Source organism: Nelusetta ayraudi, unplaced genomic scaffold, assembly GCF_046127955.1.
Source record: "Nelusetta ayraudi isolate G7.1 ecotype Tasmania unplaced genomic scaffold, CSIRO-AGI_Nayr_v1 ptg000021l, whole genome shotgun sequence".
NCBI lineage: Eukaryota > Metazoa > Chordata > Actinopteri > Tetraodontiformes > Monacanthidae > Nelusetta > Nelusetta ayraudi.
The window spans coordinates 590,581-827,500 of NW_027466071.1; the positions used below are offsets into that span (position 1 = coordinate 590,581).

General features: G+C 47.5%; 7 protein-coding genes across 23 annotated transcripts in view; 3 read left to right on the forward strand and 4 right to left on the reverse strand.

Annotated features, from left to right (window-relative positions):
* Positions 1-301: 301 nt before the first annotated feature.
* On the reverse strand, positions 302-81,558 carry tiam2a (TIAM Rac1 associated GEF 2a). 8 transcript variants are annotated; one of them, XM_076027501.1, is made up of 26 exons: positions 81,535-81,558; positions 53,963-54,059; positions 51,349-52,578; positions 46,053-46,512; positions 44,807-44,979; positions 43,497-43,721; positions 39,839-40,024; positions 39,401-39,544; positions 34,410-34,475; positions 29,460-29,651; positions 28,539-28,643; positions 27,787-27,865; positions 27,357-27,686; positions 24,651-24,745; positions 10,922-11,155; positions 9,944-10,012; positions 8,867-8,992; positions 8,193-8,301; positions 5,808-5,987; positions 5,383-5,501; positions 4,885-4,993; positions 4,434-4,492; positions 4,209-4,311; positions 3,922-4,015; positions 3,150-3,304; positions 302-2,527 (listed from the first exon to the last, which is right to left on the reverse strand). In XM_076027501.1, the coding sequence occupies exons 3-26, from the start codon at positions 52,570-52,572 to the stop codon at positions 1,806-1,808; spliced, it is 5,358 nt and encodes a 1,785-aa protein (XP_075883616.1). In that variant the 5' UTR covers positions 52,573-52,578; positions 53,963-54,059; positions 81,535-81,558; the 3' UTR covers positions 302-1,805. The 8 variants fall into 8 exon arrangements, with proteins under 8 accessions (XP_075883616.1, XP_075883621.1, XP_075883620.1 ...); XM_076027506.1 differs by lacking the exon at positions 81,535-81,558 and adding an exon at positions 76,999-77,192 and having other exon boundaries at positions 29,460-29,648; positions 34,422-34,475; XM_076027505.1 differs by lacking the exon at positions 81,535-81,558 and adding an exon at positions 76,999-77,192 and having other exon boundaries at positions 34,422-34,475.
* On the reverse strand, positions 67,861-122,372 carry scaf8 (SR-related CTD-associated factor 8). Of its 4 annotated transcripts, XR_012926768.1 has the most exons (22): positions 122,216-122,372; positions 121,309-121,392; positions 106,009-106,053; positions 105,595-105,756; positions 104,845-105,001; positions 104,619-104,746; positions 104,190-104,369; positions 104,032-104,111; positions 103,841-103,952; positions 103,589-103,720; positions 103,292-103,401; positions 102,565-102,758; positions 102,360-102,460; positions 102,096-102,209; positions 101,754-101,910; positions 101,125-101,255; positions 100,895-101,027; positions 100,753-100,797; positions 100,210-100,434; positions 97,631-99,761; positions 81,048-81,228; positions 67,861-67,924 (listed from the first exon to the last, which is right to left on the reverse strand). XR_012926768.1 is itself a non-coding variant. In XM_076027508.1 (20 exons), exons 1-20 carry the CDS (start codon positions 122,243-122,245, stop codon positions 97,645-97,647), a joined length of 4,437 nt encoding a protein of 1,478 aa, XP_075883623.1. In that variant the 5' UTR covers positions 122,246-122,372; the 3' UTR covers positions 96,128-97,644. The 4 variants fall into 4 exon arrangements, 3 of the variants coding, with proteins under 3 accessions (XP_075883623.1, XP_075883625.1, XP_075883624.1); XM_076027508.1 differs by lacking the exons at positions 67,861-67,924; positions 81,048-81,228 and having other exon boundaries at positions 96,128-99,761; XM_076027510.1 differs by lacking the exons at positions 67,861-67,924; positions 81,048-81,228; positions 122,216-122,372 and adding an exon at positions 117,487-117,577 and having other exon boundaries at positions 96,128-99,761.
* Positions 122,373-123,377: 1,005 nt separating this feature from the next.
* Positions 123,378-168,337, reverse strand: LOC142888994 (connector enhancer of kinase suppressor of ras 3-like). Its single transcript, XM_076027511.1, has 25 exons — positions 168,091-168,337; positions 154,086-154,249; positions 148,899-149,101; positions 148,191-148,278; positions 144,284-144,325; positions 143,734-143,853; positions 143,377-143,436; positions 142,734-142,802; positions 142,067-142,213; positions 139,521-139,645; positions 138,894-139,081; positions 138,713-138,799; positions 138,266-138,516; positions 135,597-135,634; positions 133,236-133,269; positions 128,731-128,784; positions 128,289-128,328; positions 127,655-127,824; positions 126,027-126,100; positions 125,838-125,909; positions 125,391-125,449; positions 125,164-125,288; positions 124,265-124,637; positions 123,979-124,163; positions 123,378-123,831 (listed from the first exon to the last, which is right to left on the reverse strand). The coding sequence occupies exons 1-25, from the start codon at positions 168,140-168,142 to the stop codon at positions 123,631-123,633; spliced, it is 3,021 nt and encodes a 1,006-aa protein (XP_075883626.1). The 5' UTR covers positions 168,143-168,337; the 3' UTR covers positions 123,378-123,630.
* A 1,481-nt stretch (positions 168,338-169,818) lies between these two features.
* Positions 169,819-176,727, reverse strand: qpct (glutaminyl-peptide cyclotransferase). The gene is made up of 7 exons (XM_076027512.1): positions 176,561-176,727; positions 174,730-174,876; positions 174,304-174,585; positions 172,527-172,694; positions 171,779-171,878; positions 170,976-171,092; positions 169,819-170,886 (listed from the first exon to the last, which is right to left on the reverse strand). The coding sequence occupies exons 1-7, from the start codon at positions 176,684-176,686 to the stop codon at positions 170,705-170,707; spliced, it is 1,122 nt and encodes a 373-aa protein (XP_075883627.1). The 5' UTR covers positions 176,687-176,727; the 3' UTR covers positions 169,819-170,704.
* Positions 176,728-177,198: 471 nt separating this feature from the next.
* On the forward strand, positions 177,199-182,285 carry mocs3 (molybdenum cofactor synthesis 3). The gene is made up of 13 exons (XM_076027513.1): positions 177,199-177,433; positions 178,172-178,304; positions 178,389-178,481; positions 178,662-178,782; positions 179,330-179,404; positions 179,547-179,664; positions 179,746-179,854; positions 179,946-180,008; positions 180,487-180,650; positions 180,854-180,901; positions 181,429-181,525; positions 181,613-181,720; positions 182,082-182,285. The coding sequence occupies exons 1-13, from the start codon at positions 177,287-177,289 to the stop codon at positions 182,237-182,239; spliced, it is 1,434 nt and encodes a 477-aa protein (XP_075883628.1). The 5' UTR covers positions 177,199-177,286; the 3' UTR covers positions 182,240-182,285.
* Positions 182,286-183,357: 1,072 nt separating this feature from the next.
* On the forward strand, positions 183,358-223,010 carry prkd3 (protein kinase D3). Of its 5 annotated transcripts, none has more exons than XM_076027516.1 (19): positions 183,358-183,738; positions 184,768-185,419; positions 203,905-204,043; positions 208,315-208,446; positions 208,884-209,050; positions 210,148-210,337; positions 210,958-211,035; positions 211,134-211,323; positions 211,885-212,008; positions 212,157-212,234; positions 215,355-215,631; positions 217,168-217,220; positions 217,624-217,696; positions 217,783-217,889; positions 217,980-218,141; positions 219,718-219,816; positions 219,899-220,166; positions 220,583-220,668; positions 221,326-223,010. In XM_076027516.1, exons 2-19 carry the CDS (start codon positions 185,126-185,128, stop codon positions 221,497-221,499), a joined length of 2,691 nt encoding a protein of 896 aa, XP_075883631.1. In that variant the 5' UTR covers positions 183,358-183,738; positions 184,768-185,125; the 3' UTR covers positions 221,500-223,010. The 5 variants fall into 5 exon arrangements, with proteins under 5 accessions (XP_075883631.1, XP_075883629.1, XP_075883632.1 ...); XM_076027514.1 differs by having other exon boundaries at positions 183,359-183,738; positions 210,145-210,337; XM_076027517.1 differs by lacking the exons at positions 183,358-183,738; positions 184,768-185,419 and adding an exon at positions 189,184-189,254 and having other exon boundaries at positions 210,145-210,337.
* A 12,772-nt stretch (positions 223,011-235,782) lies between these two features.
* Positions 235,783-236,920, forward strand: part of foxa2 (forkhead box A2) — a 3,070-nt gene continuing 1,932 nt past the window's right edge. Inside the window, exon 1 of one of the 3 annotated variants that reach the window (XM_076027520.1) lies at positions 235,783-236,300. In XM_076027520.1, the coding sequence (XP_075883635.1) occupies positions 236,202-236,300 (99 nt within the window). In that variant the 5' untranslated portion in view covers positions 235,783-236,201. Of the gene's footprint in view, positions 236,301-236,332; positions 236,646-236,920 lie in introns of those variants that run through there. The other 2 variants (XM_076027521.1, XM_076027522.1) reach the window with 2 other exon arrangements.

A 236,920-nucleotide genomic window follows, 5' to 3' on the forward strand; every position in this document is an offset into this window, starting at 1 on the left:
ATATTATTTCGCTACTGTCTGTGTTCACCATCTAAGCTGTATAGTAATGTTTTCTACGGTCTGTGCCCCACTTCTGTCAGATAATTATGTACTCCGCTGAGGATGTGCCTTTCTTTCCAGTGCCACAACACAAGAGTTGTGCAGTGCCAGTGACAGCCAATCAGGCAGCGGCAGCGCGACTAACCCAGGGACCGAGCCTGAGATAAAGACACTTCGCTTCAGAGCTCAACTTTACCTGTCACCAGCACAAGAGGTGGGCAAAACCGAGCGGAAAGCCCAAAGCACCGTTGCCCAGGCGTCATTCACAGATAAAACTTTTATTTATAAAACAAAGCCATAAGAACGGGGCATTCACATTCATTTGGTTTGCTAGCATTAAGAGGCATTGCAAGGTTGAGCTAAGAAGAGTAAAAAGTGTAGTGGTTTGCCTTTGTCTGTTGTACCTCAAACATGTATTTACAGCTCGGGCAAACTCCCATCTTTTTCAAAAAATATAGAAGCTGCATCTCATTGCAAATCCTTGCCTTGTTCTTACTTCAAGTATCAAGTAATGGCAAGGGGGAACTAAAAAAAAGAAAAGAAAAGAAAAAAAAAAGAATATATACAAGGGACATATAAACAGTGTAACACTGGAATTTGTACATTGCTGCAGTTTAAACAATTCAATGAAGCAGCCACGACCAAAGAGGAGAAAAGGCTTTGGAGAAAAATGATCAAAATTGTGAGGGCTACTTTTCCAATTAAGTACAAAACAAAAACTAGCTGTATTGCATCTGTATCTTTTATTCATGGAACCAAATCTTTAGCCGGCAGCTTTCGCCCAACAGGTTAGCTTGCTAAGATATACAAAAGTAAACCTATCAATAAATTAAAGGGGGGAAAAAAAACAAACAATAATTACAGTAAAAAGCTGTACAGATAAAAACAGTTCAAAACTTCAATTATAGGCAAACAGTGTACTTTAGTGCACAAAACACAGCAACAAGGCCCAGTTGTTCAACTCCTCGTCCTTTTCTTCTTTTTTTTTGTTGTCCTTCAAGCCAATGCCGTCCTTTCTCAACAAATCAAGTCTGACAAAAAAAATCTTTGGATTGATCTGAAGAAAGATCCTTGTGTTTCTAACACAGTAATGTAAATGATAACCTGCTTCATTATTATTATTATTATTATTATTATTATTATTATTAGTTTTTTTTTGGTTCTCTGCAACCAAAGACATATTTTCACTCTGCCTAAAACATCGGCCCTGCAGAAGCCTGCAAAACAAAAATCTTGTTGGTTTTTTTTTCTTGGTTATCGCTGCGTGCGTCATCGTGGTGGTGGTGGTGGTGGTCAACTGTTGGTGGGTGACGGACCAAGGATATGTTCCCTGATTCACACAGTACAGGTCAATTAAAAGAAAAAAGACACACACACACACACACACACACACACACACCAAAAAAAAAAGAAAGCTGCCAATCAGGTTGAGCTGCGGGGGGGGGGGGACGAGGATGAAATAAACCCGTCAGGCGGCGGTTCGGTTGGGAGTGGGAGCGCGAGGCCCCCCGGAGGAGCCCAGGAGGTCGGCGGAATGCATCAGTGCTCGACAGATTCATTGCAGTCATTATCATCCAGACAGGAATCACCTCGCTTCACCTCCCTGGGAGGGAGTAGCCAGGCTTTTAAGGTGGGGTGGGGAGGAGGGGGGTGGTGGGGGGTTATTATTTATTATTTATGCCTAATTTAAGCGGGCCAGGTGCGGCCAGAGCGGGGCCCGCTTCCAATCCCAGCTTCAAAGTCACACGTCCCCAACGTTCAGCCCGCTAGGAGGAAGAGGAGCAGGAGGAGGCGTCGCCGGGCCCGGAGTTGGCGGCGGCGGCGGTGGCGGCGCCCTCTGCTGGGTCGAAGAAACAGTCCTCGTTGACCACCGAGGTCAGGCTCTGGACGCTGAACTCTCTCTCCAGCAGGGCGTTGAGGTCGGGCGACGTGGTGGCGGCGGCGGGGGCGTCGTCCTGGCCGTCCAGCGACCTGCTGTGGGTCCTGGTGCTCCTCAGGTTGCCCGGCTTCCTCTTGATGGCGCTGAAGTGGCCTCGCAGCAGCCGGGGCTCCGCCTCCGGGGTGTCGCCCACACGCTCGGGTTGGACGCGCGGCGCCGGGGCGCACCTGGGCACCTCCCCCTCCGAGAGCTCCAGCTGCAGGAACTGGGCCTCGATGGCGCTGGTGGGCGAGTCGCCGCCGCCGCCGCCGCCGCCGCCGCCGCTGCCCCTCCTCCCCTCGGCCGCCTCGCTGAAGCCGTCGTCCTCGTCGCTCAGGGCATCCGATTCCTTGGTGGTGGCGGCGGCGGGGGACTTTTGCGGGGCGTGCAGGTCGGGCGAGGCGGCCAGCGGTAGAGGTGGTGGTGGGGGAGGGGGAGGGGGAGAGGGAGCAGCAGCCCCGGGCAGACTGGGCGTGCCGCTGCTGAAGCTCCCCGAGTCGGAGTCGGGCCTCGGCTTGCGGGAGAGATCTCCGCGAGGAGGCCTGCACAACCAGGAGGCCCTGGAGGAACCTGGTGGAAACAGGGATGTGTTTATAAGAACTGGTTACCAGACTGGCAATTTTCCCCCAGTGGCCACTGGAGGTACTGCAGCTGAAAAAATAAATTTAAAAAATCCCCAGAGACCGCAATACAAAAATAAACTGTTTTTTTTATTTTTTTGAGTCATGGACTTTTAATCTTTCTAAAAAATATATATATATATAAAAGGTCAGAAAATTCCCAGAAAAAGAGGCCATTCCCACAGTGGCGTACAGGCCGTGTCTGGGCTCGTTCTGATTGGCTGATGTGTCCTGGTGCATCATGCAAGTTCACAGAGGCATGATGGGAAGAGACGCTACTGAGCATGCTCTACCCGGAAGCTAAAAACCTTTGTGCAACTGCATTGAAATGAATGTGCTGAACGCATGAGGGGAGAAAAGATGCAATCGTCTGAGAAGCACCGGGCTCGTGATTATTTTTACATCCATTGACCTTGAGGGCAGAAACACCAGCCACCACTGGTGAGACGCTCGGCCCCGGTGTGTTTATAGAAAACCCTGCTGGAGGGCGTCAGCTGTCATCAGTAGACCCCTCCCTTAACCCCCCCCACCCCGACTCTTCCCGCGAGAAAGCCCAGATGGCGCCGTCGTACCTATCCTGGCCGAGGAGGGCAGCGTGTTGCGCAGGGGGGCCAGGCGCTCCTTGCAGCCTCGCTCCAGCGTCCCGTCGTTCCTCATGTTCCTCCGCACGTTCTCCCGGAGGAGGGAGCGGATGACCTTGACGATGCTGACCTTGCTCTCGGGCACGCTGCGAAAGGAAAGAGAGAGAGAGAGAGAGAGAGAGAGAGAGAAAGAGAGAGAGGTGAGAAGGGATGATTTGATTCATTAGGATGGATCGAAATTCCGCGGTGCATCGCTGGGATGATGCGTGTGGAGAAAAGGCTGAGCCCAAAGATCTTCTATAGCAACAGGCTGAGTGTATTCCAGTAGACACAGCTGGGCCATATTCTAGATAAATTTTTTCAACGCACTGAATGGAGGGACATGAGAGGAATTTGATTGTTCGATCTCAAGGTCATTTCAATCATTTATTTACTGGACGGTGGGATAACGTTTAGGCTCCAGCAGACCCCCGTGACCCTGAGCTCGGGCAGGAGCGGGTATGGAAGATGGATGGATGATGGGATAATGTTTTTATTTTTGTGGAATAAATTTGAGTGCTGAGAAATAAATATGGGTTGCAGCTTCACGATAAGGCGAAAAAATATGGGTTCTGAGACTCGGGCGGGAGAGGAATTTATAGATTTTTCGATCTCAAGGTCAGCTGAGCCTTGACAAAACAAACAAAACAAACGACTGCGACTGAATAATGGCGGTCGAATGAACCCTGAGGCGTGAGCGCGGGGTTGCAGACGGATGTCTGACCTGCTGCACAGCTGGAAGACGGTCTCAGGCCTCCCCTCCACCTCGGACCTGGAGTGAATCAGCTCCCAGATGCAGCTGCTCTCAGTACCTGTTCCTGCAGCGGTGAGGACACGAAGGAGAAGACTTTGAAAACGACTTCTTCAAGTCAAGTTCAAGGCTTGCAGAGAGGTGATCAGCGGCCAGGTGGAGGTGTGTGTGTGTGTGTGTGTGTGCGTGTGTGTGCCAGAGAGAGAGAGAGATGAGAGGACGGAGCTACGCTGTGATTCATTAGAGATGCTGCGACTCACCTGCAGTGTTGCCCAGTCGGACCTGCAGGGCCGAGAGCGGAACCAGCCAGCGGAACTTGAAGGGGTCCGAGTCGCCGTGGGAGTGCGCCGCCCGGTGGTTGGTCTGGGCGTGGCGAGTAAAGGAGGAGGGTGGGTGAGGGTGGGGGAGATCCGTTTAGACTTTTCCAGCCCAGACACGATTTGGGTCGTGTAAAAAGAATCGGCGCAAACCGACCCGAAGCTTACCAGCTTTTTCTTCAGCTTGTTGTTCTCCCGGTAGACCAGAATCACAGCTTTCTTGAAAACTGCCGAGGAGAAAAAAAAAACACATCAGCTTCTTGGCTTCGCACGCCAGGGCCTCTCAGGGGGGTCGGGGGGGGGGGGGGGGGGACCCAGTAGTAGAGGAGCCCGACCCACAGCAGCGGTTCTGTTTTTTTTGTTTTTAAGATGCCAGTGGAATCTTCTGAGCTTGTCAGCGACGCTGCAACTTTTAGCCGAGACGGAACGGGTTTGGCGCAACCGTGCAAACGCATGAGCTGCAACCGATTGTAAAAAGAAATGGAAAAAAGAACACACACACACGCACGCACACGCACACGTTCTCTCTAAATGTGAAGGACAGCCGCAAAACTAAGACTAGGGCGACGTGGGCGGAATTACTGCCACGCGGGGATCGATTTCCCAGGGTGCAACTCACCGAACACGGTCATCTCGGGGTCTTTCCTGATGCGGCCGAGCGACGGGTGCGGGTTGAGCCAGACCACCGAGGAGTGCACCAGGAACTCCCCCATGGAGATCTCCCTGACCTGAGGGGAGCGCGCGGCAGAGGGGTGAAAGGATGGAAGGAGAGGTGTGGGTGAAAACGAGCAGGCAGACTTTGTGCAAACCAACTTGCATGTGTGTCAACGTGCAGGGCTGCATATTCATCAGCGACTCGGAGCTCCAATCTGGATCTAAGTGGGTTTTTACCCTTTATTTGAGAACTGATAAATACATTAAAAACATACATTTCGCATTCACTTTGATTTTTTTTTTTTTTCCCCGCAGAGTAAATATTCCATTAATTTGTAAACGCATTCAAACCCCCCAGCGGCAACGCGTGGAGAGGGTGTGTGTGTGTGTGTGTGTGCGTGTGGGTTGGTGGAAGTGGCGTAAACATCAGCAGCTCCTCGCCGCTCCGACCTCGGCTCCTCACCTCTTTCTCGGGGCCCGTCTGCGCCGCCACCAGCTGCTCGAACACGGCGCCGTAGTCCTCGTAGATCTTCTGCATCTCGTTGATGTGGCTGGCCACCTTCTCCATGGCTCTCAGGGCCTCTGCACACACACACACACACACACACACACACACACACACACACACACACACACACACACACACACACACACACACACACACACACACACACACACCAGGGACCGAACACAGTTGATGAGAGGCAATCGGGGCTGCAACAATATACCTCAAATTTATCGTCATAGTGTCAAACCACCAGTCAGCGTAGGGCTGCTACGCCCCCCCCCCCTCCCACACACACACACACACACACACACACACACACACACACACACACACACACACACACACACACCTACATCACGTGTCCCCGCCCCCCTCCATACCAGTGAGGTGGTAGTGCTCTTCGCTGTCGCCGTCGGTGAGCCACACCAGCTCCCGGAGCAGCAGCGGGTACTTGAGCACCCTCTGCACCGGCTTGATCAGGTAGGACTCCAGCGTGGACGAGTGCTGCTGGTTGGGGTTCCGGGTGTCCAGGAACTCCTTGAAGGCCCGGTCCGTCTTGGCTGAGAAACACAAAAACACACAACAAAACACACCGGAGGTGGATTAGCATCGGCAGCGCCACCTGGGCAGTTGGAGGTCCAATTTCTTGCAGTTTGAAAAATTGAATTCATATCTTATAATAATATAACAATAAATACTATACAGAAAAACAAGGTGGGGGTCGTCGTGAGCGCTAATGACGATTGCATGTGTGTGTATGTTCTCCCACTTCTTTTCCCTCAATCAGTGTGTGGTGCATTAAAAAAAAATAAACAGGTCAGACTTTGGAGGTCAAATTTCTAACGTTGCAACCCCCAGCAGGGGGCGGCGTAGAGCTTCCCGGCCTCTGCTCACGGCGGCCGTTTTAGTAAACGGCGTCCATCAAGGTTTTAACGCTCTCCCTGCTGCGACAAATATAAAACAGAGCGCTTGTTTTCACGAGGCGGGAGCGCCGACGGCTGTCCTGGGAGGGGACTCGACGCGGAAAGGCTCGGCGCCAAACCGGTAGGCGGCTAATAATCCGAGGACGAGCCTCCCGTAAAGGTGGCGACGCGCTTTTGCCGGCGAGGCGGGGGAGGGGAGCGGAGGGCAGGGGGAGCCGTTAACGTATTAATTATGGCGCGAGCAGCCACAGACGCCTCCCGGGGTAATTGGCAGGCAATTAACGAGTCGACAAATAAACAGGAGAAAAACGGAGGCAACCCCGGGGCCCTTGGCATGATGGGAAAAATAAGGGGAGGGGTTTGGAAGGGGGGGGGGCTAATGAAGACGGCGGAGACGAGCGTGTAATTGCTAAAAGGGTTGACAAACTCCTGCAGATTTCTGCTGCTGCGTCCTCACGTCGGTGGAGAAGGGCGTTTAGAGCCTCGCTGAGCACACGCACACACGCACACACACGCACACACACACACACACACACACACACACACACACTGCAGCCACTACTCGCCTCCCACGGCCGCTTTGTATCTGCGCTACTACGTGTTCTAATATTAGCCCGTGTGCGCCCCCCCCCTCCCCCCCTCCCCCCTCCAGGTTACGCCTCCAGTTTTTTTTCCAAACCGTGCGAGTAAAGTTCCGTAAATCTGCTCACAGAGCCTCGCTCGCCAGGGAGCTCTCAGCCCAGCCACTTTAAGACCGCTGGGTAACTGCTGAGCTACCTTCTCAATTCTATTTTTTTTTTTGAAAAAAGATCCAACAGCGCTGCATCCCCCCCACCCCCTCCCAGATCATTTTGACCCGTCAACTTTCTCAGACCATTTTACTTTTCTGACTTATTCATCTATTGTTGCCTCCCAATCCTATTACACATCCACCCTGCTTCCTGGAGGAAACACCCCATGCAATTCTGGTAATGGGCTAGGCCTGAAAAGCAAAGTGTGTGTGGGCAGTAATTAGCCCAGCCTCCCTCCGACCCGCCCGCCCAGGGCAGCGGCGGAGGAAGAGGAGGAAGGGGGAGGAGGAAGGAGGAGGAGGAAGGAGGAGGAGGAAGGAGGAGGCAATCTTCTTGGCTGAGAGCTGGGCAGCGTTCCCAGGCGCGCAGCGGCCGTGAATCAACTGCAAAGTCTGGGCTCTTGTCGGGCGGCAGCAGAGGAATTATTAGGGCTCGGGGGGGTTGTCGCCACGAGGTTATTCCAATAGCATTAATACGTGTACACGTCATTTTCCGCGTCGCCTCGTGAAACGGGCCAATAACTCAGCGTTCAGGAGCAACGGAGACTCTGTGGCTGGCTGAGGGCCGGAGAGGCTGGGGTGGAAGTCCTGAAATTCGGGCGTCGGTATTATGGCAATGCATAACATAACATGTTTAGGCATTTAACTTTTTTTTTTTTTCTTCCACCACATTAATCCGCATATGTTGTATATATATATATATACATATATGTAATGTCTTCACTTTGTATCTACAGTGCAGAAAGTAGCAAAGAAAAAGAAAGAAAAGGGCGTGTGCAAACTTTTGACTGGTAGCGAGTTCCTCTTGGGTTTTGGGTTTGTTTTACAGAAAAGACATTGCGTCACGCTCGCCCCGGCACCACTGCGTGCTGGTGCGATAACTGACTCTTCCGCCTCCACTGCCTTGCTTGCTTCAATGACTGCGGGAAGCCGGCCGCAGCTCCTCTGTTGAAAACGTTCTGCGCGGCTGCCCAGTTTTACCACCTCCCCTGCTCTGACATTATGATTCGGGTCGACGCGAGTCAGTGAGTCAATGAGTCAGTCAGTCGTACCTCTCTCCAGAACCTTCTGGACCTTGATGTGGTTGGCGCAGAAGCCGCTGTAGAGCTTGAAGTGGTCGGCGTAGTAGAGGAAGGAGCCTCCCAGGGAGAAGAGCAGCTTCTGGAAATAGAGAGGCGGGGGGGGGGGGGGGGGGGGGGTGGAGGAGGGCGGAGAGTGTGAGTGTGAGTGTGGTGGACACACAGACTGTGCGTGGACACGCCAACACACACGCGAGGAATAAGTGATGGCCCGCGAAAACCAAAATGAATGCGCGGGGGAGGAGGATGAAAAGGTGTTAACACGCGAGGTCGCGACCCCCGCGGCTCGCGAGGATCCGACCGCCGTCTTCTCGCACCCCCCACCCCCACCCCAACCTCACCCCCACCCTCCCGAGACCCCCGGCTTTCAGCGGCTCTCACTCCGACCCACCGACCGACCGACCGACCGCTCGATCGATCGATGGACCTCACGCCTCGTCCCTGTCGAGCCCATCCATCAAGCAGGACGCCGCTGCCACGTCACCTCCATTATTTATCAAGCTGGAGATGTTGCAGGTGGGTAAAATCAAACATACGAAAAACCGGCCCATGTTCTTCCGTGACGCGCACACAGCGGAGCGTACGATGGAATATTTGGGGGGGGGGCGTTTTCCCATCGATGCCCGGCGTCGGCGTCTTGGCCTCACCTTGAACTGCGACGGCGTCTCCAGGGTGCTGAAGTCGGGCGAGGAGGCGATCCTCTCCTCCAGGGTCTGCAGGAAGACCCTCTGGAAGTCCAGCATCTCCGGCAGGCTGCCGAACAGGCTTTCCATCTGGGTGGCGGAGAGGAAAAGGCGGAAGAGGTGACGAGTGAGGAGGGAGAAAATCTCAAAAGTTGGCTTGGGATTTAGAAGAGGCAACCTGGAGGGCTGTAACACACACGCACACGCACACACACACGCACACGCACACGCACACACACACACACACACACACACACACACACACACAGGCTCTGACGCAACACCTCCCATCAGTTACAGCAGTTGACCGGCTCCGTCCGACCGTCTGCCTGCACAGGTCTCGCCGTCCCATAATGGCCTTTTAATTTGCCTCGGCGCTCAGGAGGCCATCGACCGCCCCTCGTCTGCCGAGGAGCGTCCCGCGTTCCGAGGTCGCCGCTATTAGCATGCGGCGGCCGTCGCTCGGGCGCTCAAGGACGAGGAGCTCTCTGTGTTTGCAGCGGGGTGGGGGGGGTCAACCAGTGGGCCGACCTTTGGTTTGGTGTTACGATTTCGCACGACCAATGGTTTAAATTTAGCCGATCAAAACGTGATTAATCGCGATTAACTACGGTGAATTACTGGATCGCGATTTCTAAAAGTGAATCGTTTGACAGCCCAAACCTCTGTTTGTGCGCTAGCAAAGTGCTTTGGCTTCACCAGTCAGGACGAGTTGAATGAAGCCAATGTGCATTTTGCCCTTGAACCGGCCCTTTCTCAGCGCGACCTTGCGCAGCCCAGGGAATGTCGGCGCGAGGTTGACGGTGCACGTCAACTCGTCCTCCAGCCTCTGGCCGCTGGCCGCTCCCGCCGCTAATGAGGAGATACGGCGCCGGCGCGGGTTCACCGACGCGCCCTCCGAGGTAATAAGCGCTCAATGGATTCTGTGTTCCGCAGAGCCTCGACGCCCCCCGGGACACACCTCCTTAGCTTATCTAGCGTTGGACCGTAACACACACACACACACACACACACACACACACTGACAGACGGGCCACGCACCTCATCCTGCGTGAGGAAGGTTTCATTCTGCAGGGGCTTCAGGTAGATGTCGAACAGACAGTCCAGGTCCTGTTTGAAGACCAAAAAGTAAAAAGATTATTGGCCCGATGAAGCGGCAAGTGTCCCCGTGTCTCAGGGATAGAGTTGACCTTTGACCCTCATAGACTTGCATGACAATAGGGTTACGCTTAAGGCTGAAATTAGGGTTATGGGGGACCCACGTGTACTCGTCCGCTCATAACATCCAACCTTCCCTCTATTCACTCCTCACGCTTCTCTCTCACTACTATAATGAGGCCGCGGCACGGCTACTACCACTCCGACATTCTCATCGGGGGTTGATTTATGCGGCCGGTCGGAGCGCCAGCGTGTTCAAAGCGCGTGGGGAGGAGAGTCTCCGGCCTCGCTTGCAAATCAACGGGCCGCGGCGCTCGTGAAAAACGAGCAGGTGGCGGAGGGGACGACGAGCGTCGCAAGTGTTGCAGGGTCAAAAGGATCCCGAGTGTTCCATGCTCCTGCTACTGTGCGTCACGGCGGAAAAGGTCGAGGTACGAAAATTGGTCGTAATGGAGTTCAGAGCGAGACTCTGAACTCCAAGGTTTTTTTTTGTTGTTGTTGTTGTACAAAAATGGCACATGCTGAGCAAGAAGAGACTTAGTGTTAATTTGTTACAGGGAAAAAATAAATATATATATATATATATATATAAAAATATTTATATATAGAAAGAAATAAGCACATGTAAGCATAACGAGGAAGCAAAAACAACTGGGAGCAATGTTTCTCCTTCTTGGACGAGAGCAGTAAGCAGGCATCCAAAAAGACTTCAAAAAAGAAAGAAAAAAAATATTATTCTGCACTTTATGGCCTCGTTTTTTAAGCCGAAGACAAGATTATTTCTTAATTAGCCTGCAGGACACTACATATTTACAGAGCAGTAACAGTTGTCTGATCAAATGGGGTGGGGGGGTTCGTCACCTTCACGTAGGACTTCTCCGTGTCCACCAGCTCCTGGATGACCTTGCGTAAATGCTCCGTGGCGCTCATGTGCTTGTGGCAGGGTCTGTGCGGGGAGGTCTGTGCCCCGCCGCCGACCCCTCCCCCTCCCTGCCTGGCCGGGGGGTCCTTGGCGTCGCCCATCAGACCCCCGGGGCCCGAGCCTGCCCCCTCCTGGAAGGACTGGTGGTAGAGTGAGCACACCGTGTCCACGCTCTGCGGAGAGAAGAAGTGGGGCTTCGTTCAGGGTGGTCAGCACTTCTACACATGAACGTGCACGCTCGTGCGCACACACACACACACACACACACACACACACACATATACATATATGTTCTCCGGGATTTATCTAAAAAGGGAAATCAGAGTAATTTACCCTCATTCCAGTATTCCTTCCTAATGAGTTCAGCCCTATAGCTGTGTAATATAATCACGTATATAATTCGGCGGCGCGCGGCCATCGATTCCCCCAAGTATCCTCCGCAGAGTGGGAGATTTAGCTGTGCACTCGCCGCTAATTGGCTTTGCATCAAAGGCTTTGCAGTGCGTGTGAAAGGCTAACAGGATCACGCGGCAGATAGCATTGTAGCACCATTACGCTGCACTTCTCCGTTCACTGCCCCACCGGCAACCGGGTGGTTCCGCTGGGGTTTTTTTCTTTTTTCTTTTTTTTTTGGTACGTGTGTGTCGCATCCGTTCTGGAGGAAATCGGCCCGGTGTTGCAGGGAGAGCGACAAAAAAGCGTCAGAATTCCCTCCGTGGCGAGGCCTTCCCGTCATAGTTAGGACTCCTTCGAAGGAAAGATGCTCTCTGTGCGGTTCACAGGCGGGGGAACGGATAATCCGTATTACTTTAACCCGTACCGGATCGCTGGGTGTGTGGAAATTAACGTCAGCCTTGAGCCCCCCCACCACCACCACCCCCACCCGTCACGTTCAAGGCTGAAGACGCGGTGAGATTGCACACAGCGGCAGCGAACGCACCGTTATCCATCTGCTCTGCTCTTCTACTGCGGCAGCACAAAAGACGACCACCATTGAAACCACCTTCTTCGGTTCACTGTGTCACACCGCGGGTTCTGCTAAACACTCCTCCAGAGATGTGTTGCAGCGTGGCTGCGGCTTATATACTCAATAGAGCGCGGAGTGTGTGCAGGAGTGCAGTGCACACTGTAGGCACTCACCAATGGCCTGCATGTAATTCACACTGTATATGCAAAAAATGTTCTATCTGACAAAATGCATTCTATTCCAGTCAACTTATTCAATCTACTCTACCCTCATGCACAGACAGCCAGTATAACAATATTTTTTTTTTCCCCGACACATGACGTTTTGATGAGCGAGGGCCAGCGGGACAGCGCAACATCCAGCGGAAGTGTTGCAATTTTGGACCGCAAACAAAAGCGGGGGAGGGGTGGGCGTCAACAGAATTGCACAAAACCTAAATATCGCAATAAAAAAATTTGAAAAAAAAAAAACTCTCAAATGTCGCTAAAAAGGTTTTTACGCTCTCATCATGAGGTGGTTTAACAACCACGCTCAACAGGAAACAACATCGCAAAATGTTTTGCAACAAATCAAGGACGAGATTTTACAAGAGTCGCGCACTTCACACCATCCAATGGAGACGCCTGCCAATCGCAACTGGACTTTAGGGAATCTTTAGAACTGTCGCGTTTATTGTGCGGGAAACTGTCACGGAAACGCAGCTATGTTCATCTTGATATCAGGGTTTCATCCGTCTCTCGCGACTCAGCACATTCCCACCTTGCAGCGAGTGACAATTTGGATGCTGACCCCGCTCGAGAGCAGCGCGGCAGGCCGAACGCGTGCCTCGCCAGCCTTCAGCCTTTTCGCTCCGCGTCATTTGGACGAAGACGCGAGGTGCGAGCAGTAAAGGCCCGTCTGTGCTCTCCCAGGCAGCCCAGCAGACAATCAGGGCTCCCATTTAATAGGCCCGCGACTCATCAGCGAGCTCATTATAGCGCGGACACTCCAGAGACGGCCCCCCGCCCCCCTTCCCATCCTCCCCACCCCTGCCCTCCACCATTTCTTCAATATATGCCACAGACAGAGAGAGAGAGAGAGAGTCTCCGTGTCCTCCTTGTATCTCCGGGGCTAAGCCTCTTTCCAGTGATCTACCGCCCACAGCAGCGCTCCGCTCTGGAGCTCCTCAGTGTGGGACGATAATTACGAAGGGACTTAATGTCTCCCTCTGTGCTGGTGGTGGTGGTGGTGGTGGTTGGGGGGGGGAGTAGAGCTGATTGGAGCGTGCGAAATACGCAGAAAACGCACTGCAGATGGACGCCAGTACACAATGTCCGGGGTCGACAAAAGACACATTAAGCTCCTCTCGGAGTCAACGACGCTGGCGGAGCGGCTCTGCGCTCCGTACTTAGAAGGTCTGAGCGCAAACAGGCTCACAGTGACAGTGCAGAATGCTGAAGAGAAGAGGTATAATTTATTTACTTATTGATTGATTTTTGCAATTCTGTGCTCACGCCTGGAGAGACAAGCTGCCGGAGAACAACACTGGCAACCACACAACGCGCGACGTAGAAGCGGCCCTCAAGGTCGGATTTCGATGGGACGTGAAGCGAATTGAAAGGTTTAGGTGTGAGGTATGAGATTTTGTAGGAGAAACGGCAACATCAAGTGGACACGCTTTACATTGCAGCGTCTTTCACGGTCTGTCCCCCTCTCCTGAGCTTGCCAGCGAGCTACGGCGGCCTACGTAACTAATCCTGGATACCTTGTCCACCTTCTTCGTTGGTTTATTTGGAGACGCGAGCACAGTCACCCTAATTACAGAACGCGGTTTCAGGGCGGCGGTCTGAGACCACCAGAAGAAAACGGAGGTAAACAGAAGCGGCAGCAGAGCGGAGGGAGGATTTTAAGGAGGATGCTGTCAGTGCCGGAAAAAAAAAAACCCAAAAAACTTTCCCCTCATCCGTCCGGACACGTCTATTAGCGCCGACGGCCACGTTTCCCCACTCGTTACAGAAGCATCCCGAGAGGACGCCGACAGCGCAGGTCACATGACCTGAATGTTCACAACGTCAAGTTTGATTAGCACATGCACTGTGTTCGGAGGAGGGAGAACTGGTCTCGTCATCATAAGCTGCGTATCCGTTACAGTTTTTCGCAAAATAAAAGCAATATTTCTAAAAAATTCCACAAATTTCTACAATTGCGATTTGCAGGCGTTTCCATTGAGTGGTGTAAAATCTCACGGGACGAAATTTTAAGAGAATTACGTTTGCTTTGTTTGCTGTCAAGAATGGTTGTTATATTTTTCTCTATCATTACTTGTAAAAAAAAAAAATATATATTCCGTCTCCTCCTCCATCCAAACATAACGCGCCATTTTCACTTGTACTGAACTGGTCATGTGACCCCGTAACGTCACGTCCAGTGACGTGTAAATGCGAAAATGTTTCCATGACACTTTTGCAATATACCTCCATATGGACACATCTGAAAAACCACCTCGTGAGAGCGTCAAAACCTTTTAGCCATATTTAAGAGGTTTTTCCAAGTTGAGGCGTTTCCATTAGCAGTTTTTTATTGCGATGTTTAGGTTTTGCGCAGTTCTAAGGGTGATGGAAACGCAACTATAGGAAACTGCCGCTGTTGAACGGAGTTTCGGGGTAAGAGCAGTCAAGGTAAGTAAGGTACCTTCCTCTGCTCTGAAAATGCCGCCAGAGTTGAAGAACGGCAACATCCACACTTTGATGTTGCTCCCGTCTCTAGCAGGAGAGGCTTCATTAGGCCTCTCCTCTAACATCCCACCTCTTTCTTCTCCGAGGTCTACTGATTGGTCCAGACAAACCAAGCCGGCCTGCAGTTTTCAAAATGAATCGGTGAGATTTCAGCCTTGAAACCTTTGATCTTCGGGTTTGAAGGCGCGAAGCGAAATGAAAATTCTTTTCCCAGCTTTTCGATTTCGCAGTCACCCCGAATCACGAAGCTGGTTTTCTCTTTATTGGAGTTGCAGTCTCCTAGTTTGACGTCTCCTAAATTCCAACTGCGCGCATTACAGCAGCCGCAATGTTCAAGCTTCACGAAGATTCCCCGCGAATGCAGCAATAACAACAACTACCGCGACGGTCCGTGCATAAACGCAAGCAGATTGTGAAGCCGAAGCTGTCGGCCTTCGTTCGACGATAAAACGCTCTGGGAAAAAAAAAGAGTAGATTGCGGCTGGGATGGAGGGCAGGGGGGGGCAGATTACTGGAAGGAAACACAAAAGGTGGGAGGGTATCGCGGCAACACGTTTATCAAACCGCCCGCTGGTGGCGACAGTGGGCTGAGAGGGGGAGGGTGGGGGGGGGAGCCGCCCGCTGGCTGCAGATAACGGTCGTATCTGCCGCCGCATTCAGCCGCTGGCGCTCGGTGGAAGAGGGACGACGGGGCCGGGTCTCCCAAAACATGTTGGCCAACTGCCACACACACACACGTGCCAACACGCGCGGACACACTCTTCGGCGCCGAGTAAAATCTCGCAGGCTCGAAAACGAATCGGCTTGTTTTTCATCTTCAACGCCCGAGCTGACGGAGGGGCCGCAGTGCTGCAAGAAGAAGAAGGAGAAGGAAAAAAAACTTCTGGCTGGATTGGAGCTGGGAGGGGAGGGGAAGGAGGAGGAGGTCCTGACAATAAGTGGCAGACACCTGCATCGGAGCGTGACGGGCGGAGGAGGAGGAAAAAAAAGGGGGGGAGGAGGAGGAGGAGGAGGAGGAGGAGGAGGAGTGAGTCGGCTCGACTGACACCATCATGACTCAGGAATCACCGCCGGCTCGGCCCGGCTGACGGCTCCCCCAAATAGCCAATTAGGAGCCGGCGGAAGGCGGCGGTGGCGGGGGAGGGGGTGGGAAGAAGGGGGAGGGGCAGGTTTTTCCCCTCGCTCGCACCGTCGCGGTTCCAGCCGCTCGTCACGGACGACCGGCAGCCAATTTATACCTCGCAAAAGTGCCTTGTTTCCATTTAAGCTGAAGCGCCTCGCTGACAATTCCTCCCCTTGATTTTACAATCCAACGAGGTTAAAGCTTTTCCAAGGTGCCCCTTCAGCTTCACTCACTACCCTTCAACACACAGCGCAACACACTCCTCCCACTTTCACGTCGTATCACTACGACGACAACGACGACGACGACATCTCCACCCCCGGCTCCGCCTCCTCACCGCCGAGAGCAGCCGGCAGAGCCTCGTCCACGCCGACGCCGCCCGCCGCCGGCTGCTGCGGGCCAGCGAGCGGCCTTTCCTGCACAGCGACAGCATGCGACGGGAGGGGGAAGAAAACGACGGGAAAAATCAAGAATCCGCCGGAGGGTTCAGCGAGGTGGCCTTCGTCCTGCCGACGGGTGGGTGGATCCCCTCCTCGTCTTCGCTCCCCGTCATTCCCTCCGGGTCTGAGGCGTCGGTCCCGAGTTCACCTCGGCCTCAGGCGAGGCTCTTCCCTCCTGCAGACGAAGGGGAGTCCGGGGAAAACTCCTTCCGCCTCGCAACCTCAACACCTCCACGTCCTGCTGTCAGCCCAGCGGAGCTCCTTCTCTATCGCTCCTCTTTTTTCAGCTCCGTTTCACCCCCCCACACACCCCCCCACCCACCCGATGTAATTTCCGCAGAGCAGAATGGCGAGGTCAGGGGGTGGGGGGGTAGGCGCATCAGTGTCCAGTGCCTCAATAGCGGCGGCACAATGCCGAGCGTTCTGGCCCGTTAGCTCGCCACACAAGAGGAACGGCTGACTCCAGAGGCGCAGGAATGTTGACGGCCCGGCGGCCCTGCAGAGGAATGCAAACGCGCGCGGCCGCATTGCTCATTTTGGCAGGTTGTCCTGTAAAATGGGGGGAGTAAACGAGGGAGGCTCGGCACAATTACAGCAGCTTGTTCGTTAAAAAGCGGAAGGAGGTTTCTGGTCAGAGCTCTGGTTAGAAGCTGCTTCTTCTTCTTCTTCTTCTTCTTCTGTTGTTTTTCTCCATCCCATCACAATCCACCGGGATTAAAGAGTGGAATCCTTTCAGCGTGCCTCAGCCAGTGAGCAGCCTCAGCCCCCGGTCTCCACCAGAGTCTGCACCTCGGCTGGTAACCACATGGACCATCGCAGCACCGGTCCGGCAGTCACACCGCGTGCCGAGTCTGTTCATTTCCCACATTCACAAACGCCTCATTGTCGGACGTCGAGAGAGAGCGGCCGCTGGTCCGTCGCCAAAAATGCCTGACGCTGAATTGGCCGCCGAAGCTCCCAGTTCGCCGCCGCCGCCGCCGCCGCCGAGTGGCAGTGCGTTCAAGCCCACGTTCTGCGTGCGTTCTGGCGTTATCAAATTAAAGGTTTACCGGAAGGTTAACGGCCCAACTCGGCGTTAAGATCTTAGCAGCGTTCGCATTTTTCGATGAATAAAACGTGTTCGGCCGAGGAGGCTGCGAGATAAGCAGCGCCGTCTCCCTTTTGACTCGGCAGATGAAACGGCAGTCAAATCAAAAGCAGAGGGCCGTTCCCCCACTCCTCCCCGGCAGAGGGGCTCAGCTGATCCCAGCTGACACAAACAAACACGGCCGGCGTTGAGGGGACGGGGATGAGAGGAGCGGGGGAGGGGAGGGTGGGAGATGAAATACAGGTGCGTGCGTCCCTGGGGGGGGGTGGGGGGGGGACTCGCTTCAGCTCGGCAGCCTTGTCATGTGAAACGGCGACTAGGTGGAAGAAGGGGGACCCAGTGGGGGGGGGAGCGGTCAATGATTCACTCGGGGGGGGGGGTGTTAATGGCCAACGGTGCTGCCCACCTGTTCAAAGGCCGATAAAAGACGACGCGGTCTCGTAAATCAAAGGTTGGGAGCGAGGAGGAGGAGGAGGTGGGGGAGGAGGTAGGGGAGGGAGGGTGGGAGGGGGGGACTAGTGGTGGCCGAAATCGGGAGGCCTTTGGGAGAGAGATGTTTCAAGAACGAACCCTCAGCTGCTCAACTCATGTACACGCTGCAATCATCAGAATGACTGTATACATAACCTAATGCATGTAAATCTCATCTGTATATTTTAACCTGTTGTGTTCTGTATATACTTATGGTAATATATATTATTCATTTCATACAATGCACTTTATAAGTTATTTATTCTATTGTGAAGTTTCCCAATTTGGGATCAATAAAGTACATCTATATATCAATCTATCATCCATCTATCAATCTATCTATCTGGTCTTTGGTTGTTTGTTGAATGTTTCTTGTAATTACTGTATATACTGTACTGTGGACACGTATATGCTGACCGGCTCCATCTAACCGCAGCGATGACAAGATAGCGGCAGATAAAAGGCACAAGGTGACCGTTAGAGGGGGGCGGTGCGGCCGCTAGGGCCGTTAAACGTTGGTCCCAGCGATGCGTTTAATTGCGCCAGAGCCCCGTAGTGCTGAGATAACGTCCCTGCAGCAGTCGAGCAGTCAGGCAAGGCGGGCGGAGGGTTGGAGGGTGGTGACCTTCTGACCCGTCTGCCACCTGGGCGCAACATCCGTCTGAGGACGCCGACGGTTCGGTTTGAAATCATGCGTATGATGATGTCGGCATGCTAACAAAGCCGATGTTACAACTACTTTGACGCTTTTTAATGTCGACAAATCAGGTAAACTGCAATTCGGATTCGGATAAAATTTCAAATCATATTAATACCAGAATTTTCACACCTTAAAGACGTGAACCTTTGCCACTGACCTTACAAAAGGTATTTGTGTCGGTCCTGAGATTAATAAGAAGCTTATACTAAACTACACGGGCGCAGCGAGTCGGCTAGGCTTACTCTGGTCACAGAGCCGTAGCATTGATTTAACAATCCTGCTAGTTGTGTTAAATTTCATGACTTTACCAAAACTTTCAGGGATTTTACTGAAATCCCATGACTTTTCCACACCTGCAGGGCTGGGCAAACTTTTTGACTGGTGGGCCACCGTGGGTTCTAAATTTGCCACAGGGTGCCGGACCAGGAGCAGATGGATGATGTGTTTTGGTGACCCTGGTCATAGGAGATATCATGGGATATGCAGAAACCATTTTGCTTTATTGTCAACTGAAAATGAGCAAAAGCGCGACAACAAAATCTGTCTTCAAAGCTCTACAGTTTTGGAATGACTCTTAAAACACAGAAAAAAACAGATGAAATCCAGCTATATTATTATTTACTTACAATAAATATAATTTCGTAAGTTCAACGGGCCGGATTAAAAAGCTTAACTGGCCACATGTGGGCCACGGGCCGTAGTTTGCCCATGCCTGCACACCTGGAAAATGACATTTGCAAATTCCACGACTTTTCCGGGTTTTATCCACGACCGCGAGAAACGCCTCAACTGAGCGGAAATGAAATGCATACGACTCCTCCCACTGTCCACATTCGTCTTGACCACACAGGTCGTAGGGAGCGGAATCAAATTCTGCAGCTACGTACGACGGGGGAACCGAACCACAGCGGCCGAGGAAGCTGAGCCCATAGTTACCGCTTGTTTGTCCCCCTTGCCGTCTTCCTGGCAGCACAACATTTGCAGGCAGGAGTCGGCGTGTGCGGCGGCGCAGGCCAGCTTGTCCTTGAGGAGCCTCCCCAGACTCAGCAGCGCCGAGCCCAGGAACACGTCCCGCCGCTCGGCCTCCGAGCCGGCCGGCCAGAACCAGCACATGGCCAGGAGGGAGCGCAGGGCGCCAGAGGGCGAGCCGTCTCGCGAGAAGAGCTCGGTGGGAGCGCCGAGGTGGAGGCACCCCGGCGGGGGGTCTCCACCGTCGGCCGCGGGGGCCGCCGCCATGGCGAGGTCATTCCAGCATTCCGGCAGGTCCTCGTCCTCTCGCGCCTCCTCGCTTCTGAGCGCTTCAGCGACGAGCTCCGCTAGGTTCCAGTTTGTTTACCGCCGAGCCGGACAGCGGTAACCACAGCCACTGCAGTAAGCCAGGATTATTTGCCTGATCACGGCCAGATGGCGACTGATGGGCTTAGTCATTGGTGCACACACACACACACACACACACACACACACACACACACACACACACACACACACACACACACACACACACACACACACACACACACACACACACACACTCGTACAATAGTGACGGGTCATTCGCGAACGAACCGGTCAATCTACATCCACTCGCGGAGTTGGCGGCGATTTAGAGAGCGTTTTAGAAGAGATTTTATCCGATAGAGATGTGTAAAATAAATTAATATTACATGATCATACACAAATGAGTCCCTTCCCCTATAATACAACCACAAGGCAACTTCAAGCCAAGAGAGACGCTGCTCGGGTAAATAAGAAAAGTTTGGGGAAGGAGTTGGTTGGAGCTTCGAGGGGGAAAAAACAGGACTATGTTTGAAGCAGATGATACAACCTAATACCCGCAAGGCATTGATGGGATCTATTTGAAGTCCGGGAGCCTGTGATAAACTGAATAATTCATCTCTCCGTCAGTCACCCAATTTGAAAAAATAAATAAAAAGCGTTAAACTACCCTGGAGGAAAAATAAAACGGGTGGATTTTAAAGCCGCGTCAGGAACCGCGCCAACGTTACCTTCCACTACAGTGCGGCACCGCCTGGTAAACGAGTCGCAACGTGACCGAGTTAAACGGAATCAAAACGTTTCATGGTGTTTAACTATTATTTGCGGTCAGCGCGGAGAGCCAGACGGAGGACAGACAGTGGGCGCCGTCCCCATAAGCTGAAAGGCTCTTAGTCAAACGTCCCGTCTGAACAAAAGCAAAGAGGCTTAATAAGTCTGTCCGCAGTGGTGTAATACACGCCCCATGAACAATGTGTTCATGTTTTGATTTGTATTATGTTGCGACTGTGTGCTTTTTTTTTTTTTTTTAACTTGGATTAAAAGGCAACGCGGCAGAAGTCACACAGGCAGGCGGGCAAAACTACTTTTTTTTTTTTTTTTTTTTTACTGTTTGCCAAAATTGTTTCACATTATTAGTCTCTCACTCGTACAATTAATCTCATTTCACTTTGTTACGTCGGTAAGGATTTTTGGAACACTTTAATTCAGTTTTGGGTACAAATGATTCTGTTACTGCGGCCCGTTTCTAAAGATTTTTTGCATCTTTCACTAACGCTCTGAAATCACTCACAGGTGTTGATGTAATCTCATTTTTAGCACTAAGCTTTGATAGATTATGTTTTATAATTTACTGAGAAGGCCATGACCTCAAATTAATGTTGGGGCATTCCACGGTACGGTTCTGGCATAGACTTAAAGGCCTCTGTTTATAGTGATATGCTGCCGTGAGAAACAGTATTTTGCAGTATTCTTTCCTACCACCAGGTGCTACTAAATCTCACCAGCTGAGCCTTTACATGGAAAATAAAGGCTGCAGCCGTTCCCATTAGGAGTGAGACTGCCACTTGCGCACTGCGTGTCTAATCATTTCAGGACCAATGCGTCTCGTGGGACCGTTTCTGCAATTGATCGGATTAGCTCGTAACGCTACCGCAACCGCTGCAACTCAAAAAAAAAAAAAAATACAACGCTACGGCACTTTTATAACATAAATGCATGGGCAAGTGAGTCGCTGCTCGCAGTCAGTATCCAGACTGCGATTAGCTCCGCTGATAAATGTGCCGAGCAAGCGCAAAAAGCACAAAACACCCCGGGTCTTTCCTGTGTAATGGGCATAATTGGAACGCATCAAACCAATTAATCAAAGTTAGTCAGTCTGGTGAGGGCCAATTACAACAGGGTGGGTGGGTGGCTGCACAACAGGCTTGAAATGAGTCCTTTGCTTCCATTCTGCCCTATTGACTGTCAGGAAATCCGCGGGTGTGCACGTGCACGTGCACGCTTTTATGCTAATACGCGGCTGATTTCTGCCCGGCGACTCGATTATCTTCCTCTGCACCTCGGAGGAGGACGACCTGATGGTCATGTGATGATTAAAGTCTGCTCCTGGTGTCTTGGTGGGTGGGGGGGTGGGGGGATTTACCGGCACCAATATCACACCCTGGTGGTCTTTTATTTTTTCTTTCCCTGTGTCACACTCATCCTTTTCGACGAGATGAAAGCAAAAACAATGCCATCTCGCGTCGGTTCCGCCGGGACAAGCACGTTCCCTCCATTCCCTCCTTCTCCCTCTCCCTCTCCCTCTCTCTCTCACACACTTTCACACCTTTCTTCTTTTCATACACACAAAAAAAAAAAAAAATAGGGATGGGGGTGGGAGGGGTGGGGGGGATGATCGTGAGCAGCGATGCTGCAGTGCAGATTCCCCCAGCGCAGTGGGACATGAGTCATGTCGCCGGGCAAAACGCAAAGGAGTCGCAGAGAGCCAGAATATGGAGGGACAGGGGCAGGGGGGGTGGACGTGGGGTGGACGTGGGCAAGTCGTCCCGTCTAATCCACCTCCTGGCCCGACCTCAGGTCAAATTGTCTGACACGGCCAATTAGAATGAAGCCGAGGCGGCCGCGGCTATCAGTGACGGTTTGTGGTTATTAAGCCCGGACTTACTATCGGAGGGAGGCGGGGGGGATCGATGACATGAGCGCAACATAACCGGCATGACATTCCCCTGTTTCTTCTTCTTCTTCTTCTTCTTCTTCTTCTTCTCAATTTAGCCGCGTTATGCAAAGAGCAACTCGCGGGCAATTTGCGATGTTGCCGACCACGCATGCAAAAACATCAGCGGCAAAGTGAGACGTCGGGGCTGAACACGCATGAACGCACCCACACATCCGCTTCCCCCCCTTTAACACACAGCTTTCCTGTGGTGACCACACACACACACACACACACACACACACACACACACACACACACACACACACACACACACACACACACACACACACACTCGTGAGAGCTTCCAGTAAGCGCGAGCCCATGTGTGCCCGCGTTCACACTCGTGGCTTCGATGAAAAGTCAGTTAGTGTTTTCAGGCCGGGAGGGTCTGTGTATGCGATTTGGAAGATGGCCAGAATTGTGTGTTTAACTGCAGTGTTGCAATGTTTAAATACCAAAGCCGGGGGGCAGAGGGGAGCTGTTGGTGGGACAGACGTCAAGACGCGTCGTCTGCCTTCTCGGCTTTGGCTCTTTTGTGCGCGGATGCGCGGCAGCAGGAAAATGTGTCGCAAGCTTTTCTTTCAGCCTGCGTGACAGTAATAAGCAGTGTTTATACCTGTGGCTATGATGGAGTATCCTAATTATGGTAATAGCGAGAGCTGGCGCCTGCCTGGTTTCTGACGGAACCACAGCTGGCACCGTGACGTGCGCGCACACATGCACGCGCCCCTGCAACACGCACACCCGCGCAGAATACTGGAGGGGGGGGGGGGGGGGATACGTTTTGCAGCGCTACTTCCAACAATAAACAAGGTTTGTTTGGTCAGAAAAAAAACTCCAAGTTTGAGCTGTACATGCCTAAAAAATAAGAGGGACAGATTTTTTTTTTGAAACCGCACATTTTCGAAAACGCTCTCAAAAAAAAAAAATGTTTACACGAAGCCGTCTTCAAAGTTTTTCCGACACGAAACGATTTTAAGCGATGTAGTACCTATGCCAGGCCTGGTGTGGCGCCGCAAGTTTACTCCCTGAAGGCAGAAGAAGGAGAGGAACACCTGAAGCACGCCGTGTTGACAGAAGCGCGAGCTCGCTAACAACATTTAGCAACACAGAGAACAGAAAGAAACATGGCTCGTGAAAAGACGGTGTGGAAAAACAACAGAGTTGAACTTCTGCTTCGAGTCACTTTAGAAAACAAAGACTTAAAAGTTTCCTGCCTCGATATGCCAGGCCCAAACGAAAGCCAATAAAAAAGTAAGCAGGAGGCTTGCAAATCGTTTTCGTTGTTTATTTTGCCTTTGCGATCGATCCACGAGCACCGTGTGTTATTGGTCGCAATTGTTTGCGGTTTGTTGTCGAGGTTAAGCCTGCAGTCTGTGGGAAGACTGCAGGCTGCATAAGCTCCCTCTCGCGTTAGCCAGCCGCTCGTTGATAGCGCCACCTAGTGGGGAAGATGGCTACTAGCTCTCATGCGGTAACGCTACGCCCACATTTTATTTGAAGAAAAAAAGTCTACAGAGGCGCAACTACGGTGATCGGGTGAAGCAAAATCCAAAGGGCTCGATGCCGCGCATTAAGACAAAAAACGCTAGCGCTTCTGAAAATGCGGAAGCTGTCATTTTTCGTACGTTGTGTTTCCGTTGGTATGCCGGTAGCTCAAAAAGACGTGAAAGAAATGAAAGTCTTGACAGTCACTCTAAGGATCTCGCACACTGTTGATCATACGGGGCAAATATTTATCAAGCCTGTTCCTTCTTTGGGATGAACAAACTCATCCCTGTCTGTATCTGCCTGTATCTAAACCACTCGGTAGCGTTTCACTTGTGACAATGCAATAAAGGAGGCTGCTGAGAATTGCACAAACTGCACACGCCGAAAAAGAAAGAATGAGGAAGCTCAACAGAGAACTAAAGTTCAGATGACTGCTTCAGGCCGATGCAGCCTGTCTTGCCTTCTCCTTGCACACCAATAGGAATCCTTGATCTCTAAGCTTATAGGGTCTCCATTGGAAGTCAACACAATACCTCTACAATAGATGGAAGGGTTAACCAGTCCCCTTTAAAGTCACGTTCATGGATGGTCCTCGCCCTCGGTAAAAAGCTTTCTGCGGGCTCTCCCAAAGACCCATACATGTGATAAATCCAAAGCTCATCTAGTCAGGATAGCGCCCCCTACCTTGCTGTGCTGAACAGGCCTGTGTGCGCAGAGCAGGGGACCATCCTCCAGCACTACGGCATTGGACTCCTCACTGGTGGCTGACGCGCAAACATCTGAGAGCGGAAAGAAAGAAAGAAAGAAAGAAAGAAAGAAAGAAAGAAAGAAGGGTGAGTGCCATCGCATGTGGTTTGATGACCTCAAGCCGACGCTGCAGAAAATAAAACAATTTAGCGCGGAAGGCTTGTGTGACAGGGCCGAGTGAGTTCCGTGTCTGTGCGTGCGCGTGTGTCTTTTTGGTTGCTTCATCTGTAACACAGTGTTATCTGACCAGAAGAACAAACAGCGCAGGGTGTTTGCAGCGCAAACACATCGTGGCCGGCTGCCAGTTGCAGAGAACTTGAAATGAATCTCCAATCTAAAAATGTCAGTAGCATCCAGACACCCAAGAATAGGCGGAAAAAGAGAAAGAAAAGGGGGGAAAAAAACCTTGGCAAACCTAATTAAGGCCTCTGTTATCTTTTCTTGTTTGACTTTCACTGAAGTCCGCATGTAGTAAAAGTTCATTATCGGGTTTCCTACCTCGGAAAAATCTACATTTGCATGTGAAACTTTGTGCCCGGGGGGACTTGATCAGATGCTGCGAGCTTCAGTTTGGCCCTTTCTTTCTTTTTTTTTGATGTCATTCAAGGCTCCCGAGATGAACTCCGGGAACAGTTGGCACATGAATAAACCCGAGCGGAGCCTGGGAGGCAGGCCAACGTGACAGCAGGAAACAAAAGGGAGAACGTCTGGACCGAAACTCGTCGCTCTTAGCCTGACAGTCGCTGTCAGCCCAATGTCAGCCTGTTTAGAGGCGGGTTACAAAATAACGCCCTGTCATCGGAAGCCGATTCTCTCGTCTTTTGCATTTAGGCGTTGCCGAATGAACAGAGGTGGGTTTTGTTTTTTTCCCCCCCTCCCAGGGATGCCGTCATTGAAGTCGGAGGATTTGTGATTCCTCTCTGTTGCCCCCCGCCTGGGATCAGGTGCCCTCTAGGGACGGAGATGAAAACTGCAGCCCCCTTTGATCGTGTCACTTAATGTAATGAGGCCTTTAAGTTATTGTTTAGCTTTCAATTAAAGCCGTCAGAGGGCGACGCTCCAGAGGAATTAGCATAACGGAAAGAGAAGCCCAGGCATTACTCAGGATCTAATCCCTGCGGCATTCTGATGGGGGGCGTTTAGAATGACCGAGTTAGCCAAACTAAATTCAAATTCAAATATTTATTTTTGCTCAACATCAAAAAATTCATTCTGTAAAATGACATAATATCAAAGAATGAATAAAATCAAAAAATAGACAAAATAAAATAGAAAATGCAATATGTAAAAATAAAATAGAAAATGCAATATGTAAAAATAAAAAGATATATGTGTATATGTATATGTGTATATATATATATATATATATATATATACATGTATATATATATATATATATATACACATACATATATATATATATATATATATATATATATATACATATAAATGAAATTTAAAAACTCAGACTCGGCAGTATCGCTGCTCCTGCGCGACCACAGATTAACGCCACAGCCCGCTGCTTCCTGTTAGAGTGTCTGATCTAACTGCGCACCCGCGCACGTGAACTCAAGTGTGCTACACTTACCTGTGAGTGGAGGCGCTTTGAGCGAGCGAGTGAGCGAGCGTGGGCAGAAAGACGGACGGACGGATGGACGGATGGATCTCTACCTGCTGGGAGACAGCTGTGTTTCGTGCGGCGATGCCGCCGCCGACCTCCCTGTTCACTCCTGACACCTCGCGTCTCGCACAGAGATTAAACTACAGCAGCCGGGACGCCGTACATCCCCTGCGTTACTGAGCCCTCTACGGTCAGGAAGCCCCACCCCACCCCACCCCCGCCATGGCCTTACCCTACCTCCGCCACTGACCCGAACCCCCCACCCTCTCTCTGCCCTCTCCTGCCTACAGTGTGATTTGAGGAAGTGCAGCTCTGAAGGAGGGTTAATATCACAGCCGTGCAGCCACAGCCAGAGGTGGGAAGTAACAAAGTGCAAATTCTATCTTGCTTTGTACTTGCTCTGTATTTTTAAGGTATCTTGAATTGAGTATTTCTTTAATATGCTTTTTACTTCTTACATTGGCAAAACACACTTGTTACTCTTTACTGTTTAAGAGTGGCTCAAACATCCATATTCTGTTAAAAGTTAACGCACAACTTGAATTGGAGCTATTTGAATGTGTATAAAATATGAAACTGGATCATAATTAAGAGGGAGATTGTTTGAAGCACAGAATGTGAATACTTTTGCCACCTCTGATTCGCGCGGGTGTGCCATGTGACCGCAAAAATCAAATAATCTTTGATCCATAAAACCCTCTTGCAGCAGAAGGAAGTCACACAGAAAAAGGGCAGAAAACAAAACAGAGAATATTAAGAGGCAGATATCTGAGGGCGGCGTCAATTTGGGCCTCTGGCAGTTTCCGGGCTGTCAGGGTGAGCTGACAGAGGAAGTGGCGCCGCCACGCACATCAGAAGAAGTGCTACTTTAATTGGCACGCCGAGCCCTTCACAGCGACTAAAAGGTCTCCGCCTCTGAGTCGCTGTCTCGCCATCTGTCACGCACAACCGCTGCGAAGCAAACTGAAATCTTTTTTTTTTTTTTTTTGTTCTTAAACAAAACGGCTATTTAAAAAAAGCACCTGAAGACGACTTGGCACGGTGGTGCTTGCTGCGAACTTCCTGCTGGAGGTTGAGAGGCGGCGGCGGCGGCGGCGGCGCCAGGTAGGCGGCGGGGGCGGCGGCCGGCGGGGGCGGCGCTCCGTCCCGCCGGAGGCTGAGGTGCAGGGTCTGCTCGGCAAACAGCGTCTGGGTCAGCGTCAGGTTGAGGTGCGACACGCAGCGGCCGTTCAGCACCAGGATCTCGTCGCCGGGACGCAGGCCTTCGGCGAACGCCAGCCCGTCGGGGAGAACTTCGCTGACGAAGATGCGGCTGTTCTTCTGGCCGTCGATGTGCCCCGTGACGGCAAACCCTGGTGGGAGGGGCGGAGATGGAGAATGATGAGGGGTGAGGTCGTCCGGAGGAGCCAAACCTCCCGACTCGGCGCAAAAACCCACGAGCGGCCGACTCACCAAAGTCGTCGCTGCAGTTGGGCCTGCTCATGTGCAGCATGAAGACGTTGGCCGGCACCACCTCCAGCTGCTCGTCCACCTGCACGGTCGACAGAGATGGCTACAGTATTCACATTCTGATCTGATCATCACAACTACTGATTCAACTCCTTTACTCAAGTAAAACTAAGATAGTACAAGTTCTGAATGTACTCAAGTAAAAAGCAAAAACTATTTATTCAATCCCAAATAATGAAACAATACCTCCATTGATAATTTTGCAAGAAAGAACATTGGACTGAACTGACCAGAGGATCTTGATGAGCATCTGGATATTTCTTTAACAGCTATGGTACTCTCAATGCTACAGTTTTGTTTTCTTTGTTTCTTTGCACAACCAAATTATAATCAGTACGAGTTTTGACCAGTGAGCCATTCTTGGATGCTTACAATTTTAATAACAACTTATGTTATTTTCTACATTTTTATTTTTCTCTGCACTGAACAGTGACCTTGAGCTCAGGAAGAAGCGGGTACTGAAAATGGATGGATGGATGAAAACACACTGAACACTGACCCCAAAGTCAATGTTCTCTAAAATAATCTCCCTCTGAAATATCATCCATTAAAATTGAACATTTTTTTTTTTTTAAATGTAACCTTTATTTTACCAGCAAAGTCCCATTGATATTAAAAAAAGAAGTAGAAAGTACAGATATTCGTGTACAGAAGTAGGCAGAGTAGAAGCCACAAGCCCGGCCGGGCCTCCTCACCAGGTCGCCGACGAGCTCTCCGGGAGCCACGAAGCGCACGTCCACGTCCTGCGCCGCCGCTCTGTGCAGTCGGAGGCGGTGCTGGCCCGGCTCCAGCGTCTTCACCTGTTTGCCGGATACCGCGTCAGTACTCAGTCGTCCGTGTGCACAAAAATCATCAGCCGCATTTCACGCGCCGCCGCCGCCCCGGGTCCGGCAGCTGGCGCCAGGCCGAGGTGTGAATTATTCACCGACTTTACACTTAAGAGAGATGGGAGCTTCGTGGTAAACAAACAAATGGGGGAAGAAAAAAAAGGGTTTGCCCATGGGGCAACGGTGTGTGTGTGTGTGTGTGTGTGTGTGTGTGTGTGTGCGTGCGTGTGTGTGAGAGAGGGATATCAGACACTACATTATGTTATTTTAAGGCCCTGGGAGCAAAATAGAGGGAGATCTGCTGAGACAGAAAACATAATAACTAAACTTTGCTGACTTCTAGAATGTGATGAAACCTCACAACTCATTCGTGAGAGCAACATAGGTTATCGACATCACACCTGTAGATAACCAACATGGCTTTTGAGCTACTTGAAAATGGATGGATGGACATATTAATATATGCATGTATTTAATCTCTATGATCTATTGCCGACTGGCCTGGACTTTGTTCTTAGTGGGAGCAAGACACTCAAAGACGAAATATAATGTCACACTAACCCTCATCCTAGGACAGTAGGAACAAGCTGATGTGGCTTTATTATTAATATTAACATCGGTGAAGATTTGCCGTCCTCGTAGGAATGGTGACAGGCCTACTATCACCCTGAAAATATTCAATCAATACCAAAAACTACAGTACATTTTTGAAAAATTAAAGTCAGCCGTGTAGTAACTTCAGGTATCTGCTTATTGCCTCCCCGATGTGAGCCGTGATGAAAGCGCTACCTTGCAGGCTGCGGCGAGGAGCTCGGCCGCCGTCTGCTCCCCTCCGACTGGAACTTGGATCACCAGGCCGTCCGGCATGCGGACACACATCGGCGCGTCCGGGGCGAGGCCGACGCCGCCCAGGCCGCTCTCCCACGCACCGCCATCGGGGGGCGACACGGAGTAGATGCTGGCCAGCACGTCCAGCCTCTGCTGGGAGAGGGCAGAGAGAGGGGGAGAGGGGTAAGAGGAAGAAACAGCCGAGGGAGGGCAGACAGGCAGGCGGGCAGGCGGTCGGCTTGGGAGCAGCGATGCGCAAATCAATACGCTTCCATTTATTTTAAACGGCCCGGCAGCAGCGGCAGATCAGGGACGCGGCACAATGAGCCTCTCAGAAACTCATTTGACAACACAAGGCGACTGTTGCGCCACATAACAAACCGACGTAGCGGCCTCTACCCGGTAACACCCCACTGCCGATCAGAAGTCGTGATGGGGAATCTGGCTCTTCTCAGAGAACCGGTTCTTTTGGCTCGGCTCACTAAAAAGACTCGGCTCTGTTGGCTCCCAAGTGGCTCCTTAAATTTTTTTGGTTGCTTAGATTATTTCATTACCAGATGATGTGTTAAAATTAATGACTACTGTTCATGATGTCAAAAACTTTACAGCAAGATAAAAGGAAAAACTTGCAAAACACACAAAAAGCGTGTGTTTGTGTGCGTGGTACATTCAGGTATTTATCATTCAGTTTATTTTTTTTTTTTTTACATTTCTCTATCGCACAAAATCTCAGCTAAAACACGCTCTAAATCACCGTCAACTCCATGACTGGATGCCAATAGACCCGTTTTCTGGTTCTGGCTTCTGAAAAAAAAATAAAATAAAAACTGCTCCCAATCAGGAGCCAGCTCTCTTGGTTCACTTCAAAGAGCCGACCCGGTTCGTTCGCGAACGACGTGTCACCCTCTGAAGCTGTGGAGCGAGTCAGAACTTTCAGCTCAGCCGCTCCGAGGTCGCAATTTATCAGGCGGCATTAACAGCGAGGTTGCAGCGGTGGGCTCAGCCCACAGCTCGGCCCCCACAAGCTGCCATTTAGAGGTTTCTGGTTGCGACTCCGTGTCTCTGGAAGCGGAGGGGAAAAAGGGCACGAGCGACGCGGATGGCAGACGAGGGGCGCTCGACTGCGAGCAGATGTTTCCGGGACTCACGTGCTGAGCGAGCCGCTGACTCAGCACTTCTGACCCAAGACGATGATACGGCTTCTGGGCCGGCTTCTGGGCCGGCGTCTGGACGAGGTGGGGGTGGGTTGTAAACAACAGCGAGAGCGACTTAGCTGGGAGAACATGGCAACGTTTTAGGCGGCTTTTTCAGATAAGGGAAGTGGGATAACGGCGTGCGGATCTGTGTGTCGTCTGCATCGTCGCTAAAAAAAAAAAAAAGACCTTTCTCCTTCACTTTTACTCAGAGAAAAGCCTTCATTTCACACTTCATTTCATACTTGAAACTTTATACTACACAGGTCCATCTGTTCAGTGTTCCAGTCCTCACTGCTGTCCTCTCACAGGGCGACTGGCCGCAATAACCACAAACACTGGTGTCTGATCCATGAATAGACCACTAAATGTTGTGATTCAATGACAATTCCTACTTCAACTTCAACTTTTTACCAGATGCCTGACAAAGAGGTGACATGACCAGTTGCTGTGTTTTACCCACTACTGCACATAGCTTTTTTGTTTGCGCTAAAGAGTCAGACCTGAAGAAATGATGATGATGATGCTTCTCCTGAAATGTTTTCTGTAGCGTGAATTTCCATTTTCACCCCAAAGCAAAATATCTCCACCCTTTTTGGGATAAACACACACACACACACACACACACACACACACACACACACACACACACACACACACACACACACACACACACACACACACACACACACACACAGGCGAGAATTCTCTGCCTCATAGTCGCCCAGACAGGAAAACTGCGAGAGTAAACATCTCTCCGCTGCTCTTGGCAAAGGCGTTTTTCCGAGACTCACAGGATGGAAGAACGCAAGGTGCCACTTCGACACCCACCCAGCCCCTCTGTCCATTCACAGATGTGAGGTCATGCAAACGCAAACACACAGAAAGACGTCGTGGCGACCGCTTGCATAACCGCGCCGCTGTGCTCCGGACGACGTGGCGCGACTGGAAAAAAAAACGGAAGATTTGCTTGCCCACTTTGGGCGGCTGACTCAAACCGTGCGCTCATTCGCGGTGCGACGGGACCTCCGACGGTGTGACCGTTGCCCGGTCGATGCTCCGACAAAGCGCCGCCGCGAGTCTGCTGCCGGCACGTGCTGGATGACAGCTGTGCGCGGTGAGAGACTGGCGCTATATTTGGATGAGGCCGGAACAAAAAAAAAAAAAAAAAATGTTTAAACCAATCATTTGAGTGTGGAAACAGCCCCTGAGGAGTTCATCCTCCACCCTGGAGCTTCTAAAGACGGAGTGAGGAGGTGGAGGGGGGGGGGGGGAGGAGCGACGGGGCAGTTTTGCGGCTGATGCAGGAAAGAAATAAAATAACATACAACCTCTCTGTTCCACTTAGCAACCGGGCGAGGCAAATATTACAACCCCTCTTGAAATACACGAGCCGACCACGAAGAGCAGACAGGGGAAAATGTGTTCAGACGACTTCAGTCGGCTTCCTCATCGCGCAGCTGTGACACACTGCTTCCGAGACGCCCGCACGGCCAGATGTGACAATGACAGGGTGGCCATGACGGCGCGGTAATTTGACAGGAGGCCTCACACTTCCACACCACAGCAGCTCAAGTCATGTTTTTATTGATGGATGTGCAGTATCTTTGTTTAAACGTGTAATTCTGACTTGATCTTTGGCCTGGATGGTGGCAGGCCGACTGTTACAAGATCACAAAGAAAACACTTTAAGGTTCAGTGTGTAAAATTTAGCTTGATTGTACAATCACTGGCAAGCTCGGGAGAGGGAGGGTACGGAGTCGCTAAGGGGGACCTAAGTGAAAGGACGCTGCAATCTAAAACGTAACCACTTGATGTCACTGTTTCTTCTTAAAAATCTCCAAATATTGCACACTTAACCTTTAATAAACACAAACAACCACAGTAAAAATGAGAATAATAAAAAGAGCCATGGAGTCATTTCAGGCACCTACTCACTGCCACCCCGGTGTGAGTCACGATCTCACCCTGTTGGAGACCTCAGGGATAAATCTATGGCCGTGCCACTGCCTGGACCAGCAGCGGTGCCCATTTCCCCGGGAGCGACTTCAAAGGCGAGGCAAGAGAGACGTCTCCGTGGGTTAGCCGAGCGCGGGCGAAACGGGACGGACGAGGGATCGATGCTTCACGGAAAAGGGCAAGGCGGAAAAACCGAGAGAGGGCAGAACACTTCTCACAGGAGGCCGCAGAGAGGGAACATGAAAGAGGAAGGAGCTGGACCTTAAGGTCGAAACAAATTTCCATAGTTCCGCTCTGCAAGGCATTCAAAAGAGGAAGACAATTTTTTTTGTGTGTGTGTGTGTGTATTTAAAAAAAAAGCTGAATAATTCAATATGTGAACACGGTGACTGTGCGGCGTTCCATCGGGAAAGAACATCGTTCTTGCAGCTGAGGCGTTGAATTTAACCGGTTGGTGCCGGCGCAGGGAGCTCGTGAGAACGGCCGCTCGACCGAAGTCGTCAAACTGCGAGAGAGGTAGCGCAGTCAAGTGTCTTGCAGCAGCCGGGAAGCTCGACGAGGCAAGGCTCCGCTGTTTGCCCGACCCCGTCTCACAGGACCGTCGGGAGATTAGCGCTTAATGTATGGATTCCAGAGATTTGCCGAGGGAAAGAGAGACAACGGGGCCCGGAGTCTTCAAGGACTGTACCGCGCTGACGGAAATCGATAAAAGCCGCGGCCTCGATCGTCCGCTTCCCGCCCTGAAGAGTCCTAATCCCCACTAAATCAAACCAATCGGGGCGACAAGCTGTTGCTCACGTCCGACATTCCAGCAAAGATCGAAACCAACTGACAGCGTTTTTCTGACGCGCTGCTCTGACGCCACCATAAGGCCGGTATTGTTGTTACCCATGGACCTTTTCTAGATCTAGACCATAATGCCATGGCGGGGGCGGCTCATGACACGAATTGCTGCATCCTGCGGAAGAGCAGCGTTCCCACGCTCCACGCCATCCATCATGCTCCATATGACAGTGAAAGTGTTCATTGTCCCCCCTGCCGCCACTGCGGTCCGATGAGAACTGAAGTTTATCACGCATTTCTTTTGGGGGGGTGGGGGGGCATCCACATCTGCGTTCGTTTTCTTGCTCATGGCAGATTTAATTTGGATGCGGGTAAAACAAGACATCTGCTGCTGCTCCTCAGAGGTCATTAAGAGCTAAATTGTGTCTTTCACTCGCTTATGCAACAAGACAGAGCAGACCGAGGGGCGATGGGTGGGCTGCATGGATGTATTAGAAGTACACACGCGTGCTGTGTGAGCGACTTCACTGAAATGAACGTGAAGCGCAGAAGAGGTGGTGCTTGTGTGGGAACCACTTGGGTGATCTTGCAGGACTCGGCGTATCGCTGCTTGAAATCGCCACGAAAGGCATCTTGGCTTTTTATCTTGGGGCGAGCAAGGCCGACGCAAACACGCCCATCCCGGAACACACACACACACACACACACACACACACACACACACACACACACACACACAGAAACGTCTACGCCCTCCGACCCCAACCGGTCCGAATATCAAAGTGCTGGACGACAGCTGAGGTCACAGTAACCGCGGGTCGGGGCCCCCGTTTCTGCCACGGCAACTTCACGCTGACGCCGATAATTCGGCCCATAAAGTTCAGCTACCGCTGGATGGATGTGACAGATGGCAGTGGAATTCTTTTTTTGTTTTTTCACAGAGATATCAAAGATCCACAGGGCCGTGACCGCTCACTCGATGACTCACCTCGGAGCTCCTGGGCGGCGGCGGTGCTTGACCTTCAGCGTCGCTCTCGAAGATCTGAAATGGGGGAAGACGGGGAGAGAGAGAGAGCGTTAGGGAAGTGCAGCCGGGAAGCCACGCCCACTGACTCACCGTCGGCCACTTGGGGCGACGTGTTCCTTGGAAGTGCAACATTTCTTTGCAGCTCATTAAAAACTACGCGGAGCGAGCGCTCGCTCCTTTGAATTCGGGTTCCGGCCGAGTTCTGGGCAGACGGACGCGGCGCTTTCTCCGAGTGGCGGCGAGATGAAAGAGACGCAAGCGGAACAGATGACTCCAACTCTTCTCACCCAGCCCCGGTCGTAGACATCCCGCTGTTCCTGAACCAATCAGCTGCTTCCCTCCCTCCACGTTCTCCCCTTTCTCTCCCTGCCGTCTGACTGCGCATTGCTGCTGCTGCTGCTGCCTCTCGGGGCCTTTTGCAGCTTTATAATAAAACAGCGACACAGAGGCATCTGTTACGAGAGGGGGCGTCAACGTCCACTCTTGGCCCAAATGGGTTCCACTTATCGGGTTTAGCCGAGATGCTCTGTCACCCGGCGGGGGAGGGACGAGGCCGGCGGGCAGAACCACTGACAGAAATGGGCCATTTCAGTCCTTCACAGAGAGGTTGGAGGAGGTTCACAGCTCTTCCTTTTCCTCAGGTACAGAGAGGGTGGACGCCAGACACTTGCCCACCAGAACAAGTACTTGCATTTCAGTACTCACTGATATTTCTATAAATGTTCCACAGGACATTTCTCTGTCACAAATTTGGCCTCAGTTCAAACAGAATTGTCATATACATGCATATACAACTGGAATTGGTGTTGTGGTATCGGCACATATTTTATGTGATGAACACTCAACCTTGGTATCGGTACCGATAACTGATACTGGTGTCGCAAATGGTGCATCCCTACGTTTTATTAGATTAGCTCTGAGTTGGATTCAGATTCAGTGGGTGAAAGTGTGGAGTGGAGGTGAAGGAGGGGTTTTGAGTTTTGGAGATCACACACAGTTCCTGGAAACTTATTTTTGGTGGGTGGTTTGTGTTGCTCGTATACGCACTCGGTGGCCACGGTAATGGCTAAAATCGTTAGTTGGTTCAATTGCTGGTGGAGACAAACAGCTAATCGGCCAATCATGTGGACTCTGGACGACTCCATGCATTGAGACGTGCGGAGGTTTCAAAGCCAGCGTCAGAATGGGAAATAAAGGAGACTTTGAACATTGTCGCTAGTGCCAGACTGGCTGGCTGGCCGAGTGTTTTTCGCAACATCACAACCATCTCCTGTTTCCAGAGAACGGTCCAAAAAGGAGAAAATACCCAGTGAGTGGCAGTAATGTGGAGAAAAATGCCTTGTTGTTGTCAGGGGTCAGAGGTCAGACTGGTTGGCGACCACAGAAAGGCAACAGTAACTCAATAAAGCACTGGTTACAAGCCAGTCCTTCGGACTGCACAACAACTCCAAACTGCGGCGTGCCCGATGCAAAGCAAACGCCTTCCATTGACAACGTGGACGAAACAACACACGGGTAACTATGGCAAACGGGCTGGGACAAGAGAGAGAATCGCGATGGCTCGGTTGCTACACTCCCCGACTCACATTCAGACGCAAATATGCAGACCAGGCTGCGCTCTATAACCAGCGGATCTGGATTTCCAATTGGAAGAAAATCCAAATAAGATGCCCCTCTGCGTCTAGCCACTCTGGGGCTCCGGCGCACTCGGCTGACCCCAGAGCAGCAGAGCGGGAGGAACCCTCGCCGACATGACTACGTTTATAAAGTGGCTGTAAACAGTGCTGCCTCGCCGTAAAACGGGCTAATTTTAGAGAGCTTTGCCGACTCTCCCACAAAATCCTCAGACCTCCCTGGCCTACTTCCCACAGCCGACTGGCAGCCAGCGCCACTCTACTGTATACACGGCTCCCCTAAGACGGATGAGAGATGAGAAAATAGAGGGAGGAAGATCGGGAGGAGGAGGAGGAGGAGGGGGGTGGGAGGAGGCGAGTGACGTGACTTTGGGGCAAGGTTGTCAAGCGCAGGCTGGCGGTGGTAAATGAGATTTAGGCTTAGTCAACACATAGCCTCTGTGAGTCAATGTGCAGAAGTGTGGAAGACGAGGGTGGGAGGAGGAGGGGAAGGGGGGGGGGGGGGGGGAGGAGAAGGAGGCACCCGCCGGCGAGTGTTTTGATCTTCGCGCTTTGGAAAACACGGCGATGGGGGGAGAGCACGAGGCCGGTGGGGGGGGGGGGGGAGCAGGGAAGACAAACGGTGAGAGAAATCAGGAGGTTTGGGTGGGTGGGGGGGGGGGGGAAGCGAGATAAAACTCGGGGGTTTTAAGAGATTAAGCCGGATAAAAGGAGGGGGCAATAAAAAGTCTGGCCGGCGAGGACGGGCAGGGATGAGCGGGGAGCAGAAAGTGAAGAGGAGGAGGAAAGGAAAGAAAGGAAGAGACGTGCAAAGGAAGAAGTGCTGAAGGACAGACGGAGGAGCTGAGAGGGGAACAACGGATGAAGCGCGCAGCTTTCGGCTGGCCAAGAACCGCTCGGCGTGACCAAGTGCTTCTCCGGCCAGACAGAGCATCACAGAGCAGCCGAGGAGCTTCTGTTGTCACTTGAAGCGGCTGCGAGTCCATCGACCGACTGGGATTTATTGCGCTCGCCCAGGTTAGGTTCAAACGGCCCGCGGGGTTTGCCGTCGCTGTGCCCGGGTTGCCAGCATCGCCAGCGCACCTGACGCTGCACCGCCGCGTTTAGCGGCGACAGACGCGTCGCCTTCCAAGCGAAGCCCGCCGCGTTATTTTTTTCTGCTCCCTTTCATCAAAGAAAACGCCAACCGGTTCTCATCTGCTGAACTCCACGGAAACAATTTCCCGTTTTTCTCCCCCCTCCCCCTCCCGTCCGTCTTCCTCCAGGGGGAAGCTTTTAAAATGCATCGAGCATGAGGTCGTGCTGCTTTCATCGCGACTAAAAGGGACTAAAAAGGACTAAAAAGGAAGTTGATTAAGGTCGTAAAATCTGATACGGTTCTAATAAACACCAGAACTCTTCTCTGTTTGAGGTCGGCAGAGTAGATGCGCACGATTCCCGAGTTGAAACAAGAGCGATTAAGATGCCATGTAGGGTAAATTTTCAAATGAGACGGACCACGTTCCCGCTCTCAGGAACCTAGAAAACGAAAGTATTAAAACGAGCTTGTAAGATCACGGCGGCCTGGGAGCGAGAATAAAGGGCAGCTGTTTAACATTTCGCAGTCTTTCCCAGCGACCATCTGCTGCCGTCCGCCGGGCCGAGCAACGAGTGGCGAGGACGCCGTCGACCACATGTGGCTTTCAATAATTCATACGCCGGCCGCGGCGCCACCTCGACCCCCTGCACTTGCCAAAACATAGCTGGAGCCTCATTAGGCCGCCGGCTTCCGAGGTCCCGGGTAACTCCTGGTCACTGTCAGAACGTGCAAAAATGCACGAGCAGTCAAAAGACACCTTCTCATGCTATTATTTTTCTACACTGCGGATAGACACTGAAGACATCAAATATACGAGCAAGATATATGGAATAATTGCAGCAAAGAAAAACACTTTCATTAACTCCAAGTATGCTTTTTATGAGCGGTGGCCATTTTGAAGAATTTCAATATAAAACGTGTTATAGTTATTTTACACTTTTATTGTTTCCTACATAATTCCATGTGTGTTCATACGTAGTTTTGATGCCTTCAGTGAGAAACTGCAATGTCAATAGTCATGAGAATGAAAGAAAAGACATTCAATTCATAGGGTGCGTCCAAAACTTTTGTCTGCTAGTGTACGTGAGCGATCATATTGCACGGAGGTGACGGAGTGCATCAGCAATGTGAAAAAAATAAATTAATAATAACCCCAGGCCAGGCTGCCAACAGGATGGGCTCCGATAGCGAGACTCCATATTGACTCCCCGGCAGGTCATTAAAACCACGCTGCCCTTGCTTAATATTCTCTGGGCTAATGGACGGGGCTCCATAAAAGCAGTACAGTAAAGGCTCCCTGTGGCGAGTCTGGGAATAGACCACCGAGACAGGAGGATCCTCAGGGGGCCGCGGGGGCCTTCAGGGTCCTGCGCGCTGGGGTGCATCCGTCAATAAATAAACAGCTTGTGCGACTCTTAATTAAGTCGGCACCTGGGCGAGGAATGCTCCCACCCGGTTTACGTTGCCGGCATGTGTGCACTTCAATGTGGCTGGGAATCTTTTCTCATTTTTCTTGACACGGGGGAAGCCGACATGCTTGTTGTCATCGCTGGAGCGTCCGTGACGCCACAGACTTTCTCGCGCTGGTGTCATTATTTCATTTTGCGAAAGACCAATGGAAAGGAAATGCAGCTACTGACTCATTTCTGCATTCAACTCCATTGTAACCAGCTTCACAATATAATCTACTGGAATGGACATTGCTAGTGCACAAAAACCAGTAAGGATGTGCTCAACACGTGGGGTGGCTTTGAGTGTAGTTGCCTTGAATGTCTAATTGAATGTGATTTTAGAGAATGAAAATTGTAAAAGAAATTCTAAAACAAAGCTTTGTGTTAGAATCACACTGAGTTGTGTTGTGCTAAGCCATAAACGAGTGAACAAAGCATCATGGTTTCTATTTTAGCCTCTTTAAAACATCCTGCTTTTAGTGTGTTTTACACGGAATTTTGCAACCTCAATCACTTTTAATTAGACATGGAAATGGTTTTCATGAAACACTGAACTGTTCCCTTACTTCTGAAGCACATTTTGACCGATTGCGTTTCTGTAAAGCAGAAGATCAACCACTTTGTGCACTAACTGGAACATAAATTCTTCACATAGGGATTTTGGATTAAGAACTCTTCAACTTTGATCTGTGAGTGTGTGTGTGTGTGTGTGTGTGTGTGTGTGTGTGTGTGCGTGCGTGCGTGCGTGCGTGCGTGCGTGCGTGCGTGCGTGCGTACCTGTGACACCGAGGGCCTCTTCTCTCGGCCCCTCTTGTTGAGGTTGTCGAGGCCCTTCAGCGAGGAGAACAGGCCCTTCTTCCGCTGCCTGCAGGTCATGGACAGCGAGCGCCTCCTGAGCGTGGCCTCGTCTCTGGAACAGATCTGGAGCAGAAGCGCGTGCGCTCTCAGGACGGCAGTGGAAACACATAATCTCCCCCCAAAAAAAAAATCTAATCGGAGCATCTTAATGAGGTTTCATTTTCCTCGAGGAGAGCATTAGACTGCGTGTGGGATTCTTCTTCTTAGCGAACAGAAGATTAAAAGATTTTCAAGGTTATTGAGGCAATGCATTTAAAAAAATAATAATAAAAAAAAGAAAAGTTATAAAAGAACTCAACGGGACAAAAGGCTCGCTGTTTGATTCGTCGCCCTGGCTGTTTTTTCTTTTTTTCCTACCAGTGCGTGAAAAGAGGAGACGGAGAACATCCCCAGGCGCCCCAGGGTGGCTTTGGTGGGGCGGCTGGCGATGGCCAGCAGGCCCTTCGGGTTGGGCAGCTCGCCGCCCTGCAGGCTGGCCAGGTAGCAGCGCATCCTGAACAGGTCCATGTTGAACCTCTCCAGGTTCTGCTCCCACTGCTGGATCTGGAAAAAAAAAAAAAAAAAACACAAAAAACACAACATCATTTGCAGGTTCAGGGTTGTGATTTTTACATTTCAGAGCAGTGGGTTCCTGGGTGAGTGCAAGTCTCACTGCAATTGCTCGCAGATGTTGTTGGGGGGATGGATGGGGGAGGTTGGAGGGGGGCACAGAGTGGTTGGGGGTTTGATACGGAGGAGGGGGCCCGCGTGCCTTTTTTTCCGCGGGTTCGACAACCAGAGCGGTAAATGTCAGCGCCGTCTTTATATGCACGACTGGGGTGAGCGGTGATGGCGAGCAGGCCGCCCGTTAAAACCCTGCACATGGCAGTTTACAGCCTGGCTCCCTCTTAGCCAGTTTGCACTGTGTAAACTATGAGAAAGTGCTCGTTTTGTTGGCTGGAGACGCTTTACGTTTTTTTTTTTTTGTGTGTGTGGGTTTTTGTTTTGTTTTTTTACACGGGGTGGCTCTGCAACAACTACATTTAATGGCTCCTGTCTCTACCATCACACCCCCCCTCCTGACCCCTCTCAGCCTCTAAGATTGTGGACAGACAAAAAACAACAATGAAAAAAATGCTAATCTGCCATCCGAAACGCCTTCAACAGGGCGAAAATGAAAAGCGTTTAAACCCCTAAAGTGTTCGGAGTCCTGTCTTGTTAAACCCAGTTTTAAATGCCAATGTGCAGGTGGCCTTGGTTTACAGGCCTTGGAGTCGGTGACACGCTGCCATTATTCCCATTCCTGACCTGGAACCATGAGGACAGCTGCAAAGAATCCACATCACTGCTCTGGGATGGAGTGAGTTGGGGGTTGTCGGTGTTTCGAACTCGGATTTGGAATGCCGCAAGATACTTTTCTCTGTTAGGTGCCAGTTTGTTTGCATTTTTTTTTTTAAAAACACAGTACACTCGCACAATTGTCCTAATCCTGAGAGAGCGAGAGCAAATTCACGCGTTATGGCAAAATCAGGCCAAATGTGTCGCAATCGGCTGTTGCTCAGCAGCGTTTGGGGTTTAGCGAATGATTCCCAGCACGCAAAAAAAAAAAAGTTTTTGTGTCGCAACGAAAACAATTTAGAAAGCGTCCTTTTGTCATCAGCCGCGGTCGTGTGTGAAGTGGTCGGCACGGAGCTCTCCTACCCTCTTTTTTTAAACTCCATTCAAAGAAGGAGCGTTCTCCCCGAGTTCTATTCCTGGCAGCGCTTTATGATGAAACTTGACCTCGACCAACATCAGAGTCGTGCGATGCTGAGCGAGCGCCGCACATTTATCCTGCTAATCTTCGGGTCATTATGTAGAACGCGGCGTCCTGGATGGGGACGCAAATTAATTCCGCAGAGCCGTTCGGAGCGGACTGCAAATGGGGATTCAGAGGCACCTTCCTGAAAGGCAAAGGCAATTTTTTTTTTTTAATTTTTTTTTTTCCAGCAGCGCTGCTTTGAGTGGGAACTCGTCACAACCGGATCCTCACAACGTTTGTCAGCAGTCAAAATGTCCCTGCCTGGCCATTCAGGGCTGTTTTAAAATAGTCCTGCGCATAAAATTCGATTTGATGATTCAACGCCGACGCGCCGACGCGCATCGACGGAGAGAATTATTCATGCCGGCCGCAGTCTGCCTGGATCGCCTCTCTGCGATAATCAACCCGCTAGGAGAGAGAAAAAGAAAGGCCAAGTAGTGCCGGGGTTGAGGTCCCATCTGGCCCCTGTGTGCTCAACTTATTTACATCCCATTTCAGAGCCATCAGGCCTTTCTTTTTTTTTTTTGCGTGTGCCCCTGGTGATCTTTGAGGAAATTCCCCGGGGGAATAATGACTCTTTCAATGCAATTTTTGCATGAGCGGATGTGTGCAAAAGGTTACGAAAAAAGAAAAGATAAAGAAAAAAGGTCTCCTGGTAGTGATTTTAGAAGAACAGGGTGGGGAGGGAGGCTACATCAAAGAAGTGGTGCCCTGTTTGGTCTGAGCCAACCCTTAAATCTATCACCAGCCTGGGGGAGCCTGTGCCAGGATCCAGTGCCGTACCCCTCTGACCCCATCACCGACTCCAACCGTCATCTGTCTCCCAGCATGTGCAGCAGCAGCAGCAGCGGCGGCGGTGGAGTTCTGGCTAATTGGAAGCAGATTTCAGCGTACAAGCGAGCCGGCATCTTGCTCGGATTCCATCCGATGACGTAGTCGCGCTTTCTATTCCGGGCACAATAATGCTCCCTTTGAAAGCAGCGAGCTTTGCAACACGTTATGGCGCGTGGACGTGAACAGCTGACGGCACACCGACGCTCACGGCGGCCAGATGTAACAATTATTATATAAAAAAAAAAGCGGGATTTTCCCCAAAAATTCCACAACAATCTCTGGTTTCCTGCCCCAAGGCTTGTTATGCCCATCAGTGTTGTGCTGTGCATGGGCGAGAGCAGAGCGCTGCGTGCTTTGGAATTCCCTCCTCCAGGCTGTGAGGAGGAGGAAGAGGAGGAGGAGGAGGATAATGCATGTTGAGAGCCCATTACCAGAAAACATCTGGAATCCCAATCTGATGCTCGGGGAGCCAACGCATCCCCTGGGCCCCTCCGCGATGCGTTTTGGGAACGATGCATTTAGGACACCGTGCCCCCCCCCCCCGAGCCCGCTCCCCACCACACAACCAACCCACAGACAAAAATAAAGTGTAAGCTTGTCGCCGCAGTGACAAAGACAGGAACATTAAGTAGGGCACGTCATGTGGCTCTTTGCACGTATCGTGCGGGTAAAAAACGCCAGCGGAGGCCTGAAAAGACCTTTTAACGAGGGACCGGAAAAGTCGCAACTTTAACAACAACAATTCCAAAGTTTGTAATAACAATAGTAATAATAATAAACTTATATAGCACTTTTTTTGACACTCTTAGACGCCTTACATAGAACACAAAATAAGAACAAAAAAGGATTAGGCATAGGCCAGTTTGAACAGGTGGGTTTTGAGGAGCGATTTAAAGTAATTTTTAATGTCATTTTTTCTTTTATGTACCCACGCATTTTAATTACTGATAGTCTTGTATGTACTGTTTTTATTATTTTTATCACCCTGTAGTTTTATGAAAATCATAATACAAATAAAATGTATCATTATTATTATTATTACTATTATTATTATTATTATTATCATCATCATTATTAAATGTATTATTAATGAGTCCGAGTCTGGTGCTTGGTGAGAGTGATGGGCGAGAGGAGGTTTGAGTCGGCAGAGCGGAGGTGGCAGGTGGGACGGTGCTGTTGGAGGAGGTCAGAGAGGGAAGGAGGGGCCAGGTTATAGATGGACCTGTAGCTGAGGAGGAGGAGGAGTTTGAACTGGATGCTGAACAGGGAGCCAGTGGAGCTGTTGGAGGATGAGGGTGATGTGCTCCCCGCAGTAGGTGTGAGTGAGGAGGCGGGCAGCGGAGTTCTGGATGTAAAAAAGTGCAAAAGCGGATGTGCAAGGTGGTGCAAGCCGAGGCTCACCTGGTTCTCGATGGCCTTGCGGTTCTTGGGGTTGCTGACCACCGTCAGCTGCAGCTCGGCCATCTTCTTCATCTTCCCGTCCATGTCGATCTTCTGCAGCAGGCCGCGCACCTGGCTCCGCAGCAGGCGCACCGTGTCCTCCTTGCCCTGGCGCTTGGCCAGCAGCGAGGCGCTGGCCGAATGCACGGCCGTCACCCAGTTCTCCAGGTCGGTCTGGTTGCTGGCCTGGGAGGGAGAGGAGGAGGGGAGGAGAAGATGAAAAAATGATGAGAAAAAAAAAAATTACTTCATTACGAGGCGGACCTGGGCGAGGCGTGACGGCACATAAATCTACAGGGGCGACGCTGAGTGGATGAAATCCTTGATTAACATCGCCGCTCAGGGTCGGGGAGTGTTGCTGAAGTAGCCCAGCGCGTCCTCAATTACCAGCGCAACCGCCGTCATATTACAAGATGAGGAGGAAACTAGAGTGCGAAAACCATAAAACACCTTTATGTTCCAGAGCTCATTTTCAGTCCGCTTCCCTCCGGCCGAGGGAGAACTAGTTCAGATTTTCAGATCTGCTAAATGTTCGGGGCGCATAGCGCTGTGTTGGAAGCTTGTAATCTCCAGCAAAGGAGGCCACACATGAAAGAGTTGGTGGTAGGCCTGAATTTGGGGAGGCAGAAGTGGGTCAGTGCGCGCACTGGGCAGATAGGATTTGCTCTCCGAAGCCACTCAGCGAGCGAGTTAAGGGCACTTTGCTCCCCTTTACCTGCCAAACATGGTGATTTCATACTGGAGAGACAAAGGAGAGGAAAGGAAAGGAAAGGGGGGAAAAAAAGTCGGCAGGTTGGGATTCCACTCTGGCGGTGTTCTTGAAATGGCCTCGGTGGAGGTTACAGTAGCCAGGCTATTCAAAGGCTGCATGTTATTTAAAAAATAAATAAATAAATACTCTTCACAATGTGTTCGAAGTACAAGAACAATACGTCGACTGGTGCCTGCCACTGAAGTCATAACTATTGAGAAAAATCCATCCTTTGGCATTTTTGCTTGAAAGTGCAGGGGCTAAAACCATGGATGTATAATAAGAACTGGATAGCAGACTGGCAACATGGCGGCGAGCCAATTTTTCCCAGTGGCAACTCGAGGTACTGCAGCAAAAAAAAATCCCCATGGGCCCAAAAATAATTTTTCCCATAGACCGCAATACAAAACTAAAAACAAACAAAAACGGTCCTTTCCAGGGGCGTCTAGAGTCCACGATTAGACATAATGCGAGCAAAACTGGTATATATCGAGGAACCTGTGGAAATACACCACCCTACCTGGAAGAGGTAGACGTCCCCGTACGAGTTGCTGAGGCAGAACACGTTCTCCTTCTTGGGGTGCTCGGGAACGGCCTGCACGACGCTGTCCTCGGCCAGCAGGGCGTAGCGAGGCGACAGCTCCTGCTCTGGGGAGCCTTTACCGTAGGTCTCGTAGAAGAGCAAAGTACATCCTGGGGAGAAAAACATTTGGAAACACATGAGAATGTGCCGCAGGTGTGGAACAATAAGCAGAGATTTTGCCGACTTTAATAGTTTGGTGGGGGGTTTTTTACAGCCGCAACGGAGCGTTTTAAAGAGAGAGGGGTAAAAAAAAAAAAAAAAAAATGTCCTTGTTTAAAACGTCTGAGATGCAAAGCTCAGGAGCAGCGGGAAACTAAAAAGCAGCAAAGTTTTACACACTCTCTAAAGGCTTCTTGGGAGTATTGAAAGTGAAAAGACACTCTCTGCCTGTACTTTTTTTTATATTTTATTTTTTCATTATTTCCAGCGACTTCCATTCGCTGCTCTTGAGGAAATATTTGAAAGGAACGTCAAGAAGCGGAATACAGAGGGTTGGAATCGCATCGATTTGCTCGGAAGCACAATCGCTCGGGAGCCTTTGAAAGGTGCGAAGGGGGCACAATCGAGCCGCGTCAGCGATAATACGAAGGTCAAGGAGGCGACGGCTCGGAAAAGCAGATTGACTGCGGGAATCAGCTTCACACGATCTTAAAACTCTTTCAAAAACGCATGCGGGATTCCCGCTCGTTTTCACTGACCACATTTCAAAACTTTTCCATGACCCTGCGTGAAATTTCCATGACCTTAGTGCAACCTATGACTACAGAATCTTCACACTAAAGACTTGTGAACCTTTGCCAATGACCTTGCCCAAAACTTTTTTTAAAACATTCAAAATACAAACACAGTATTTGTGTTGGTCTTCAGTTTAATAAAAAGCTCAGACTAAACTGCCCAGGCGGAGCTTGTCGGCCAGGCTTATTCTGTTCACTGTACGCATGGGCGCATACTTTAGAATATGTTAGGGTCAAACAGCAAACAAACTCAACTAGTTCTTTGGGGGCATGCTCAAAATTCAATGACTTTTTCAAAACTTTCAGTGATTTTCACAAAATTCAATGACTTGTCCAAAATTTTTAGTACTTTTTTTCAGAATCCCACAAATTTTCCAGTTTTTTTTTTTTTTCCAATCGCGGGATCACCTGCACACAATTATTCCCCCTGGTCCCAGGTTCAAGCTCACCTTTCAGGGTCACCCAGTACTGCTTCCACTTGCGGCGGGTCGAGAGCTCCAGCTTGCGGTCTTTGTGCAGCGTGATGATGGGTTTGAAGGAGAGCCAGCCGGCCCGCCTCACCACGCCCTGCTCCTTCTCGAACAGCAGGTCCAGCTCCTCCACGGAGCCCTCGGCCGACTCGCTGCTGCTGTCGCCCTCCTCGGTGCCGGTGGACGGCTCCCGCCTATCGCCGCCGCTGCCACCGCCGCCCCCCGGGCCCGTGCCGGTCTCCAGCTCCCTCATGAAGTTCTCGTAGATGTTCTGACGGACCGCGTTGCCGGTCGACTGGTGGATGGCGCCTGAAGACTGGGCCCGCGAGGCCCCCGGGAACCAGAGGAGGCTGGAGACCTGGGAGGGGGAGCTGGTGTCGGCTGTCAGGCCGTCAACGCCGCTGTCAAACGCGTCACTCTGGTCCTTGTACCGGGTTTCCTGGAGAAGGCAAAAGGGGGAGATGCAACATGAGCAGGGTCGAGCACCGATGGGAACCGGGACAAACATACCGAATCTTCCGGAATCGCTCCTAATTTTGAAGCCCCATCAGCTGACCGGAAGAAGAACGAGCCAACGGAGAAGTTCTAAATTGTGGCTTCAGTTAACCAAAATAAATCACGTAAGTGCTCTGCGCATAACATGCAAACAAAATTTATTGTTCAGGGGAGGTTGCATGACCAATATGATTAAACATCTCTGGAGTCAAAGTGTTCAGAGTTTGTCGAAATGATCAATCCAAATCGTAATCGTTCGAATTCAAATGAACCCTAAACAAGACTGGGGCTGCTCTCGCGTACGGTGAATAATTCCCCCGGGGTCTCAGCGATGATTAGCAGCCACCACAGTCGCAGCTCAGTTGAAAGACAAACACATGTTCACCCCGCAGGTGCCTCCAGAAGTTGTAACGCGCAGCTCAGGCTTCGACACTCAGACTATGCTCCTTTTAATTAGCCCGAGGCGCTGTGAAACTGGGGGAGAAACTTTTTTCTTTTTTCTTTTTTTTTTTTTTTTTAAATATCGCTCGAACCGACTTCAAAGTCTCTAAATGTTTCGATGGGCTGAGGAAAGTGGGACAAATTTCCCGCGACGGCACCTGGGAGGTTGCAGCACCGCCGGGGCTCAGACAGTTTCCACGTCATCCGAGGCGTCGCGCCGCTTCCCAGCCAGCGCCGAGCGACCGCTTGATGGGGGCGGCGCTCTTTCCGATGCCTGATGACAGCGTAGCTCACACTTGACTAGATTGCAGCATTGATTCAAGCCCTTGGCGACGCGAGTGGAGTGCTCTCCACACGAGCAGAAGCACAGAGCTCAGTTTTTTTTTTCCTTCTTTTCAGCTTCTCTTATCTAATTAACCCAGTTGCGATTGTTCACATGTAGATTTAAAGGTCCCATGTGTAATATTTGGCTTAATTTATGATTTATGAAGCTTAATATACTGCCCATAAACACACAAAAATAAGTGTGTAATCGCAATACAATATCCCCTTACAACGGTTCTGATATATATATATATATATATATACGTATATATATATATATATATACGTATATATATATATATATATATATATATATATATATATATATATATATATATATATATATATATATACATATACATATATATATATATGTATATATATATATATGTATATGTATATACATATACATATATACGTATATACATATACATATATATATATATATACATATACATATATATATATATATATATATACATATACATATACATATACATATATATATATATACATATATATATATACATATATATATATACACATATACATATATATATATACATATATATATATACACATATATATACATATATATATATATACACATATATATACATATATATATATATACACATATATATACATATATATATATATACACATATATATACATATATATATATATACACATATATATACATATATATATATACACATATATATACATATATATATATATACACATATATATACATATATATATATATACACATATATATACATATATATATATATATATATATATATATATATATATATATATATACATATATATATATATATATCTAAGAGTATACACCGAGCAAGGGTCTTGCTCCTAGTTACTGCCCATTGCATCTTGCAAAGAAACATTTCTAATGAAGCCAGTGAGGACAATCCAGCCCACCTGACAACGCATTTCGTAATTAGTGTGACTGCTCGCATCTCCAAATAAACCAACAAAGAAGTCGGTGGACGAGGTATCCAGGTTTGGCCGCCGTAGATCACAGGCAAGTTCAGGAGGGGGAGGGAGAGTGGAAAGACGCTGCAATCTAAAATGTACCCACTTGATGCTGCTGTTTCTTCTTCAAAATCTCCAACTACTACACACATAACCCTTAAAGTTGAGAACAAACTCCAAACTCCCCAAAAAATATATACCATAACCAATCTTACAAATCTATGAAACTTCATAGCATTCCCAACGCCCCTAAGACAGCCTGCACTGGGTTCACCGTAGGTCACAGCTGAAGTCTTTGAAGCACACCGTCACAGAATGCTTTCCATTAAACCCTCGCGTCCCCGCGACACCGCTGGAAAGATTTATCTCCAGGAAAACGACTCGCGATCGCTCAAAACCGGCGCTCCCCCGGAATGTGTGTCCGTCCTCCCCGAGTGGACTTCTGACCGACGACTGCTCTTTATTAACCGCAGGTTTCTTGGCCTTTGACATCGGAGGGAGGAGGGGCTGAGCCATGACCTTTGAAAATCCCACAGCAGAGCCGGGAAGTTCAGGGCGGGGAGGAAACGAGAGGTGGAGGAGCCGCTGATTTACGCTCCGATGAGGCACCGCAACGAGCCAGATGTGCGCCGCTAAACAACGTAGCCGCGGACAACAGCCGATAAAAGGGAAATTAGGTCCCGCTTAACCTCGACGTAACTTGCTGCCAGCCACAAAAGAAGTGATCAATAAGGGATCGTGCCCTCTTTGCTCCTGTCGGACCACTTCACCCTTTAATTTGAATGTTGTTTTCTTTGCTTTCTTCTGGAGAAAAACACAAGAAAGTCCTGCTCATCAAAAACTAAAAATGTACTGGTGTCTGCAATTATGTGGCATTTCAGAGAGAAGCTTGTCTCAGTTCCATAGCAGGCATGCGACGACTTCAAATGACGCCAGGCATGAGTGTGATGTACAACGAGTTGCGGATGCACCTAGTTAGCTTTTGAAGTTTTTTCATAAACCTGACCTCATTTGAACTTGAATCAGGAATGTCAGAAAGCAGCCCGTTAGCTCTCACGCTAAATGTCACCGACTGTAAATGTGAAGGTGCTAATGTGCCATCTCGCAGATTAATTTGTCATTACGACAAATGGTAAAAAGCCAAGAAAGCGAAGCGCTTCCGATTTATCCCGACAATGTCAAGGTTAAGCACCCTGCGTGTTTCACGCCAGGCACCCTCGGGCGGAGAGCTGGCGCTGGCAAATCCTTCCTCCTCCGGCAGAGACGGGAAGGGCCGGGGCGAGCGAACACAATGATTGTTCTGTTTCGTCCCCTCGGTTTGTTGTCTGACTCAGCTGACCGAGCACCAATCCTCATTAGCGGGCCGACCCCTCTCCGGGCACGGCCAGCGGAGCCCAGAAGATGTGAACCAGGCGGCGGCGGCGGCGGCGGTGGCCGGGAAACAAGCCTAAGTCATTCATTAACGTTAAGACCGGGGGGGGGGGCAGGATTTAGTTTCACTCTAATGGAGCCTCTGTAAGGCTTACAGCTATTCTCCTGGCGGCGCCTAAACATCGTCCTCTGAGCATTTTTACAAGGCCGAGCTAAACGAATTAATGCGGGAGCGATCGCTTTTAAGCCCTAAAGACAGAGATCAGGCTTATTTCTGACACGTTTGGTTTTTGTGTGTCTTTCAAGCTTAAAAAAAATCGCCGCCAGAACCACATGCTGGAAACATCTATACACTAGAGCAGTGGTTCTCAACTGGTGGAGTCTCAGGACACACATTTATTTCCTTATTGTGAAGTCGCGACCCAAATTTATTCCACAGCATTCCACAGCATTCAACGCTTGGCCACTTTCAATCATGTCTCGTAAGAAAAAAAAAAATGCTGAAATTATTGAGTTGAATTGTGTGTCTTGCAAAATAAATCACCAGCACGTTCTCTATAAATATATTTTAAAATCACTATTAAAAAAAAGCTGGCCGCCAGAGAGAATATGTGGTGTCTGCTCTCTGGCCATACGCTCACATCTGACCGCCATCGACCTGCTTCACTCCTCACTTTTCTGCACCGCCATCACATATCCAAGAGCCTTGAAAGGCTTTCCAAAGAAAATTCAGCTTTGGTTCAAACCTCTCTGCACTACCTTGATTGGATCGATACTCCGAAAGCCTGCATTCCCCCCCGGTTGCTGCTACTGCCACAAATATAAGAACAGAATCACAGCACAGAAACTGCTGCAGATTCTCTCAACTCACCTCGGCAAGTACGCGGAAATTTTTCCAAATCTGTCCAAAGGCAGATGCAGACATGACAAGAGTCTTTGCAATCAGTCCATGTTGCAGTGGATCTGAAGAGGCTTCCCTTATTGTTTTGGCGGCTAAAAAAAAAAAAAAAAGGGCTAGGCGCAGTGTTGGCTGTCCTACAAGTTTAATTTTGCGTCGCCCCACTGTGCCCCGGCCTCAGACAGCTGGTGTTGTGGCAGGACGAGCCCGAGACGACGGTCGGTCTTTGGTGATGCCAAGACCACCTCGTGGTAGAGAAGGATGGTGTGCACAGCAATTACTCATTTGTTTTCTCTGCCTGGCAGAACAGTTTCAGGCTCATTGTAGTGGGAGAAATACGGACAACAGCAAAAGATGGTCAGTTATCGACAGCTAAAACGAACCATCGGGAACTATTTTTGCTTTATATACCATGTTTATATATATATATATATATATATATATATATATATATATATATATATATATATATATATATATATATATATACATACATACATACATACATACATACATACATACATACATACATACATACATACATACATACATACATACATAGAGAGAGAGAGAGAGAGAGAGAGAGAGAGAGAGAGAGAGAGAGAGAGAGAGAGAGAATGAGAATGCCCTAAACACAAAACTTCCTCAAATACTCAAACAACAATGTCAGAAAAAAACAGGGAGTGTAGAAGCGAATCTCGCCCAGCGCGGAACTCTTTGGAAATTCATCGGCCCGGACTCACCTGAGACTTGCGCTTCTTGCGGCTGAGGCTTCCCGTCCAGTCGCTCAGACGTCGCATGCGGTTCTTGATGGAACCTTTCTTTTGGAAGCCAAACTCTGGCGCGGTCGGCTCTCCGTGGCGCTCGGGCTCGGCGTAGCGGTCCAGGTGCTCGCTGATGGTGTGGGCTTTGGGCCTCCGACAGGGCAGAGTGTACGAGGAATACTGGGGGACCTCGGAGCACTCCTCCAGCGGGACGTCCAGGGCCGAGGCGAAGGAGTCCCGGTGGCGCCCGTGGCCCGGCGGGGGCTCCTGCTGCAGCTGCAGGCCGAGGTCCCTGCTGGTGGCGAAGGTGGAGGCCATCCTGGATACCTTGTAGAGGTCGGCGATGGACTCGGGAGCTGAGTGTTCGGGGAAGGAGTCCAGCTGGCGGACCGGGGAGTGCGCCGGGGTGTCGCCGGCAGGTTCCTGGGGGTTCTGGTGGTGGTGGTCCTGCTCGCACAGCTCGCCGGCGTTGCCCCAGGGAGAGTCGTACCAGGAGCCGTCGGAGCTGAGCGAGCTGCCCTTGCTGGTCCTGGCGGTGGAGGAGGTGGAGGCGGGCGGGGGCCCGCTGCGGTGGCCGCTGGAGTCGGGCAGGCTGGGCGTGGAGGCCGTGTCCAGGTTGGGCGAAAACTTGAGGAGCTGCACGGGGCCCGAGGCCTCGCCCAGGAGGAGCGGGTTGCCAGAGTTGTTGGTGAACTCCACCCGGAGGCTGCCGTCCTTCTTGATCACCACCCGCGGGCTGCTCTGCTGCTCCAGACCCTCCAGCTCGCCGCCGCCGCCGCCACCGCCACCACCGCCACCACCGCCACCGCCACCACCGCCACCAACGTGTCCGTTGAGCTCGCCGCCGTACGGGTTGTCGTCGTCGTAGTCCTCCGAGATGTGCCGCCTTCGGACTCCGCAGCCGGACTGCTGCTGCTGCTGGCACCGGTGCTCCCTCGCGCCGCCCCTCGACCCCCTGGAGACGTAGTCGTAGTGTCGGGGCGAGTACGGCTGGCGGCTCTTGGGAGGGGACAGGCAGCCGCGGCCGACGCACCTGGCCTTGTAGCCCGAGCCGATGGGGGCGCTTCTCCACCAGGAGTGGGGGGACAGAGCGCCATCTCTGGCCGAGCGCTGCTTCAGCGAGCTCGGCCTCGCCTTCCCGGGAAAGACAAAGCTGTTGCCTTTCGCGCCCTGAATGCTGTACTGGCTCTCTGAGTTTCCCATCGCTGGCTGGAAACCGGAGGAGAACAAAGTGAGTATTGTGATGATGCCACAAGAGCTTTAGAGACGAGACAAGTGTACGAGGAAATATTTGGTATGATCTGATAAAGTGGCCACTTGCTAAGACAAATGACGAGTTTAAAGTCAGAACAAAACAAAAGCAACTCTCATTAATCCAAGTACACTGGCATTAAAAAGCTTGTTTCATTTCTGCATTGAACTCCATTTTAATCCTTAAAACTTCCTGAAAAAAAAAACTACTAGAATGCTCTAAGAACATTTGAATGTCTAAATGAATGTGATTTTAGAGAATGAACATCAAGTGCGCAATATGTGGTCAACATTACAGAAGCTGAAATCTTGAAAAATTACAAAAAAATGTTTCAACATTTCTCAAACAAAGCTTTGTATCGTAACCATAAAACCATAAAAGAGCAAACAAAGCATCGTGGTTTAAGGCTCGGTTTTTTTCAAACGGCCGACTTTCAGTGTGTCCACACAGTCACTTTTAATTTAGACATTGGAAATTGTTTTCATCAAACCCTAAAATGTTCCCATACTTGTTGAGTGCATCCTGACTGATTTTCATGCACTCATAATTACTGCAGAACATTATTTCTTAAAACTGGTTACAATGCAGAAATTAGTCTGTGACCCCAAACTTTTCAACAGTAGTGCATGTACACAAAAATGTTTTTGTTGTTGTTGTTTTTTTTAATCTGAATTCACCATGCTACATCAAGGACAGAAAACTTTTTTTATCGGGCAAAAAGCGAAAGAGAAAGCCCTGCACTTGACTGCTGTGTGAGGCGTTCTTACATAACAGCTGAGGGCAAACACGACAGACTGTTTTCAAGGCTTTAATTTAGAACAGCAAGTGGATTAGGAATTGAGCACACCTCTCTACATGTGTCGGGGACGTAACACAGGGAGGTGTTTAGAACTGATGCTTTTAAATTTTAAAGATCCACATGCAGCAAGTGTTGTTTTTCTGGAGACTGGGACCCCCGGCTGTGGAAACAGAGAGGCAGGCAGGCAGGCCTGGAAATACATCATGTTGGTTTCCCGCTCATGTCTCACTTTACACCAGCGCCTCGTCATGCCGTAGGAAAACCAGCGGCGTACACTCACAATGATCAGCCAGTGGCGCTGTGTCGACAGCGGGGGCGCCATACTCCTTGTTAGAGTGAGTGACTTACAAAAAATATTTTGAAACGCTTTAAGGTAGAGAAATGACTTCATGTCGCTTTAATAATACGATATTGGCCATATGGAAAAGGGTTAACGCGACAAAAACACAGTTGCGAGCGAGCGACACCAGGGAGGAATTAATTTTTCCATTCGTGAAATTCCCAAAAACCAAAAGAATGGAGGAATCCGCAGTGCAACTCACCCGCTTTTGAAAGTCGTCTTCAGTCAGAACCTCTACGTGCAGGGCTCCTTCCACCTCATTTCTCCAGATGAACTGATCCCCTGGCAGTCTGGCTCATCTGAAACACACACACACACACAGGGAGGACTGTAAGTGACCACGCTCAGTGCCGACTTCCGTGTCTGATAACAGGTGTGCCAGTTAACAGGCAGATCTAATCCCTGGCTTTTAGGAGGCAAGTCGAGAGTACCACTCACAAACAAAGAATGCAAGATCGAAATAGCAGCTGTTTTTCCCCCCATCTTACTTGAGATAGCTTGAGATATTCCACATGTGGGGAAAAAAAACACAATAAAACTTATTGGAAAGCACGCAAAAATGACTCAGCTAACAGGCCAGAGACCAAAGCATCTCCTCCAAAAAGCCAAACTGTTTGTTTTTTTTATTCAACAAAGCTTCGAGGAGAATTCCAGCTGAAGGTTGCCTTTCTCCAAGACAGTGAAGCGCAGCAGTGCCAGCCTGGCGCTAACACTCTGACTCACTGAGGACTTCACTCCTCCCCCCCATCCCAACAGCTTCAACTCCCCTTCAGCCGTCCAAACCAAATTATGGTAGCGTTTTTTTTTTCCACCTCCGCGCCCCCAAAGTCAATGACGTCACCTGAGTTTTGAAAGCCGGCTACAGTTTACCCGTCTTGTTTATTTTTAAATGTTGGAATCCTGACTGGCTGCCTTCTCAAACGCCAGGCTTGTCCGGGGCCAGGGGCTGGGGGGCAGGATCTCGAATCAGAGGAGGGGCAGACTTCGCGGAGGCACTCGGCATCTTCTGAAAAGCAACGCAACCCTATCTTGTGTATGTAACCGAGCCTGCTCACATGTGTGACGCAAAACACACCAACGCATGACCGAGGACAGGCTTCCCCGACGGCGCTGGGCTCCGCTAAGCCTCCGAGCACACGTACGGCATGTGTTAAGGCCAGCGAGCACACGCCTCCCAACTGCCGACAGACCCGACGTTCGGGATTAAGTGAACGGCGGCATTAAGAGTTTATCAGCTTGTGCCCGTGTGCACTTCGACCGCGAGGCGAGATTAAAAAGCGTCGAGTCAGTGAGGAGATGGCTGCAGAGGACGGCAGTTAGAACACGAGGCAAAGGGTGGAAATAGGAGGAGGCCGTGTGAGTTGGGATTCCAAGGAATAACAAGAAAGAAAGAAAGAAAGAAAGAAAGAAAGGAGGAAAGAAACTGATTCCAAACATCCACAGAAGAGGGGACGGCGTCAGAAAATTATTCCTTTGTAATTTTTATGAGATCTAAGAAAGGAACACTTGGACTTGATGCGGGGCTCCCACTCATTTTCCCAACAAAATTTGACATTTTTCCATAAAATTTCCAACCTGCAAATACAGTATTTTCATACTTTAAAACTGCAAAGACACGTCACCCTTTGCCAATGACCTTATGGTACAAAAACTTCTGAAAACACTTGAATACTAGTTGGTCAAGGACATTGTCAAATTTCAGGACTTTTCCGAAACCTTACAGATTTGGAAAAGTCGCAGATTTAACAAAAATGACACAACTTTTCATCGCCCGGAAAATGGCATTTGCAAATTCCCTGACGTTTCCAGGTATTCCGCGGCCGTGCAGTCGTCATGATCTGGAGAGAGCCGCACACGCGAAACGTCAAAACCCGCTGGATGATCGTGAAGGAACTAAACGGTTGCAGCCATACTGGCCGCAGGTCTATTGGCCATCATCGCTGCTCTGTCCAATTCCAACTCTGTCTTACGAGTTGAAGCGGAGCCGCTGTCGTTCACTGAGCAAAAAGGCAACTGCGCTCATGGGTGCCCGGCCAGCGGCATATGCTGAAAGCCTTTTAGTTCCCTCCATTATGATACGAATCCTGTTTCGGTCCCCCATTTTTTTCCCCCCTTTATGTCCCACTTTTAACATTTTTACAGTGCACTCGCACACGAGCCCCGGGGGAATATTTCAGGGAAAATGTTTCTCGGCTCACGAGAGAGGTTTTCCCACTTTTGTCTCAAATCCAGAGACTCTGGCATAAAAAAGCAAAAAGGACCTTTGCTTCCATTTTTCCCGTGAGTTGAGCGGAGCAGCGGAACAACGTCAAGAAGCTGAACGTTCTGTGGAAGCGTGCAAGAAAGTCCAAGAAAGCAGCTGTTGACAACACCAGGGGAGTCGGCAAACAAAGCTAGTCGTCGAACTCGTCACCGAGACGGCACCGCTTATATGCTTCCCCTTGCACACTTTACTGGCACAAAGCGGGGCTGTGGGTATGAAAGGACAAAAAACAGAAAAAAAAGGCGTGCCGACACGCAGAACCTCCACAAAAAAACACGCGCAAATGCGCGTTGGCCTTCTGCTTCGACTTGAACTGGGCTATTGTGCGGCTGTTTTTGGGGAAGAACAACAAGACAAGTCTTCCTTTTAGCCGCTATACTAGCGCCGGGTCTCAAGTCGCCCTCCCTCCCTCTTGCCCTTCAGTCCTCTGTTGTCGTCAATAGGCTTCCTGCAGGCCATCTGCTCAGATGCCGGGGGAAGCGCTGCCACCCCGGTGCTCCTCGACACACCCCGTGACCCGGCATTCTTCTCGGGGAGACCCCGGCCGACTCCCACGTGAGGGGCTAGACACGTTTAGTCTGGCATGGTTGGTGTCTCAGGGGCTCGGTGGGTGTCTCAGCACTGGCAGAGGCAGAGGAGAGGGCCACACCTCGGTGTGGTGTAAACAAAGCAGGTGCGCGCAATGGGACTACCGTGCGTTTTCGCTCAGAGAGTCTTAAAGCGGCACCAGCGAATTGTCTAATTCAAATTGACTATTCAAATACAATTGTTTGCATTTCCTTGCTAGCTCAGCACAGCTGGCCAGGTATCGCAGGGTAAGACTTTGGTCGCCGGCCAGGCAACCTCCTCCAAGAGTTTACCCGTCCGGTCTCAGCTACTCTCTTTCATCCCTGTTACAAGTCAGTGAACTGTAAGAAATCACTCAGAAGGTAGAAAAACTGCCTAATGTTGACTCGAAGGAACTTTTCCAGCTTCTGAACCTCACAAGGAAAACCCTCGGAGCCTGAGAGGGTTTCTGGAGTTTTTCCGATGCAGTACAATCTACCTTCTCTGCCATTTAAATTTTTGCGGCTGCAGTGATGCTGACGGGGACAATTAAATGATTTATTCAAAAACACACACATGCTCATTCAGCAGAGGATGATGAAGAAGATGAACCAAAATAAAGAAGATTAACGACGCAAATGAAGTGACTGAAATAATCTAAACTCAGCGCTAATCTCGGGTAGCAGGGAGTCTGCACTTCTTTTATTATTACGCTGTGAATTGGGAAACATGATGTCATTTGTTATAGGCAGGCAGTGTTCACACAATCACGCCGCCTTCCTCCTTGTCAAACCACAGCCCATGGGACTTGTCTCTTATCACTTTACTCTGGCACGGGGACAAGCGAGCTCTTAAAGGAGCAGGGTGCTTCAGGCTCAGCTCACCGAGAAAGACACGGCATCGCAACCTTCACCAAAGAAGCAAAAAGCGTCTTTGGACAAAATCTCTTTACTTGAGAAAATAACAACAGAAGAAAACACACCATCACCCACTCAGATTCAACGTGTTGGTGGTCGTTTTGCTTATATTGGGAACTGCCAACATCTGTGAAATTAATCTGCGGTGCACTCTGGGCACAGTCACCAAATCATCCATCACATTGCTCGTTGAGGGTCCTTTGGATTTTTTTCATTACATTTTTTTTTTTTAGACCAAAACAAAGTCACATGGCAGCCTTCTGAAAGATTGATGCTGGTTTGCCACCCTCTCTGAAGCGAGCACAGGCCTGGCAATTCTGAGCTGAGCGGCAAACTTTCAAAAGAGGCGGCGTCTGTGTTGAGCTGGGTTATCAACTCGAGCCAACGTGAGAGAGACCCTGCAGAAAATGCCGACGAGGCCTGAGCGACACGAGCGATAACAGGCGAGATAGCGAGGGGGTCACTTTGTTGATTTGTCGCTTTCACACCCACAGCAGGCACGCTTGGAGATAAACAATCGCAACGGCACCTTAACAGACACAGAGCCACACTTTTGCATTGCGAACGCACAGCGGGGGCTGCACACCTGTGGATCAGGACGGCGGAGAGCACGGGTGAAACTCTAATGAAAAGCAGCAAAAGAACAAAGGCAAAGTAGGGGGAGAAGAAGAAGAATTGAAGCCAGAGTGCGGCCGCAGTCCCTTACCTCTGTAGGTCCGGGCTTTAATCTACGCGCTCTTTGAATGAGCTGGCGAAAGAAAAAGGCAGAGTCCTGGCTGCCGTCCTCTGATCTCACAGAGTGGACTCTCCCAACAAAGGCTGGATAAAACGGTCCTAAAGCAACAGACACGCGGCATCTGACTCATACGCACCCAACACAACACGCTGGAGGAACACATGGAAACTCTCGGTCTGGTCCCACCCCTGTGCCCGGGCCCCACCCCCAGCCTCACCCAGCCTCAGGAGCGGCAGCAAATCACAGCCCTCCCGAGGTAACCCGGGGCGACAGAGACGCCGAGGGGAAAAAGCAACAGAGCCTGGAGGAAAAACGTAACAAGTTCTGAACAGAGGAGCACTTGGAAAGGAAGTCTGAAAGATGTTCCGTGGCTCAGGTCTACACTAGTCCCACTGTGGGTTTTTTTTTTTTATTTCCACCCCCAACCGCCCCCCCTGCGTCCTGCTTTTCCGTTGGCAAGAATGAGGATTCAGGGGTTGGCTGAAGCCGGGGTGGTTTTCCATAGATGTCTGAGGCGATCCAGGCTGGAGAGACTGGCGGCGCGCGTTGGCTGCAGCTACAGCAAAAGGAGCCACCGGGGAGGCTGCAGTGACTGGCGCTCTTGTCTGACCCCAAATACCACAATGACCCAAGGAGGAAGGCAGCTAGTGAGCAAACAGGGGGGAAGTGCCTGAGTGTGTGTGTGTTTAAGCATGAGTGTGAGTCAGTGAATTAGAAAAAAAAATAGGCGCGCAGTCTGAGGGCTTGTGTTGAAAGGGAACAACAAAGGAAAGTTACTGCGACAAGGCCGACAGAACTTTTCAGAAACGCTGCCTTGTAGAGCCTCCATAAATTAACCTTGATTTCCATAGTGCATAAGTAGTATCAAGCAAAGCTGAAGGCTGCTTTAGGTTTGCTTGCGATGTCTAGTCTTAAAGGTCCAGTGTGTAAAATTTGGGCTGATTTATGTTTTTTATAATGGAAAAGCTTAATATACTGCCCATAAACACATTAATGAAAGTGCATACTCGCTGTACAATGAAAGTAACTTGGTTTTCCACCCCATAGAAGAGTTTGTGTACATATCTAAATAAATATAGAAGAATATAAACAGAGCAAGGGTCTTGCTCCCAGTTAGTTGCATTCTTGCACTGCCATATTTTTAAGGTAGCTGGTATGGACAAGTGTTTTGTATTAAGGGTGAATGCTCTTGTCCTAAAATAAACCCAACAAAGGAGGTGGACGAGGTATCCAGGTTTGCGTGCGAAGGCCACTGTAGTTCACTGGCAAGCTCGGGAGATCCTAAGAGCACTGCAATGTAAACTGTAATCTCTTGATGTAGCCGTTTCTTCTCAAAATCTTCAAATATTACACACTTGACCTTCAAAGAACACGTGAACAAACAAAACACGCACAATAAAATCAGAAATTGTTCAAAAAAGTGTCGTGACTGAGCTTCAGCCTGGCAGAGGACAACTCCAGTGCCTCTGTAAGTTGGCAAAAACACAGGCGAACCCCCGCACACCACATAGCTGTGGAGCTGTGGTTGCACAGCCACACTGGACCTATTCAGAAATCCCACTGCGGAGGACAATGAAGCATCAGAACGACGCCCGGAACGTTTCCGGACTGGCAAAAAATCTCCAATTTCTCTCTCTTCCTAGTGTCCGATTGGCAGGAAGTGTGTGCGAGTGCTGGTCTGACAAGTGAAACTATGACGCTCATGAGAAATTCATCTCGGCCTGAATGACTATTCAGAGTCAATAGCACGCCACGCTCTATGAGCAGCTGTTGAATGGTCCTCCATCAGCCTGCTGCTTGACAAGGGGACGTCGGCCTCCAGGACGCGATATTAGGCGCCGGCCATCGGGGGCCGACGCAACATTGTTAGCAACACAATGGCCCGGCTCCTCTCAAAGCCCCTTTGTTCGGCTTAAAGGTTGGTCAACAAACACAGTGAAAAAACAGAAAAGAAAGAGTGACGCGTTAAAAAGGGAGGCCGTCTGCGATGCATATTCATACCGAGCAGGTGCTGGGGTTCAATTTCATAGGGTCCCAATGGTCAAATAGCTAATTAAGGCCAATTAAGGGCCCAAACTAGCTTGTTTCTCCACTCTGGGGAATTGAACAGAACTTAATTTTCATTCGCATAAACGGCCAGCTGCTAAATTGGCAGCAATGATTAAGGATTAAAATGCATGGTGTCACTGGCTGAGATGCTGGCGTATCAGGACACTATTGTACTGGCGGTGTAGAGGGGCCTTTCTTCAAGATGAAGCTCTAAAACGTGTCGCTGTCACAGTGCTCCGAATGACCCGACTCCATCCCCAATAATTGCAGCGGGACCAAAATACACCCCGACCCTTACAAAAATCCTCGACACCAATTTGCAGCCACAATGACGGCCGCGAGACTGACATCAGGGCCATAAAGCACCTCCTCGTAATGGCGGATAGTAAAAGGTAAATTGAGACCAGCAGGCTTGGAGAACCCGCAACCTCCAGCAGACGAGGCAAAGTCTTCACCATTGTTCACCAACTAGAAAGTCCAGACTAGAATCCCTTCACGATGATGAAAGCAGACAAAAATAATAATAATAAAAAAAAAAGGATCAATTGTCTCCGTGCTGACTTCTTTTTTTTTGCGGCCAATGTTTTATCTACTGCAACCATGAGGTTCTCATTTGGAGTTTTTTTTTTTCCTTTTTTTCTTTGCTTCTGCAGAATGTTGCGATATCTATCATGCCACTGCCGCAGCATCTGACAGATGAATGCGTGCCTTCAGCGGGTTGGTGGTCCTGCAGTGTTTTATGGAGCACCACTGGAAAACCTCTAAACGTATCCCCGCATATCGGATGGTCAAATCGAGACGCTGCAAGTGACTTATGCTCCATAAAGACCCATGCGTGTGATTTATTTTTCTTCAAATAATAGGTAGGCAACTTTTCAGGGGAACGACTATATATAGATATAAATTGCATAAGGGTTTACCGCAGACAGATTACTTTTAGCCCAGTAATTTGACGCAGACAAAAAGTCAAGCCGAGTCTCTCGGAGGCTGAGGGAGCCAGCAGGAGGAGGCTGACGAATGCAGTAGGGGGGAAAGTCGAGGAGATTTAGGGGGAGAAATATGAGCTCTCGGTCAGCATGCTAATATTTCTCTTTGCCCTCTTTTGCAGTGAGATTGAGCCACTCTCCGGGCCGCAGGCCGTTTATTGTCTGATGCCATCGATTATCCGGCTCACGGGGGACGGCAGTCACAGCGACTGCTCATAAAAGAAGACAACTGGGACGAAAAACAAATTGATTTTAATTGCTCATTTTAGGAGAGCTTAACTCAGCGGCCCGGCCCCGGCTTTAGTTATCAAGGGGCCAAGGAACAGAGCATGATAGCTGGAAGGTTGGGGAAATTGGGGGTTTAGACTGATGGAATTCAGTAAAGCTGGGTTTCTGCAAGTCAGGTGAAAGGTCAAGACTTTTGTTTAGTCCGCCACAGCCAACTCCCCGACCCCCTTCCACCAGTGCCTCCAGTTATGAGTTCCACTTGAAAAAGAACCAAACTTCTTTTGTCTCGGAAAATAAACTAGTTTTCAGATTAAATTTGAAAGGCAGCAAAAAAAAAAAGCAATGCTGTGCTGCACCTAAGCTTTTGTAAAACCGTACTGTTTGTGCATTGAACACGTCATCACTGCTTCATAAATGAGAAAAAAGTTTAGTACAAAAAGAGCAGAGGAGGTTTCAGTCTCTACTGCGGTCTACATAGATTAATGTCAAAAAGTTTGTTTAAGAACAGACACAAAAATCCTCAGAGGGATAACCAAAGCCTAAACACTTAGTGTTAGAGGTATATGTCTAGAATGCAAAGTGTCATGTTTCAAAAAAATGGGGAGGGGGGGAGCAGGTTAACATGTCTCATGTCTCACAGTGGAATTTTGTGGGCATGCTGCACGATCTGGACAACAGCTGGAAGGCTGCAGGTGCAAATCAGCTTTCCATCGGCTTCGCTGCTAATTAAGCTGCTTAATGGGCTGTAGAAGGTCGTTTTGGGGGTTAAAACTTTAAAGCAGGAGCAGCACAGGCGTGCACACAGTCCTGCCAAGCTACAGAGGCAAATGAAATTTTCTCACTAGTTTGGCCCAACTGACATATAAACGTCTGCTACCTTTTCAAGAGCGAATGCTGCTGCCAAGCATCTCCATATCCCCCCTAAACCCTCTTGTCGCAAAATGTCATCAAAGCAGGACTGGCTGTTAGAGATGCAGCTCCGGGCCTGAGGAGTTCAAATGAAACTGCCTGAAGGCGGCAGCGGTGGCCAAAGTGAGGAAAATGAGAAGCAAGCACTGCAGAACTAAACGTTTTTGGTGGGTGGTAGCAGACAGGAAGGGGGGAAAAAAACGACAAAGGACAAGAACGTGATTATCTCCTGGCTGATAAGAAACTGTGGGGAGGTGGCGAAGGGGGTGGGTGGGGGGGGGCAGCTTAGAGACGGTGCAAAAGAAAAAAGGCAAGGAGTTGTTCACCTTGAAAGACTTGAATCTAAGTCATACGATTGGCGGTATTTTTCTTTCATCACAGATTCATCATATTTATAGATGTTGTTTTTGTACCTCACCTGGTAAGGTACGAAAACAACATTTTATTATAAATAATTTCTAATAAAATATGAGGTGCCTGCGATTAAAGACAACAACAAACAAGACATGATGAATCCCATTCAGCTGAATCCGAGTCGATTCCTCCACCTCTATTCCCGCCGCTCACAAGGATCGCAGTGGTTTTGTACATTTTGGACGCGAACGCCTGCAACGAGGCACCCGGGGGTAAGGCCGCCAGCTAACTGTATTATAATCTCCGGCGGAAGTGACTGCGACTGTCCTTTGTGTGCCGCCGCATAATCCGTCACATCGCGAGCGCCGGTGATTAATATGATCGGCCCGGCGAATCGCTTGCTCGTTAACGCGGCGGTGGCCGCGTGAGACGCACTCCCAGCTCCCTAGGGTGATCCATCAGGCATCATTGACGCGGCGTGGCACCATATCAGTCACAGGGTATCCCGGCCTGTCTGAGGTCACACCAGAGGTCTTGGAGAACCGATGAGGCAGTCGACGGTCCGGACCAGAGAGCAGGAGAGACTTGAGGAGATGGGAGTCAAAACTGCAGGCGGACGCAGGCCTCACACAAAGAAAGGATGAATGGAATGGAAGGTGTAGATCAGCGGTTCTCAATGGATTCGTGGTCCCCCTGATGTTCTAAAATGACCTGTCCGTCAAGAGCATTTTTTTTTTTGGTTTGTTTCTGGCCGTAGAGCAGGTTGTCTAATGATTTGAGTGTTGGCGGTTCGAATCCCACCTCCAACTGTCCACAAGTGTCCTTGGGCAAGACATTGAACCCTATGTTGGTCCCAATGGGCCTGGCAGGTCCTTGCATGGCAGCAGCCGCAAATTAGTGTAAGAGTGTGTGCGTGAATGGGTGAATGAGAGGCCCCTGTAAAGCACTTTGGGGTGCCATGACAGTGCTGGAAAGTACTATATAAGTGCATTTTAACTTAGGTAAAAGGGGAAAAAACAATTTTGTATTTATTATTATCATTTTTGCTGAAAAGCACATTTTGTTTTGAATATCACAGTACAGTGTGGCTTGACCGACTTTAAAATATTGGACCTTGACTCACTGTTCTTTGTGGCCCTTTAAGATTAGTATTTGAGGACCCCTGGTGTCGATAAATTGATTATTTAGCAGCTTGAAAAGAAGGCTTGTATGGTCCACACATGAAGTGACATAATAAAGTGTTTCAGAAAAAAAAATATAGGGCTCGAGAATAGAATAGGACTCAATCTGGGCTAGTAGGGCAGGTCGAACCAGGAAGTCTGGCCCCGTCCCAATAAGAGACACGCGCACTTAGGACTACCTAACCTGGCGTGCTCTGCTTGGGGCGGGGGTATGAGGGGGGGTTGGCTCTGCATCCAGATGCTTTTCGGGTGAAGATATGTGTGCGTGTGTGTGTGTGTGTGCGGCACAGAGTCTCATCCGTCACTGCCAACAGACGTACATCCATCCCTCCCCTGCATTCTTGAGGAGCTCTGACGCCAGGGTGGGGTTGGGGGGTGATGGGTTGGGGGTTTGCTCTCGTGGCCCCTGTCCAACCAAACCAGCTAGAGAGCACCGAACCTCGGCTCGCTTGCAGCCTCGTCCGCCCCGCGGATGTTGACCGATCGGTACAGGCCGACGCTGACGATCATCACAATTCAAACAGTGTTTCCCCTTTGTCGAGGTGAGCCATATTGTCCTCGCTCCCTCCGTTTTATGGCCCCGTTCGGATGGGCAAGGGTGTCTGTAAGCGAAACGGTTATGACAACGATTATGGCGAAACGGTTCAGAGCAACACCTTGCGAAACAAGAACAGAGTGGGGGATAGGGGATTGGGGGGATAGAAGGCGGGGGGGGGGGATCAAATGAAGGTAGAATGGGGTCACACTTTCTGGTGTGTGCGACCTCAGCGCCTTCTGCGCCAACCATGCATCACTGTCGTGTCTGGCGACTGCAAAGTGGCAGGCGAAAGCCACTTTAAGTCTATTAGGGCCAGTAAGACCTGTCTGGGCCTGTCTAGTCGGTGTGTTCATTCTGGTCAAGGTTAAAGGAGAGGTTCAACCAAAAAAATGCCATTTCACCGAAGGCTCTTGTGGCATTTCCTTGTCCACGTAACCATTCTGGAGTTCTGCAGAGGGAAAGCATTCCACCCAGTGGCAATGCAATACAAAGCGACTGTAGCCAAGTAACCAAAATTAAAAAAAAGAACAACAAAATAGAATTTAAGTGTTTGGAATAGGTGGCTGTATAATTTGTCTCAACGCAACATTGACTATTCAAAATGCTGCTTGACACTTGAAACTCTTTTTTTATATAGCTTTTAGCATTTCTACCATTAGCTTTAATTGTATTAAGGTGGAGTCCTTTCCATCAGTGCATTGCAACGTCGGCTTTGTGGGTTGCCACCAGAGCGGAATTGCTGGAAAGGAAATTCCCAAAAAATTGGGTGGCGATCCCAGTAGCATGGGTCAAAAAGCACCTGATACTCCACTAGCCATTAGGGCCCATTAGCTTAGACAATTACAGTCTATAAGGAACCCTTTCTCTGGCTGCAGTGACGGACATTGAAGCGTGTTAAGGCCTCAGGATGGAAACGTGTCTGGCGAGGAAAAGTGCCTACGTGGCGGGCCCGGCGCGCAAAAATGTCCACATTAGCATGCGATAAAGCCGTGGCAATCCGCTTTACTTTTAATACTTTTTTGTCCAAGAACCGCCTGAAACAAGCACAACTAAACCGTACGTAAACAGGATTATCCCTCTCAACAGAAAAGAAGATAAACTCATTTAAACTGAATTTCAGGAATGCGTTCCTTCTCGAGAATGACCCTCTTTTTTTTTTTTTCCTTCTGCTGCCGTTGCTGCCGCAGCAGCGAGAATGGAATCGCATCACAAATGAAGCATGAGGCAACACAGGAATTTCTTGAGGCTAAAAGAAAATTTAAATAAGTCTGATGAGTCACCGGAGAAGCTTTGGTATTCCTGTCACACTCGCCTGTGCGAGACAAACATACAAAACTCGTTCCCAACGGGGCCGGACGGCGGAGGACGACGGCGGGGATAGAATGGGAGTGCGGGGTTGGAGGATTGGGAGTGGTGAGGTAGTGGACCTACACTGAAGCCCCGTAAACACACGGCCACGGCCTGGCCGCCTAAATAAACATGGCATCGAGAGAGACTGGCTGTGTTTAGACGTGTCCGGCGGTACCTCAGGCCCCTACGCATGTGTGTTTACATGCATGTAACATATGAGCGTCCTTAAACACTTAAAGAGCTTCAGTAAACATGAATCCGTAGACAAATCACTCGACTTGTAAAAGCTGCTCCCGGCTATTTGAGGAGGAAGGATGACTCCGTTTTCTCTCTCGGTGTGCTAAACGCAGGCCGCTGCACCAGTCCCCGATTCCCCTCTTGATCATTAACCCGGAGCTGTTTGTTTTGGTGAGGCCCTCGAGTCCCAGATAAGAAGGGGCGAAATCAGAGGCCCGGGCCGTCTGCTCAGCATCCCGACCGCGCCAGGGAAATTTGACTCTCGGGGGCCGAGCGTTGCTGTCTGCAACCGGAGGGGGTGGGGGGTTTGGGGTGGAGGGTGGGGGGAGGGGAGAAGCCGGAGAGTGAAGAGCACAAAAAACACAGACCTCAAATCTGGAACCATGTGGTCTCCCCTCAAACACAGAGTGGGTGCACGCAGACACAACTGATATAAGTTGTGAACTGAAGGCTGCGATAGTTTGCTCGACAAAAAAAAAGCACAGAAAGGGGCAAAATTTCCATTCCGCCGACTCGTGAAGGCTGTCGGTGTCTCAAAACTCAACGACCCAGTGAGCAGGAATCGATTCAGACAGAATGCCGGCGCTTCCAAACACCTGCAGACAAAAGGGCCGTGTGCGCACGCAACTTTTGCATGCCTTTCTTACTTCTGTATTCAACAGCCAGCGCGCCGGCCGTGACCCAGTTTTCCAGCGCCAGACTGTGTCAGAGGCCAACATGTAAATTTGAGTGTGCAATATGTAAAGCGTTCACCTGAGGCCCGTGCCTTCGTCTCCCTCCCAGCTCACGTCCAAACTGATTTTTGACTCCTCGCCTCCGCACAGGAATTCCTCTGTAGAGCCCAGTCCAAACACACACGCCCCGAAAGACAATGCGAGATGATGTTTCGTTGTCCAATTATGAAAAGAAAATAGCCAGGAACTATGATTGACCTATATATACATATATGCACGTGACGGGCAGCTTGCGGCGCCGGGGTTTTATTGGAAGTGCAAAGACTGACACGTGCCCGCCGGGAAGGGGCGCGGGGGGGGAATAACACCTAAACCTGTTTACCTAGTCATGTGGATGGAGGAGAGGGGAGCGCTAAGCCGGTCTGATCGAAGCAGAAAAAGGCCGCAAATCTTCCGCAGAACAAACTCCATTGTTCTGCTCGGCGGAGCCTTTTCACGAAGGAATGCGTCTCGCAAAAAAAGGACCGACAACCCCGGCGGAGAGACGAAACGTGGGACCCCGTCTGAGAGTGCGCGGGCGAGACGGGGGGGGGGGCTGAGTGAGCGCGAGCAGCTGTTTCCACCGACGTGATTAAATTAAGCCCCCCCCCCACTGCCGCCACCAGCCTCGTTACCGTTACTCGTCCGTACCGGAGAGGCGAGCGAATGCCAACGAGCGGGCGCTCATTACGCAGTCGTCACGCGCGGCGCTCGGAGAGAAACAAAACACCCTTGCGCGCAGATTACAGACTGTAAATCAGCAGCATATTGCGGCTAACCCCCCCCTCGTTTTTAATTCCATTCCGCAAAATAAATTCCCGAACCAATTGAATTAAGCGGCCGGCGGGCAGATGCGACAGCCCCGGAGAGACGTCCCGCAGGGGAAGCCGGACGAATCAATGGGCAGATGCCGGGACCGGCAGAGGTCACGAGGGGTCAAGCTGTTCCATTACCAGAGGACAAGGGTGGTATTTATTCGCAGCCTCCTCCACCTTAGGAAGGGTTTGGGGGGAGGGGGGGGGGGGGGGTAGAGATGGATATTTAACCCTCCAGGCGAGAAAAAAAAAGAGAAGCTAGCTACAAACCTCGCACTGTTTCTGACATTTAGGGGTGGAGAGATGCAGCGGCTGTTTGCCGGCGCACCCAGGGAGAGGAAGCTGGAGAAAAAAAACACGGAAAAGAAAAGTGGCAGAGTGAAAAAAAAAAAAACTCTGCACACAATGCTGGTGTTGAGTGATCAAGAGGACACGCTGCCACCCAGCCGGGCTGGACGAACGGTGGCGTCGGGGCTCAACCCAATAGACTGTTTTTACGCGACTTCACACGGCTCAGGAAGTGAAAAGTGGGTTAGTTGCAGAGGATCTGTCGTATAGAAAAATGGCCGATGTTTTGTGTAGTTTATGGTTGCCTGGAATTGCTCTGACCATGAAAAAGAAAAGTGTTTTTTTAAGAGTTCCAAAGGTTGTTCACAAAGGTGAAAAGTGTAAAAAAGCTTGAGGAACGACGCTGTAAAAAGTGGATTTCAACCCTACGTCTCCTGCAGTCGGGAGGAGTGGAGTCTGTTGATGCCCGTGTCTGCAGCGACCACTTCATTAGAGATGTGTTAGCCTGTGAGCTAACTGGGTTTTTGACATCTTGAAACGGCCTCTAAATCAGTAATAAGTTTCCTCTGTTGACTTATTCTCCATTTCTACTTCCTGCCCTCCGTCAGAATCCGCACAACCTCCGCATGTCATCATAACCACGTGACTTAAACTCAGATATTTGAGCCACCGTAGCAACCACAACACCCCGACTCGGGAGCGTCGTCTCATCTCCAGGCAGAAATCAAAGTGGCTGTGATGCGGACCGCATTTGGAACCTTGCACTTCTCCTTTTTTTTTTTTTTTTTTCGGATGAAGCAGGAATGCCCTCCCGCCCCTCCTCCTGGTTTGGTGCAGCTGAGCTGGCCGAGGCGTACTGCGTGGCACGCCAACAAAGCGGGGCGGAGATGATAGGGAGACGAACGGCAGCCAGCATGCACTCTTCCAGCATGTTTAAAACGTCCCAAGGAAAAAAAAAGAAAAAAAAGAAAAAGGTCTGCGGCACAGAGACGACCGAAATAGCACTGACAGCCACCCGGTGCAACGACACGTATTTCATTATTCTGAAGCCGCTGCCCGCCGCCTAATGACTCCATTTCTCTTCTCCATTTCTCAACGCTGACAGAGAGAAAACAAAGTCAAATTGTATTACTGGATTTTACACTTCCTAACTCAATAACTGATGTGCTATTGCGCATATCAAGGATTCCGTGAATGAGAAAACCCTACACAGGAAAGACACATCTCATAACATAACAGGTCTATATGAAGAGAAAATTCCAAGTTCCTGTCCCTCTTCACCACGGTTTTTAGTACGGGGCCGGTCACCATGAACCTACAGTATGAATAAAACTGTCAATGGTGTATAAAAAGGGAGCAATAATGGTTTCCAGTGAGGCGGATTCTGAGACCGCAGGACTTGCTGCCGGAGACATAACTGCTCACTTACACGCAGAGAAAACTGAGCAGGACGTGCGCAGAAAGAGATGTGAAGAGTGTTTTCACAGTGACTTTTCCAAAACACCACTGCGACTGAAGCCGCCAGAGATTTAGACTGAAAAAAAAAAAACGGGCTGGATATGAAAAGAAGGCAATCTCCCCGTACAAACATCAGTTTTATGGACGAGCGAGGATGGATTGCGGTAACCTCGACGGAAAACTGCGCGTCGATGGGCTGAGTGACACGACGTGCGGTATTAGTCACCAGTCAGGGCGTACTCTTTGGATCGCTAACCTCATGAGACCGTGAATAAATGATTTCACCCTCCGATGGGGAAATGATTTATGATGAATGACATCACTGCAGCGTGCATTCGCTTCGCAGCCGATCCGGTCGCCGCACGCGAGGCATATATCGAGGGCGGTTAAGTTTTAAAGACACCGGCCGAAGGAATCCCATTCCTGACTCAGATGAGGTTGATATCAAACCTTCCAAGACGGGGGGTTTGCGCTATGACACTGTCACGCAGCTTCCCTGTTGTTCAGCTTCGAGGCAGCGTGGTTGAAACGCCTGGCCCTGCGTGCCTCGGCGGCAATCCTGCAACACGAGCTCCACACAAATACTACCACTCGTGAGTCAGACGTTCCTCCCTCTCTACCGCAACTTTTCAACTGAAGACAATGGGATCCATCTGGAAAAGACAATGGCGGTCAGAAGTGACTCGACCGTACCGGGAGAGTGGCGGAACGGGGGGGTTTTGGGGCTCGCTCGGGTGGGACGACCCCGTAAGGACACGGTCGGAGCGCAATGGGTCGAGACAAGGACACAGGGATTGGGCCGGTCACAAAGTTGCATTAAAATTCAGAGCAATGACCATTTAAAAGGCGGCTCCGATCAATATAGAAGGTCGGGGCTTTTACCAAGCACCTCCAGGGGCTGAGCTCTGTTTTCGGTGTACATTATTCATGGAATATCTATTGGGAACAGGCTCAAAACGTTACATTGACGCATAATTGGTGTCTCTCACATATCTAATACAAGCTAGGAGACAAATCTCTTTGGAAAAAAAATAGAAAGGAAAAAAAAATTATCCAACCCTACTAAGAACACAACTCATTGTACTCGGACAGAGAAGCCAAGTTGGATTAGAGCAAGTCTATAAACCAGGACATTCGCCGTCTCTGCCCTGGCACATCTAATACAATCTGAATGGGGCTGCTGCCAAATCGGAGCTGCTGCTCAAATGACACTTGGACGCCATCCATCATGAAAAGCCTCTGGTATTTAGTGTCCACTCGCGCAAGCATGCACACAGCGACGGCGGTGGCGACGAACCAGTTATTCTACATCTCTGCCCGCTCACCAGGTTGGAGATTAAGCTGCGGTATTTACCTTTTTTGTGTGACAAGCCTTCAATAAGGTTCTGACGAATGTCAACGTGCTTTAACAAGACAACTGTAACTTTAAAAAAAGCAGCATGAAGGAGGCCCCCTCATGGCGTGAACTGTGAACTGGTTTAATATTGAGGGACTTTCCGAGAAGCAAAGACCAGCACCATCATCTAATACCCTGGACATCTACTGATGCAAGAACTTAAAACTCCTTTTTTTTCTGCTTCCTCCTACTCCCAAGGAGAACCTTGACTTTATAATGTGATGCATGTCTGCTGCCGGGAAGGCACCCGAGCCGTGCACTGTGCAGCCAGGGTGGCACGAAGAAGGCAGCTGGGCAAAGTGAACTGAAGATATTTGTCCCTCCCTGGGCCAGAGGGGGGTGAGTCCTGGGTTAAACAGCCCTTATGTAACAGCCAAGAAGAGATCATGTCTTTGGCGCCAGTGTTGCAGAGAAAAGTGAAGTCAGAAGTTTCTGGGCAATGCAGGAACCCGCAGTGCTTAAAAACAAAAAAGGGACTAGTCAATCATCTGGCATTCCAAGGCAGCCATGAAATAAACAGGCCCACATGTACGGTCCTCTGACTATAAACACACACACACTACACAACACTGATGAAATGTCCCCATCAGCTATTGTTTCTTTGCTTCCCATCTTGACAATGACTTTCCATAGCGTATCCATTTCCCTCAGACAGCTCAGGGCTGTCGGCCAATGATTAAATCGCCCCAGGAAACATTTGTTTGGATACATTTACCTCTTTGGGCTCAAAAAAAAAGGCTTTAATTGAGCGTGTTCACCGAGTGGACTGCCAGACTTGCGAGTGACCTAAAGCAATCAGCGCCCCCGTTAGTGTTTGCGCTGGCCGCTGGCCAAGTGACTGAACCGACATGACAAGGTTTGGAGACGAGAGCGAAGTGGAGGAAAGAGCTTATCTTTTTCCAAGATCAAACCACCGACCACTTGGGTGGGAATGGGGGGTGGGTGGGGAGTTGGGACTGGATGGGGGGGCGGGGGGGGGGGGGGGGGAGAAGCAGCGCTAATGAGGCTGAAAATGACCCAGATCATTACAGGAACACAACGGCTGCCAGAGAGTGTCTGAAGCACTTCACGTCTGTCACATACCGCATCCCGGGAAAAGTGGGCCGATACGGACGCATGGTCAGCTCCTACGCCGCTCGGTGGAGCAAACTGCTAGGCAGGCAAAAGAAGGAAAACAGCATCAATACTGCCTCGGTTGTAGGAATGATGACTGTTTGGGGATGCAGAGTGAGGACCATGATGAATGGACTTTTGCGCAGCTATATTCACGTGTGGCCAGTGATGGATTTGTTCTTTCTCGCTCCATGATGCTCTGACAGTTTTCATATCCCAAGGGGGTGACGGATGGGATCCTGAACGCGGATCCCTGATCATCGGGCGGGTGGGGGGGGATTTGATATCTAAATGAACCGCTAATCTGCAAACAGATCCGACGCGGCGGAGTTCAAAGAGACTAGCGTGATCCGATTCGGAATACATTAGCGGAATCAAACGACTCAACTCGAGGCGCTGTTTGAAATACATCAGAAGGAGAAGGGGAGCTCCTGAGCTTTCATCTGCAACAATGACGCAGTCAATCCCCGCCCACTAATGAGCAGGTGGGATGTGCCAGACTGTAATTGCGTGTCGGGAATTTGCCCATCCATCACAGCGGAAGGGAGGGAGCGCGCGGCACGCGGCCGTCGAAAGAGCATCAGGGCTGCCGGGGCACTTTGGGCTCGCGGCGCCAGCTGTGTTTGCCCTTTCAATAAGGCCCAGGATGGTAAGCAGGACCTTGTGTGTGTGTGGGTTAGTGGGTGGGTTGGGGGGGGTTGAGGGGGTCGAGGTATGGCAGATCAATCCCAATTTGCATTGTTAGGAGGAGTGACCTGCAAGGAGGCTTTCAGAAGGAACCCATCGAGGCGGTGGGGGGTGGGGGGGTGGAGGGGGTGGAGGGGGTTGGTGCAGGGCGTACAAAGAGGCCTTGGAGACCGCTCGAAGACTGCTGGAGCACCTGTCATCTTCTGAGGAGTCGCGCAGACCTACCCGTGAGCAGCGGAGGCGTGGTACGACTTGAATTTCTTTTTTTCTCTCCCCCAGTGAGAATTCACGATCGCGAGTTTGAACAGTGAGCAGCAACGTACTGAGGAGTCTCTGCCTTTGAGCAGAGGAGATCCAGCAACATTCAGCCAGAACAAAATAATGTATACATATGAGTCAGAGAAAAACTTGCATATATATTGAATTTTTTAATAAGTGCTTCTATAAATCGAAGTTTGACCAAATTACGATAACACTGTGTACTGTTGTACAATGATTTCCCAACAGATGACGTTACCCTCATGAATGTGGCATCAACAAGTGTTGAGGTAACAAACTCACAATACCCAAGCAGTAGTTTGCCGTACACATAGAAGCCAACGGCCACCACGTTGAGCATCTCTTGTAACTGTAGAGGCCAAAGGTAACTTGCATTAATCTCGCGATGTTTGAATACATTTGGTATTGAAATATCTATGCAAGTTTCTCTTTTCCTGATGTGTGTATGCTTTGTTTTGGCTGACTCTGTATTCACATCAATACGGCGGCAAACGGCGTCTGCGCACAGTGCTCACCGCCCTCTCCGCCCTCTCCACCTCGCCCTTTGCACGTTCAGATAATCAAACTGCTCCTTAGTAAATATGCGGCCGCCACGTCCTGAGGCAAGTGCTGAGGCGGCAGCTTCCCCCCCCCTTCAGACTTGAGCTATTGTACGCCGTCTGGTAAGCTCACAGAAATTACACGCACTTCTACTCACCTGCTGCTATTGCTGGTTGGGGGGGATGGGAGGTGGGGGGGGGGGGTCTACAGCATGTGCACCCTTCAGCGTGTGATTAATGTGACCATAAATAAGAGGACTGTAATGGCATGGTCTCGCAGTTACAATGACAACACTTGATCGCAATGAATTGGTCTGGCGCTGCTCGGGCAGTAGTGAACCCAACTCTTCCCACATCTGTACTGTAACTCCTGGCTGGAAACCTTGTTGCTCACATTGTTCTAAGCCCCTGCTCCTACTTTTAGTTCTATCTTAACTCTGCAAACCTCACAGCCCCATTGTTTCATAGTCGACGCCCTGGAGAGGAGGTGGGGGGGGGTTTACTTTAGAGCAATGTGGTAATCTCCTCAAAAGGAGGATTCTCTACAATTAGAAGGAGGTTTTTGAATGGGTGTGAGTGTGTGTGGTTCGGTCGGAAAGGAGGGGAGCACACATCGCTCTGCTGAGCTGGACAGAAGGTTCCTGTTTGCGCGGCAGAACAGCAAGTCTCGTGTTCAGGCGGCTACACACAAAGCGCAGCTGAGCGAACAGAATCCCTTCAAAGTGGATGCATGTGTGTGTCCACGAGCCCACTAGCCAAAGCAAATCGAGTTAAATCCAGAATCAATGAATTATGCAGTATATAAAAGGGACAAGTCTCTTTTCGGCTACTTTTTTTTAATTTTATTTTAGTCACATTTTATTTTTTTGGGGCCAAAATGCAGTGATAAAGCAGAAGGGGGGGGGGGGGGGTCGCCGCTGGGTGTTGTCTATTACACGAGTCCAGCTCGCGAGCCTGTAGTTGTGCGCGTGGTGGGGAAGAGGTGGGAGCCGGCCACGTGTCCTCCGGCTTGGCATGTCGGCGAGCGCGGTAGAAAATGAGAGGTCTCGTCCAAGATGCTGTCAACGCCAGATTTAAGTTCACCTGCTTTTTATAGCAACCCACTCCGGACGCGCGCACATGCACGGCCGCGCGCGCACACACACACACACACACACACACACACACACACACACACACACACACACACACACACACACACACACACACACACACACACACACACTGGAAGCCAAATATAATCTTAACCTCAGAAGAAAGAAATAGATGCGCGAAGGGCCACTCTTGAGCTTCTGCCTGGCTGCCCCGTCTGCACGGCACAGAAAGACGAGGCCTTGAAAGGAAATATGCAAACGGGTGAAAAGAGAAAGTTTTGCCGGAGCTCCATTTGATCCACTTTAAACCCTTTTGTCTCCGGGATGCGCCGACCGCGCCGAGCCCCTGCGGTTTTTCTACCCCCTTCCCTGTGGTGCCTCTCTACCTAGACAGTAAAAAAAAGGCCTTTATCCCAGTGTGACAAAAAGCACAGATGTTACCCACGGCTGATAAGTCACACGCACGCCACCTTATATGGAGAAAAATGTGCGGGGGGGGGGGGGGGGGGCTGGGAGAGAGAGACATGAAACATTGGCGTTTTCCAAACCAGCGCGCTTGCTCTGCAGAATTAACGGGCACTCTCGCAAAGGGCCTGCGAAGGGAGGGAGGAACAGCAGCAGCAGCTCTTTTTTTTTTTCCACACACAGACACGTTGTTCATCTTCACACGGCAGCGCAAAAAAAAAAAAGAAAAAAAAAGCTGCATTCTGCTTTGTGGGGAAAAGTTCCTGCGGTGATGATCTCACCGCCGCTTAATGATATCACAGAGCTGTTTGACTGGAATTAGAAAAGACGCGAGCCGTAGATCACTGTGCCACCCAGGAGACACTGCCATACATTTGCCTTTTGTCACTGGTAAACAACTCTGACAAGTCGCAGTCCCGCCAGCTGAAAGGCATAACTCCTGTCCTGCCTAGACAGGGAAAGAAGAAAGCATGCGAGTGCTACTATCAAGTTTTTTTCCCCATAGAAAAAAAAAAAATGGCCAAATTACAGGTCACTTTACTCAATCACTTGCTCCAGTCCCAAACGGGGGGGAAAACAGAATAGTAAAACACAATGTTCGCAGTGGGATAGGAATTCAATGCCGCAAAAATGTGAGCCACAATAGCTCAAAAAAAAATGCATGTGGTGTCCCGGATCTCCAAAAGGAGGAGGGGGGGAAAAATGGGGGCGACACAGAGGAACAATAAAGATTATGTAAGTAAATGACTTTTCATGCAGAGCCCAAGAGGCTGTTGATGAAATATAAACCAATCACACAGAGAGCCCCTCCCCTCCCCAAAGTCCCCGGGAAAAGCAGCACTTCTCTCCGCTGTGAGTTCAGCCTGACTGCTTTAACAGCACCCAAGTGTTTACGGTGCATCTGCTCCACTAAATCTGTCACACCGCGATCATTGGTCACATTAATTAACCTAGGAATATGGCATTTTCCTGGTGTTGACCTTCACCGAGTCTCTGAGCCTGAATTCAGACTGATCAATGAACAGTCCCGCTACGGTGGGTCAAACATTAGCCCGCGTCGTCGTCGCTGTTATTGCAGCCCTCCGGGGGGCCGTGCAAAGGTAGCGGTGACCGTCTCCGCGTGTCGGTTTCCATGACAGAGGGCCGCCCGACCCAAAAAGGCATGACAAGAGGGCCACCGTCCCTGCTGCTGTTTGGGTCTGTTTGCACCTACTTTGCAAATTCACTGCGGGGGGGTCCAAGGACTCCTTTATGTCAACCCCCTGTGTAAATAACTGCTGAAGAGCCTCTCCTCCACCACGGGCGCATGGCCTCACAACAATGCCAAGGGTGACCCACCACCCAAACACACAACAGCGGAACATACCCAGGCGTTTACTGGCGTCTGCTACCCCAATCTTGTAGTTCATAAATCACCGGCAGAGGTAATGAGCTGCCTTCGCTGACAAAAGCTGTAGGCTCCGAGGTTGGATCATCTCCCTGAGAGGTCTGCCGGGTTCACAGGATGACGGTCTAATACCTGTGGTGTCAGGCTTTTAATTAAAAAAAAAAAAAAAAGGGGGGGGGGGGGGTGAGCATGCACACAGGAGTAACACATCAGACGTGGAGCAAATGTAAATCTAAAAAAATAAATAAATAAAAAATAAATAAAAAAATAAAGTTTTTCAGTGGTGAACAATAACGGTAACTAATATCAAAAAGGGGGGCGGGGGGAGAACGGTGTCTTCAAGGGGACAAAGCGCGCTAATTAAATTCATTTACACGGACAATAACTGAACAAAAAGCAGCTAATTGCGAAGCACTGCTATCACGCGTGTCAGCGGGGCGACCATATCATCACACGCAGCTGGTGCAAGAAGCCGCGGCGGCGGCAGCGGCAGGGTTAACAACTTAATGCGACCAGTAAGTAGCGGGCACCTAGCGATTCTGATGCGCGTCTACACACAAACTTTACTCTCTCTCCCCCCCACACCCCCTTACCGAACACGTAAACTTTCACCGCGCTCAAAATGATGATAATGTGGGCGCCGCGGACAAAGCGGCGCACGTCGCCTCTGAAGGCGACTGAGAGACACACAAGTTAGCTTGAAAACTTACCGGTTCGCGCTATCGTCTCGCGCGTTCACGTCTTTCCTCTGTCTCCCGCCGTTTCGCAAGAAATAAACCCGTCGCGAAGTTTGACAGACAGGCAAAAAATACGAGTAAAATGAACTGAAATTAAACAAAACCGACGTTCCGAGAGCTTAGTTCCACGGTTCCTCGGGGCTCTCGGCAAACGTTCATGGGACAGAGAGCCAAGAGGCTGCGGGCTCCTCCCAGACAATGTGGGGTTAAACTCCTCCTTCCCACGGACACGCAGACGTGTGTACACACACACACACACACACACACACACACACACACACACACACACACAGTCCGCCTTCCTCCAGCACAGCGTGAGATGTTGATGGAGAGTTTACAGTATATCACGTGATTAGTATAGATGGCTATTTTGGACTACTTTATAGATATGCTATGGTAATCTAAATAAAAGGCAATATGTATCATATATTGACTTTTATACAGCCAATTTACAAGTACGAAAAGTCAGTAATTATTCCATTCATAATCCCAGCCTGCAGTTATTTTACCTTTATTAAATATCTAGGGGATAGCCATCGTTTATTGTCTTTTTTTTTTGATGGTCTATACAATACAGGGTCAGATCTATGTACAAGCAGTGCAGTTCTTGGGTGCTGCCAAGTTGTATTATGGTAAATGCTAGTGCGTCAACATATCACACCCACTGTTTTTGTTTTGTTTTGTTTTGTTTTTCTTTACCAAGAGCAAGGCACTCACATGCAGAAATTCTGTATACTTTTTTATGGAGAATTTAGGAATTCCAAACTGGCCTAACATGCATGTCTATAAAGTCCAACCCTTTACAGCCATGTAATGAATCAAAGTTTCATGTCTTCAGACTAGGCGTGGCTGTAGTTTCGCACCACGTATTCATTTATTAGTCTGCTCAACCCTTGGCCTAAAAACCTCACAACCCCTTAAGTTAACGACAAGCTGATCATATTTTGCATAACACCACCAAACACACCTGTCACAAAGCAAATGAACTGAAAGACAGCCAGACAGGAAACTTGTCTGTCCTCCGCAGACAATTAAACCGCATGCCACAGCAGACAATCGTGATTGCTATCTCACTGAAGGTATTTGGCCCTCTTTATCATCACAGCTGTATTTAAATGCATTCCCCGCCCTGATAGCGGTGCTGCGAAAAGCCTGTCCTACACCACAGCAGCTTCCCATGCACTTCTCGTAATCGAAACAACCTGTAGCGTTTTACAGAAAGTGTTTCATAACGCAGTCCTTTGGTCAGGCAATTTGGCCACGCCGGAGTGATCCGATCTGCTTGTGAGCCTCTTCACAGCTGCTGACAGAGGGTCACGGTGGAGACTCCTAACTCAACGACATCCATTACAGCCGCAGATAGTGAACCAGTCTGATCAGTCACTTAAGACGTCACCTGGCACGCCAACGGGAATGAGATTTTATGTCTGAAACCTTTCCAATCCATCATCTTAACACAATTTCTTGCCGTCGTAACATTGCAAAAACCAATTAGCATCCCTTCAGTTGTGGGAAAAAAGCAGGAAATGACCACTACTGACTTCTCTCTCTTTAAAAAACTGTGAGGAAACACAAATGAGATATAAAGAAGGTTGCAGCTGCAGCTAAAGATGTTTGTTTATCAGAACTGGATAGTATTTACACATGAAATGAACGCCTGAAGGCTTGTTTCTGTGAAGAAAAAAAATGTTGCTTTTGTTCTCAATGGTTTTACTAAGAATTTCAACTCACCACACAGGTCTTACAAGCAGGTAGCACAAGTCTAGCGTCACATAATACACCAGTAGGAAGCCTTTAACTATTGCTAACTGTCTCAACTGGCTATATATGCCTGCCTCTTTAAAATGTTTGCTGTGTGCTCTTTTACACATGGCTGCATGAAATACACCGAGCAGTTTGGAGAAATAGGTTTCTTTTTTTTAACGTAGAAATGTTGGGGAGTGTTGCAGACGAATACTGTAATTAAGTTACATCATAAATTCATGACTGATTCCAACCAATGATCCACGTGTTTCCATTATTTGACTCATTTCACCGCAGAAACCCAGGGAGCATAAGTCATAATGATGCACTGCTGATCTCCACCCAGAACATGGTGTTGTTCCGTTCGTACTTTATGTACACCCCAGTCGCATAACACTTCCTGCGTTCGCCAGCCACACTGGAGAGCTCTGGACACTGGGCATCACATTAAACCTAACTGCTTCTGGAAAACACCCTGCTATTCGCAATCTCAGTCTGTCTGACCATCTCTCCCTTGGTTTGGCCAGGAACTCTTTGCTGTTTCCAGTTAATTGCTTCAAAAACAGCAACAACAGAACCCAGGCGGAAAGTGAGTTCAGCCAGCATTTCTTTCATCTACAACTGACAAAAACTGAAAAGTTCAACTCCAGTTTCAAAAAGTACGAACTCACACATATAGGAATGCTTCTAGGCGCCATCTCACCACCCCCCCAGTCCCCAAATTGAGCCGCCCTGCCTGTCTCCAATGCAATCTGCCTTCACTGATGTTAACTATAGAGATTGTCTTTTGTTTTGTCGTTTTATCCCCGCATAGCAATTCAACGTCTATGAGGGTGTTGCAAGGAAAAGAATAAACCAGGTTGGCAGCATCTTGTAAAAAGTCATGCAGCCATTATTACAGCAGTCCAAGGGACAATCTGTCCAGAGTCCACATGCAATTATCACGCTCGTTTGTGCGATCATTTGTGCGTTCTACCTGCCGGCGAAGATTTTTTTTGCCCGGTATGGTATCTGGTAGCACAGGGGGAAGCCTTTTTTTCCATCAGGCGTGTGCGAACAACAAAAGGACAGGCTGCAATCAGACTCATGCCACACCTCCAGAAAACTCTTTACACCTTTCCTCTGGAAACAGCAGGTGGACATTAAAGCATCCGGGTCCGCTGAGCGGAGAGAGCGACCGCAGCAGATCACACAATAGACAAAGGAAATCTTTAGCCTCGGGAGGGAATAGAGTGAAGATAAGGTATAGAGAGGGGCTGCTGCAAAAGCTTTTAATTGAACATGACGGATCTGATCCGGGTTGATAGCTTGCAGACATCCTGGAGCTAACTAATGAGAAATCAATAACGGCAACGGCTGGACGTGTCGCAGACAGCCAACCACTCACGCCAGTGTTATTGGGGTCTCTAGAGGGCAGACGGGAGCACTTAAAGGCCGTGATTTACCTTCGTGTACGTGTGATTTCATTAGCGAGCCCCAGAAGCTTTCACTGTAAGGAGAAGAGCCGAAAAAAATTGCTGTTTTGAACGAATCTGTCAAAGCGGAGGCCGTCTACGAGAACTGCTCATTACCACTTTGTGGAAAGAAATTCTAGTAAATGGCGCAGGTTGTTAGAATCGACCATGTATGTCTAGCGACAGAGCTGTTGGCCGCATGCTGGGTTAAGTGGACCATCCACAACAAGAGGGGTGACTGTAACTGTAGCAATGGGAGCATTTACACTCATGAAAAGGAGCATTTTTGCAAAAGTTGCCCTGAGGACAAGCTGGGACGCGGATGGTGATGATCGGTGGTTTAAGTGACTAATGATGACTTACTGACCACTGCATGGAGACAGAGAGGTGAGACTGAGAGGCATGGGTTCATGAAATCAGACAACTGAGAGATTAGAGAACCCAGCACTGTGCTGTTGCCATCGTTTTTTGGGGCAGATTTTGGTCTTTTATTCCAAATATTCAACGTGAGTTTGATGTCTTGGCAAACATCAATTATAGTTTTAATAAAGACAGCACGTTTCACCCAACAACTTTTCTCCCCCTCTAATTTCGTGATAAGCTTCCCTGTTATATATAGGTGCATGTATACATACTATGCACACACGCGATAAATTGATCATCCTGTCGGGTTTCCCCATTAAACTCCCATTAATATTCAACTGGATTTTGCAACAAGAGGTTTCGTTTACCGCTACTACTTTCAAAATGGAGGTGCACATTCCACCACCTAAAAAAAAAGACTTCTTTAAAACAATAAACGTATGGTCGTCTTTGTTGCTCTACCTTTCTTGGTGCGGCCAGTCCCTTTTGTGTGTGCCGTCAGGGAGCTCCAGGGACTCGTGAGCTCAAGATTAGTTTGGTTCTAGGTGAGGAAACTCACACAGAGGTGCAACGGTGTGAGGAGTCGAATCAGGGTTTTCAGGGTGCACGTGCATGCGTGGCCAAAGGATTAAGACCACCTCATCTGAACAACAGACCAGAAGACAAAAATCCAAAAAAAAAAAGGATTTAGGAGTTCGCCCTTTTATGTTGAGGCCACTGCTGTTCCTGAAACGGATTCATTCTAAACTGAAAAACATGATAACAGGGTAAACAAAATGAGGTTGGCTACCAGAAACTATCTACCATCTTAATGGCAGCTTGTTCAAGAACCAGCCCCACAGCCTGTGTGTTACAGCACAAAGGAATAATCACAAGAAGCTGATAGCGAAAGGCACGAAACGGAGGAAGGACTGCCAAAGTAAATTATATTGAAGTTTTGAGACATCACCTGCACGGCCAGAGTCGTTAAATCCCAAGTAGAGAAACAAATCAGTCCGGGGGTGGGGGTGAGAGGGGGGGGTTCAGGTGGCGAGAAACTGACTAGTGTCTAACTTGACTCGCGTTTAATCTGCCACACAAGGTTCCAAAAATAAATCCAAAGTATAGGCTTTTTCTTTAAAGTAATGCACTTTACTTTGAGTTCTAAATGATCATGCCATAAAAGAGGCGGGGCATTCATCTCACACCACCACCCCATCTAAAAAACAAAAAAACAAAACTCCCAGCAGTTTGACTGTGTACCATACAATGAAAAGTTGTATTTACAGTGTTTGTGGTGTATTGCATCAGTCGAAGCCTATTTGTCATTGTTGTTTGATAAACTTGGGGGGGGGGGGGGGCGTGGCCATGTGTCTGTCGCATGAAACAGTTCTATAGTTTTGTTTTGTTTTTCCTTTTTTAATCTTTAATGTCTTCTGGCTGCTGTGTTGACAGAGCCACACTCAGTCATCTACAATCATTTCTTTGTCCATTTCAACTCGACGCTTGAGTCAGCGGGGACCTTTTAAACCCTTTTCCACACGGGCAACACTGGCCACCTACATTTTCTCCGGCTGTAGGAGCGAATTTTCAGTGACTGACAAGATAATTGCTTTTCCTTAAAAAAAAAACGTGGGGGAAAGCAGGGGGGGCGGGGGGGGGCACGGCAAGAGCAAATCTGACAGTTTGGCCAGCGCGACGTTGGGCCTCCTTCTTAAAATTCATCCATCGTGAAACGCGCACAACTCCGGAACCAGGGCCGACTGGACTAACGACACAAGCTGAGAGGACGCAGGCGGCCGGCATGAAAGGAGAGGAGAAGATAAAAATGATTGAGCGACAGCATAGGAGGAGAGGACGGCTCTATGAAAGAGCGATCAGCGGCGGACAGGCCTCGTCCTCCACCGGCTGGCCGGCCGGCCGGCTGAGGAGTGCTGGCCCGTCTGTTGCTTCGAGCTGTGACAACTTAAGCTGCTTCCAATCTCTCCACCGCCGGTCAGACGGGTGCGACAGGGAAGAGCTGCCGCCGGAGGCCGGCTGAGGGGAATCCAGAGAAAACACTTTTAATGGGGTTATCACGGAGTGGAGTTGGAGAGAGAATGAGGAGAAAAATGCATTACAGCCACCGTTTGTGTTGCGCTGTTTCTTTGTTTTGTTTCAAAATGCTGACCACAACCGTAGTATACAACGGTAAAACAGTCACCCCGGTTCATTAAAATGCATTTAGACGGGTCTCATTCAAGGGGGGTAAAAAAAAAAAAAAAAAAAAAATGCACGTGTTGGGAGTAGCTTTTAAACGCAGAACATTAGCTCAGGCCAGCCAGCGAGATAGCGAACGAATGGAGCTTGACTGTGGTTACAGCAGCCCGGAATTGCTCTCAGTTTCTAATGAAAGTGACGTGAGCCAGAGGGGGCGGGGGAAGCAGGGGGCGAGGGTGGGTAAACACAAGCGGTCATCTGGCCACATTCAAAGTGGGTTTTTAGACGCCAACAGTCATGAGCTATTCACCGGTTTCTAACACCACAGCTTGACTTTCAACAGGACTAAATTCTTCCATTAAACTGCTCCTGCAGATTGAGCAGATGTTTCAGTCTGATCCGTCAGTGTGAAACAATTCAATCGGATCAGAACGAGAAAAGAGACCGCCTGAAGTGCCGCCACTACTGCAGCAGTGTCGTCCTGTGGATGATATCGCAACTGTGACAATGTCTCATTGCTGTTGTATATTGTTTTGCCTTCCTGTGCTGTGAACGCATGCGACCATTTAATCAGGCTGTGCTCTCATTGGCAGTGAGCGCCGGTGTTGGGGTGCGGGAAGGAAGAATATACAGACACGCACACATTAACATGGTCCACGCACAGTCAACACGTGGCCAATAGTTCTGTACGTAGCAACATTTTAAATGTTGGTCCTTTCAGGTTTTCATACCATCGGAATCTCGTCCCTGAGTCTGAGCCCAGATACAGTAGTAAACCACGGCGTGTCTCGCTGTCCTCATTACGCAAACTGCATTACAATACCAGAGACCTTAAGTTAGTGAAGGCTGATTCCAATGAGTCAAATGCAATAAATCTCTCTAAAGTGTCATGTGATTTGTAATGGGTTGCAAGCACTCACAAACAGCTAATTCTAATCCAATAAGGGCGGCAGACAGTGAAAACAAGCATCGCGGAGGTTAAAGGCAAGAGACGCGTTAATTACGTTCTTTAATTGCAACAGCATCCAACCACCTCATTACTTTTTTCTTCTTCTTCTTCTTCTTCTTTTTAACTCTTGGAACGACCGCCGAACCGCTCCGCTATGTGACCTGAATTTTCTTTTGTGGATTCCAACACCAGGACAACATGCGTTAGGAGCAAATGGGGCTCTTATTGCTCCATTAGGACTTCAGCAATGGCCTTCACAGACCTGCTAACATTCCCACACCTATTATCTCTTTGCTCCCCGCTGAGAAACACTTTCACACCCGTGTGAACGGGACGCGACACCAGTCTGTAAAAAAAAAGAGAATAAAAAAAAAAAAACAACCCCGTTAAAATCCGCTAACTTCACCTTCCTAATTGCAAGCAGTCAGCTGCTCCTTCCTTCCTCGTGAAATTAACGCAATGGGAGAGCCCGTCGTCCGTGTGCTAGCTCAACTTTAAGGCAAAGTGGGAAATGAATGACCTGGAGCTGTTAATGAAAGCTGATACCCAGCCAGCCAGCCAGCCAGCCAGCATCACCTGTCTGGACCGGTTTGTTTACAGGACTTGTGGAGGGCAAACCCCGGTAACAATGGATCAGTTGTGCGTGTGCCAGGAACTTGGATTTCCAAGTTAGCGTTTTAGGCTCCTAAGCCGTTTTTAATATCCCCTTGGGGAGTCGTGTCGCTGTGTGGCAGACAGAGGTGGCAAAAGTATTCACATTCTGTACTTCCCAGAGGTCTCACAAGACCATCTGGATCAGCTTTGCTGCTCTCAATACTATAGATCTTTTTCTTTTTCAAATGCAAACTGTGAAAAAATCAGTGATAGTAATGAACAAAATAAGCTCTTATTGGACGTTGACACTTTTGACAACACCAATGATTATTTTCTGCATGTATATTATTCTCTATATTAAAAACGTATTGAACAGTGACCCCAAACCTCGGCTTTTGGATAAAATAATCTCTCTCTAAAATATGATCCATTTTCATACTTAACTACACAACAGCATAGTTCAAACAACTAAAAAATATTAAGTCAATTACGACAGAATTTGTATCTTAAAAACCCCAAAGGCAATAGAAAAAAAGAAAAATGAATACTCAAGTAAAGTAGAAATACCTGAAAAATCGACATAAGTACAGTAGCGAAATATTTGTGCCTTGTTCCTTCCCACCCGCGGTGGGCGGAGCTCCTTCGTGTCTTTGTTTTCCAAAATGTGAGGGAGGAACAACTGTTGCGTCGTTGGGTGTTTAACCCCGCTGACCGGCTCGCATTAAAAAACGCAAAAGGAAATTGCCGGCGTTATCGCTCCAGCTTGACGCCATCTGCGCCATTGTGCGGGAATCAAGAGTTAGTGCTCGTGTTAACGGCCTCTCGATTTAATTGCGGGGGTTTTTATGCCGCCGCTCTTCAAAGAGCCAACACACAGATGGACGGTGGTTTGTTCCCGTCGCCTCGGCCGCCGGTAGAATATGTGGGGAGGAACGACGGCGCGACTGCGGCGGCGGCGACGACGTTCGCGCGTCGACGCCGCACGATGTGGAGCGTGAAGTGTCGGCCGCCGGGCGTTGTGCGTTTTTTATCAGCCCTCGCTGGACAACAACGCACGACATGTGCGTGAGAGGAGCTAAATGGTTCAATTCCACAAACACAATATTTAGGAGGGAGTAAACAGTGTAACGCACAGCTCACGTGCATGACACGTAGACCACGGGGTTATCCAAGGAGACTTTGTTGACCTGAATTTTTTTCAGTGTAAAGGGGCGTTCCTGCCAATGCCGTTGGATGGGACTGTGGAGAAACTGAACCTTAAAGTTGAGAAATGAAGGCAACTCACTCAAAGCGTGTGTTCTTAAAGTGGAAAATCTGGCTTGATTTCTAATTGTATATTGATGAAAGCTTTACGTACCGCCCGTATATACATTCATGACAGTGTGCCCTTGCAGTACAATAACAGTGACTTGGTTTTCCTACCCTAAGAATGGTTCTAACATATATAAGAATACACACAGCGCAATAAGGGTCTTGCTCCGAGTAAGCTTCCATCTTGCGCTGCCATTTCTTTAAGGAGGCCCACCTGACAGTGAACTAAACACGCTCTCGGGTGGGCGATCTTAAATACCAGGCTTCCTTAAAATTTTTTACAACACTGGACCTTTAAAGATTAAATACAACAATGTGTGACTTTTTTTTTTCTTAAAATAGTTTGAGCTGGTCTAACAAATTGGACAAATATGTATAGAATGCACTGAAGCGGTTTTATTATTTTAAACTTCCTCTCCATGCAATAAACTGGTTCGAAACCCCCTTTTTATTACAAAACAAAACAAGGAGACACAACTGTGGGGGGAAAGCAGTTATGGCCTGTTTATGGATCCTGGCACTGCCAGTGAGAGGTCGTAAAATGACTCAGGATCACTTATTATCTTAGTCTGTAAAATATTCTGAAGTACCGTAATGACCCGTGTATGTAATAGTATTAAATCTGAGGGGGAAACCCGAGTCAGACGTGTTACGAACGGAATACCTGGCATGTGTCGCCGTGCTTGCTAAAACAAAAAAAAGGAAAAAAAATGTCTCAATGAGACCCAGTGGAGACCTGAGACACTGTAAACAGGCACGCATGAACTTTAGCAAAGGTCAGCTGGGTTGTAATTAACACCCGACTATTTCAGTTCTTGACGTGAGGGGGATTTTATGTGAGCAAAAGGGAAAAAAAACTGACACCTTTCCATTTCGAAGCAGGTGGTCTTTGCTGTTTTTTTTTTCTCCTCTAAAAGCGACGTGGGTGTGGATGCGTTGAAGTAATTGCCAAAAAAATAAATAAAATAAAAATAATAGCTCCTTCCACCTTCCTAGCCAATGCTGGAAAATATCGTTCTTTATCGCCAACGACAGTCCCACATTTTTTTGCCCCCCTCTGTAACTGAAGCTCTGTTGTCCTCTCTACATGTTCTGACCCCCGCCAGCTGGTGTCGCTGTCACTACCTCTAGAGATGTACCGTAGTGCCATTGTGATGTCACAAAGGGCTCTTTCCCCCAAGAATTGTCCGTTGAAGCACATCATTTCTCAATGGTGTGTGTGCTTTAAACAAATTAGTACTGCCATCTCAACAAATTGTTGTCACATACTAAACACACATACATATGACGATGATCACATACTGTCAGAAAACATTACATTTTGCATAATGTCGGACCTTTAATTTCAAAAGTTTTATGATGTGATGATGGCAAGCATTCGTACTATTAAAAAAAAAAAAAAACAATACGATAAAAAAAGTATATTTTTAAAAATTCTGTTATGTAAATTTGCTTCCAGCCTGGTTGAACAATGTGAAGCCGATTCTCTACTTTCCACGTCGGATGAACAGAACAGCAGATGTGTCTGGGAAAAAAAACTGAAAAAAAAGTAACAGAGAAAGAGACCTTTCAAACAAAAACTATGAATCCGCTTCCTATGAGTCTATAATATAAAACCACATTTAAAAAAGAAAAAAGAAAAAAAGTGAGCAGCCGAGCCTTTTTAGCAGCTGACTCACACCACTAACTGCCACGTCCTCCTCTGCCTCCGCGGCTGACCTTGTAATTACAATGCGATGATGTGGTGATGGCAGTTGCTTTATTTGAAGAAGCTATTTTGTCCACGTCCCAAACTTGGGACTGATGTCGCTCTACCTGCTCGCTGCTGGTAGCTGGACCAGCTGGCTGCTGGTACGGAACAAAACGCTCTTAAAAATAAATATACATTCGATTTTTTTTTTAAAGTCGACTGCATGAAAGCATTTGGTGTCTCAGCATCATGGACAGATCTGCAGATCTGGTTACGTTTCAAGTGCAGCAAGTTGATTGACAGACAGACAGACAGACAGACAGAGACACAGATAGGCGTAAAGATTTCCGCTTTGAGAGGGCAGAATGGCACTGACACAGGTTCTGTTCTTTTCCTATATACACAGAATCCCATCCTTTGCCGTCCCCTCCCCCCGGCCTTTAGTCCTGCGCCCTGTCTCCGCCCCCTACGGTGGTCCGACTGGGCCGACCTTCCTGAGTCGTGGGCCCTGCGAGATCGGCGACCACAGGGTTCCTGTTTCTCATTTTCTCCCTGGTGTCCAAAGAGGCGATGAAGGGATGGGGGGGGGGAAGAGAGGTGGCATCAGAGACGCCTCACTCCTTCAGCCCGTCAAAGCCCTGTGCTGCGCCCGCCTTCATCTCACTGGTGACCGACCCCCCCACCCCCTCCCAGACTCCCCTCTGACTTTCAGCTTCCTCAGTGGAGCTGCATCCCCCTCTTACTTTGAAATCACTCTCTTCAAAGTTGCATGACTTCTCTGACTCATCCTCTCCCTGCCCCCAAACATAAACAGAGGTAGCCTTCCCGGCTGGGACGTTGTATCGAATTATACTTTACAAGCTCTCGCCGTCTCCGGCAGCCTCGGCCATGCACGTTCCCGACTCAGGGACGACTCCGAAGAAACATCAACCACTGAGAGCGACGCCGAGGCCCTGAAACCATCGATTTCTTTTCTCGTTTTAATTCGTTGCGTCGAGGAACGCATTGGTCCGAAGGAAACGGCTTAAATCGTTGCAGAAGCTTCTGGACGGCTGCATTTGTGATGTACAGTATGGCGCTAATAATTCATTTGTATGTCTCCAAGTTTGATTTAGTGCAGTGGCCAAAATTTACCCACATGGAGTTTTCTTATTTTGCCTTATTAAGGAGAAACAACTTTTTATTTGTGCCTCCGATGCAGCCAAACCTTTGGAAACACACAAAAAAAATATCTGGCAAACATTTAATGACAATAATTGAAATTGAGTAAAGGGTGCCTGAAAACTTTTTTTCCACTACTCGATATTCCTGGACAGCGAATGGAGCATATGCATAAAACTCTTGCACAGAAGAAGAAGAAGAAGTAGAAAATGAATCCATGGGTCAGTAGAGGTCAGTGTGGACTGACGTTGAAGCAGACCCTCGCACAAACCCATCACTGCAACCTGCCGCTGCTGCTATAGGCTGTATTGAACCCACGGCAGCAGTGCCGACTAACCACTGCACCAACTAGAGTCCACGTGGATGAAACAACCACACGGTAAAAAGAGTTGAACTTCACAAACACCTCCAACCCTCCCAACGGCTGGAAGTGACTTTTTCGGCTCGTGTGCCAAATATATCAAAATGAAAAGTCCGCGTTTGCCTTTCTTCCAACGGTCCGCAGCGGCTAATTGGCGATGTCCTTGCGGGAAAAAAACGACATTTATTCAACTCCATTCGGGTTCTGAAGGGTAATTTGCAGCCTCTCCACACACAATGTAAATCGGACCAATAAAACTCTCCTCCCTCCCTCCGCCAGTCGCTCCCTCCCTCTTCCAGTCTCACTCTGGCTGGGTTTCATTACGGGGGGCAGCGGTTCAGAGGAGGTGTGCGGGCGAGGCTGCGACACGCTCCGCCAGGGAGGGAAGCAATAAGAAGGGATGGAAAGAGGGATGAGAGGAGGAGGGAAAAAGAGAGAGGAGGAGGGGGGGAGCGAGGGAGGGAGGGGAGTAGACCGAAGGAACTGGGGAGGAAGAGGAGGAGGGAGGCGAGCAGGGGTGTAATAAAGGGTGGGGGGGGTGGAGGAGGGGAGGAGTGAGAATGGATGTGGAATCAGATGGCGGCGGCGCTGCGCGGAGGAGGAGGAGGAGGAGGAGCGAGAGGAGGAGGAGGAGGAGGAGGACCGCGTCAGCGCTTCGCCGCTCGTCACTCGTTTGTCATTTCATTTGCGGGGACTGCACGGCTCAGGGTGCATCGCTCCCCCGTATCAAAAGAGGACAAATCATCCCAGAGAGGAGCGGCGGGCGGGGAGGCCGAGGGAGGGGAGAGGAGGTGGGGGGGTGGGGGGGTGGGGGCGGCAGACAGACAGACAGACAGGAAGGTTAGGGGGAAAAAAAGCTTCATGGGAGCTTCATCTGTTTTTAAATGAACCGGTGTGTTTGTTTATCATTTTGTCTGCAGCCTCTCTATAAGTCCTCAGGCCTGACAACACGCACGCACGCACACACACACACACACACACACACACACACACACACACACACACACACACACACACACACACACGCCAGTGACATCTGCCACAGACAGGTCCTGTCACGCCGGGCTCTCTGCTGGGGCCGCCTGTCACTGCTGGCCACAGCAACGCCCTCCCTCCCTCCATCCCTCCATCCATCCCTCCCTCCATCCATCCATCCATCCCTGTGTCACGCCCCCCCCCCCTTCAGGACGGGTTCAGACCATTCAAGTGATCCACATTTACACTGGAGTGTGTTTTCTCTCTGTGTGTGTATGCATCTTCAAGTGTGTGTGTGTGTGTGTGTGTGTGTGTATAGGATGAAAAGACTAGGATGGGTGAAAAAAAAAAATGTGTGGGAAAAGATGAGAGAGAGAGCGGAAACGTGCACGTGTGTGCGTGCAACAGCTCGGCAAAGTCACTGCGGGCCTGCTGGCCATTAATAAACATGATCATGAATGTTTAATCCTGAGTCAGTGGGGGTGACAGGGGAACCCTCCTGGGTGATACTGAGACACACACACACACACACACACACACACACTGGACAGATTGGAGGAGCAACAGGAGGGACGTTTAAAGCTCCTCAGATCGGGGTTAACTCCTCGCCAAAAGGGCATTAGCTCACCATCCCCTTTCAAAGCTAATGTACGAGCCGGCTGGTTGGTTCACCACCTCAAGCCCACCCCCCACTCCTCAGTAAGGCAACGTTCAATACACAGTCCCGCAAATAAAACACAACAGGAAGGGGCATCCAGTAAACCAACTGTGGTCCGCTCAAACTACGACACTTTTTTCAACCATAAAGTTCTTTTTCTAACGTACCAGTGAAAAGTTTGGACACGCCCTATGAATTGAATGTCTTTTCTTTCATTCTCATGACAAATGACATTGCAGTTTCTCACTGAAGGCATCAAAAGGACGTATGAACACACATCCTCAGAATAGCCACCGTTCATAAAAAGCATATTTAGAGTTATTGAACGTCTTTTATTCGACAAAAAGGACTCAAAGCAGCAGAACACAACACAGGGGGAGTTGACGATCCTGAACGTCCCTTTGAATGTCTGAACTCAGCCCCCCCCCCCCCCCCCCGTCTGCCTGCACGACTGCGGCGAGTCGGGAATTCCCTCCGTCCTGAATGAGAGAGACTGTGTCTGCTCCGTCTCTAGATGTGGGCTGTGTGGGGGAGGGAGGGTGCGTGTGGGGGGGGGCCGGGGGGGGGTGGCACCTTCGTCTCGCCGCCGTAAACAAACCCAGTCAGACAACAGAAGAAGGTTGCGGGGCAAAAACACTCAACAGGGAGACAACTGAGGCTCGTCTACATCGCAAACCAGGTGTCACACCTGCAGGAAGGAGCTGAGTCAGACCGGAATTACCACATCTTGTTATAAGGTGCATCCTAGACAGATAGATAGATATTTGATGTGGCTGTCGTCGCGCACCTACAGTAGCCGAGTGTGCAGGAACGCGAGGACGCACGACTGGAAAACAGTTTTTTTTTTTTGTTTGCTTTTTGTCAGAAAAATGTTTCAAGCCTTTATTTCCACGTGTGAGACTGACAGCGGCATCCTCGGTTTGTCCCCCCCAGTGCATTTCAGCCTTCCGCTCATTTTCAGGCACAATGTGCCGCACTGTCAGTCACGCGCTCTCTTTCACTCACTTCACTCACACACACACACACACACACACACACACACACACACACACACACACACACACACACACACACACACACACACACACACACACACACACTTTTACTCAGCAACCCCATTCCCACACCATCTCGCAGCGCACACGAACGCACGGCGGGCCATGAAGGTCACGTTTTCTATCAATTTTCACATCGGTACTGCAGGAAGTCCACGAGAGGCAATGATCAGTGGAAGAGGGAGAAGAAGAGAACGGAGAAGAAGAAGAAGAAGAAGAAGAAGAAGAAGAAGAAGAAGAAGAGAATGATGAAGAAGAAGAAGAAGAAGAAGAAGAAGAAGAAGAAGAAGAAGAAGAAGAAGACGACTCATGTTCATGGAGGCCTCACACTGTCTGAAATTTTGGACCTCATTCCAACAATTCCCAATCACCCGCCTGGCAGCCAGACACCCAGCAGCAGCTTGACATTAAAGCACATGTTTTCTACATATCCCATGATATATCTTTGCTCCTATGAGGTGGGTCACCAAAACACTCCATCGTCCATCTGCTGCTGCTCCGGCCCCCCTCTGTTGAATTTTAGAACCCATTGTGGCCCCCACCAGTCAAAAAGCTCGGTCTGGACGCTGAAGTGAATTCTGCATAACGTGGGATCTTCAGATCAAAGATGAATTTTTCCTTTCTCCAAAATCGAACGTATCCCTTCGCTTCCCGACGGAGGCCACCAACAGGGCCGACGAGGGCGGGACAACGGCAGCGGATGAGCGAGCGGGCAGTCACACGCCACCGTGTTCGCACTAATGAGCTTAATTCCGCAGTGCCGCATTGTGTCACCGCTGACACACAGCCAAGAGCCGCCAAAAAGAGTGGAGTTTAAAGGAGGGCCATTCAGTGACGGGGCGTGTAGGCCACAGATAACACTCACGACGCACAAACACACACGCGTGCGTCTAAACACAACGACTCGTGCAAATGGGCGCTTTTTTTCCATCCTGTTTCCGACGTGGTTAAAAGGAAGAGAGAGAGAGAGAGAGAGAGAGAGAGAGAGAGAGAGAGACTAAACACTTTCTTCTTTTTTTAACGTCCCGAGAGAGGTTGAAGAGTAACGCACTCATAACGGTTGAAAACAAAATTAGGCCCCTTGCTACCCTTCAAAGAACCCTAAAGTGGGGCAGCGTTCAAGTGCACAATCCAAAGACGTGTCTGGATTTGTTGCCGCCTGGATTGGACAAATGCTCACTCCTGGCGGCCTGCATCACAAATACACGTCTGTATGTAGTTTTTGAAAAAAATAATAATTAAAAAAAAAACAACAAATAGAACCAACTAGCGGTTGACCAGGAAGTCCAAAAGTAGCCATTGAATTAGCTTGCAGATCCTTCCGTCGATGAAAACGACCTTTCACTTCATTTGATCTAACATTTCGGCGCAGATTCAAAGAAACTATTTGAAACGTCTTCAAAAGAAAAAGTGGATATGATCATCAGTTCTTGAGGCGCTACAAATGAGGCGTACACATGAACACAAATTTACTGAAGTCTCGAGGTTTAAAGCAGGAAGCCCTACGGCTCATTTCCACTGTGGGCCTTTTGGCGTTGAGACGAAACAAAGGACGAACCAAAGACTTCAGCAAAGAAGCAGCCACGCGCTTCCCCCCCCAGCCTATTTTACCGTTGCGTAATATTGTCTCCAATTTTTCACTCAAGCGGATGGCGAGTGTGGGTTATTTTACGGGTTATTTCATCCATTCATTCGACAACTCTGATGAAGGAGGTTCATTTCCTGGCTGAGGATAGCCAGCAACAAATATATGCGACCTCATTGGCCGGCTCATTCCCGAACAATGGGTCTTAAGCACGACATGCGGTTTTTAAGAAGCTTTAACGTGAGATATTTTGCATATTTTTCGTTAAATCCTGAACAAAAATTGCTCCACTTGCAATTCGTTGCGCAGAAAGCCACTGAACCGCAGGCATACAACACGTCCAATATTTTTGCTTACTGAAGTCTAAATATGCTGCTTCCTGGAGCTCTATAGAGTATTTTAAGGTAATTAACCGTGCCATGTAGTCGGGGATGAAAAATAAAGATCCGGAAACAGGGAAAAATTGGCGGGACTCGAAGGCTAGAAACCAAGCAATGGGAGATAAGAACATTTCCCAATGTTTATACGTCTGAAAAACAGGTATAATGTGGATTTCACAGCGCTGGCGACCAAGAGGGCGACTCCTGCGCCGACCTTGACCGTCCTTGACCGGCCGCCCTCCCTCCATGCCAACTAACCAGCAAAGTGTTGGCCACACAGACCAAAAGTTTCTGGGTGAGACGCGCGGTCCCGCCTCCTTCAGAGTCTGCTGGCTCTGATAACTGTGGAGCCAGACAGAGGAAACACACTCACACACACTCCAAGGGTGGTGAGTAATTACGGCGGCTGCCGAGTGTGTGCGCCGAGATAGGGGATCCCTCCGCCGCAGTACCATGCGGACGGAAGACAGATGGCCTCGCTCGGTGCCCCTCCGCCCCGCCGGGCACAGGCTCCACCCTTCTGAGAACAGCATCTCTGGGTGTCTCGCCGTGGCCCTGGTCAATAGCTGCAATCAATTAGGAGTGCAGCTATGGGCGAAGGCGCGCAAAAAATAAAAACAGGCTAGGTACCCCCCCCCTCAAAAAAAGGACCTCGATTCCGTTTATGACGGCACGCCGGTATCGATCTGAAACGGGTTCAGAAAGACGATATCTGGTAGAGTCGTCTCATCTCACGCGGCAGCAAATGTTTCACGCCCTTATCGTTTCCTTCGTCTGCCGAGCCTGCGGTTTGTTTGGAGAGGAGGACTCTCACGACTGGCTAGACTCTGACGGGCTTTATTTGTTTCTCTCTCTCTCTCCCTCTCTCGGGGAGAAAACGTGGAAGGTGAAAAGAGGCGAGCGCACTGCGGAGCTGTCGCAAACCTCCGCTGCCGCCGCTGCAGTGCCACACTGACCTCCAGTGGTCAGATGCGGTAGTGGCGCCAAAGACGGCAGAAATGACGCTTGCTGTAATGAATTTCTTGCCCGACCATTACCAGAACTAATCCCAACATTTCCTTCTAACAGGGCAATTTGCACATTGGGGTTGTAAATGTTAATTTTTATTTTTTGACTCGACGTGGATTTACGATTCCCAGACACGTGCTAATTATTTTCAGGCAAGGATCTCGGATCACGATTAATCTTAATGGGGCTTCTCACAGCAGGAAGTTCTGACCTACAGAGGGGGTACGAGCGGTGGATCATTAAGAACCCCACTGCCACTGTGGTTTAGCTGCTCTCATTAGTTACCATGTGAGCAGTAATCCTTCGCTAAAGGTCAGGCCCACTGTGCTCCAGCCAGTGAGTTCTGAAGGAAGAAGCGCAAACGTCTCAGCAAAAAGCTAAAATTAGACAAGTACGGAACAGCAGCAGTTGGCAATGTAAGTGATTAATTGTGTGGGGGGGTTTTTTTGGACATGAAAATGGCAATAAATATCACGGGCCGGTCATAGGGGTGGAATACGGGGGGGATTCAAAGGGCGAGCGTGTCACAGCTTGGTGCAGGGAGGGTCAGCGGGAGGCTGAAGCACACTGCCTGCCAAAGGCCTTTTAGGAGCAGAACAAAGAAACATAAAAGCGTCATTACATGGAACAAACTGATCCATATTTTAAGCTTGGATTTTTACTGCCTCGCAATTCCCCACGGTGCAAAAAAAAAAAAAAAACAGAGCCAGACCGCACTGACATTCGCACAAGGGGTTTGTGTACTGGTGTGGTGTGACGGGCACTGTGCTGGCACAACGGGGTGTTAGTATTATTGCTTCTTTTGGAAAACTGAAAACTACAAATCTGGAGTCCCAGCTGCAACGCTATAACCCAGCGTCATCTATTCCTCTTTTGACAATGCTGAAAAGATCAAGTCAATTCAATTAATAGCTGAGGGGCCAAAAGCCATTTAGATCCTTAGAGATTTAATTTTTCAATTAAAAAAAATCAACAAAAAAACAAAAAACAAAAACGGGTGAACTGCATTTCACTGTATTGTAATCAGGGAGAATTCTCTAACTTAGGTTTCCTGAATGCAAGTCGTGCATTTTTTTTAAAGACTTTGTGCTGACTGGGCATCACTCTCTCTCTCTGTTTTTACAGTGTTGGCTGGGAGGTTGAGATGGAGGTTGGAGATTTTTTTTTCTGACGGGGGGGCATTCTCTCCTAGTTCTCTCAGCGCCTCTCAAGGGTACAGCTCCACCTTTCGCCTCTTTTTTGTTGAGGTAAGCACCAGATGGCTGACTTTATTTAATTAATTAATTTTCTTTTAATTAAATTGTCCCTTCAGAATCCTTTGTTTGGGAATATGTTGAATACTTAACTACGGTACGCTCCTCCACCTTTATTTCTAGGTGTCAAATACAGCTCACTGCAGTGACTGATTATTCTCAGGTCTGCTGGGCGTTTTCTTAGAATTCCGAAAGGGTGTACCAGATAAAAACCTGACCTAGGGTCCAGATTTTTTTTTTTTTAATTTAATATTAATATTAATGAGTAAAAGTTAATTTCCTACATGGACGTCTTGTGGTTGTAGCTACGTCTCGCTCGGTGTGGATGTGGGTGCAGAAAGGTCTGCCCTTGTCGGTACTCATGACAGCAGGAGGGGAGAGAAATCTGACGCACCTTCAACTTTTATTCAACATCACAACTCCGGTAGTTGACATTTGGTCTGAGAGAAAAGCAGGCTATGGATTTTCTAGTAATGTGTCTCAACAGAAAAAAGCACTACAGGTATGAAATGAGTAAGAGACAGCAAGGTTAAAAACATGGCTACAGGCCTGCATGCACAGAAAGATGGAGTATATAGACTTGTTCTCCTCTACGCGAGTGCTTTACAAACTGCCCAGCTACCGCGAGGGGGATGGTTTCGCCAGTCAATTTCCCGAGCGTGGGTCGCACAATGTTCATAGCACTCTCCGAAAAAAAGCCAAATCCACGCAGCAGTCTGGTGTACATCACGCAGTAGTGTTGGGTAGCGACAAATCCATTCAGAAAAAAGGCACAATCCCGTCCTCAACAGTCACCCAGCGAGAAAAACTCAAGGGGAAACTTACAGGCTGAAGTCGTCGAGACTAAAAAAGAAAAAAAAAGAAAAAAAAAAACACAAAACAAACAAAATAAAACTACAAGTCCCACGGTTTGCATCCAACAAAGTGCTCTGTGGATCAGATGTTTTAGCAGCAACTTGAGTTACAAGAACATCAAATCGACTAAGTTGACAGCACACCATGTGTATGAGCCTGCAAAGCAGTCTGAACGTTTTCCGCTGGTCCTGCGTGAGAAAACAGTCCTAAAGCATGTGTTTTCAACAAACAAAGCATGTTTATTTCAAACTAAAACAATATGTACCCAACATCAGAACATCCATCTGTTCTCGGTTGTTTTTTTTCCCCCTCCCTCCCCACTTCGCCCAGCATGTTATTTTTCTGTTTTGTGTTCGCTGAATGATTGGAAACAAATTACAAGACATTTATTCTGGGAGTACATTTCCATGTTTTCATATTTAAAAGTGTTTTTATTCCTCCTATTTGTCAGCGGCTGCACTGGTCTCGCTAGAAAAAACGTTGTAGGATGCCACAGACGCGCTCCTTGAAAACGTTTTGCAGCAGCATTTCGACAGAGGCGCAAAAAAAGTCAGAAATGGAGGTGTGTGTGTGTGTGTGTGGAGGGGGGGGGCAGCGACCGCGTTTTCAAGTATTTTCTTTTCGTGTGTCTGCGTTCCGTCTGGTTGCCGAGAAAAGCCACAAATCGTTACGCTCTTCCATAGGAAGGTCAAAGCTCAATTTCCTAATATACAATTGAAACATTTTGGTAGGCAGTCGAATAAAATTCACCGAGATTAGATTAATTAAAACGAGTGGATTGGTGATCACAACTTAAAAAGAGGGAGAAAAACAAAGCGACAAAAAAAAAAGTCTATCGATATATCGGCTAAGAGACTTCTATTTAAGTACAACTGGTATTCTGTGACAGGTTAAAAATATCATTGTGTTATTGGTTGTTAGGACAATAACTGGTGTGAGTCAGAAGTCATCGTGTCCCCGGTGTAGTGGTGTGTTGTTGCTTTTTTTGCGAGTACAGAGAAGAAGAGACAACTGTACAAAATGATCTTTTACCTACTGAGTGATGATTATGTCCCCTCAGTGTCTGTGACAGTGTCTAGCTCGGGCTGACTCGCAGCGTCCTCCGCCGGCTCACTCTGATCACTGTCTACGTCCTGAGCGGAGGCAGGACGCTGCTGCTGCTGCTCCTCCTCCTCCTCCTCCTCCTCCTTCTCCATCTCCTCCTCCTCCATCTCCTCCTCCTCCATCTCCTCCTCCTCATGCTGCTGCTGCTGCTGCTCTGGTTCTGTTACAGGGAGCAGAGAATCAGAGGATGACTCTTGAGTGAGCGCCAGGGACGGCTCGGGAGAAGCCTCTGGGGAGAGGTTGGGGGAGGGGGACGGGGAGGGGCAGGGGGAAGGCTCGGGTGTGGGCTCAGCCTCGGCGCCACTGCCGCTGCCGCCGCCGCTGCTGCCGCCCGCCATCCCGGGTCTGCTGACCCACTGGGGCTCGGGCGAGGCGGCCCGCCGCGGACTCGTTGTCTGCTCCTCCAGAGAGGGAAGGGAGGTCTCTTCAAGGGGGCTGGCGGCAGCAGTTAGGGGTGACCCGTCTTCTGGGGTGTTGGTGTTGGGCTGGGGGGCGGTTCTGGAGGGGGGGCTGGCAGGAGGGGACACCGCCGCCGCTGCCGCTTCCGCTTGCAGGGGGGGCGACTCGACAGACTGGGCGGGGGGCTCGGCAGCGGGGCTTCCGTCCTGGTCCCGGGACGACTGGGCCGGGAGCGGCGCCGGGGCCTGGGGAAGGGCTTCAGTCAGGGGGGTCGGTTCTGCCGCTGCGTGGTGGCTGCCGGGAGGTGGGGACGGGGACTTGCTCTGGGTCTGGTTCTGGTTCTGGGGTGCGGGGGGGCAGGGCCCCAGCAGGGACGGGGGCTTGCTGGGCGCCTGGGGCAGCAGCGGTGACTGGAAGCGCGGCTGCAGTGGCGCCGCCTGCGGGTTGAGTTTGAGCGGTGCCATCATCTTGGCCGGGCCGCCCAGGTTGGGGTTGAGGGGCGGGGTCGGGAGCAGGGGGGTGGGCAGGGGGAGGAGGGGCGTCCAACCGCCGCGCTCCCGGTCCCGCTCGCGGTCCCGGTCTCGCTCCTTGTCGCGCTCCCGCTCGCGGTCCCGGTCGTGATCGCGGCTCCGCTCGCGGTCGCGGTCCCGATCCCGGCCTCGCTCGCGGTCCCGGTCCCTCTCTCGCTCCCGGTCTCTCTCTCGGCTGTGGCGGTTCCCGTTCATGTCTCGCCGGAAGTCAAAGTCCCTCTCGTCTCGGTCTCTCTGTCGGTCCCACGGGGGGCGCCGTCGCTCGTCCAGGTCCTGGTGCAGCTCGCTGTCGAACGGGGCGGCACCACCGGCGCTGGCCGAGCCGGCCCGGCTCCAGGCCTGAGGCCCTCCGGCAGCTCCCGAGCTTCCGGGACCTCCGGCGGCTGCCGCCGCGGCTGCAGCTCCGGCTCCTACCCCCGCAGCTCCGGGACGGCCGTCGAAGCGGCCCGGGAAGTTCTGCCGCTCCTCCTGGAAGCCTTTGGGCCCGCTGGGGGTCTGCGCTCCACCCCCCCGCATGCCGTCCCGCTCGTCAAAGTCTCCCCTCGCCTGGTTCCAGCGGCTGTCGGGGGTGAAGCCGGCCAGGGCCTGCAGGCGACCCACCAGGCTGCTTCTGGCCGGCTGAGTCCCAGGGGTCTGGAGCAAAGGAGGTCGTCCCACTGCACCTCCAGCCGCAACACCGCCGCCAAGGGGGTCCCTATGCTCCGGGGGAGGGGTCCTCAAAAGGCCCGTGCTCTGCTTCTCCATGGGCGGGAAGCGGTAGTCCTGGTCTTTGCCCTCGTCGGCCCCGGACGACTCGTCCTCCACCTTGGGCAGGTTGTCAACCACCAGGTTGGGGGTCCTGCTGAAGGGGTCCAGCTGGGGGAAGGGAGCCCTGGCCCCACCGCGGACCTGGGCCTGCAGGGCGGCGTCGAGTAGGCCGGCGCCGTGCTGCCCGGGCCCCTGCTGCATGAGCAGCGGGAATCTGCCGGCGGCGCCGGGCTGCAGGAGGCCCGGCCGCACGTCCAGCGGCAGGAGGCCGGGCATCCTCTGGCCCGCCAGACCCGCCTGGTGGAGCGGGTGGGCCAGGGAGGCGGCGGACGGGTGCATGCCCAGGAGACCCATCCCACCGCGGACCGCCACATTCTGCATGCCTGCATGGGGAGGATTGAAAGAAAGATATTCATTAAAATAAATCAACCCATCCATTTTCAGTACCAGCTTATTCCTGAGCTCAGGGTCACAGGGGTCTGCTGGAGCCTCTCCCAGCTGTCATAGGGCGAAGGCAGGGCGACACCCTGGACAAGCCGCCAGGGGCCACATAGAGACCAACAACCATTCGCACTCACGCACACACCTACAGACAATTAGGAGTTTCCAGTTGACCTCACATGCATTGTTTCTGGACTGTGGGAGGAAGCCGGAGAACCCGGAGAGAACCCACGCAGACACATGGGAGAATGTGCAAACTACACACAGCAAGGTCCCGGGAATCGAACCGACAACCTTCTTGCTGTGAGGCGGCAGCGCTAACCACTGCACCGCTGTGTCGCCCATTCAAATAACGCAGCAACATACGGTCAAGTGCGGTGATGGCGTTACCTTGCAGCGCCAGCTCAGCCGCAGCATCCACGGCGTCCGCGGACTGAGCCGCCTTATCAGCGGCAGCTTGCTGAGGCTGGACCCCCATCGCGTTGAAGAGGCCGGCGCCGGGCATGGCCGAGGCCATGAAGCTCCCGGGGATGGCGGTGGTCGGAGGAATCATCGCCCCGAACGGCGACTCCTTCATCGCGTCCTGGCTGGTCACCACTGGAGGCTGCACCAGAGCTGCAAGCAGGACACGCACATATGATAAAGGCATTTATCATATCATATGCACATTGCAGTTGCTCACTGAAGGCATCAAAGCTACGTATGAACACACATGGAATTACGTAGTAAACAACAAAAGTGTAAAATAACGCAAACACATTTTAGATTTAAATTCACCTCTCATAAAAAGCATATTTAGAGTTATTTAATGTGATTTTCTTTGCTGCATAATTGCATGTATCTTGCTCATATATTTGATGTCTGCAATGTAAAAAGTTGTAAAGATAATTGACTAGAAACTGGTAACAAAGCAATCGCAGCCTAAATACTCACATGTTGTGGCTGATGTCACGCCTGCCTGCGCTGCCTGCATAAAACCTGCACAGCAAAAAAAAACAACACAAAATGAATAAATAAATGACTGGGTGACAACAGTGCGATATTAATACATGGGACCAGGAGGAGGATCATGTACCTGGTGGAGGCTGCGATGCATTGAAGCCAGCCCTGATGAAGGGCGGTGGTCCGTACCCTGGGGGAGGGATGCCCATGGTAAAGGTCGGGGGCACCAGGCCCACCGCACCGGGGACAGCCTGGGCCACCGGGAGCTGGTGGAGAGACACGCACGCACACGGAACATGTGAGGTTTTTTTGCAAAGCGTTTTATTCAGTAGACGAGCCGTCGTCCATCAACAGATTGGGTACCTGCACAGGCATCATGGCGACCTGCTGGTTGTACGTCTCCGTCAGGCTGTTGGATGCAGCTGCAGTCTCGCCGGCTGCTGGCTGGATCGCCGAGTCCTTGGCCGCCTCGGTGTTCTTAGCAGCTTCCCACTCTGCGGAGAGAGAGGACAGAAAGAACACAAACATTCAGCTCCCTGCCAGTGGATTGTTTTCTGCTGGAATCTTTGTCGGCTTCCGTGTTTTGGTTTGATTAAACCGAGTGTCACGAGCTCTCGAGCAGTGTTTTTCAACCATTGTGTCGAAGCGCAATAGAGCACCGTGAGATAATGTCAGGTGTGCTGTGAAAAATTACCCAATTTCATTCAATTGGTCTAAAAGAATATAGCTGTCCATTGTTGAGTGACTGAGCAATAAAAGGAACGTAAGCCTATTTTCCTCTTGCAATCCCTCCCAGGATATCAGCTCTATGTGGATCTAAACAGGTCCAGGCTTCACCCTGAGTGAGTCTCAATAAATTAAGAGACTATATTGTCATTATTAGGCTGAAAAGTGTCATTTTATATTTTTTTTTCAATGTAAAAAACAAAAAAGTGCTGTGGCTCAGAAAAGGTTGAAAAGCACGGCTCTAGATTCAGATTATATCTCTTCACCATCGTTAACAGTCTCTTGGTCAATGATTCCTCCTTCGGCGAAATCGTCCAGGTCGTCTAGTTTGACCTTCTCCCAGGGTATGTAAGTGACTCCCAGGTCCACGTCCCAGAACTGCTTGTACTCCTGCTTCACTCCTTTGTTAAGAGCCCACGCGATCTGCAACGCGCACATAAACACACAAAATTGTGGATTTTTTTTTTTTTTTTAAGAGCGGATCTCTGGTAGCATCTCACATGACTGGAGGGCTAAATAATGTCAAAATTACCGCTGAAGGTCATTGCAAAATGACATTAAAGGAAGCCACAAAGAGAGCACAATCGAATTAGAAATGGAAGGGGCACCTTGATGACTTTGGAGCCGATCTTGAAGGAGCCGGTGCTGAGCTTCTGGCGTGCGCGGAACGCATCTTGTCTGTGCACCATGCAGATGTAGGCGCAGCCTCTGGGAGGAATCATCTGCAAGTGCACAAAAAAAAAGAAAAAGAGAGACAAATCACATTAGGTGGGACATAAAAAGGTTAAACAACAAGATGCTGCCACTGATCACCGATAGGGGAAACTAGATTTGGAAGTCAGGGAGCTAGAAAACAGGGGCGGCAGACTCACGTTGATTGACTCGATCTGGCCAAACTCTTCGAATAAGTTGGTGAGGTCTTGCTGCGTGGCTTTCTTGTCCACTTGTCCCACCCACAGTGTCGTGCTGCACACTGCGCGAGAGCAGACGGCAAAAGGAGAAAAAAAAAAGAAGATTATTTCACGTTGCGATCTGCGGGGACGGTGGACTGGAACCATCCTGAAGCCATCGACTTGCCGCTGAGAGTCTTGGATCGTATGGGGGGCAGGCCTTTCTTCTGCCGCTCCTTCTCTCGCTCCCTGGCGCGTCTCTCGCTGGAGTAAGACCGCGACGACTTCCTCTTGCGGTCTCGGGAGCGCGAGCGCGACCTCTTGCGGTGTTTGCGCTTCCGTGAGCTGGAACGGGACCTGGACCGCCTCCTTTTGGGAGACCTGCACAGAGGAGACAGATTGATTGATTTATATTTTGTGGGAACAGATTGCATCGCTTGCAACTCTTTGCAATTGTTTAAGTCAAAAGCTTGGACGCCCCTTCGCATGCAATTTTTTTTTATCTTTACAATTTTCTACAGATAGATACAGAATACATGAAATATATGAGTTAGATATATGTAATTATGCAGCAAAGAAAAAGTATGTTAAATAACTCAAAATATGCTTTTAATGACAGGTGGCTATTTTTGCAGAATATCAAAATAAAACCTGTTTGAGTTATTTGACACTTATTGTTTCCTACATAATTCCATGTGTGTTCATACGTAGTTTTGCTGCCCTCAGTGAGAAAATGCAATGTCAATAGTCATTCAATTCATAGGGTGTGTCCAAACTTTTGACTGGTGGTGTATATTCAACGGGTCAATATTAAGTGAATGGATCGATCGTCCGGAATGACAACTTCTAGTGATTTTTAAGAGGTGACAGCGGAAGAAACAAACGAGACAGCGGAAGAAACAAACGAGACGAACCGCGAGCGTGAGCGTGAGCGTGTTCGGGAGCGAGTGCTGACAGCCTTCTTCTCTTCCGTCTCAAAGATTTCCTCCTCCATGCCATCAGGACCCTCATCTAGATCCATGTCCTACAAGCAAAAGGTCATTTCAACACGCACTCAGAAAAACCACATGATGCAGAAAATTCAATTACTCCATAATCTAGTGTAACCTTAATCTATGCGTCAAAATGGTCTTACTGTGCAATAGTGGACACAAAGCAGACTTTCGAAAGTACAAAGACTTGGAGACTTCAGGGAAAGTGGCCCGACATACCTGCTGCTGGTTGTCTATGGAGTCATCCAGCTTGCTTGACGGCTCAGGAAGCTGTGGCTGGCTGCTGTTCTGACTGTTTGCAACGGAGTTCTCTGGCCCAAAAAGTGAGTCCTGCCCTTCAATGGTAATTGCCTGAAAAAAGGAAGAGTGGGAGCAATGTAAACCAACGCATGCGCTCAACCGTTCGAGCGCAAGTTCAAGCGCAGAGCCTCTGGAGGAAACAGATTTGGGTGACGTGGTGGTTGCAACAACCTTCTGTTGGTGCTCCAAAAGCTGCTTCTGAAACTGCTCCAGGTTCTGCTGCTGGAGCTGCTCGGCAAGCTGGTGAAAGAGGGAGCTGTTGATGGGCTCCGACACCATGGGCCTGGAAGCGGCAAGCGGACGTGACCGTTAAGTGACCGTGGAGGTGGGCAGTCGTGATAAATGAACCGAAAGACACTCACAGCTGAGACGAGGACGTTTCCTTTTTGGATTCTTCGCTGCGTTCAGAGTCGTTGCCGAAGTCGAACGGGCCCAAAAGTTTCTGCGTTAAGACAAGACACCAATTACATTCCGAGTCTTTATATCTGGGAGACGATGCGTTGCTGACCTGCGGCAGTACCTTGTTGAAAGAGGAGACCCTTTGCTCGAGGGGGTTGAGACTGTTGGCAGTGGCCGCAGCCGTGAGCTGCGCCGTCAGCGCTTGCAACTGCACCACCAGGCCGGCGTCCAGGGCCTGCAGCAGGGACGGCTGGAGCTTCTGCTGCTGCTGCATTTGCACACTCTGGACCAGTTGCTGCAGCTACAATGGGCAGTTTAGGACCGCGTTAAGACAATAAATCAATCAATTATATGATACACTGCGTAAGAAGGAACTCCGTAGTTTTGCCGGCCTCAGTTCCCATTTGCATATGTCTGCCTGTCTCTTACGTGTGTCTCTCTCTACCAAAGAGACTAGACAAGTGTTTTCCAAGTGTACAGTGAGATAATTCAGGCCTGTGACTCACTGCAGGGCCCAACTCGAGCCGAGCCTGCAGGGAAGGCGACTCACCTGTTGGCCCTGAGGACTCTGCAGGATCTGCGCCACCGCGGCCATAGTGTCCGTGTTGGTGATCTGTGACGCCCAGTCGGGCAGACCCTGAACTATGTTGGCTGGCGTCGCCGGAGTGGCTGGGGTGCCTTGACACACAGAACGAGGTGTTATCGAGGTTGGCCGGCGCGAGAGAATGTTTGGAGTGGGCCAGCTTTCGCTGCACTCGAGCAACGTTTCGACTGACCGGGCGTGGTGTTGTTGACCGGAGCGGCGCTGCTGGGTATGACCGGCGTGACGCTGGGGGGAGGGATCCCCGCCGCCATGTCTAACAGGGGCTGGATGATGTCACTCTTGAAGACGGCGTTCTTTTGCCAGAGATTAAGAACCCGCACGATCTTGCTCTGGTAACACATTCAAATGTACACACACACACAAAAAATTAAAACTATGAATAAAAACTGACTGGTATGACAAAGTAAAAAAATCAATCGACAATATGATGAGAAGCAACTTTAAACCTGAAATTCTAAATTTCAATAATGTGAAAGGGCTCACCAATGGCTTATGGATTTGATAGAAATGATTTCTCCTCAGCTACGACTGCTTTTAATTAAAATCTTTGAGTAATTATTTAAACGAGGACTGTCACAGGGGTACAGAAACACATGCATCATGCAGGAGGGAGGAAAAAAAAAAGGCCTAAACTCTGGCGGCTGCGGTAGAACGTCACACTGTCAGGTCCATCCATCAAAGTCTCTCACAGACCAAACCCAAACACACAGAACTACTCAGTTGGCCTTCAAATAAAGGCTGCAGTTTGTTGATTCAGAACCGCTTCTGCCGACTCCATGTGGCGGTTGATTCATTGCTTTAAACTGCGGCCCAAGGACAAAATCGAGAATAGCGCGCCTCGGATACAAATAAATACAAAAGAGCAACGGTTTGCAAAGTCGGAAAAGAAAGAATAATAATGACAACGATATAAAGTCCTGACCTTGTCATCTGAGGGGCAGCGGTAGAGGTGCTGGAACGTGGAGATGATGTTCTTGCTGAAGCGCGGCGCGAAGACGTCCTTCTCCGTGCCAAACTGGTGTCTCGACTGTCTGACGATGGAGTCGATGACGTACAGCCCGGGGACTTTGTATTCTGGCTTGCACTGTTGGCAACAGAACCACGTCAGTCTGTGCGAGAGTCTACGAACTCGTCTCCATGTGCAAAGAACCGAAGGTATTTAAAAAAAAACCACACATTTATTTAAAGGGGTCCCATGATGAGAAAGTGACTTTTTCCAGCTCTTCAACATGTAATTTAGCGTTGCTGGCATTGCAACTCACAGCAAAATGAATGTGTTAAATCTGGAAGTGGCCATAATATGACCCCTTTAGGTGTATTCGTCGGGGCCGCTTACCTTCTGTATAAACTTCTCCACACTCTGGACAACATGTTTGTAAAACTAAAAGACACAAAGAAAGAAGAAAAAAATGAGTTGAGCAATCTGCATATGGTAAAAGAGCTTCATTGGTATAACAATTAGGCTTTACACGATCACGATTTTTGTGCCGATCAGTGAGTTTAAATAAACCAATAACCGATCACTGATCCGATCACGTGAGGGGCAATAATTGAATCACTTGTTTATGTACACCCCTTGCCTTCTCACTTTCCCGACTATACGGACGAGCACTGTCCAAAGTTCGTTTCGGAGTTTACTTTTCTTTTTCTTTCTCCGCGCTGCGTTTCTTGAACTCGACATGCTCCTCCGTGTGTATCTTTTCCGAGTGCCTGATTAAATTTGTCGCGTTGAAATTTTTTGGCGACGTTCCCCCGCGAGGTACTGTAGCGTTGCATATATTGCAGATAGCTTGTGCTATGTCTGTTTCTCTCACTTTGAAAAACTTCCACACCTCCGACATGTTTGTTTGTGTCGCCCATGGATGTTGCCGTCGTGAAGATTCAAAGAAACTTTATTGTCCGTCACACAGCGACAGTACTCAAAACAGGAAGAGGCACAAAGACGAAAATGACGTTTTTTGAATCATGAATCATTAGCTCTCGGATACAAACAAATAAACATGTCGATGCTGTGGACACTTTGGAGTAAATGAGACAGATTAAAAAAGTTTCAATGCGACCATGACGTCATTGATCGGATCGGTGATTTATGGCATGACGCCCGATCACAAACATTTCAAAATATGCCAAATATCGGCCGATCCGATACAGCCGATATGATCGGCATAAAGCCTAATAACAATAACATGATGGCTAATCCTAAGGTTTGTATCTCATATTAAAGGAATGTACATAAAGCTGGCTGTTAATTTGAACCTGCCAACTCTCATCCCTTTTTTTCCCCGTCATTATAATTCTAAGAACGAACAACTTATATATCCTGCACTTCAACATTGTAGACAAAATTTATAAAGTAGATTAGAGAAAAGAAAAGATAGATAGATAAATAGATAGATAAAACTAGAATAGATGTGATTTCGTGAAGTAATATTTATTTATATATTTGTTAAATCAATGACCTTGAAACAAGAGGAGAGAAACAGCCTTTAAAATTGTCATAGAAGAGCTTTGTCTTCAGTGACATGAACAGTCTTGCAAGTTCTGCAGTCAGCCAGCAGAGGGAGTCAAAGTACAGGAGATACAGTGAACATTAACGCATGAACTGTTGAGCTCTAAAAAGTTTTAAAGGCAACAGACAAAAGCAACAAAAAGCCATTGTGCAGACGGTGATCTTCATAACAGGAAGGGGAGGTTCCTAATATTCTAAGCCATAGTGTTCATAGTGTTTGTCTGTCACAATCCTTCGGTCACATACTTCCTCAGATCGTGCAAAGCACTCTCAGTGCTTCATGTTTAGTGGTCATCCTGCGATTTGGAAGGGAAAATGAAGGTGACCAGAGTGAGGAACGGCCCGTCAGTTCTCTAAGTTGAAGAGATGAATGTCTCAAAGCTTTTAGGGGAAAAGGTTCCTTTAATTTATTATTATTTTAATCTTATATTAAATATTGATGCTGTTGAGTCTCATCAACACTGTTCAAAGAAGCTAGATTTGCCCCAAAATGGGGAAAGCCATACAAATTTAATTGTGGAAACAAAAAACAAGCATCCTGTGTGCCAAGTGTCCAGGCATTTATCTTTTTCCCAACAGTGGCCAGCGAAAGGAAAATTTAACAGTAGTACGTCAATTTATTCTAAAGTAATGAATAGAATTTATCTTTTTTTTTTTTTTTTTTTTTAAGAAGTCAGGACCCTTCAACAAGTAAGTTGAACCATTTTCATCTTCATTCAATCAACTGAAACTGAGGTAAAGAAACAACAGGAGGCGTAAACACCAACACAGACAATCATTTCCAACGTAAATCCTTGAAAACCCAACGGGGGCCGCGCAGTAACGCACAAGATCATCCTGCACACATGAATACAAGAAATGATTGTGTGTGTCTCACGCACAAAACCCCGCTTGATCTGACTGATCTGATTTCTTAGCGACGCCTGAATCATCCTTGAAGGACTGCAGCCAACAGAGGAACCAAACCCACTCTCAACTGCGCTGCTACCATTCTCCAACAACTTGAACTGACCCGAATCTGCTGCATCCATTACTTGTTGATTCCATTTTTAAAACTTGCCTTATGGTTTTCGTCAGAATTATATAAAGGTCTAAAGCTAAAGCCTAGCCAAGGGTGGCATAGGGCGATGTTCATCGCACCTACAGACAATTTAGAGTTCCCAATTCACCCCTCGTGTTTTTGGACTTTGGGAGGAAGCCACAGAACCCCGAGAGAACCCACGCAGACACAGCGAGAACATGCAAACCTCACACAGAAAGGCCCCAGGCCCACGATGGAGCCTACGACCTTGTAGTTTAGAGGCGACAGCACTAACCACTGCAGCACCAAAGACCCCAAAAAGGAGGAAAAAGAGACAAAGACTGTCCAGAGTTCATGGTACAAATGCTGAGGGTAATAGATAAAGTGTCGGAATTAGAATTAAACCTCGTTCTAAAAAGGAAACCTATTAGCTGGTCATTATTTAAAAGACTGCAACCGTACTCACAATATGCTTGTGTTAAAACAGAGGACGCAATTTCATCGGCCTTAAATTCAGCGCATGTAACCTAGGTCTGCTGGGAGTGCCATTTGCCTCTTTGAAAACACACAAACGAGCCAATAATGCTGCAGGAGGAGTATGAACAACACTCAACTCTGGTGTCTCTTTGAAATAAGATTAGACTCCATGAATTTGCAATATTATCCATGCAACTTGAAGGTACAGTTTGGGTGTCTTGATGCGAGGTTGCAATAGGGACTCGTGGCCTGTCAGTGGCAGAAGTCACGTTTTCACAAACAATCCCTGTAAATTGCCACCTAAAAATTAGATTGATGGATGTTTCAGTGGGGAAACTGCTTTGTCACACTACAAGTTCCTAGAGTGCAACTTAAGGGTTCATTCTCGTGGGTGCGGGACTGAAACACTGAAACGCGGTGGCCGCCACGCACGGCTGGCAAAAGAGAAAGTGATGCAAATGTGCGAGCCGAGGTAGTGTGTTGTTCCTGTTCACGCTGTTCAGCTAATTTAGTGCCATGCGGCACAGCCTTTTGCCAATGCAGCGTACCATGTGCACATTTCCAACGCATTTATTTCCTAAAAACCAAACGCATGTGTCGAATAACGCACGCCGCGCAACAAGATCGTGAGAATGTGGAACGCGGCATGGCGTGGAATTGATGACCTTGGGTGCGATGTAGTGGAACAGGACAGGACTGCTCGAGGTTCCAGGCTCCAGCAGTAAAAGGTTTTCGCGCCACGGAAAATAACTAACCAACTATTGAAAGTTTGTAGGTACACATGTTTGTCCCTATACCTATAGCTCACTTTCGTAGATTTTGGGCACTCCGCACCAATTGAACCTTTTCCTATGGGACTGTAGCCCTCAACAAGATGATGTGTTGTACTACGCTGGAGATGAGCTGTTTGGGCTGGAAAACAGGGGATTTACAGGTATGCAGAGCCCAGAAGTAAAATCATATGAGTCTTGCGTCACATCAAAATATCTGAATTATCCCTTGAAGGCATGTGTCTCAATGACATGTGCCGGACATATGGTAACGGATGTTGTTCCATCTTGTAAAATGTCAAATGTCAAACTACAGGACGGCACTTTGCGATGCCAAAATGAAATATTACACAAGCCATGACATTTGCTTCTTCATCAAACGTCCACGACCCTATAACATCGAGTGTGAATAAGCCAGTTTAAAGTTTAGATGCAGAAATGTGCTCTTCACTGCGCAACTGCGGTAAGACACAGAAGACATTAGAGACACCCGGATCATACTTTTTTGTACATTTTTGACTGTCCTTACAACGTACTTTTTCCTACTTGTAGCCTTACTTGTGGCTGCAACAAGCATGGATGCTGTGATTCCGATCAAGCATTGAAAATAGGCCCAATGCTGGCCCGACAACCTGGATCAGAGCCGTGTGCGGGGGGGGGGGGGGGGGGGGGGGAGCTGATCCAGCGCGCCAGTCCTAGCACTCTGTTCCATAAGTCCGCTCCAGCTCGAACTGTACTACTACTCTGGGAGCATTCCTGCTGTCATGCAAACATTTCACAGACACAGTCGTTTTTATACGACTACTAACCTAATCGAGCACAGTCGTCCTGCACCCTCATGCCACCGACATTACTGGAAACCTTTCAGAGACGTGCGAGAGGGCCACGGAAAGCATGCAAAAAACAGCTTGGTTTATTGCGCCGGACAACCAACCACTACCAGTGTTCAATGATTACTATTCCATTCAGTACGTATTCCATCTATGTTCCGACAGATTATGTATCAGTCAGAATAGAAACAAAAAACACGCTCTAATTCACTGTCATTGGATTGGTTTCGAAGATGTGGAGATTAAAACGTTGGATGGCATCCCTTCTAACGAGTTTAATTAAAACTTGGGTTTTTATTCGAAAGGACGCAATATAAACGCCAGCTACAATGTCACATGAGGGAGGCAAATCCATGATACAGGTAAAGGATTTTGCAACAGAGAAAACGAAAGGACAGCGCTCTGAAAAGCTGCAACGCCTGTGTATCATCCAGGCCGGACAATTTGCGTTGTGATGATGTGTAAAATTCATCATGCATGCTTCTGCCTGCCTGTTTATAAGGGCTGGACAATTCCTGGAATTTTTTTTTCCCTTGTACATAAGGAAAGCCAGGGGTGGGCCCTTGCCTTGCAGGATGTAAAACAAAAGCTCCCACGTTTCCTCAACTCAAGAACAGCATCTTGGCAGTCACGAGGTCCAAGACCAGTTTGACCCGGAGCGAAGTGGCCGAGCTCATGCATAAATTGCTCAGCTATGAAAATTTTAAATTGCTCCTGTGCTGCAGCAGAAATAACTGGGACAATTTCTTCTCAAACAGTAATTGAAGTGTCGTGCTACAAGCTGGAAACATGGTGCGGCTGGAAAGCCACCTGTGCGACCCCCCCCCCAAAGGCTGCAATTGCAGGTCAATCCGGTCCGTTCTCATGACTCTTAGCCTTGGACTGCTTTAATGGGCCCAACCACACTTTGCTAACCCCCTAAGTTCACCAAAATCAAACGAGTAGCTACACTGGCTGAACCTGCAAACCCATTTCCGTCAGTCTGAAGGTATTTGTTGAGCCGCTCATTTTCGCAGGTCAGCTTTGCAATTTATGCACTACATAAAATTTGACATCTGTCATACAAAGTCCCCGACCTGTTCCTGAGATATTTGCTTCTGTCGCCAGAACCATCTTCAAAACGGTCAAAGGTACACTCCTAATTTACAATGTGAAAAGCCTCAGATTGAACTCGGAAGGTGATTTGCATTTTAAAAATCAGAGTGAGCACCTCTAACTGTAGCCCCCATATCAAAATCATAGTCAAACTAGCTTTTACCTCAGCTCAACGGGTTTCCTACAGGCTAGACGTGTGTGTTTTTCAAACTAAAATGCATCAACGCACACAAGTTGATATTCGTCCAATCTGGACATTTAAGTAGTTAGATCCTAACATGTGAATAGACTAAAAAGTTTTACAGCATGGACTGCTCTGACAGACTACTACTGGCCGACTGTGGGCGCTGTTTAATTTCACCAACACGCAGGGCTGTACGTCTCAAGGCTAACGCAGACAGATAAACAACCATCCATGCTCACAGAAACCTGCGGACTATACAGAGTTGCCAATGTTCATGTTTGGAGGTTGTGGGAAGAAACAGGAACACCTGAGGACAACCCACAAAGGTTCTGGGAGAGCATGAGAAAATGCAAGGCCAGAATGAATCAAACTTTTTTCTATCATACGACTGAGTCAACATGGGTGAAGTTGCTTTTCTCAAAACTGTTTTCACATTGACTTAAACTTGAAACCAGTCATCAGCTCAGGGACCTGAAACACCTGCTTTTGTGGATCGCTCTGTTTCTGAAATGTATTCGCAGTTCACTATAACGTTGTCAGTCAGTTAACAGCACTGGTTTGAAAGCCGTTTCTTCGTCTATGCCATCATAGGGTTTTTTTTTTTTTTTAAACACACATTCACTGATGCCAGGTTTTATAAAAAATGGGGGGTTCGATTTCTGAGCTGCTCTCCTCAATCGTCTTGCGTCCTCTCTCCCTCCCTGACCAATCAGTGGCCAGCACTCACAACAAAGTCAAACCTGTTCATGCAACGTTGCTAAAAAAATAATAAATATAATAAATAAATAATAAAAATAGCACCTGACACAAGGCACTACCACCTAATTGAAAAGTTTAAAAACCCAGTGGAGCCGAGAGTAGCAGGAGAGCCTCATTATTGTGAGCAAACAGGAACACCCACTGAACAACAGATCCACTGTGATCTACACAACTTAATTCATGTTCCAAATTTGTATCTTTCAGTGGTGGAGCTCTTCATGCGAGTCTGTCTGTAAGGATCAACTGTCACACAACATAATTAGTTTATCTTTACTTTACAACTAAAACATTAGAATCAATCTGAAGAAGTGCGGCTTCCATTTCTCCCATTGAAATGGATGAGAAAACCAATAAATCACAACTTCCAAGAGGAGTTGGAAGATTCTGAACACAGTTCACTCCCAGCTGAAGCCATTTTTTTTTCAAACAGCCGAATGTACCAGGAACAGGTACAGAAACAATATCAATGCAGTGTGATAAAAATCTCACCTCTAATCATCATCATGTCTCCCTCATCCGAATCAACAGTATTGTAAGTCTGTGCATGCAAACCAGAACCCTGCCCATGTTACATCTTAGCACTGTGTTCAGGAATTGGTAAGTATTAAAAGGGTAAAATTCCAAAAAAGAGGAAAAAGGAAAAAAGAACTACCATGAGGTAGGTGTGGTCCAGTGGTCTCTGGGACTATTGCAGGGTTATGCATTGAATTTAGCAACACTAGTAAAGACAACGATAGTACAAGTTGAAGTCTAGAACACTACATCTGTAATCTAGTGCGTCGATTTGCAGAGTCACGGTGTTAGTTTATATTCCGGCTAACTCCTGGGCTAATACAGGTTTGGGTAGCTAGAACCAGTTGGTGTACATGCTGGCAACTAACATTGTCAGCAGTGCTGACCAACCATGGGACGTCTGATGGTCTCAACTGGCTAGAGTTCAGTAAGGTGCCCGGACATTGAGAGTAGACTTAGTATAACATCGAACATTTCTCACCACAATACATTTTAATATAAGAGTGGAATGATTGATTAACTTCCCAAATCATCAGGGTTTGACAGTGAATCACGCATGAGGTGCGTTTGACCTTGGAATCATCAAATTAATTCAAAATGCGTAATGAAAACTCTGGGGTTTCTTTGGGAGCAGAGCAGATTTAATAAGAAATTATTTTCATTGTGTCTTAGATTTACATGTATAATCTAATCCTGACTGGCTAGAATAAAGCAGGGAACTTTCCCAGAATTTTAAGATGCGCCTGCCACCTTTCATGCTGTCGTTGTTTCCAAAATAAATTGTTTCTTTGAGAATGTCAGCGCAAGACTTTCTTTCAAACAATAACACTGATTGGCACAACTGAGAATAAGACACCTATGAGGGAAGACGCGCTATGCCATATGTGCTGCCTGTAACAGTTCTGAGTTGTCTATAGGCCATGGTAGTCTAGAAAGTCAAGCTCAGGCTTAACCAGTGCAGTTGCCTTAACTTTTTAGACGCTGTCTGTTGTGTTCTAGTGAATAATTCTGAACTTACAGAAAGTTAGTGAGAGGTATGAGTGAGTAGCACAGCACCGATCCCTACGCCCATCGTGATTCTATGTTAGTGTTTATTTTAAGAGGTTCCTAACGACGCAAAATTATCTCTGCTAATGTTTCTGTGGACAGGTGTTTGTTCGTCTGAGAAAGCCTCGTTTTTGTGTGCAAGACATACCAATGCCTCAGTCGGTTTATAGCCAATCCATGTCAGTGTGTATGCAAACAACGGGGTAAAATATTCTGTTGTTAAGAGTGTAGAACTTAAAGCTAATACTAAATTAGGACAATTAGGATGGTAAAAAATGTGCCATGTTCTTCCCAGTGAGCCCCACTTCATTTTTCTCGCAAACTCAATTCCACGCTCCCAATTAGGAGGGAAATTGCGCAGAGACCGAGATGCGAAAAACAATCGAAACCAAACTGAAAAAAGGACCTGAAACCAACAACTCTGAAAAGTAGACGGTTTCAATTTGCATACGCCATACACGTCTGCACTTCAGATTGTTGCGTTAACATCTACATAAATCACCAGAAGAGGCCAACACCGGCCACATACACACTGACAATCCCACCATGATTCCATGCTCTCAACAGCTTTGCTATATAGGTCTGAATATCTCGTAAACTATATCTCGTAAGAAAATATTCCAGACAACCTGGATTTTTATTGTACAATATATTCACTCATTCATTGATTCATTCATTGGGTGTTTGCTGCAGCCTACGCCCCCACCACCCCCCCCCGCTACACGCTTTGAGTTTTAAAGGCATCGGGCAACAGGGGACGGGACCTCGCGGCCGTGATGCACTACAGAGGAATCTCTTAGGGATAAATCCTTCTGTCTCGCTGTCCACAGACAATCACAAGTGTTCACCCCCAACAGTAGGGGGTCTGCACGCTGTGCAGCGAACACCAGGCAGCGCCCCGTTGCATTCCGAATGTACCTAGCTCAGCTGTTCTCAACTCAGCAGCTAACCACTGCGCCACCGTGTCGCTGCTGAAAGGCTAAAATATGCACGTGCAACGTGGTTCTGTGGTACGACTGGCGCACCGATTGGACTGATCCCACAACAAACTGTGCCGCATTCAGTCAACAGTCGTGGCACCTTGGGAAACTTGCAGGAGAAACACAAGGATTTTTTTTTTTTTTTTTTTTTAAGAATGATGATAAGTTTTAGAGTTGAAAAGCGCGTTTGTCTTTGCTTAATGAGCATGTGCGTGACATTGATTGACTTCCACCTCAAACCCACCAGTAGAGATGTGGGAAAACCGTGGCACACATACACACATTTATGTCATGTGCTGAATGAGCATTGCAACGCGATTTAATGTGGAAGGCAGACAGTTTGCACAGAATGCCACAGCTAAGCAGCGCAGGTGTGGGGCTCAAAGATGAAATAAAATTAAAATGAGGGCAACTGACTGGATTTGAACATATATTAGAATGTGATCTTCTCATGGTCATTAAACAAGATGATCAAAGAAAGCAAAAAGCATGTCACTTATTGCAGTGCACAGTCGAGTGTCTCAGAATCAAGCTTAAAACGCAAACCTGGGTGAAGGCAACATGTGGCATGGGCATTTTAAAGCAACCATGCAGCCATCTATTAACACATCAGCTGGAGCCACAAGAGTGACAGGCTCCTGCAGCGATGAAAGAGTTTACACACAATAACACTACAGCAGGTGCGTTTACACAGAGTGGAAATAATCGTGACAACTTCTTACAATCGATCTGTCCCAATTAAATTGGCCCCAATTTCAACTGAGAGGAGAGAGGAGGTGGTGTCAGGTTGTTTGTGGTGTGATTGGGGTCCAAGTAAACTCGTCACACTGCGGATGAGGAGAACCGCTTCCCGCTCTTCTCTTCCCGCTCATGTTTCAAACAGGAACAATATTCCGTTGGTGTTGCAGTTTAAAGGGAAACGCAGAACAAAACACAACAAGCTTGATGGGTCTAGCCAACGACTATTTGGAATACTCTCAGGCTCCTGGGTGTAGCTGCGTGTGACAACACGTGTGTACGTCACAAGCCGCCTACGTCACAGTGAACGACTTGAGTGAATGCCGGAGTCTCTCGTTTTCCATTGTAACAGACAAAGACGACGAGATATCTGAAGAAGACGCATCGACCGGCCGCCACCAATCATCATCACACGATAATGAAGACCAGCGGCGGCAGAGCACTACTCTGAAGTGCAAATTCAAAATGCATTGTATACAACAACAACAAGCATGAGCCCACCCATCTAAAAATGAATTTATTGCCTTGCTCCTGGGCCGGGTATCAACATTTTTTAGCAGCTCAAGATTTGTAGCGGGGACTGAAACGCTCCCATGCTATTGAACACGGTCTGGAACAAAGTGAATTTAAGCATCTCGCGGCCAATCCTCTTTTGAAGTGAGTGTTTCAAGATCTGGGGTGCGCTGGCAATCGGCTTCCACGCGTTCATTCGTCCAGAGTGAAAATGTGTGTCGTGCAAAACAAAAGTCTACGACTTTGGCTCCATTTTATTAAGGTGGAGGACGGGAATGCAACAAATTTCATTGGGAGGAGAGAGGAGAGAGGACAGGGATCACCAGTTCATGCAAAAGAGAAGGTTTTGTGCTTTGAAACAGCTCTCGGTAACTTTGGGTGGAAATGGCCAAGTGGCCAAGTAAACACGCTGCAGCGCTGGTTTATTGATTTATGACTTCCGTCTTTCATCGAGGTTACTTATTGGGTTCCATTGAGTCATTTTACAATCGTATGTATTTGCAACAGTAGTGTGTAAGACCGCCTCTCAATAAACATGTGACGTCGCCGTATAGTAGGTCGTCCGGTGTGTCGGGGTCGCGCTTGAAAGTTACGCAGTGCAGTGCAGTGCACCATTAATCCTATTAATCGGTTATGTGCCGCTTTACCGAGTATGGATTCATAATTTTATGTTGGAAAAGTTACCGAGAGCTGCTTTAATAGCAAAATTGGAAAAAAAAAAAAAAAAAAAAAAAATCATTACTCTGGAGGAAGAATCGACTCTGGCGTTGTGTCAAAACATGTGATTGATACCCGGCCCTATTGAGCCCATGCAATTAACAGAGGAGCCATGAACTGTCTACCTTTGATTGCATTAATACAACTCACTTAATTCTCATTCTTTGAATCATTTGAAATCAAATGTCCATCCGAGGATACATACTGCACATGCACCCTCCATACACTCTGGTCAACTGGCTTATGCCCAGACTGCTCTATTAAATGATTTCAAAACAAAACAACAAAACATGAGAGGTCTAAGATCCAGCACTCCAATGCAGACGACTAAAACACCAACAGGCAGCCAAGATCTAACCGGCAGTCGTTTTGACTCGACTTCCAAACTTTGCGCATCAGCAGATGAGCACAGCGTGAGCCCGACGGGAAGGGAAAGGGGAATGAATTTCAGCTTTGACGTCCACACAACAACATCTCAGAGTCGGCTGGCATCGAACACTTTGTGACAAGCAGCGGTGGTGACGTGCCCACGACAACAGCAAAAGCAACTTTCCCCTCTGCTCTGTGTGTGTGTGTGTGTGTTTGTGTGTGTGGGAGAAAAAGATTGAGAGATTTGTTGACTTTCCGTCCGTCTATCTTGTGAAGCAACCCGTACTCCTACCTAAGCCGGTTAGGGATTCTCTTATCTCTGTGTAACTCTCGCCACCCCATCCTCCTGCTTCACTTTCAGTGCTTTTGGGGAGCTGGGAGAGCTGCTGAGGGAAGGGAAAACGGGTGTTATTCACAGGGACACGAGGCACAGCAACACCACAATGAAACAAACTGCAAAGCAAGTTCCTTCAAACTACAACACTGTCACGCGCTTTTATTTGCGCAGGACTCCTGGTCTCGAGCCTTTGACCAGGAGGAATTTCAAGTATCACACGTTGTAGTTCTTTGCAGAGATAAAACTACTAAATTAAAATATGTCTGATTTTATGATGAAAAAAAACACACATGGAACAACACGGATGTTTATTTGAAATTAAAAAAAATCCCAAAGGAAATTATGTTGGGATGATTTATAGTGGGTGGGGGGGCGACAGTTGAAGCATCAGATTTCTCATCTAACCCACTTCAAAAGTTTACAGTGTGTGTGTGTGCTGTGTTATTTTAACAACTGTAAATAACGCACCGACTTCAATATTGCATACAAGACGGCCGACAGACGGAGGCGATTCACAGTAAAAAGCTGAGACTGCGTGTTTTAAGTTTCTAAGAGCGTCCAAGCTGTCCTCCTCTGCTATTATTGATGTCAACAGGTAAAAATCCAAACAGGTAACAAATCCGAATGCTGCCAAAAATTTTAGTCTGACCAGCAAACCGATGCGATTTAAGTAGGAGCTTGAAAAATTCTGGACGTTTTTGCAGACAAAAAAAAAAACAACATTTAAAGACGCGTGTAAGTTGTTTTTTTTGGTAAGTAGTCACTCTTTGTTGCATTTACTTTGTTGCACTCTCGTAAGAAAATATTCCAGACAACCTGGATTTTTATTGTACAATATATTCACTCATTCATTGATTCATTCATTGGGTGTTTGCTGCAGCCTACGCCCCCACCACCCCCCCCCGCTACACGCTTTGAGTTTTAAAGGCATCGGGCAACAGGGGACGGGACCTCGCGGCCGTGATGCACTACAGAGGAATCTCTTAGGGATAAATCCTTCTGTCTCGCTGTCCACAGACAATCACAAGTGTTCACCCCCAACAGTAGGGGGTCTGCACGCTGTGCAGCGAACACCAGGCAGCGCCCCGTTGCATTCCGAATGTACCTAGCTCAGCTGTTCTCAACTCAGCTGCGGCCAAACGCTATGGCTGGGTGACAACACATTCCAAAGGGCTCGGCGTGAACGTCAAAGGAGTGGGCGTGTCCGAGGATTCCCGATCAACCGATCAAAGTACACCAGGACATGAGACTATTGAGCGAAAGAGGGGACCGCAGAAAGGCTTCTATCTTCTATACTCGCTTATTCCGATTCAGGGTCACGGGGGTCTGCTGGAGCCTCTCCCAGCTGTCATAGGGCGAAGGCAGGGTGACACCCTGGACAAGTCGCCAGTTCATCGCAGGGCCACATAGACACAGACAACCATTCACTCTCACATGCACGCCTACGGACAATTTAGACTGTTCAATTGACCAGACATGCATGTTTTTGGAGTGTGGGAGGAAGCCGGAGAACCCGGAGAGAACCCACGCAGACACAGGGAGAACATGCAGACTCCACACAGAAAGGTCCCAGGCCCGGGCCCCCGGACTGGAACCCACGACCTTCTTGCTGTGAGGCGGCAGCGCTAACCACTGCGCCACCGTGTCGCTGCTGAAAGGCTAAAATATGCACGTGCAACGTGGTTCTGTGGTACGACTGGCTGGCGCACCGATTGGACTGATCACGTCCGTCTGAACTATGGGGACTCTTTCCCAACAAACACAGACGCGCTGCGGCGAAACCGGTCCGTTTAGCGCCGTCGTGGACAAAGGCCGGCGCAAATGTGAAAATGTATTTACATTATTCGTGGTTTAGTTGATACCCCCCCCTCCCCCGGTTCAATGAACTATTTCGGGCCTCGACGTGTTGACTAACATGCCGTTAATATTCGCCGTTACACTAAAATGCCATGAAGACAAAAGAGGAAGGAGAAAGGTGAGACACGGACTGATGAAGGTTCACTCGTTGCTTCTGCTTGGCGATGAAGAGCACGCTTGCATTCATTTTAGTATTCAATAAATGAATAGATTTTCTGCTCAGCACTTTATAAGTACAACCACTTGGAAGAGACTTTTCACCGCTACGTCCTGAGATGATGATTTTTTAACATTCGACCAGTAAACACAATTTAGGTGGATGGCTTAGCCGGACAGGTTAATCCCACCAGTTAAAGGTGCCCAGTGAAAACTCTTCAGAAATAAAGATGAAAATTCAACCAGAAAGGAGAGGGTCGGGGCCATTTGGCCTAAATTCAGAGACATTGTTATGACTAAGATTTTTTTTAAAGCCAAAGATAATGACGTAAAGCAGTAATAAACTGTTGCGATCTATCTTGAATTCATCAAATCTTCACAGACAAAGAAATATGTTTTCCCTGCCCGTCTATTAACTCGAACATTTAACCAAAATTATTAACAATGTTTTTGTTTTTTTTACCGTCTATGAAAATGAAAACAATGTTTTTTCCACCAACAATGTCAAGCTCAAAATCTAATAAAGGGATATTTCTGATCCCACTTTTATCTCTCACCAACTATTTGTATTCAAAATGTATCTGGAAAAAAGTATTTTAAAAAAAGAAGAAAGATGCAATTTAATACCAAAGTTCAGGTGAACAAAATGAAGTTATCAGCTGACATTCTGCCAACTGCTTGCATTTGTAAATGCAGAATGAAAGCCACGTGACTATGTTTATGTTGTCGTCTTTTGAAATATCGTTAAATATTAACTAGTTTTTTACCAATAACAACTTGGGAAAACCTTTTTTTCTTTTTTTTAATGTAATTGATACTATGTTGCACACGAGTGATAAGCTGTAAACGTTGGTGTCACCACTCTGGCACTAGAACAACAACTCTACCTTCGGGTTTACACTCAAAAATCAACCCAGGCTCAAAGGCCGCATCAAATAGTTTCGATTTCACTTCACCACTGACACCTTGTTGACCTGATTATAGCATTTAAAGATTTTCATTTTTTTTTTCATTGATCGACACCGACAAACCTCCATAAATTTCTTGTGTATATTTTCATATATAGTGAATTTTGTGAAGTTGAACTGAATAACATGAGGTGTAGCAGGTCGCATTTTGCAAGTGCAAACCATATTTGACCACACGGCTTCAAGCAATATGAGATTATTGGTTCAGTGTTACTTTTTGCCTCCTCATCATAAACTAAAACCACAAAAAGGCACATTAGCGTGACTTTATTTAGTTCATAATTCTTTTTAAATAAACAGGAAATCTTGCACTGATTACATTGCTCTATAGTTTCAAACTATGAGGCTCACCTCTTCCCTATTTCATATCAAATACACCCATCTATTTCTTAAGTCCTAGCTCACTTTACTATAACACCGCCGATTTAATGATTAGTTTGAGATCATATTTGTAAAATTTGACGTGGTAGTTTCAATCCAGGAATCTGTCCTTCCAACACTTGTTAAATAAATCTAGTTTAACGCTAATTTCTGTGTATGTTCGATGTGTCAAACTCAGCTAACTGGCTTCTGGGTGTCTTACGCAACGCATGAGATCCTTCTGCTAGGTTTATTATGTTATTTATTAGCTGGGAAACATATTAAAGGCATTGCATGTAGCTGACTGTGTTTTTTGTTTTTTATGACACACAATTAGGTATGCTTTTTTTCCCCCCCTGAGAATTTCCATTCTCTCTGTGTGTTTGTTTTTTTTCCTCACCATCACCTGTTTCACACAGCAACACTACATACTTACTTTGATAGCCTTTATTCCAGACTTGGTGATCTGGGTCATCTTGGCCTTGGAGATGGGCGGCTTGTACTCATTCAATGAGTACAACTAAAAAAAAGAACAAAAAAAAAAGAGGACAATTAAATTAACAAAGGAATAACACGAGCAAATGAAAACAACTGTTTTGTTAAGGTTCCATTCTGTTCCTAGGGTGAAATGGCATGTTGTGCATGTCGCTGGTTTAATATTTGTTTTGATACAACTGTTAAAATATGTATATATATATTGCTATTGCGATTGGGGAATTTAATTCGTGTTGGGCATCAAGTATGACTGCTAAGTGACGTTAGCATTCGCTGTACCAAATAGCGGAGCTTCTTTGCTGTCAATACAGAGAGCTGCGCCACTAGCTCAGGCAACACGGCGGTAAACCAGACCTACCTCTAATTCATTTCCATTCATCTGCATCTCGGACAAATGGTTGTATTGTAATGAACACCCAATCGGTTGGAATTGCATGTCATTGCATTCATGACAATGCTGCAATGGTCAGAAGTCATTTAACCCAAATAAATCTCGGTTAATTAAGGCCAGGTTAGCCTGACAAGTTATCACGCAACTGAGACGATTTGCTAACTTGTGGCTAGCGCTAGCGAGCTAAGGTTAGCACCGGTCTGTGATAAATATGTAGCCGAGAATTAGCAATCAATCAGTGGGCATTACAGAGACGTATTTTAAAACATAGTAGGAAGAGTAAGCAAAAAAGTAGACTCATGAAACATTAATGTCTCAATGTTTTTGTTAAGTGCAGACAGCGGCCTGTTCCTAGCTGAAGCGACTCACTCCTTTTCGGCTAACATTAGCCTGCGAGATAAAAAAGCAACGGTAAGAACATCTTCGCATCACAAATGTTCTGTGCATTCAAACAAACCTCATTGTTGAAGGCTTTGACGGCCTCCATGGTGTTGTAATTCGGCTCGCTCGTGACTGTAAATATTTACAGACGTCCCCTCAACACAGTCGGTTTCAGAAATGCATGCTCGACGTAGGATGAGATGGAGGAGACTGCCAATATGGCGCATAACCTCAGAGGAAAATACCAGGGCAGACCGACGACACCTAGCTTCAGTTTTGGGGTATTGCAATTTTTAGGACAAACTGCAGAATACTCAGCGTCTTTTTGTTTCTTTGTTTTTGTATTATTTCAAAGTAATATGCAATTCCAGCGTTCGCGGCTGAGCGCGGCCGTCCAATTCACGCCCGTAGAATGGGCCTTGGCGTCCACGTTTAACCGACAACCATGTTTTTAGTTCGAAACTCTAGAAGTGAATGACTTAAAAGTAAATATAAGACATATTTATGTCATTTACTGTTTATGTGTTTAAATTTGACATCCGATTATAACGTCACTAATTAAAACAAAACAAGATGAATGAAGCAGCAGCCAGAACCTGAAAGACGGCCCATCTAATGTCGTGCTGTGCCAACTGGAACGCACTTAGCTTTTGCACCTTAGAGCTGCAGTTGGAACTCTGCCTGTATTGTTGTACTGACACCCTTTTAGCAAGTATCTCATTCATGTTGATGTGTCAGAACTGAGTGTAGTTTTGTCTCCTTTGTAGGGACCAAACGTGAGATACCGCGACGTTGAACGACACCGCGATTGCAATTTTGACCGTATCCTTGGTCATTTACCATAAATAGTGAAGACATGTGCAAGTAGAGGATTTGTGAACATTTATTTAGTTAAGCCGGCTCCGGTGTTACATCTAGAAATAACAATTACTAGATTACAAAACGTACACAAATCAAGTAGAAGTCGCTGTACATGTGTAACGAGCAGAGATGATGCACAGCACCAGTATTTGAACACGCTACAAAACTGTCCACGACAGAGTAGAGGAAACGTTCTTTTAAAAACAAGTGGTTCCAAGACTGAGAACATTGTGTTAATGTACTCCCATAGCAGTTATTAAAACAATTTTACACAAAAGTCCACACACGACACCATAAAAAAAACAAAAAAACCAACAATCACAGGCAAAAGTCAACAAATATTACAAATGAAACAATAAAAGTAATACTCTGCGAAACATTTCACATTTTATTGTGTCCTGTTGAATAAGTTGCATCGTCTCCTTTCAGAAGTGAAAAAAAATTAAAATTAAATTAAAAAATCTCTTCATCCTGGACCACAGAAGTTGAGACGTAAGAAAAGCCTGCTCACATGAATCAGTAGCATCAAATGCAGCAGCAGTCTCTGTGTCCATTGAAACATACGCAAGAGTGACAAGGTTTTTTTTTGTTCCAGTGCAGTAAAAAAAAAAAAGCACTGCGGGAGAGTATTTATAAACTGCTCTCAACGACTGAGGCTCCGCCGAGGGACACCGCGCCTTTCGTGCTCTCTGCTGCCACATGCCGTTTCCGGTGAGCATGAATCTCCTGCACCAGAGGGACGTTGGCCTCCTTCCACTCTCTGAACTTGTCTGCGGTGAGCTCTGGTTCCGACAGCACCTGCTCTATGACCTGCAGGTCGGCCTCTTTAGACTGCGCACGGAAACGAGACAGCAAATGACAGAACAAATTGTTACTCAAAGCCAAAAATGCCTTACATGTAAATGAAAAATGAACCTTTCTCTTGTTTTTTTTTTTAAAAACTTGACCCTGGTGGTGTGCAAACCAGAGTGTGTGTACCTTTAGCGTGCTGTTGAGAGTCCTGATTCGGTGCAGCTTATCGTTCACACTCTGGTTCTTGCAGCGTTTTATGAAAGAGGCCCTGAATTCCCTCTTTGTGGACGGCTTGCGCTGTCCCGTTGGTGAGAGGCTGGCCTCCTTGAGGTGAATATACAGCTTCTCCATCTCGTCTGAGTTGGTAGCAGCTGTGGTGAGATAAAAAAAAAAAAAAGTCCAGAGTCATGAAGTGGACTCTGGATGTTCTGCGGGCGGCACAAGGAACCAGACCAATCAGAGAAAGTCTCACCTTCCTCTTCTTGAGCTTCACAACCAGCTGCTTGGTCCTCGTCCTCTTCTGATGAAAAGTCTCCTTCGTTGGACTCCGCCTCCCGGGTGGCGCACCCTGAGGGGCCCTCCGGAACTCGCTCGCCGGCGACCTTGTCGGCGGCCCCTTGCGGCACCTGCCGCGAGTGCACCTGGGCCGAGCACACCACGGCTGCTTCCGCACAGGTGGGGGACGCCGCCGGCGCCGCCTGCGAGACCAGGTCCAGCCAGGACTGCCGCTGCTTGGCCAGCGAGGAGGAGGTGGAGCTCTGCGAAGTCATGGTGCTGACGGGGGAGGACGGCGAGCCGTTGGCGCCGCCGGGGACCGACGAGGAGTAGGGTGGGGGAAGTGTACCCTGCACAGGCCGATGAAACCACAGTCACATTTATTTTTATTAACGCAACTAGCTACTAGCTGGACATCCAATTACACGGCAGCAACTCAATGCATTGAGGCATCAGTGCAGTTAAGATGACTTGCTAGGGTTCGAACCGAGCATCAGAAAGGGGGTTTAAAGGTAAAGTGTGAAACATTTGGAAATTTCGAAGAAGAAAAAGCAACATCAACTGGTTATATTTTATACTGATGTGTCCTTTCCCCCTCCTGAGCTTGCCCATGAGCTACAGTGGCCTGCACACCCAAGCCTGGATACCTCATCCACCCTCTTCTTTGTTGGTTTGTTTGAAGACGCGAGTCGTCACCCTAACTACGAAACGCAATGTCAGGCAGCTGGATTGTCCACACCAGGCTTCCTTGAAAATATGGCGGCGAAAGATGACAGCTAACTGGGAGCAAGACCCTTGCTGTATGTATATTGTTATATATGTATATATATATATAAGAACCGTTGTAAAGGTAGAAAAACCAAAACGGCCACTGACCTGATGCGTGCTACCCGGTGGGCCCGACGCGCCCACGGAGTCCCGCAGGGTTTGTTCAGAGTACGGTGGAGGGGGCAGGTCTGTGCTTTCAGCCTCTTCGTGGTCGCTGGCTTCGCTGTAGCACTCTTCACAGGGGGACGGGGGGGGGGGGGGGGGGACAACATTAAATCACCAATGAGCTTTTAGTGATTGACTGCGGAAGGTAGAACGTCGTGGGCGGTGCTTACCGACAGGAAGGTCTGCCGGCTCGTACTGGATGGAGGCCAGGCCGAGCTTATTCAACCACCTGGCGTGAAGGTAAAGACGTCAGACAACAGGGAGAGCAACCAGAGTGGATTCAATCAAACTCTTCCTGTCACATTTTCTGACTTGCAGCCGTCTCTCGCTTGAAGGCCGTCGTAAGCTGACGGTGTGTTTTGGATTGTGCTGTGATGTTTTCTCAAGACGTGGCTTTTGTAATGGAAATTTTCTATTATTCTTTCAAAGCTCAGTTCAAAGCTTAGTTCAAATGGCCTAATCTTAAAATGCAGGGTTGTGTTTTTACTTAAACTCATTGTTCTCAATTTGAAACGGTTTCTGCAGGGACTGGCGTACTACCAACAGCGCTGTTTAGGTCTGCAAGCTAATTTGAAAATCACCAAAATGCACAAAATTTGCACTTAAAGGCAACTTACAGGTTCATGTCCTCGTGGCTCTCAGCAGCAAAATAAAACATCATGACGTGTAGGTGGCAAGCTTTGAACGCACTGCACAGGGAGAGGTGGAAACGGAAGAAAATAAAATCAGCATACACTCGAAACGCACCGGTGGACCGACAGAATCATTGAACACATTGACTCTGCTTCTTCCAAAGGTGAGCTCACTGTTTTTTCTTGCACTCGATGGCTCTGTCGATCATGAAGTTGGCGAGGTTGATGTAGCCCTCGGCTTTTTCTGCCTGTGACAAAAACACAGCGAGCGTCACGCAGCGTTAAAACCAAACCGGCGACATCACTTCCTGACAGTGACACTCTGCACATTTCACACTGCCGCCACTTCTTCTGCTTCCTCACCCCTGTCACCGTCACCGTTCTGGGTAAACGAGCCCAGTCAGTCTGGTGACAGCATTTAGCACGCTGGCGTATTCTGAGGAAACTCAGTGCCACGACTCTGCAGTTCCAGCAGTCAGAGATGTCAGGACAGGGACACAGCTGTGGCAGAAAGGAGCCTGAGTCATCCAGTCATCTGCCGCCTGTGCTGCCCCTCTGCTGCATCTCTGACTTGCTGCATGTTACAGTGTTGTCAGTGTGGGAAAAAGCACAAAACTTGTCCTGTTCTATGATTTTACTATTTTATTTATTTTATTACCTTGCAAAAAGGACAAAAAGGAGCAGAGTAAAGATTAATAAAGAGCCAAAAACCAGCAGAAAACAAACGCAAATGACTCGATTTCCTCTTGCTTAAAACATAGAAAAACTCATTCACTCAACAATTAGTTACTGTGAGCTCATCAGGACTGAGGTGATTCTGAGCGCCATTCTCACTGTTTAATTTAGGCTGCAGTTTCAATGTTCAAAATTGCTCCTGAGCACCATTTACTATCACAGAGCACATTAGGCATCGTGTGACTCCGGAACAAAATGTGTTAATCTGGGATTTTAAATGATAAATTGTAATTTAGTTTTAACTTTTTTCATTTTCTTCTCATTTTATTTCTTATTAGCACGTTGAAAATGCCCCTTGTGTCGGAAACGCGCGAGACAAATGAAGCTGCCCCACTTCGCAAGTGTTAACTTAAGATCACAATACCGCAGTGGTAACTCATGGTACTACACTCTCACGGTGTCGTCGCAATAACAAAAGTTGAATGCAAGGCTGCAATTTATTGGCGATACGCAAAATGTACCACTTGTCTAAATTCTCTTTTTTTCTATGTGCCTATTTTAATGATCCGAGCACAGCACATGTGACATTTCTTCCGTTCTTTTTATTACTGCGTTACTGCGCTTAGGACTGAAGACAGCACTCTTCCACGACGAGTACGATTTTAGTAATTCCGAAATTCACGCCCTCCTCTTGTGTTGCTAAAGAAGGAGAAAAAAACACGCATAAGCTCAAATGCTTAAAGGTGAGAAACAATTATGCCTCGCTGAAATATCCTGCATCTGCAACACAAATATGAGTCCATTGCAAACTGAAACAAACCGCTGCTAAATTAATCAATTAAATTTTCTATTTTTTTTTTTAAATACTGAAGAAAACGCACAATATTTTTATACTGAGGAAAAAAAAAAACACTAAATAACAATGGACAGTGTTTGGCCTATAATGTGTCGTGAGTGCCTACAAACGCAATGCAGCGCGGCCATAACGTTTCGGGAGGTGGGCACGGTTTTGTGCGTGCAGGCCGCTCGCACACTGAACAAACGGCTCTCAGCAGCGCTCAGTCACACAGCGACAACGCGTTCCCTTGAATGAGGGCGGAACGAACGGCGGCGCTCAGTGATCTGACCTGCGGGTTGGTGTACCAGTAGAGCGACGTCTTCTTCAGCACGAACCAGTACTTCTTCCACTTGATACCCAGGAAGCCCGTGCTCTCCTTCTTCCTGTACAGCCATCCCTGGTGGTCCGGCTGACCCAGCTCCTTGACCGAGACGCGTCTCCTGCTCATCATGCCATTGCCTGAGAACGCATGGACGGACAAACGGACGGGGGAAAAAAAAAAAACAAACAAACAATAAAACACGGCAGTCGTTATTTGGACCGAGGAGAGCGAGGACAGCGATTAGAGGAAGCAGAAGAACTCTCTATAGTCTATCGTCCGAAAAAAGCCACAGCGACTGCTATAATTAGCGGCGGTGGGGCCCACGCAGAGCCGGTAGCAGTCGCATCAATCACAATCACAGCCCACCTGTTCCTGGAATGAATTGGTGTCGGGAGAAAAACAAAGTTAATGATGACGGGTCTGAGTTTGAGTTCGTTTCTCAGAGCCGTCTGGTCGAGATCAAACAGAAGAAGGCTGAAGTGAAACTCTAACATTGACGTTTTCTCAGAGAGAGAGAGAAAGACACACACACACACACACACACACACACACACACACACACACACACACACACACACAGTCCACGGTGCAGTGGTCTCACCTTCGCGGGTTTTCTTCTTGGACTTGTGTCTGAGGGAGACCTTGAGGGTTGGGAGGGGCAGAGAAGAGAGAGGGGAGTCAGGACGGGCTGTCAGAGACGGGGAGGCGAGAGCGGCGCATCGACACGGCTCGGGGAATAAGAGGCGGCCGCCCTGAACATCCTGTTTTCACACAGCGAGTGTCACATGCGCGCTCTTGTCGTCTCCCCTCGTCTTCAAAAAAAACAAAAAAAAAAACACGCAACCTCGCCTCCCATCCCCTCGCCTCCGCCCTCCCCCTTCCTCTGCTGAGGCGCTCGCAACCCTGACGGGGGAGTTAAAAACTTTGTCGCGCGTGAACGGAGAGAGGCCAGACACAATTTCAGAGCAGCCGGAGCCGAGGTCGAATAAAGTAAACGCACACGGACGCAAGCACGAAAAAGAAAAAGGGGAAGAAAGACTCACGGGGTTGTAATCGTCTGCAGCCATGGACGTCGAGACGGAGATGGGGAAAGCAGCCTGTTGACAGACGTGAAATGGTTAAACCACAACACACGCCGATTCAGTAAGAGCCACGGAATGTTGACAGGTCTCGGCTCCTGTGCCTGCTGGCAGGAAGTGACGTCACGGGCGAGATACCACAGACACTCATTTTACTGTGGTTTCGTTAGTTTTAGTTTTAGATTGAGAGTGAGCAGAAAAAAAATTAAATAAAAAAAATAAGCAGAACATCTCACAGAGCCTTGAAAGAACTTTGACACATGACCATATTCCACATTGAAGGTATTGCTGGAAACCCTGTCAAAAAAAAAAAAATGTGCTTACACAGTTCCGAGCATGTACAAGTCCATCTAACTTTGACACACAGTGAGGGAGACAGATTGAGAAATCCGAGTTGCCATCGTTGACCAACTTCCTGTGCACGGCGAAGTTCCCTTTTTAAGAAAAGGGGGGGCTCATGCTGCTACAGAGCGACAACCACATGGATTAAACAAAGTAAAAAAAATAAATAAATAAATAAAAATAAATCACAAAATCAGTCATCCGCCCATCCATGCAACATTTGTCTGCGAGTGGGTTAAGAACAGAACGCGGACATTGCACTGTGCTCAGCTCGACGCAAAAACCACAACACAGCTGTCAGGAAGCGCAAAGGCGGGGGTGACGCTGTGATCAGACGACCCTGACATCTATCTAGTCCAGGCCGGGCCACAAACTCTCCGCCGCGGCGGCGACAACGGAGCAACGTTACCTGCTGCACTCGACGCTCGATGCCAAACGGCCCCGCGGAGCACCCCGCGTCTCCCGCTGCCCCTGAAGAACGCGCTCTGACGCGGCCGGACTCAACTGCACTTTTAACTTATTTGGACGGTGTGCGAGCAGCTGTGTCTTGCACAACGCAAAGGCATCAGAGCTTGCTTTTCCGGGACACGTTAATGTCACCACATATGGAAACCACAGTGTGTACATGTCACAGTGCTTTTTTTTTGGGGGGGGGGGGGGGGGTGTTGGAGGGTTTGTTTGAGAGTGTTGTATGCAGCTTGTTATGTGTGATTAGACCAGGGGTGGGAAAACCTTTTGACTGGTGAGGCCACTATGGGTTCTAAAATTTTGACAGAGGGGCCTGAGCGAGAGAGGAGCAGGAGGATATGTAAGGAAAAATATAATGTGGGTTATGTCGAACGTGTGCTTTGATGTCAATTGAAAATTGCATGCTACGTATGTCAGTACGTACTTTTAACCTCGATATTTGTTTCATCTAATCACACACACACACACACACACACACACACACACACACACACACACACACACACACACAGTGTGACTACAACTCTTAAAGAATGTTTAACTAATATAAATATGCTATTATACTTACTTAGAAAAACATATGTTTGCGTGTGTGTGTGTGTGTGTGTGTGTGAGACAGAGAGAGAGAGAGAGAGAGCGAGAGAGAAAAGGGGAAGAGAGTGTGTGTGTATTTAGAGTTGTGTCTTTTTAATATAAAAATAAATTAAATAGAGGAAAAATATGACATAATTGACATTGTAATTTATATTAGTCGTAGCAATCATAAAACAACCGTTAATAAGAGAATACAGTTCATTTTCATTTTCAGTATTCCAACAAAAGTAAGTCAACAAAAATGAACCATGCTAACATGCTGATACGCCCATTGCGCTAACTAACCCACGACGTCAGCGGCTAGCTAATTAGCCTGCAGCACACAGTTAAAGCAAACAACGTAGCGCTACTGTACCTGATGCCACCACTTGAAAGATTGCAATTTAGCCCGAAAGCTCTGCTTAAAGTTTGCCAAAACCTTGGCGAGCATATTGACTTGAGAGGTTAATAAAGAAAAACGAACGCTGGTCCGGTTTCAGGTGAGGTCAGGTCCGGTCTGGGCGTCACCCATTCTGGGTTTCCCTCAGGTGGGTGACGCCCAGATCAGGCCGCTTAGCTCGGTCACCAAATGTAGGTAGGGGCGACATCTCATTGACCGAGTACGTTGTTGTGCCAGGGGAATCCCACTTCTGACCACTAGATGTCGCCAAAACACTATAGAGAAACATTTTGAGTCACTAGGTAGCAAAAAGTCAACTTATTGATGTGTGGGGACCAAAGTATTCATTGGTGTTTAGTAGTGAGAAATGCTGTTATTAATATCATTGTTGTTATGTGTTGAAGGGAAAAATAAGAATTCGAAACTATAAATATGAATTATTTTATTAAATTCTATTTGATTGATTTCTTCTGTTCAGGGGACTTATTTGAAATACATGATTTTCCATTGCACTATCAATAACACTTATCTCATAAAATATCTAAAATTGTGTCAATCTAATGTAAATGTAAAATGTTTGCATGTTATCCCGGAGAAAGGGATGACTTTTTGCTTGCTCTGAGCCAATTCAACTAATTAAGCTGTGGTTTCTTGCAAGAAGAAGAAGAAGAAGAAGAAGAAGAAGAAGAAGAAGAAGAAGAAAAAGAAGTCATTCATGTTACAGTGATTCATGTTACGCGCCTGATTCCTAACTGTGGTGAGTCTGCAGCCTGCCTATCAACACCTTTCATTGTCTCAGTGGGGAGCCGGGTTTGTAGCCATAACACCGCCGCTAAAGCCGTGTCTGTGCAGCACCTGCAGAGTTCTGTCCTGCTCCGGTGTGACGCTGCCGGCGGTCAACCAGCAGAGACATTCCTGCATCACTAACGTCTCCATTTCATTCATCCCCAAACCGACAGGGGAACGGGGGCTCTCTTCCACTTGCTATTGTGCCGCAGCGAGTAGCTCAAGGTGTCCATGAAGAGACCGACCCCCTCTCTCACTTTTCTCACACCACTGAACACCCCCCTCCCCCAAGGTCCCCACGCTCCTGTCTTTCTCATCCATATCAAGTAACCTCTTCCGGTCACCCCTTGAGTTCCCCTCCCCAAAACACCCCACCCCCCCGCCTTTGACGTTTCAATTAAATGAGCCGCATTGAAAGAAAAATATTCCAACGCATTTTACACTTTCTCCTCATAACTAACTGTGAGAAGGATGAGGAGGGGGGCGGGGGGGCGGGGGGGGGCAAACAGTCTCAGCGTGCGACTTTTGGGAGCTGCAAAAAGAGGCATTTTGCTGTTTTTAACTGTTTGGGAGGAAGTGAGGTAAGCGCGCTCGCAACTCCTGTCAAAAGGGGGAGAAGGATTCGCAGGAATGCGGATTGGTCACACCATTGTGGCGCTCAATCTCCCATCAGCGTGCATGCTGAGAGGGGTCACGGCACTTAGCCGACGTCCCCTCCCTTCCCATCCCATCCCACCCAGATACTGTGTGTGTCTCTCAGGGAGGAGAGCGGGTGGGGGTGAGGGGAGGCAAACAGAGTGGCTATTATTCATTCAACTGGGGGGAATCTCACACGGCGTAGCGGCAGGGGCGGGGAGCGAGAGGAGGCGGTCGCCAAAGACGATATCAAATTGTGGGCCTCGCTCACTTTGATGTGACTACACACACACACACACACACACACACACACACACACACAGCGGCGTCACCACCACTTCCGCTGCTCCCCATTTGCTTTGGCCTAAGTTTAGCTCTCTGAGTTCACGGGGTCGTCTTTGTTCTAAATGCAGCGTTGAATGGCAGTGAATGGAGATCCGATCTAACGTTAGCAGATTACGTGACGCACCCGCAGATTGAGTGGCGCACGACATCCTTTTTTTCAGATTCTGCATCCTGTTTTATCTGGTCGCACGTTGTGTGTTTTGTTTGCATAACGGTGTCACCTTGACTGTTTCAGCCTGCGCTAACCAGACGGCCGGTCCGGCTGTCTGCCTTCTGCGTGAATTCATCTGAATTCCCTCCCATGTTTTACTTATGTGCTATTTTTTAAACGGGTTCAGTTTTTTGCACTTTTTCTCTTTGGTTTGAAGTCTTTTGCAGTATAGTTGTTGATGCCATTGCTATCATCATCCCATTAGAACATAAATAATGTCTGTCTCCCTCATGAGGAAATTCAAGAACACTATAAGTAAATGAAAGAATTACATTTTCCCGCATTCTGATGCTGTGCAGGACCTCAACGTGTGTCCAAAGGCACAATAATGAAGCTAAACATCTGGATCTGACCGTCAGAAGGCCCAAACATGTGCCATGCGTATTTGATTGCTACGTGCTGCCGGCCTGGTGGTTCAGGGATTGATGGATAGCACGGATGAAGGCGGCATGTTGTCTTATCTGTGCGTGTGTGGGTGAGAGAGAGAAATGCAAATAGCCTGTAATTAAAGCACTCAGCGTCTTGTCCTTCTGCCAAGAACGAGACCAGTGGCGGCATTCCTCATGGACTCACTCAGTAACACATACAGTGTAAAACAGGAAGACACTCGTTGGATTCATAAAACACATTCATCATTCTGTCAGCGGTAAGACTTCGATCGCAGGTGTGTTGGGGGGTGAGGGGTGGGGTTGGCCTATTAATACTTACAGCCTGAGAGAAGGAGTAGGATCGCTGGTTGTACCTGGAAGACATAATAAAAAGCAAACACTTAGAGATGTGAAACACGGTCTTGGAGCTAGAGTCAAGTGTTTTTAAAGTGGGAAAACCTTCAATCGAGCATGTTTGACACAACATGATCGGATGTGTTTTTACTACATGTATCTTATCTGTGTGTGACAAACTCCCTAACAAACCCCCTGACAAAACATGTGGAACGCAACTTGAACGGCCTTGTAGACAAATTTTGCAAAACACCTCGGCTTAAAAACCCAGTCAGACAAATACAACAAAGATCCAGTGGCCGCTCTTGAAGAGGCTACCTCAGTTTGCGACACTGTCCAGAAAAACGTTCAGCAGATGCAACATTGGCAACTTTCTAAAAAAAAACAAAAAAAAAAACACTGTCCAGGCCTGCTAGAATCTCTCGTGAATTATTTAGCAGCCTCTTAAGGGTTGCATGCACAGAGAGGAAACCTTTAACCCCCCCAAAAAAAGCTTAAAATGCTCACCGGGGGCCTCACCCTGCAATTTCAGGGTATGAAATTCTCTCCAGCTCATTTTACAATTGCTGACATTTGCAGCGTTCTCCTCCATCCTGTCATCCATAAATTTCCATGTCTCTGCCTCCTCTGTAAATGACTGGTTACAGCCGAAGGAGACGCTGATGACTTTGCTCCCCGAGTGCTTTTTTTGCAACTTCTTCCGGCCTTCGCCCCCTGTCTTAACAGGCGACTTCAAGCCAAAAATATTCAAGTGGATGTAGCATCAGGTGTCATGCTTTGTCAGGAGGGGCCCAAGCGCTTTGCTTGGTATTAATTAATAACTCAAAATCATTGTGACGCCTGATTACACGGCCTGTCGGTCAAGCTCCATCAGTGCTCCGCTCGCGAGGCCCTCCACCAGCAGGGATGAGTCACCTGCTTGCTTCCGTACGGGCATCCACTGCTGCGTCTCAACGGGTTTTGACCATGCGTGCAACAGCAACTTGCGCGCGCCGGCTCTGAGAATAGCTGCGCGGGAGGAGTGGGGTGGGGATTGGATCGTCAGAGGCGGCGACTCATCGATCACGCCGTTAACGTGGCGGTGGATTCACGCCTCCTCGCTCGGGCGGCCGCATCCGAGACCGGAGGGAAGTAACTAGCAGGGAGGCTGCGGATGAGTGGACCAGAGGATGAGAGACTTGCTTATTAATATATATAAATATATATAGCGCGTGTGAGCGTTAGGATTCGTCACAGCGGCGACATTTTCCCCAAGTGGGCGTCGTAGGGGTGGATCACGACAGACGGGGGGGGGGGGGGGGGGGGGGATAACTCGGTGGCTTCTGTGGGAGCGGCTCCAGCTGAAGCACAGCACCAATCTAAGAATATTCAAAGATCTTCATCCTGGAGCAGATTTGCCAGATTAATGATCACAATACACATACAGATACACAAATAAACAAAAAAAGGTTGAATAGTTCTCCAGAATAATTGTTAGCCCTGTGTTTACAGCCTGACATCAAAGAGTTCAGTTGAACTTCCTGCTTTTTTGTTTTTGTCAAAACGAAACCAGGTGGTGCCAGAAGATGAAAAACAACAACATCTGGCCACTGGTGTCTTATTCTGTCTGGGCGCGAGTTTTGCCCAGAAGCCATGCCCGTAAAGCTAATTATTATTTCTTGGTCACACTTTCAACTACTTTAACAAGAATTAAATAAAATTATCAATTTTTCTTAAACCTAAGCAAAAAATCCATCCATCCATCCTCCCGCTTCTTCCTGAGCTCAGGGTCGAAGCAAAAATAAATAAATAAATAAATAATAAATAAATGTGCAAATGCTTAAATTTTAACATTGGAGAAATTTCCTGACTGTCCAAAAACATGTGAAGGAAGAAGTAATTCCAGGCTACCTTGTATACGATGTATTTAACAGTTAAAAAGACACCTTTACGGTGATGCCTCCTCTGTTTTTCTCCTTCAGCTGTCGCCATGCACCCACCTGTCTGTGCGTCTCTGTCTGTGCTCTGTGCAGAACCTCAGCACTGCTGGCTGGTTGTCTGTTTCCCTGACCATAAAAACAGGCCACCCATGGCCTCAACCCTTTAAAGAAAAAAATTCCCACAGCTTTGGCCGACCGTCTCTCTCATATTGGGAGGAGTTCAGCCGACTCCTTCTTGCATTTCCCTATTGGCCTTGAGAGAGGCAACGCATCAGTGTGTGAGCTACAGTGTTGTAGTACTAGAGATTGGTCTTGGTCTCAAGACCACTCGATACTCTCTAGTCTTGATCATGTCTCGGTCTCGGTTGGTGCGGTCTTGACGACAACACTGGTGTGAGCTGTGTGATTGGGAGAGTGAGAGGACTCACCGATGGAGGAAGTCACTGCTAGAGTGCCAATCAGGTCCCTGTGATGCATAGAGATTGATGTGTTAACGCAGTTTGTAGGAGGCAACCGTGATGAAAAATCACTACAGTTAACGTGCAAGGCCTCTTATAATTGAGATGCGCCAACATGCCTGTTGCGACTGCCGTTAAAATACTCATTTTGTCGTGATTTCATCGTTTGTGCCAGTCGTCAACATCCAGCATGATTTTATGGGGTCACGCTTAAATGTTGACTGTAAAGCATCTCTTGCGGGCAGCCAAATTACAGACGGTTGACAAGCGTGCGTCTTTAATCATGGGCAAGATTAAAAACACAACAACAACAACAAAAGCAAAACAGAAAGGAATCGTGGGAAACACATTCATCACATTCAACGTGTCTGTGTGATTTGTTAACGCTCCACAAAAGAATTGCTCCGCATGCAAGGTCCGCCAAATCATCATCTCCATGACCCAATGCAAGCACGGAGGTGCGTGAAATGTTAGCGGTTAGCAAGCTTAGCATCGGGCGGGTTAAGCAGAGAGCAGCTATGTCTTTAGGCAGACCACAGGTTCTTAGAGAGGAGTGCAAATTAGCGAGGGGGGGTGGGGGGGGGACCACAGGCAGGCTCGGGCGGGGCAAGATGCAGAGAGCAGAAGATGAGAAGAGATAAGAGGAAAAAGAGGCGCCAAAGGAGGTGGGAATGTTGAGCCGCTCTCTCCTCCGCTTCCCCTCCGGACGGACGATCCTCCTGCTGGCAAACAGCCCCACTCCCCCCCCCCCCCCCCCCCCACCCCCAGATCAATAAAACACACAAAACGGTTAAAAGCTGCTCGGGGAAGAAATGCCAGACTGGCCTTTTAAATGTTTAAAAGGCAACATATGTGCAGAGGGTGGATTCCCCGCTTTCACCATATGGTGGCACCAGCTGGGGTTTTTAATGTTGACCGAGGAGGAGAGTAGTTACATAAGCATCACCCATCTGAGATGGAAAAGGGGGGGGGGAAAGGTAACTTGATGTCGGCTATCACCTTTCAGCACGGAGGGCAGCAGCACCTCACAAGTCTAAGCTGGTCAGAAAACCAATGAATTGTTGTTTGTTGTTATGTTTGTTTTTTTTCCTGTGTGTAAACTGATTCAGAAATGACATAATTTGTTGATTTGTACAGAGAGCTGCGTTACAGTTACTGCACATTAAAGGTCCTCACTTTGCACGAATCAGCGGAATCACAAAGCCACTTTTGCTTGGTCCACTTTTCAGAGAGTGACTTATCAGCACTTTGTGATGTCACAACGGGCACTTGCATAAGAAAGGGTCGTCTTTAGCAGGGAGCCAAAAGCAATTTTTATTTTTCGCACTGAGGCTACAAACAGAAGGATAAATGGGCTGTTTTCTGGAGAGCCACTGTGTTTTTTTGGGGGGATAATCGGCCGTGTAATTTACTCCGCAGGAGTCCAGGATGAAAACTAAAAATCTGAAAACAGGGGACCTTTAAGCAGTCACTCCGCACTGGAAAATAAAGACAATACAAAAGATCGCTGACGTCGACAGATGTTTTTAATAAAACGCTATTCAGAGCTTACAAAAGGCAGACAGAGCAACACAAAAAAAAAAAAACACTTCCCTGCATTCTCTTAAATAATACTGTCATTTGGTCTGTGGTGAACTTTAGTCTCTCTGACCTAATAGACAACTGTTTGACCCGCGCGCGTGTAATCTGAAACTTTGAAACACTGGCTCAGCGAGGCCCTTTATTACTGTCAAACAGTCGTATGTTTGGACCCTTCCAAGGGGACAAATTGCAGGGTAAACTCAAACACAGGATGTGCAAGTTTACTGAAGGAATTGCATAGCTCTTAAAAAAAAAAAGAAAAAAGAAAAAAAAGAAAAGTACCCGGCCCCAATACCTGCTTGGTGACAAAATAGAAGCATCCTCTCACGAACCGACGCGGCATTTATAAACTACGAATATAAACACTTACCAAAGTGTATGCATAGCTTACAAGAGGCAACATTTGGCTGAAGGTACCGTTCACAAAAGTGTCGGTTGGAAAAGGAAAAAACAAAACAAAAACAAACATGTATATTAAAAGCACAGTTTCACTCACAAAATATGCACCGTTTGGCTTCATTTTTAGTTGTTTTTTTTTCTTTTTAAACCTCTGCTTGCAAAATAAACCGAAATGAGAAAAAGAAAGAAAGCTGAAGTGACATCAGGCGAATTATCTTGTTAAATTAAAGGTACCAGAGAGCATTTTAAACTGAAACACGACATAACTTAATATGTACAGGAGGAGTCCGTCATCAGCCCGAGCGGGGCTGTATCTTCCTGGAGGCGGAGGTGGGACTTGAAGGCAGCAGGAGGGTTGTGGGCGGCGTTAAAGAGGAGGTGATGTAATGAGCACTACTGACAGGTAAGTTTGGTTGAGGAGTAGTAGTTGCTAGTAGTGACACCAGGGAAACGTGGAGGTGGGAGGGACAGAGGAATGTGAGAAAGCCCGAAGCTGCCCTGCCCCCCCGCTGAAAAAAGTCCCCCCAAAAAACAGCTGGCCCTCACGAAAAAAATAATGTAAAGGCACTGAGGAAGGACGCAGGACAGGTGACAGGCAGCCCCGGACAGGAAGCGCATCATCAGTGAGTCAATAGCTTAAGCCTTGTGATCCAACTGACCAGTAGCGAGCGTTCTGCCGGCGTGCGCTTGGAGGCGGGCGCTACGGGCGCCTTCCTCGCGTCCTCCTGGTACGGGATGGTGGCGCTGTTGTGCAGGTCCGAGTTGGAGTAGTAGCGGCTGCCCCTGATGTGGTCCACCCTCACCAGGTGGCGCTCCCCCACCGGCCTGTAGGGCGGCGACACGGCGGGGACCTCCTCGGCAATGGTGGGGATGCGCTCGTTGCTCAGGTACCTGTAGAGGAGGTCGTCGCCTGGGGCGGGGGAAGGAAATGGGGTTTGGGGATGGGATCGGGTTGCCAGGTCAGGGACGTTGTAAACTCCTCGTAATCCTAATGTCTACGAATCTGGGACTTTTTGTGCGCGTGATAAAGCTTCAATCTGTGCGGTTTTTAGCAAACTATTGCTGTCACCTTATAACAAAGGAACTGAACACAATACTCTGCATACCTTTCCTGCCTTGCGCCCAGGGCTTAGCGTAGGGATCGACGATACCAACGCAGGTGTCCACCGGCATGGAGAGCGGCCGCGGTTTTCCTAAAAGCAGCCGTTTAAAAACGCTGATTAAAATCCTGCAATTGAAGATATTACAACATCTTCAATATTTGACAGCAAAGGGGGGGACGCTGACCGCGTGAGTGCTTGTGCTCCCTCATTTTGGGCTGAATCACGTTGGCCTCGATGGGGCAGCCGGCGCTCATCTTGTCGTAGTCGCCGATGGTGCAGCGTCTCCTGCTCTCCTTGTCCAAGTAGGAGTTGGGCGACTCGGAGCCCTTTGGCCTTTTGCTGATGCTCGACAGGGTGTCCGTCCTCAGTTCTCTGTGGGAAGGAAGAAATGACAAAAAAAGAAATATATATAGGTGTCAACAAAATTCCACACAGGAGGTCATGAGCGTTTTAAACACTACTACCTGATTTCAAAGCATTTTTAAGCAGTTTAAAGCTACGTCTCATTCAAAATGTTTTTGATACAATGGTTTTTATATTACCGGGAGGTGTTCGAATAAAATCAAGGACAAAATCAAAACGACGAAATACAATGTTTTCTTCTAGAATTGTGAGCCAAAACAGATTGAAAACTAGTGACGCGATTGGAGGAAGCAGATGGAAACAGGCGGGGCAGAATGAGATGTAGCGGGGGAGCTGGAGAGGGGTCGTCGGGGTCATGAGTCAAGGGGCCGGGACAGGAAATGCTAGAAAGGTCAACGAAGAGTGACCAAAAAGCTGAAGGCCAAGCGGCTGGTATGAGGGAGCCGACCTGGGCGTGTAGGGGACTGGGGGGGGCGGCGGGATGTACAGGTCCAGGATCGCCGGCTTCTCTTTTTTAGTTGATCTGTTGGCTGATCCGCAGGGAGACTGAGCTCTGATCAAGGAGGAATTGTTCTGAAAGAGGAAAAAACACAAAACACACACAAAGTTTACTCTCTTGTGCCTGTAGGACAGGCATGGGTAAACTACGGCTCGGGGGCCATGTGAGGCCCGTTAAAGCTTTTTATTCCGTCCATCTGCTGCTGCTCCGGCCCCCTCTGTCAAATTTTAGAACCCACTGTGGCCCCACCAGTCAAAAAGTTTGCCCACCACTGCTTGAAGGACAACGTTTGCTGTCAAAAACAAATGAAGTCACCGCGCGCCGGAGCTCAGGATCGAGACTAAACACGTCCCGCCGGCGTACGGGGAGGAGTTCACCGCAAGCGGCCAGAGATCCGCGCGCTCCTATGCGTCGGGGACCGAGCAGAAACCTTGGGAGTTTTTTTTTGGGGAGCGGAAAAATCGTGAGTGAGGTCCAAAATAACCCGGCGAGACGTGTACTTAAACTTTCCTCATTTGCCACAGTTATGTTTCCCCCCACCAACACACCGCAACGCGCTGCCCTTGAACAAGCAGACGGCTCGCTTTCCCGACGACCTTCGCCTCAGGAGACAGCCCAGTCTGAGGACACGTTGCATCGAGCCCGGAGATAAACAAGACGCAAACGTCACTCCGACGCTCGATGAGACCCGCTGAAGTGTTGAACAATCGTACTTTCTAAATCTTTTTCTCTTGCAATTCGACGTTCGACCTCTTTGGCGTCTTTCGGAATTACAAAACTAATGACGGTCTGTGTTCAAACCGTCGCCTTCGTCAACGCCGTTCACATTTAGTCGTCATGAGACCAAAAACGTCGCCTGACAAAATAGCGTCGTGACAAGTTACTGAGTCATTTTTTTTGTTGTTGTTGTCGTCATGGTATGACTCACCACCGTTGGCTTTTGTGCTAATAAACTGTTGAAGATAAAGAGATGGCATGTTTGAACTTACACGGCCTACATTTTATGACATTGCATCACAGAACTCTCGACACTCTCCCATAAAATGTAACTCGAAAGTTGAATAGCCAATTTGTGAGTAGCACATATATATGTATATATATATATATATATATATGTGTATATATATATATATATATATATATATATATATATATATATATATATACATATATATATATATATATATATGTATATGTTCTTCCCATTCTAAGTCAATAAATTACAAAAAAAATGTAGAAAGTATATGTTCAAAAGTCACTCTCAAGAGACGGCTTTTAATGTATGACCTTGATTTTTCTTTTATCAAACACATTAATCCTTAAGGTCAACATTTTCAGACAGGTCGGGCTCGGTCTTGACGGGCGGTTGCGAAACCCAGAGGGAGAAAAAAAAAAAAAGCACCTGTTTGTAACATTCCGCAGGTAAACAGGTTCACGGGCAGCAGGTGAATGAGTGACTCACTCCGCTCAACTCAGCCGTTTGGCAGCCGGAGCGACGGGGTGAGGTTCGCCTTGTTCTGAAACAGGCTGAGTCATCGCTCGGAAACGGTTCGCAAAACTTTGCCTGACATTATTCTTGTTTTCCCTCTTTGCCGAAGCGTCACATGTGTCTCAGATAAACTGAGATGGCTGCCTGAGATACCCAGCGACTTGTTCAAACAAGGTGCCGTGGCCACCCCCGGTGCTGGAGACACTTTGTTGATTTGAGAAAAAACCTTATCGGCCTTATCTGGTCGTCTCAGTCTACGGCTGTTAACATTGTGCCGGCTTGACTCTGAGTCCCTGATTCTGACGCTTAAAAAGGGATTTAGTTGTGAGGATGTCGCCACAAGCCAAGTCTGACTTCCTGTGTTTGCACAGCTCATTAGCTTCCAATCGCATCGCTTGTGTCGGTGCAGTATTTAGCATCTACTCCTGGTCCGTCTTTGAAGACTGCATATTCAGACATGTTTTTTTTCTTGGGTGAACCTGAACCGGACGAACTTTGTTTCTGTCACCAGATCTCAGCGCGTCGCTCTCCGTTTCTTTATTTTATCATTATTTTCTGCCTTGTGTGAATTTAATGATGTTTTGAATAGCGGAGGTTCTCTGATAAGCCCTTGGGCTTCTAACCTCACCTGCACGTTTTCTTTTTTTCAACATCTTGTGCAAATACATTTTAAAAAATAGAAAAAAAAATGAATTTCGACAGTCGTCTCAGCTCGACAGAGCTTGGCAGCCCTCTCTCCCAGACGGATTGACATCATGTGACTTTCTTTTGTTTTTGCTTCTGACATTGTGCGCAGAGATCTTCTCTGAATTAGGACGCGGCAGCAGCGAGGCCTGTCAGGACTTGCTCCCTTCAGAGCCAACTCCCTAAAACCTGATAATTGGCAGACGACAGCTAAACACCAAGAATGTTTTGTTGATCTAATGAAAGAAGAAAGTGTTGGAAGCTTTCCCCATACATGTGAGTGTGTGTGAGTGTGCGTGTGTGTGTGTGTGTGTGTGTGTACCTGTGGCACTGGGGGCTTCCAGCGCATGTTCTTCAGCGGTGCTGGGGTGAAGCCTGTGGTGCCTGTGGGCCTCTTCTTGAGGAGGAGCACCACACCTTTTGGGTCTTCTCTCAGCTTCACCACCAGGTTTTTCAGCTGCCAGCCCACCTGGTTTACAGGAAGAACATACACACATACACTAAATTACCATTGATTCATATCTTAGATACACATTTTCATGCAGATTCATATATGTAGTATGCAGCAGGCGTTGTCAGCTATATTCTGCACTGTCTTCCTACATATTTGTATACATGCATGCACTGCACCTGCCTCACCCGTATCTGCTGCACTGTGATACTGTCTTTGCGTATATGAATTTGTGAATACCATGTATTTGCACTTTAATAACTGGCGCTTTACACCAGATACTTTGTTGAACTCACTCTGCATTTTATGTCTATGTATGAATGTGTATTACTGCCTACTATATTACTACTACTACAACAACAATTTCTCCTTCTCTTTTACCTGCCAGGGGACTACGGTTGTACATTAGCAGTCTTGCTATCTCCAACGCATTTACATCTTTATTCACATAATGATGTTCATTAATGCGTATTGTCCCTTTCAAATAAATAAATAAATGCACAAATAAATAAATAAATAAATCTGAAGGACTGCTCACCACCGTCTGCTGGTTAACTTGGATGACTTCGTCGCCCGCATGGATTTTTCTCGTCAGGTCTGCGGCTGACTGTGGAGAACAGATCATTTCAATGAATACGCACACAAACACATTTTTTAAAAAGCAAAGTCCCGGACTGCTGATCAAAACTGCCTCCCCCGACATCAAACAAACACCGTCTGCCCGCGCGTGCATTGGGTTGAATTGTTGTTGTTTTTTTTCTTCCCCGCAGCACACAAACTGCAAACAGGATTAGCCGGTCGTCGGCGGGCGGCGATGATTCAGGGCTCCGATTCACAAGTCAGAACCGGAGGCGAGAGGAAACAAGTGGCGATGGTGCCGGCGTCTTAGTCACCGACAGGCTGTCTCGGTGTGCGGGAGGAGGTAGGAAGCGCCGCGTGCGGAGGCTGCTCGTGATATTTACTCGTTAGCCGAGTGAACAAACAAGCAACCGCTCGCCCGCCCGCCCGCGAGGATGAGCAATGCTCGTCTCCTGATTCCAATCAACAAGTTTTTTACACTTTAGTTTAGTTTTGTCTCTTTCGCGAGAGAATGAGCAAGTGGCAGGATGACTGCCACAGTCATTTTATATAATAGTATTATGAGGGACAGTAATGAAAATCAAAGCAACAAAAAAACTTACATGTTCTGTGGTTCCCGTGATGACATGTAAACCATCATAGGTGGATTTTATGTACATTCCCTAGTGGGGGGGAAAAAAGAAAGAAGCCTATTAAGAGTTTTCAATGAAAGAAATAGAAAACATACACTAGCCGTCAAAAGTTTGGACACTTTTGACTGATGTGTTCAATATCTATCTGCAGTGTAGAAAAGATGAAAAGATGAAAAAAAGGAAGACAAGGTGTGTCCAAACTTTTGACTGGTAGTGTATAAATTCATATTTATATATTTTCTAATAAAAAATGTAGTCATAGAGCACAAGGAGACGTGTGGTTCATATTATGAAAAGCTGCATCCCTAAACTATGAGCATTCCTCACCAGACCCTCTCCTGCTTTGATGTTGCTTATGTGGACCTCCTCCAGGCAGGCCGACTGACTCATCAGCGGGTCCGAGGTGGTTCTCACGGTCTGATCACAGATGCCGTTCAAAATCTTGGACTGCAGAGGCACACAAGAGAAACAAGGAATGATGTCAGATTGGATTTTTCTTTTTCTCTTCCATGCACCGTCTGTGCGTGCGTGACCACAATACTCAGCCGGTCAGTCCACAACGAAATCAGACAAAAGCTGGACGCGATGCCCCCTTATGAGTATGAATGGCAGAGACGTAAAAGGAGCGCGAGCAGAAAGAACAAAAGTAGGTGAAAACAGGTCTGGGACAATCATTAAAAAAAAGAAACATTAACTGATAGCTGGACTGTCGGTGAGCTTCCTCCACTGCCAGGAACCTACAGACCCTGGTCTGATTTATTCTTTCAGGAGGGATCATCTTACTGCGAAAAGCGCTACGCGAAAAACCAGAAACTCTCTCTCTCTCTCTCTCTCTCTCTCTCTCTCGAGAGAGAGAGAGACGAGGAGGTTCACTCACCACTTCCAGGATCTTCTCCTCCATCTCGAAGACGCTGCAGTCCTGCAGTGACAGCACAGTGACAGCGGATCAGCATCCCAGGGTGCAAAACAAGTGATACCACCATTTAAAAAAAATGTATTTCATTCACTGAGTTCAAACAAAACAATTAAACACAAACATTCCCAACGCCTGTATGAAAGACAGCAGAAAGAAGAATAATCTTACATGATCTGCCTCTTTGCCCAAAGAAATACATTTACAGAGAAACTCAATGAAATAAAAACATCCACAATGTCAATGTCAACATAAGAACTTTGAGCAACTGGAAAACCTCAAAATAAACACATTTTACATTTCAACCGCCCTGCTGCTAAATTCTGCAGAGCCCTAACTGTGTAACGGTCGTGTGGTTCAGTAAACTACAGAGGAGAGGAACTGCTACACTGACATTTACGGATTGGGTAATTGTGTGCAGACGACCCTTTGTAGGGTTGGGGGGGGGGGACATTAAGATTAAGATTTGGTTGGGCCTGAAACAATGTGACTATAACTCACAGAGGGGAGGGGTGTGGGGGCTAAGAAGAAGCAATAAGTTGGTATAAAAAAGCAGGTCAGCGCCTGTCGCTGAACCCTAAAAGACAGAAAAGTCTTCGCTTTGAAAGAAAAGCGTCGTGACCAGCGGACTTCTGGACACGGGAGCAGTTATTGGAGCTGTTTTGGCTTCGTCAGCTGGAGGGCCGACCGCCGTCGCCCTCTCACAGCTGAGGCAACAGCCTCCAGTGACAACTGTGCTGCCGCTGCCAGTGAAAATCCCACCACCACCCTCCTCCCCGCCTGTTGATGGAAGCGGCTGAACGACAGCAATGCCCCCCCACCCACCCCACCGTCAAAACGCCAGCGACTCACGACTGTCAAAACTTCACCAGCGCAGGAAAAGTCACCTGAGCTGCTCCTCGCTTTTTCCCAAACTCAAACGCAAACAGAGGAGATAAAGGATGAAGTCCCGCTCGGCATTAGCGGCGTGCGGAGGCATGTGCAGCCCCGAAACAAAGAGCCTCCATTGCTCTTTGCAAATCTATTGTGCAGGGGGAGGGCAAATAAAGGGGGAGGAGGGGTGCATGTGGTTTTTTCATCCTTTATATTTTCTAAAATTTTTCCATAAGCTTGCACATTCCGCCAGGCCAAAGGGGGAACCCGTGTTTTCAAAAGCACGAAGCCTGTCGTGCCGTCGGTTTGTTTGCACGCTGGGGGGAAGGGGGGTCGGGGGGTGAGGTTGGCGGGGGGTAGGGAGGGTTCATGGTCTGTCTGTGGCCGCCGGTGCAGGCTCCAATTCAAAGACAAACTGCCGACGTGGAATCAAGGTGAAATGCCACGTTGAAGGACTTGCAGTGTATCAACAAAAAGCTTTATTAATGTGTTTTGTTTTTCTTCCTTGGAGGAAAAAAACCCCCCTGAAAACCAATAAAATGTTCACCTAGGGAAAAATTCTCAACCGGGCAAAATTTCCGATGTATTTTTCCAAGAATTTCCAGCCGCGGAAAAGTTTCCCCCAAACGAGTTAAAAAGCACATTATGAAAATCAAGTCAAATCTTTCTCATTTTTTTCAAGCATTAAATCCTTCACTGTAACATTTAATCATTCCACCACCCGATACAGATCCCAGAGTCAAAATCACACTGCTTTTTTTCTTCTTTTTTTTCAACCAAATTTCTCATGGAAGGCCCAGCGGAGGGTCGGGGACAACTCCCCTGGCGCACTGATCCCTAACGTTACGAGTTTTCCCACAGCCGGTGCGGATCGGATGACGCCGCGTCGCTCCGCGGGCCCTTTGATCCGCCGCCGCGGCACATCAGCGTGGCCGAGCGATGAAGTGGCAAAGACAGTTTGTGCAGGAAAAACTGTGCGAGTGGCTGGGGTGAAATAACCACTGTAGACACCCAAACTCTTACTCTGCTCCATCTTTTTCTATTCTTAGACTATAGTGATAGCCTAAGATGACAAAAAAAGAAAACACCAACAACCTTCAAGTCTAATTCTAAGGCTTCCGCATTGAGGGGACTTTCAGACAAGGATGACCTCAGCGCTGACGGGTCAGCCGGGATGGGTGAAGTCAAAAGTTTCACGGTTGCTTCCCATCGTGAGCGAGGCTTTACCCCCTGGCAGAAAATTTAACTTGTGTGAAGTTGAAACCCCCTTCGACTGAGCCGGGCAAAAACCTCACGCTGTCCTCCCTCATCATAAAAGCAAATTGTGGTGGCAGAACTGCTGGGCAACCTTTTAATTATCCCCGTGGCTAGCACTTAGCCCCGTACTTTTGCATGAACGTTTTTATTTTTTGCAGGAGATTGTTAGGCGTCAGTGGGCTTAAACAATTTGCATCTTATTTGATAATTGCGACGAGATGGGGCGCAAACAGCCGCCGTCTCCCGCTTTGCTAAGTGGGAGTCAATCTGCGGCCCTGCGAGTCTCTTTCAGCACCTCCGAGGTTGACACGGTCGCCTCTCGGCCCCACGAGGCTCCGTGGGAAATGTATACGCCTGCGTTTCCTCAATGACCGTGACCGAGACGCTCACAGCGAAACGGCGGAGATGCTGAAACCTCAGACTCGGAAAGAGGAAAGAGGCACCCTGGGAAAGGGATTTGTGCCGCGGTGCGATAACTCTGTAAAGAAACCACACCTGTCTCCTTCAGAGGCGGCCACTTTCCCCGGCGGAGTAATACGAGTTGCCAGGTGGGCAACAATGATGTGGCAACCTGCAGGAGGAGCAGCATGTGATGCATGTGCAGCACAATCAGGCGGAATTTGTAGTTTATACCGGATGCTACTTGTCAGCTTCCTCTGGCAAAGACATTTAAAGGTTAAGTGTGTAATATTTGGAGATTTTGAAGAAGAAACAGTGACGTCAATCAAGCAATTTTAAAATGTGGCGCTCTTTGTATCCCCCTTGCTCTCCTAAGCTTGCCAGTGAACTACGTTGGCCTGCGCACCTAAACCTGGATACCACGTCCACCTTCTAATTCATTGGTTTACTTCAAGACACGAGTAGTCGCCCTAACCATGAAACTCACTGTTAGACAGGCTGGATTGGCCACACCAGGCTTCCTTAGAAATATGGTAGTGCAAGATGGCAGCTAACTGCTAGCAAGACCTTTGCTCTATGTATATTCTTAGAAATAAATGAGAACCGTTCTGAGTGTAGGAAAACCAAATGACATTTCATTGTTCTGCCATTGTAACCTTTTATTAATGTATATATGAATATATTAAGCTTTTAACAATATAACAATCATCACTCCATCCAAATATTTCACACTGGACCTTTAAATCTCCGCTCCTTAGTTGCTTGGCACTCGCAGCGGAGGCCCCGCCGTGCCCAGACAAATATAGCGACTACATCTTGATCTTTTGAGGCATTAAACCGACACGCAGGAAATGCTTTGCAAGACACCCGGCGAGAGCATTATTCCGCAAGAGGGACCACATGGCTGCGAGGAGGACGGCAGCCTGTGGAATGTTGGCAGCTACTTTTAAAAGTGCGCCATGCCGTGCGGGCAATTTTTTTTTTTTTTTTTCTTTTTCTTTTTTTAAACCAAACTTGGAAGACCAAAGCAATGTGTACCATTAAAAAACAGCAACACACCACGGGGGGTCCCCATCGTTAGGTAAAGGGCCCAAGGAAAACATCGGCGCTCCCCTGTAAAAGTGCTCAGAATACCAGCTTCTGGCTCCGGCAGTGGCTGCCAGACCGCGCTTCGTACCCATTACTAGCTTTTCCATTTCATGCTACACACACGTCTTGCGGCCTTTGGGGTAAACGTGCGCTCAGTGGAAAAAAAAAAAAGGAGAGGGAGGAGGCGGCAGGGAAAAGAAGGTAGTGTGTGTTTGCTACACGTGTGTGTTGTTGGGCAGAGTAGCGTGCAGACCTGTTGCACCGTGGTGGTGAGCTCCAGGCACAGCTGAATGATCTTGTTCTTGGTGACTGTGAAGTCGCTGATCCCTGTCAGAGGGGTCCTGCGAGCGGACAAAGGAGGGAAAAGGGAGAACATTAGGGATCGGGGACAGACTGCAGACCCTTCTTTCGCGTCTGCTGAAAGCGTCTCAGAGATCCGATTGCGGCGGTTCAGCGCATAAAAACAGTGACTGAAAAACATAGACAATAACGAAACTACTGGGATGTCTTTTTTTTCCCACACCGCTCTAATCTTAGCATGGCAACTACCGTTTGTAGCGTGACGTCACCGTGCACGCTTTAGCCTGCTACAAAGAGGGAGGCTTAATTTTATCCAGCTCACACTTAATCCTGGCAACCTGCTTAAAACGTGCCGCTTTAATGCTATAACGCCGAGTTGAGAGTGTCACTGCTGGGGGAGCAGCATGGACTTTCTCCAATACACACACACACACAACAGCCACTATTGACTTTCACACAATAGCTTCTCAATTTTAGTATAGTGTAGTTTTTTTTGGCCCATGTGCACAGAATAGATTACAGGTTGTCGGTACATACAAAGGTCCACCTGCAACAACACTGAAGGGCCAAAAATAAAATCTTTTGAACAGGCAAGTCTGGGCACCTCTTTCTTTTTTTTTTCAATAGGGCCAAGACGACATTTACACAGGTGTATTTTTACCTGTCCAGCCAGGCCAGGAGGCTCTTGGCGGCGCCGATCAGCTCCACCACCGAGGTGAGGAAGTCGTTGGGCGGCTTGCGCGAGGCGTTGCCGTCGTAGGCGGGGCTCTTCCGGCGGTCGGACGTGGCCATGTGCAGGCTGTTGGTGGCCGCCCTCATCCTCACCACCAGGGTCTTCAGGTTGTCCGTCTCCACGCCGTAGTTCTGAAAAAAACAAAACAGAGATGTTTAAAATAAAAGAAAAAAGTAGAAGTAGAAGGTTGCGGACCGGCAGTATGGCAAATTAGGGCAAAATTGTTTCCAGTGGCCACTCGAGGTACTGCAGCCAAAAACCCCATGCGACCCCAAAAGCATTTTTCCCATAGCCCGCCAAACAAAAATGAATACCAATTAAACTGTTGACAATAAATAACAAGAAACCTAAATTGTATATTTTTTAAGTCAAGGACTTTAATCTTTCTAAATCATGTATAAAGCCCAGAAATTCCCCAGAAAAAAAAGCATTTATTCCTAGCATGACATCACGGCGCAGCACAAACTCTGGCTCGACTCGTTCTGATTGGCTGATGCGTCCCGATGCATCACTCGAGTTTACAGAGGCATGCTGGGAAGTGAAACTACTTTGGCGTATATGCACCGGGTGAGCAACTCTATTGAAATGAATGGGCCTTCTTAGTGGATGCTGGGGGTTGTGTGTGTGGTGTGCGTGTGTGTGTGTGTGTTTGTGGGTTGGGGTGGTGGTCCGATCACAGTCCCAATAACAATTTTGCCTCCCCGCCGCCCCCCAGCAGCCGAGCCTTATCTTCAGAGAGACGTGCTGTTTCCTGTTAGACGGCGGCGCCGTGGCCTCTTTAGTGCGCGCTGCCGTCTGCACGGGAATGAAACTTGCCCTGCAGCCATCCTCAGTTTCAGGGTGTGCGGGCAGACCGCGCACGTGAGGACAAACTGCTTCCTGTGGGGCCGGCGTTCCTCAACACGTTGCTCGTTTTTAAAAGTCTCTCCGTCAAAGTCTTTGCAGGGTTCAGACTCCATGAATGGGTGCGAAAGAGGTCATGACCTCAAGGTTTATTTATTTTTTTTAATCTGGTTAAATAAAATAAAATAGAGTGGCGCTTCACAGCCTGGCTCCTTGCTAAAATATCAGCTTAGGTTGCGTCGCCTGCCTGCCAGCAGCCAAATATGCTTTGCGAGGAATAAAAAAAAAAAAAAGGCACGTGGTTGGAAAACAACGGAGGAGATCTGCAAGCGATTAGCGTCTAATTTTGTTTGGCTGCCTCTCGCCTTCTCTCTCACCCTCTCCACACACCGTGTCCAATGGAATCACTGGATTATTTGAGCTTGTCAAACAGTAGCCCCCATGAATCACGGCTCACGCTGCAGCCGAAGTGGTCCAAGGTGACGCCGTCAAAGTGCAAATGTAGTTTAAAAGCATAAAAAAAAGTTCATTTTTGGATATATATTTATGTTTTTTGACTCATTGATTTTAAAAACAGCATTTTTTCCCCCCACGTGAAGCGTCTTCCTGCCCTTTCTTTTTTATTCACGAGTGACTGGCCCCCAGATGTCCCGCCGGCTTTTATTTTTTTTGTCCCACGCTGGCAGCTGCGCTTGGAAGCCACCGCGGCTCAGCAAAGCTCTCTGGTTCCAATCAAATGCAATTCCAAACTCCCATAACAGTATTTCAAGCCACGTTTTGCCGCTCTTCCCTTGTCACAGACAGTAAACGGAGGATCGCGACGGCTGAGGTTTCCCGTGCGTTGGGGGGGAGGAGGGTGGTGGGGAATAAAGACTTGAGTTGGGGGACCTCGGGAGAAATGGAGAATGTTAAATCACAACACAGAGCTTCCTGCCCGCGCTGCAGGTGTTATATGGATCTCGTCTCGGCTCAAAGAGTTTTGTGGAGTGTAGGATTTCTGCATTTTACGTGCGTTTCCGCTGAAATGTGACTGCGAAGGTTGTGAGATTCCTCGGGGAGAATCGTGAAACCGCTCTGTGAAAGCCAGAGAATCTGTCTTTTATGCATGTTGCAAAGGCACTGGGGACCTGTAGGGACTCAGAGTATGTATATCTCATTCCACGCAGATCTTTGAGTGAGTAACGGCTTTCTAAGCTTAAAAAAGGGGGAGTTGGGCCCCTTTGAATTCCGGTTTTAATTAATTGAAATCTCTTCTCTTCGTCCCCAGACACCAATTTGTTCGCATTTGATGGGAGGAGGGAAGGAGTGTCTCATCACGTTGCAGGGCAGTAGGTCGTGGGTGCAGGTTTGGACAGTGGAGGCCTATATTTCAGAGCATGTGCACAAGGCTCGATGGTAGAGGGCTTCAACAGGAAGCGTGTGATCTAAGAATAACCAAGAAAGGAAGGAGAGAGTGAAGGCTGAGTGTGAGAGTGCACAGGTATTTTTTTTTTTTTTTATGGCTCCTTGTGGCCACTGGTCCTGTCAGTAGCAGTGACCTTGTCTCATTTAACGCCGGCTGTATCGGGCGCGGAGGTTGTTTCCTCCCCTCGGGACACGTGACAGGCCAAGGTCTCTTTCTTAATAAGGCAAAGCCCTGGCGGACGGACGGGAAGCAGCTACCCAGACGGCTTCAGTCAGAGGTGAACGGTCACTGCGAGTCCAGCATTCCTGCTCTAATTGTTTAATAGAGCCATGCTAAATTGCATAAGACCGTTCGTGCAGCTGGACTGGTAGCACTTGTTCAAAGCGGTTAAGTCAAAATGATGGCTTGCAATGAAAAACCTCACGGTGAAGAAGCACAGCGGAGGCCAGAGGGTGTTTACAGATAATAAAAAGAGACTATTGAACATGTTGACACCCTCTTGCAGTCGTGGAGAAAGGTTTTCGGCACCCTTGAGCCTCGGAGACCCTCAGTCAATCCCAATTATTGTCATTAAATATTTGCCACAGTTTTTTTTTTGTTGGTGCGTTTGGTTACATCACAAACCAATGGAAATGATTCTAAACTCTTGGAGTTCAACAGAAAAGTGCACATGCAGCATGTGGATAAATGTTGGTGACCGCACTAAAATATGAAGACTTTGGACTGATTCATAACGCAAGGCAGTACACCACAAGTGCATGAGGTGTCCAACTTTTCTCCACCACTGCACAATAATAGCCAAAGTTCTTCAGAAAACACAAAGACTGAAAAAATGACTCTGACCGTCTAATGGCCAATATGATTTTTCTTGAAAGAAGCAACAATAAGTAAGCTATAAGCAACGTATTTGCTCTAGGTTGCACAAGGAGCAATGCAGGAAAGCCCCACTTGAACTGCAGGCCACGTCGAGTATAAACAATGACATGAAGTTTGAAGACCATGACGGCGCTCAGCTTGCCGCTCGTGCACATAATTGCACGCGCTCTGCAACGTCCCATAAAGAAAAGACCAAACTTTTGCATTTCACCAGAGTGAAAATAGCCAAACTCAAAAGGGCCTAAACGCACAGCCTTTTTACAGAGTCGTAAAACAAGAAATGCTGACACAGATTTTGAGCGCGGGGCGCAAAACACGAGACCTTTATAGCACAGGAAGTGATAAAGCTCCAAATCGATCCCATCTGCTGGAGGACTAAAAAAAAAAAAAAAACCTGGTTCCCTTTAAGCCGGAGCATGGGCGGCTTTCATCGCTTTCCCTGTGCTTACGATTTATTTGGGCGCAGAAAACATTTTTGTTGGCAGCTCTTCTGGGAGCTGTGATGATGGATGGAGGGGCAGCTGGTTCTCTCCCAGGGAGGCCACTGAAAAACCTAAGGAGAAAATCTAAAATATACCATGGGAGGCGATTTGGAGCGCGGCTGAAACAAGAATAACCGTTTTTTTGAAGAGGTTTTCGAAAGCTAATGCAATGTTGTTGTTCTATTTTCTCTTCTCCCGCATGCAAAAGGGGAATTTTCCCAATAGGAAAAAGAAGCTCCCATCTTATCTAACAATTCATCAAACTGTCATTTCCAACTGTTTCTGCACGTTTACCATGAGCTTGGCGGTTGACACAGTTCAAGACAAACAACTGTCACCCCGAGGGTCTTTCAACCCGTTCCCCTCTCCTCAACAAAGAACGCTGCTGCTCCTAAACATCCTTGGGGCTGCGCCGCTCTCTGGGAACTGATGAGCATCAACTTCTGCATCACTGGCTCATTTCATTGTCCACAGTACAGACGTGCCAAAGAATGGACAGGGAGTGGAGGGGGGCGGCCGACGTTGTCAAGTTCAAGTGTTCAAATCCAACGGTAGCCGTAAAGAATTAATACGTACTCTTTGGGAAAAACCTTCAAATGATCTTTCATCTGGAAAAAGGTGGCTTGCCCTCCCCAGGTCGAAGAGCTAAGCCGAAAGGCAAAGCTCTCAATTTACTGGTCGATCTATGTTTCCTCCCAGGAAGGAAGACCCAGGACATGCTGGAGGGACATCGTCTCTCGGCTGGCCTGGGAACGCCTTGGGATCCCGCCAGCTGAGCTGGAGGAGGTGACTGGAGCTAGGGAAGTCTGGGTGTCTCTGTTGAGACTGTTGCTGCCGTGACCTGACTCCAGTTATATATATACAGAAGAAGAAGAAGAAGAAGAAGAAGAAGAAGAAGAAGAAGAGATATGGACGGCCGGACTGTGTGGGTTGTGCATGTCTCAACTGTCTGATTAATTGTGAACGCAACATGTTGAAGAAAAGTGGGGTGGGGGAGCCGGGGGGTGACCAGAAGTGCGAGTCACAGAGTGATCCAGCAGGTGTCCGCTGCTCAGTGTCTTTTTTTCCTGAGTTAACAGGAACTCCTGGTGGTCTTTCATGTTAAGCTCTTCCAGATGCTCAGCTCGACTTTTTAGCGTTGAGCGACGTCGCTTTTCCACCTGTTGAGACGTTGTCGCATTGAAGGCATACCGAGTTATATCAACGCCAAGCTGCCGTCGCACCATCAGCTCGCTTGTGCAGACCGTCTCAAGTTACGATACGGGGCGTGGCTGCAGAATGAAACATGTGCTGATGAGATGGCCTGGCGCCACCTGTCCCACTGTCCAAGGGGTTATTTGTGTCAATGAGTGCAGGAAGAAGCTGGTATTGAAGGCGGATGGATAGATAGATCTATTCCAGCTACACGTACAATAGCAGCTTTTAGCGAGTTCAGAAAATGTGGAAAGCAACTTTCCTTTGACCCACATATGTAGATGTTGGCATTAGCATTAGCGCACGTCTACTGACCAGAGCGCACAGCAGGTCCACAGCCTCCAGCACCAGCTCCTGGTGGCCGATCCTCGCCACGCCCAGCTCCTCCAGGTCCTGGTGCGTGATCTTCAGCAGCTGCTCGCCGCTGATTTTCTCCCGTTCGAAGTTGCTGACGTACTGCTGGAGGCTGTCGTCCAAGCCTGGGAGACAAAAAGAAAAAAAAGAAAAGGTTGCCGGAGGCAAATAGGTCAGACAGACAATAGAGCCACTCACCAGCGCGCTACAGTTTAACCGTCAGTAATACAGCTCTACTGTAAAAAGAAAAAGAAAAGAAAAAAAGTGAGGACCTAATAAACCACTGAATATTCAATATTCATTAGGACACACCTGTGTGCGTGTGTGTGTGTACAGTACAAATAAGAAACAGGTGGAACTACTGTCTTTGGCAAACAAATCCACTGTGAAACAGCAGCAAACGGTTGAAGCCCCCATGACTGTTAGGCTAATCAAACAACATTGCAGTATAACCGGGGTGTGTGTCAAACCCTGTGTGTGTCAGTGAGTGCCAGGGACATGGATGTCCCTTTGTTACCTCTTGCTACCTCTGTAACTAATGCGCTACAACACACGTATCACAGGGAGTTGCAGATAATAAACTGGTGACAACAAGCCAAGCAACAAACAAGTCCTCCCTTTGCACACAACAGGCCTCTTGGTGTTAGCAAGTCATGTCGGGATGGCGGCATAGACCAGGCCTTTGTGCGTTTTAGCATGGATGTGTCTGTGTGTGAGTGTGTGTGTGTGTGTGTGTGTATGTGTGTGTGTGTGTGAGTAAACACTATCATCTGCCCTATCAAAGAGTGCACAGAGAAGGGGCAGCTGCAGATGCATGGCCCTGTGCCCTGCTTCCCTGAAATAAAGACACACACACACACACACACACACACACACACACACACACACACACACACACACTTTTAGGGAAGGTCCACTTTCAGCCCAACATTCAGGTCACAGAAAGTGTTGCTTATTATAGGGAGCATGTAACTGAAATGCAGATAACGCCGTCCATATTGACACCATATTAAATATAGGCCACGGCGCCTCGTGTCTTCATACCTCAGCGACAGTCGGTCTGTGCACGTGTTGTGGGGGAAAAAGAAAAAAAAAAAAAGACGAGGGTAGTGTGTGTGTGTGTGTGTGTGTGTGTGTGTGTGTGTGTGTGTGTGTGTGTGTGGATGGTTCGTATCTTTGCCTGTTGGCACCCATGCAGTTTGTTTTTACCTTTTTCAGCATTGGTGTGAGGAAAAACCCATGACGTGGTTGATTAGCTTTAGGTTAAATCAGTTGGGGTTTTTTTTCCACAGAAGAACAGATCATGCGTACACAGATCCAGAAATATAAGTGCTAAATACTGTATCGATAAGACAGAGGAAAAAATAATGTGTTTTAATATCTGATGAGGAAGCATCACACTCGAGGCCTCACTACTCTAGTGTAGGCGAACCAATAAATGCACATAAAAGGGAGCTGCTGTGTAATTTTTCCAATGTGGTTATTGACTGACGCAGTCAGAAATCAAGCGTCGCCTATTGTAATACATTGTCATGCAACCAACAGAGGGCTGCCAATCAAACACAACAAAATTCCTTTCAGCCACCAACACCTCGCTTACCAAAGCGCTTTCATTCCTTGGCAAAATATCAGCGAGTGCACAAGTCATGTCCACTGAATCAAAGGGAAAATTCCATCGTGACTTGTTATCCTTGAACCTTCACACCAGTCAAACCCAGTTAGCCTCATTAGGTCCCCCCCACCACCACCCCCCTCCTCATTGCCGGCTTATTCTGCAGCGAGACTTTGGAGAATTTTAAGCCGAGGGCCTGACGGTCCGGTGGCCGTTAGACGTTAAGGGCCTGAGCCCACAACACAAGCCCAACACAAACACTGGGCCTTTCATTTCAACAAAAAACTTGGACGTGCAGAGGCCACAGTTTATTTATTTTTTTTCTGTGCTGCTAAAGCTGTGTTTTTCAGATTACAGTGCCACTCCTCTCGCAAGACAGGCCACCGGGATGACTTCTGAGTGTGCAGCATTCTTTTCGTTTGAGTGAGCCACAAACTATCATTCAGACGGCCAAGATATGGAAAAAAAAAAAAAAAAAAAGACAGCGGAAAGGAATGCCCTGAGGATTAATCTACATCCACTAATTGGCAAATCAAAGGCCTATGCTCCACTTGAGTTTGTTTTTTTTTGGCTTCCCGACTCATTAATTAGCGTGTACTTCCTCCTGACATACCCTCTCCCTGATCCTAAAAGTCAGACTTTAGAGTTCAGGCGATCCGAGGTCATTGCCGGGGTTCAAACTGATCTGCATTCTCTTTGAAGAGCGGCGGCAGCTGCTTTGAAATATCATTCTCGCTGCGCACGAGTGTGCCACAGATTGAGACCTAGCACTTTGCCAAGGCGCCGCGGTAACGCACCATGATGAGAATAAACACGCACGTGTCGGGGGAAAAAAAAGCAAATTACTTTGCGAGAGAGTGCGCAAGCTGTAAGGGAAGGCCAGTACAGCGAATCCATCCCAGGAGTCCTCAACCCTTGACACCGCGAGCATAAAATAAGGCCGTCCCACGAATAAAAGTGGGGCTTATTAAACGTTTATTGGGCGGCGATCAATGGCGGCCGGGGCGTGTGAGACTATCAATTTTCATTAAAGCCACAGCAAGCGGCGAAGGCGATAGAGTGTCAGGCTATTGTGGAATTGAGGAAAGGGGGATGGCGGCCGTGCAAATGCTTTTAAAAGCCTGCGCAGGATGGAACACTTTGGAGTTTTATGGGCCTCCCTGAGCCACTTGGTTGACACTCTTCGACCGGGGCGAGCGGGTGCTACTGGGGAGTCGAGGCGCGGGCGCATACTGGTGTCACATGCGTTTACATTGTCGATAACATAGAGCGGCGTTGAGCAAAGCGCTTTTGAGTGAGGCAAATTCATTCAGCTGAAAATTCCTCAACGGATTAGGTCAAAATCAGTGCAGTATAAACGCACCGATGACCCAAAGCACACAGAACTTTCACCCTGCTTTATTTTATTCATTAAAAAATGATCCTGGTAAGACAAGTGCTGTGAATGTATGCGATTCTTAACATACGAAACAACAGCATCGGTTGTGTTTTCCATTCCTCTGGCCTCCTTTTCTGTGTGGAGTTTGCTCTCTTGTTTGTTCTCCCTGTGTCTGCGTGGGTTCCCTTCGGGTTCTCCAGCTTCCTCCCACAGTTCAAAAACATGCAAGCGAAGCAAACTGGGAACTCTAAACTGGTCGTAGGAGCGAGTGTGAGTGGTCATTGTGTCTTTGTTTGTCTTTCAATGTGGCCCTGTGATAAACTGGCGACTTGTCCAGGGCGGATCGCTCCCTTCGGCCTATGACAGCTTGGATTGGCTCCAGCAAAACCCCCCCGCGACCTGGACTGTAGGAGAAAGCGGGTATGGAAGTTGCTTGGACTGAAGATGGACTGATATCTCTATAAGAACAGCAAACGTCTCTTCCTGTCTAAAAATGTGCAGCTTACCACTGTGACTTCTAAACTTTGCAACTGATTAACAGGTTGCCAATCATTGCCTCCAATTTCCGTGAGGGAAAAAAAAATTGTTCAACGTAGTTGGATTCTGAAACGAGAACGGCAGGTTGCGGGAGAAACGCTAGCCTCAATGTCGTGAAGCAGCAGCTGTTCTTCCCTGTGGGGTCTTCCCTGCCACGCACTGGTTCACACGGTAGGTTATCAACACAACAGCACTGCTGTGTAGATGTATATGCATAAACACGCGGAGGCATATTCCTCCGCAGCTGGGAAAGCAGGAGTCTCCGAGACTTTGTGACTTTGAAGAGTCGATTCCATTCAGAAGCAGATAAAAAAAAAAAAAAAACATACTGTGGTTGATGTAGCCAAGTGCACAACAGCTTAGCCAGGACCCGACATGCTTAAGATGAAAGACTTTTGAAAGACCTTAAAGATTGCTACACGACTTTCGGAAAACCTGTCAGTGCTCTGTATTTACGCAAAAATGCTGCTGGGTGTTGACAGACAATGCTTTTTAAATACAGCTTTCAGTTGCCAACTTTTCATTCCCAGGGATTTGATTACGCCAGAGGAGTCTTTCACCTCCCACAAAAGGGACGAAACAGGCAACCCCCTCCATCCCCTCAACCCCCTGTCGATACCTCCCACATTCAAACCCCTCCCTGTGCTCCCGGTGGGAGTCGAGGCCGCCCCGCGACACAAACACTAACCAATATCCCCACTGGGGCTGAGCAGTGGGAAAGCTACCGGGTGTGGAACAGCATAGCCACTGTATCTCCGCTGTTGCACTTGTCAGCCCGGCCTCGGAACCTGCGGGGACCGTCCAGGAATTTGACTCATTGTTCTCCGCTGAGCAACCCCATTGTGGGAATTCACAGCGCTCGGGCACAATGGGTCTCAGGCCAGACCAGGCTGTGCTGTAATTAGAAAGGAAGAAGGAAAAAAAGCTTCTCTCTGCAACTGCTAAGCTATCCTAATGCATGACTTCACAGAACAACAAAGCCTGTACACACACACACACACGCTGGGTTGGCCCTTCCAATGGGAACTGGAGCCCGGAGTTACACAATGGTGCTGCTCTACATCTTCCCATCAATTTTCTAAACAGGGAACAGTTTAAAAAAAAAGGCGGCGGCTCTCGTTTGACTATTGGCTTCCAACGAAACAATTCACAAGTGCACATTTCAAGACGCTGACAAGCAAAGCCATTCAGCAATGCCTAGAACAAATTGCGCACAAGGAGTTGAGACGCCGCTATTAAAAAGCTTGTCATGGCGACGGCGTCAGTGACATCACTCGGATGACCCACGGCAAACCCGTGTTTTAGTCTCGTCGCCGCTTCCAACAGTGAACAAAGAGTGTTTCACCAGCGCTCACTGATCTCAAACACAGGCGACTCCTAAATGGCAGTGACATCTCTCTGTTGGGCTTCCTGAGGGAGAAGAAGAAAAAAAACAGCTGTGGCTGATCCATCCACGGTGACACAAAAGCAGCTCTATCTCAGAGCCGGGTGGCAGAGTGACGGACGATGACTGACGATGGAAGACAGGGGTCCAAGTTGGTATCCAGGAGCGGCTGAAGCGCATCAGAAAGGCTAACTCGCACCCCGAGGCCTCTGAGGTATTCGCTGGGACTCGGTTGGTCATATTTTTTAGTTGAGTCTGAGGGTGAGGTGAAGGATAATGGGCCGAGGTGAGACGTCAGGGAGGTCGAGGGAGGCTCCGAGGAGTATTTAGACGGTCGTTGCACGTGACGTACGATGACTTCGGGCCACAAACGGAAGAGGGGGAAGCGGAAGAGCAAAGGTGGAGTGAGGGAGACGCTTCGCTCGAGGCTCATTACGACAGTCTTTGCGAGCCAGACAGACGGTTGTTACCCAAGTTATGGGCGTGGAGAGCAGAAATGACAAACTGGTTGCGTGGGGTCGCTGGGTTTGCGCCTGATGGGTGATTCGTGACGCTCATGCCAAACATTGTTCTCATACTGCTCGTTAACGCCGATCATGCGCGGCGTAACCTGTTAACGCCATTCAGCCTAATTCGGCTGAGCGAAGCTCGCAGATACAGTTCAAGCGCCTGGTGCTGATGATTCGTTATTCGACAGCCACGAAAATAAGTGCAAAAGACATAAAGGAGCAACCCGCTAGCAAGCAATCTGCAGAACAAATTGGATACAATTCATGCCATGGCCCCCCAAAAAATGGGCCTTGTGTTTTCAACTGATTTCTACTTTGATCCTGCAATGGATTCTTTTTACAGAGCGTTTGCACATTAGCTCTCACTAAACAGGAAAATATCCCAGGAGGACAATACTGTGTTCATAAAAGGCTCTTTTCTTTCAATATTTTGTCACCACAAAAATGGGATACATAACTTTTATTGAAGCTGTGGAAGCAGCTGTAAGTCATTAACGACTTAACGATTGGTTTGATTTAATGATTTATTTTGGGAGGACAAGAATGCAATTTTTACTATGAACAAAAAATGCATTATTGGAGCTTACAAAGCACAAAAAACAAAACAACGATGTTGCAAGCAGACCAGGCAGGTAAATGCAGCCTTTCAGAGCAGGAACTTCCCAGTCTGACAGAAACACCAATCACTCTTTGGCCAGTCGCTGTTGCTAGTTACCACTAGCATAAACACCCACTAAAGAAAGCAACAAAGGCCTCAAAAATGTCTCAAACTCCCCCCTCCTGTGTCCCATTCCCACTTCCAAACCAACCAACCACAATCCTCTGTCCTTCCTGGCCCCTCAAACATTCCCGTTGTTGAGACGCCGGCTGTTGACAAGTATCCCAGGATAGTCACAAGTCTTTGTGTCTAGAAAATGTGCGACACAATGGGGAATGAGTCTTTAAGGGGCTCGCAATTGATCTCGCTTGTTTCTGGCCGCGAGTCACAACAGAAAGCAGGAACAGAAACGGGGCGGACGCGAGTTCTGTGTGGCCCAGCAGCTAATGAAGAAGGGATGCTGCACAGAGACTGCACTGTTTGTGGGACAACAAACTTCTGAGGCGCTTGCCCGGCTTCACCCTATACACTGTTTACCTAAAACTATAATTAAGGACCACGCTTCTTTTCAAAGAGACCAGGAATGGAGGGAGCACAAGAGCTAAGAGGCTGGGAAACAAAAAGGTGGAGAGGGAGAGAGAGGGAGAAAAAGACAAGGAGGAAAGAAAAAGGAAATTACCGGTCTTGAAACGTGACATCCGCCGTCAAAACTTAAACCCCAGTTTAGTCAGAGACACTGAGACGCAAACAGGTCACGGAAAACAGCACAGGGGAGAGCCTTCATCTCGTCACACGTATGATCAGGGTGGCCTTGCCCACTGATTACTAAGCAACTAACCGGAAACACAATGGCTGCCTATGGACCCCACAATAAGGACAAAACAATGTTTTGGGAAGGACATTAACCAAGGATTTGCCATGGGAAAGCATCCTTGGGGTCCAAGTGTGGATCCCTCCAGACATCGATGCAAAAGTACCTGCTAATTGCCAAAAATCTCCTTGAGGATAATGCTTCCATCAAATCTTGTTAAAAGGCCTGCCTGCTTAAGTCGACGGAGGGAATCAACTGCTGAGCCAAGCAGGGGATTTACACAAACAAAACCGACCAACAGCGGATCCATCACGAACCCTGGCACAGCAAAGTTCTATTCCATCCTCAGTCTTGGCACATCTTCACACAATACTGCGGTTTGGTGCCCGCGCTTTCTACTCCTGGGGAAATCCAGAAGCACTTCAACCAGGCGTCTGCAACCGGCAGTCACTCCTTCAGCCACAATACCTGCCAGCAAAGGGCTGAATGATTGGCTTCTCATGTAAATAAACCTCAGGTTGCTATAGTGAAGAGGAGGGAAGTGGGTAGAGGTCGGGCGGATGGCGGTGGGAATGGATGGACGCAGCTGAATTGCAGAGGAGGAAACGTGGAGGAGTGTGACCAGAAAGACCAGAGAGCATCATTAGCCCATCTATCCTCCCTAGGGCAACAACAACAGTGCTATAAAATATTTTTCCAGAAGACAAAGCTGTCAATTGTGAAATAAAAACAGAGACAAATCAAGATTTCACCGTGGTGACGTGCATTGGTCTCCTCACCAATCTCCTTTTAACTTCCTCCATGTACCTACAGTTGTTACTGATGGCAATCAGTGACTGACTTCTTACAACCTCTGAATGACGGAGCACCAATGCATCCACAGCTCGCAGGCTTTGAGCTCCAGGCTAGCAGGGTTGCCGGTGGAGGTTGGTGATTCATCTCCAATACAGAAGGTACTGACGAGTGATGACGCAGACGCCGCTGCGGTCGAAATGACTCCTGCATTTGGCGTTGAATGACACATCCTTGGGAATCCCAATTAATACACTTCACCTATAACTGACTTTGTACGCACACAAGGTCAGACCACTCCCACCTATAAACCTTGCAGCACTCCGCCCATTTGTGTTGCAAAAGGCCTGTTTGTAGTTTCCGCCAACACCTGTTGTGGGTCTGCCTTCCAACCGTGACAAATAGAGAGAGGGATGGTCGCGTTCCCATAAATGATAGATGGGCTTCTGGCTGGAAAGGGCGTCACGGGCAAACGCTGATGAAGAGGCAGGTGAGAGGCGTCCACCAGGTGTCTTCGTGGAAACAAAAGGAAGGATCAACAAAATCAACAGAGTCTCCATAATTGTTCCTCCAGGGCCACAATTTTCCCAAAGCGGGGCCACCACTCCCTCCTCAAACAATTCAAGAACAAAACTCTGACAGCATTCCCAATATGCAATGAATTGAATTATAACCTAATCAACTTTATGATTTTTTTTTTTTTTTTTTTCAAAAGGTGACCATCATGTCATGTGCTGTGCACCTGCATGCAAAATAACCGCAGAAGGGTCATGAGGATTGTTTGTTCAATCGTCCAGGTGTACACACGTGCCTGCGTTTGGTTTCCTGGTTCAAACAGACTCTTCCATCCATCCTTCTGCCCGTGCACGTGTTTGTGAAGCCATGCTTGATCGTGAGCCTGAAGGCTCATCCGTGGTGCAATAACAAAGGCTAACCCATTTCAGCTGTCGTCTCCGTCAGCACTCCCTAATGTAACAACAACAGGAGAGCCGACAGACTCAGGGACAAGTCACAGCTAGTGGACAGTGACCTCCAAACAATACCAACCCTAAACATCACCAACATAATCATGTCAACATGAGAAAGGCACCATTTCTTTTCTCCTCGCAAAGTCCAACCAAAAGTCTTTGTGCCCCACATTGTTGACATTTTTAAACTGTGTGAACAGCAGGAGAGGAATTCAGCGAGTCTCTGCGGAGAAGTTGGAAAGTATGGACAAGTCTGAACATGTTTTGAACGCACTCTAATCTGGCGGCTGCCCAAATATAGCTTGGCTGAACCCAAAAGCGGGTGCTGGATCATGAAATCGCAGGCCGCTTGGCAGTCCTAATGACATTACAGCTGACAGAAGTTTGAGGGCTTCTGATTGGGAGAGAACCGTCAAGTAGACTCGCTTCAGTGTTTCTAATCCCTCGGCCTTGAACGCAACAAAGGACATGATCTGTCATGATCGGTCTGTTTTAACTGCATGGGCCCGGGGCATCCGGTTCGATGGAAGAAGGGAAAAAAAAACACAACGACCGCATTCCTCCAATAAGCCGTGGTTACTGGTGCATATCTGTCCAAGGCGGCTGCTTTGATGGCAATATCGATGCAGTCGTTTAATTCCTCCGTTCCTCCACTCGATAACGCTGTATCACAGTGCCCGGGACACCTTACACCCATTTCTGAGGGTTTTAATAGTCAAATTAAACTTGCATTGCTTTGACCAAAGCCAGAGATTCAACTGTCACATCGTCGTCACTCGCGTGACTGGTTGGCTGTGTTTACACAACGGCAAAGAATCACTCTGCCTGTGCTGGTCTCATCTCTGCAAACATGTCTGTTGACCTCGCAGGGTTCTACATTTCCTTTGACCACTGAAGCATTTGATTAGGGTATTTTTTTTTTTCATCCAACTGGTTGTGTCATGTGGGAAATGAGAGGTTTCCAGAGGCTGAATTAAGGTCAGTGCATGTGTGTTGATGACGCAGGAAGTAATAAATATTTAGAGTGTTGTTGACAGTGTTTAGAAAATAGGCTAAGTGTCGCCAGGAAAAGGAACTTTATCTATCTAAAATTAAAAAAAAATCTAAAGTTTCTTCCTTCAGCTCTAAATAAAGCCCAACAGGATCCATTAAATTGCAGAATGCATAAATCTAATGAGAATCTTTCCATAGGAACTGAAAAGAGGGCACATGATGAAAGAGAAATATGTTTTAATCATGCTTACACCTTTGAAAAGTCAACTGAAAATATAACCAGAGCAGGCGATTGCAGTTTCACAGAAAAAAAATGGAATTCCTTGGCCACACATGCCTGTGCAAAAGCTCTCCAAATTGGATTGTGCTTCAGACATGTGGTGAGGGCGAACTCACTCTGTGCAGTGTGGGGGAGACTCACACTCTTACTGCACAGGGAACCAGCGAGCATGTGACCCGCACTTTCATCTCTCACATCCTGCGTGCCACCTCTGCTCGGACCCTCTGCTCCTGTGGTTCCAGCGCAGCAACTCAGCCGTGCAATGCTCTTAGATCCGAGCTGCGCCAAATAGCTTGCAGGACCTACTAAGCTGAGATCATCTGTGAGATTTGCAATGCACATTTTAGATTTGAATGAAAAGCAAACTGGTCTAACCCAGGGCTGGCAGGCACATACTTGGCAGTGACGGTCACCGGGCAAAAAAAAAAGAAGAAGAAGATCCACTGGGTTGACATGCAAATGCGAACTGATCATAGTCAAACTGCCATATCAAAGATGCATGTAGAGTCTTGGCTCTAACCATGCTGTAATCCAACCAAAGGTTTCTGTGTTGGGGCTGATCCTCTTGGATACCACGACCATGTGAGAAACAGGCTGGGGAGAGTTGACCGAAACAAAGCCACTGTGAGGCCTTTTTTATTCCCTTCCCCAAGAGGGGACTCTCCTTACCGCACTACCCCCTGAGGTCAAAAAAGCCATTCAGGTAACAAGGTAACACGGCTATTATCTGCCCATTGACGGAGCACAATGAGTCAATCTTCAGAGCTGAATGGAAGGATGACTGGAAACTAGTTAAGAATGAAGACAGGAGTTTTAAGCGGGGAGGGGCGCCGACCTCTCTGTCGTTGGACGACCCGCTGAAGATATTTGGTGCTGCTGTGTTTTCCTTTATTAGGGATTTATTAAACATCCATCCTCTCTGGTGCATGTATATGCTGCAGTTGATTAATGATGCCTTAGGAGCCTATCCAAACTTGCGGAACTACCAGTCGTCTGATAGAGCCGGCACTAAAACAGATGCTCCAGATGCCTCAATAAGGGGTTGAGGTGTCTGCACAATCTCTGCTCACACTCCAGTTTAGGAAGTCTATGCATTGGCCGCATCGAGATCAGGTGCCTTTATTGCCAACACCTATCTGTCATCTGCAGAGAAAAAAAGAAAAGCCATCTGCTCAGACCCATTCACACAAAGCAGGCCCGGGAAAAAAAAGACTGTGATTCTTTTTCTTTTTTTTTTTAAAGAGAAAACACTTGGTTAAGACCAAAGTGCCTTGAGCACATGTGTTTGCCACATCTCTGACAAGGTAATTGCCTTCTTGGCACTTTGGTGCCATTCGAGAAGCAGGATGCAGCAACACACACACACACACACACACACACACACACACACACACACACACACACACACACACACACACACAGCTATTCTTGTGTTTCCATCCACATGGCATCAAGCGGCCAAACTGTATGAGGTGCAGAGGAACACATGTCTGACAAACATCTGAGTATTTATAGCAGCCACGCCGCTGCAGCTCAGGACTGATCACTTTTCAGTTCATGGTAGTGTCAGGGTTTTAAATGTACTACAAAAGGGGCCTTGGGTTTTGCGAGTAACTTATCTCAACTCCTTGACTTTAGAACTTTGGCTACAAACAAAAAATACTTCCCTTTAATCAATAGCTTTTCTAAAAGTTCTAACAGCTGATATTCAAACATTTGGGAACAATTTAAGTGAGATACATATTCAGGAAAGAGTTGAAGAACTACTAAAATTCAGGTCTAACTCAGTCTTACTTTTTGCCACAGGATGCACACGTGCTAACAGCTAACATGTACCAACACGAACCATTCACTAACAAATCAAGTCATTAGGTCATTTAAAAAAAATAATTGCTCTGTAAGTAGGCTGTCGTTAGAAAAGTGCATTATGTCCCCAAGGGCAACTTGCTTCTACACATGACATACGGAATATAAATCACTTGACACCACCGGCCCAGCTGGAAGATCAGAGCCTGCGACGACAGAAACATGCTCCGGGGCATCTTCAGCCCCAAACAACAAACAACAGTGTTCTAAATTTGAAAAAAGTCAAGCAGCCTTTCACTGGCAATAAACATCCACCAACCACTGCTTGATCTCCCTGAACAATGCCATGAATTAACAATGGCTGCAATATACAAAAAAAGGGCCGAGTGCTGGGGGGAGAAAACAACCCGAGGGCCAGAGCTTCCTGGGAGTCACAGGAACAACACAACTCTGGCAACACCCTTGTTTGCCATTGGAGTGAATAGGTCAACATGGGGGCCATGACCTCTTCCCACTATACAGGCTTTATTTCAGTTTGATGAACTGTGTTTTGGACACCAGGCATTAGAGCTGAGCGTGCCACGTGAGGTTAAAAACATTTTTGAAAAGTTAGAAGGAAAAAAAACTATGACAAACAAATGTTATTTTGTTTTTTCATCTACGTATATTAGATTGGTAAAATATTATAAGCTGGCAGATTGGATGTAAGGATTGTTTAAATTCCAAGTATGACCATAAAAGGCATTTGGAAAAGGCAGAGTGATTTTAAAATTGAAATCTAAAGGTCAGGGTCCATCCAGCTACCACTTAAAGTTAATATTAATCTTCTGACCAATCAAAGAACCAGTTGATGATCAAAACCAATTTCACCAACGTAAGACAGGTGATAGCAAGATCATTCATTGATAGCGGATAGGCAAGGCACATCACTTAGAAAACCCTGCAAACGAAGCTCTAAAAAAAAAAAAACACTGGTTGACACCAGCTGAGACAAGTGCTGAGTCAGATTTGCCATAGAGCGACAGCAATGGGGACGGTGTAGACAACTAATCCTCTATCCGAGCATGCCTCGGTTGGACCCTTTTCACTAGAACACTGAATCTAACCCCTTCACAATCCCCCTTTAGCGCCAAACTACGGTTGAGCGCTCCCAGGTATGCCTCAATCAGCATTTAGCACAGCGAAAGCAGCAATTAATGACAAAGAAGTGGAAACAACTGCATTTTTTTTTTTTTTTTTTTTTTTTAAAGGAAGTCATCAGTGATTGACAGAGCAGCAGACAAAATGAAGTCGAAAAAGAAAACGAATCGCCCTCTCATCAGCCTTGAATACATCATATCACTTTCTCTCCGCAGTAAACACAAAACTCCCTCCTGGGTTTGTTAATGTGTTTTTTGGAATGATGGAAATCTATTTCCATTCATCGCTCGCATACCATCTGCGGTCTCTCAGCAGACATACCAATGCTGTGACGGAACCCGGCTCAAAGTTGTCATTACCATAACAAGGATTCCTCGCAGCATCTCAAACAGGTATGATTTATATGACGCGACACCGGCCGAGTGGAGGCACTCGGGAGCGTGTTTACGTCTCCAAAGTGATTGATGAGAGTTCCGACCAGGCTCCTAAATATGTATGAGACGATTTCACCACTGTGTGAGGGGTTTGAATTTTAAAACTAGGAGCAATATCAACGCGAGTGACCACCACCACCACCACCATCATCATCATCATCATCATCGATTCTTTTTTTCTTTTTTTTCAATCAACTTAATCATATAATTGAGAATAAACAACTTTATGTCTCAGACAGTAGTGTCTGACTCCAAAGTGTTGGGATTTTATTTGCGTTTAAACAGCAGCTACCGGTGTCGACCGGTGCATTTCAGACCGACACGCACATTTGTTTGCCAACACTGTCAAGTGCTTGTCACTCAACATTCGTTTAATTGTCAATTCAAACGTTTCTAAGAGGAGCGAACTCTATCGCGGCACTTTATAAGGTAACTTTCTTTCAAAAACGTAAGCTTAGGGAAACTCGCTTCCCCCCGCGGTATAAGGCTTCTGTGTCCTATTGTTAAACACTCCAGTCGAGGTATGTTGAAACGCAGGAGCAGTTTCTACGAAACTAGAGTGAGATAACTGAGGAGCGACGAAGGGGAAAAACCATCAGAGGAGCTCTCAGCTGCTCTCGTCTTAAGTTACGACTGCTTTGTGAATGTAAAAAAAAAAAACAAAAAACAAAAAACAAAACAACGTAATAATTAACTGTAAGAACTAAAAGTTGTCCAGGCTTACCCTTCATCCAGTCGACCACTTGTTTCGGACTCCACTTCGTTATCGGCTCCATGTCTCTCTCTCTTTTTTTTTTAAGAGGGACCAAAACCGCCGACACTGAACTGCGCCCAAAAGTTTCGGTGGAGTGAAAGTCGTGAAAAAGAATAAAGTGTCACATTCTTCGCAACAAGGTCGGCGACGTTGAACGACGTTGTGTTCCCTGACGGACCGTACACATGGGACTGGTAGAAGGCTGAACTGGAATCAGCCGCAACTCCTCCTCGCCGCCCGGTCGGTCAGGGATCAGTGCTGCTTTCACTGCTCCCCCAGATAGTGGGAGAAAGCTGTGCTTTGGAGAACAACAGCGGAATGTCGCGCAGAGTCTCAATTGTTGAATGACAGTTTTGGTCTGAACTGTGTTTTTTTTTTTCATACTCTTTGTGATGCGTATTTCTACTTAATTTGAATTCATTACCATGTCTCTCAATCGTTCCCAAAGCCTCCGTAACCAGAGTGATTTTATGATGAGTTTTCACCTTTTTCTGCTCTGGAAGTAATATTTACGGGGAAGCACTGAATGCAACGATGATTTCGCCGCCCTCAATTGAATCTGTAGGCGGGGACGAGTGCTGCACACTTCGTCTTTATTGTCATTGCTCACGACAAAAATAAAAAAATAAATTATGAAATGCGCACGTGTTATGCTGCCCAGATGTTTGCAAGTACATCATGCCACACAGGCTATCAGCTACGGAGACGCAATGTTTCCGGCTCGAAAACAAGTTTTGTTAGCAACCAGTGACTTGGTATGAACTACTAAGTCGACAAATCACAAATAAAAAATAATAATAAAGCATCTACGGTGACTGTCAATCAGTAGTGGCCACAGTTGTACAGTGACATTAACGTGAAAACGGGGATAAATAGCCAGGTTCCATTACACTTTTGACTCACTACTGCTCTCTGCTGGTCATCTGTTTTGAAGCATCTATCTATCTATCTATCTATCTATCTATCTATCTATCTATCTATCTATCTATCTATCTTAGGGCCATGTTAAAAAAAAACAACTAGGATATGATTTTACAAAAATCCTACTACCAAGTAACTAGCGAAAATCTGATGAGAAAACAACATGTCCATTATATTGCACAAGAGAAAAAGGATGTATACATGTCAGAAAATGTATATGCAAGAAAACTTTTACTCCTGTTTCTGTGTCAGAGATAGTGCTAATACCGCGCTTTCCAAGCTTTCTGGAGCTTGGAAGAAATCCAGAACCATGCTTGGAGGATTGACGGCCCCTAATGCACATCTAATCCCCCTGAAGAAAGACGATACAGTATGTTGCTTCACATTGTTGCCTAGTATCAAAAAACACGTCAGCCAAACGGAGCCACATTTAGTTCTCACAGGAGTAGGCCGTGCTGAATGGGATTTGGCCGGTGTGGAATTCAGGGGAGGTCCTCCCTGATAGGATTAGGTGAATCATGGGACTGTAGCTGAGGTGAGGCAGTGGGATGGATTGGTGCTTGACCTGTTGCTGAACGTGGGGCCCATAATTTCAGACCAAACGGGGTCAGTAATGAATGAAGAGACAAATCTGCAGCAGAGACCAGGTTGGTCAGCCGGTCTTGCTCTCTTATGCTACAACAATAGAAACATAAGCATGCAAATTCTGAAGGCACACTACTTCAGTGTCTGTATCCATCTGTAAGCTAAGATAAATAAACTCTGCGAGCTCTCCTGTTATTCAGAACAACCATTTATTTCAGCCTTGGAAGACAGGAAGTCCCACTCTGGCAGTGTATATTATTCTGGTATCTATACAGAGGTTGGGCTGATGTCACATAAACAAAGGCAGGCCAGGGAACCAGCAGCTCAGGAAGTTATCCGCTTCACGATCTAAGATGACAGGATATGAAGGGCTAAAGATGTTGTGTAAACCCACTTCCTGCGTTTTACAGGTTTACAATGTAAACACTGAAACAGATTTGCTCTAAGAATATCAAGGTGTCGCTACAAACCACCTGCTAGAAACACGTCATTGACCATAAACTCTTCTTCAGCATCCATTTATAGGGATAGAGGATTACGGGTGTTATGACATGACCGTGTATATTCTCCCAGTAGAACCCAAAGCAACCAGACTGAAACGATATATTGCCTGATAAGTTTAATGTTTAAAAAAAAACAAACAAAAAAAAAAAACATCTGAACGGATCTTTTGTCACTTTAAGGCTCCGAGGTCCTGAACATTGGCATGGACTCTAGGATGCCTCCACACACACAGTCCAAAGGAGGGAGTTCAGCTGATATAAAGAAGGCAGTGTAGTGTAAACACACATAAGAGATCCTGTGTGCTGACCTTGTTGCTGGGGGCCTGAGAGGAAGACTAGGCTTCGGGGGTAAAACAGGTTATATGTGTGTGAACACGACTCAAAACACATTCAGACTTTCAGAAGAAGAAAGATTAACAGGACAATCACCATGTCTATACATTTTTTATCATTCGTATGTGCACACTTGAGAGTAGATACAGTTGTTGGATAGGAGTGATAATTATTTGTTCGTATTTAAATTTCTGTTCAATAAAGTCTTTGCTCTGCATGTGTGTGTGTGTGTGTGTGTTTGTTTAAAGTAATGTGTGTGGACTTGTAGGGACGGTGGGCCTGGCATTGAGGTATTCCAGGACGAAGATCTGCAGGATCTTGTTGAGGTTCTCAATGGAGGCGCGATCCAGGTTCTGCTCGTTGTCGTCAAACGTGTGCCACACAGAAGGGAAGGGGGAGGGGATGAGGTGGAGGACCTGTACACCTGCCAGGGAGAGACAGCATAACAGTTAGCAAAAAAAAAAAAAAAGACTCCGTGCTCCTCTGTAACTCGCGCAGTCACTCGTGTCGCACCTCTGTTTAGGAACGGTATGTGGTCATCTTCAATGTGGTTGACAGGTCGATCGGGCCAGAAATACTCCACATTGGTCGCATGATCCGAAAGCTGGTTCATGGAGTGCAAACGCTTTTCTAAATAGGGAAAATGAAAGAAATATGCAAGTTTGAATTGAATGAGTAAATCAAAAGTTCACCGTCAACACTGTCTTGTTTGAGTTATTTCACACTTTTTAGTATAATACATTTCCCATATGTGTTCATTCATAGTGTTTAATGCCTGGAGTGACAATCTACAATGTATGTACAATGAAAATAAAAGAAAAACCATTCAGTCAGAAGTATGTGTCCAAACTATTGACTGGTCGTGTACACTGATAAAAGCTCCCACAGGCCACATTAACATGCACAGGCAATCTTTCCACTATCCCCTCACAATGTGCGAAACAATGGCAAAATGACGTCATGCTAAAATCCTCCTAAAATGATATTTACATATATGCTTTTTCCACGCACAGTTAATGATACATTCATGAACACATAAAGGGGAACTGTTTAGAAAACAGGTTGCCAGCGCAACTCTATTATTAGCCTTAGCTGCAACTGTACCCTCAACGGAGCCAGCATAACGCCCGAAAGCTCCGCATTAAGACACAAAACTGTATCATTTCTGCAGTAATCAGCACAGTTGACACATTGGCACCCAAAATGAAAATAATCATTTGGAAGGTGACCAGTGTGTTATCGCTGGGTGACTCACGCTGGGCGTGTGCGTTTGTGTGTGTGTGTTCGCAGTCGTAGCCAAAGACGGAATCATTTACCGATGTTCTGCAGTTTGGTGAGCCATCGTGTGGTGCTGGGGAACTGGTTTCCGAAGCGCGGGCTGGGAGCGCCGATGAGGTCCAACAGCACAAGCAGATCCTTGATGAGGAATTTTTTGTGGGGGAAAGAAAAGGAAAAGTGAAGAGGTCAGGTGGAATTCACATCCCAAAGATAAGTCCCTAACGACACTCCTGCTCCCATAATTATAGAAACGCTCCGGAGCTGCTGAGTTAAATGTGATGCAATGACATCATGCTTCCTGCTGGCCCAGCAAGATGCGGAAAACACACCCAGTGACACACACACACTGGTTTTCTTCAGAAACCTGCTTTGTCTGTCCACTTTAACAATAACGGATTTGATTTATATAGAGCTTTTCTAGGGACCCAAAGCACTTTACAGCCAATTGGTGCCTCTGACCACCACCAAACATTCACTCACATTCGTGCGAGGCAATGTGGGTTTAGTGTCTTGCCCAAGGACACAACAACAGACTGGGATGGAGCTGGATTTGAACCACCAACCTTTCGGTCATCTTATCTTGTCACCGACCGCAAAATAAACCCTGTTTGACACTGAGCCACTCGGATTTATAATGACCCAAGCAGCACTACGAAAAGATTCCAAACCCCGGTGTGGGCTGCTTGTGTAAGGAGATGAACCTTAAGCAGATTGTGCGCGCAAACAAAGGGGATGATCTTGAGGTGTCGTGATTAAGGCACTGCGCTGCTCTCGGAGACAGCGTACCATGCCGTGCAGCTGGTTGGTGTCCGTGGCCCCGGCGGGATGCGGGGTGTTCTGCATCTTGTGGGCCAGGTGCCGAGAGCCGTACAGGGAGTCGGTGGGCGTCCAGCGGAAGAGAGCCTCCTCGCCGTCGAAGAAGATGAGCTGCAGAGTCAGGTCAGGGCTGGAAGCCTGTGCGGGATGGCAAAGAGACGTTCAGCTGTGGATGGTGGTTCATGGCAGCGTGTCTCAACTGGTGGGTCGCGACCCAAAAGTGGGTCGATGAAGTTTTTTTTTTTGATAGGGTTGCGACTTTGTAAGCAGTTTCGCTTTTATAAATATATATTTTTATGGAGAAAAATAGAGAAAATGTTGGGCATTTATTTATTTTCCAGGACACACAATTCAAGTCAATAACTTCAATAATTTGTTTACTGGACATCATAGAAAGTATGCTTGCGTTTTTATTTTTGTGGGATAAATCTGAGTGCTGTGGAAAATATTTGGGTCGCGACTTCATAACAAGGAAAAAATGTGGGTGCTGAGATTCCACCAGTTGAGAACCACGAGTTTATGATTCCCATCCTTCGAATATTGTCGCCCCCTTGTGGTGCTCAGGATAAACTGACAAAAGGTGTTGTTTTTTTCTAGCCTCTTAATGTCTGACTCAGTGACTGTCGAAATTTGAATCGCACCCTGTTGAAAGCTAGACACTGGTTGCATACCATTTATCAGGCGCATTTGGTAATGATGCACCATTGCCCACAGAGGGAAATTTACATGCAGTGGGATTCGTATTCCCCCCCCCACGGTGACCTTTGTGGCAGACAGCTGAGTCTGATAAACATGTCCCTCAACTGACTCCAACGAACAGACAGAGCTCGGCCCATAGCCGTCAAAGAAAAGAAGGGTCAGGTGAGCAGGCTGCATGAATAATTAATAAAAATGTTGGTTTTTAGAAAACTTGTTTACTGTGCAATAAAACACACTTTCTAGTTCATCTGTGCGTTCCAGGGAGACAAATTTAAAATCTGATATTAGTTTGTCAAACTGAGATCTTGTGAGTGTGTGAAATAGAAAAAAAAATCAGCTATTCAAGCATCTTAAGCTGCCTCTATTTACCTGGGTCATAAACAAAAAAAAAATCAAGCTAATTGTTCTAAATTCCTCTGGCCCTGCTAGAAAGTTGTTATTAAATTAGTCCCTCTGCAAAACACCCAATGATCTTGACAGCAAAACAGCTGCTGAGTAATCTCCCTAATAAGCAAAGCATAAAGGGATATATGTTCAGGCTAATTCAAGGCTTACTTTCAAATCAGCAGCGTTTAGCTGCACTTGCTGTTTGTCAGTGTGCACCCTCAGAGGGGACTGCACTGAAAGGGGGGGACGGGGACGGGGGGAGGTTCTCTTCCAATCAGTCTGGGATCTTGGGCCTACAGAAGGACTTTACTTGCGCTAGGCAAGCTGTGCAGAGCTACCGGAGGTATTTTATCTCGATGTCTGAAAAGCATCCTCGGGGGGTGCATCTGATGGGAAGCTCCACAAATGTTGGGCGGATTAAGAACCTTAACTTGACTCTTTCAGCTGCACGAGGGGGAACTGATCCAATTTCACATAACCGTCAGGATCGTTTGTATGTTTTTCCTGCAAATCGCACAAGGATTACTTATTTGCAGCAGAATATAGCCAAGAAAACGCATTTGCGACACTCTGCATAGCTTATGAACAAAGAGATCTTGTAAAATATACCTTTCATCTGCTTTTACCTGTCATTTTATGACACTCAGTGTGGCCTCACTACCTTCTGAGCTTTCAGTTCTTCATCCAGGGCCCTGACCAGCTCCAGCATCATGGCGCAGGGGACAGCCGAGTCCGTCGCACCGTGGAACTCCTTGCCGTGCCACTGCGGCGGGTAGTACTTGGAGTCGTGGTGGCAGGCCAGGACGAGGCGACGCTTGGCAGAAGGGTTGAGAGTGGCGATGATGTTGGTGAAAGGCAGCTCGCCATAGGGTGTCATTGACCTGAACCTGTCCAAGGTGACCTCCCAGCCTGCTCCCAGGGAGCCCAGGGTGGTTTTGATGTGCTGGTGGGGGAACGCAAGCATGCCCAGCAAATCACACGTCAGCAGCGAGCAGGTCGACACAAAGTGTGTGCTTCGGCGACTATTATCAGATGGATTACTGTTTTTTTTTTTTTTTAACATGTTCAAAAGGGGAAGCTGACTCACTTCCTGCACTTCCTGGCCACCCAAAGAGCCTGGGTACCTGGTGACAAGCAGCGGCCTCAGGTCCCGCTGCCACATCTGATCCAGGCTGGTGTGAGACAGAGCGGCGCTGACTTCATCTTGTGACAGAGTGAGAGCTCGGTGGTAGAGCTGAAGGCAACATGTGACGGAGAAAATGTCAAAGGTCAGCATGGATTTTACAGACGGACGACGTTGAGACTTGAATGCGAAACGTACGGTATCAGTATCTGGTCGGCCTCTGCAGTTTTATGAGCAACACAGGAAAAGAATACAATACAGTATTCAGTAGTACTAAAGCCATTGTCCAGGCAGAGCTTTCAAAATTTCCAGAGTAACAATACATTGGCAGTTTTTCTAAACGACGCACCGCAGTTGATCTTACTGCAAAACGACACTTTATGTTTGGCAGAATTAGATCAGAGGTGATCAGGGGAGATGTGGGAAGGGGACATTGGATTCCCGATAAATATCGAATCACCACCCTCCTCACAGAGAGGCAGAGGAGCCTCTCAGAGCGCCGTGAATACACACTGGTTGAGTCCCTTTGAAAATTCCCACCGGCTGCTGTTGAGCCCCAGAGGCGGACAAAGCGAGGAGTGCTCGTCACAGTGTACATACACACTTCCCCTTCATCCGGGACACACACGCGATTGCAACAAAATCTACACGGCCTGTTTGTACAATACCGAACACAGCCGAGCAGATTCCTGCTCTGAACATCAAACACATCGATCCTCTGATTGTCATGTCACTCTTTTATTTTCATTTGGATCAAAGGTCAGCTGCTGAGTAGCACAGGGGTTTGAAAATGCGGACTGAACCCCCAGAAGGGGGACGTGGGAGCGGGAGAGGAAGGGCCAACAGTGACTCACAGAGGATAGTCAGAGACTGTTGGCAGTTTTTTGTATCAAGTCTCACAGTTCACTGCATCAAACATTGATTTAAATCCATACTTCTTTCTTTCTTTTCAGCTGCAAGTGTCATTACACATTTCAGACTGAGCAGTGTTGTTTTGTTCTTCCTCCAATTTTGCTTTTTTTCACAAGGCAATCCCAGTGACTTCAAAAAATGCGCAGGGCAAGTTGTTTTCCTCAGCACAACATGATGTAGTACTGTACATCGGCTTCGTAATTACAGACTGGCATAGGGCGTAAAAAAAAGAAGGAATAATTACATGTTTTCACAGGCTGAATTGAACCATCAGGAGATGTTGGTGCGCTGGGCACAGACAGAATCAAAGAAAAAAAAGGGGGGGGGACCAATTTAAGGTCTATAAATACCAAGACCTGCAATTGGAGGATCATTGATGGTGAGTGTGCTGCCATAGCAACTGGACAAAGGGGAGAGGGGAAGAAGAAGAAGAAGTGAGGGACATGGATGACCAGGTGAACCCAGGTGTATGTCAGGAGAATTACACAACCAAGGCGAGAAATGGAGAGAAGAGTAGATGGAAATATGCGTTGAAAATTACAATCTGCCCCTTAATGCTACCTATTCTGGCTGTGCAATTGATCTATAACTCAAGACAACATGTTAGTAGACTAATAAATAAATAAATAAATAAATAAATAAATAAATAAATACCCCACAGAAATTGATCGATGAGCTGCGCTCAGATGCCTTGACACAGTATCAAGTAAATAATCTCAAATTCATTGAGCAAATTACAGGAGTCCGTTCACTGGCGTGATTCATGACATTATACAATTTGTGGCTCACTTTTTGTCTTGGCACCCGTGCCCGATCCAATTAGCGCGGCGCTGTCAAAGACCGCATAATGGGAGAAAAATCCGTGTAATTGAATTGGACCTACCTTCTCTTGAGTCCAGGGAATTCCTGCGGCGAGATGGATCAAAGTCACCCAGACGCAGAATAAACGCATTGTGGCAGGACCGTGGCGACGCGCCGACATGGTGTTCGAGGCTTCCTCTCTCCTCATTCGTGCTTCTGCTGTGTGAGTGTTTGTGTGTGCGAGAGAGAGAGAGAGAGGGAGAGAGAGAGAGAGAGAGAGCTTACCGATCATGTGAAAAGCAGGAGGGAGGACCCGAGGCTCTGCGCGTGTGTGCTTGCGTGCGTGCCACACCACACGCCTTATAACGGTTATAATTTATCTTCGACGGAAGACACAGCGCAACGCTAAACATGTCATCAAGCCATTTCACAACACAGGCTCCATGGCAACATTTTAAACGGGGACCCCTTGTGCATCATTCGCATTTTTTTTTAGAAGACAATTTGCAAAGAAGAAAATACTTATTTGTAACGATACAATTATAGGACTCGATTAAAAAAAATATATATATTTCATAGTTTCATTCGTACTTTAGGAAAATTGAAAATAAATAAATAAATAAATAAATAAATAACACCAACAAAACAAAACAAAAAAGCAAAAAAAAACAAACAACAAAAAAAAAACATTGCTTTGCGCGTCACATGATCACAACGTCACAAGCACAACCCGGAAGTTCGCGCCTCGCCTCTGGTCGGCAACATGTCTCGGAGTTAGCGTTACACTGTGGCGGAGGCAAGGGAGGTGATGACCAACGAGTGTTCAGATTCTCTAGTTTTCTTTCCGTACCTGCGTCCAGCCATGACTGAGGAGGTGAGCTGCTTAAAATTGCAGCTCAGAGAGAAGGAGGAGGAGATCGCGGCTCTGAAGAAGAGACTGGAAGAGCTAGAAAAGGTGCGGAGATCGACTTCACGCTCATTCATTCCTTGAAAAGTGTCACAAGTCCAGAAAGAAATAGTAAATCTAGATATGTCACTATTTCACTGCCGTCTCATTTTGGCCGACGAGGTAGCTTAACACCGTTGGCTTCGTGGATTTGGTTGCAGCAGACTGTGTCAATAGTCCATTTGGCATAAATCTAAAACAAACAAATGAATAAAGTTTATCTTATCTTAGTTTATTTTCATAAGCAAAAGCCTGGCCACTTAATTGCTGGGAGTCTGGTTTGTTAACTAGCTAATTAAACAAATAATCCAAAAATAATATCACAGAGCAAATGAGTCACATAGAATAAGCTGCATACAGACCTTTTCATGTTACACGTAGGGCAAAGACATACATAATGTTTATTTTATTGATTTGGTTTAAGCAGGAAGCTGTCATTTTATATTGATAATCTCAGAAGCAGATTGACAAAGAATTAGCAACAAAACAAAGTTGAATGCTCAGTACGTGATTAAGTGTAGGGCAAAAACACATCCTAACCTCATTTAAGTGTGACGCCAATCCTTTAATGCAAAGCACATTAAATGCTTCTTCTATGGGTCTTCTTGTCGAATACAAACATACTAAGAAACGTAAAATTAACTGATTCATAACAGAGGCACCCTGTTTATGCCATCAGTGACGTTTGGCCCAAAGCTGCCTTTTAAACACACACCTCTTCTCCTTGTGCTATATTCTCTTCCCCAGGGTTCTACATCAGCACTGGAAGTGTGTGACAAAGTGACGCCCCTGAGCCCTTTGACAGCCAAATCAGCCCTCAGCAATGAGGACATCATGCGGTATAGCAGGCAGCTCCTCCTGCCTGAGCTGGGTGTGCAGGGTATGGCAGGACAAATGCTCATCGTGTTAATGTTGATACTGTAATCCGGCATTAATACAGCATTTTTATTTCAATTGTCCACAGGACAGTTAAGTTTATCCAAGACCTCAGTGTTGGTTGTGGGCTGTGGGGGACTCGGCTGCCCACTGGCACAGTATCTTGCCGCGGCAGGCATTGGTATGTCGTCAATCATGTCAAATTAGACATCATCCAGATTACAAAAACCTTGAATTTATGGTTAGCTATTATTATTATTATTATTATTATTATTATTATTATTATTATTATTATTATTATTATTATTCTTTCTCTCCTTTTTCCCCCATAATCAAATTCTAATACATTTTCTAATGCCAGGGCGTCTGGGCCTGCTGGACTACGATGAGGTGGAGCTCAGTAATTTGCACAGACAGGTGCTTCATGGGGAGGAGAACTGCGGCCAGGCCAAGGCTCTGTCTGCTGCACACGCAGTTAAAAGGTACTGATGCCCTCAACTGATCTGCCCACAGTAAAGATCAGTACACAAAGGTCTAACACTCATTTGCATTACAGCCATACGACAAATATGTGTGTTTGATATTATGGAACCCGACAAACACATACTTATATTGTTCATTGCAGCCTTTTCTGATACTTGTGTTTGTGTTAAGAGAACCCCATCTCATTTATTATCATTGATCTGCTTTTTAATACACAGTCCAGTCTCGCCACGGGTTATACTTAGTTGTGCTGTGGAAGCAGCAGTCGTGTGTAAACATGTTGTTTTAGGTCCGTCTTGGTTCAGCCACTACACGACTATGACCACATGAGGGCGCCATCCCCATCTCAAACGCACACATGCCCTTATTGACCCTACTACGTACATTGTTTTAAACAGAAGTCCAAATGAAAGCCACGTTTTGTGTTATTTTTTCAATGTTGTTACGAATATTTAATACTTTGTATGGCTTTTTTTGAGCTGAACCACTCTCATAATCTAATAAGTAACTAATTAATATCTCTGAATTTGGTTACTTTTTTTTCAGATTGAACTCCACAGTCGAGTGCGTTCCCTATCACCTGCAGCTCTCGCCGGCGAACGCCCTGCATCTAGTCCGACAGTATCCTGCTGTGTGTCACTGGCCTGCCGCCGCGGCCTCGTTCTCTCTCAACGCTCCTCCAGTTCCCTTTCATCACGTGAATCTCTCTTCGTCTCTCGATGACCTGAACTCATTGACGTCACCTTGACCTCCTCGTCCACATATATGACATCGTGGCCGACTGTTCGGACAACGTCCCCACTCGCTACCTGGTGAACGACGCCTGCGTGCTCAGCGGCAAACCCCTGGTGTCAGCGAGCGCCCTGAGACTGGAAGGGCAGGTGAGGTTAACACTTAATCTCAACATCAGAATCCAGAACATTGAGTTATTGCGCTGGCTGTACGTATGTGTGTGTGTTCAGCTGACGGTGTACAACTACCGCGGAGGTCCCTGCTACAGATGTCTCTATCCAGTGCCACCGCCCCCAGAGACAGTGACCAACTGTTCAGATGGAGGAGTTTTAGGAGTGGGTGAGTTGCCTCCCCTTGTTTGCCCCAGAAACCATGTATCTTGTGAAAAAGGAAAATAGTTGTTGGTTAAATTGTTCACTTTTTTTTTAAGTGCCAGGAATAATGGGCTGCTTTCAAGCTTTAGAAGTCCTCAAGATCGCTTCTGGAAAAGTCTGTATCCTTTCCATTCCCCCTGTTCTCAAACAGTACCTTTTTGTATTTTGTCGCCTTACACAAGGAATTTTCCTGCTAAGTCATGTGATTGTGCTACAAAGGAATTGCCCAAGGGCCTCTCAATGGAGCCGTGTTAAGGATGAGAGGGAGGTTTTGTGCCTGTCCGATTAAAAGAAGAAAAAAAAAACCACACAAAAACAACATCATATAAAAGTACAACAGGTGGAAATGTTTTTTTCACGTCTGTGCTCTGCTGATCTCTCATTTTCCACTCAGTGGAGAACTCTTGTAAACTTGTTGATGGCAGTGCATTGTATTATCGCGTGTCCTCCGTTGGTGCATTGTAATACGCAGCGCTGACATTTGACATTGCACAACAATCGTGCCCAACTCCAGATTGTGTTGTCGGCCTGACCCCTGAGTCACGCCGTGCCGTGATGCTCTTTCCCCAAAGCCTTTTCCTTGACCAGCTGCGGCAGCTTCCTGTGGGCAGCAGCTGGTGATGTTTGACGCTCAAGATGCCAAATTCAGGTCCATTAAGTTGCGGCCAAAGCAGGCTGGCTGTGCTGTGTGCGGAGAGACGCCCGCCGTTACCCAACTGGTAGACTACGAGGCTTTCTGCGGGGCTGCTGCCACAGATAAGGTTGCTCACAATGGACAAATCCCATGGGGTCACCTTGTTATTGTATGGGTTTTTGCGTGCAGGTCATCATAGAAATGCTTTCTTTTTTTCTGTCAAGGTGATAACATCACGTTAACATCAGCTGGTCTTGTTTAGTAAAGCCCTCTATTATTCTCCAATCTTTTGCAAAAATCTTTCATTGCTTCGTTTCTTGTGTGTTTCAGTGCCGCAGACTCCACCTCCTCTCCAGGGATCAGAGGATCACAGTGCAGGTATGCACGTGCACCCGCCGAGTTACTTGGTCATAGCGTGACTCTCTGTATTTAGTGCAGCTTATTGTATGATTACTTCCAATTTTCTGGGTTTTCATAAACTGATTACATCTCGTTGGCGACCCTGCCCCAAATGGGAAATGGCTGAAAAAAGTGCCTGTAGAGTTTCTGCGAGAAGGAATAATATGTTCTATTTGGCAGCGGGAGTGGCGGCGGCGGATTGCATGCTGTTTATATTTCTGCTGAATGGCCGTTTTCAAATCAGATGAGTCATTAGGAGCCCGAGATGGCGATCGTGATTGATTGGGCCGTTATCAAGATTGCGCAAAGGAATCCAGTTAGAAACAGTTTTGCTTCCTGTAATTTAAAACGGAGTGGGGAAAATGAAATGGCCATATCTCAGCAGCGGCGCAGGATTTGCTTGTTATGAATTCACTTCTCTGCTTAAAATATTTAAAATGCACAATTTACTGAAATACCTGGATATTAATGTATGTGCTGTTTTTTCTTTTCTTTTTAAACCACAGGATTATAAAACGATAGCAGACAGCGCAGAACCCCATCTTCTGCTCGATGTGCGCCCTCTTGTGGAAGTGGATATATGCCACTTGCCTTTTTCGCTCAGTATCCTTTGTGTGAGGCGGCCATTCAAGCAGTCACACTTGATTTCTGATTATCCCTGTGTGTTCGCCGTCCTTATATTGTTTCCAGACATTCCTCTCTCATGCTTAGAGGAGAGAAGGAGCGAACATCTCCGGTTACTGAAGGAGCAGATCAGCCAATTGAAAGGGCAGATGTCGGGAGACTGCCTGCCTGCCGGTAATGTCAAAACACCGTTTAAGGCTCCCACATGTTGCATATTCACTGTCCACTGTGTAGTCTGATACAGGCTTATTTTGGCCAGCTTGTTGCAGGTTGTAACGGGGTTGCTAGGTGACCCCCTTTTTTCCAAAACAAGTGCGGCCAGTCAACCTGAGCAGCTGGCCTGATTTAAAGAAATTAATATGCAAAATCTTCAGCACGTTTGACTTTCTGTTTCAGCCAGCTAAAATTAGCCTTGTGGTTATTTTGTTTTATTTTATTTTGCCATTGTTGTGTTTTAGATGTTGTTTAATCTTAAAGGTAATTTCTTAAATATCCAGAGTTTGCCTTTGTGTTTTCTGTCTGTTGCCTGCTGCAGTGTACGTGATCTGTAAACAGGGTAATGACTCTCAGAAGGCAGTGCGGGTTTTGGAGAAGATGAGCGGCTCAGAAGTGGATGCAATCACAGCAAAAGACATCTCTGGAGGCCTCATGGCTTGGGCGAAGACAATAGATCCCACATTTCCTTGCTACTAATGCATTTTAAATACAAGCTTTCCAATAAACTCTGCCTTTGTTTTTTTCCCCCAACATTGCAAGTTGTTTTTTTTCCCTTTTGTTATCACTTTCCTCCCTACATTTGCATAACATCACATAGTTAAATTGCGATAAACTGTATGAAAGAATTTCCTTTTAATTTTCTGCAAAGTGTGACACTGCAGCTGTACCTGTAATCTACCTTACACCCATTCATGAGAAATATGAGCTGACTGTGAAACATCACGTAAACATCCATGCAAACGGAATCCCAAGTTTGTTTTTTCCAGTCATTATTCCAAGATTATTTAAAGAGACATTTTCCCGAAAATGAAACAAATAAACATGTCAAGTTCCAGATTAGAGTCCTTACCAAACACTAGCTGCCCTGTTTTCACTTTCCCTTTAGACTCATTGCCAGCTTTACTAGGCTGCCTGAAGTAACAGTTGTCAAATCCTCACTGTTGCTCAATAGACACATTTCTTTTTCTCCAAAATGTTTATCTATAAAAACAAATTACTGCTGTATCAGATTTTACATGCCCCAATGTATATCTAACCAATTAGTATGTCAAATACAGAATTCGAATACACAAAACAAAAGTTCTGTTCGAGTCTTTAAACAAAAGTTTTGAAAAACCAATATCTGGTAGTTATGAGGTGAACCGAATGCATCTTGAATTGGATACCTGAATTCAAAAGACACAAATACTGCTACTGTTTCTTGAACTTCCTTTCAATTATGTAGAAAAGGTGACGTCATTTGTGGATGACTTGACACTTGGAAGTAGAAGGATATTTGAAATGTTCCTTCTGAATAGGAAGATTCGTATCGCGGGTGTCAATAACACACGCACAGACCAGCGATTCATTTATGGTCTCACCATATTTAAAAAAAAAAAAAAAAAAAAAAAAATCGCATGGATTTGACTTTTGAGACCAACGAATAACCAATGTTTTACAAGCTAATCCGAGTCGAGGTGTCGAACTTTTTTTTCTCTCTCTTGGCGTGACCGAGTTGAAAATAACGGAAAAGGGACGCGCATGCGCGGTGTGCGAAGCCGCGGCGGAGGCGCCATTGCCTCACAAAAGGTTGTAGTTCGACTTTTGCTCCTCACGCATGGGCAGCTAATTGTGCGGAGACAATAAAAAGACTCCAAGACCCAGCCACGGCTGCTGCTCTTTCCCTTTTTCCCTCCTCCTCGTCGAGCGGCGGGGGGGAGTAGCCACAGCTGGAAGGATAATAAGATGCGCATGAATTTACAATCTAGAATAAAAGTAACGAGTTAATAAATGGACGGCTCGGTCAGTCGCAGCGCGCCTCTATGCAAAACTATTTTTGGCTGGACGTAATTAAGTAGGAGGGGAAACGCTTTGCGATCCGGTTTGCGACTTCCAGAACACATCTCAGGCTGTGTGCTTTCTTCACTTGATGGAGTTTGAAAGTTTCTTCGGCGCTCTCACAATGGAAAGAAAAGCGCCCTTTGCACTCTCTGAAGGTAAACTACTCTCAAACTCTGCGCATCCACTACCCGGCCCCGTCGAAAGTCTAGCGGACTGTAGCGAAGATTTTTTTGGTTATTATTTTTTGCTATTTTTTATCAGGGGGGTTCGAGGGACAAAACTGAAACCTTTACGTCTAAATGCGAGTCTTGTATAACTTGTTTTGCTGGCATTCCCAAGTCGGGTTGTGTTCTGCCAGCAAGCCAATCGAAAGTGGGAGGGGTGCAGATGCTGAGAAGCCCCGGTTCCAGATGTTGTGGAGGTTCAAAACTTGCAGCTCGCAAAAAAGATTGGCTTCTATCAACTTCACCGTGTCACTGGTTCTCACGCCTAACTTCTTCTTCGGGCGGCGGTGGCGGCGGCAAACGGGAGGGCTCGAAAGTTGCTTAAAGTTCCCAAAAGGTGCCGTCCGTAAAGTCGGTGCTGTTGACGTGATGCAGAAAAGTTGAAGCAGTAGCCGCGCTAGCACGACGCTCATGTTAGCCTGAAGCTAACCACGTAAACACAACAGTGCACCACAGCGCTTTAATAATTAAATAGGTGGCCGTCAGGACGCAGTCCGTAGTTAAGAAATAGTTTGAAAATGTTGTATTGTTGTTGTTTTCTATTCGTAAAAGAAACTTTGCTTGACTTATCCAACTCTGAACAAATAAAGTTGCTTGACTTGACTTGCTAGGCGTCACACAATACAGTATTTACTTAATTTTGTTTTAACATTAGGTTGTGTCCCAACCCTGTCAGTGATCTCAGCAATCGAGTTTGAGAAGTTCACCCATTACACAGTTTCTTTGTTTTTCACTTTTCAGAAAACGTGTGATAAACCATTCAGTTTTCGATTCATGTTAGATTTTTTTTTTTCAACAATCCCTCTGTGGTATCACGAAGGGCACCCTTACTTCACACATGTAAATTGGGACGGTTGTTTTACTGTGGTGTAAAGTGTGCAATATTGTATTCAGGTAGCTGAATGCCCTTTTCTCTACATAAACATTTCTCTGTCTTCCTCTCTCCCTGTGCATGTGCAGTGACCGGCTTCCTGTGGTCAGAGTGGATGACTGACCTCAGTCAGGAGAAGGAGCACCGTACCAGGATATGAAGTGCGACGCAGGGATTTTTCACAGCAGAAGTCTGTTGTGGGACGTTCGCGCACTTCCTCCGCCAGCTGTACATATAGTGAACTATTGTTACGTGAAGCTCAAATGGGTAAAATTGTCAACGCCCTTTTTAATTTATGAAGAAACAATGCCGTCGTGATAAAAAACAAAACACAGCGCCGACTCGCAGGGACCAAGACTCTCTCTGCAAAGAGCCAACTGCGTCATCTTGTTTCTTCAGACCTGACAGAGACTTCAACCATTTAACGTTGCCGTCGGAAGAAACCCAATGTCTGCCTCCTCTCCCCCGTCCTTACCTCGAGCCTTCCTCCACTCTCTCCATCCGCACCACCCGTCCTTGCCATCCACCCCGTCCCCTTCGCCGAGCCCACCGGGGCCCCTCTACACACGGCTGTCTAACGGCAGCCACAGCATCCCCAGTCCGACAAACTCCCGCGGCTCCTTCAATGGGGTGTCCTTCCTGCTGCAGATAGGGCTGACCAGAGAGACGGTGAACCTGGAGGCCAGCGATCTGTCGCTGTCTGCTGTGAAGGACCTGGTGTGCTCCATCGTGGACCAAAAGGTAAGAGCTTATGACTGTCACTTGTGACTTTTGTCAGCGCGACACCTGCTATTTCAAAAGTCTTTAAAGAAAAAGAGACAACACAATGCACACAGACATTTCATTTTCTAAATTGAATCGTCTCAAGTATTCCAAGTTTTGCGCTCCAAAGCTGACATGTTGCGTTACAGGTCAAGCACAACAGAAGCATGTATATTAAACGGCACCGATGCCACAGGACTCTGTCTTACCCATGCATGAGCAAACCTCACACTGATAGTGTGATAAGAACATTTTTTCTACATATCCCAAAATATTTTTTTTTTCTCTTTGAGGTGGGTCACCAAAACACTCCATCCGTCTGCTCCAGCTCCAGCCCCCTCTGTTAAGTTTTAGAATCCATTGTGGCCCACCAGTCAATAAGTTTGCCCGCTACTGGTCTAGACCACACTATTTTTTTTTCAAGTCCAGTATATTGTCGCCTGACTCCGAGCCCAGTGATGTAAGTGCTCAGACGCACAGGCTCATGCGCAGATTCAGGCAGTCCTTCCTGCTAGTTTTGCTCTGCCTCTGTAATGCTTGACCTTCAGAGATATTTCCATAGCAGAAGCATTGTGTGTTAATGGCAGTCAGCTGGAGTCTCTTGGCAGCAGCGGCGTCCTTGGATGTTTTTTTTCTCATTTACATCATCAAGGAAAAACATTTTCAAGTTGTTGCGTGAGCACGTCAATCCCACTTGTGCAACAGTGACACCATCCGGTTCCTTATCTCGCATTTTGTATGCATACATCTCTATGATTCCTTTTAAGGTCACGAAGAGGAAGCAACATATATTACTTGAACAGAATCATAAAAAAAACCCAGCTATGTTTACGGTATGAATAATTTATCCACCGTCCTCACAAAGAGCCGTTAGTGTGAAGTTTCGCCTCCATGATTGTCTGCTTCTGTCGGGGATTAGCGGGGGTGCAAAGCCCCCCCCCCTGTAATAATGAAATGGCTCCTGTGTGCATTCACACATTGCTCTTTCTTTAACCTCTTGCGGATAATCGGGATTGCTCCATTTGTGCCAGTAATTATCACTAAATAAATAAATGGTGATTGAACGAAGCACTTCCATCAGTCAGCCGGGACGCGGGCATCTAGGTCAGCCAGATCTCTATTCGTGTTTGAGGCGAAGGTAAATGCAAGTAAGGAAAAAAAAAAATGAATGTGGAACAAAGCCTGGACCAACAAGTGGAAGTTGGTGGAGGCGCTGGGCTGTGCGCACCGGGCCCGCGTCCTTTTGGTTTCATGTTGTCCGAGTTTGACATTCCAGAGGAGCAGGGTAATGTTGTTGTTCTTTACGAGGTCTGCTGATTCTCACTAGCTACTTATGAACAGTTCTGGTTGGCAGAGCAGAAAATCTCATCGCCGCACACATTTACACGGATCTTGTAATATATTGGCACGGTCACAAGAATCCGGGTAACAAGGGGTGGAATGATGTGACGTCTTGGAAAGGATCCACACGGGAATCTTCGTATGAATCTTTTGCGGAGGCGACTCAAACAGTTGCTGATGTTCTACTGTGAAGATCCATACACAGTACATTGAATTAAAAATAAATAAATTAAATTAAATAGAAACGCGCTGTAAACCATTTCCATGCTGTACACTGTGCATTACTGCGGCGACGTGTCCAGCCTGATTATCTGCATCACGGCGCATTTCTTTTATTGCCCGCTGCCAAATGCGGTGCGCTGCCTTGGCTATTAATGAAATCCATCCATGTGGCTTTGATATCAGTGGAAAATGTGACTACAGGCCTTCTGCGCTCTCCACTCCATCCCTGCCTTGCCTCTTGCTCTAAAATATGCGTGACAGCGGCGAGCGTTTTTCAAAATCCGCTCACCGCTTGCCTGGGCCAACTTTTCCAGCTGAAGACCTTTGGCTGGAGCTCGGCCGGTGACATTCGTCCCAGGCGGGTCGGTTCCAGTCGACGGAACATCAGGTTTCTGCTGCTGTCTGCCGAGGTGTGAAAGGAAGAGAAGAGGGCTTTCGTCCTTGGTGTGTGTAATATTTGTGTTAAAGATAAAGCTTAGATGGAAATGTAACCCCCCCCCCCACACACACACTCCTGGCCACGACCCCCCACCCCGCTGCAGTTTCCTTGGCCGTGAAACGATGACTCACCTCTCAGCCATGCAACAAACAGGGATGTGTGTAGTCTGATTTATACCTGCTCACTCTGCCTCGAGGTTTCTGCTTGGTCAGCTGCAGCTGCCGCCGCCGCTGCTGCCGTTGCTGCCGTTGCTGCCGTTGCTGCCTTTCATTCACTGCGTTTCCATTACAGTTTTTCGCCAAATAAAAGCGATATTTCTAAAATTTCGATTTGCAGGTGTTTCCATTGAATGGCTTATTTGTTTACGTTTGTTTGCTGTCAAAAACGGTGGTTGTATTTTTCTCTTTGATTACCTGTAAAAAATATTTTGTCTCCTCCTCCGTGCAAACATAACGCGCCATTTTCACTTGAAGTAAACTGGTCACGTGACCCCGTACGTGACGTTCGGTGTTCGGTGAAAAAAAGTGTTTCCATGACACTTTTGCGATATACCTCTATATCAATACGTCAAAAACTTTCAGCCATATTTGAAAGGTTTTTCGAACTTGAGGTGTTTCCATTACCAGTTTTTTTTTTGTTGCTGCGATATTTAGGTTTGGCGCAATTCTATGGGTAATGGAAACACAGCTATTGTAAGTTCATCATGATTGGGACTACTTCCACGTCACTCGAGCCCTCCGGCCTCATGGCTGTTTACTCTACCTCCTCTGCTAATCACACAGGTTCGAGGTCGGAGAGCAAACGTCTGAGAGCAATTCAAATGATTCACGCTTTGACGCCAAATGTGACGCCGTGCCGAAAACAAAGCACCTTTTCCCGTTCGTTTTCAACAGGAGGGTCTCTGCGGCCCAGCGGCGGGGGACTCTCTAAGCCCCTGCTAGGTTTTGTCACAGTGTCAGATTTGGCGTGAATTCAGCCGCCCTCTGTAACTCTTTAATGGCGCTCCTGTGCACGCTCAGCCTCACTCCAAGGTGCACTTCCTCCCCCATGCCCCTACCTTTGCCCTTGTTTCTTTTTTTTTTTTCATACCGTGCAGCCCTTTACCCTTTCAGCTGGAACCGTAAAGCTGCGTTCAGAGTCCCCTCAGAAGATCAGAGTTGTACCACAGTGGTGCCATTCTTCTACACCGCAGGGATTATCTTAACTACGTCCCCAGCCGCACTTGTTTAATTAGCTCGTCTTTGACAACATTTACTTTATTCACATTTTGGCTTTGATTGGAAATTCTTTGGAACGGTGCACCTAAAGCAGGGGTGGGCAAACTTTTTGACTGGTGGGGCCACAATGGGTTCTAAAATTTGACAGAGGAGCCGGAGCAGGAGCAGATGGACGGAGTGTTTTGGTGACACACGTCATAGGAGAAAAAAATATATCATGGGAAATGTAGAGAACATGCGCTTTAATGTCAATTGAAAATGAACAAAAGCATTTCAGCAAAATTGTCTTTGAATGAATGATGGAATTCAGCCCTTTTATTACTTATTTACTATTAAGATACTTTCTTCTTGTTCAGCGTGCTGGATAAAAGAGCTTAACGGGCCACATATGGCCCCGGGCCGTAGGTTTCCCTTGCCTGGTCCAAAACAACCACCACTTTTGATTTTTGGAACTAAAAAAAAAAAAAGTATTTTCCAATCACTGCTGACAATTTGTCCTGCCTTGAAAATGAACAACATCTGACTATGGATCCAGGCACTTTGAAAGCGCACATTGTGTGCTGTCAAGGATTCTCTCCCCTAATTTCGGGGATAGGTAAGCTAGCTGTGATATTCAGGGTCTAACATACACTGTAGACTGTCCTCATCACAATACTGTATTTGTTAATGGGCTGTTTGATGTGTTTGAACTGAACAAGGGGACGCTCACTTATTAATACAGTCACACATTACAGTTGTATAGTAGTGTTACAATGACTGAAGCTGTTTAATGTTTCTCACCCAATGTTGTCACATTTATTTTCACACAGGAAGCGTCGAACCAAAGTCCTATAAGTGTGATGGCGCTTCCGTTTTTCTTGTACTAAACTGCTTAGAATTCATTCAGCGCTTGCCTCAGTGTTGTCGTCTCTGTCTGAGAGGAACATACAAGCAACCCACCTGCGTCATTGATTCTCTGCTGTAGTGCCTTAGTATCATGGCCATCTTTTGTTGTTGGAGGTATTTGTTGATAATTTGGCTGAACTCAGTTTTACACTTCAGACTTGAGCTGTTCACCTCGCTTGTACTTGCCTCCCTCTTCCTTTTTTGCTTTTGTTTTTGCACTGTCCTCTTTCTTCTTTTTTTTTCTTTTTTTCCTGGTGCTTTATTAGGCGTGCCAAACTGTTTGAGCGCTCGTTTGATGTTCAGAGAGCAACATCCTGACACAAACGAGTGCATATCCTTTTATGAAAGATGCTCGTAACAAACGGAGAAACCACTTGAGGAAACCAAAAGTGCAAGTCTACACGGCGGAGCACATGGACGCTGAAAGCAGTTAAAAACCTGTAAAACTACCAGATGTTTGCATATTCTCCAACTTACTCTGTGTCATGTTTAATGACTTCAAGGTCGACTTGCCGTATCTCCCTTGAACCTCTGAGCGCTGAATCAGTCTCATTGTTTTACAAGAAGCAATGCAGCCTGTAATAATAGCTGTGTATTGTATGGATTTGGTATGCCTCATTCCCTTTCCTGCTAAAGACTCAACCACATGACTTGGCGAGCATCCACAGTATAGCTTTTCTTTCTGTTCTTTGCGCTGATTTGGAGATTTGGAAGGTTTTGATTGGAGTGGCTTAGACCCCATTTACCAGCTTTATTGAATGAGGTCAACCTTAGTCCACGTCAGATTGATCTTGATGAATTATCGTCGGTGAAAAAAAAGTGCCCTCCCCACCCGCCTCACTGCCACAAGTTGGCAAAAGGGTGTCAACTCAAAGCCAGGCTCCTTTGGGACTGTGAGAAAGGATGAAGGGAGCCAGCCAATGGGTGTTGGCGGCCCTCCCTGTCGGGTGCCATCTAGCAGAGATCAGTCACAAACGAGGCACACTGACAGCCTTCCAGTAGCTACGCGCCCCTCCAAGTCAGGACAGCCTTGTTTCTCTGGTGGGGTCCTGACGTCTCTGGCTGGTTTTTTGGGCCTGATGAATGGCCTTAGATAAACATCCATAGCTTCCACTTGTTGAGGCCTTCCTGTTTGGTGTCGCCCAAGTCCTCTCGTGCAGCCAGCAACAGGGAGCAGCGGTGGGACAAAAGTTCACGACTCCTTGAGAATGGCTCTCAGCTCGCGGCCTGGTTAGCCCGGACAGCAGGCACCATAGAGCATTCCTCTTCATCCAGGCATTTTTGGAGGATGATGTGATGTTGCCTGGGAATCGTGGAATGAGAGTGCTAGGAAACGGAAATATCTGACGCTAAACATACTTGTTCTGGCTGTACAGGACATCCTAAACGTATCGGTGGCTGTTGCAATATTAACATTGTTTATATTTGTCAGTGGGAATTGGTTTAATGTTCTACAAAGACACAACTAAATACCTGGCAACAACATCAAAAATGAGCAGAGATTGCAGTAAGAAGTTGCTATCAGATTGAATTTCTGTTGTCAGCTCAGAGGGAGGAAGAAGAATCCAGTTCTTTTTTCAAATGTGAGAAAACATCTTTGCCTATTGTTGCTTTTTACGAATGGAATACTTTTACTTTAGGTGCTTGTCCACTGGATGTTGTTGTATATTCAGTCCAGCTGGGAATGCTGTGAAAGGCAGCTGCCTCAGCCACAGGTTTCCCTACTGGTTTTGTTAGTGCTATAACTCCCAGTCTCTGGTTAAGGGCTGTACAGCTCTCTCTGTAATTAGCAAGACAAAGGATTTTTGAACAGGAACAGGCTATGTTGGTACAAGGTACAGTAAAAGAGGAGCAGGCAAATGTAAAAGCAGGAGGACTCTGATAGTTTTAGACAATAAAATACAATTGTTTGCGGACCTTGCTGGCAATAGATTTGTTTTTAAGATTAACTACGAGATTCATTTGTCAAATAAAAGTTTTATTTAAAATTTTTGGGAGACCTACTTGGATTACCAATCACATATTGTCTTTATGATAGTTTTAATTCAAGGTGCTGTTTGCTAAACTTGTGATAAAAATGTTTACCCTCGCATTGGAGCAGAAAGTTAGTATTCGCTCGTAATCTTATCGGCACTGTGGTTGGAGGCTGTTATCTTCCTCCCACCATCTTCTCATAAAGTAGGATCTGCTCGTGGGGAAAAATCTCTTGAGAGAGGCGAAAAAGAAGAAAATGGAGAAAAGAACGTTGCGAGAAGGAACTAGCAGATGGAAAATGGAGTGGCTGTAGTTCACATCGACCCAAACTAACCATAGCACACGGCAAATAAATCACCACGTTCTCCCTTTCACCCAACGTCTGACATAAGACCACATCTGCATGTCCCTATAGAGCTGGCAGCCATGGGGCCAGGGTTTTATACGAGATATACATTGGACCAGTTTCCTGGAATGCACAATGAGGTCTTTCTCAAGAAAAGCGGGTCGAAATACCATTAATCTTTTGATTAATACGGGTCTAATAGTGTCTTTCCTGCATGGAAGGTTTCTCTTTTTTCCCTTTTGCAAGCTTATTGATTTATGTCGTTGGCTACACCGAAATCACAATTATGATTGCTTAAAAGAACCAAAAGTCCATCATGTCCATGTACATCTGAAAAGACCCACTTGCACAAGGAATCTATCAATTTCACCAGTCTTGGAGTAATTTGTGGAAAAAAGGAGAGGTAGAGGGAGAGCAAGAGAGAAGGAAAAGAAGGGGGGAGAATATCTCTGAAGTTAAGCGAGCTACGTAATTTCTACCATGTGTAGTGCACATTTCTGCCGCCTTGCTCTCCCCAAGAAGTGAAGTGGCGAGGCCGAATGCACGGCCTTCCCGCAAAACCCGGAGAATGACAGAGTGGAGAAAGAGTGCTCCCTCTCCTGGGAAGGGAGGCGGGTGGAGGGGTAGGCTGGGACATTCTTGCTGGCTGGCCCTCGCGTCGGGCACAGAGGTGGAGTTGTTGACCACTGTATGACTGATGTCTCGCTCTGCCAAAACCATCAATGGAAGTCCGCTCCTGCCTTTCAACTGTGGCTTTGCTCTGGATTTGCCTCGCCGCCGGGCCTGCTTAGATGCCCTTCACCACACTTGACTTTGGCCAAATGGCGTGAGGTAATCTGCGCGCACGCCCCTCCAATCTCTTCTAATGCTGGCTGGCTGACCGGGCTTTTGATTGCAATTGTATTAAAGTGACAAGCAGGGCGTGATGTCAAAAATAATTTAATACCCAGACATTCCAGGGACTTTGTCCCTGTGAATCCGACCATGTCGAGTGGATTTGGGAACACTTCCTGCGCCAGTGTCCATTCATAAATTTATGGCACAACACATCTGAGAGAGAAGCTCCCGTTTGCTGTCGTAATTTTACTCATTAATGGTTTCTTCCCCTTAAACGTCCTTCTTGACTGCACCCGTCGACAACACTCAGCAATTTAGGTGGACTTCAAACCTGTAATGGGCGCTGAAGCTGCATCACCCCTCTCAGAGATAACAGGACTCGGTTAACCGTTAAGTGCCACCTTTCCAAAGTTGGGAGCACCTTGGTGCAAACAGACAATGTCCTTAACGTTCAGAAACGTTTCCTGTTTGCACTGAAGAATGCATAAGGACTTAATTCCTAGCGCCACAAATCGTACCGTGGTACCAATCCCGGCACTCGCTTTCCCATCGCCGCTCGCCTTCCCTGTTGAGTAATCCATCTTACAGATGCGAAGGCGGCGAGGGGGAATTACGTGAGTACATGTACACAAATACACCAATGAAAATGTAAAAGGGACATCACCGATCAGATGGGGGTGAAAACAGGCTGCTGAATTAAAACCTACTTTGTTTCTTGGGTTGTCGTACGAGTGTTTTGGGGTATTTTTGACCCCCCCCAACCAACTCGTCTCTCGTCCTCCAAACATACTTGCTGTTCCGTTAGTTCCCCTCAGAGCTGCTCCCTGTTTCCATATTCTCTCCGCTCCTGCCCGTCAAATCCGCTGTGGTCGGCCAAACGACAGAGCCTCCTCCTGGCTTTTTTCTGCACTCTGCTCTCGCCATTATCCTTGTCTCTCTATGTTTAACTGTTCAGAGAAACTGCCTTCTTGGTTGTCTGCATGTTTAAAAAAAAAAAAAATGTGACGGGCTGAGTGTTGGAATTTGGCTCGGCCCGAGTGTTTAGTCTTGCTGAGGTCTTTTTTACGCTTGTGTGATTATATTTTCGTGAAACTGCTAGCTCAACTGACAAAGTGAAGTCCAATCATTAGGAGGAAGCAAACCTTCCAGCCGCCCTCTCCTCTCCTCTCCTCTCCTCTTGTCAACGTCTCCTTTTCACCCGAGCGCAACAAAAGCACGTTCCAACATACTGCATACGGGTTAACCTGCTAATTTTGCTTTATGTGAGGAGGGGGATCAAGCAGCTTTCTCTTGAGAAGATGGAGTTGCACTGGGCCTATATTGGCAGCAGCAGCGTGCGGTGTCCCAGCCAAGCGGGTCTCGGATCACACTGCTCTCTTTCCTGAGAGGCCTTAGATCCTGTGACTCAGCCTTCCTCTTCTCTGTTTGGCCTCTGGACTACTGCATGCTAGTCTCATGCGCACGACAAAAGCGGGCACGAGAGAAGAAAAAAAAACATCCGCAAATGCGGGGCATTGCCACGAAATGTATTGATTTCTAATTGTATTTCTGTTTCAAGCGATTGCATCCGTGTTGATAGACGGTAACAAAAAAAATTGACCTCATTTCAGAGGCTCTAGAATTGGAATCAGAAAATGAATGAGTAGTTTTTTTTCTCAGTTGTCACTCTGATTGTCCAGAAACCTTCCTGAGAGCTGCTCCCGCATACACTGTGCTCTCAAGACATTGTTCACTTGCAGATATTTGTTCTTGAATAGTATTAGAACGTCCCTGTTAAAATTCATCAGACAGACTGTCATCTACAAAGCATCACATATAGGTATGAAAACACAACAAATTACTTCCTGAAGTTCCCTGTTCACTTTGTGTTTTTTGAGTTAATGAACCTGGTTAAGCTGTAGGCCTACTGTCTATAAGTAAAGCAAACTCAATCTGAATGTGAAATTAGTAACTAATGCCCTCAAATTGAAGGACAGCTCGCTTGCTTCTTGACAAGATTAAACTCGGCGCATCACCATCATTCCCATGGCAGCTCTTTGCTCTGGGCTACGTTACGACAGAAAGAGAATTGTTTTTTTCTGAACTCAAATAATCAAGAGACTTAAGCAATAATTGCTGGATTTTCTCGCAAAGGGTAAAAGCACGCAGGGATTTGGTGGAAAACCAGCAGCTGTTTGGATTTTTCCGTAAGCACTATGGCTTTGTCAGAATCTCCCGATGATTGAAAAAGGGTCCAGGATGACAGGTGTAATGTCTTACAATGCAGAGGCCTCAACAAAGCCTGCAGCCCTTCAGTTCAGGGTTTTGTTATTTGAGTTTGTGGCACGGCAGCGGAAACGTGCATTATACATTTTTTCTCCTATGACATGGGTCATCAAACCACTTCATCCATCTGCTCCTGCTCCGGCCTCTCTGTCAATTTTTAGAACCCATTGTGGCCCAACGAGTCAAAAAGCTTGCCCCCCCCCCCTGTCCTACATAGACTTTTGAGTTATAGTTTATTCCAACTCACTCTTGGCGTTTCATGCATGGAAGAAAAACAGGGAACTCTATTGGAACTTGGAGTACAGAAGGCACACTGGATGACGAAGCTTCGTGGCGTGGATGGTGTAAACAGACCAGTTCACACTGTTATTATCAATGCAGCATCCTTCACGCCACCGACAGCTACCTCTGTCACTTGTTCCTCTTTTGCGTTTTTTTCTCCTGTAGTCGAGTCGGTCGGGAAGTGAAGGCTTGATTACGGCAGGGAATCGCGTGATGGATGCGTGCCGGTTTTGAGGAGGGCCTTGTGTTTAAGGTGATTGAGGGAAGTGTACAAATGTAGCCTTTGAAATGCAAACCATATGAGAGCAGTTCTCCTCCAACATCACAGCACCCCCTCTTTCTGCCCCGCAGCTGTAGCCTGTTTTCCCTGGCTTATGCCTAAAAAGCTTGGGAGCAAATTGTTTTATGTAATGCACAAGTGAAGCGAACCGTGCGTCTGGGTCTCTCTTGTTGACTGCTGCCTTCAGAAGAGTTACTTTACAGTTACTGTTCCTAATTTTCATCTCGGGGATAGTTTGCAGAACTTCGGCCGCGCTGTTGCGCCAACACAACCGTCTCATGCTTCCTTCGGCTGGTTCATTTGTATTTCTTTTATTTTCACAGGAACTCGGACGTCCAGATCTGAAATAGTCTAAATAATCTTCATAATCGAGTCCATTGTCATAGGCAACTCTCCACAGTCAGACCACATTCATAAAGAAGGTTGAAATCTAATTAATGCAGTGATGACGGACTTGATTTTGAGGATTTTTATATATTTTTTTTTCCTACTATTTCAGATCTGGACGAGAGTCTTATTTTGCCTTCAAAGCCAACAGATCAACTTTCATGCTGTAAAGTTTTTTTGGTTTTGGACAAAACGTTTTGGGCCAGCACTCAATGTGCCTTTTTCTGGATAGTGTTTGAGTGAGCACGGCGAGTCTGTGGGCTTTTTTTTTTTTTTTTTTTTCATAGTCTAGTCTAGTGCAACCTGGTTTTTGCCACTTTTCAGGGCCACCCAATTACTTAAAATTGCAAATGCAAATCATAATGAAAAAAATAGTTTCTTGTTTTGTTTCTAGAACTGTTTTTTTAAAAAAACAAAACAAAAAAAACTACATCATACAATGTCATACAATGTCAAGGCCATTTTTTAAAATTATTATTTCTTGGAATTTACCCCTTTAAAATTGTGAATCACCTTCAGCTCGAGGAAAAACTAACCCCTCATTCGTGCTGGAAGTGAAATGGAAAACATGGTACAGTGAACTCGAGCCTCTGCGACTATGTGGTTGCGTCCGCCAAATGTATGGGAGGAGCACAACCACAGTAGAGGCGTTTAAAAGTGGCACAGAATTGGCAAAAACAAAGAAGAAAGAAATGGGAGCGTACAATGTCAGAACGTTTTCATCAAAAAAGCAAAAAAAAAAAGCAAAAAGCAAAAACCATAGGCAGTTATGCCGAGCGCCTGAAATCAAGCACACCGCTGCAGCAGCAACTTGCAGATGTCAGCAGGTTGCAAGCATAACATCCTTCCTCGGGACCAGAGGTTTGTCAGCTCTTGCCACTGCAGTGGTTGTGGCAGAAATAATTGCATTTGTTTCTGCCCTCGCACTCCAGTGCAGGGGGATTGCAACATGTCAGGAAGAGACGGCTCTTTAGCTCGCAACCCTTTGATTTTGTGGTGAGCCGCCGGCAAACGCAAATTCTGGGCTCGTTTAATGAGCTGTTCACCAAAAGCCGGCGGCGTGACAGTTCGATTTCCAAAGAAACACCTGGTGACCTTTCAAATGAATCTTCAGTGATAAATTGGATATGTTTTGCATGCAATACACATACAATTGTCACTTATTTCATCGGTTAAACTTGTAGTTTTACCCACTAACTATTACTAAACGAACTATTGCACTTACGCATTATTAGATTCGTTCAGTTGGTTAATTTTCTTTTTCATTTTGTCATTTTCTCCCCAACATAAAAACATTTTTAAAAAATGCTCTCGAACATTATCCATTGTAGGGCCGGTTATTCCATGATCTTCTATGTATGCAGTCAAAGTTTCCTCTTAAATTTGCTGTTATCACTTAAAATCCCCCCCTCCCCCAAAATACCCAAATATCATTTGTTGATAGACAGGATGTTCCTATCTTGAGATCAAGATTTCTCTCTAGAGAAACTCCTGTTTCAGTCTCATTAATGTTACGTCTTCTGTATACAGTTGTACACCAACACCGTCTTTCTTTAGTCCTTTGGTTCAGTGCCTCTTTGGTGTGGTTAAAATTTCTGTGGCTTTTTGTGCTCGTCACGGCAGTTCTGTCAACAGTATTCTTTTCATACCTATTCATCTTTTGAACTGCAGGCTGTCTGGGTCTTACATGTTATTGATGTGTCGTCTGTGTTTCCTCACGCTATCTCCTTTACATATGTTGTTTTTAGGCAAAGGTACATTTACTCACACAAATATAGTGGCAAGGTCTCATTTTGGGGGCCTGTTAGACTGAAAAAAATGTCTTCTAATAAGTGGGTTATGGCACCATTATATAATTGCTGGGTTATTAGTCAATGGACTTATTTGTCCGCTGAGAAAAGGAGCACCTTGTATCTCACTGATCCTGTGACCGTCTGTATCTTGCCACCTCAAGCGAAATGAGAAACAGCAGGGCTGATTCTGAGTCTGATTTCAATGTTTCGCACGGTTCCGTGATATTGAACTTTTTCCTTCCTCTGCATTTATCTTAGGTAATCGTACACCCACTATTGTTGGAGGTCTTGACCTTTTGTCATAATACAAAATAAGACTCACTCCTTCGTTCCCTTTTGGACGCAACAGAAGTTGTGACCTTTGGCAGTGAAGCCACCTGAACCGTTGGCTGGCTCGTGAATCGTACTTTAGTAGCAGTTATTTTAGTTTTCCTCCGGCACAAAGCCAGTTTGTCATGAATAAAACCTACACTATGTCCAAAAAAACTGCCTGAAAATTTGCCGTCTATTAACGCCACAGCCTAATATCAACCTGATGCCATAAAAAACACGACGCCAGAGAGAAAAGTACAGAGGGTTTCAGATAATAAATTACCCTGTCTCGATTAGTGGCACCCGACTGAACCTTCTGACCATCCTCGCTCTGTTTTGAGGCCACCAGCTGAACACTCATCATCGAAGACACAGTCATCAGTGGCTGAGCCTCTTTTTTTTTTTTTTTTTTTACGGCCTTTGAAAAGATCTATTATCAAGGCCGACGAGTTGTGCTTATTCAAAAGGAATCCGACCACATGGCAGAAATTGTGAGGACTAAAATAAATAACTACCCATCGTCCATGTTAAAATTATTAAAACAAATGTCTGATGTCATCCTTGCAAACAAAAAGGATTTTTAAGACATTTTTACTTTTATGCACTTGGTCGGAGGTTGAGTTGTAATTTAATGTTTTTGGCATTACCAAAAAATCAATCAAATCTGATCTCAACTAGAAGGGATTGCACAATAACACGTGGACAGCCGATCCAGTTGGTTTATTAATTACTGCAGCTGTATGATGTTTGCCAGATCTGGGAAAAGCACTCCTCTGTTGATATTTTACAGCCTTGTAATGATTACTTATTTTAATTAGCACTGAGTTTTGAACAAAACACTAATTGAGAGTCCAACATTAAGTTCAGGAAAAGTTTAAATTCGTAAAAGTGAAATCAAATTTAAAAGGCAGCTGTTATTTATTTTTTCATTCACATCGTTATTCGAATAGTTTAACAAGCATTTGCAACCTGTTGCACAAACGGATGAAACTGGAGCGTTCTTTTTTTTGGGGGGGGGGGGGGGGGGGCTGTCAATGCCCTCCACATGTGTCTGGCCCGCTGCCAGATTAATAAAGGTGTGAAGCGGCCTGAGGTCAAGCAGCATACTTTTCCTTACTGTAATCACATGTCCATCTGTCGGAGCTTGTACACACACTCTCAACACTGCTTCCCTTCTGCCGCCCACCTCTGCCACACATGGAGAGAGACACCGACCGCATGTGAAGGCTATTCTCTTTCGGCAGGAAGTCTTGATCGGCCCGCGTGACTGAGGACCTTTGCACGTTCGGTCGGTGTTATTTTCCACTGCGTGAAGGCAACAAAAAAAAAAGGACGTCTAAATGTTGACGACAAGCTACAAATGTATTTTTATCATCATTATCATTGTTGTCATACGCGTAGGTTTAAACACCCGGAAAGCTTTGTCTCTGAAGTCATGTATCCTTTTTGTCATTTAAACACTGGAATGGAAAGTATCGGTAATGCAAAATGGGAAAATAATCTGGCTGCGCATACCACATATTTTTATAATTGTTTTTTTCACAGCTGTTAAGAATAATTTTGCCTTTGGCCGCGGATCCTGCCGTATATCAGATCCGTCCTGTTCCTTGGCGCTCTCTCACGATTCTCCGCCGGTGCTGACGCTCTTCCCTTTAACAGGATTTAGCATATCAATGGTGGATTAGTCCGTTTAACAAAAGCTTACCACCGCGAAAACCCCTTTCCACTCGTCTCTCCAGCTTGACTTTGTGGACCTCACACGCAGCTCCTCCGCGCCGGGGTCTTTGGTGTGTGTGTGTGGTCGCCGCCGCTCGGCTGAATAGATCTGCGTTTGAAGATGACAAAAGACGTGTTTAGTCACTGCGGGTCTGGGAGATGTATGCAGTAGCACATGTGGCTGGCGGCGTACGAGGTTGCATATGTTTGGAGGGGTTTATTTTCACATGCATATATAGGTTCTAGGAGACTTGAGCGAGACGTTCTTAATGCATGTCTGCACCCTAAGGTGGCCCATCGGTTGGTGACTGGCTGCTGTGGGTGTTGCAATGTCCATGGCAAACGCAGATATTTCTCAGATTGGCCAATAGCCGTTGTTTAGAATAGCGATGTCACTTTGTTTTTTGTCAATAGATCAAAAAACAACTTTCTTATAATAAGAGAGGGAGGGACGAAATTGCTGAACTTCAATCAACATTTATAACCTGGACATAGAAAGAGAATGAAGTGCATTGGGTCTGTTTCTTTTTAAAGTCTTTTCTCCAAGTAAATAATGTCGACATGTAGCAGAATAACCCGGGAATGATGTTAATTCCAAGCAACAGTTTTCATAACCGTTTTGAGACTCACACTAATTTAGGAGAATTGCACACATTATACCCATTTGTTCATTCATTTGATTTTGCCTCGCGCATTGACTGCAGCCAAAGTCAATTGCGCCGAAATGGCAAAAATTGACAGCGGCCTGCCGGCCAATCTGTCTGTGTCATCTCAACTACATGAATGTTTCTGTGTAAACTTACCCAGTCAATTGTTCTCGCACCGCTGGCTTCCTCTTATCTTAATTGGGCATGGAAAAAAGCAGTATCCTCTGCCCCTTGCAACCGTTGTGTGCTTGCCTGCAGATGCTGCTGCTCTGGATGGGATCCATTTCAAATGCAGTGGAAAGTGTTACACACGGTGCCAGCTAGGGGTGACTCCAGCTGGCTGGGCTTTATTCTGTGTGTGTGTGTGTGTGTGTGTGTGTGGCTTCGGTTTGAGGGGGGGTGGGGGGAACCCTGCAGTGACACTACTGCAGCCACCTGTGGAAGGATGCCCCCCCGCTGCCAGTGGTGGTGTCGGTTGTGGCCGCGTTAGTGACATGAATCACCTCGGGGAGGTAAAATGGTTCAGGATGTAGGTGCGTTCAAAGACGCTGAGGAGTGTGGGTTGAAGAAAATGTTCAAATTGTGCCCTCTGTGGCACAAATTTGCTCTTTAAAGACTGCGCACGGTAGGAAAACATCAGCTAACCGGTCTTAATTGACAAAAGTCGACTTAAAGCACAATTTTCCTTGTTCAGCGCTTTGTTTCCCTAATTTAGCTGGTGTCAATTGTTGGTACCGCTTTTTCATAAGGATGATTGTGACACACATTAACTTACATATATTTTTTGTGATTATAGTTTCAGATGGTCTTGTAGTTAAAGAATTTTTTTTTATTTTATTTTTTAGGTTTTTTCGTTACCCATTCAAATGATCGTTCAATTGAATTAAAAAAAATTCTAAAGATTTATCGATTACAGAAATAATCAATAGCTGCAGCTCTATTAGTATTGTCAAGTATGAGGGCACTTTTTGCATCTTTGTTTGTTGGCCTCTAAGCATCAGCCCATTGATTTTTAACCCACACTCTATGCATTTTATTCAGATTTTAGCCTCATACAACCTAAGCTATCGTAGCGCGGCTACTTCACCCATTAATGGTGATTAATTAAATCCTGTTTTTCATTCACATGTGGCCACATGCACTGAGAAACTCAAGCACTCACTGGATAAAAAAACAAAACAAAATGAATTTCAAATGTTTATTTGAACTGTTACTCCATGCAAATCATGTTAAATAAACACAAACTCTTGTTGAACAACCCTTTTGTACTTTGGAACAACCTGCCAGAATGTCATCGTACCCCAGCCAATTCCTTAACGTTGATGGAAAGTTGCTGTTTGTAACATTTGGAATGCACAGCGGTGCGTCGCTCCAAAAACAATATTCTGCCTCCTTTATTCCTGACATCATATCCTTTGCAATGCAGCCGTTGCATAATGCCTACACCGAGGAATATCAATGGTTTTACTACATGTTGAACGCTATTCCAACTATGTGGCTGTGATGAGTCCAGGGGGGGAAATCCACGGCTGTACAGAAAGTGATGGCTCATGTTATAATGGCTTCACTGATCCCTCACAGGAAATACTTTCACTGTGAAATCAGGATGTATGTTGTTTGTGTCGGTCCTTTACGGCCCATTCTCTTGCATGACAGAGCGCAGGCAACAATCAGTATCATTTTCGCCGTTAAACTATGTTGACCTTGGTGCTGATTTGATGGTTTGTTATTCTCCTGGATCAGAAGAAGTGTCTCTTACACTCCAAACATGTCGGTCTATCTCGGTGTTAGTGTAATCCTGTCGTTTGGTCGTCCAAATCAGGATTGAGCAAGAACAAAAGTTCCCTGACAGCAAGACAGATGCCAGACTGGTGATTTCATAATGTCACATGGGACTCACAGATGGAATGTGATGGAACTCCAATGTATTTGTTGAGGTCCAGCAATCAGGACAAATGAGACTTGTTTTTTCCCCTCACTATACTTATCAACTCACCTTGCATGGCAGCCGGATCCCCCAAAGTACAAGATTACAAATTTTGAATAAACTCTAAAAGAAAGCACATTCAATTGATCCCAGTATTTTATGTTTAGCATCTTCTGTTTAGTTCAGCTGACAGAAGATGATGCAAAGGAAATACAGGAAGTGCCTGTGAGCCGAGATGCTGCTTAAAAGATTAGCTCAGGCATCTATATACAAGAGAAGACTTTCGGTACATTTCATAAGAAATCAGCGTCCTTATATTTGTGGCGAAATCGTGAAAAAAAATGCTTAATGCCGCCCTTTCAAGAAGAGGAAGAAGAAATACAGGAAGTACAATTGGGTGGAGGCAGTTTTGTCCGAACTAGACACCATTTTCAAATTTAAAGAAAGATTTCACTTTACTGCTGGCCACCTTTGAATGAATCAGTATTCCAATTGTTCACTGTGTATGATCTGTATCGTGGGTGATTTCCTCAAAAGATTCTATCAATGCCAGTGATGTATTGACCTGAATTTGTATTGTCTGTCAAAAAGTCGGTTTCTGCTCAACGCGGTTTGCACACACGCTTGGAAATGTCACAGCCAGGCAGAACTTTTAGATGGAATGAAAGTTTTGCAGCAAAGTTTCTAAATTGACGCAGTCCACAAGTAAAACCGAGCTAAAGTCCAACAGCGGCAACCTAAACGGGGACTTTTTGTCCAGCATCCAGACACTTGACCTGCAGTGCAATTATCTGCTGTGCTCCTGGGATATGGTGACCTTTGTTCATGTGGAAACAGCTGGCTGATTCCACATGAGCTGAGCTTTGACTGAGCTTTGACTGAGGTCTCGGCCCAGAATCGCGCTCGAGTGGGAGCTGCAAACATCAATCTGCCGCTGAGTTGTTTTTTCTGGTGTTCCCAGTTTTCACAGCGGAGATATGCTGCCGAGAACTGCAGCTCAACCTTTCCCCGCGCTCTCCCTGGCGTACATGTGCGCGGCGCACGATTCCGCATCTCCTTGATGAATTGCCTGTTTTTATGCCGCTTTCTAATAGATCTGGGTCAACCTCAGAACAGGAAGTGACTCAGTATTAACTGGTGCAGCACTTCCTTTGAGCTCTACTCGTTTTCTCAGGATGTTTAACGCCTCCCCCTCCTCCCTTCTCCTTCGCTGCCCTCCGCCTTCTCGCGGCTACATGATATTATGTCAGTATTCAAAACACCAAGTCAGACTTTGCTCAGCCTTTGGTCTCCCTCCTGGCAGCCAGCTTAATTGTTGAAGGTTTTTTTTCCGTGTGTTTTTGGGTATGAATTGTATGCGTGTTCACATTTATATGACAAGGAAAGAGTTGCTGTGAAAAGAAGCAAAAGTAGGTCCTCACGGGCTTACAAGAGGTCTAGATATCAGTAGTGTGCTTCTTCACTATCTCTTTGTCCTTCCTTCTCTCTTGTTTACTGTACAAGACGCAGACATCAAGCTCCATTTTTAATCTATTTTTTATCAGACTTATAACATCTCCACGATCTTCACTTTAACCCATCCTTCTCTTTACAGTTCCCAGAGTGCGGCTTCTTTGGCATGTACGACAAGATCCTGCTCTTTCGCCACAACTTGAACGACGAGAACATCCTGCAAAGGCTGACCTCGGCAGAAGACATCCATGAAGGAGACCTTATCGAGGTCGTGCTCTCTGGTACGTAATCCCCGGTGAAACCATGGCCTCGTCTACAACTATGGACATGGGAAGAAGAGTTCTTACCCAAGTTAAGGGTATTTTGACGTAATCTCTTCCGCCTCTAAGCATATATGCAGGCTGTCAGGCGACGTCATGCGCGTGGTAAATCCAATGGGTGGCATATAACCTCCAAATGTAAATAGATGGGGGGGGCAATTAGGAGCTTGAGGAAAAGCGGAGAAAAATGCACGAGGAAAACTACTGCGACAGCAGACGAAGTTGTGTTACCGCTGAATATTACGTTGGAATGCAAACTTTAATCTATAACGTAATGCGCCTGGCCTCCTGCCCTTTGTTTTGGTGTTGTTTTACCATTTATTCGCTGTTGTCCAGTCACACAAAGTTGTATATGCGGAGGCCGCACGCAAAAAATGGAGTTTAAACAAAGAGGGCAGACGCCAATATAATGGTTTCATTTAAAAATGAAAGGAGTGAAGGAGAGGTTTGTGAAAATCCTCACGATGGAAGGGGTTTTCAGTGATGCTCTGGTTTTGCTCACCCTGCTGCGTGCGTTTGGTGCGTGTCGACCAAAGGACCAGACTGTACCAAAGAAGGTGCCTTTTAAATAAACAATTAAATAAAAAAAATACTGACCTATTTATAAACCAACCAGGCTGATGAACTGATATGCAAGGTCTCACCATGAAAACCTCCTGGAAAGAATTCTGGGGCGCCGCTTCCCTGCAGCATCTCAAGATAAGTTGCGCTAAAAGAAGAAGTTGGAGTCGGGGGTGAGCCTTGTAATGTTGCTGCTGTTGGCAAGTGGAAAGGTACCGAAAAAAGGGCATCGTAATGAACCGAGCAGGGTTTAGGGCTGTCAGTGTTTTAGGAACCGCTACGTGGAAATAAGATATCGTAATAACTTTGTGGCCCCTCATCAAACGTCAAAATGAAGTTGATACCTTCAAAGTGGTGACTCATTTTTTTTTTTTTTTGAAAGAGCTCTTTCTTTTTACACAAAGCACAAGAAAGACTTGTTTTGTGTGTTAGAAAAGAGGACTAGACACGGTATAAACACTTTCAATGCCCTTTTTTTCTTCTTTTTGCCACTCGTCCGCCGACTCGAGGCAGACTCGATGCTTTGTCTCTCACAAAGCAGAAGAAAGCTGGAGTTTTTAAAGTCCCAACAATGGTCTAGAACTAATAAACTCCAGGAAGCTCCGTTTGCTTTTGTTGCGGCTCGTAGTTGACACCCCCCCTTTTCCAGTAAGCGCATCCTGTGGCGTCTGGTGAAGGAGAAGTGCTGCGGCTGAGAGGCTCGCCAGTCTAAACGGCCGCATCTGCCTTCCGCTTTCGGGGGAAGCAAACCTCGGTATCATCACCCCACTCCGTGTGTACGAGTTTTCCGCGAAACGGTCAACCCCCCCCCCGACCCCCACTTCCCCGGATGGCCGCGCAGGTGTCGGCTTTTCTCTCCCGCTTCCCTGCGACGACTGAACGGGTTTCCCGTGCGGCGCTGGGACTGAGGAGTGACTCAGAGTATCTGTTCTGCTCTAAACACCATCTGCCTCCAGGAGCACCTGACGCCGAGCGCGTCAATGCTAGTGTAGCTCCCTCGCTCGCTCGCTCAGACAGACGCCGGCGGGGGGGCTGAGGAATGTAGACTGAAGACTGGAGAACTTCCTTCTTTTTTGTTTCTGGCTGTCTGTGTTTGTCTTGCTCCCTTTTGTGTCTTTTCTTCTTTTTCCTCCCTCATTGTAATCCCTCCTTCCTCGGCAAATCCTGCTTGCAGGTGCAATCAGCCCCGCCAGTGGGTTGCCTCATGATTTATAGCAGCGCTCCATGAAAACTGTTTTTCTACACATGCAACACCCTCTGTGTGTTTTTGTATTGTGGTCTATCGAAAAAAAATGCTTTTTGGGCCCTTTGGATTTTTTTGCTGGAGTACCTCGAGTGGCCACAAGGAAAAATAGGCATTATACGGCCCCATAGAGCATGCTCAGTAGTGTCACTTCCCATCATGCCTCTGTAAACACACGTGATGCAAAAGGCCGCATCAGCCAATCAGAACAAGCCTCGACACAGCACACTGGGAATAAAGTATTTTCTTGAGATTTTCTGGCATTTATAATACAGATCTTATGATACAGTACTCATTATGATATTATGATATCCTGTATCCACTACTTATAACACCTTCATGCGTGCACCTCTCTTGCCCTTCTCCACGAGAGGAGCTTTGCATCCCAGACAGTCAAACACGGGCTGCCAGATTAACTTTCCCAAGCCCCATCCCACCCCCCACCCCACCCCTCCTCCTCCACTCGCCGCAATTTGTCTCCTGTCATCTTCGGTTCGGTTTCCCTCGACCGACCGACCTGCTGTTGGATTCCACATCTGCCAGAGGGAGACGGTCTGAGTCGAGCCTCTCGCTGCGACGGGGATGGGAGAAGCGGCTTTTTCTTGGCGGCGGGCTCAAAGCGGAGGGCTTGTTTTCCCTCCCGAGTCAGTGTTTGTAGCAGGGCGGCGGTGTGTCAACACGCTCTGATGTTGCGAGGTCCGACACGGCGCTGGCCATCCCTGCCCGCGAGGTTCAGCCCAGTGGCGGAGCCAGAAATGTTCCTTTGGAGTGACCACAGGGTGAGATCGTTACTCACATAGGAGTGGCAATAAGTTGATACCTGAAATGACTGCATACACACTGTAATGTACTACATACTGTAGTTTTTTTTTGGGGGGGGGGGGATTTATCAAATGTTTTCAGTAGCTACGTTTACAGTTTTTCGCAAAAAAAGAAGAAGCGATAATTCTAAAGTTTTGCTGTAATTGTCGTAATCCCCGTAATTTTACCCCAGAACAAAATCCAGGCCAATCATCAAGTCAGCAACACGTTATGCATTTAAAAATGGTCCTGTACATCAATGGTCAACAAAGATATGACTTGAGATGCAGTAGTGTGGAAGTTTAGGTCAAATTCTCCCCCCTCGCCACAGGGGGGCTACGGCCACCACTGGCCACCAGGTAGCTCCACCCCTGGTTTGACCCCTCTGCTTTCCAACTGAAGCTCCACCCATTCCACCAGCTTGCTTGCTTTGCCCAAACCCTTCTCTCTGCTTTTAACGACCAGGAAACTCACTTTCCGCATACACCATGAAGCCACCTGGACAATAGAGGAAGCCAACGCAAACCTGTTACCTTCTTAGGCGACGGGGCGGCAAAACGGTTTCGGCGTTTGGACGCTAATTGGCAGAGCTGATTTTGCAGATTGTGTGTGTGTGTGTGTGTGTGTGTGTGTGTGTGTGTGTGTGTGTGTGTGTGTGTGTGTGTGTGTGTGTGTGTGTGTGTGTGTGTGTGTGTGTGTTCATGAATGCTGCCTTTATGTCTCCCTGTGAGCCATGGTTGTCGGCGGTGTCATGTGATCTTGTTCAGTGCAAAGTCGAACTCTGCGACAAGGAAACCTATTCCTTCCACTTTTATGATGTCTGGAAATTTTGCTGTGGGATCTGATTATTATATAATCATTAAAATCTCACTGATTATAAATGCACTGGTTATCACAACTGTTTTCTTTTATGTGTCCTAGTGAATGGTACGGAGGACTTTGTCTCGCGGCGGATTTTAATAACCCGCAACCTTTTGGAAATCTTTTTTCTTCGCTTTTTTTCTTGAAAGATGTTCTCATCCTCTGCGGTAGTGACCAAAGTCTGAAGGGACACAGTGCAGAGCTGCAGCATGCTGAGAATGTCCCGCCTAAAATGAAAACGTGTGAAGTGGAACGCGCAGGCGCGCGCGTGGTGTCGCCGCTCAGCTTTTACTGATCAGCCCCTTGATGTTAAAGAACCGGTGCTTCCTTCCTTCATTACCGGGTCACCTTCTTTTCTCTGAGAGGCTGCAGCCGCTCACGTGCCTTTGGCAACAGTCACTTCCACGTCTTACTCAGCCCGGGATCTCCAGTGAGTCACAGCCGTGATTAGCATCTTGTCCTCTCACTGTTTCTGAAGTGCAGAGAGGTGAGGAGGAAATGAGAGAGAGAGGAAGACGTGGTCATATCACAATTTCAACAGTAACAACGGTTTTTGCAGATGTGGCGCCCTCTACTGTATTGTGATAGATCCTGCATTTTTGCATTTTGCACCCACCTTCCATCCTGCAACAGCCGATGTGTGATGATGGTGTCACCTTTTTTTTTTCCAATATCTATTCAATTATTATTTCTTGATCTTTTGTTGTTATTTGCCACTTTTTTCATACCCCGATCATACCTAGATTTTTTTCTTCTTTTTTTTAAGCTCAAGCAACAGTTGAAGACTTCCAGATCCGACCCCATGCCCTCTACGTCCACTCCTACAAGGCCCCGACCTTCTGCGACTACTGCGGGGAGATGCTATGGGGCCTCGTCCGCCAGGGGCTCAAATGTGAAGGTCAGACTTGAACATCCCCCCCTTAAAAAAAAAACAAAAACAAAAACAAAAAAAACGCAACACAAAAGCAAACACTGTCATGAACTTGTGTTTTTTTTTTTTTTGTAACTTCCTGTTTTATTTTGATGGTCTCCGTTTTCCCTTGTATCGTCTGTTATTCCTCTCGTCCTCGTTGTCCCGCCTTCCTGTCCGATTTTCACCTGTGTCTCGTATTTCTGCCCCACCCTGATGATTGTTCTCACCTTGTTCCACATAACATGCATCCACTTTTACTGATACCCTTCTCTCCAAGGCCCAGCTGCAGTCTTGCGGCCGACGTCATACGTGCGATCAATGAAAACGTTACTCGACCCCTTCCTGTCAAACGTTTTTGGTGATATTTTTTCTGCGTGTTGCCTTTGACGTCGCGGCTGACTCTCCCCTCTCTCTGTTTCCAGGATGCGGGTTAAACTATCACAAGCGATGCGCCTTCAAGATCCCCAACAACTGCACTGGTGTGAGAGGAGAGAGGAAGAGGAGACTCTCCAACGTCTCCCTGCCCGGCCCGTCCCTGTCCGTCCCTCGTCCGACCCCCGCCGAAAATGCAGTGGTGGTCCTGGACGAGGTGAGCGAGCGCGGCCGATGATTAATGCGAGGAAACTCATAACTTATGTGAAGAGCGCCGGCGGAAAGTTGGAAAGACCGCCCAGCCTGCATACAACCAACTGGCTGGCATTTAGACGCGGTCCTAAATTAGACCCGAAGCCGGTTGAGCTGGCTGAGGGCAGCCGGTCTGCATGCCGGTCACAAGCGCTGCCCCAACATTTCAACGTGTCTAAACTCATCAAATTTGGCCTCTTTTGCATGGCGCGATTCCCTGGCGTCCCGTCGGAGAATACCACCGATGCAGAAAATTAAATTGCGCCGCGCGGAGCTCCGTTCGCCGAGACCTTCAGCCAGGCCTGACGGAACGCCTTTTGCATAAGCTCGCTCTGAAAAATATTCCGCTCTTGTCTGTTTCCTCCTGAAAGGTCATCGGGAAATGTGATTAGCTTAATGACATTAAGTGTTCCTTCATCTGAACTGATGTGTCCGCCGGCTGGCGGGCTGACTTCTCCCGTCCAAATTTGGAGATGTATTCACGAAGAATGAAGGCTATGTAACCAGGATGTGGTGAAACTTTTAAGCGAAACCTAAAAACCCACCTTTTTAGAATAGCTTTTAATTGAACTCTGTTTTTATTTTTCTTTATTGTCTTTCTCTCTGTAGCACTTTGAAATTACTTAAATGTAAAGTGCATTATAAATTAAAGTCATTATTATTATTATTATTATTATTATTATTATTATTATTATTATTATTGTTATTATTATGAAACACGACAAGTTTGGGCTGCCGAGATGGCGTTGGATGAACGAAATGATGCTGACTCGGAACGGCAGATTTGTTTCGATGTTCTGCTTCCCCAACATTAGAATAAACCTCTTTCTTTACCCACTTAACTTTCTGTTGTCAGACTCAGAAAAAGTCTATTCATCCCGAGGGCTGATTAGGAGCCTTAAGAGCTGAATACAAGGAATATTAAGATACAATAAAAAGAAATAAAAAAAAGGTGGTAAAGGTGCTGTTGTGGCCTTACAAGTGCAAACAGCAGGTCGTGCACAGTGAGAGGCCTCCCGCCAGTTTATTGATTTTATTAATTTTTGAATTGTTCTGCAGCAGAGGTCCCACCAGGAGGCGGGCAAGCGGATCCTCTCCTGGAGCGGCAGGCCCATCTGGATGGAGAAGATGGTGCTGGGGCGGGTCAAGGTGCCCCACACCTTCGCCATTCACACGTACACTCGTCCCACCATCTGCCAATACTGCAAGAGGCTGCTCAAGGGTCTGTTTCGCCAGGGCATGCAGTGCAAAGGTAGGATTGGAAGGGAAGAGGCAGAAGTATCATCATCCTGATTTATATACACGTGATGATCATATCATGATGTCTCATTGTATCATTGGAGAAATAAAAAAAAAAAAACAACTTTACTTGAGATTGACATTCACAAAATTGGATTCTTTTCCAGCTTTGTCTGTTAGGTTGCACAATGGTCAAAGCACAACTACATCCAGTGACACTTTTCCACAAATCATTGCTGCAGAAAAGCCTCGGCTGCAGTTTACAAACCTAGGGGGGGGGGCAAAAAGCATTGACAAAGGTTTCGGATTTCGATCTGTCGTGGTTAGACGGCTCACCGGGAGTTGCCAGCTAACGTTGCCACAAACGGATAACTTTTAATGCACTGGGCGATGACCTATTTGGTGAGAAGCAGTTTTCTGTTCTGTGTCAGATCTCTCACATCTAAACCTGCGTGCTAATCGCAGCCCGATCACGCCCCTCCTCACACCGAGGGGCCGTCCCACCATGTCATTAAAGGAGCAAACACAAATAATTGTCAGACACTATATCATTATATTTCCCACAGCTACATACATACAATCAACTGAAATGACTTGTTTAAAAAAAAAAAAAAAAAATCTCTCTTGTTCCAGACTGCAGATTCAACTGCCACAAGCGATGCGCTTCAAAGGTACCAAGAGACTGTTTGGGGGAGGTGGATTTTAACGGAGGTGAGTCCTGCATCAGAATTCAGAGCCACGTTATCTCCGGATTGTTGCAATTTTGTATTTTTTTTCATGTGTTGCACGGTTATTGTTCCTGAATGTAGAGCCCGCCAGTCCCGGCCCAGACTCTGACACTACTATGGACACTATGGAGGTCGACAGTAGTGACCTGGATGGCAGCAGAGGCCTGGATGACCCAGAAGAACCTTCCACCCCAGATGAGAGGATGTTTGACATGGATTCTCCCTTGTTGGACTGGAAGAGGTCTGACGAGGAGCCCATCAAGGCCATCAGGTGCTCTGACTTTTGACCCCAGTGTGCGGTTGACAGCGATGCGTTCAATTTTTCCTTTCTTGAGATATTTGGTATATCTTCATCCCAACCTTTTAATGACATTGAGAAGAAGCCACAGTCGAAAATTCATGGAAACAAAGAAACAATATATTCCAAAACGACAAATTTGCAATAAAGTTTGACCGCCTGCTTGTGTGGAATCAGAGCTAATGCGCAAAATATTCTATGGAAACCGGTTTTCAGAATTAAAAAGTACGCAGTGAACATTGGCCAATGCCAAATGACAACAATTGCTGAAATCTTCTCTCCAGTGTTTTGTTATGTAGCCTCATAAGTTCACATGAAATCACTTAATGGGAATGCGTCACTGTTTTCATTTTATTTTTCATTCATTTTCAGAAGTTTGACATCAAAAGGAGTTGCATGGTTCAATAAAAAAAAAAAAAAGGAGAAGTTAGATGCCCTCATTCTGTGCACTGACAAGTCTACCTGCTGCGCTGAGTTCACTAGCTGGCTGACTCTCCCTGCTTTTTGTGTGTGTTTGTGTGTGTGTGCGCACAGCCCCTCCACAAGCAGCAACATCCCTCTGATGCGGGTGGTCCAGTCCATTAAACACACCAAGAGGCGGAGCTCCACGGTGGTGAAGGAAGGCTGGATGGTTCATTACACCAGCAGGGACAACCTGGTAGGACTGCGTGCTGGAAAATGTCCAAACCAAAACCTTTTTTTCCCCCTTTGTTCCAAATTTGTTTTCTCACAAAAACGATCCTGACAAATTGTGACTGCGTTTTATGATATGGAACTAATAGGAAACATTTCCCCACTTTAAACAGCGGAAGAGACATTACTGGAGGCTGGACAGCAAAAGCCTGAGTCTGTTCCAGAACGACACAGGTGCCAAGTTCTACAAAGTAAGCATGCGACCGACCGACCGTCCGACCGACTGAGCGTCCTCTGGCCCTTTGTTGCTGAAACATTCCGCTGTCTTGTCTCTCACACCAAACTCCCAGCTCTGGGCGAAAGCCACCATGGCTCTGTGCACAGCCATTGCAAGGTCATCAGTCTCTAGGGGGAAGTAAACGACAACAACAGCGCAATAGTTTTGCCAGAAGATGGTGCTGTGTCGTACCATTCGTTTAAAGTTAGAGCCATATTTGTCCGTGATGTCTGTCGAAAGAGATCTGCGGTCATTGCCAGTCTGATGAAAAGAAACAAGTATTGCTTTTTGTTTGCTGACAATAGGCCTTCATAAAGGGAGAGGTCATTGGCTCCAGTTGGAAGGAGGGGTCCTCTATGTGGAACCGTGTGTCAAGTGCTGCCCGAAGGATCATAAGATCATAGTAGCATTTGTTATAAGAAAGATGCGACAGCACCACGAACATCAGACAACGGATTGATATTGATATTGATTAACACCCTCTTAGAATAATGACAGAAGTTTTCAGAGAAACGAAAAATTTAACCAACTCATCATGAGAAGACGATTGGTGATTTTGTACAGCAAAAAAAAAAAAAAAAAAGACTATGAAAACAAATATTATTGTAGGGAGATGGCGATTCTCAGGCGACTCTCAGGACCCCAATTTTTTTCCTCCTGAATATATATATTTTTTAAATTCCTCTTTTTTAAAAAAAAAATAAAAAAAATCTGGACTGTTATGATAATCCTGTTCACATTTCAAGTGGATTGGACTAAAACTCAAGGACCTATGTTGAGGAATATCTCCAGAGTCCACTGTAGAACATTTTCCATTTCTGCACTTGCACACATGTACCAGATTTAGCTGCGCCAGCGAGCCACTTTACCAACCAAACGGCCTTAATATTAACTTGCAACGTCTTCCCTTGCTATTGATATCTATCTATTATATGACAGGAGAAGCGTTTGAAATATACAGCTCGTTTTCAAGAGCGGCGTCAACCTCTTGCACGTCAATGCCCCTCGAGTCGCCACGGCGAAGACGGACGTTGCCACTCTGCCGTTCGGGGTCGGCGGCGAACGTTGTGTGACACCTCCCGCTCCGTGCCAGGGCAGCAGTCAGTCATTACGCTGCCGCAGGGGCTTAATGGCGCAGTAATTACACAGTAAGGGCAGAGGGAGGGAACCTCCAGCCCTGCACGGTAAAGATTTCCACATGTGCACTGGCGGCGGCTGCGCGCACACAGGGTTCGGGGGCCGGGGCCGGGGCCGGGGGGCTGGGGGTATAATCGTTTTGTGTCCGCGCAGCTTTTGTGCTCCCCGGGACTTTGACACCTACTTGATCTGCGACCAGAGAGGCGCTCCAAACTTCTTTTAGCGCGTCTTACGTCAGCGTTCGTCCTCGCCGACGTGCAGGTGCCTCCACGAGCCGCTTTCGCCTGTCTCTCTTCTCTTCACTCTGCTGATTCGTCTGTTTTCCTTTAGATCGATCGATAAAGTAAATGAAGGAAGGAAGGAAAGCGATGAAATGCGCCGTTCCACCCCGTGTCCCTGCTGAAGCCGTGGAGAGGAAACCTCGCTAACTAACTGAGGGCGTGTTTTACTGGCGGCTTTATGTGGTTCTTTATTATCAACTTGGCACTGCGGAGCAACGTTTAAGACCCTCGGGAGGCTAATTGAAGGCTAGCTGTAAATGCCTTGTTTTTTTTTGTGTGTTCCTCCCTAAATGCCTCAGAGTTTCGCTCTTTGTCCTCCGCCTGTCGCTCGACCTTTTAAAGGATAAAGCAAGATAATTGCCAAAGGAAAAAATACTTTGAGGGGTCTCAGATCCCAGAAACCCCACCTCAGATTCCCCATGTGCACGCCCTGCATTCGGGGGGGAATACATTTCCTTTGAATCCCCCTCTCCAGTCTTTCGGCCTGCTGCTCGTCATGCGTGCTGCTCGCCCGCCGCCCGCCCACCCGCCCGCCGCTCTCCTTTTTTCTCCCTACCTCGAATCTGATTAGCGGCAGTCGCTACTCGCGTGGCGGCTCGCTACCGAGCTCATGGCCGCCCCCCCCGACCCATCCCACCCTAAACCCCCGTTTTTGGAAGCCACAACAACTTCCCGTTTGAAGACGAGACCCCTGTACTTGTGGCTTTCTCTCTGAAGGGACGGGGGGGATGAGGGAGAGACAGAGGGAGGGAGGGGCTTCTCCTTCTGTCTCGGGCCAGATTGAGTCCCGCCGGAGACAAACGCACAACATCCACCCTACCGACCCACCCACCCACGCGTTGGTTCACCACGTCCACCCACACAGAGGGGGAGGAGGAGGAGGACGAGGAGGAGGGGGTCTCAGTCGTCTCTCTAGCGGCGGCAGCGCCAGTGGCCGGGGCCTCCGACCGGCCCCTGCCTTGTAATCATGCAACCAGAGCACTTGAGCTACCGCAGGGCCCCGCTCACGTGACCCGGGCCCGGCTAACCACAAGCACTTCACCCGATACTCGGCGGTGAGCCATGCCGAGTTGCCGGAGACGGCGCGCGTCTTGCCGAGCCCCTCATTGGCTGCCACTTCTTTTTTTTATTTTAATTCCCTTTTCGCGACCCTCCCCTCCTCCCTGCCTCCTCCCTCCTCCCTCTCTTTGATTTGACCGTGAGCTTGAAGAGGAAGGTGCTCTTAAAGCACGCTCGCGCACAGCCAGGCCAGCAAAACTGAAAGTCAGAGCTGCGATCAGCGCTGGGATCTCGCTGAACCACCAGACTGGAGTGTGTGAGTTTCGATGAGAAATCTCTGTTTGTGTCACTCGTGTTTTGAGCAAGTTTGCTTCTTTGCTGTAGATGGTTTTCCTCTGCTTTATTTGAGATTGTTATGTTTCCATTCTTGATATTTTATCCGCTTCCAGTTCCTACGGCTAAATGAGCTTTTTTTTCTTGCCTATTAAAGGGGAATTCTTCATATTTTGCAAATTTCTGACAACCTCTTTCAAAGCAAGGACTCTTCATCCGGTCCTACTGAGACTGACTCGGGACTTTGAAAAAAGAAAAAATCCTGCTGCTCAACTTATTCATGAAACACAACACAAAGTCTTTGCTTTGCTTCTAACCTGCTGCGTCTTCTGTCCCTCTGGCAGGAAATCCCTCTGTCTGAGATCCTCCAGGTGGAACTCTCCGGAGACTACAGCAACCTGGCCCAGGGCAGCAACCCTCACTGCTTTGAGATCATCACGGCCACCATGGTCTACTATGTCGGGGAGAAGAACACCAGTCCGTACCACAGTCCGGCCCTGGCCGCCTCTGGAGTGGGCATGGAGGTGGCTCAGGGCTGGGAGAAGGCCATCAGACAGGCCCTGATGCCTGTCACCCCTCAGCCCAGTGTGGCCAGCGCTGCTGCTCAGGGAAAAGATCACAGTGAGTACAAGAGTCACTCACTGGAATATTTTTCTTTTTAAGTTAGAAATAATGATTTCTGTCAACATTTAGATATGAGATGTACAGTCACAGACCTGATTGTGAGGTATATTGTTTCCTCTTTGCTGTTGCTTACGCTCTTTAGTTGTATTTTATCTTTTAGATATATTTCTGCCATTCATGATCTCCATTTTATCTTAGTTTGAGCACTTTTTGAAATGTTGCACTACTCATGTTTTTATGCACTTCAAGATTATTATTAAAAGCATCAATTGCCTGTTGACAGAAATAGCTTAGCAGCCAATCAGATGGCAGCAACTCGGTATATTCATGCGTGCAGACGCGGTCGCCAACTTGCTGGAGTTCAAGGCCAGCATCAGAATAGTGGAGGCAGAATGAGACATGGTTGATGCTGGTAGACGGGCTGCAGGGCTGCTGATCATCACAACCATCTCCAGGATTTGCAGAGGATGTCACAGGTCATGTGGAGGGAAAATGCCTGGTTGAGGTCAGGGGTCAGAGGTCAGACTTTGTTGGTGACCACAGAAAGGCAACAGTAACTCAAAAAAAGTCACTTGTTACAACCTGTGTGCGTGTGGCAAAAGCAAAATTAGGGAAGTTTTGATGGCTTGGTATCGGTCAAGAATTCAGTCTCAGTTAACAGGGAGGACTTGTAATGTTGGAGGGGTTTTCCTGAACTGAAAATAAGCCGGTGTTGTAACCTACATCTGGCCCGCAAAGGAAAACCAAACGAACCAAAGAGAAGACAAATGAAAAGAAAAGCGAGTCTCGCTTTTAGTCTGAAAGTCAGAGGAATGCCCAGAGAAACAGAAGCGCGCACGCTGTGTGCAGCACAGTTTCTGTTGCGGTGAAAGCAGAGTCACAGCAGTAGGAGGTCGAGTTGAGAAATGACTGAGCTTCTCCCACGGCCGTCTGGACGGACGTCAGGCAAACTCGGCTTCCGCGTCTGTTCATGTATCATTAATTCATAAAGCGGTTCAGTGAGAGGAGTCGTGCATCCTCTCCACATTTAAATGCAGCTGCCACCGAAAGCAGGTCGACCCGATCCAAGCACTCCACCTGTTCTGAAACCAGTTTCAGTTTTATTGAGTTGAGAGTCTGGAAGTGTCTTCGTCCAAAAGTTTGGTTCGTGCGTTCAGTTCAGTACAGTTCAGTTGTTGTTTTTTTGTAATTCTGTCACCATCGCACCACTTTTCTCACCCATATAAAGATGATAGGAAAACTTGTTTGTGTCTTAACAGAATGACGGCATTGTGTCGCTGACTTCCTTCTGACCTTTGTCGTTTACTTCCTGTCAGAATAGTTTCACCTTTCAGCCACACGTGTTTTCCCCACCCGATTTTATACAGGCTCTTTATTGGGTAAACAAGATGATTCATCAGCCAACGGCACAAAGAGTGTGAAGAGTCACAACTCACTGGAAGTTCGGCCTTTTGAAAATGACTTCATGTGAATGCATTGTGTTCTGTCTCTCTCCCTCTCTCTCTCTCCCTCCCTCCCTCCCTCTCTCTTTAGAGGAGCTGTCCATCAGCATATCGGTGTCCAACTGCCAGATCCAGGAGAACGTGGTGGGTGTGGTTCTCATTTGAGATGCCGTAACTCTGCGCCGCGCGAGCGTGCATACATTTGTGTACCATTAAAGTTGCGGTTGCGTCTGAAATTACTGTTGACCCCTCCCCCACCCAGAAATCAGTGAGGGGAGACTGGGGGGGGGGGGGGTGGTCGCTGGGGGATTCATGGGGAAGCTGCAGTCTATTATTATTTTTTTCCCTTCGCTCGCATGAGGAATTTACGGTACATCTCGGCTCCACTTCTGTATCGGGGGGAAGTTGTTGGGCAATACCAGAAAAAGATTTCGGAAATGCACTTTCTCCCGTCACATAGCTCAACCCGCTGTCAGTCAGTGGGAAAAATGACCGCAAGTCAAGTGAAACCGAACACCAACGGGTGCAAATGGTCCCCTGTGTGCAGGATATCGCCTCAGTCTACCAGATCTTCTCCGACGAAGTGCTGGGATCGGGCCAGTTCGGCATCGTGTACGGAGGTACGTCTGGCTGCTGCTGAGCCGCCGGGTTTCCTTTTCCCCCTCGAGCTATTTCGCTTTGAAACGTGCGTCCGCCTTTCACCCAGGCAAACACAGAAAGAGCGGCAGAGACGTTGCCATCAAGGTCATCGACAAGATGAGGTTTCCCACCAAGCAGGAGAGCCAGCTGAGGAACGAGGTGGCCATATTACAGGTGCGGCACTGAATGAAGAAGGAGGAGAAAAAAAAGAAATCTGCATCGGCAACATTTGCACGTTTCGCTGATTCCTCACTGTGTCTGCAGAATCTGCATCACCCGGGCATCGTCAACCTGGAGTGCATGTTCGAGACGCCGGAGCGGGTGTTTGTGGTCATGGAGAAGCTGCACGGCGACATGCTGGAGATGATTCTGTCCAGCGAGAAGAGCAAACTGCCCGAGAGGATCACCAAGTTCCTCGTCACGCAGGTCGGCACGGCCCCTCAAACGCACCTCCTTCCTCCTCGGTGATCGGGCTGAAGTCACCGGTGCACATCAAACTGCTAAAGTCTCACTGTATGGAGTGTTGCATGTGATGTTTTTCTTTCTCGAACTGCATCACATCAGTATGTCTTGTCATTCATCGCTGTCTGGTGTCTTCACCAGATCTTGTGGTAAAGCAGAAGCAGCACAAATGGGGAAACCGAGTTTGAAATAGCTGGCGCTCCTCCTGCTTTTAGTTTTGAATCGTGGAAGCATTTTGCTTCCTCTGTGTAGGGACATGCAAAATTATAGCGGCACATAACCTGCTGCACTTTCTGGTAAATGTTATAACATTGTACCTAAAGCTGTTGTTTAACAAATAGCAAGGCATTTTTTATATATATATAAAAACAACATTGTGGACTTGTTGTTGAGGTTCCATAATAGATTTTTCTTGACATCTCACCATTATGTAATGTGTTAGTTTTTTCTAAAAAAAAAAAATAAAAAAAAAATATATATATATATATTTTTTTTTAGCAATTTTTGAAATGATAAAAACAACCAAAAGTACACAAACACAGGGGTAAATGCTGCTGCACAGTGGAGGATGTCAACAGAAACAGTAACTGCAGGGGGAGATTCTCAAAGTTACCCGTTACATAATCCAACGCAAGCTTCTCTTCTACTCCCTCTGCCGCTTCAGCAGATCTTCCACTCTGTTGTTTTTGGGTCAGTGTGCTAGCTAGCCCTCCCCATCCCCCCTTTGTGCGCAGTCTTGTTTATTCTTGCGCGGCTCCCTCAGAGGGGGACTGTTTACTGGCTCGGTCTGCGCGGCACCGCCAGCTCCTGCCCGACCCGACCCGGCCCGGCCGTAGATTACAGCCTGTCGCGGGCAGGTGGCTTTGTGGCCTGATTAGACGGAGCTGGAGGCCCCTGCTGCGCCCAAACAGAAGCCGGGGGCCCATTAACAAACAGGCCCATTAACTGCGGCGTGCTCCGCTCTCATGTGGCCTCAGCGGGACTTCAGTCCAAGTCGGGGCAGAGGAGCCAGGCGCTCGGTGGTTTCGGTGGAGGAGCCTCGTGAATATGGATGAAGTCATGAGGCGAGGTCTGGATGTGGAAGGGACTGGTCAAGATGGATGTATTTATGGGCATTTGGACGCTTATGCTGCTCTTATTTCCCCCATACTGCACCGCAAGTTATACAAAAAATGGACAGTGTTCAGGCCGTTTGTCACGGTCACCATTTAAAGGTCCACCGTTTAATATTTGGTTTGATTTATGATTTATTTTTTTTTATCGGTAAAAACTTAATATACTGCCCATAAATACATTAATAAAAGTGTGTAATCACAAAACCAGCAAAGAAGATGGACGACGTGTCCAGGTTTGGGTGTGCAGGCCACCGTAGCTCACAGGCAGCTCAGGAGGAGGAGAAAGGGAGTGAAAGACGTTGCAATCTAAAATGTAACCACTCAGTGTTGCGGTTTCTTCAAATATTACACTCCTCACCTTTAGATATTCACACAGTCTGGGTTTGTTGGAGCTTCAACCTTCTCTACTCCTCTTTTGCCCTCAGATCCTGGTGGCCTTGAGGCATCTGCACTTCAAGAACATCGTCCACTGTGACCTGAAGCCCGAGAACGTGCTGCTGGCCTCCGCCGAGCCCTTCCCTCAGGTAAACGTGGGGGAAAAACAGCGCCGCGAGGTGAGCGACAGTGCACGTGGACTCACTCGGCGCTCGTGTCCGCCCCCTGCAGGTGAAGCTGTGCGACTTCGGCTTCGCCCGCATCATCGGCGAGAAGTCGTTCCGCCGCTCGGTGGTGGGCACGCCGGCCTACCTGGCGCCAGAGGTGCTGCGCAGCAAGGGCTACAACCGCTCACTGGACATGTGGTCGGTGGGCGTCATCGTCTACGTCAGCCTGAGCGGCACGTTCCCCTTCAACGAGGACGAGGACATCAACGACCAGATCCAGAACGCCGCCTTCATGTACCCGCCCACCCCCTGGAAGGACATCTCGGCTGAAGGTGAGCGAACGCCGCCGCAGCCCGAGGCCGAGACAAACCACAACGTTGCTATCCCGCCTACATGTCTGTCTCTCTGCCTGTGCTGAAGCGTAAGTGTGTGATGTTGAATTTAGACTCAATGACAGACTCAGTCGTCTCATCCCAATTTCCTTTCCCACTCATGAACGCAACACAAGGGGAAAACAATGTTTAAAGGGAAATAAAAGGGAAGTGAAATGTACTAGTTTAAGTGTAAACCTGGAAAGGTCCAAAAATCTGGAATGAGATTGACAGACAACACTGTGAAAGGGTCGGCATCCTGGTCTGTCTATCTTTAAAGAAGAGGTTGAAGCAAGAATTCTTGAATTATGTCTGACGTTATTAAATCATGTCTTACTCTAAAACTGCTGATTCACAACCATCTCTTTCTCTCACAGCCACAGATCTGATCAACAATCTTCTCCAGGTCAAGATGAGGAAGAGGTACAGTGTGGACAAGTGTCTAAGCCATCCCTGGCTACAGGTAAAGACATTTGTTTCCTTTGTTTCAATCAAGACGAGATAGAAAAAGAAAAAAAAAACATCATCCGAGTGTTCAGAAATGATGATTCAACATCGATTCTGGGTGATTTAACACTTCGGATTTAAAATCGTGGTGTTTTCAAAGGGAAATGAACAAAACTGTGAATTGTTTGGATGCAATATATCCAGAAAATGAAAAATGAAACATCTGTTTTCCACCTATAATAAGTTGACGTTACTGAAATCTTAATCACCGTCCATGTCATTGGGGCTAAAAACTTTATCGACCTCATCTAACGAAGTGCACTTCACTTCATCAAACTCGTACGGTGCAGTCTCCTCACGCCTGAACACGCTCTCAAACTGAAATCAAAAAAAAAAAAATATATATCCAAATCACTCTCATCAAAAAATTGTTGTTCTGCAAAAAACTTCATTTGAAACCCAAATAACCGTCTTAAGAACATGTGCTGTGCAGCCAGCATGTGATTAAAGCTGCATGCTGAGTGGAATGCATGTCGCATGATTATGACTATATCATTATTTTGTCGCGTCTGTGAATAAAAAAGCAAAGCAAAAAAAAAACAACAAAGTGCTTGGCTGCTGGAGTGCACGCCATGCTGGGTTGGTTTCAATGCGCGCGTGTCTCCCACCTCAGGACTATCAGACCTGGTTGGACCTCAGGGAGTTCGAAACGCGGCGGGGCGAGCGCTACATCACCCACGAGAGCGACGACGCTCGCTGGGAGGAGTTCGCCGACGAGCACTGCCTGATTTACCCCAAACACTTCATCATGGCGCCCAACCTGGACGACATGGACGAGGACCCCTAGTGGCGCGGAGGGGGCGAGAGCGAGCGAGAGAGAGAGAGAGAGAGAGAGATGCTCCTGCATCCCGTATTAAAAAAAATGAAGGACAATGGCCGTCGAACGACGGTGGGCCGTTTTCCTCCTCCCTTCTCTAGAACTGTTGGAATCCAGAGGGAAGCGGGTCGGGTGAAGCCCGCCCCCCCCACCCCTTCTCCCCTCCCACCTCCCCAACAAGGAGCTTCGGAAGTGGGCGAAACGGCCGCGGGTCGACGCCGGCGGCGACGGCTCTGTGGCGGCGCTCGCCAAAGGCAGCGCGCGGGGAGCGATGACTTCGAGACGAGACGTCGGGCGGCGGGGAGGGGGGGCAGAATTTTACTGATTTGCACAGCGTCAAAACATTCCAAGGAGAATTGGGTTCATTATTTTTTTACGGAACCGTTGACTTGAAAGTGACAGTTTGGACATTTTATTCACACACGGCGTCGGACGGACTTGTTTTTTTTTCTGTTTAATTAATAATATGACTCTGATCTGCATGTGAGCTGCCGCCCCCCCCGTTCCCCGTCCACTGACCCACCCTCTCCCAGGAGCAAAGGGCACTTTTCACCAGGGATGCCGCCACCTGACAATTTCATCTCTAAACTGTCTGTGAGAGCGAGAGCCTCTCGGCATGGAAACTGGAACTGTCGCGTTTATTTCCGTTCTCTCTTTCTGTGTATGTGTGTGTTTTTTTTGTTTTGTTTTGTTTTGCACTAAACTACATCAACTGGCTGCTAGAAGAAAGCGGAAGAGTCGCCTGCGCCGCCCAGTCTAGTTGCAAAGTGTCACTCGGCAGAAAGTGGAAGCAGCTCCCGCAGTATCGGCTGCTGCGTCATCATTTTTTTCTTTTTTTCTTCTATTTTTTCTGAAGCATTCCGGCAGCAGAGTGAGCAGAGTGAGTCCTGGAAGTGGCCGCTTAAAGTGTTCAAGTTCTTAACTTTGCTCAGAAAAAATTGCCCAAACACCTGAACCAAAAATCTTCTTCCTTTCACTCTTTAATTCTCTTTTTTTTTTTATCATTATTATTGTTATTATTTTTATCGTATTTTTTCTAAATGAACCTCTTGAGTTTGTGTTTTCGCCACAACCAAAGGAATCTTCCCCCTCCTCCTCCTCCTCCTCCTCCCCCTCCTGCAAAACATTGCCTACTTCTCGTTGTGTGTCTGTGTTTTCCCCCTCGTGGCGTCTTTGAATGTGGCCGCTCGGACCCTGGAAGTGTGCGTTCTTCGCTGCGTCAACGGGAGGTTTTCAACAGAACAAACCACTCGCGCCTGTTTTTTTTTTTTCCATGGCGCTGTCCGGACCTTTGAGAAACACTGCGGCGTCGCCAACGAGTGTGTCGCTCGTGCAGTCTGCCGCGCCGGCGTGTCCGGGGAGCAACTTCCTGTTTCTTGTTGTCCTTCTCTGTCTTTTGTTGCCGCTGGATTGGCAGGTGTCAGTGTTTTGTATATTTTAGTACATACCGATGGAATAAAGACTTTTCAGCTGACAATGGTCAGGTTGCCTTAGAGTGCTCTTTTTTATCTATTCATTATTATTGTTTTATTCATTGCTATTGTGGCCAGCTTCGACTGTGGTTGTATAAAGCTGATTCACCAAGTAAGTTTTGAATGCATGGCCCATTGTATATATTGTTTTAGATGGGAGTGGGTCCCTCATCATCAATTAGATCAGATAATGAGATGATGTATAATTTGCCAAGATAGTTACCCTGCATTGCTGCACCTTCCCCCCCCCCCCCCCCACACACACACACACACAATATCAGAATGTGAGCAAATAAGTCTACGTAAAGCCATCAAGCGAACAAAACCAACAAACACTTGAAAATTCCTCTCCTTTATAAATCGTGCCTCTGCTGCCACAGGTTCACACCTCCGTCTCGTAATAACGTCAACCCTCTTTTATGAGTACGGCTCTGTGCCTATAAAAATGTTTTTTAACATTTATGAGCAGGGCTGAAATGTCGGGGAGGCCAACCAGTGGTTGAAATCTAACACTGGCAGGAAAGATGTTTAGATTTTCAAGTCAACCTGACGCAGCAACTTTTATTCTGAGTCTAATCTTGACTTGAGTTTTTACTTCAATGTCCACTAGGGACATTAGTTTTAGGCATCAAATGCATGCATCGCATATAAAAACGCATACAGACAACAAAGTCATCAGACACCAACGTAGGAATTGATAAGAACCAAGCAGCAGTGAACGACACTGCACATTCGCTAAGCCAACACCAAACATCTTATATAGTTAATTGCATCTTTCTCAGAGCCTCATTTCATTATTATGATCCACCCAAAGTCAAACAAAGCAAAACAATTCATCATTAGCAGCACAGTACAGTGAGAGACAAACAAACAGAGGAATCCACTACTACTACTGCATCAATCAGCAGCTTTAGTTACAGCAGATCAGATCTGCTCATGACCCCGACCTGTTCCAGTGGGGACACTGCCCTCTAGAGGTTGTTTATTTACTTATTAAGGCCAGGGCAGTGGGGCGAGCAGAGAGTTTGCAACGACTACTCTTACATTTGCTGATTCTGAACAGTTTCCTGGAAGGTCGGAGCTCGTACTCAGAATATAAGATATGGGAGGGATGCTATGGGATATGCTACTAGAATGCTGCTGGATCTACCAATGAAAACTTGATGAAAAGTCAAGTCTGCATCACTTTAACTCCCAAAACGCTGAAAGCACTGTGTTCTAGTTGAACATAAATGATCAGGGATTTTCTTTTCACTGCCCTCTGCATTAATTCACAAGCAGCCCCGGACTGAAGTCTCTCTCTTTTTTTTCTCTTCTGGTCACCACGTGGAAAGGAGGGAGGGAGCTGGTTTGTGGAGCAGCTTCTCGTATGTCGCCTCTGATTCTCGGCAGCTGGATGTGATTGTTGCAGAGCTGCAGCCAGCTCACCGCACGCCAGTTAATGACACAGTTAGAGAGGGTGGTCGTGGTGGTTGGGGGTCTGGTGATGAATCACGGCATGTCTTCCAGTACCAAATGCGTGTATTGAAAAAAAAACAACAACAAAAAAACAACAGAAAACAAACAAACAAAAAACGATCCAAGTCATCCAACCTGGACAGGACTTCAGAACGGAGCCGTTGTTTCGGCTTGGTCCACTGTGAACCCTCGAGACACCACAGCTGGTAATAATTCAGTACACGGGCTGACCACTGGTAGCAATCACACAACCCCCCGACCCAATTCCACCTCCCAACCCCCGCCCCCCAAAACCCCCATGGAGTCACTGCACATCCAACCCCTCACAGCCACTGATGAAAAAGTGGAAGACCCTTTTATTCCCCACTCTTAATGACACTATAATGTTTCTCCAATATCTGCTCGCCTTAATGTTTCCAAGATGTGGACGTTCAGAGTACAGGACAGATTGACCTCATTAGCCCTATTGTGTGTGTGTGTGTGTGTGTGTTTGTGTGTGTGTATGGAGAGAGATACATAAAGAGAGAGAAAGAGAGAGAGAGAGAGAGAGAGAGAGAGAGGATCACATTGAACACATCCAAACTCCTCTTGGTGGCAGCAAATCATTGAACAAGAACAATGGAGAGCAATGTCTCCCTCATCTGGCTGGAAGCAGGTGTGGAAGGTTTTATACAGAGTGCCAGTATATATATTATAAGCTTCAACATATATGTTTTGACAGTGATGAATGAAATGTTTTAGATATGGTGCTGTACTGAATGATGTCCAGATATATTAGACCCTACCAGGCCCTGCTTATGTAAGTAGGAACTGATAACATCACATTTTCTGTGTATTGCTGTGTGTGTGTGTGTGTGTGTGTGTGTGTGTGTGTGTGTGTGTGTGTGTGTGTGTACTTCATTGCACTTCTAGGCTTCAGCCCTCTCACTCTCCTTCAGCTACAACCATCTTTCATTCTAATATGTTCCAATCCAATCCTATTCTAAACTATAACCTAAGACCTTTCAACATAGACCTTTTTGATGTTGTAAAAAAGACAAAAGACCAGCAAAATACTGCAAAGTTTATTTGAATATAAAAGCGTTGGAAAGTTTAATTGCAGAGATTTCACAATGCTTGTGCAGCACTTAGTCGCAGACATACAGCCTCTCACTTCTGCCATACCTGTGTCGGCTAAAATGAGAGGAACTGCCTCATATTTACACATTGTGTGTCAATGACAATCTTGCACCAAAGCTCACATCATAGACTGCAAACTGTAGTAAATCAAGGGAGCCAAACATTATGTCAGTTTATGTCGTAAGGTAAATAAGTATTTTTTTTTTTACTTTTACACTTTTCCTATTCATCATTATTAGAATGTATCAACAAGAAAAAAAAGAAGTGGAGTAGTTCTGAGTCAATCAATATAACTTCCCTGACACATCTTAAAATGTTTCCAACATTCTACATTAGGAATATATTTTTAGAATTGGAGAGGCAATTAATGAATGAGTACATAAAACGCATAAAACAAAAATATTTCAGCTAATAAATATTGGGACAGCGCAAAAGGATCGTTAGGTCGGCGTTTACGTAAAGGCATTTCTCTCGTCAGCCAGAGGGTGGCACTCTCAGTACCTTAATGTGTGATTGTGGACTCAGCTACTGTGGAGGAGCTGTTTTTAACTCTGCTAAGAAAGGAAAAATAATCATGTCACAAAGATTCTCTGCTCAGCTATAGTTTTTTGTTTTTTTTTACAAAACCTGTCACAGAGGAAGCTTTTAAATGTGATAGAGAAAAAAAAAATCCTAAAGGAATTGACGTGCATTTCGTCGAGTCGTCAGTGTAGGGGGGTACAGAAAAAAAAAGAAAAAAAGAGAAAACATCTGCTGAAGGATCAGAGGCAGCGCTTGGTCTTTGTTGCCCTGATCCTGAAGTTTGTGTGTATTTGTGGAGCAGCTTTACCCCGTCGCTTCTCGGCAGGTCACTCGTCACCTCGAGGGGAGGTCCGCGCGTCCCACATCCTCATCAAGCAAGCAGCCTTCATACCCACCTCTCCTCTGCGCCCTTCATTCCCCTACTTTCCATCCCCTCCACCTCCACCCCCCCGCTACTCCATGCTGAGTATCTGCGGGTTCCAGACCAAACAAGCAAACAAACAGAACAACAGAAAAACCCATCACGCAGACAAGCTCGGCCCCGGGCTTGAGGGAGAGATGGAGAGAGATCTTGTTTGCTTTCCGGGCCAGTTCCATTTCAGTGTGATGGCGGAGAAGGCCTCCCAGGACACGGAGACCCTCACTTCTTGTTTGACTTCCAGGGGGAGAATCAAGGTGGTCCTCTTGCGTCGTCGTGTGACCCAATACACAGCTGGCTGCAGCCCGTCAGTGCAGCCTCTGGCTTCAAGTGAGGCACTTGCAGGAGTGGCATTTAGGCGGTGGCCTTTTTATCCCAACAATGCCGTCTGATACGAAGCCTGACATCGTATATAAACGGGCCATTGTGGTAAAAGATGTGACAGTGGTTTCACCTTAGCATAGCGGCTAAATAGCTCCATAACATAGACCATAGGAAACAGTAGGTTTTTTGCACTGTGTTGCCCCCCCACCCCCACTCAGTCCTGTCATCTGATTCCTGATCACACTCTTCTTCTTCTGCCTTTGGTTGATCATGGCCCACATAGTGACTGTAGGGTGCACTTTTTTACATCAGCACGTCTTTGATAAAGGATGACTTTATCTTTTAAGGCATTGTCTTTTTCTCATTTGATTTTAACATTAGGATTCCATTTAAAACGCAATTTCAGAAATATATTAACAGCATATTAACAAACCAAAACATGGTTCTGTGTTTAATGCAAGCACGAAGAGCTAGAGCAGCTGTGACTCCAGATGTAGCTCATCAACAACCAGTTTCAATGGCGCGTGGATGAATGAAAAATGGCTTCTGCGAATGCGTCGGGTAGAAATTCAAGCCATTGTCATTATTAAAGGCCCGGTGTAAAACATTTACGAGCCACTTATGGCATAAAATGGAACTGAAAACACATGCGTATGTGTTCACCTATATAATGAGCACTTATGTTGATGTATAGCGCAGCTCCACTTCCAGTTGCCCTGAGTGTCCGTTCCGCTCTGGGTTTTGTTATTTTAACATTAGTAGCTCACACAAGAAAGCTGTCAGATCTGGTAGGACGTCTGACCTGATCATGAATGGAATTTGCAGATGCAAAATTCATTCTTTAAAAACTAGAAACTGAACTGAAAACGCAGTCATGGGCATGATTCTATTTGTCTGTGGTTTATGGTTTCTTACCCGCGGGCTGCTACAAAATCTTCTACAGCGGGCCTATAGTTGTGTTGAGGGCGCTGTTAAAAAAAACAACAAAAAAACGCTGAAGAAAACCCCGGGGTCGGCGCTTCGTGTGTGGTGGCTGCCGACGGGGACGTGGAGACGCCCTTTTGTGGCGGAGGAAATTAACGCTGGAAACGGTTTCCCCAGTCTGGGAAAATGCAGATGAGCCATATAGGTATGTTTGAGCTGTTGACTCCAGCTGTGCCTGGAGAAATTCCCTTGACCCATCCTACGGTCCGGGTTGCTGCGAGAGGCCACATGTGCCCCCCTGTTGCAGGGCAGGCTGGGCCAATACACACCAACCCTGAAAGGGCTGGCCATTGAACTCTCAGGCAAGTGGCAATATTTGCTCACCTGAAATACACACATCTCGCCAATTGGGGTCGGGGTGGGCCCGGGGACCAGCGGTGGGGGGGGGGTAGAGGAGCCCTTGATGCAGCTGTGGCCCCCGGAGAAAGGCCAGACCAGGAAGTTTTGTGGCCGGAGAGGAGCGGGGTTGGGGGGGGTGGGGGGGTGGTTGTGAGTTCGGGGGGAGGAGAGGGGGGGGGTGGTGGGGTTGTCTTGGCGGTGGCGGGGGGCTGTTTAGCGGAGGGCGGCCCCCCTCCACATTGTATCTCAAAGAGAGGCCGGGGCCTGTATTTGTCCGTAGCTGCAGGAGGCTGATGAGGTGCTAATCTGTTGAGTGGCCGTGTCATTGGCCCTCACTTCCCAATAGCCTGTTAGCTGTCAGGGCCTGTAAAAAGAAAGAAAAAAAAAAAAAGAAAGACAAAGAAAAAAAGGGGAAAAAAGGGCCCAGAATTTATGGCCCCGTGTCCACGGGTAAGCAAACACAGATTGGACACTGATGTTGTTCCTCTGGTCGGGGCCTGGCTTTACCGCCGGGGCTCCTGGGGTGACACGTAGGCAGCCTCTTTTCAGCCCTCTTCATGAGTTGTCGCTGCCCCCCCCGCCTCCCTCCGCCCACCCTGGAACCCCCCCCCCCCCCCCAGCACCCACCCGTCGCTCCTCTGTAAACACTACAAATTAGCCATCTGCATATGGATGGGCCCTCAGCCCATACAGGAAGGAGACGACGACTGGTTAGAAAGGCCACCCCCCCACCCCCCCCGCACTCCCCCAACGCCGAGCCGATATACCTTCACCGCTATCAGCTTTTAATTTCTGTCCTCATGCATACCAAACAGGGATAACACGCTCCGCCATGGCCATTTATTCCCCCCCCCCTCCCCTCCGCTCCTCCCAGATATTCCCGAGACGTGTGCCTGCTCAAGAGGGTGTGAGATTTAGTTGTCGTGCTCTTAAATATGAGGGTAATGGAGCTGCCGCTCGCCTGAGGTGGCTGAGCAGTCGGGGTTTTAATCCCCCAACTTTGAATTTGAATTCGTCATCCCTCCATCAGGGCCAGAACGCAGACGAGACGGAAAGCGGAAGTGCGGCTCACTCGCTTTGGGCGACTGATGACGGCATTGCGTTGAAACACGGTCTATGTGTTACATCCCAGACTCCAGTGGAGCAGATTCGCACCGTCAAGTATTCAGAGGATTAACGTATCGATTGATTTCAAGAAAACGGAGCATTGAACCTCGTGTTTGCAGCCTGCCTCGGCTTCATGATCGCCCTTTGTGCTTTGCTATTTAAAACGTTTAACTTAGGGTTGGGCAAACTATGGCCCGGGGGGGCTATATGTGGCCCGTAAAGCTTTTTTATCCGGGCCACCGAACTTGAAGAAATTATATTTACAGTAAATCGTAAAATAGCTGTATTTCATCCATTTTGATTGTTGTAAGCATAATTTCAATGAAGAGCTAAATAATAAAATAACAATAAAAGAATAGAACACTCCAACCATCTGCTCCTGCTCCTGCTCCGGCACCCCTGTCACATTTTAAAACCCATCGTGGCCCCACCAGTCATAAAGTTTGTCTGCTTTCACGTCTATTTCACAAATCCAGATCAATTATCGTTAAACAGAACGATCGCCTAGTCAGCTAATTAAAGGGCGTGCAGGATGATCTGTCTGTTAGTTTTTACCCTGCGTCCCTCCGACGGTCATCTCGGATTATTAAAAAAAAAAAAACATTAGCGACTGCAGTGTGTTTTTTTTTTTTTTAATCACCCAATGGGGTTTGCGCTCGCGTCCGTGCCTGACGTGGATGTGACAGCACGACAGCCGGGGGTGGAGCGGCGGCGGTGGTGGTGGCGGCGTGGATTATGGCGCGGGGCCCCCGATTGTAGTGATATTTAGACGCAGAGGTTCCCATGGGAGGCTGGCACTTTAATTAACATAGCACCACTGGCCCCCCTCCTGTTTTAATTGCCTTCAGTCTGTGATTAAATGTGTATTGACTCTGCAGTTGGTCCTCTAATGAATAACAATGTGCTGATTTGGTGATATTAAATCTTTTGGCTCCAATCCGCATCCCTCCGGGGCCGCGCCAGTTGAAAAGTTCAGACACAAGCGAGGAGCGCGTCCACCTGACAGCCATGCTGAAGACACAATACACAGGCTTTGTTGCACCACCGCAGTGTCTATTCTTTGATGACCACCCAATATCATCTGTTTGCTACCAGTTTTTACCAGTTTTAGTTGTGATTTAGAAATCACTGAATTTTTTTTTGTTTCACTCTCTGGGAAACCCATTTGTCTTCCTCAAAATGCTACTTCAGATTTAAGAATCCCATTCATTTGGATTTCAATCAGTCTTGGTGAATGTTGCAGTGCCATAGAGTTTATGGATCATTTGCTATTTCTTTTAAATGAAGGGAAATAAGATTTAGGTCTTTGTGGTGTGCTCACATTTTGTGGTTCACTCCCACTGGAATCCACAATTGTGACTCTTAGCATGGCAACCTTTCTTTATGTTCCCGTGTCTCCATTTTCCATATTGCCTCACTGAGCATCTCCGTCCACCTGTTCCTTCTACAGTACAACTGTGAAGGTTCTCAGTCATCCAGGTCACCTGAAAGTAGGAGTTGGAGCAACTGGACTTGTTCTTGTGATCTTGAAGTGTCACAAGAACACACAAGAACTGTGCCTTATACCTGTCTTATATACACCTGTTACTATGAGTGGCGCTACCCCCCCTACACGTGCTTAATGTGTAAGGGGGGTGCGGGGGGGGGGGGCAGCTCAGAATCATTCATGCTGTCATAGCTGCTGCATCAAAACTTTGAGAAGAACTCGGCTGGGTCCCAACTCTTAAAGGTCCAGCATGTAACATTTTTAAGGACGTCCTGGTATTTAAGGTAGACCACCTGACAGTAAGTTTCGTATTTAGGGCCACTGTCAGGCAGGCTTCCTGCAAGGCCTTTAGTGCTCTATGTATATTCTTATTTATATATGAGAACCGTTCTAACAGGAGGAAAACAAAATGACTTGTATTGTACTGCGAGTGTACATGTTTATTAATGTATTTCTGGGCAGTATATTGAGCTTTTACCAATGTATAAATCACAAATCAGGCCAAATTTGACCCACTGGACCTTTAAAGTCTCCAGCTTGGTGCACCTGCCGTCTTCCGACTCCCCGGAGCATCTGTGGCGGGCGATCCCGCCGTCCGCGCTCTCCTCCTGTGGTCCCGACCGATAGATAAACTGTCACCTTGTTTGATAAATGAAGGGAAGCGAGCGGTCAACACGGTGTCCTTTTACATGACAAGGGGACAAGTATTGGATCTCGGCCCGTGGCCCCCGGAAACGGTCAACATAAAAACATATCGAGTGGCATTCCCGGGCCCGGCATTCCTATCAATATCAAAAGGTGCGTATTTGAGAATATCCTTAGTTCGTTTACGCCTGTGTTTGCGCCCTGACCCACTGGGGCCAGTGCAATAACGCCGGACCCCCCTGCACGCCCCCCCCGCCCGCCCCCGCCCCCCTCCCTCACCTCCCCCACGCTGCCTGCATCTCGTTGCACTGACCACTCTGAGTTTTTATTTAGCTGGTTTGTGTGCCTTCCCAGTCCCGGCCGCTTTTCAGATTCATTTCCAGGTAAACACAGTGTGACCAGCCGCAAACCTGCAGCCAACAGGCGTTGTCACAGCTGTGGCAGATAATGGCAAGTCCAAACTCCAGCCCGGCTCTGGAATGTTTACTGTCACCACAGGCAAGTTGGCAGCAAACATTTTTTTTTTTTTCCAGCGCTCTCCGCAAAAGGAAGACTCTCTCGTTTATTAATTTTATTTTGATGAATTACGCGCTTAACCCCTGTGGCCCCCCGCCGCCGGTTTTGTCCGACTTTGTGCGCGCTCTCAGGGATACAAAGCGACCCCCACAACCCACCCCCACAAAAAAAAAAAAGAAGACATTCTTAAGTGAATCTTTAAATTCCAGTTGGGTGGGGGGAAGAAAAAGAAAAAAAAAAAACTCTACTTTGAAAGTTGAAACTTAACACGTTCCTGCCAACAACTCCTGGGTGTTTGAAGGAATGCTCCACCTTCCTGCACCCTCTTCCACCACCACCCCCTCCTGCTCTGCACCCAGGAACCCACACACACACACACACACACACACACACACCTTCAGAACAGCATCTGCAGCGGAGAAACCCGGCTTTGTGGTGCCACTTTAGGGCCCCGGCTTGGTGCAGGTGTCGCGCTTTCACTTCTTTAACTGAGTCATTAAACATTCAGCACGTCGTGTTTGCCCTCGTCATAACCGCTTAAAGGGACGACACCTGCACGTGTGAAATGTGACGCGGATCAACGCCGGGTGGGGGTGTGGTGTGTGGGGTAGGGTGGAGTGGTGGTGGTGGTGGTGGCTAATTGATCAGCAGAATGCCAGAGAAGAGCTTGCAGGGCGCAGCACCCCGTCTGCGTGGCCCTCACTAGGAAAATATCAACTCCATTAGTCCATCTGCGAGGTTTTGCCGCGTCCTTGTGAAAGAAAATAAAAGGCATCGCTTTTAGTTGGATGGAGCATCACCAGGGAAAGAGAGAGGTGTCACAAACAGCAAAAAGTGATCACCCCCGTCTTTATAGTAATGAGACACAGCATTATGATGTACCAAACTGCTGAAAAAATAGGTTTCAAAATGACACATCACTTTCAAAATAAAACAATAGATGCTGTTTTATTGTAAAGCCAACAACAACAAAAAAAAAATCCATGTGGAGGTTAACATGGACTACATGAATACCATAAAAATGTTTCCACTGTAGATCAAAGTGAGCAACTTTGATTTTGTATTTTTTTTTTATTATTTTTATTTCTAATTTGCTCTTCTTTGAAACATTGCTGCATTTTAGTCCATGGTTGTAACAGCGTTGTGCTATTTAGGAGCAGTAATGGATGCCAATGCCTGTGATGAATTGAAACAAAGAAGAGGGATAGTTTGACAGAAATTCTAGTCGAAAAATTCCTCCATTGTGATGTTTACTGATAATTTTCATTTATTTCACTTTCTGATCAGCGATTGGTCAGTGTCCCCAGCGGCCCATTTCCCAAGAAAAACACCCTCGCACCTGTGCCACCAGGACTGCGGTTGCCATTACACACATTGCGGAGGCGGGAAAAGAGACTTCTTGGAATATAAAAAGAGTCGGTGGCTGCGTGAGGTACGAGTGCGTTTGTTTTTTTGAGGGTGAAAAAAAATATCCAAAATGTGACCTTCACCCATGTGAGAGACCTGTGGCGAGGTTGATGATTAACAGCACAACTGGCAGCATGTCTGATGGCGGGGGGGCCAAATGTCACGTCGGTCAAGGACCATTTTGGGTGACTGTCGTTTCAGGAAAAACTAGGCCAGATAACTGAACATGCAGATTTAATCTGACTGGGGGGAAAAAAAACAAGGAGGGGAAAAATTTAATAAACATTAATCTACGCAGCTCTTGGACAATTTTACAATCCTGATTATAAAACGTATCTATTTGTTGAATATATGTATATACATATACGTATATTTGTGTGTCTGTGTGTATACATATATATTTATTTGTATAGATATAGCTTATATCTCATGTTCTAGATGTTCATGCGCATACAAATAGTGAGAATATATTATATTATTCATATGATAATGATGAAATATTTTCAGTCCGACTGGATTCTGCCTGAAATTGTACTTTTATTTGACTAAAAAAATTGAAATACCTTGTGTCAATATTTGTTTATGAAATGCAGCCCATGTACTGCATTTAAGTCTGTGCATTTGTAAAAAAATAAAAATAAAAATAAAATAAATATATATGTATATATATATATGCACATATATATGTATATATGTGCATGTATTATATATAAACGTATTTTTCTATGATTTTTTTTTATATGTATGTCCATATATATATATTTTTTAACAGAACATGCCCTGTTTTTAAAAACTCCAGAAGTGACAGACTGACCCAGACTGAAAACACTGCCGGGTACAGAGACGCACATTCGTCCATTTCCTGCTCTCACCGGTGAAATCCCCAATCCTCAAACACACACACACACACACACACACACACACACACACACACACACACACACAGGTCCCTCCACCCCCTCCGCCCCCCCTCTCTCGTGATCTCATTTCCAAGTTAAGCAGACTCTGTTAGTCCCTCGTCAACACGACAGGTTTACTCGCCTTTACTAATGGCTCTCTATACTGATAGTTATGCTCTTGCGTAAATATGGAGTCAAATAGATGTAGCGCCGCTGACACGTGGCTGGCACCGTTCTGCAGCCTCACCTTGATGTTTGTGTCATACAAATACTGTACTGCTGGGCCTCGTCCTGCGGCTCGAACGGCTTGCGGGGGAAAAAATAAACGCGCGCTCCCCCACGCCAATTGGTCTGTGAATGTGCAAAAGTGACGCTTAAAATACCTCGAGGACCAATTAAGATGCTGATGACCGCGTTTTGATTTTAGTCTCCTCTCTTCCTCTTCCTCTTCACTGTGGTGTGTATTATTATTATAATTTTAAACCATAAATGTCAGGTTAAAAATGACAAAAACGTATTTTTGGAGGGAAAATTATCCCCACTCGAATTATTTCCCGCAGCTGCGAGGTTGCAGGCCGCTTTGCACCGCCACCAGCAGCACAGCCAGGGGGAGGCAAAGGCCGAGAGAGGGCGCTCTGCAGCCACCTCCAGTGTGTACAACATTAATTAAAACGTTTAGAAACAATAATTCAGCCGCCCGAGTGTGCGAATCAGAATAAAAAGCATACTTTCGTAGCTCCATAAGCGAGAAAAATAATACCCATAGATAAATAGTGTAAGAAAAATAGAAATACACTAAAATAGGAAACATTTATAATTGTTTTGGAAATCATCAATGTAGGGTACGGGTGCATGCAGGCCTTGGTTTTAACAGTTTAATGAAATCATTTAAATGAGACCGTAGGCGCCTTTACAGCGACGAGGCAATGACATCACAGCCAGTGCAGCAGATGAAGCCTGGCCTTGAAAAAGTTAAGACACTTCATCGGTAAAAACGATCAAGTGTCTAACTGAAAACAGCTGGATGGATTCATGCAGGAAAGTGATGAATTTGCAATGAAACTCATAATCATTAATAATTGCTTTCACACCAAACAAACACGTGAACGCCTCCTTGTCAGCGCATCTGCGCTCGTCAACACAGCCACCGGGCAGCAACGTTGCTGCCCGATGCATAGCGGACTCAAACTCACCGCGTAAAAGCCAAAAACAAAGCAAAGTATTTTTTTATTTTTTTATTTTTTTTTAAATTCAGAGCATTTAATGTGGAAAATATGCGCCAATAAGGAAGAGTGGTAAACCTTAAACCTCATTTAAAAAAAAAATAAAAAATTATATAAATGTATCCCCCTCCTTTATTTATGTATTGTTTGCCAGGCGACACACAATAAGATTTAGTTTCCAACCAATCTTTCCCTCCCTTCAAACTGTCCTTTTTCAGTTGCGCGCAGGTGTACAATTAGGGTGGTATATAGCGACGGTTTTTTTTTTCTTCTTCCTCTCTCCCTCTCTATGTGTGTGTGTGTGTGTGTGTGTGTGTGTGTGTGTGTGTGTGTGTGTGTGTGTGTGTGTGTGTTTCTTTTTTTTTTTTTTTTGAGGGGGGAGCTTGAGGAGTCTCACGCCTAGGTGCGAGGAGATTATTCAAATAAGGGCCCAAGGCGTACAAGTAGGGATTGGAGGCTTGCCTGCCTGCCTGGCGCACAGCTTATATCACAGCGTTAGCAGGCAGCGCCGAGCGTCACTCCGACTGCAGTCAGTCACTCTGACAAGACGCGCTCGCTCCCGCGGCCACCGCCGGCTCGGCTCCCTCCATTAAAAGACAAACACATGCGCCAGTCTCCCACCGCAGGGGACGCACCGCCGAGCAGACGCAGACACGCAGGACGCAACCAGTCAGGACCCCAGTTCACCCGCGATCGTAGAGAGACACTTTGGGGCTTTTCCTCTGCTGGGAGACGCTTCGGAAAAAGTCCTCCATGATGCTTGGAGCAGTTAAAATGGAAGGACACGAGCACACCGACTGGAGCACCTACTACGGAGAGCCCGAGGTGGGTACCTTTCCTATATATATATGTGTGTGTGGATATATATATATATAAATTTTTTTTTTTCTTTGCCCACCGAGCCCGTTTTATAGCTACAACCCAATATTAGCCCTGAGATAATATTAACTTTGTGATCAAATATTGACTTGAGGCGCCTCCAAATCCTCCCCCATCTCCGCGCTAACCTCACAAAGTGCTTGACGGGCAGGAGGGAGGGAGAGAAACTTTTTTCTCTCGGATTATAATTTAATAACCACCACACCTATCGTCGACACAAGCCGATTTTTTCTGACGTTTCACCTCAACAAATAATCAGGTTTTTGTTTATTTGTTGTTTTTTTTTTTTCAAAGGGGTGGATGGATGGGTACTCAAAGGTGCGTGCTTCGGTGGCGACTGTCAATGCGCCGCCACGAAACTAATTAGAGAAGCGCAGTTTTCTATTTATTTTTTTTTTTTTTTAAATCACTTTGTTTTCTCTACTTTTATTCACTTTAAATCAACACTATTTTATTTGACCTCATTTTATCAATAAACTCGCTGGCCCCATTTTGATATTTTTACGCACCAGGACGCGATGACACACACACACACACACAAAAAAAAGATAAATGTCCAAACAATCGGATGGTTTAAATTAAAGAAATAAAAA

Coding starts and splice junctions, on each gene's coding strand:
- tiam2a (XM_076027501.1), bottom strand. CDS start 52,572: ATGGGAAACTCAGAGAGCCAGTACAGCATTCAGGGCGCGAAAGGCAAC. Junction 43,722..44,806: donor GGGACGTCTACCTCTTCCAG/GTAGGGTGGTGT, acceptor TCTCCCTCCCAG/GCCAGCAACCAGACCGACCT. Junction 27,866..28,538: donor GAGAGCTCGTCGGCGACCTG/GTGAGGAGGCCC, acceptor TCGACCGTGCAG/GTGGACGAGCAGCTGGAGGT.
- LOC142888994 (XM_076027511.1), bottom strand. CDS start 168,142: ATGGAGCCGATAACGAAGTGGAGTCCGAAACAAGTGGTCGACTGGATG. Junction 143,854..144,283: donor AGGAGAAGATCCTGGAAGTG/GTGAGTGAACCT, acceptor GTGCCTCTGCAG/TCCAAGATTTTGAACGGCAT. Junction 143,437..143,733: donor TCAAAGCAGGAGAGGGTCTG/GTGAGGAATGCT, acceptor CCCCCCCACTAG/GGAATGTACATAAAATCCAC.
- qpct (XM_076027512.1), bottom strand. CDS start 176,686: ATGAGGAGAGAGGAAGCCTCGAACACCATGTCGGCGCGTCGCCACGGT. Junction 174,877..176,560: donor TTCCCTGGACTCAAGAGAAG/GTAGGTCCAATT, acceptor TGTTGCCTTCAG/CTCTACCACCGAGCTCTCAC. Junction 171,093..171,778: donor CACCAAACTGCAGAACATCG/GTAAATGATTCC, acceptor TTCCCTATTTAG/AAAAGCGTTTGCACTCCATG.
- mocs3 (XM_076027513.1), top strand. CDS start 177,287: ATGACCAACGAGTGTTCAGATTCTCTAGTTTTCTTTCCGTACCTGCGT. Junction 177,434..178,171: donor GACTGGAAGAGCTAGAAAAG/GTGCGGAGATCG, acceptor TCTCTTCCCCAG/GGTTCTACATCAGCACTGGA. Junction 178,783..179,329: donor GCTGCACACGCAGTTAAAAG/GTACTGATGCCC, acceptor CTTTTTTTTCAG/ATTGAACTCCACAGTCGAGT.
- scaf8 (XM_076027508.1), bottom strand. CDS start 122,245: ATGGAGGCCGTCAAAGCCTTCAACAATGAG. Junction 102,461..102,564: donor ACGATCCAAGACTCTCAGCG/GCAAGTCGATGG, acceptor GCTCTCGCGCAG/TGTGCAGCACGACACTGTGG. Junction 99,762..100,209: donor GGCTGAGCTGGCGCTGCAAG/GTAACGCCATCA, acceptor CTCCCCATGCAG/GCATGCAGAATGTGGCGGTC.
- prkd3 (XM_076027514.1), top strand. CDS start 185,126: ATGTCTGCCTCCTCTCCCCCGTCCTTACCTCGAGCCTTCCTCCACTCT. Junction 208,447..208,883: donor CCAGGGGCTCAAATGTGAAG/GTCAGACTTGAA, acceptor CTCTGTTTCCAG/GATGCGGGTTAAACTATCAC. Junction 215,632..217,167: donor TGCTCAGGGAAAAGATCACA/GTGAGTACAAGA, acceptor CTCTCTCTTTAG/AGGAGCTGTCCATCAGCATA.